This window comes from Anthonomus grandis, chromosome 2, assembly GCF_022605725.1.
Source record: "Anthonomus grandis grandis chromosome 2, icAntGran1.3, whole genome shotgun sequence".
NCBI classification, from domain to species: domain Eukaryota; kingdom Metazoa; phylum Arthropoda; class Insecta; order Coleoptera; family Curculionidae; genus Anthonomus; species Anthonomus grandis.
The window spans coordinates 9,158,777-9,447,134 of record NC_065547.1 but is presented as its reverse complement, the minus strand read 5'-3'; the positions used below and the strand labels follow the sequence as shown (position 1 = coordinate 9,447,134).

The 288,358-nt window shown below is 34.0% G+C and overlaps 6 protein-coding genes and 1 long non-coding RNA gene across 11 annotated transcripts in view; 3 read left to right on the top strand and 4 right to left on the bottom strand.

Annotated features, from left to right (window-relative positions):
• LOC126747021 (serine/threonine-protein kinase Tao) overlaps positions 1 to 22,655 on the bottom strand; it is a 96,401-nt gene extending 73,746 nt beyond the window's left edge. For all 3 annotated transcript variants that reach the window (XM_050455504.1, XM_050455513.1, XM_050455517.1), the window contains exons 1-7: positions 22,217 to 22,655; positions 5,752 to 5,911; positions 3,496 to 3,605; positions 3,221 to 3,436; positions 3,037 to 3,163; positions 2,774 to 2,986; positions 2,317 to 2,656 (exon numbers count right to left, since the gene is read on the bottom strand). In XM_050455504.1, coding sequence (XP_050311461.1) covers positions 2,317 to 2,656; positions 2,774 to 2,986; positions 3,037 to 3,163; positions 3,221 to 3,436; positions 3,496 to 3,605; positions 5,752 to 5,874 — 1,129 coding nt within the window. In that variant the 5' untranslated portion in view covers positions 5,875 to 5,911; positions 22,217 to 22,655. The remainder of the gene's footprint in view (positions 1 to 2,316; positions 2,657 to 2,773; positions 2,987 to 3,036; positions 3,164 to 3,220; positions 3,437 to 3,495; positions 3,606 to 5,751; positions 5,912 to 22,216) is intronic.
• LOC126747097 (uncharacterized) overlaps positions 1 to 33,177 on the bottom strand; it is a 326,191-nt gene extending 293,014 nt beyond the window's left edge. The window contains exon 1 of the mRNA XM_050455596.1: positions 32,782 to 33,177. Within this exon, the coding sequence (XP_050311553.1) occupies positions 32,782 to 32,891 (110 nt within the window). The 5' untranslated portion in view covers positions 32,892 to 33,177. The remainder of the gene's footprint in view (positions 1 to 32,781) is intronic.
• Positions 22,750 to 41,308, top strand: LOC126747109 (zinc finger protein-like 1). The gene is made up of 5 exons (XM_050455599.1): positions 22,750 to 22,997; positions 23,053 to 23,358; positions 23,409 to 23,585; positions 40,930 to 41,018; positions 41,070 to 41,308. Exons 1-5 carry the CDS (start codon positions 22,896 to 22,898, stop codon positions 41,257 to 41,259), a joined length of 864 nt encoding a protein of 287 aa, XP_050311556.1. The 5' UTR covers positions 22,750 to 22,895; the 3' UTR covers positions 41,260 to 41,308.
• Positions 41,309 to 53,727: 12,419 nt separating this feature from the next.
• Positions 53,728 to 54,499, top strand: LOC126750740 (uncharacterized). The gene is made up of 2 exons (XM_050460456.1): positions 53,728 to 53,864; positions 53,950 to 54,499. The coding sequence occupies exons 1-2, from the start codon at positions 53,811 to 53,813 to the stop codon at positions 54,469 to 54,471; spliced, it is 576 nt and encodes a 191-aa protein (XP_050316413.1). The 5' UTR covers positions 53,728 to 53,810; the 3' UTR covers positions 54,472 to 54,499.
• Positions 54,500 to 58,152: 3,653 nt separating this feature from the next.
• LOC126733612 (orexin receptor type 2-like) lies at positions 58,153 to 286,257 on the top strand. 3 transcript variants are annotated; one of them, XM_050436977.1, is made up of 7 exons: positions 58,153 to 58,317; positions 161,007 to 161,174; positions 204,640 to 204,782; positions 220,863 to 221,168; positions 254,055 to 254,149; positions 272,841 to 273,131; positions 285,988 to 286,257. In XM_050436977.1, the coding sequence occupies exons 2-7, from the start codon at positions 161,014 to 161,016 to the stop codon at positions 286,129 to 286,131; spliced, it is 1,140 nt and encodes a 379-aa protein (XP_050292934.1). In that variant the 5' UTR covers positions 58,153 to 58,317; positions 161,007 to 161,013; the 3' UTR covers positions 286,132 to 286,257. The 3 variants fall into 3 exon arrangements, with proteins under 3 accessions (XP_050292934.1, XP_050292936.1, XP_050292935.1); XM_050436979.1 differs by lacking the exons at positions 58,153 to 58,317; positions 161,007 to 161,174 and adding an exon at positions 192,147 to 192,216; XM_050436978.1 differs by lacking the exons at positions 58,153 to 58,317; positions 161,007 to 161,174 and adding an exon at positions 198,967 to 199,068.
• Positions 84,504 to 85,145, bottom strand: LOC126733614 (uncharacterized). Its single transcript, XM_050436982.1, has 2 exons — positions 84,830 to 85,145; positions 84,504 to 84,776 (listed from the first exon to the last, which is right to left on the bottom strand). Exons 1-2 carry the CDS (start codon positions 85,136 to 85,138, stop codon positions 84,765 to 84,767), a joined length of 321 nt encoding a protein of 106 aa, XP_050292939.1. The 5' UTR covers positions 85,139 to 85,145; the 3' UTR covers positions 84,504 to 84,764.
• On the bottom strand, positions 221,549 to 222,086 carry LOC126733615 (uncharacterized). The gene is made up of 2 exons (XR_007659791.1): positions 221,919 to 222,086; positions 221,549 to 221,783 (listed from the first exon to the last, which is right to left on the bottom strand). It is a non-coding gene; the product is annotated as an uncharacterized LOC126733615 (long non-coding RNA).
• Positions 286,258 to 288,358: the final 2,101 nt, after the last annotated feature.

The window sequence follows — 288,358 nt, the reverse complement described above, 5'->3', positions numbered from 1 at the left end:
CCAAACATATTACCTTAGCCTGATAAAGATATGTTAAAGACGAAAGATATTCTAATAATAATTCGTACGTCTCAATATTTTGATTTGGTGGTATATAAATGAGAATAGTGTATAGGCAGCTGGTGTCAGTCACTATTTTTATACCTATTATATCAACTATATTACAAATCGATTGAGGAAGTAATAATTGAGGCTATGAGTGCAATATCGGACTAACCCACAAAAATTCAAAATCGACTTTATTGTAGAATATTATCCGTCAAGTTAAAATCTATTTATTGCACAGTGGACCAAACGACCTATTCCTTTTCGTTACGAGATGGCAGCACTAAACTAGTTATTGAACTTTATTATTGATAAAAGTTGAAAGAAGCAAAGTGGACTATCCTCAGTTAGTCCACCGTGCTGCTAAAAGTAAGAAGTTTATGTGTTAGAGACACCTTAAAAAAAAGACACTAAACTGGCAAAAAGTAGAAACGCAACGGTCATCTGTTTTGATCTAATGAAGACTCGTCCTACACCTGTACTTACCACAGGCATTTGTTACTATAAAAGGCAGTTATGGACTTACTGCTTTAATATACATGAAATGGGAACCAATAATTCGTTCATGTTTGTATGGGATGAAAGTATTGCTTCCAAGAGGCCGCAAGAGGTGGGATCCTGTATTTTATATTACATAAAAAACTTTGTTACATCGAGAAGACTTATTATGTATTCTGACCAATGTGGTGGTCAGAATCGTAATATAAAAATTTCATTGATATGTAACTATATTACTGCATCTCCATTATTTACTATGAAAGAAATTGATCATAAAATCCTTGTAAGTGGTCATTCCTATTTACCATGCGACAAAGATTTCGGATTCATAGAAAAAGAAAAGAAATTCCATCCACATGTCTTTATACCTCAAGACTGGCATACAGTCATAAGACATGCTAGAAAAAAAACCCTTTACCATAATAGAAATGGATAAGTCAAGATTTTTTTCCACCAAGAAACTTGAAAGTAACATAATAAACAGAAAAGTATCTGAAACAAAAACAATGGTGGAGTGGCTCAAAATCCAATGGTTAAGGCTTAGAAAAGATTATCCCAATACTATTTTAGTTTTTCCCAATACTATTTAGTATAAGTACTCGAATAATGAAGAGGTTTATTTTAACACAGTAGATCTTAGTAAAAGGAAATCTGTTTCCAAGGAAATTAAGGATCTGCCTCTTTTATACCCAAATGGTTATGCCATTAATGAAGCTAAAATAAAGATCTCCTTGAGTTAATGGAATTCTTATTTCCTTCATACCAAGATTTTTATAAAAATCTGAGGTCATTTGCTCAAGCAACTGGAGGTGAAGTAGTTGGCCCAATTGAGGAAGAAGAATCTATAGTAACCCATTAAAAAACCCAATCTATTTTAAATGCAGAATGTACTAATCTACATAGAAAAATCGAATATTAGCCATATCCAAAAATTTAAAACAAATTCCGCAAATTTAAGTAACACTCAAGAACATTCAATTAATTCGAACTACAGAAATGTCCTTTTAAAAGGGTTTTTTCGCACTTACATTTTCATATTTTTCTTTAACCTATTTTTTAGCACTTAATAATATTGGGGTTAGTCCGTTTTTGCACTCATAGCCTCAATTTTAAATTAGAGACCGCAAACTTCTGCCTAATAGCGAGCATTACACCCCTCCATGATTGTCGCATCTTTTTACATATTTTCTATCGCACGAGTATTCCTGTGAGAAAAGTTCTGGAATCGGAATGCTATCGTTTAGCCACGTCTCGGTTATAGCAAAAATATCGACGTAGACGTAGACGTAGCAAAAAATAAGACGTAGGTTAAAACTGCACTATAAAAAGATTTTGTTTTCGTTCGTAGACCTTTAATAATCTGATAATAAATGCGAAGGTCACTGTGAGTCTGTTGACAAAAATTTAGATGAGTTGACAACAAAGCTCTCTGATTGACCTTTAAAACCGGAAAAACACGTTCGTTAAAGTTCAGAAAATGTTGTTTTCTGCATCTGGCTTCACTTCCACCACTACAGGAGGTCCTAATGTCCAACACTATATACTTTTAATTATTTAATTTGAGATAAAAACTCCAAAATAATTCAAAATTATTCAGGCTAAACAAAAGCGCGACTATATTTGAGTCGCAACTATCAAGACTTTTTTTTAAATATCTCTAACTCTCTCTGCTGACAAGATCGAAATCCTTCACAAATTATACCAATGGGTCAAAATGATTAAAGCGAAGCAACTACACTTGTTTTTAATGAATAAAAAAAATAATCAACTTACCAGCAGGTAAACTATTGGTGCTACTAGACTGGCTGCTTGCCGATACTCCGACGGAATGTACCGAATGTTCTGAAGTGACCGAATTACTCTTCGAACTGTCCCCGCCCATGGGTTCCTCCGGCTGATCATCGACATCGGGAAGAGAGTCTATATTACTCTCCGTTTCGCAATTGTCGATCATCAGGATCTTTTTCATTTTGCGATAATTCAAATTGTCCAGATCCCTTACGGCCGCCTTAGTCCGTTGGATCAGGTCGATTAACACGTTGGCGGATCGGTGTTTCGTGACGAAATGGTGAGAGAGCAGTTGTTGGGAGCTCGGTCTTAAGTGAGGTGATTTCTGCAAGAAAATAATCATTTAATCATCTTGGTCTGAGAGTTTTAATGAAATATTGTTTTGCCATTGTAATTGCGTTTCTTTAATTTATATTTGATAATGTGGAAAGCGTTTTCCTACCTGTAGACAAGCCTCCACAAAATGCTTAAACTTATCGGACCACTCGTTCGCAGATAACGTCGGGGAATCATTCTGGGCAATATGATATAAAGCAGACATGGCGTTCATATTAAAATAAGGCGGTTTCCTTTCGGCTAATTCTATACAGGTGATACCTAGTGACCAAACATCCACTTTTCCGTCGTACTGGCCTTCGTCCATAGCCAAAATCACCTTAAAAAATTTAATTAAACAGGGTTATGTATAAATAGGAAACGGTTTACTTCAGGGGCCATCCAATAAGGAGTCCCCACGAACGAGTTGGCGGGACATTTTATAGACGCGCTGCCAAAATCTGCTAATTTCACAGTGCCATTCTCTGTTAAGAGGATATTTCCTGCTTTAACATCCCTAAAAATTATATTTAATCACATTTTACTTACGATTATAAGTTTGCCTAAATTTTACCTATGAATTCTTCCAAACTCATGTAAATAACTTAACCCTCTGAGGACCCCATCGCATATAGCCGATATTTCGTCCTCCCTGAGAGGCCTCTTATGAACTTCTATGATATCCGAAGCACTTCCAAGACAATATTCCATCACAAGCCAAGCAGTGTTCTCTTTCAAGTAGCATCCTTTGTATTCTATTGTGTTTGGATGCTTTAGTTGTTTAAGAAATCTAAGGGGGATAAAAGTATTTATAAAGGGATACTTTTTTTTTAAATTTTGCTTTCTTACCGTATTTCCTTCAAGATATCTTGCCACTTCTCCAAACTTTGTTTGCCATTGAACGACATCTTCTTGATGGCGACAATTTCTTTTGAGATAAGGCATCTTGCATAATAAACCTAATAATAATAATATAATAAACAATCTTTACTTCAGAATTATGTTAGTAAATGAAATAAATAGTGTCAAACAAAAAATACATTACAAATTCAAAATATGCTTTATTGTTCATAACATTTGTTGTTGTGAACAAAGCTGTATTAAACAAAAAAATAAAACTAGGTGACAACAAACAACAAAAAATATATGAAATATACACACAAATAAAAATAAAATAAAATAAAGGGCTGATAAAACCTAAAGCTAAAAAAAAAACAATCAAACTTATACCAGTAGGAACTCAATACATTAAAAGGTATCATTATAATAATCTTCAATATCATAATAGGGTCTTACAATAAGCAATTTCCTGACTTTCTTTTTAAATCTATGAGCCTGAAAAATCTGTCTTATTCTGATAGGCAAATGGTTAAAAAGTTGACGACTATTTGTATAACAGAGTCATGAACCAGGGGCAATTTGGAATGGCACATGGCACCCTGTGTGTCAATGCCTTGTGGAGTGAAAAGACAAATCCTGACTCAAACTGCCACCATATTTCTTGTGTATTAAAGATACTGTTTTAAGTATAAAGAGACAGTGCAATGTTAAAATTTTGTCTGCAACAAAGAGAGACTTACATGAATCTGTAGTTTCGATTTTATACATGTACCTTATTGCCCTATTTTGCAACACAAATAATGTATGCATCAAGTGTTTAGAACAAGAAGCCCAAAAATAAATGCCATACCGTAAATGGGATTCAATTAATGCAAAATACGCCTGTTTAGTTTTACCTTTATATAACTCAATGGAGATTATCCTAATTGCAAAGCAGTTTGATGCAAGTTTTCTATCCAGTTGTTCAATAAACATACAGACTGTCAATTTGAAAACTTCCCACCCCTATTATCTTAAAATGGGTTAGGTTTTTATAAAATCGCTAGGACATGTCAATTTTATTATCGAGGGGGAACAATTTTTTACTTAGAAATCACTTGGCTTCTTTTAATTCCCTATCTATAACCTTAAATGACAATAGGGGTTGAGTGATACCTTATTTGAAAGAACTTTTTATTCTCTACAGTTTGACACCTATTTAAATTTGAGTGCTGCATTGCCAAGTTAGGGTTATTTAAACAATATTTACAACAAAATTATAAATTACTTATTATTAGACATTATTCCTGTGAGTGTTTTAATTACAGTAAAGCTAATATTTGCATTGGAACATATTTTTTTAGGTTAGTAAATGGTTTTAATAAATCGATACATCATTTTACTAACCTATTGACTTACTGTTTTTTTTTGACATGACTATAAAGAGAACAGGTGTATTTATCACTAAAAGTGTTTATCAATCCGATGAATTTTTTTCGTCATGAAAGATGTTTATTTTCGTTTGCAATGGAATTCGTCTCAATACAGTTTGATGATATGATCCGAAATTTAAAATATCATTTACTGAACTTTTTCAAATATCAATAGCAATATTAGAGTGATGAGATGTCACCTTATAACCTTTTGTGGAATTTCGAGAGTGAGGCGGACTTGCTGAAATATATAGATTTGGATATAACTGATAGAATAGCCTGCTAGACCTTACCAGACTTAATGCCGTTAGATTTTTTTATGAGGGGTATATAAAAACGATTGTTTACAAAACTCAGCCTGATAATATCGACGATTTAAAAACAAGAATTCCACTCCCACTCTTCCAGAAGTGGTATTTCCGAAGTGACAATTCCTCCATTCCTGGAGACAAAAAGATGTTTCAAAGTTTGACACAACATTTAAAATAGTTTTAGCACAAGGAATTAGTCTATTTGCAAAATTTAAGATGCATTGTACTGCCAAATTGTGTCCATAAAACCATTTAATCAATTGAGCTTTTTCGGAAGGAATATAAATAGCCATAATGATAAATATTTAAAAAAAATATAGTAAATGAGGAGTGATGTTACCATTTATAAGTATAGATTTTGATATTATTGAAGTCTCTTTAGAAAATAATGGATGAATTTTTTAAATTAAAGGACCCTCGCTCGTCAAAGCGCAAAAATTAAAATACATTTTCAATTTTAACAGAAAATATTAGTGTATGCTGTAGGTGATCAGAACATAATATTCAAAAATTAGTACAAACATGTTCTAGTTCAAACTTACCGCCCCAAAACTGCCGTGGCCGATTTCTCGTAGATCCTCGAAGATTTTCTCTGGATCATGTTTGAAAAATAGCTCGGCAATGTCTGGATCGCGCAGGCTGCCTGGCCGGGGCACCGGCGCCATCTTCGGTTCAATATGGCGGCTAATGAGGACTCATTTTCTATAAGAAAACATTATAATAAGAAAAGATTGTATTTGTATGCACAATGATATTAACAGAAGCTTTTGATCAAGGCTTAAATCACAGGTTGATGTCACAGCTTTAAGTGTTAGAACAGAATACTCTGATTATCTTCCTGCCTCGACCATAATGGTTTTTATTTACTGTAGCGGTAGCCAAGAAATAGTTATTTCACAACACTTTTGAAAAACATTTTTCATACATTTAAGGGTGGAAACTATGATGACCCATCAAATTTCAGACCCATAGCCATGCTTCCCACGCTTGGCAAGCTTGTAGAGAGATTGGTAAAAAGTAGGATGATGGAATTTCTGAAACGGCATAATGTTCTTAACCATCAGCAATTTGGATTCCGGACGAAACTGGGTACATCTGATGCTATTTTCAATTTTTTGGAGAGTCTGTGCATGGGGTTGAATGCTGGGGAGAGTGCGGCGGCGGTGTTCTGTGACTTATCTAAGGCGTTTGATTGTGTAAGTCACAGAATACTGCTGCAGAAGCTAGAAACCTATTGATTCAGAGGAGTTGCTCTCGACTGGTTTCGTTCTTACCTATCTGGAAGAACACAAAGGGTATTCTTTGACAATGATATGTCATCCCATCTGGATATGGATGCGGGTGTACCCCAGGGTTCTGTTCTTGGACCAATATTGTTCCTGCTATATGTCAATGATATCTCTCGAATTACAATTAGGGGCAAATTTACTATCTTTGCTGATGATATAACATTACTTTGGCATGACACTGACACCAAGAGGTTAAAGAATATTGTTGATGAAGATTTAATTCTTGTAAAGTCATGGTGTGAATCTAATAAATTAACTTTTAATATTTTTAAAACTAATATTTTAACTTTTAAATGTAACTTTGGAACTGTCACTTTGCAAAATGAAACAATAAGTCCTTCTGAAACATGTAAATTTTTGGGTCTGACGATTGATAAGCAGTTAAAATTTGAAAATCATATCTCCTCTTTAATAGGGAAGTTATCATCCAACTGTTATGCTATTAGAGTAATAACACATTCTCTGGGACTTGATGTGGCTAAAATTGCCTACCATGCTCTTATTGAGTCTCATCTGAGATATAGTATTGTGTTTTGGGGTGTGTGCTCTCAGTATTTGTTGAGCTCTCTATTTATTTTGAAAAAAAGAGTCATTATGCTACATGCTAATGTGTGTAGCTCCCTTTCGTAGCCCCTGTAGGCCATTATTTGTAAAACACTCTGTCCTGACAATGGCAATGTCAGACAGGCCTTTTTATTTTAGAGACTGTTTGTTATTAAACTTAGCTAAAACAACTTACATAACCTTTTCACTTACTCATGCAAATAGACCCCATTATAGTTCTATTTTAGTAGATAATCACTATATTGAAGAAACTTCATCTACAAAATACCTTGAAGTTATAATTGATAAATTTGTGAAATGGCAACCACATGTTGATTATGTTTCCAACAAAATTCGAAAACTAATTCATAAATTTTACTTATTGAGGGAATTTTTAAATACTAAGACTTTAATAATGATGTATAAAGCATTTGTGGAATCAATTTATAAGATATGGTATATTTGTGTGGGGAGAACTTTATAATAACTGCCTGTACAAATTAAATATAATATAAAAGTATTTTTAAAAAAGATAGATTGTACCCTATGCATTTACTATTTAATAAGGATATTTTTAACATTCGATCAAGTTACACTCTCACAATCTGTTCTTCTTATATACATACTCGACCTAATTTAAAGTCTTTTGTTAATCATAATTATGATACAAGAACTAGGTGCAATAGGAAAATTAAACTACCACTAAGTACTAATAATCTTAATCTAAGATACATAAATTACTTTAGACCTAAACTGTATAACTTGTTGCCGAGTGCTTGTAGAGATTGCACTTCCATAAAAAAATGTAAGATGTGTATTTAAGAGTGTAATCTCTGAAGGAAATAACCAATTTGAAAAGTTTTTCATCTGAGCACTTGATCACAGATGATGTCACGGTTGATTGTATTTTAAATTTTTAATATTTATGTATGTATGCATAATTTTTTAATTATGTTTTTCTCTAATTTGCTTCTATTAATCTTTCTTATCTTTGTAATAATATTTGTAATAGAAAATATTATTAGTTTATATCTAAAAGTAAGTAACATGATTTGATACTTATTTGATAATAATGTGGTATCATCAGCAAAAAAGGTACCCTGCCCATGTCTTAATGTTAAGGGTATATTGACATAAAAAAGAACAAGAAGTGAACCCAAAACAGATCCTTGTGGTACCCCTGCTGAAATTGTCAACTGATCAGATTTGGAACCCTTACAGATAACTAACTGGCTTCTTTCCAACAGATATCACTAAATCCATTGTAGCATACTCCCTCTAAACCAAACCTATATACTTCAAGCTTATGCAACAACAACTCATGCGAAACACAGTCAAAGGCCTTATTGATATCACAAAAAACGACTGCTGTATCAACTGACCTACATTCATTATTGTTGATTGTGTATTGATAACTAATAATTTTATTAGAGCATTCAATACACATATATGTAATTCATTCTTAATCACAGGGTCCTTAAAAATAACATTATGACTAATATTTACTTTAAAAGTGGTTTTATCAAGCAGTCTAAAAAATTTATTTCCCAGATAAGAGAGATATACCATTTTAGGGGACATCTAAACATTCCTTGATTTATGATTTAGTCAGATACCAGTTTAATATTTTGTTTTTTAGTATGTCAAAACAAATATTGGAAATTTTCAGGAGTTTCACATTGAGATGATAGCTAAATTGGTTTTTCAGTCCTTCATAATAGGAAATATTACTAAAAACCATTTGAAATATAACATTAAATAACATTCAGCTACTTTCGAAATTTAGAAAATTAACCCAGTGGCATTTTATACAGCGGATAATTCTTTTAAGCATAACTTCAATTGATGTCATCCATAAGTACTCAGTAGTAGTAGATATTCTAATATATCTGAATATTTGGTTTTGTTATTATTTGATTGTTATAAAAAATTGGTAATGTTATTGTGAATCTATCAATTTTAACTTTTGAGCTTTTATTAATCCTTGATCTGTTTTCGAAATATCCTGATCACATAACAACATGGATTTTGCAGTGGTCTGATTGTGGAAACCAACTTAGTAGTTTATGAATATGTTGTTTCTAATGTCTTAGGGAGGGGTGGGATTATAAACTTAATTTACACTGAGTTGTCCAAGGCATTTGACATAGTGAATCATGCTCTTTTGGTATAGTGCTGGAGCGGGCCGTATTCATATCTTGTCAGTCAAAACCAAAGGTTATAAAAATAGAAGCTGCTCTTTAAAAAGAGATGTACATTGCACCTTTACTTTTCATAATTTTTACTGACAATATGCTGTGTTTTTTAAGCTGTGAAATTCTGCTATATATAAGCAACAAAATTTGGATCTAGTAACACCAGAATCTGAAATAAAGCCCAGTTTTGAAGAAAATAGTAAATTAATTTTTTGCCATCATAGAATGCAACTTAAATACTTTTAGACTTAGGTATGATAAAGGAATGTAGAATTTTCTTAGGATGTAGAAAATGTAAATGCTTTCAATACATTCAGATTACTCACTGTCACAGCTGCAATCAGTTTAACCATGCTTCTAAGGAGTGTAAAATGCAAAAAGTATGTGGAGTGTATCAGGAAGTAAGTGTGGCAAATATGACTATGATACAAAGGATTGCTAACTTACCGTGCTGACATTTGTTAATTTTACATGTTCATACTCATATATTACCAAAATTAAATTGTTACATACATGTTTATATTATACAAAAAATTTTATGTTTACTATTGTAATTATATTAGGTACCTAGAAAACCTAATTTCTGCATGTACCATAATAACTATAATACTAAGAGTTTAACAATAAAAACTAACTGGATAAATATTAAAATAAGATATAGTTGTACCATTTGCTCAAACTCATAACAAAACTTAATTTGCTTGATAATTGAATTAAAAAAAAAAAGAAGTTTTATTACTTTGAATCAAGAAAAATGATTCAGAATAACGTTAAAAACTTTTCAAAATTATGAGCTATAAAAGAAATACATTTCTCATTAAAAGCTTTTGTTACCTGTCATCCTTACTGTGAGCGGAAAAATTTTGTATACTTTTACGCTAAGGTAGTGAAATGACCTAAGGTTTAGGTTGGTAGTACTATTGGGAATCTGTAAGTTTCCTTCAACATTAAACCTGGTAGAGTAGTATACTATCATGTACACCTATTTCAGGGTTTTCATATATTGAGATACTTTTTATATAGTATTTAATACAAAATATCAAAATATAATGACATTCTTATTCCTAAGTTTTATTAACAAATCGGGTTTCTCACTTTTTCGTAAGGAACAAAATTAAATAAATAATTTCAATTGGAAACAGAACAAAAAGGTACTAATAGACCAGTCTTTAATATTCTTATTCCTAAGTTTCAAAAAATCAATTTTTACATTAAAATAAGAAACAAAACGCCTTATTCATTATAGGAATAAAATAAAAATAAATTAAACACTTAAAACAACTTTTTCTTTTTCTCTTTTTTAAAATGGCTCATTTTAATTATTTTTACTAGCTTTTCTACCTTATCTGGCAGCAACTTATTCCGAAGATCAGTCCACACCAAATCATAGGAACTAAAGATTCTTTCCAGAGCTGCTGAACTAGAAGGGCAAGAATGTAAGTTTGCAAAAAATGTGGCCATGTTCATCAAAATACGATCTGAATCTGAATTTTGAGCTGTAGAAGTAATCTTAGTTTTTACAATTGACCACCATTTGAATGCAGACATGTTTTTTATCACGCTTTCCTTAAAAAGTGATGATTGATAAATATCTTCATCCTTAATTCAGAATAATAGATAACCTTGGAAAAAATCTTCGTGCTTCTCAAGTAACCTAAGCCTCTGCCTCATCCTGGTATTTTTTTCTAGGTTTTTGTCCATATATTTAGGATCAGTTAAAAAACATAGAAAGTGGAAGGGTTGTATTGCCTCCTCAAATTTTGTTTTAATGTCTTCAATGTAGGGGCTTAGACATGGTTTGTTTAATAAATCTAGCCAGATGTTGACGGCATCGGCGAGAGTAGTTTGGTCACTCTGGAATTTATCTAAGGCAGTACCAACTGCCTGTAGTTGTTGCTCTAAGTCAAGTGCATTTTTGTATAAATTAATGTCGTCAATTTTTCTTATAATATGCTGATCAAGAGACTCTAGATGTTCTTTTGAAATTTCTCGGTACATTAGGTAGTTAGCATTAAAGGTACTTACACAGGCCAACTGCGAATTCCAACGGGTATCATTAGGAATTTGAGGCATTAAACCCCCTTTAAGTTTCAGAATTCCGTGAGGTTTACGGTGGTTTCTGATATATGTCTGTATTTCTACCAAGTGTTTGAGGACAGTTTGTGGTGAAACAATTTTTTCCAATAGATTTAAATAATGTGCATTACATCCATAGGTTAGTATAGAAGGATATTTCTCTGCAACCATTTTTCTAAATTTCTTCATTTTATTTTCATTGTCGGTTACTATTGCAAAAACGACTTTATTGTATAATTCCTTACATTGTTTAATCGCACCTTCAGCGATTTCAAAATGATATTTAGATGTTTTTTTGTCATCGACGCAATCTAATGAAGATATTTCCCTCGGTTTGCATTAGAACTTCCCTTATTTCTTTTCCATAAACCTCATAAACTTCATCCAGCAAGTTTCCGGCAATTTGTCTCCTGTTAGGGGGTGTATAACCTGGTCGAAGAGATTGGATCATCTCAATAAAAGATGGATGTTCAACTGTGGAAAATGAGAGATTGCATGTATAAAAACATTCTGCAATTTTGAGGTCCAACTTATGTTTTTTTCCTTTGATGTTTTCACGACTACTTTGTCCAAAACTGTTTGTTTTCTTCTTTTAGGAGTCATTGTAACTGTAACACTGTCACTGTCATTTAATTGGGGGGATTCTCTATCTTGTTCTGGCCTTTTCCTGTTTGTTTTGAATCCCACCTTAGGTATGCCATTTGCTTCTGGGGTAATGTAGCCGCCTACCTTCTACAAATGCTGCTTGTTTTATAGAAGCGTGCTGTACGTTACATCTGTGGGGCTAAACCAAGAGATTCCTGTCGCCCATTATTTATTAGGCTGGGCATACACACTGTCTTCGCCCTCTACATTCAGGAAGTGGCCTGCTTACTTTTTGCAAATCGCTTTAAATTTATAACCCCAAATCCAAGATACTTAACGCGTCAAGTGAACGATCTAAATCTTCCAATCCCCTCCACCACATTAACTAAAAAATCTATTTTCTATGAGGGAATAAAAATTTTCAATCGTTTACCAGGTGGAATCAGGGAGGCAACATGTATTGACACTTTTAAACGTAAATTGAAAATACTTTTGACAGAAAAATGTTACTATTCACTGGATGAATACTACGTCGACACATTCTAATTTTCCCTAAGTGTAAGTTTACAGTATTTGAATTTTATTTGATTTCTTTGTATGGTTTGAATTCTTTGCTGTCTTATACTTGAGGGGATAATTATGGAATTTAATTTACTTTTCATGTATTTTTTTTCTGCTGTTCTTATGTATTGTTTTGGAACTCAAGTGTGTATGGGGTGTAGTGGTTAAGTTTAGTGGTAGTAATTTAAAGTAGTTTTGTTTAGAACAATTTTTCTTTGTTAATAACAATAAAGCATTTCATTAATTACTTTAAAAACAAAAGTGCCCCATTTCCTATCTATATGGCAATCAGAGCAGTCAGAAGTGCCATACACACATGAAGAATACTGGGCAAAAACACCTGTGATATTGTGTGGGTTATCAAAAATAGCTTTATTTAGTGTCATCATTTTGTTATAGTTTGCCCAATAAAATCAGATGGTGATTGTCTACTTTTCCAAGCAGATCTAGATAGATTCCAGCAGTGGTTCATCTTAATTATGATGGATCTAAATGTCTCCAAATGTAACATTTTTCTTTTTATAAGAGAAAATTTACTGTAAATGACTACAGGTTAAGTGGCATTTTTTTCTCAAGACCAGTCAAAGTTAAGGATCTCAGCCTAACTTTTGGTTACAAACTTTCTTTTACATCACATTTCCACAATATGGTTGTCAAGGCTATGGCAGCATTAGGCTTTATTCAGCGCCTTACACTGGGCTTTCACTAAATACTATAAAGATTTTGTAATTGCTCTTTGGTTCATCCTTAAGTAGAATACTGTTTCGTAGGGTGGTCACCATCCTATTAGGTGCATGTTCAATATATTAAAAGGGTACAGCGGAAGTCCATTAGAATGGTATAGTCTCTAGAATGGGTTTAGTTAAGAGAGAATTTTACTTATGAGGAATTTTTGTCTGTATTCAAGCTAAACACATTGGAACATAGGCTGGACATGTGTTTTCAGTGTTATGCTCAATTCTCGTATAGATTGTCCTGACATTCTAGGTAACAAACTTTAATGCAACCAGCAAAATTTTCACACTTGCTTCTTCAATATATCCCAAAATGAGTCTCTTACAAGAATTCTGCAGTAACTTTGGAAAATAAGTGCTGCTTTTTTGATTCACTCCTTTGCTGTCTTATGTGTATATCTCCATCTTTGTTAATGATGGCGGATTTTTACTAAGAAAAGTTATCTGGGATTCGAATATATTGTACAAGGACATTTTGGACCAATATGTCAAATACGTTAAGTACCATTATACATGTGAGGGTAAAAATGGATGTATAATATTATTTGATGGATATTCTAGTGATCCTCTAAATACTAAATATACTGAACATTTACAATCATTTGCTCTTTGAAATTTACTGCAATTCCAACAAAAAAAAAGGAATGCACTGATAAAAAGACCAACGGACGAACTTACGCGCAGTTTTCGCATGTACCAATTTTTGCATGATCTACGTTATTTTCATTTTCCTACGTTATTTGGCGAATCTGAATCTTTCTTCATAACTTATAATGTCTAACATATGTTCCTCCTGCTCTCAGGATTGTGTGCTGAAAGAGCCAAAAAATTCAAACGATGTTTTTGGCTACCCATGTGATTTTTGTAAGAAGATTTTATGCAGGAAATGTTCAGGAATTAGTACCACTGAACTTCGGGCCATCGTCATGAGCAGCCGAGTTATGCCTTATATATGCAAATTGTGCTTGCCAAAATTAAATGAAACCATGCAACTAGTTAACCGTGTCACAGCTCTTGAGATTGAATTTACCGAATTAAAAAGTAGTACACAGGGAATTTTGGATTCAGCCAATCTTATGAGGTCTTTTTCGAATGACCTAAAAACAATGAAATCCCAATTTTCAGCAAGTCTTGAGGACATCAAATCTCTAGTTAAAACGGAAATAGAAGGCTTAAAGAATGCAGCTAAGAATAATTCAAATAGTTCTGCACAACCAATTACAAGCCAAGCTCCAGAGGAAGAAGTTATCCTGGAATGGCAGGAGCGGCAGAAGAGATCAAAGAATCTAATGCTCTTTAATTTACCTGAGGGTGAGGACAAGAAAAAGGTCGAAGAACTATTTAAACATCTCACTGAAAATCCCCCAGAGGTGTTACACTTTTCTCGGATTGGTAAACCTAACGCAAATCAGGCTCGGGCTTTAAGGATATCTCTCAAATCACCAGATGATGTCATGAATCTTGTCAGGAATCGCTTTAAACTTAAAGGAAAGAATGTTTTCTTGAACTTTGATCTCACCATGAAGCAGAGGGATGCTGAAAAGAAATTGTCAGTTGAGCTTAGTAGCAGGAGAGCCCAGGGTGAAAATGTATCCATTAGGTATCGTAATGGTACCCCATACATTTTTAAGAAAAAAAACTAATAAATGGGCCTTCTACAACAAAGCAACCATCCCATAGACAGCAAAACCTAGATATTTACTACCAGAATGTTCGAGGATTGAGAACTAAGTTGTCAGTTCTCCAGAGTAACATTATCTCTAATTGCTACTCCATAATTTTACTAAGTGAAACCTGGCTCTCGGCTGATATATCGGATGCAGAGCTTGGTTTGGATAAGTACAATGTCTTTAGGACTGACAGAAGTGCAAAATCTAGCACCTCCTCAAGAGGTGGTGGAGTATTGGTGGCGATCTCAAAGGAACTATCTAGTGCTGTAATAAACTTGTCAACAAACCGTGAACTGCTATTTGTTAGTGTAGGCTCTGGGCTAGGAAAGTTCATAGTGGGCTGTATTTATTTCCCTCCAAAATCACCTTCAGAAAAGTACAACATGCTCAGCCAAGGGATCGATTCTTTCTCTGGGAATCAGGAGTGCCCATTACTACTGTTCGGGGACTTCAATCTGCCAAAAGCAATTTGGTCATCAGACAACTTTTGTTCTCAAGCGACCAGTGCACTGGGTGCTTGCCCTCTGGAAGTCGAGTCCATAGAAGTGATATCAGACTTATGTAGTTTCCACAATCTATACCAATTGAATAATATTCCAAACCACCTGGGGAATACACTGGATCTGATTTTTTGTGAGAGTACCTTGTCTGCAGAGGTCACGGCAGCTGATGATGCTCTGGTTCCACAGGACAATTACCATCCACCCCTCCTTACATCCATTACTGTTTCGAGAGGACATACTAATCATCCAGGTAGATTTAACAATCAATATTATTATGATTATAATTCAGCAAATTTTTATTTAATTAATGAACTTCTTGGACAGGTTAATTGGAATTATGTACTTCAACAGGATTCCCTAGATATTATGTTAAATATTTTTTATGATATACTTTATTCAGTTATACATATTGCTGTACCTTTAAAACGGGTGTCTCGCGGGCACTTTCCAAAGTGGTTTTCTCCAGCTCTTAAAAATTTGGTAATTTCAAAGAAACAGGCACATAAAGTTTTCAAAGATTCGGGTTCCAGAGATGATTATATTACCTTCTCAAGCTTAAGATCAGAGTGTAAATTACTTGCAAAAGTCTGTTTTGAACAATATGTTTCTGAATCATAAAGAAATTTAGTTGATCACAGTAACATAAAGAAGTTCTGGTCTTATGTAAACTCTAGAAGACTAGGAAATGATCTACCTTCAGAAATGTTCTATAATGATAAGCGTTGCCTTCTTGGTCATGCCCTACCTGATCTCTTTGCTGATTACTTCAAAACAGTTTATTCAACCAAAAACTACCCTGTACCTGAATCTTTATCCTTCAATAATATCAACATAAGCAATTTTCACATAAATATTTCTACAATATACAATGAAATTTGCAGCTTGAACACCAATAAGGGTCCAGGGCCAGATGGCATACCACCCTCCATCCTTAAATCATGCAGTTTTGTTCTGTCTCATCCACTTTTTATTTTATTCAATAAATCATTAGAATTGGGAGTCTTCCCTGATTTTTGGAAGACAAGCTACTTGACCCCTATACATAAAGCAGGAAACAAGGGCGACGTAAGCAACTATAGACCAGTGTGCAACTTAAACGCTATTCCAAAACTATTCGAGAAAATTGTAACACAACATCTTACATCATTTTTGGGTCCTACCATTATATCAGAGCAGTTTGGCTTTAAGACCAGGAGATCAACAGAGCTTAATCTATTGACTTATGCAGACTATCTGGCGAGCGTCTTGGATAGGGGTGGCGAGGTTCACACTATCTATACCGACTTTTCGAAGGCGTTCGACAGGGTCAATCATGAGATACTTTTGAGTAAGCTTGGAGCCGCGGGTGTAGGGGGAAATTTCTTGAGATGGTTTCGCAGCTACCTATCAGATAGGTCCCAAATTGTAAGGGTCAATGGCTTCATGTCCTATGAGCTAAGCGTTCCCTCAGGTGTTCCTCAAGGATCACATTTGGGGCCGCTTCTTTTTAATGTTTTTATGAACGACATCCACTCATGTTTTAAATATTCCAGATTCTTATGTTTTGCAGACGACCTGAAATGTTTTCTAGCTATCTCCTCTCTTAATGACTGTGTCAATCTACAGTCAGATCTTTCCAGACTGGAAGAGTGGTGTGTTCAGAACTGCATGGACTTGAATCCAGCCAAGTGCTATAGTATTTGCTTCTCCAAGCGTAGAAATACCACAACATTCGCATATTCCTTGTGCAATAGACCCTTGTCGAATGTGACAACAATTAGGGACCTTGGAGTCATATTCGACTCATCTCTTACATTTAGCTTTCATATATCTGAGATAGTAACAAAAGCCCTTAAAATAATAGGTTTTGTCAAGAGATGCACAAGAGATTTTACAAATACCCCTGCTATCCGCATGCTCTACTGTACATTGATCAGACCTTTGTTGGAGTATGCCTCCTCAGTCTGGAGTCCTCATTATGCCTGCTATATTCACAGGTTGGAACAGGTGCAACGGAGAATGCTGAAATACCTGGCATTTAATTCCAAAATTGATCCTGTTGACAACTACCATTATGATTACAGGGTTCTGTATGAGCTGTTTTGTCTTCCTCCTCTTGTTGTTCGTCGGGAACAACGGGATTTAAAAAATTTGTATAACCTTCTGACTGCTTCTGTAGATTCACCAGACCTGCTATATTCAATAGGTCTAGCAATACCTACGAGAAATACAAGGTCAAACGGCCTTTTCTACCAACCTTTCTGTAGAACAAACATCAAGTACAATAGCTTTATTGCTAGATCAGCCAGGCTTGCAAATAATAGTACATCTCTGAACATAGATTTCAATATAAGTCCAAGGCGCTTTGCTAAGTTTGTTGAGGATTTTCATGTGTGACTTTGTATATTGTTGTGGGGTTTTTGCTATTCTGTTTAATTGTGTGTACATACTATTCATACTTCATACTATTGTGTGCTGGTTTAAACCAATTTTGGAGGTGATAATTGGGTTCAAGGGAGTGAAAACTGAATTTAATTAATTTTATTGTGTTCTTTTGTTGTATATTTTTTAAGTTCTCCTGTTGCCATTATTTATTAATCCTGTTTTATTCTATGACTGTGATAGTGATGGGTTGTGAATATCAAATGATAATTATATAAAATAATACTAAGTATAAATTGTTTGAGGTTATAAATTATTGTTTTGTAAATTATGCTATTTCTGTAAAAATGGGTAATGCCCGTAAATAAATAAATAAATAAAATAAACATCAGCGCAGATCTAAAAATATCGGACACGAAATTATGTTTAATCCTAAAAATACGGTAAACACAAGTCGGGCAAATTTCTTAGCTGTATCGTTAAATAAGAAAAAACTTGTAAATTATTTAAAACTTCTATTTGCTGAAGCTGGCATTTTAGTTAAACAATCAGAATCAGATGCAGATTATATGATTGCTGTGACCGCAGCAACACAGGTCGAGCAAAGTCAATCTAATGTTTTTGTTGTTGGACAAGACACAGATTTATTTGTCTTGCTCATTGAACATTGCAAAACACAAAATCTGTATTTTTTTAGACCAGGTGTTGCAGGCAAATTGAACAAAATAACAAATATACATACATTAAAATCGAATTTAGATCCTGCAATAGTTAAAAACATATTATTTCTTTATGCAATGTCGGGTTGCGATACCACATCGGCATTCTTTAAAAAGGGCAAAAAAAGTGCTTTAATTGTTTTGTCTAAAAATTAAAAACTTTCCAAAGATTTACTTCAATTTAAAGGGGTATTCAGTGATATTGCCACTTTATTAAAATTAGGAGAAAATTTTATTCTAAAATGGTACGGCAGTAGGAGAAGCCAAAATATAAACTCATTTAGGTATGTAAAATACAATCAGGTAATTGCACGCCAAAAACTGTGTAGTAACTTTGAGCTAGTTTCTTTACCCCCGACAACTGAAGCTGCTCAATTACATCTTAAAAGGGTTTACCTTCAGGTGCAGTCATGGTTGGGAAATAATTTAGATCCAAGAAAGTGGGGTTGGGTGGAAAAGGACGGTTACTTAGACCCAGAAAGAAACATAAGGACATCGCTCCCGATTTTATTATAAAATTATTATTTTGTGGATGCAAGTCAGTATGCTCCAAAATGTGTACCTGCAAAAAGGTAGGAATTAAATGTTCATCAAGCTGTACAATTTGCATTGGACAGTATTGTGACAATGCAACAAATGTGTCTTTTGTTGAAAATGATGAATGTATAGAATAATTTCTTTTTCTTTTATTAAAAATTGTTTTAAAAAAGTAAGTATACTTTTTGTTTATGACTGTATGACACGATTACTGTGTTTGGTATCAAATTTAATAATAAATACAACTGGCCTAACTCTTTAAAAAGTGTCATTTAGGTACCATGCCATACAGGCTTTAGTTTTATAGTATGTTTCTGTTTTTTTTTTAAATATTATTTGAGATTATTATTAAACGAGTAAGTAGCAGCACATTTTAGAATAGTATTATTTACCGATTTTTGCTTTTAACCCTTTACATAAAATATTAAATCATACCTAGTGATTTGTATACAATTTTCCACACTGGTTTTTTATGACAACTACCATATTTTTGTTATAAAAAACATCAAATTAATTTGCGTCAGCGTTAATAAAGTCAATTTTTTTTTAAGTCGTACCAGAAGCAGTTTAATAGAATCCAAGCCCATCAATTGGCCCAATTTTCATAAGCCCAACTATTTTGTTTTTAGGCCGATTTTAAAAAACAAAAAACCATTTTGTAGGTATTTTTATTGTCAATAATTTTGTTTTCTTGTAGATTTTTAAAAAAGATAATAGTTTTTTAGATATTTTTGAAAAATAATAAAAACGCATGTTTTTTTTAGTTTAAAGCCTCAGGTGCTTGAGAATTATATTCAATTTACCCTATCAGGAATCCTGTAAACCATATTTTATTACTCATAACATCCTAACATTTTATTGTATTTATATCTATGAATGTGTTTCGTTTATCCTTGATAATAAAATCTTTTTTGAGAATCTGAAAGGGCAACATCCGCATAATACTAGGTTCAAAAACAATTTCAAGACTTGTAAACCAAATTTTACATTCGTTAAGAAAAATGTGGTACATAGTATCTTAGATGTCTGGAATAAACTCCCAATAAACTTCAGAGAAAAATTAGATAAAGAGATAAAGAAAGATCTAAAAATATATCTGCAAGAAAAGGCCTTTTATTCTCTTCATGAGTATATGGCTGAAAATTTAAATGAAACTCTCATCTAGTGTTGTGTATTAGTGCATGAGTTAATTTGTGAATGAATGTTATATTTTCTTGTTATTTAATTTTTGTGTACTCGCATTTTGCCTTTTTATTCATATTTAAATTTAATATTTAGATAAATCATGACATGAATGGATGTATGAATGGATAAGTGACTGAATGCTTTAAATTTTATAAATATTTTAATTGTCTACTTAATTAAGTTAGAATTTTTTTTACTGACAAAATCCACACCTCACATAGGTAATAAAAAATGTGTATTGTTGTAACTACATGTTTTATGGATTTAATAAAGGATTTGATATTGGGTGAGTACGGCCCATGCGATTTAGTGCAATTTCTTAGGAAACATTGTCGACAACCTACAGAAGGTATGCTGACAATTTCAGCTTGTCCCAAATTTGTTACGGGTTGGACCCATAGTTTTACTGGCATAATTAAAGAATAACTTGTGCTGGTTTGCATACTGTTTGTTATTTGACCTCTTCTTTTAATCTAGGTATTTTAAGATTTTATTTAAAGTTTAAAGTGTATGTAATGTTTTAAGATGTTAAATGTACTTATATGTATTTATGTGTATTTATAATTTTAGCCTAGATTTAAGTTAGCTACTTTTGATAACTTGGTATTGTAAATGGATGAACCATAAATTAATGAATACATAGATAATAGTATACCTGCACTTGTATATTTGGATTTGAAGGAAGTCCAGAGAGCACTTGGATCAGCAATTAAGTTTTTCTCTATAGAGGTTTTATATGAATTGTATTCAATATGTTTGAATTTTTTTTACTCCTAAAGAGGCAATAGGCAATTCTGGACTCTAATTTTTACTTATTTTGGAATGAGTTAAATTTTTTCTGTTAATTTTACAACTAAATTTAAATTGGAATCATCTTATGTCTAAAGATTTTAACATCAACATTGCAGAAAATTCTATTTTACAATTGGCTCTGTAGGTTTTAGTTTTAGTAAATCAGTATTTGTTAACTTATGTGAACAAATGTAATTTATATTTAAGTATATTTGTATTTTTAATTTAAGTATCCAAGTTGTAAATAAAAATGCATTTGCATTTGAATTTGAAAAAAAAGTTCAGAGTCCAAGAAACCCAACTCAGAACTTAAAATATCCAGCAACAACCATTATGTCAACAGTACAAGGAGGTTATCTATAAGAATATAAACAAATATTTTTCTCCTATTTTCAGGAATCACACATTGAAATAAATATGATATTACTGTACTTTTCATGATTAATGAAGAATTTTGGATGATTATTGCAGCATAAATTTATGTTTTCTAATAATTTCTAATGCTAGATTGAATGTCCCCGCCCAACTGTTTTAAGAAAATTAGAAATTATAATTAAAATAATCATAACAATTAGAAATCATTCATACCTACTAATAAGGTGTTCCTCTTCAAATGGACTGCTTCTATAGTTGACAAACCATATAAATAAAGGACATTAAACAGTTTACTGTACTAAATACAGGCATGTAAATCTAATTATATTGACAGTAAAGAAATTTAATTTGTGTTTAGGATCAATTAACTTTGGCAATTATAAAAGGAAAAATATTAATTACCTGATAGTTAATGAGTTTGACAAACTAATTAGGACCTTACTTTTACCCATTAAGGTATTTCAGTAAAAAACTGTACTCACTATAAAAATCTCATAATGCCAAATAATGGGCTTATTATGAAATCAAACATTTATTCTCACTATGGGAATAATTTAACAAAGAATTAAGGATTGTTTGCATATTAATAACAAATGGGGAAATGGGATTTGTTTGTGCTCTTATGAGAGATACAGTTATTTGGCAATATTTAGGCACTAATCTGCTACAGGACCTTATAGACTCATTTAAAAATTGCAACAAAAATAACATAATTTGTTGTTAATGTAGCCAAAAGGGTGGGATATGTTTTGCATTAGTTTACGATTCCCTTGCATAAGAATTTCCAAGTATTAATGATAAACGGTATTTAGAGGATAAAAGACTTTAATTAGTTCAACTTGTTTACAAAATAAAGATTAAAAAGAAGGAAGAAAAACTTACAAAATACTGGCAGCAACGAATCAAAATGGCGTCCAATGAAAATTACACCATCACTTTCACAGATAATCCGGGCGCCTCGGGGGCTGCGTTTCACATAACTTTGGGGGCCGACGCGTAAAATATAAGCGCGACTTGTTGGTAAACCGAAAAATAAACAATTTATGGCTTTTTTCCACGATACAAAATCGAAAACAACTCGGGCAGCACTGGGAGGTAGAAGTCGCACAAATGTCACCTGAGTTTATAACCTAAAATTAACAGTGTTGACGTTTTCGGGCAAAAAAGACGCCTCTCGCTTGTGTGTTTTAATGAAATTCGAAAGATAAAAGATTAAAACTTAATCAGGAAACGAGATTGGTGTAAATAATCAGGAAAATTAATAAAAAAACGGATAACCCCACCCAAAATAGATATTTTTTGGTTGACACATTACAGGTGATAAAACAGTTTTCTATTTACAGCTGGTGCAACGGCTTATGGCGACCTCCGGTGACGATATTCAGAAAATAATCGTTTTTTTTAAACAGAAACCTGTAACTTCAATATAAACACATCTGATTGAAGAATCGAACTGACCTGTCAAATACGTGTAAAATGTATAGTTGTATTTTTCTTTGAAACAAAAAACACCCCATTTACTCGTCTTTTGAACCATTAATGCAATAAATAGCTCAAAACCATGGGTCTGTGCAAGTGTCCCAAACGGCGAGTCACGAATCAATTCTGCTTCGAGCATAGAGTTTGTGTTTGCGAAAACTGTATGGTAACAAACCATCCTATTGTAAGTTTCCCTTCAATTAACACCAAATCCCGTCTAATCTAGCAAACATTTCTAGTGTGTAGTTCAGTCGTACATCCAATGGCTGCAAGACAGTGATTACAACTCAATATGTGAACTATGCTCCAAAGAATTACATGTAGAAGACAGCATAAGACTTACCTGTTACCATGTCTTTCACTGGTCCTGTCTGGACCATTATTCAAGACAGCTACCCCCTACTACAGCCCCAAGAGGCTACGTATGCCCATCATGTAAAAACCCTTTATTCCCAGCACCAAACTTAATCAGCCCTGTGGCTGATGTTTTAAAGGAGAAGCTTGCCGGAGTCAATTGGGCAAGGGCTGGGCTGGGATTGCCATTGGTAAGACCAATAAAGTGCATCAAAAACAACATTTTTCAAGTTGTTCTTAGCTTTCAGAGGAAAGGGAAGTAAAATCAATGATTGGGACTACAAATTCTATGCCACTGCAGCCATCACGCTCGTTAACAGCAAGCCCATCACATTCGGTGGTTAATATGGATGAACATGGGGCTTTTAATAGGATAGAGAGTTATCATGGGATGTCTGCTAATAGGAAGGCTTTTCAAGTAAGTAAAAAAGGTGCATTATAAGTTTTTTTTATTTATTGTTGTATACTTATTGATCAAAGAAATCCATTTATATTAAAATTATAAGAATATAACCAGTTACATCCAAGTTTAGTGAGAAGTATCACATCATATCATTTAAAATAAAGCTTCTTGGTAAAAAGAGCTTGCTAAATATGGTATGGAAGAGGAAGTGGCACCAACACTCCAATTTCCTTTTTATCCAATTTTATCCTTAAATTGTTAAAAAAAAATTAACAGCCTTCTGCCCTAAATTTGGTGTTAAAAATTCTACTGATCTTGTAAATAAACTAACAGACTCACAATAATTGCCTAATAATTATCTATTGGTTTCTTTTGATGTAACTAATCTTTTCACTACAGTGCCTAAATCTGAAAGTGTGAATATAATTAAAAATATCTTGAAGGACAAAATAAATAACAATAATCTTATTTCCCTAATAACATTACTTAACCACTGCCTTTCTCAAGATTTTTTCCTTTTTAATAATACATTTTACCAAAAGCCAGATGGCCTGGATATGGGCAGTTGCTTATCTCCATTTTTGGTGGAGGTCTTTATGGATCACATGGAATCAAATTTTATAATATTAAGGCTTTTGATCGGGTTGACCATGGGCTGTTGGTGAATAAGTTGGGTAAATTTGGTTTCTCTCTGAAAGCATGTAGGTTTATGGTATCTTATCTTACCGGAAGGCCTCAGCAAGTTAAAGTTGGTAAAAAATTGTCAAAAATATATATAGTAACATCTGGGGTGCCTCAGGGCAGTAACCTTGGGCCTCTCTTATTTCTAATTTTTCTGAACGATTTGCCAAACTGTATAAAGCATGCTAGATGGATGTCTTGTGTTTGCTGATGATTTTAAATTATTTATGCACATAACATCTCTTATTGATTGTCTTGAGCTGAAAATTGATTTGAACTTGGTGGCCCAGTGGTTCAGAGAAAATAAAATGTCATTAAACATAGATAAATGTTGATGAAAATTCTAACCTTCACAAGAAAAATGCAATTTATAAATTTTGATTACAAAATTGATAATTTATCATTAACTAGGAAAAGTAAATTTAGGGATCTTGGAGTCTGTTTTCAAACAAATCTCAAATTTAAGCAACACTATGAAACTATTGTAAACAAAGCATATAAGCTTCTTGGTTTTGTAATAAGAAATACAAAACATTTTAAAGAAATAAAATCAATAATAATTCTGTACAACTCACTGGTCAGACCGATCTTGGAGTATGCCTCAGTTATCTGGGCACCTAAAGTAATGGTGCATATTAATATGATTGAAAGGGTCCAAAAAAGATTTTTAAGATACCTGTACTTAAGAACACATAATGCATATCCTTATATGATCTATAATAGTATGCTAATTAAATTTAAAATGGTACAATTGAGTGTTAGGCGTAATATGAATGATGTCTTATTTATTTACTACATAACTAACAACTTAAAATATAAGAACTGTTCTTTAATTAATCATCTATCATATTAATTTTAGAATAAGAAATAACAATCTTTTCCAGTGTTCACCCTCAAGTTGTTCGCCATTTAATAGAATGATGCAAGAAAGTAATAATTAGATACAAAAATATGATATAGATCTCTTTAATATTAGTATTCGCCAAATTAAGACTGATTTTGTATACTTATCTGATTAATTATTTACTTGTTAATCTGTTCTTTTTGTTTTTGATTTTTAATTGAAAGTAGGTGTATTTTATTAAATGTTATTAGTTTTAGTGTAGGTTTAGTTTCATCATTATTATTGGTTTTCCTTTTTCTTTCTGCAAGCCAGTAAGCACTTCCACATATAATTACATTTCAAATGTGTTTGTAAGAGTATAAATAAATAAATAAGTAAATAAATAAATAAATAAATTAATAAATAAATAATGACTGATAACAATAAAGAAATTTTTAATTGGTACAGATATGTTGACGATTGTCTCTGTTTCTTGAATTGTGACACAGTAGGAGCTCAGTTACTCTAACAAGCTAAACCAAATACACCCTAAGATTTCTTTCACACTAGAAATAGAAACAAATAATAATTTGGAATTTTTTAGACTTAACAATACATAAACAATCAAATAGTTTAGAATTTTCAATATACCGGAAACCCACTCAAACAGACCACATAATTTCAAATGTTTCCCTCACCAACACAAAATGGCTGCCTTTAATTGTTACATTCACCGTATTTAAGCATTCCTCTATCTCCTTCTAATTTTCAAAATGAAATAAATGTTCTTAAATAAATTGCTTATCCTCCTGGGACCCAGAGTTGTTTTTTTTTAGGAAAAAAAAATCCTTTTAAATTTCGTTTAAAAGTGTAAAAAGAAACAACTTTTGTTAATAACTTTTTTTATTTTTTTTATAGTTAACAAAAAAACTGGTGTCCATTTAAGTGGACATTGGGTCTTAATCCCTAGAAAAAATAGAATATACAAAAATATTTTAAATTCTTAAAATAAGAAATACATGTTTCATTTTAAACTAACATTTTAAAAATAAAAATATAAAAATGTCAACATAGCTTAAGAATTCAGAAAATATTATATTTCTGCATGCAAAATTAAAAAAAAATACAAGTTTTACTGAAAAAAAAACGAAAAATGCAGTTATTTCAAAATTGTTTAGAATGAAACTCTTTGAAACAGTTTCTATTGCTTGTTATGCATTAAAAAGTTTCGCAAGTATCACAATAAAATTAGGTTTTTTTATTACAATTTTTTTATTTGCATCTTACAGAATTTTTTATCTCAGAATCTATTTCAGGAAAATGTTCGCGTTTTTTTCTATTAGTTGAATTTGGAGATAAAGAGTCAACCATGATATTTCCTGCTGGGTTTTTTTCTAGTAGTTATACTTCGTGGCATGTCTATTGCAGCATCAGGCTATCTTGTTAGCAAGTATGTGGCAATCTCTATTTTGAATTCAAGAAATTGCTGAACTTTTCGGGGATGTGTTTTAAAAAATGCTTTATCTCTCCGATAAAGAACCCAAGAGTTTGCCATTGCCAAATCAAAAAAATGGAAATTTGTTCTTACTGTCCATTTTCTTGACCTTGCTTGAATTCTATAGTAGCTGATCATTTTATCTATGAGATCAATTCCACCCATGCAGTCATTGTATTTTGCCACAATTTCAGGTCTTGGGACTTATTTCCCATCTTTTTTTGACCATCACTTGCACTCATTGATTGGTTGACTTCCTAAAGCCGTAGATGCCATTAGAACAGATTTTAAATCATACCATTGCACAACAAGCAACTTGCCATCCTCCCGTTTTAAACTGTTCCGAGGTTCCACGAGCCATTTTTGTCAACGTTTTGTCAGGTGTCAAGTGAACAGCTGCTGGTACACGTGACTTCATTATGGTACCAGTGCTATACAAATTCCGTTCATGGAGGTATTCAAGAAGTGGAATGGTTGTAAAATATCTGTCGTGGTAAATATGTGATCCTGGAAGTAAAGTCTTTATACCAACTGAACAACAGCAGACCAAGATTTTTAGCTGTATTATCCAAAAATGTATTTTTGCCTTGATACATTTCAAAATCTACAACAAGGCCATCAGAAGCAGCACATACCACATTTATCAGTCCTTCATGGTTGGGTTTACCTCTCACAAACTGCTTCATGTGACAAATTCCCGTGAAAGGAATCATCTGCTCGTCTACAGCAACAATTTTTTCTCTGGGTAGCTGCAAACATCCTTGTCTCACCCTTTCTAAATTTGGACGTACTTTCCAAAATCTATCAGATTTACGATTATCTTTAGAGATGTCACCATCTACCACAAGTTTTAAATTGCTCCTTATCGCAACAAATCTGTCTCTGGCCATAACATCATCTGGAATCGCTGAAACTCTAGTTGTTTTGACCCAGTACAGCCTAATCCTTGGATACTTTATACAGGACATTAGGCATACTACGCCAAAAAATTGTTTTATCTCATTTAACGTAAGTTTCAGAAATAATCCTTTTAATTCAACATATCTAGCATTTGTACAGTCACACATTGTTTGAAAAAATTTCATCATCAATACAAATTGTGAGGTAGTCTTTTGCGGCCCATGTACTTCGACTTTCACAATCAGATTTAGCAGGAGAGGAATCTCCAAATTCCTGAGGTGAGAATACAGGATTTTTCTTCCAAACAGCTCTCCTTGAAGAAGTTGGAACTTCATTGGAAGTTGTTAAATTATTTTTAAGGACACTAAGAGGAAGGTAGTCCTCCTCATCTTCACTGCTAGACACAACATTTTCAGCCTCATCTTCTTGCTGATTGTTTTGAATGTCCAGATCTTCAGTTTCGCCTTCGTCGTCGGACATTCCACAGTCTGAGTCGTCCTGGATAAGATTCAAAATTTTCTCTAACTTTTCGTCGTCTTCTCCAGGCCTCAAAAACTTTTTTCGGCCGAATACAGCTAAAACAAGCAAAAAGACGATAATAACAAATTGTGGTGATTAAGTCCCAATGTCCATTAAAATGGACAGGTAATGTTTAGGCAGATTAAAGAAAAAACAAAGGACCAATAAAAAAACTATTTACGTTAAATTGTTAAATAAACATTATATTTTAAATTTCTCTAAAAAAAACATAAATAAATTACCAGATGTAGAGTACATACCATCATAGGAAGTACGGCGCCCTGTCGCCATTTTTTTTGTAAACAAACACTTGCGTCACCTCTCAAGCACGTGGCTAAACTGACGAAACTTATATTCGGTGGTTGCGCACAAGCACTTAGATAACCGCGCGCATATTACCAGATATTTCTAGAAATAAGTGGATTAAAAATTTTTGTTTGCGTGTCCATTAAAATAGACGCTGGGTCTCAGGAGGTTATAATAATAACTATGACCCCGAACTAATTAATATTTTAATCAGAAAAATAAAATTAGCAAAAATTAAAAAACAGATATTTCCTGATGTTACAAAAGATAGTAAATTCATATCTCCCCCATTTATTAATTCTCATCTAAATAAGAAAATCAACAATAGCTTCATTAAACACCAATCAGAATTACAAATTTCTTATAAAACTAAAAACAACTTCGGTTCGATTTTGATCATTACCAAGGATAAACTTGACACATTATCAAAGAGTGGTATTTACAGATTGCAGTGTGATTCTTGTGATTGCTCATATGTGGGACGAACTTGTAGACCCTTAAAAACACGCATAGCCGAGCACTTAAGTAGACCCTCATCTGCATTTGGTGAACATATAAAGTCTAATAACCATAATTTCAGTCCAAAGTCTAATTCTAAAATTCTCCAACAGGTTGGAGAATTTTAGAGACTCCTCTAAAATCTATAACGACTAGATTTTATTGAGGACATTTATATCACTAACGAGCTCATAAAAAATCCCTCTTGTTTAAATATACAAGTGAACCTTGACAGACCTTACGTTTCATTACATAGAAGACTCCACAAATAAAATTTTTTATAAGCATTGGCAACTTTCTAATTTAAAAGTTTGCTTTTACATCCTTAAAGGATAACAACTTCCTTACCCGAACAAAAATTCACTGTTGAGGTCTAATTTGTGCCACCAATTTATAACCAACTCGCACTACCGCACATCATTTACGATAATGACATCTAGACCGATCTGTCGCTACTACCACTCTGATAGGTTCGCATAATATAAATATTAATTTTAAAGTAAAGTTAACTGTAGGCTAACCTAATTTGACATAGTATTTCCCGCCATCTAAGCCATAATAAATGTAAACAAAACACAAAGAAGACAAACGTTTCCCCCCTTTTTAAATACTGTTCGTCCTGTTTAGTGTTCTGTATAGTCTTAAGTGTGCCTAAATGTCACGTATAATTTTAATAATATCAAATGTGTTCCCACTATAGTAAACTTCTGGGCTTAACTGACAAGTGAGTACATTCCATTCGTTCACCTTTGACTATAGTGTCTTTTACGCATTTAATACTCAACTCATTTCAGTTAGCACTGATGATGGCTCATACGCCGAAAGCGCTCTGCTAAGCTTTTAAAATAAAATTGCTCTGAATACATCTGGTTTGATTAATTTGTAAATATGGTGTGGTCTACAGAAATATGAATTTTAGATGCTTTAGAAATGTATGCAATAATACTGATTGGACAGGGGTATATCATTCCCTTGTTTTTCTTAACCACTTTAGTGACTTTGTTTTAAATATTTTCATTAAGGGTTTTCCTTAAAACTTCATTATAATTCTCAGTTATTTAATAACATTTTATAGTAGCTAAATGACTTAAAAAAATACAAAAACCTTACTTTTCTTAAAGAAATTTCTCAAAAACTTCATGTTGATTATAAATTAAAAAAAAAATTGAATATAAAAAATTCATACCAGTTTTAGTTCAGGAAATTTTTTTAAAGAAACCAGTCAGTGCCTGTTGGTGGTTGGATTTAGGTTAAAATTAAGTTTTGGAGACAAAAGTGTACATTTGCTAATGTTTTGAGCTAAATGAGGGTATTCGGAAATCTAAGGAAGACCAAAGGTTAAGGTAAAATATGTAAATCTCTTACCAGTACATTAAATAAAAGTAAATGTATAGGTTAAACAAAGTATATAGGTAGTAGTTTTTTATAGGTATATTATTTGCCTTCATCTTCAAGTCCAGAAAAGAAATCATTATATGGCTAAAGAATAAGAGATTACCACATACAGGCATATTATCTGAAAAAAAAAGTGAAATAATTTAGTATGAAATGTGTGTATTTGGTCACAGTTTCTCGGAAGGAGACTATATCCATTTTGGGCACTATTTGCTGTTTGGGCTGTGTCTCTCTCACAGCCGTTGCAATTTTCTACCCCACAGCTACTTTTAACTCTACTTTTACTTTTTTTAGGTTTACTTAGCCTATTAAGGAACCCTTGAAGCTCAAATGCAACACGCGCAATAATAGCAGGCCAAGTGGCAATGTGTAACATTGGCATTTTGCTTAACATGTAAATGATACAGTATATTTTATAGCTAACGCTCTAAACGCTCCCACCTTCTGTTTGAATTTAAGACCAGAAAAATGAGCAGAAGCTTTAATTTAAAAAAATGTCTGACAACCTTAGAACATTGAAAGGCCTTTCAATGTTCAGCCCAAGCGAAAACTTCTATTATACGATTTTTCTGGGTGGATATTCGTACTGATTGCGCGTATCAATACAAAACAAGTATAGACGTTATTAATACTTAACAATAACAAGTTTATTGATAAATAAATATATTGGTTACATACGTTTTAATGAAAATAAAACGTAAAAATAAAACGTAATTGGATGTGAAGATTTTACTGGAAAAAATCCATGCATTTTCACTTGCTTAATGTTTTTTCATCCGCGCTTTTTGGCTTTTTGATTGGTTCATTTCACATCTGAAAGCTAAGTGCATTAATAAGCAGTACTTTTGTTTTAAGCATAGCTTTCCGCTTCGGTGTTTTCTAGATTTCGTTAAAAGTCACTGGAACCCATGGATTTCGATCAAAAAAATGTTATTACCAATTTATTACGGTTAAAGTAAAAACTATATATGTTTCATTACCCGGTTTTTTAGTCGAATAGGTCTGGTACATCATTAGTATGAGGTGGTTCTAAAATTCTCTGGTCATTTAAAAAATTTTGTTAAATCTGTAAAAGTATTTTCAGTTAACCTGTTTTTTTTTTACAGTTACCAAGGGTACATTTCTTAGTTTCAACTGGGTGAAAGTCGCCAGGATTTTCATTATTACCCAGATAGATTTAGATATACAGGGTGTCCGGAAGCTAGATGCAATCCTTTAAGGGGGTGATAGCTGACTTAATTTCAAACATTTTAAGCTAAATATGTGTAGGTCGAAATTTGTTTATAAATTTTTTATGGCAATTTTTGCATTTTTCTCAAGAAATACCAAAATTTCACACTTAAACGGTAATAGAGCGCAAGTTACAATTAGTATCGGAGTTTCAAAGTTTATTTTGTTTTGTCTAATGTTTATTAATAAAAATACGATCAATTCCAAGCTTCTGTGTAAACTTATAGAAAAAATAGAGACATTAAAACGCCCTTTATTTTTAGATCTCACTCATGCCTGGCCAATTCTCAGAATTATGGCCTCTTTTGTGCGGCAGGTCATGTAAACAAAAATTATTAGACTGAGACCTCTCATAAGCCTACTAAGCATTAGAGCTCCGGTTGTGGGGTTATTTTAGGTTTTAATGTTAAATAAAAAACAATTTTGTTTAAACTATTTATTGTTCATGTTCAAAATGCAATCCATTATTTCTAATACAGGCACGAGCCATTTTCGTTACTTCGGTGGTGGTTACTCTTATGGTCATATCTTCTTTCATCCTGTCAAATGCTTCATTTCATTTATTTTGCGAATCAACTCTTCTCTTGTTCTTATTTCGGTGGTGTATACAAGCTCCTTTGCCCGGCCCCATATGAAAAAATCCAACGGAGTTAGGTCAGGCGATCGAGGAGGCCAAGGAAAGGATTCGCCTCTACCGATCCAACCGTCCGGAAAACAGTCGTCTAAGTAATTCCTGACAGCCAAGGACCAATGCGCTGGACAACCATCTTGCTGAAAGATTATTGGTCTTTCTCGTTCCAATAATCCAGCTTCGTCTAGAAGAACGGGGATATGATTTTGTAGAAAATCTAAATAGTTGGCACCATTTAAATTCTCTGGTAGAAAATATGACCCAATAATAGTCCTGCCTATTACTCCGGCCCACACATTGACCGAAAATCTGTTGAAGTGATTTTTGTTTGTTCCAGTGCGGATTTGCATCTTTCAGAGGTTGTGGAAGTTGGTAATACCCTTCCTGGAAAAATTGGACTCGACTGTCCACGAGATACTTTTTAAGAATAACGGGTCCTCGATGTCCATGTTCAGTAAAAAGCGGCAGAACTGAATTCGTCTTCCAGGGTCTTCTTCTTGTAAGCCCTGTACCCCCTTTCTTCATGGTCGTCCACACCTTCCATATAGAAAGGCCAAGGTCTTCAGCTACTTTTCTGACGCTTGCAGTAGGGTCTGCGGTAAAAGCTTCCAGTATTTGCTCCTCAATCTCTACATTATTATGGCCAGGGTTGACTCTACGTGCCGGATTATTCCCAATGCAAACTTCAGTAAGAGGGCGAAAGGTGTTTTGAAACACCCTGAAGTTTGGTAACCTCCGATCTGGATAACGTTCCTGGTACAAGCGTCGTGCCAAAGCTCCATTACCGTTAGCGCGTCCATATGTGAAGACAATGTCAGCGTACTCTTGGTTGGTAAATTCCATTTTACAATACTGTTTAATAAAACGGGCAGAAACTCGATTTAAAAAACAGTGGATGCAGTCAGTACGAAGTTGATAATCTTACAAAATTAGAGGCGAGAGTGAAACTAAACAACAAGAGGCTTTTTTTTCCTTTTGGTAAGGTGAGGGAATGCTCTTTTACGCACACCGAGCTTGAGCTGGGTAGTGTGGGACTCTCCTAGATAGGAATACCCACTAAGCCACTCACCAAGCAAGGTTTGACCTCTCACCTCCACTGCCCGGTTACGGGTCGGAAAACCTGCTTAACCGGAACCTCTATGTTCGGTTGCCTCTTGCTCTTTTCTAGAAGAGCGCCTCTTCAGCATGCTGTCTCTTCCCTGTATCTCCGTATTTCTACGGCAGGGCTCGTAGTTCTTCAATCATTTCTGGGATGCTTGTAAGCAAATCCCTGGGTCTTTTGTAATAGACCCGTCTTTGTCTTTCTACTGCTGGATCGTAGTTTGTTAGGTGTTGCAGATCTTGGCATGGATGATTTCTTAGTTTTTCATAGAATTTTTGGGCCTTGTTGAGTATAAATTGCGGGATCGAAGTCCAATTTATGTCTCGATGTATGTCAATGTTCCTAATAAACCAAGGTGCATTTAGGGTGGTCCTAATGCACTGGTTTTCTGCGGATGAAAGTCTCTTGATGTTGGTTTTGGACGCATACCCCCACACCGTTGAGGCATACGTCAGCTGAGCTCTCATAACTGCTTTTATTATAAGCAGCTTTGTTTCTTGTCGCATCTCGCTCTTCCTTCCTAGGATAGGATAGAGTTGTGTCATTGCTTTCTTGCACTTTGCTATGTTGGCAGCAATGTGATCTCCCCAGTTCAACCTCTTGTGGAGTACAAGAGGCTAAAATCACACGTTTTTATTTATTAAGCGAGTACCTAACTTCTAACCCCCACCCCAAAGTACCTACTAGGTACCCCTTACCCTACTGTATCTACTATTAGGTACCTCTGCTTAATTTTGTTTTTTATTACTTTTTATTTACCTGAACTGTCCCATAATAGAAAACCAATCCAGTAAGTTTTGTTTACATGACCTGCCGCACCAAAGAGGCCATAATTCTAAGAATTGGCCAGGCATCGGCATGAGTGACATCTTAAAATAAAGGGCAGAAGCTAGGCATAATTTTAAAGAGGTTTGAACGACGAAAGTATTTTCATAACAATTATTTAAACATAAAACAAAGCATTTTTATTTTAACTCCATATTTATTTTTTACGTTTCAATATCTCTATTTTTTCTAATAAGTTTACACAGAAGCTTGAAATTGATCGTATTTTTATTAATACACATTAGACAAACCAAAATAAACTTTGAAACTCCGATACTAATTGTAACTTGCGCTCTATTATCGTTTAAGTGTGAAATTTAGGTATTTCTTGGGAAAAATGCAAAAATTGCCATAAAAAATTTATAAACAAATTTCGACCTACACATATTTAGCTTAAAATGTTTGAAATTAAGTCAGCTATCACCCCCTTAAAGGATTGCATCTAGCTTCCGGACACCCTGTATACATTTCTTTTGATACATTTATATAGCTACACTGAACTGACCACGTGCGAAACAAAATTTAATGCCTAATGTTGCCACTGCTGAAATCGACATTCATTGTTTTAAGCATTTACGCGCGGATATGCATGGTTTTCTTTTAACCTAGCGATTTTAAAATGCTTAATAACTCAGCCTATTAAAGATTTTCTCCCTTTCTTGATAAATTAGTAGATAGTTTTTGCCAAAATCTACTAAATGCAGTTCTTAACCCAATTTCGATAATTTTGTGCCATTCATGTTTTTTTCCCGAGACCCTTCATATACAGTGGACGCGCAAGTTGAAACAAAAAACAAAAAAAACGCTCGGACACGTTGATTTTTATTTTTTGTCGCGATTTTTTTGATGATGAATTTATGTATGGGTGGCAAAAATGAGCTACGACTATCAACTTAATTTTTTTAAATAAAAACATCCATTTTTTATTTAATTTTTTAATTCTGTATAAAATTTTAAGTATGTTTTGTATACCATGTCCTATACCTAACCTCAATATTTATTAAGAAATTTGCTATTAAATTTTTTATAAATAACCATGAATTTTTGGAACAGTTTATAAAAAAAAACAAAACAAAAAAATTAAAATAAATGTTCAAATTGTTGACCATTAACTTCCTGACAGTAAACAAGTCGATATTCAAATTCTTGTAATACTTTACTTATTGTTTGAGGCCTGATTTGTTGTATTTCGGCTTTAATTCTATTTTTTAATTCTTCTAAACTTTCAGGTTTTTCAAAATAAACTTTAGATTTTAGATAACCCCCTATATAAAAATCCAATGGGATTAAATCTGGCGACCTTGCTGGCCATTCAATAAAACCTCTCCTTCCAATCCATCTATTTGGGAAAATGTTGGTAAGGTAATCTCGTATTGTTCGCGAATAGTGTGGGGGAGCGCCATCCTGTTGGAACCATATCTAGTTTACGTTACGTTGAGGCTGACCTCACTCCTAGTCAGAGGAGTGATCTGCAAAAGGTCAAGAAACATTTAGAGTGCTCGGATCTGACAGACAGCTGGATAGAGTGGCCGCTACTCGTGGTGGTGGCTGCTTGATCGCAGCTTCTCATAACATCCACCTAGAGAGGGTTAACTTGGAAGACATCCTTAACTCCACACCACTTATAGATATTTTAGGTTGTAAGCTCACTTATGGTTATTTTGTATTTTATTTATTTGTAATCTATGTCCCTCCTTGCACAACCGAGAGAGACTTTGAAACCTTGTGTGAAACAATTATGTCACTGGATCTGGTCCACACAAAACGTGTTATGATTGTTGGAGATTTTAATGTTCCGTCTTATCAGACAACCAAAGCTAGCAGTGTCAAGTGCAAGCTTTTGACCAACCTATGCGAGATCCTTGGTCTTAAGCAGTTTAACAATATTCTAAATGTTAATAATAGGCTTCTTGACTTGGTTTTTTCAAATTTCGACGTCAGTGTCATCAAAAGTATATCACCGCTTATTGACGAAGATTTGCATCATCCTGCTTTGACAATTTTTTTTAAATCGGCTTCCCCTCATAAATATAATTCTTCTATAAGTTTAAATAATCTACAGCAGTTTAACTTCAGAAAAGCAGACTTTCCAGTCATGTATAATTTGTTGCTTGATGTAGACTGGTTGTCCGTCTTGCAGTCTTCTGACGTTCACAGCGGTTGCCAGGAACTTTACAAAAGACTTGATTCAGCTTTTGCTGCTTCAGCACCTTTAAAACAACGAAGACGACGGCGATTTCCAGTATGGTTTTCAAAACAAATTATTTCTAATATCTTTAAGAAGGAAAAAGCATATTGTGATTATAGATCCTCCCCAACTGAATTTAATCTTTCCAGATACAACAGGTTTCGTCAGACAGTAAAATCTCAAGCCCGTGAGGCCTATAACTCATTTGTGACCCAGGCCGAGGAGAACATTGTCACTGATCCCTCATCGTTTTGGTCTTTTGTTAGAGCTAAGAAAGCTCACTCTTCACTTCCGTCTATCATGTGCGATGCCAATGGTAATTCTTTTCAAGGAACAGAAAATATTGTGCCAGCTTTTGCCAAACTTTTTCAGAATGCCTGTAAAGATCCAATCAACCTCGCAGAAACCTATCCTCCTTCTAATTCCTCAGACCTCATTGACATTCTTCCATCAATTACCACTGAGGAAATTATTGCTGCTAGTCGGAGGCTAAAAAACAAGTTGACAGCCGGTCCAGATGGTGTTCCAAGTTTTGTGGCTAAAGACTACATGTTTGTCCTTTGTCAGCCTTTATGTCATATTTTTAACCTTATTTTAAAAACTGGCAAATTTCCAGGCGTCTGGAAATGTGCTAAAGTAATACCAATTCACAAAAAAGACGATATAAACAGAATCGACAACTACCGACCTTTGCAATTTTTCCAAAACTTTTGAAACTATTGTTTATAACAGAATTCTTCCCCAAGTTCAAGCAGCACGGTTTTATTCCTAAAAGGTCGTGCATCACTAACCTCTGTAATGTGACTTATTTTATTTCTTCAGCCCTCGATAGAAAAAGTCAGGTTGATGTGGTGTATACTGATTGCAGTAAGGCTTTCGATCAGATAAATCATAGCATTCTGCTGGAAAAATCGAACAAGCAATTCAACTTCTCAGAAAGGCTAATTTCGTTGCTTTCGTCATACCTTATTGACCGTCTACAGTTTGTTAAGGTGGAAGGTTGCAGATCTAATACCTTTGTTTCAACTTCTGGAGTCCCACAGGGATCCAATCTCGGCCCACTTCTTTTCATCTTTTATATTAATGATCTTATAGAATTCATTTCCTGCCTTAGACTAGCTTATGCTGATGATCTGAAAATATTCTGGTGTATCAATAGTATCTTGGACTGCTTGTTCTTACAGAGTAACTTGGATCCAATTAGGGGGTGGTGCAGTCGAAATCAGTTATGTCTTAACATCTCGAAATGCTGTGTGATCTCCTTTCCCTGAACCAAGGATCCTGTTTTGTTTAATTACAATATAGACAATCAAATCCTCTGTAGAAGTACTTCTATTAAAGATCTAGGGGTTGTATTCGACGATAGGCTCACATTTGTGCCACATATTGAACAGACAGTGACCTCCTCGTTGAAACTTCTGGGTTTTGTCATTCGAAATAGCCGACTCTTTAACAACTCAAACTCAATAAAACTATTGTACTTTTCCTTTGTTAGATCAAGACTGGAATACGGTTCCTTGGTGTGGCGTCCTTTCTATGAATGCCATGTTGGCTACATCGAGAGTGTTCAGAGAAGGGTTTTAAAGTTTCTTATGTTTCGTAAGGATGGAATATATCCTGTTAGGGGATATGACCATGATCTGATGTTAGGTAGATTTAATCTGCAATCTCTGGTCATGAGGAGAACAATTCATTTTGTAACATTCTTATGGAAGTTGGTCAATAATCAAATAAATTCTCCTCCTCTCTTGAACGATATTCTATTTCATGTACCACGATTTGCTTCTAGAGCAAATATCACTTTTGCTTTAGATCGCGCCAGAACTAACATTAGGTTTCAGGATCCCGTATATCAAATGTGCAGAATTTTTAATTCAGTATCATGAACCTGTGACATATTTGTATGCTCCATAAAGGATCTAGTTTTGTCTCTGACAAACCAACAGTTTTGAACAAAACAATTCCTTTTCTCTTCCTTTTTTCCCTTGTCCCATGAATCCCTTTCTTTGTTCATTCTAATGTTAATTTACATCTCCTTTAATTTTGATATATACATGATGTTAATATAGTAATTTAAGTTTTCCTTATTTTTCTTTCTTTTTGTTATTTAATTTATAGTAATTTAATACTTGTTTACACTTTCAAAACATTAATTGTAGATTTTCCTGTAACTGGGCTTTGCCTGTTGGAAATAAACTGCTAAATAAATATCGAATCTGCCGGTATAAATGGGTTTTCATTATTTGGATAAAGTGCAATTAAACTAGGTACTATCTGATTTTGAAACAACTCTAAATATTTTTCAGAGGTAAGCGCGCCCTCAATAAAATAGGGACCCACAATTGACGTGCCCACAATTCCTGCCCATACGTTTAACTTCTTGGGAAATTTGTGACTTTCCATACTCCAGTGTGGATTTTCTGGTGCCCAATACCGAAAATTTTGCCATTTAAAAAAAACTTGCCTCATCGGAAGAAAAACAATTTTACTTAAAAATTGTGGGTTTGCATTACATTTATTCATCATTATTTCGCAAAACTCTATTCTGCGGATGTGATCATTTTCAATAAGCTCCTGAATTACATGAATTTTATATGGATGCCATTTATTCCTATGCAAATATTTTAGAACGCATGATTTACTAACCGACTGATCTGCAGCAACTTGTCAAGTTGATTTATGTGGATTTTCTTGTAAATCGAGCAAAATATCTAATTGTCTGTTTTCTGGAAGCGTGGGACGGTCCAGGTCATATTTGTCTCTAACATGACCAAAATCTCTAAAGTTTTTTTTTCAATTTTGTTTACTACCGAACGTATAATAGGCCTCTCCGGGTACTTATTCTTAGATAGATCGCGAACTTCGGCCTGTGTTCGAGTCTTGTCGCCATATCATACCATCATCAAAATTGTAATTCTTTGTTTTTCAGTTAAACGCCCCATACTTTTAAATTTTGCAACTGCACTTGACACTTACTAACATTTACGTAAAGTAATACATACTGTTTCCATGCGATTAAATGGTGACAAGGTGTCAACAATCAAATATACCTGTTAAAAAACTATGAAAAAACATGTTTGAATATGCTCAAATGACCCAAACAGATATGGTATACAAAATACACTTAAAATTCTATGCAGAATTAAAAAATTGAATAAAAAATAGGTGTTTCCATGTAAAAAATTGAAGTTGATGGTCGTTGCTTATTTTTGAATCACCCTGTATACATGAATTCATCATCAAAAAAATCACGACAAAAAATAAAAATCGACGTGTCCGAGCGTTTTTTTTTCGAACACACCCCTGAATTTTAATTGAATTTTTCTGTTCCAACTTGCGCGTCCTCACTGTATATTATCTTGCAGGATGTGACATTTTTGAGCTTCAAACCCTAGATTCTAGACGATATTACAGTCACATGTTTTTCTTACATAAAGTTGCTAACGGGCAAATTAATTCTACTAGACTTTGAGCCTTCTTAATTTCCATGTTCCAAGTCAACATATTGGAAATTCCAATCTATGTATTTAAAGTGCCCCTTCGTCGTACCAATTATGGTAATAACAAGGCAATGTCTGTAGTGCAAAGACGTTATAATGAGACATCTAGTCACGATGATCCCTTTATGTCATTCAATAGGTTTAGTGTAAAATGTGCGGAACTGCTTAAGTCGATCATATTTTGTTCACCATTGATTATTAAAATATATATTTAGTTTGTAATCTAGGCTTTTTTATGATAGTTTTTAAGCCTTGTTATAAGATTAATGACTTAATTGTCAATGTATTTTTATGGACAACTGGATCCATTATCCGTTGATAAATAAATAAATAAGTATATTGAAGTACTGGCCCCGCTGCTAGTTTTTTTTTATCTAGAGCTTTATGTACATTATTAGTATTTGCTGAGCAGGCAAGACATTAGTTTCAAAATTTGTTTAATTTTATGTGAATAACTATTTCCAACACTTTTGAACTTAAGGTAAAATACTTATAAACGGTGAAAATCTGCTGGATTAGGTATTTTAGGAATAGGATACACAACCGATCTACTCTATGACCTTAGGAAGTAACCTTCTTCCAAGCTATTCTCAATATGAGTAATATGGTTTAAAATCTGGGGCAAATAATAAAGATTCAACATATTATTATGAAAATGTAAATACGTTAATTATTCTCCTAGTTTTTGTACAATTTTATTAGTATTCTGTAGTTAAAGTTGATTTGTAGGGTTTCTTTAGGGTTCTACTTACGTTTGGTTTATTATTTTTATCTATAGTGTTTAGTTTTTAAGTAGTTCATCTTGTTCGAGAGCCCCATTTTGGCCCCAATTTAGGTTATATTATTGTAAATCCCTGTAGTTCTAATTTTCTAGAATTTGTATACTTGCTTGCTTTGACTGTCAGTATTCTCCTAAAATTATTGGTCTCTTTGGGCAAAAACAATGAAGATAATTCTAAATATTTCGAAACTGTTCCATCGGGTTTTAAAAAGGACGCGCTTCGTGACAATTCGTTCAGTTTTAATTGTTTAGTCAGTTTTTACCTTGGAAACAATTAAACGACAGTCAAGGCGAGTTAGGTTAGTGTTTTTGACGTTGACAATAAAAGTGTGTTCCCGAATTTCGTTACAATATGTAGAGTGATGACGTCGTCACCAGCAGCTAACTAGCTTTGGACTTTTGTGTCCTATACAATAAAGCACTTTTTGATTTTACCTTCCTCTACTACGCATAACTGATTAATAATAAATTTATTACTTTTTCAGGATATAAGAGAAACAAAACCGTTAATTGACCACGACGATGATAAATACAAGAGAAGACCCGCCTCAGAGATGGTGAGCACTTGGTGGAAGTAAGTAAATATAATCACTAAAAGTTTTTTTTTCAATATGTGAATTTTCAGAATAACTTTTGGAGCGCCGCTACACTCCGGCCGTTCAAAATTCCGAAAATACTGCACTTACGGCACATTAATAATATTACTGATTATTTTATTCCTGTTTTTAATGTCTCGCCTCGGAAGATATTCGACAGAAAACGATCCGAACTTCGAGGAGCATAATAATCCGTTTATTAACGTGGCTGTCGATTGAAGTTATTTTTGAAAAAAATGTAAATAGATTTTAAGATATTTTAGGATTATAGTTGTGTTTTGTTTTTTTAATAAATCACCGCTATTGCATTTAGTTTCGCGGGTTTCAACCGTAAATTATAAGATTATAAATAAACAAATTAGGCCATATCATTTACAAATTTAAATATTTACGCCGGGCAGAAAACGTTTGTTTCTTTGAACCGTTCTTTCGACTAAATATTTACGTGAACTTCTGTATTTTCACCGTGTAATAAGAACCCGAAAGAATTTTAAGGATTGTGGTAATAATTTAGGATCGATGACATGTTTATGAGGAGTTTTCAGGCATATTTTTAGCAATTCACGGAATTTTTTTAAGGTATTTCGGCATAACTAGAGTTTGCAGCTTACCATTCAAGGGAATTCTACTGTAATTATGTTAATTCTTCAAAATTTACACTGTCCTATTTTGAATTCAGATTATTTCCTTTAGGCATTTTATTAATAACTTGTGCCACTTCTTCAGAATTTCGTTTTTGAGATACAGGGTGAAATTATAAAGAGTTTTATAGCAAAGGCCTTAGCTAACGGCTTTTTGTGATAGGGGATTGTGAAAATAATAATAATGTTTATTTGGCAAGTTACTCCATACAAATACAATAATATAAATTATAATTCTATAAAAACCACCATATCTTAATAAAACTAATAAAAATATGTAAAATGAGTAAAATACAGCGTTGAACTACATAAATACTTAAGCTAGATATACTCTCTTAGCAACCTTTTAAAATCTCTCATATTACCAGATCCTTTATCACTATTTGGTAAGTTATTAAATTCGCTAAACCCTTTATAAAGTATAGAATTCATTTGGCTAGAATAGCACCTATCTATTAAAATAAAGTTATTTCGATTTCTAGCTTAATAAGTATGGAAATGTTTAAATTGTGTTCTATCACAGATATAGGGCGGTAACACTTTTTGCTTAAGCTTAAATAAAAACACCTAAGCACTAGATAAAATCTTGTTCTTAACAGACAACATATTTAAAATATTAAGCATTAAGTCGATGGGCGTTTAACTACCACAATTTATAATAGCTCGCATTGCTCGGTATAGAACTAATTGTAATTGTTCGATGTACAAACTAGGTAGATTGTACATTATGGCGGAACAGAATTCTAGGTGAGGAACTGCTAGGTTATTATACTATAATAAAAGTCAAGTATTTATTAACAGATTTTTACCCACCATATTAATAAAATAAACTTTTTTTAAACTTTCTCGGTATATAACCGACTTGTTCATAAAATTTGAAATTGCAATCTAACAAAATTCCTAAATATTTCATTTGGCTTTCATGTTTCAACCTCTGATTGTTCATTTTAATGTTTAGGTTGTCAAAGTTTACATTGGCTAACCTATGTTTTTTCTCAAATAAGCAGAACTTAGATTTTGGTGTATCTATTATAGAACCATTTAAAAAAGTTTATATTAATTTTATTAATGCGTTCTTGCATCCCATCCAAATCTTTTCTAGCTAAATAAATCATGGTATCATCAGCAAGTAATTCTATTTCACCCATTAACAGTAATAGTTACATCATTTATACAGTGCATCCGTAAAGTAGCGGATAAATTCAATAAAAATTAAATGGACCGTTTCTGAAAAAATGCCCGAAGACAATTTTAATGTTTGGTTGATTTTAAGTTGGTCACCCTGAGTTAAACAAGGCATAAAAACAACATTAAAATAATTTAGGTGGGGAAACACTAATGAGTCAGATAATGTTGGTCTTGTCTGAATAGTAAGAACCTCTCTATGCATATACAACAATCATAGTTTTCCAAAACATTTTTGGATAAGCGATGATACATGTTTCGAAAATCTAAAGTCTGAATTGATAAACAAACCTAAATTTGTACAAGTAACTATCGGATTTAATGGAACATTGTTAAGCTTTAATGAAAAGCGGTTATAATTTAAAATAAGATCTTTTGGTTTACCAAATATAATAAACTGAGTTTTGCTTTCATTAAGAACTAGCCCATGTATTTGGGGAATAACACACATACTTTGCAAATTACTGCATACCTGTGTACTTGTGTACATGCTACTTTTTTAAAATTATTAGGGTTAAAAGAATAATATACTTTAGTATCATCAGCCAATTGATGTGAGTTAAAATAGGTAAAAAAATTTGAAAAATCCGATGTGTAAATACAAAATAAAAGAGCACGCTTCCTTGGAGAACACGCTGGGTAATTGATTTAGTTTCTGATCTTAATGAATTATAAAAGACGATTTGCTTTCTATTGAGAAGATAATTTTGAAAAAAATGCAAAGCAGCATCTCCAAGACCGTAATATTTTAACTTAGTTAATGAGTTGGTGATTTATGGTATCGAAAGCCTTACTAAACTCGAGAAGTATGAGGCTTTTGCAAAGATTACTATCTCAAGCTCTAAATATGTCATCGGTTACTTGGAGTAAGGCTGTAGTAGTGCTATGACATTGTTGAAAACCGCACTGGTTCATGGGAAGAATCTTATTTTTATCAACATAAAAAATTAGTTGTTTTACTAGAATTTTGTCGAAAATACTGGTAATATATTAATAGGGCGAAAATCATTTGGTTTAGAAAATTTTGGAATTGGAACCACATGTCCTATTTTCCAAATGTCAGGGAATGTACCTGTGGTAAAAAAATGGTTAATAATAAAAGTTATGTGATCGATTAGGTCATGTGCTATCAACATTTTTAAAGAAATACTATCGCACTTAACAGAACCCGATTTTAAACTATAAAGAATTTTTTCCACCTCTTCGGATGATGTAGGTCTAAATATAAGTAAATCATTGTTATCAAATATTTGGTTGATATAATTATTCTTTAAGACTTGGAGAAATAAACTAATAAAAAAATCACTAAATTGATTCGCAGAAATATCGTCGAAAATTTAGTCGATTGATCTTTATTGGAAGTTAGATTAACAAATTTAATGGTACGCCAAAAATGTTTTGGATCTTTTTTAAAAGTATGTCTGAGAAGAAAGGCTTTTTTTTAGCCCTATAACTGCAATATTAACATGATTTCGTAGCGACTTAAAGGGCTAACGTATTCATTCAAACTAGCTTCACTTTTAGGTTTTTTATAGCATGACAGAGCCTTGTTTCTAAGCCTCGTTATAAACTTAAGGTTATCAGTAAGCTTGCCGTTTATTAATCATAACTGTTCGAAAAGGCGCATGTATATTATATAACTCTTCCGCATTTTTATTAAAAAAATTGACCTTCGCATTAGTATTGGGACATGAGAAAATGTAATCAACATTGACAATAAATTATTTCTAAAATCCGTGTAATTAAAATTTTTAAAATCGCGAAAACCTTTATACATCGGCCTAGCTTTTCTTTTAGAATATTTTATTTTAAATGATACTAACTTATGATACATCGCCTTATGACTGCTTCAGCTCAGAATGAGGCCCCCTTTTTTTTGTCGATCTTACCATTGTGACACCTATTCCTATATCAGTTGAATCTACTTTGCTCTTTAGATCTTTTTTGATTTTTTCAACATCCGTTTCTCAACCTTTTGGTTAACAACAAATATTTTAATATTTTTTGGGAAACTGATGAATATGTTTTTTCAAGGACTGGTAGAGGTATAGCGATATTTTTAGCTTGCACATCTTTTACCTTGGCTACTTCTTCCTTCAGGCTACGGTTTTCAGCCAGGAGTTAGGTCAACCTTTTGATTTAAATTAGTGGTTTTAGTTACCAGTAGAGCCAATATTGAGTTAATATTATCAATAATAAGGTTTTGATCAATGTACGGTTCGTCCACACGGCTCCTTTTCCTTGATCTTTCTGGTTTGTTTACATCAGTTCTAATTTCCATCACAGTTTCTGAGCATAGCATTGGTTAGACCTCCAAGTAGTTTTTTTCATGTAAAAACCTCGTAAATCAAGGTTTGCACATTTTTGACGATAGTAGACAAAAGTACTTACACACAGTATCCCGTATAACAGATTTTAAATCATCAAAATTTGATTTACAATTAAAACAGTTTATATCAGGTTCGCTCTCATCTAACCCTTCGCTCGATGCCATGATAAAGAAGATGAACGACAACAAAAAAGTCTTTAAAACGGTAGTAAGAGTTCAAGAAAATAAACCGAAATCTGGAACATAGTGGCGTTTTAGGAATGTCAACAACTTATTGGCGCTAAAAGGCCACATGCACAAAAACAGGTATATTTTTTAAAACGGTCTTTTAGAGAAACAGATTATAACATCATTTTCAAAAAAAAAAGATTCCGAACGTGTTGTTCCGACTACATTCACGGTTATAATCAAAAAACAAAATCTAATAACTTCGTTCCGCAATGCCTAACACTAGTTTTCTACTTTTTAAATCTATTCCAACAAAGTCCAGTTGCTTAGTAGACTAATGTAATAATATAATTATATTTATTTTAATCTAGTTAATACTACATAATTTAAAAACCTAAAACTATTCGTATACTATACATTTAAGGGTACAATATATATTCATCTGCGGTAACTGTAACTGCGACGAAACAGGGAAGAAAGCCATAAATACTGTAAAAAACCCATTTCAAACATGGCCTCGAGGCATTTTCAGTGGCACACACCATCAATTTAAAAAAACATTGAATATTTTACCGGTTTTTTTAATTTTTATAACCAAGAATAAAAGCTATTAATTTTGAACACCTGTATTATTGGAGTCAGTAAATTTCTTCTTAACCCATTTAATATTTTTCTTTACACCATTTGAAGTAAATTTTTTAAATGTTTTTATTTTCATCATGAAACAAAAGAATTAAACAAAACACAGGTAAATTTAAACGCTACAATCTAAATAATATATACCGGGTGATGCGTCGCCGAGCAGAACATAGGAAATCCCATGTAAATTTTAAGGGGGTCAATTATTGGCTTCCCTGTACATTTTACAGAAAAAATGTAAGATAACTTTTTGAAGAAACCAATCTGGCAAACTCTTGTGCAAAGTTTCAAAAAATTTTAATAAGCGAATCTTGAATTATTCAATTAAATGTAATTGCAAAATTAGCAAATTTTCGGTTCACGTAAAACCAAACGGGCACCAGTAAAATGAATATTGTCATTGACGTGAGTAATCGTGTGAAGTGTCGATAATCAGTAACAGTCGATATTTGAAAACAAGTATGAATTATTCAATCGACGAAAAAATAGCCATAATTAAGTGGCATTATGCAAGAAACAGTTTTAGAGCAGTACCTGAAACGTTTTCAGTTTATTTCCCCACCAAGCCCATTCCGTCCATTTCAACTATTAAACGTATTGTCAATAAGTTCAAGTCCAAAGGTACCGTAATAAATAATTGTAAATGTTCAACTCAGGATATCGAAAATAGAGCCGAAGAAAGAGAGAACAGAGATCTTAATATTCTACTGAGTGTGGAGGAAAACAAGATGGTTAGTACGAGGGTTCTTGGGCAAGAGGTGAATAAACATCATACAACGGTATTACGCACTTTAAAAAAATATATTATTCGTATAAATTTGAAAAACATCAAGAGCTGCAGGAAGGAGATGAAGAGCGAAGAATGGCATTTTGTTTTGAAATGATGGAAAAATCAAATAATGATAGGATTTTTTTAAGAAATATTTGTTTTACCGATGAATGTACATTTACCCTCAACAATGAACCAAATGTTCAGAATTGCCGGTATTGGAGCCAAGAAAATGAACATCGCTTTGTTCATACTCGGACACAATATTCCCAAAAAACAAATATATTCGTGGAAATTATCGGACACGATATTATTGGACCCTTTTTTATGGACTATAACAGCTGAAACCTATTTGGACTTATTTCAAAATCAAATTGGACCCGCCTTGGAAGAAGTTGTTCAGAAAGATCAAATGATCTGGTATCAAATGGATGGTTGCCCGGCCCATAATGGTTAGAGAGAGAGTGCTTGGAAAATGCTTTTAACGGCAATATTATTGGTCCACGGTACCGGATACTTTGGCCAGTCAGGTCACCTGATCTTTCACCGAATGACTTCTTTTTGTTGGGTCATTTAAAAAGTGTCATTTATAAAAGTGTAAAATTTGAGGATCTAAACCAGTTACAAAACGCTATTTCGTTAGAATGTCATTAAATTTACCAATATCAACTTAGTAACGTTAGAAATGAATTTTATGATCGGTTAGGATATTGTTTAGCTGTTAATGGGGGGTTGTTTGAACATTTGATTATTTGATGTTTTTATGTAATTCTCTATTATTTTTAAAAAAGTTAAAAGGTTCTCTCTTTTTTTGGATCTATTTTCGATCGTCTGAGTTAAACATTTACAATTATTTATTGCAATGTCTGTGGACTCGAATTTACTAACAATACCTAGGTTTAATGGTTGAAATGGACCAGATAGGCTTGATGGGAAATAATTGATCCCCTTAAAATTTATCGCTCGGCGACGCACCACCCGGTACCTATAGTAATCTTACTTAAATTTATACTAATAAACAATAAACACAAAAAAATCGTCATTGTTTCTTAGTGAGAATCAGTATTAATGTATTCTTCTTTCGAATCGTCTAAGTCATTAGAGCCAGCATCATTTTTATCATCATCCACTTTTATAATTAGTTTTTCAGCGAATTCCTCCATTATCTGGTCAGTTTCCCAATACCTATTCACTATATCTATAACACGTCTGACGTTATTTTTCCATTGATTGAAACTGACAGACTCGATGCCCTTATATAATAAATCTAATAATTTGGTAGCTGTTAAATCACGAGTATTATGATTTCTTATATATCGCTTTACTTCGGCCCACAGTGCCCATACTAATTCTACAGGGGTTTAATTCGCACATGTAGGCTGGTGTTCAATAAATTGTCTATTTTATAATTTTTATTGGTCCTATTAGGCTTATGCGCACATAAGAAATCGGAAAGCTCAAATTTTCTTTTTGATTCGTCAAAATTAATTTTGTTGCCTTTTAAGGATTTTGTGGGCACCTTACTTGCTAATACAGAGCGATAGGGAGCGTTTGTTTGTTGTCCATAATAACAATCATTTCCGCGTAGATAGTCCAGCCTTAAAAATTAGATTCAAAAAAGTAGTTCATTTTTTTCAAAGAGACCTCTTCATAATAAAAATTCAGAGATTAGAGGGACACAAAGTCAATGGTCTCAAATTATGTTTATTTTAAAAAAAAATGATTACACGTATTTCGCCCTAAGGCATCGTCAGATCGGTAAAGCTTTTGGATTAACACTTTGAGCTTTGACACCGGATTGAATGTGAACGTCAGCATTATTTTTTATGTATTTATTTTTGTTTTAACTTAAATGTTTGTGGTGTTAATCCAATAGCTTTACCCATCTGACGATGCCTTAGGGCGAAACATGTGTAATCATTTTTTTAATAATAAACATAATTTGAGACCATTGACTTTGTGTCCCTCCAATCTTTGAATTTTTATTAAAAATTAGAGATGTACCCTTAACAAATCCATTTTCGTTTCCGGCATGTATTACAATGTAGCGACCACTCGAACTAATGGTTTTTGCTATTCCGAAGACAATTTAACTCTGCCAGCATTTTTTGAACAATAAATTGGTAATTAAACAGATACTTGCATATTTTTAGAAAAAGATGGGCGGTTCTAAGATAGTAGGTGTGTACCTATGTAGGTAAAATGGTACAATGGTAGATTCTAATAAAAATTAACGATTAATTACCCTGTCCTCAAATCATTTACCAATTGAATATAATATATCATACATAATTAGATTAAAACATGTTTGGTTTACCTACTGTTATTAAATTAGCCCTTTAAGATACGACTGGTAAATAATAAAAAGACAACTAGAAAGATACAAAAAGGATTAATGGTAGGTGCAGGTCATAAGCTACTAATTATTTTGAAAATATAATATAGATACTAAATGTCCCTTCCTTTAATAATTCAACCTTTATAATACACTAATAAATTGATAATTAAACTAATATAATATCTGCATATACAAATACCATAATTATTATGGGTAACCAGTGGGACAAATTTTTTCCTTTTAACCTATTTAAAATGTTACGGCTTCCGCGATATACTCGTAAAAGTTCATTGTTCACGTTAAAAAAATGCTGTTGTCAGTCCTATTTTTCTTCTTTTAGGATTCAAATAGAATAAAGTAAAAAGTATGCATAACATAGCTAAAATTGGCAACTCTGTTAAACCTAATATTGCATTCTTAACATTCTTTTGCCGGCTACAAACTCAATAGCAGAATAGGCTCTATTTTTACGTGGAGTTTAGTAGTATAGTCGGAGGCAAAACATACATCTTCATCTTCCCAATCTTGATATGAACACCTAAACTTGGTCTCTTAATTAAGAACATAAAATAAGAGACTTTATATACAAAACATTTTTTAACTTTTGTTCGGTATTGTACTAAGCAATTTATTCAAATAGCACATGAACAAGTAGAAAGTTGACCGAACCGAGTACCAAATGTGACTCAGTTTCGTTCCAATTGAAGTTCAAAACAGATTCTGAAATTGAATAGTTTAAACTTCGTTTAACGTTTAGGGAAAACTTAATTAACCGTTAATAAATCTGCCTCTAACAGGAATGCGTGTCAATTTATTGAATTGCAGTGAATCCGTTCTGCCTAAGTAGAATGCTTTTAGAACTAAAAGGCTGTTTGAATGTTAATTCAATTTCAAGGTTTCTACTCATTATTTTTGATTGTTCACGCTAATTAACACTGCCGTGAAAAGTGATTGAAAAAAGTTGCCGCTGGATAATTAAAGAATCCTTATCAAATAATGTGAAACTTTTCAGGAAACTTTTGAGTTTTAACGAGAGAGTTTCTTGGATTACACAAGCTGCCCGTTTTAGGTTTATGAAAAAATTTTATAAAAATAATTATTTCCTACCTCTCTCAAGTAATTTAAGTTACAGCTGTTTCGTGTACTTCTTTTTAAAGGAAGCTTATCCATGGACTGGTTAATCCGTTTTCCAATTAAATTTTGAAACTGTTGCCTCATGTGTACACGTTACGCGTGTTATTGTACGTTTTCCAATTAAAGTCAGTTAAGTCACTTTTTTATTTATAAAATAATAAACCTATTGTGGCGCGGAAGTAAAATGCCAAGGACCTAATGACACAGTGTAACTCACAGTTGAAATCTATATACTTTGCTAATAATATTGAAACCTTTTGTTCTAGATTTTTAAATGAAATTTTGAATCATCTACTCTTTTTGGAAGTTACTAGCTGAAAATAAGCACATAAAGCAAGCTTTGATAGTTGAATCAAATGTTTTTTTCTTATGGAAATAAATACAGGGTGTTAGTAAATAAGTGTGACAAACTTCAGAGGGTGATTCTGCATGGAAAAATACTGACAGTTTGCTATATAAACGTATGTCCGCAAATGCTCCGTTTTCCGAGATACTTAAAGTACGTTAAAGTTTTTTTTAAAAATTGACGATTTATTTATTGCTCTGAAAGCGATCGAGATATGCAAATGAAATTTGGAAGGTTTTAAGAGGTAGTTATCGTGCATTTTTTGACTTGCTATTAAGAATGTTATTTTTACCATTGGTGCGCATACGGGTAATGATCTCAATTTTTTTAAAGAAAAAATGGGTACGCCACTGAGATATTTTTAATTAAAAATATTTTTTGAATTCCTCAATCAATTTGTGACAAAAAACCTCTCTCACCTTTTTTCGTATGTGGCGCCGTTTTTATGCAAAAAAAAACAACTTGACGCGTATTTTTCATTTCATATTACATTATTAAGAACTATCTAATACAACAACATTAAACCAGAACAATAATAGAAAATAACAATACTAAAATTTAAAATGAGCATAAAGCAAACAAAGAACTATCTAATACAACAAGGCTTTAAAATGACCTCCCTCAGACGTTACACAAGATTCAACTCTTCGCCTCATTGATTCTCGTATTCGCGCAAATATTCCTAATGTATTTCTTATTATCTCACAGCCGGCTAAAATTCGATTCCTCAGGTCATCAACATTTTCGACGAAAGTGGAATAAACTAATGACTTAAGAAAACACCAAATGCAAAAATTTAGAGGATTTAAATCTGGCGATCGAGCAGGCCAATGTTATGTACCTCCCCTACCTATTCAACGATTTGGAAATACTGTATCTAAGTGATTACGTACATTAATACTAAAATGGGCTGGTGCACCATCATGCATGAACCTAATAAGTGTTGCCTCAGCTGTAGAGGAATTTCTTCAAAAAGAACAGGTAACTCTTCCTGTAGGAAATAAAAGTAAGATTCTCCCGTTAGGCGTTGTGGGAGGAAATATGGGCCGATTAAATTATGGTCAAATAATCCATGCCCCACATTTACTGAAAACTGATGCTGAAAATGAGCCTCAAAGATTCCATGTGGATTCTCCTCAGCCTATAAGTGATTGTTATGGAAAGTTCGTATGCAATGTCTTTCAGAAGTTGCCTCGTCAGTAAACAAAATACCATTTAAAAAATTAGGAATTTGACCGATTTGATGAAGAATACATTGGCAAAAAAATAGACGCGGAGAAAAGTCTCTAGGTAGTAAAACTTGCACACGTTGAATATGAAATGGATACAAATGATTTTCTTCAAGAATTTCAAATACAGTGAGGTTCTTACATTCAATATGTTGGCAATTTTTCGAGTACTTGTTTCAGGTGACTCGCAATTAACTCTAGAATTGAGGAGTGACTTATCAAAACGCATTTTGTCCAATCTAGGACAAAAATGAGTTTGAAGTGGTTCTGAACTCATAAGGCCCGATGCAGGCATACCCATATAGAGAATGTAGCAAATCGAATTTTGTCCCATAGTAATTTAAAGGCAAAATCTGTCATACGCATCAAACCGCATTATGTCCTGACTTTTAACCGCTCCATTTCACATTATCTCCATTTACTGGTTGGCAGCGCCACCAGTACAGTTTATCTGCAGAAAAACTGTTTGTTTGTTCAAAGTTTTTCCAAAAATTGTTTAATATTGGTCAACGAAGATGAAACACGATTGCAGAAGGTATAAGAACTGGAACAGATGTGATAAACAAGAGAGGGGGAGATCGCAAAAGTATTAGGTTTTCTGAAAAGTCATTAAAAGTGAAGGAATTTATTTCGAAGTTAAAAGCATGTGAAAGCCATTATGCTAGGAATAAAAGTAAGAGACTTTATCTCCCTTCTACCCTTAGTGTTAATAAGTAATTTAAAATGTACAATGATAGCGTGGAGGAACACCTTAGGGTTAAAAAGAAATTTTGTTCACCGGCTTGTGATACTTGTAGCTACTGTTTAAGAACTAGATCTGCGATACAATCCTGTGCAGACAGCAAGAAAAGCAACATTTAATTGCCTGTTTGGCTATTCACAAGGCAAAGGCTAAGGCTTTTCATGAACTGATGAAGGCTAAACCATACGGCAGTGTCACGTATGTATTTGACTTACAGCAAGTCCAGCCTTTACCCAAACTTACTATTGGAGAGTGTTTTTATGCACGCCAGGTATCTTTTTATTGTTTTTGCGTAACAGATGTCGAAATGAAACATCCGCAGTTCTATGTATGGGACGAAACACAGGCTGGTCGGGGATCTGAGGAAATAAGCTTAGCCTTAACCAACTTCTTGCAGAATATTCAGTTGGATGATATAAATTCGTTGAAAAACACTGAATATTTAAAAATAGTCTTGCAAATAACACGCAATGTAGTGAAAATATGCACTTCTAAAAGACTAATCTGTTTACAGCTCGTTTCCGATGAAATTTGAAACATTTAAAGGTGTTTAGTCCTCAAAAATTGATTTTGTGTAAAGGGCCCCACAGACTACGTTCTTGTACGACATATTTGCACGACGTACATGTCGGTTCGTGCAAAAACGACGTAAAACGGAAGTGTGTGGTCATTTCGGGCTGTCGTACAAGACCGATGAAAGTATTCTGATTTCGTTGATTTAAGTCCGTGGGTTTGTACGATGAGCAAAGAAGTCGGAAGTGTGTGGCGTAAACAGGTTTAAAGTACAATGGTTTTTGCAGATGCGTAGATACGAGGCGGCCAAATTTTTTTTTAGTAAAGTTCGGGTAGCTGTTGCACTTTTAGTAATTAGAATGACGGATCTTCGCCAAATAGATCGCAAATTCTTACTACAATTTATTGAACTCTATCGTACCCTTCCATGTTTGTGGAAAATTAAGTCGCGGGAGTATAGTGATCGTAATAAAAAAGAAAAAGCATATGAACTACTAGTAGACAAATTAAAGGAAGTGGAGGCCACAAAAGAGACTGTAAAGAAAAGGATTAATGGTTTAAGAGGAAGTTACAGAAGAGAACTAAAAAAAGTTAAACAATCCACAAGCAGCGGGGCTGGAAGTGACGATGTTTATAGACCTAACTTGTGGTATTTCGAGGAACTTTCATTTTTGAGTGATCAGGAAGTCACCCGATCAGGCGTATGTAGTTTGCAGGATGAGGAGGAGGAAGACAACATGAATGACAAGGATAACAATGGTACTCAGGAAGAGAGCAGGGAATTCTATGAGGTAATTTATAAATAAATAAAATTGAATTAATCCCTTAAGTGCTAATTTATTTCGTATCCACCTAAACAATTTGAACATTTTGTAGGACGAAGTAAGCCAGTTCATCCAGTCGCCACAATCTTCATCTATTGATGAAAGTCTTCCGAGAACTAACTCCCGACCACAATCAGCTGCTTCAACGTCCCGCTCGATTACAACCCCAACAGTCAGAAGAAAGAAGGCAAAAGTTTCCGCCTCGGTTTCTGGAATTTCTGCCGATGACATTTTGATCGATGTACATAAAAAATTAAAAAATGAAGATGCAGAAGATGAATTTGCTGTAGTCGGCAAAAACGTGGCTTATAAACTACGAAAATTGTCAAAAGAAACGGCAATGGTAGCAGAAAAATTAATTATGGATTTACTTTTCGAAGCCCAGTTGGGAAATATTGAGAAATCTTCGGAAATAACTATTACCCAAAAGGGGCAAGCTGTACAGCAACAGACAGCCAGTTTTACAACACTACAACAGGTTCATAGCCCTGTTCAGCAAGGACAAAACATGGTAAATCCTTATACTACAGGAACTTATTTTGGACATTACAATCCTAATGATAGGTTTAATTAATTAAGTAAATATTAAGTTAAGTTGAATTTTCTGGACATATATTTTATAATATGTTAAAACATGTATAATAAATTACAAAATAAATACAGCAAAGTAAGGATTTAAAAATATTTGTTGTATTTTGTAACATGGCATCTTTAGTGAAATATAATACACTCACTTTCAAAAGTAGTCTAGCACCCCCTCGCCCTTTTCCATAATAAGCTGCAATTCAAAATTATTCTGTTTTAAATGTCTTTATCTTTTTTGATATCTGCTGTATTAAAATGATAACAAAAATATATACATATATACAGAGAAGTGAGAGGTAGCAAATGAAATGCTAAATAACTCTGTCATAACGTATATTAAAGAAGTTTTAACTGGCTTATCAAAAGCAAATAAAAATAAATATAATCATTAAACAAAGGCGTCTTGCCAGGGGACACTTCCCTTATTACAAAAATAGTGCATAAATTGTTGCCTAACATCTTTTGCATTATTTGTAGCATTCCTACGGTGGCCTCGTTGTAAATTTACCAAAGTGTTTGGTTCAGGCCGTAAGCCCAACTCGATTTCACCTCTTTCTGTATCTTCAGAATCAAAACAAATTGGGGGACTGTAATTAGAACTATTTTTATGTAAAAAAATATGCAACGCGCAACATGCCATTACTACTTTCTCGATATTTTCCAGCTTCATATTAATAGCTGCATGAAATATTCTAAACCTGGCAGCTAAAATTCCAAAGGCGTTCTCAACAATTCGTCGCGCTCTTGATAAACGGTAATTAAAGATTCTACTTTCCCTATTGAGCTGTGTTTGGCTGAAAGGCTTCAGAAAATCTTCTCGAAGGGCAAAGGCTTCATCACCGACAAATACATATGGAAGCAGAGGTCCACCGGATTTTGATTGACATGCTGGTGGTATGTTCAATGTTCCATGTTTCAGCTTGTCATAAAAAGCAGTGTTTTCGATAACGCCACCATCAGACACTCTGCCATTTGTTCCAAAATGATAATAAATGAACTGATAGTTTGCATTTACAACTGCCAAAAGCACGAGACTGTGACTGCCCTTATAGTTATAAAAATATGAGCCACTATTATTAGGTGGAACTATTCGCACATGTTTACCATCCACCGCTCCTAAACAATTTATAAAATTCCATTTGTTTTCAAAATCTGTTGATATAGCTCTCCAATCATTTTCCGTTTTGGGAAACTGAAATTAAATAATAATATATTTTTTGTATAACTAGAATAATATGCACTTTTAAGTCTTACCATGAAGTATTCTTCTCTTAATACACAATAAATAGCATAACAGGTTTCTGGTATGATTTGACCTAATGATTGAGGTGAAATTAAAGTAGAAAACTTCGGATCTTCATAGCTTCGACCATTGGCCAAAAATCGCAATGTACATGTTAAACGTTCGTGAGGGCTAATAGATGGACGCAAATAAGTGTCATTCTTTTTAATTAAATGTATCACCAAGTTCAACAATTTAAGGTACGTTTCCTCGTCCATTCGAAGATAATTATACCAATCGCCAGGTTCGATTCTTAACTCCTCCAGTAAATTAATGTGAGATAATGTGTTTCGTTTTAGCAGCCATTGTTTGGTCCATTTGGATCGTGGTCTTCGCTTTTTCGCTTGTTTTTTTTTAACGGCCAAAGCCGCCGCCACTGCTAACCGGTTGGAACAAAACTGAAAATGACTGATGTGTGTGTGCAATTAAAACTTTTCCGACCGACATGTACGTCGTGCAAGTATGTCGTACAAGAACGTAGTCTGTAGGGCCCTTAACATTCGTAAATAAGTTCGCTTCTTAGAACATTGAAAGGCCTTTCAATGTTCTAAGGTTCGCTTGCTTATTGACGATTGTCACCGTTTCTTTGCTGGTTTTTTAACATTCTTTAAAATGGCTAAAACAAAAGAGTTATCGGTAGAAACAAAAGGTATTATATCGTTGGACTTCATAAGGCTGGAAAGACTAACCGTCAAATTTCGACGGATTTGGGAATTCCAAGGCGGACTGACGATTATAATGTTAGGAAATTCATCAGAGAAGGGACTATTAGCAACAAACCTCGATTGGGAAGGCCAAAGGCAACAAGTTCAAAGGAGGATTTAAATATAATAATTACAAGCACACGCAATAGACGTCTTACCGCCCCTGAAATCACAGCAAAAATTAACAAGGAGCGTAAAAAAGCGGTCAGTGTTTCGACAGTAAATCGACGACTTTATAATGCTGGTCTTAAAGGACGTTTAGCTGTATCAAAACCGCTACTGAAGGATGTTAATAAGAAGAAAAGACTTGAGTGGGCCCAATCACACAAAGAATGGACCATTGATGACTGGAAGAAAGTTCTCTGGAGTGACGAGTCGAAATTCGAGGTTTTTGGAACGAAGAGGCGAGTTTTTGTTCGCCGTTATGCCAATGTAAGGGTCGCTGAGAACTGTACATTGGCCTCAGTTAAACACGGTGGTGGTTCGGTGATGGTGTGGGGTAGTTTCGGAGGATCTGCAGTGGGCGATCTAATTAGAATAGAGGGAATTCTTCGAAAAGAGGGTTACAAAACAATTTTAAGTGACAATGTACTTCCTTCTGGTACTCGCATAATTGGGGAAAACTTCATCTTTCAACATGACAATGACCCCAAGCACACGTCGAAATTGTGCAAGCAATATTTAGGTCAATTACAAAGGCAACATCTTCTGAAAGTATGGCCCCCACAATCACCGGACCTCAATCCTATCGAATTACTGTGGGATGACCTGGATAGACAAGTGCGAAAATCATGCCCCACATCAAAAGAAGACTTGTGGGGGATCATCCAAGAAGAGTGGCACAAGATACCTCAGGAAACTTTGGACAAATTAATTAGAAGACTACCGGAACTCTGTGAAGCTGTTATTAAAAATCAAGGCGGACATGTAGATGAATCTAAAATTTGATTTTCTTAAATTTAATTAATTGAAAAATATATTGTTTATATTCATTTTGTTATAAATAAACCATAACCATCATAAGAATAACTGATGGGTTTATTATTTGTAGTTATAACTTTAAAACAGTCATATATGGGCAAATACTTTTGAGCGGTAGTGTAGGTAGCATATTCTATGGATGTTGGGTGTCATCTGGGGACTTACTACATATCATAAAAATAGGGAAAACAGCATACTTATAGGTCAACATTATACTTAACATCATCAAGCTGGACTTGCCTGAACTTTGAGGGAGTCCTTAGAACTGCACAAGATTTACCAATGAGATCATCAACTTTAATGAAAGACTGCACGGAAAGAAGAAAAAGCCAGTGTGTTTCACTATTTAACTTTCTTTCACAATTCCTTTTTTAGTTTCAGACTAACAGTTCTCTAAAATTTATATCTTCTTTAAAAGTCTGTTTTCTCTTCGTGCCTTTGCAAAAAAAAATAAAATAGGTTTACTTATTACTCTTTTTTTATAAAGAATGTCTATTCAAATCTTAAGCTCTTAAAATCCAGCAGTTTGCTCTGAACACATGCAAATTTATATTTGAAAGCTCTTTATTGAATTCCCTCCAATTTTTTGTGCGTTTTCCCAGAAGTTCATCCCAAAGAAAAACCTGGAAAATGCGCGCGTAGCCGCATATCCAGAGAAATTCTATTGTCATCCCGCGGTAGTCTCAGGAACGCTCGGGATATTTCAGCGTTCAGTTGCGTGAAAGTGCACCGTGAGATTGAAGTTTTGGTGGTGCGTTTGGCGCGTATTTTCGAAAGTTTCCATTAGTTTTGTTATGCGATATGACTTTTTAGTGGACTTTATAGTGAAAACAAATAAAACTGCCGGAACTGCGGGTTAAAAAAAAAGGTAAACTAAAAAAAAGTTTTAAAAATATTAATTTTATTCATGTATAAAGTCTTATTCTTAAAACTATTTTCAAAATAACAAAAAAAGCGTTTTATCGTTGAGAATCAAATACAGGCCTCTCGAGCTACAAGAGTAACGTTTTTGAGAAAATGTTCATTAAAAAATTAGAAAGTTCTTAAAGAAAATCTGGATAAAGAAAGAGCACTTTTCAAAACAATTTTTTTTTCTATCGACGAGTAGTATCATTTTTAGCTATTTTTGTTCACAAAATCCAACGATGAAAATTACTCTGTGGTACAATCAACAGTTTTCCCGAAATCAAAAAACTTTTTGAAAATTCAATGTTTTCCAAAAAATGTCATAACAAAAATTGATTTTTGATACCTATAACGGTTTAGTCAAAATCAAAAAAAAAATTTAAGATCAAAATTTTCCTCTAGACATGGTACTCATTTTCAGCTAACAAATCAAATAATATTGATAATACATTTTTGGAACATTAATAGTTTTCCCAAAATCGTCAATTAAAGCGTGTAAATGTTTGATGGTGTAAATTCGGTATTTTATTATTATTATAGTTTATGTGCTGAAGCCAAGAAGCCAAGAAGATACAAAAAAGTCTAAGTAACATACTCAGTTTTCGACTCTAAAATGCTATACGAGTTAAAAAGAAAGCTTTTTCGGAATCTCATCAGCGTAAAAATAATAACATAATACTATGGAAAGCAATAAATAATTCACATTTAAGAAATCCACATGTTATAAATAGTTACTTTTCCTTCGTACGTTTATATCAGTATATAATAATATTGCCCTGCAAATAAATAAATTGCCCTGCGCTAGCAAATATTTATGAAAGTGTGATTGAATTTTTAACACGTATAAATTCCCTTAAATCGAATGCATATGGTTGAAATGGTATTTCAGCTGAAATGATTCAATATTATGCCTATTTTATTTCATGTTATATTACTCATATGTTTTTGAAAGTGGTAGAAAATGGTAATATAGAAACAGATAGTCGGACTGACATTGTCTTTGTTTTTGGTACAACACGACGTTCGGTCGGTAAGCAATTTCCTATTCTGCAGGCTTAGATATGATTAATGGCATCAATGAGGCGTGAATTCTTATGATACGTGAAGAGAGCGTCTGCTAGAAGAGGTATATGTTGGGATCATCCATACTGGGTTGGCTGAAGGGTTTTGCGTTATGTAGGCAGTTTCCCGAAATTTCCTTTTTCGGCAGTGTGATCCCTTCCTTAGGATTTTTGTTTCAGACCAGTGGCGAAGCGTGAACTTTTCTTTCGGGTAGACAAACAATAAAAATCGTTAATTAGAAAAAAATGTGTATTCAGTATTATTCACTTTAATGAAATAGAGAATGAAAGCGCATGAAATATTAACTCAAAGAGAAAAATATGTAGTGATATAAAAAAGAAAAAAAATATTGCTACTAGCATAAAAAGATAGATAGATAAAAATAAATACTACTTACAAAAAAAATACAACATAGGTATAACCAAAGAAAATAATAGTAAACTAGTTCATTAGTATAATTATCTTTGGTATAACCATAACTTATAAATATATAATATCCATTATTTTAAAATTAATTAAAGACAAATAAAAACACAACTAAAATACAATTGCCAATATCAAACAGTCGTTTATAAATAACCCCTAAAATATCCACTAAAAAAATCTTTTCTATACACCCAAAAATAAAAATACTAATTATTAAATTACAATAGCACGCGCCCGCACCTGGACCAAATGTGTATTGCGGCCGACCAGATCAAGCGTGTCCATAAACAATAACCCTCAAGAGCATAATAAAATAGCTGGTCGACTTCGATAGACAAAAGCTCAAATGTCTTTCCCGCGAGTAAATTTTGCATACGTAATAGGCTGAATACTGACGCGGCTGGACCTCTGTCGATTAGATGCTCCAAATTTCGGAAGACAAATATCAATGTGTCTTCCTGGGGCTCGTATGTATTAATTGGGTGTCAGCCCTGCATTTTTATTTTAATTGGTGCGTCAGGCGGGGCGCGCCTTAGATATTATAGATAGATAGATATTATACCCGTTTAGATACTATATAATAATAGTAAGGAGAGCGACTACATTTTGTGTGTTTTTTTTTTAATTTGAATTCAACAATTTACATGAAATATTTACGTAATAAATTAATGAGAAATAACTGGATAATTTGAATGATAATTGAAATTTAAAAAAATGTGTATTCAGTATTATTCACTTTAATGAAATAGAGAATGAAAGCGCATGAAATATTAACTCAAAGAGAAAAATATGTAGTGATATAAAAAAGAAAAAAAATATTGCTACTAGCATAAAAAGATAGATAGATAAAAATAAATACTACTTACAAAAAAAATACAACATAGGTATAACCAAAGAAAATAATAGTAAACTAGTTCATTAGTATAATTATCTTTGGTATAACCATAACTTATAAATCTATAATATCCATTATTTTAAAATTAATTAAAGACAAATAAAAACACAACTAAAATACAATTGCCAATATCAAACAGTCGTTCATAAATAACCCCTAAAATATCCACTAAAAAAATCTTTTCTATACACCCAAAAATAAAAATACTAATTATTAAATTACAATAGCACGCGCCCGCACCTGGACCAAATGTGTATTGCGGCCGACCAGATCAAGCGTGTCCATAAACAATAACCCTCAAGAGCATAATAAAATAGCTGGTCGACTTCGATAGACAAAAGCTCAAATGTCTTTCCCGCGAGTAAATTTTGCATACGTAATAGGCTGAATACTGACGCGGCTGGACCTCTGTCGATTAGATGCTCCAAATTTCGGAAGACAAATATCAATGTGTCTTCCTGGGGCTCGTATGTATTAATTGGGTGTCAGCCCTGCATTTTTATTTTAATTGGTGCGTCAGGCGGGGCGCGCCTTAGATATTATAGATAGATAGATATTATAGCCGTTTAGATACTATATAATAATAGTAAGGAGAGCGACTACATTTTGTGTGTTTTTTTTTTTAATTTGAATTCAACAATTTACATGAAATATTTACGTAATAAATTAATGAGAAATAACTGAATAATTTTGGGTAGACAGTGTCTACCTTCTCTACTCGTACGCTTCGCCACTGTTTCAGACCAGTGAATGTTATGGCTGTTTGTCCAAGCATGTTCAGCTATGCCTGATCTGGCTACTTCTCCAGTGGTCGTCCATTTGCGATGTTCCTTGGTCCTAACTGCCAAAGGTCTTTTGGTTTCGCCAACATATGAGTCGCCAGACTCATTTGTTGGCGAAACCACTTTCGACGAATATTTTGATCACTTCTAGGCAGTTGAATGAATTCGATCATATCATAGTGAACTGACGGGACGAATATTTTGATCACTTCCAGGCTGTTAAATGAGTTTAATCATCTCACAATAAACACAGAGAGTCATTTGACTGAACTGCCTTGACGAATATTTTGATCACTTCTAGGCAGTTAAATGAATTCGATCATATCATAGTGAACTGACGGGACGAATATTTTGATCGCTTTCAGGCAGTTCAATGAATTTAATCATATCACAGTGAACCAAGAGAGTCATTGACTCAACTGCCTGGAGAAATATTTTAATAACTTCCAGGCAAACCTACTTTAACTGAAAATTGTCATCCATTTATTTAGTTGCATCGTTTAACTAATTTTATTTTATTTGAAGTTTCTAGACTATTTGTTTTTATTAATAGAGTGCCATTTCTTAGTTGTTTTATATCTGAGTTTATTCAATTTTTTTCTGTTAGCTGTTTATATAATATGAATGGGCTTATATTATTAAAACTATCTGTTTTTCTTTTAATAATAAAATATTTCGTAAAATGTATCTCTTCAAGGGTTACCTCAGGAGAGGTTATTCGAGGCCTTTTACTAGATGGTTCTTCAAGATGAGGAAAAACATTTTGTATCGAATAGGTAGTATTGCGGCTGGTCTCATGGCGTCACTTAACCCTATGCCTAATTCGAGGAGTGGCAGCACAATTTCCGACGCCATAATGGTAACAGACATTGCATTGAAGTTTTGTGCATTTTATACCTACTCCCAGGTCGCAATTTTCAGCCGCCCATTTTGGGTCAGACGCTGTCGAGGGAGCCGCTCAATTTGAGTGCAGATGCTTCTCTAAATCACAGGGACCCGGGGTGATGGGACTCACTCAAAAAAGTAGTGTATCTACTCTTCCCCTGCGGGGACAATTAAATGAGAATATCGCTATGTAACAAATTTCGTCCGTCGAAACCGTTCAGTTTCACTTACATCATTACGTGGCCATTTTTTAAGGATGTACTGAAGAGCAATATCAGTTTTCACTATAAAGAGGACACTTTATGCACAGTTCTTAGATTATTGTTTCAACACATAGCTGCACGATTTTATTGGGTACAGGAACATAGAGGATGGGTTTTACTCCAGGGGCGTAACGTGCTTTTTTCGGATGAAACGAGACTTGGTAAGTGTCAATTGGAGTCATCGATGTCCTTCACAACATCTGGAAGGGAAGAAAGACTGGCTAACTGCAGCTCAAGAGGAATGGTCTAATATCTCCCAAAAAATCATTATATTCTATTGTTTCTATGCATAGGTGTGTCAATTTCTTGTGGCACAGAATGGAAAGACATACCAGTTATTAAGCACGTTACTACCTTTTTTATGTAACATTATAAAAAAATATGTAAAAATAAAATGTTATTGAATTTGTGCATATTTTTTGAAAGCAATTTCCTATTCTGCAGGCTTATATATGAATAATGGCATCAATGAAGCGTGAATTCTGATGATGCGTGAAGAGAGCGCCTGCTAGAAGAGGTCTCCATATGTTGGGAACATCCACACTGGGTTGGCTGAAGACGCCCTGGTTTTGCGTTATGTAGGCAGTTTCCCGAAATTTCCTTTTTCGCCAGTGTGAATCCTTCCTTAGGATTTTTGTTTCAGATCAGTGAATATTATAACCGTTTGTCCAAGCATGTTCAGCTATGCCTGATCTGGCTACTTCTCCAGTAGTCCTCCATTTACGATGTTCCTTGGTCCTAACTGCCAAAGATCTTTTGGTTTCGCCAACATATGAGTCGCCACACTCATTTGTTGGCGAAACCACTTTCAAAAACAAATTGGATAACCGGTACGGACCCGGAACTAGCAACCTATTCAGAGGCTTTGAAAACGCAAGAATTAAGATGACCAAAGAAGAAGAACACATCAATTTTCTACGCGAAGCAAGGGATGCGAATATTGTACCTAAGGGTGTAAGATTGAAGACGACTGTACCAGGCAATAGGCCAGAACGAATTATCGAGCGTGCTAATAGGGAACTACTGCGATCTCAACTGAGCTATCATTGCTGGAAGAAATCGCAGATAGAAGTCGACTGTATGGAGCATTTCCACGAAATCAAGGAAATAGCTTTGGATGAAGATTACGAGCCAATTTTTGGTCAAATTGACCACATATGTCAGAAGCTCAGAAACAAATTGAGGATCGACCACCAGACAAAGTTGAAAAAGCTAAAAACAATATCTCCATTCCCACAATAGACAGAAGACTACAAATCAGGAAAAACCATCATAAATATATCAAACAGAACTCTTACTGCCCCAGAACAAAAAGTATTGAGCCGAGGACTAAATTTTGTAGTATCCACCAAACCCCAGCTTCTGGATGTAATTTCTTCAATCGAATCCGTTCAGCTATCCCGCGTGGTCGCTGACGAACTAAGATATGAGGTTAGAAGCACTCTCGAACAGCTGAACAGGCAGAAAATTATTAAAAAATTTGGCAGAGAGGAAGAGAGAGCGCTGAAAGATCTGAGGAAGGACAAAGCGATTAAAATTCTACCAGCGGATAAGGGTACTGCGACAGTTATAATGGACGTAAATACCTACGAGACCAAAATCGAAGAGGTTCTACAGAAAGGAAAATAGAGGTTGTTATCAAAAGACCCAACGGCGACCATTGAAGGAAGAGTGTACACAACACTAAAGAACTATTCCTTTTTCTTAACGGACGCCGTACGTACAAGACTTACCCCACATCACAGTAAGCCTCCACATCTTTATGGACTACCAAAGGTTCACAAGGAATTGATGCCACTGCGACCTCCTTTTAGAAATAATCAAACCACTCCAAGGGAATACTGATTCATACGTTAAGAACAGTCATTTTGTGGATCTACTTCGACCTATCAACATCGGACCAGAGGATAGAATAGTTAGCTTTAACGTGGAATGTCTTTACACTAATGTCCCGATTGGAGATTCCCTGAAGATTATCCAGGATAAACTGAGTAATGACACGTCACTTCCGTCTCGAACCAAGGTTCCATTCGGAGGAGTGAGGAACTTTTGGAGGTCTGCCTACGTAATTCCTATTTTCAAGTGAAAGATAGGTTTTACGCTCAGGATGAGGGTCTGCCTATGGGATCATCGCTGTCTCCGGTGGTAGCGAACATATATATGGAATGGTTTGAGGAACAGGCAATCAGCACCTCACGACAAAAGCCAAAGATGTGGCTGCGATACGTTGATAACTTATTTATCATATGGGATACAGGGGAAGACAAACTTCAGGGCTTCTTACATCACCTGAATAACATGGTGCCAAGTATCAAATTCACCATGGAGACGGAGAAAAATTCGACGCTGCCATTCTTAGATGTTCTTGTCAAGAATACAAATGGCATTATAAGAACGTTTGTGTATCGAAAACCCCCACATACTGGACAATACCTACACTTTGATTCCAATCACTCTGGTTCGACTAAAGTTGGAATCATCAGGTCTTTGTACAACCGAGCTTTAACCATCTGCAATAACGACGCAGACTTTAAGGCGGAAGTAGCACTTCTTACTAAAGATCTGCAGCAGAATGGTTATCCCAAAAAACTTATCCAGAAAACTATCCAGAGGTCGATGGCGAAGGAAACCAGAACTAAGCAAGAGGATGAATCAACTGGGCTTCACGCAATCCCCTATATAAAAGGTACATCCGAGAAAATCCGACGAATTGCTAAGAAGTTTAATCTAAAAACCGCCTTTAGATCTGGCAATACAATAAGAAGTTCTGTTTCCAAAACAAAGCCAGAATCTACAGCAGATACCAAAAACTGCATCTACCAGATCCCTTGTGAGTGTGGCGACTCATATGTTGGCGAAACCAAAAGACCTTTGGCAGCTAGGACCAAGGTACATCGCAAATGGACGACCACTGGAGAAGTATTTATACAGGCATAGCTGAACATGCTTGGACAAACGGTTATGACATTCACTAGTCTGAAACAAAAATCCTAAGGAAGGAATCACACTGGCGAAAAAGGAAATCTCTGGAAGCTGCCTACATAACGGAAAACCAGGGCGTCTTCAGCCAACCCAGTGTGGATGTTCCCAACATATGGAGACCTCTTCTAGCAGACGCTCTGTTCACGCATCATCAGAATTCACGCCTCATTGATGCCATTAATCATATAGAAGCCTGCAGAATAGGAAATTGCTTTCAAAAAATATGCACAAATTCAATGACATTTTATTTTTACATATTTCTTTATAATGTTACATAAAAAAGGTAGTAACGTGCTTAATAACCAGTATGTCTTTCCATTCTCTGCCACAAGAAATTAACACACCTATGCATAGAAACAATAGAATATAATGATTTCTTGAGGGATATTAGACCATTCCTCTTTAGCTGCAGTTAGCCAGTCTTTATTCCTTTCCAGATGTTGTGGAGGACATCGATGACTCCAATTGACATTTACTAAACCAAGTCTCGTTTCATCTGAAAAAGGCACGTTACGCCACTGGAGTAAAAGCCATCCTCTATGTTCCTCTATTCAATAAAGTCGTGCAGTTATGTGTCGAAACAATAATCTAGGAACACGTAAAACTCTCCTAGATCTTTCATTCACAGCATAAAGTCTCCTCCTTATAGTGATAACTGATATTGCTCTTCAGTACATCCTTTCGACGGACGAAATTTACGTAGCGATCTTCTCTTTCAATTGTTACTCTCGGGCGATCAGTTTCAACAGTTTTCAGTCTTCGATCAACGTGTCCAGTTTCTTCATATAAACTTACGATACGAACTACCGAACTTCTAGGAATACCCAGACGATTTGAAATTGCGTGATTTGACAAATGTGCTTGGTGCAAAGCCACTATTCTTGCTCTATCAAACAGCGAAATTACGTTTCCCGTCATTTTTAAACAAAACATACTCATATTATGAAAAATGCCTCTGGTCGAGAACAAACAGTTTCTTAGAAACTTTTTTTTGTTCTCTGGAATACAAAAACAACATACTACTTTACATGCCCAGAAACTGAACTTCAAAAAATATTTTTATATAAAATTCCTAGGGGGTCAGACTTTTGGCGATATGTGTAATAGCTTTTTCATTCACAAGGGCAATATATCATCCCTGAACTTTTTCAAAACATTTGATAATGACGGTATTCATTTATTAATATTGAGGAAACAAACAAGAAAAACTTATTATAGTAGCCACTAACAATATTAACATTCGTGTTTTAAGTAGTAATTATTTAATAATTATATAAATGAAATTATAATTTAAAGTGCATAATGATGTAATTTACTATAAAAAATTAAGAAGTAAAATATAACTTAGTAATATATTACAAAGCCACTTACAAACTATATGCGTATGAGAAAAATAAAATAAGTGTACAACAAATGTTATTCCACTATAAACTTTTGAGTATTAAAAAACAAATCTATGTTTATATTTTCATAGCAAGAATTTGAAAATCTCATCATTTTGCATAAAGGAGATGACTGAAAGCTATTGGTGTTTCTAAAATGTGTTGTATATAGAAAACGTTGCTAATGTTGCTATACCTAATTTGGCATGGTGGAATATTGATTGTTAGACAATGGATTAAATTAAGGCAATTAATTTTATTATTTAATAGTTTGTGAAGAAAAAGGAGATCTGAAACATGTCTTCTATTTTCTAGAGTAAGTATGAAATGATTGCGTAGCAGATTTACGTCATTGTTAAAATTATTTTAGAAGATGCTTTAGAATTTTATTCTGTACATCTTCCAATTCTATTCTACACTGAGTAAAATGGACTGGAAACAACACATTCAAAATTAAGTTTACTATAAACAAATGCGTAATATGCCAAATTCTTAATAAATCAAATGATATTTATCTGTATTTAAAAATACACTATGAACATAACAATATTTAATAAATCGTTCTTTATCTTCCTGAACCTATACAATTTATGCAGGATTTAAATTTTCTATTATTAAAATAAGATTCGACTCAATTCAGGGGAACACCGTTCACTCCAACACCAGCTGATTTTTCTATCATTACTAATCGAATTTATCAAATGCCTTGCTGAAGTCGGTGTAAACAGAGTCAACCTGAATATGCTTATGTATATTATCCTTTAAGAATTCGGTGATTGTAGAACAATTATCGGTTATTACTATCAATGGATCGAATAGAAACAAAATCCTGCTGCTGAAAAATAAGTTGTCTTTTTACCAGATTAAAAAAAAAATTCTTATAAGAGTTTTTCAAAAAGTTTTACGGCACTGTTAAGTTTGCTTTTAGGCCGATAATTTGAAATAATATTTCTTTGTCCATTTTTAAAAAATGGAATTACATTAGACATAAAGCGTCCGGGAAGCGAATTTACAATTCCTCTACCATTACAGTCACGAGGGTGACTGAATTCGGGTAGTTTTTGTTTGCAGAATATTAGTTACATATTGTATTCCACTATAGATACAAAAATTAACTGTATTGGTGTATGATTTGTAAGCGAAATTTTTGATTACATATTGAGTAAATTTCTACACTGTTTCAGTCATGTATGTAAAACTAATCAAGTACGCACATAAATTAATTTATTGGACTTTTCTGTACACAATGTTCGCGTCCGGTTATAAATGTACCCCCCCTTTAACTTTTTTGTTTGACGTTTTCGGTAAATAGAAATTTCAATTTTATTTGATTTTTGGATTCTCCTTAAAATTCTCAGCATTTAGGCAAATACATAACTTATAATAATGTACAGTTAAAAAAACTTTTGATTAAAGTATAATATTTATATTTCAAATCCTTATGGAAATGCTTATCAAATGGGGTAATTTAAGAAAATTATTGCACACTTAAAGACATAACAACTAATGTTATTAAGAACCTAAGAACTAAAAAATCTCTGTAACATGGGTATTTACTAATATTACTTACTAAATTATTGAACAGAGTTTTTTTGCACTAGACTCGTTTTTTTCTATGCTTAGACTAATGTTGTGAGGTTTCTTCTTCTTCTTTTTTTCCAGAGTGGTTGGTCTTCCAGACTGTATGCGATTCTGACCTTTTAGTCCCTTTTCCTTTCTTCGAGCTATAGCTGTAGGTTGTACTCGAATTTTTCGGTTCCTGGAAAATCGAGTTGTGTGAGAAAACATAGAGGCTATTTGTGACGAAGTCTGCATTTTCTCTGATGTTGTCACAAATTCTTTTAGCACTGTGATATTCGAAGAACATTGATCTTTTTTTAATATATTCAAAAGTCTTATAAATTCGGCTTGCATTCTATCAATAGTTTCGTTGTATTCTTGATTGAGTGTTTCGGTAATTGGCAAATCAAACGAAATGTTAGTTTCAGATTGATGTGAATGAAAAATAATATTATTTTCTGGGTAACACGTTTCATTACTTTCTTCGGGATGGCAGTTGTCATAGTTTATGTCATCAATATCATCGTAACAATTGGATGAATAAATTTTTTCTTAGGCAATTTTAGCAAAATTTTGCCGATCACTTTTAGTCAACAACAACGATTTTTTTAAAGAAAGTCTATATTTTTCTTCTACCGCTCATAAATGCCCATGCAATATTGCCCTTCTTGACCAAAATAACAATCACAATACTCAGTTTCAATATTCAATTCGTAAGAGTTACTTTTCGATGTAACACGGTAAGTTAAATTACTGATCTGTGTTACTTCTTCGATATCTTTTAAGCGTCGAAAAAACTTATTATAAGCTAGAATTAAATGTCGTCCTCTTGTGTTAGCAAATTTTAGAAGTCTATTTTTGTTATAGTTTTTAATAATTCCTGTGATAAAAGCAATAAGTGCACACATGTTAAATACTTTACATCTTTACACCATTCTTCTCGACGGCCCCAAATGAGTTCTTAATGAGCTTTGGCATTATTGTACTTGTTTAGAGTCTGGTTATTTATTAACTGAAACAGAAAGGTCTCTGCATCTGAAGTAGTCTAGGAAATAAAACATGGCGGAATAACGTCATTAATGTCTTTCGGTCATCTTTCAGAATCTTGTTATTGGAGTCCCATAGCCAGCGCCACAAAGCTTGTGTAACATGAAATATACACAAAAGCAAGCGAGCTTTCGGAAATATTACTTTCAATGCATTTCTTTCTGCGGAGTCATCGTCGGTCATAATAATTTGTGGCTCAAATAGTTTATCACATGTGGCTAAGTATTGCTTTGAAATTTTTAGAGCATGTAAATAATCATTTTCTGATTTATTTTTATGAAGAATAACAGCTATTGGCAATGCTCCTATTTTTGTTGCTGCAAAAATAAAACTTACAGAGGTCCTACTTTGATCACAAGAGCCACTAGTGTCAATTAAGATCATCTCATCTGCACGGCCCGCTTTAAAAGCTCTTTTCATAACTGGCGTTATCAGAACAACAAGAAATGGATTTTCGTAATACGTAACACATAACTGGATATCCTATTTTTATAACTCTTCAACTTTACCTTTACCTTTTTAACTCTTAATTCTTTCAGTAACACTTTCATCATCCCTTCCTCCGAATTTTTCAGATCTCCATTGTTGATAAAAGTAGGTTACTTGTCTGTCAGTTGGGTTAACTTGTGCATTCGCTAGAAGCACATGAATATTACCATCACAATTTTCAGATAAAGTAATTCATGATAAGTTTTGGCTGCAGAAGCTGTCATTCCAGACTCAAAATAAGCACGAAAAGTTGCTTTTGTATCTTCATTACATCGGAATAAACTAGCGCACATCGGAATAAGCTTGAGCAACCTGAATTCGATGAGAATGTTCATAATTTATATTGATCACTGCATTTAAACCTTGTTTTAATAAGTTAGATCTTCTCAAAGTAACTTCAGTCGTTTTTAGAAATTTTATATTTATAATTGCCGAGCACCCATAATTTCTTGTACTTCCTTTTTTCTTAATTACACGTTTATTCTTTTTGCCTAGATGACACATATATAGTTTGCGAAATTCATAACGAACACAGTTATTAAACACTTTGCTTACTATCCAATTAGTGTTTGTGTTACGAGAAAAGTCTTCAATAAAGTTGTCACACTTTTCCTGATAATTTGTCCCTTTTGTTAACTTGCACTGGAATTTAGTCACAAATTGATCTTGATTTTTCTCTTCTAATTCAAGATGAATATCAAGTGAATATCACTATCAAAAATACCACTCAATATTGTTTTATCCATTTTGAAGCACTACAAATATGTTAAATTAAGGTAACTACACTGTAACCTAACTTAACGACGTGACGCCGACGTGGCGTGACAACGGATACAAACAACGGAGTGACTAACTTATAAACCGTTTAATTGATACCGTTAACCGTTAACCGTTAAATATATAAACCGCTCAACAGCAGATTTTTTTAAAAATTTAGACAGGTTAGACTTTGCAAAGACAATGGCGCACAAAATAAACTTACAAATTCTATTCTAGTATGGTCAATTTCTGCACCGTAATAGATTAGAAAATGTAACTAATATTCTGCAAACAAAAACTACTCGAATTCAGGGTGACTGAAATGGTAGAGGAATTTGTAAATTCGCGTCCGGGAACTGGGCGTTAAGAAGCGATTGATTATACAGATTGGCGAATCAGTTACTACACATATAAAGTTCCTAATAGGCGAGATGTTACAATGCCGCCGCCGCGTCATGGTGTTCGAGGTTTAAAGTCGATTATTTAAAATTTTAGTTTAGTGGCTAAATGTGCCAAGCCATACCGTAACCACATTTCCATTCAGAGAAGGAAAAACAGGAAAAATAGAACAAAATGAGAATTTTAATTTAATGCATAGTTTATTGTATACATTCATATATTTGTCTGAAAATGTATTTATTATTTATTATTAGCAACTATAAAAATATTTGTATAAAATAATGTGTACATCGTGATTTTTAATAAAATAAAATTCTATTCAGATCATTTATTAAAATGTGAAATATTTTACATAAATTGGTCAAATTATATTTTACCCTTAATATAGATTTTAATATTTAACTGGATTTTTTCAGTTGTCCGTATTTTATTGACATTAGAAAAAGCACGTTCTCTTGCTGCATTTATTCCTGGAAGGGAAAGCGCGAATTCTATTGCATCTATTTTGTTTTTTTTTAATAAATAGAAATTCTCTGTTTAAAGTCGTTCATTAAATTTGCGTTCTCTTTTTTTAGTCATCTATTTTTCTGTGGGTAACTATTGGAACTAAATGAAAAATTCACTAGAAACTCTAGAAAAGAGTAAAAAGTGTTTGACCGTTAAATAATGAGTTAAACCGAACGTCAAATTAAAAACAACAAACCGCACAGTTTGCACTTATCTGCACTAAACCCAGACGTAATGACAATGATCGAACACCACCGAGTAAATCTAACTTGGTATATGGCCTATTTTAGTTTACTCTGAATGCATTTTATGTGTTTTTTTTATTTGTTTCTCTATTTTCACCATAATACTTAATAAATAATAGGTAATATATTTTTACAGTACATTTAAAATAAGAAATGGAGATATTTTCTAAAAAACGGGACATTTTTAAAAATCGGCGGGACGCGGGACAGTGCACCAAAAAGTGGGACTGTCCCGCTAAAATCGAGACGTGTGGTCACTGTAGTCAAGCACAAGGCCAAAAACCAAAAAAAAAATTATTTTAGTACGCGTCTGACGTCGGTGAGGGTTGTATCATATCATTGGTATAATATTTTTCTAATTCAGGAATTACATTTTTAAAACCTGCATAGATTCATAATTACATTTTTTTATGCTGTGTATTGCATATTGAAAATTAAAGCTTGTTCTTATTAAAATAAAATAGAAACTCGAATAAAAATGAACATTATAAAAAAAAACAAAATAAAACTCTAAATGATAAACCTAACAAATAATTCTTTAAATAAAAGGCTCAAAAGACCTTGTTGAAAATAGACTGATCCCAGATCTATATAATAATAAACGACTTTTTATTAAACACAGCGAAGGGCAGCCAAAGCTGTTTGCTTAACCGAGCATACAGAATTCAGCAATACATAATGTTATAAATTACATGGTATAAAGAGTCCTAATTACTAAGAATAAATTATGATAATAAGAAATTGACGAAATTCAAACCAAATATATTTAAAAGTTACTCAATATAAACTCTTTTATGTTTTTCTTAAAACTTGACAAACTACATTTTTAAAGTTTATTTTGCAACAAATTGTTATATACTTTTGAAGCAAGAAATGAACAGCTACGTCGAAACATAGCTGTGCGATGCTTTGGTATATTTAAAAGGGTATTTTGACTTGTAATACAATCATGAGTGAAGAATCTAAAAGTTAAACGATCTCTAAGTGTACGTGTACACAGGACGCAATTAAGCGATAAGCGATACTATGCGATGCGGTGCGATTAATACAAACCTCTAAAATCAAAAGCAAGCATTCAAACAGCGCGCTTGTAGCTGCTTTAAGATGCGATGCGATGCAACGCGATCTCGCGCGTCTGATTGATTTTCAAGCAAGTTTGATTTTAATCGCTTGGGTCCTCGCGCTGCTAGTTATTGTCTAGTTATATTTGTCCGTATTTCGTGTGGTATGGATGCAGAAAAATTAAGAAATGCAGTCCGAGTGCGTCTTCCACTATGGGATCAACAAAACAAAGGCTATCGAGATCGGGACAAAGTTGAGAAATTATGGCAGGAGGTAGCTGCAGAACTAAACGTTCAAGTAAGTTAAACATGGTGTGTACATACTAGTTTATTTTATATTTAAAAAAAAACTTTTTTTAATTTACCAGAAATATAATAACAATTAACCACTAATAGTTTACTAAATACGATTTCAAAATATCTCTTAATTCATATGCTTGTTTTGAGGCTCTGTTGTTTACACGTGAGGCAGGCTGGCTGATCATGTCACTGCAAGTTTGTTCGTGATTGTTTATATCATAATCATGGATTCCTTCTCGATATATTATAATATTGTGTAGCAAACAAGCGCATTTAATTATGATTTCTGCTACGGAAGGGTCGGTCTCTATTGCTTTCGTTAATATTCTCCACCTAGCCACTAGAATACCAAATGCACATTCCACACACCTCCGAGCTCTGCATAGCCTACGGTTGAAATTCTCATTTTCATCTGTGAGTTGCCTTCGAGGAAATGCTCGTATTAGAAAATGTGTCAACGGATATGCTTCATCTCCAATCAAATAGAACGGGAATTCTATGTCTGATTCAGGTAATGTTGTTGTCTTGGGTAAATTAAACTTTTCATTTTTAACAAAGCATATGTTTCTGACGACTGAAAGATTCCTCCATCGCTTTGTTTTCCATATGCACCCACTTCTATGGTCAGAAATTTGTAGTTGGCGTCAGCCACAGCTTGTAAAACGATGGAAAAATATTGTTTATAATTGTAAAACATTGTTCCTGAATTCGCCGGACATTTAATTCGTACATGTTTACCATCAATTGAGCCGACGCAATGAGGCCAATTCCATTTATTCCAATAGTCAGAGGCGGAACGACTAAAAATTTCTTTCGTCGGGACCGGCAAATATGTGGCATCATAAACTTTCCATATTGCTTCGCATGTTTGTTTAACTATCTTTGCCACAGTTGAAACGCCAAGGCGAAAAGAGAATGCTAGGCTTCTATAAGAGGCACCTGTCGCCAGAAACCTGGAAAAAGGAGAATCAATTAGTGTGTTATTATTACTAAGGGCCAGTTCGACAATCATGGTATAAGTTTATTTTTAAAATAATTGCTAAAATTACAATTGTCTCAACAATCGTTGTCATAGTAATTACTCCAGGAAAAAAGTTATACCATGTTTGTAGAACTGGCCCTTAGTGAATTATCTGTAGTGATATGTTAAGAGATATGTCAACATTCTACTGTTAATTTTAAACTAATAATTGATTCATAAAAACAAGATTACTTTTTGAAAACATACAATTTTATTCTTTTTTTTAGAAGAAGCTGCTAAAAAAAGATGGAAATCTTTACGAGATATCTTCAGAAATGAGCTGAAGAAGTTGCCGAAACCTAAATCTGGAGACGAAACTCCTTCAAACTTTAATTCAAAGTGAACTTACTTTAAGATTTTATGGTTCCTTAAGGATAAAATGAATCCGAGACAGCTAACTGGCAACTTACCCACTGACGATAACGCAAGCCAACTAAACGAAGATGTATCCAATGATCATTTATTTCCTGATGACATCGACGATGAGACATCTGTTACTCCGGATGAAAGAATAGAATCAGAACAACTATTATCTGATCACAACAACCAAACTATTGGAACTACTAGCTCAGATAAAAATGTATGTCAAGAGCCAACTGACTGTGGGCATCCGCCAAAACGTCCTGCAAAAAGAGCAGCTAAAAGAAAAGAAGACTTTGATATTGAAGAATTTTTTAAATTAGAGCAACAAAAAATTGACGTTCTTAAAGCAAATAATTCCGTTTTATCGACACACTCTCAGATTACTCAGGATCATGACTATCACTTTCTTATGAGTTTCCATATACCGCTAAAAAAAATGCGTTTTGAAACAAAGATGTGGTTTCGTCTCAAGATGCAGGAACTGCTTTACCAAGCCACAGTGATCGAGCACCATGTTGAAAATATAAGTTTTTTTTTATGCCAACTCATCAGCCTCAAATGACACACACTTTTGTGGCAACACCATTGGCTTCACCCGCTTATTCCATAGAAACAAATAGTTTTTACACAATTCTCCCCTGAAGAAAAAAGACATATTTTATACGTTTACATTTCTATTTGTTTATTTTTCTAAAATAACTGTAACGAATTTGAAATAAAATATTTGGTAAGTACTCACATATATCTAAGCATTTTTTTCTTACCTTAACGTTACGGCAAGGCGTAACGTTAAGTATGAATGTTTCCAAAGACATTCGGAAATATTCTCGAAATTTGTCAGGATATAGGGTTAATTCGGAGAAAAAATTATGAAGTTCTCCGTAGGTTAATCGTTCACGATAAATTTCATGTACCCATTTCTTTTTTTTACTTTTTATTTTTTTTATATACATATATGGTAAAAATTAATTTTCTAATAATAATAATTCCATGGTAGCTGGAACTGACGCAGGCAGAGGTTTGGAAGTTACTACGCTTTGGTTTATCGCCTTCTATTAAAACACAACCAAAATAAAACAAGTAATCAAAAGCATAGCATCGCATAGCGTCGTATCTCATAGCAAAGCTTATCGCTTAATCGCGTCCTGTGTGCACGTACACTAAGATACTCAAGCGCTCCACTAGAGAAGATTCTATGAAGAAAGCATGCGAAGTGTACCGTCTCTCGATCCTGCATATGTTACTATTTCAGTGCAGGTAACTTGTATCTGACGTGATCACAGGCCCTTAAATTGTAAATAAAACGTATACATGAATTCTGCAAGCGTTGTAATTTTTTTTTTCATGCTACATTCAAGGCTGGGCCATACACAAAATTACAATAAGCAGTATGAAAGAGAACCAATGTTTCGCACAAAACCTTTCTCAACGGCAGTTCGAGTTTACCTTTATTTTTGTACAGATTCCGCAATGACATATACGACCTTTGAAGGACCCTTGTCAATTGGCTGTGAAATTGTAACTTAGAATCAATTATAATGCCGAGATTCTTACATTGGGTGAGGTGAATAAAAGAGAGTAAATGCTTTTACTTTCTAATTTTTAAGTAAATTCTTGACAGTAAGTGAATAATAAAAGTTTTAGTCCTACTTGTCAAGCAAACACTTGCTATCTCCAGTTATTACTCCTATAGCAACTGTTTAGTGCTTACTTACGGTCGGGGTGAATAACAGCAAATAAAAACTTAACTTATTAAGTAAATACTTTTATTTTCGCAAGGTTGATTTGATGCTACCTTACCATAAGATTTATAATTTAAAGTTTGTAAATTATGGCAGCATTTATGAATATTCGTAAAATTAAACAATATCGTGATCGTAGAGATGTAAGTCCAAATAGTGCAAAACGTCTTTTAAGGTTTGAAAATGAAAATATTGAGCTCATTACGAACTATTTCTTACCATATAGAACTTGAAGTGGTGCACTTTCTTCAACAAAATATATGGAAATATTTCTTCGGTGTATTAGTGACCTTGGTTTTCAAAATGATTTTGGTGTTGATAGAACAACAGTTTGTCTACAAGACTGTAGATTATGTTGCACAAAAAACTATGAAGAAGGCAGATCAATGGATAATGTTTCCAACAATTGAACGAAAGTTACATGAAGCTAAGACAAGTTGAATGGAAAAATACAGAATTGGTCCACCGTAATTGGCGAACTTCTTTATACCCATATACAAATTAAAAAACCTGGCGGGCAGTTTGGCGATGAGTACATAAATAGAAAAAATGTTGCTTCATTAAATATTCAGATGACATGTGATGCAATGGAAAGATTTACAAGAATAGACATGTAATGGCCGGGAAGTGTGCACGATAGTAGGATTTGGAGACAAAGTTCTGTTCAACAAAAACTTACAATATTTCATGGAAATGTCTGTTTGCTGGGGAACAGCGGATATGGTTATCTCCATGGCTTTTAAAACCATTTAGATAGCCACAAATTCAATTAGAACGGCAATACAATATATTAATTCCAAAAGAACGAGTAAGTTTAGAAAATGCTCTTCTTAAACACAGATTTAATCCACTAGGTGAGTAATAGATCAAATATGCATTAAAATTAAACTACCCCAGCCAAGCATTGCATTGGGAACAGTATATAAACTACCTAATTTTAATTATCTCGATTTTTTTTGATGAATCGAAGTTACATTTTCTTAAATTATCCCTATGGTTAATAAAGTTATTTATTTGGAATATTTTAATATTAATCTATCAAATGTAGAAAGTGCTGTTACTAAGTACGTATTTGTGATTTTGCCAAGAACTAACTCAACAGCCTCTCTCATAACTTTTAATGTAGATTTTAGTGATCATGACCTATTTTTTTGTAATTTAGATATTAAGGTAAAAAAAGTTAAACCTGAGTTTAAAACATATAGGAATTTTAAATCTTTGGATCATGGTCAATTTTATTCAGATTTTAGGTCGATACCCTGGAATAATATATACAGGGTGTTTGGAAGGTGAGTAGCCAAACGGAAATGGTAAATAGGTGAAGTTGGATGGGTTAAAACGCATAGTATTTTTTTGTTTTTCCTCAAATTTAAGGAGTAATATATTTTTTCCTTTTTTTATTCGATTTTTCCCGTTTTTTTACTTTAACCTTCAATTTTTTTTTAGTTTTTGGCCAAGATGGCGCACAATTAATTTTATTTTAAAGACTAATGTTGTCTCATTCAGATTTAGGTAATAACTGAGAAAAATATGTAAAGAGAAACTAACAGTGGTAAAAACAACAGTAACAAACTGTTGCGCTATCTCTTTCACCGTTCTAAAACAGCTAATGTGCCCTTTCATTTCCATGACCCGTTCCTTTACAGGTTGATTAAAAAAACATATTCTTTACTTCAAATCGTTTATTTACAAGTCTTGCTCAAATTAATGGCCATTATTTCTAATACATGCGTAACATCGCTTTCTTATTGCTCTTGTGGTATACTGTAATGTTAGTTCCTGTCTCATTATTACAAAATCATCATTAATTTTTCCTATCAATTGTTCCCTTGTATTTATAGGTTTGAAATACACAAGTTCTTTTGCACGGCCCCAGACGTGGAAGATCAAGCGGCGTCAAGTCCGGTGATCTTGCAGGCCCTGGGATAAGGCCTTCTCTGCCAATCCAAGTATTGGGAAATGCATTGTCTAGGTGCTCCCGGATCGCCAAACTCCAGTGCGCTGGGCACCCATCGTGTTGGAACGTCATTTGTTCTTCATAGAGAAAATTTGGAATCCCGTTCAAGAGTTCGGGCAGATCATTTAATAAAAAATCTAGATAATTATCCCCATTCAAATTATCCGGTAAATAATGTGGACCAATAAGGGTATTACCAATTAGGCCTGCCCAAACGTTTACTGAGAAGTTCCTTTGAAAGGACACGAATTTCTTCATTTTTGGTTTTTTTTTTCTTTTGGGGCCTAATAATGCAAATTATGAATGTTGATAATTCCCTCCCTTGAAAACTTGGATTCATCTGTCCACAGTATGTTTTTCAAGAAATCGCGGTTATCCACCTCCATATGTAGCAGGAGGCGGCAAAACTGAGAACGTCCTTGGTAGTCGTTTTCTTCAAGATCTTGCACGGGAGTGTAATAAAAGAGATGCTTTCCGTTGGCATGAAGAACAGACCAGACCTTTCATACATTCCATAGATTTGCGGCTACAGTCCGGAAGCTCGCTGTGGGATCTTCGTCAAAAGCTTCCAGAATTCGTTCGTCATCAGCAACATTACGTTGTCTGCAAACTCCAGATTCACGTCGATTTAAACTACCAGTTTCTCTTAAACGTCTAAAGGTCGTTTCAAAAGTATGACGATTAGGTTGGCGTCTATTGGGAAAACGCTCTTGGTAAATTCTTTTTGTTTCTTGTCCATTTCCATCAGCTCTACCATATGCCATGAGGATATCGGCGTACTCCTCGTTTGTAAAGGCACCAGCCAAAGTAGGCAATAGTAACAATAAAACAAAGTTAACGAAAATGAAAAACAAAAACAATATGCGTAGAGCGGAGTTAGAAATACGTGAAGTAGCGGAGAAAGACAAGTCTCGAAGAAATATTACTCGTATTACAGAATAAACGATGTCTGAGATCGTGGATAAACTTGATCAGAATAAACGATCTCTGAGATCGTTTATTCTGTGACTCGTATTATGGTTAGTGTACAGGTAACAGTTTAAGGTAGCGGAGCACAAAGGGAGTGGCGACGAATGATAAAGGAGATTATAGCGAAATAAGAACATAGCTGGGCGAAGTTCCTTTTAAAAAACTTTATTGTTACAAAAACGTACTTAAATCTATGGAACAATTAATATGAACAGCAACTAGGCTTTTACACTATATTAATGTTACTGTTTAATGGGTTATGGTTACTTATATAATTATCGTTATAACGCTGACATAGCTCTTATTGCTATGTCAGCGTTAAATTAATATTAGTTATTAGCTATTACTCCTCCACCCTTAGAACATTCAACGTCCTCGTTGATCAATTTTTCTAGAACCTTTGTTGGAATGGCCTTAAGGTGTTTTTGCTTTTGCCAAAAGTAAATTACTAAACCTAAGATGCATACAAATATAATACAAGTAATTACCAGTACAGTATGGGCGGTATTCCATAGGGTATTAAACGTCTTTGATTGCCAACTTTCCATGAGGTCTTCCTGGATTTTTCTAGGATTTTGCAGATGTCTATTTTGCAAGTTGAGGGACAGATTTGTCGGTTGGAGTTTTTCAATTTTGGGTATAGTAAAAAAAAAAATTATTTGAGGATAAGGAGTACTTTTGTTGATTTATGATAACATCACATTGGCTGAAAACGACAGTTTGTTGGTGGTGAACAGCTATTAGCAATGGGATCAGAGCACATCCAATTGGAACTGATTTCTAAGCATTGGCTATACCACAATTTAGTACAGTAAGATTTACTAGGACTAACAAGTATTTTTGTTTTATTATTTGGTATAGGATATACATATTTTAAATCACATAGTTTTTGTTCGAAAATAAGTATTTTGATTGCTAGAATTGCCAAATCGCTTAAAACTAGGAGACCAGTCTTACATACTAGTGTTAATTCGGATAAGTGTTTTAGAGGCCATAGAGCATTTTCGGGATAGTATCTTTCAAGATATTGCCAAATTTCTTCAACTTCTTTAAAACTCAATATTTCAAGATCTAGAGTCCCTAGATGAGCAAAAGAAATTGTTCGTAATAATTTTTCTAAGAACTCCTTAACACTTACAATCTGTGTATATTGGCTTTGCAGTAATAATAGTAAATTAATTTCGCCCTAAAGGTTTTTTATTTCGGTTTTTAATTTTTCTGCGTTTTCATCAATAATCACAAAATTTGTCTCGAAATTATTTACTATGTTTCCTGCAAGAGAACTAAGGTCATTGATTTTCTGCATAGTGTTAATTTGATGTTGTTCTAAAATGTGCAAATTTTGCGAAATAGTCATTATTGTCTAGATTACCAGTTATGAATTTGATGCCGCTTCCCAGGAAGTTCATTAAACCGCGTTTATTACGATTTTTAGGTATTGAGTTGTTTTTATACAAATTTAACTTTGCAAAGGTATCATAGCTGTGGCAAGAAGTTAAAAGGGCATAACTCAAATTTACTCACTTTTCAGGATAGACGAAAGACTAGATTTAAAGGATATTAATTGATTGATACCTTTAAAATAAACGCTCTTTAAAAAAAAAACATGTTTGCATAAGTCAAAATACGTATTTTTTAATTTATCCTAAAAATTTAAGTTATTTTTCTAAAAGTATCTATGTTTTTTAAAAAAAATGGGTGGACATAATTCAGAGATACATATATTCCTAGCCGACAAAAGGGCATATTTGGACCTTTTAAAAATATAAGATGACCAACAGAATGTCAAACGAATCGAAATCGAGATAGGCCCTTTTATCGATTTGTTTTTAAAATAAATAAAACTCAGTATTTAAAACAACTAGACTTATTAATTATTATCATTTTATTAGAAATTCCGTTTTAAAAATAGTTTAATAAATTATTATTGAACTTGATCAAGTACCTATTACTTATTACTAAAAAAGAACAAAAAAGTTTTTGCTGACAGAACTAGAGAAACCAATCTTCAAATTTTTACTAGGTACGCACATTAAACATTAAGACACAACAAAGAACATTAATCAACAACAAAAATATTTTTCTCCAAAAAAAGAGTCTTTTAAACAAACCCTATCAAGCGCGGTGCATGATTTTTTCCAGCAGAAAATACAAACGAAACAGTAAATGAAACAAACTAAACGATAGACGCATTCTTTTTAAAGCTAAATAAGTTTTAAACCAATAAAAAAAACCCAAATTAAAGGAGAAGAGAAAAAAATTAAAAAGATGGGAAACGAACTTTAAACTTAGTTTCTAAGAAAATATTTAAAATTCTATATCACTATATTACCGATCTACATCTGGATCGACATCATTTTGGACCTGTGCCTGTGATGTGACGTTTAAATTTACATAAAAATCGCGTGCTGCCTCATCAATTAGATCAAGGAGTTCTAATAAGTTTTCTTTTTTCTTTTTATCGATACTCCTGCTACCAGATAATATTTGAGCTATCTTTATGTCAGATAATTTGATACTTGAGGTCTTAAAATTTACAAATTTGAAATCGTCACTCTCTGATAAAGACTGTTTAAATTGAACCATACCAAACTCTTTTTCGTATCTTATCCACTTCTGTGCCCTCCACATTAGTTTTTCTTTGTCGTCTGTTTGTTTTTTTAATATTAAAGGGCCTTTCATAAGTTGGGAAAAGTCCAGAAAATCTTTTGTTGTCATTTCGTTTACAATAAACTTACCAGTTTCATTTTTATTCTTTATTTTATTACTAGACTTTCCTGCTAATCTTACTAAATTTAACCAGTCGCGTGGAACATGTATAGGAAAGGGTGACTTCTTTTTATATTTTTCGATTAAGGCATGGTCCGAGTCACACTCCATATTTGTGTGACCTGGTACCAAAAAGTTATGATTAACCCTTTGCAAATGCTTGTGGACTGAAACAAGATATGTAAACATGCTGGCAACATGAGAGTTTTTGTTCTACCCACCGCACGTATCACTGTAAGAGATAACGTGATTTATCGATTCATCCAAATTTAATAAATATTTGTATAGGCACGAGGCAATTTCGTTAGCTCCTTGACCTGCAATACCCTCGTGCCACATAAAATGAAAAGATTGATTGGTATTGCATTCGTGAATGGTAAGATTAGAAGTGTGTAATTGCCTTTTATAAAAAACAGTTCCTGTACTTAAATAAGGTGTTGGAAGCACTTGCTGTAGGTCAAAAACTATGACTTTTAAGTTTGGATTATCCAAAGCTAATGCTTTATCGACTTTCTTCGCTTAAAATGCAGCTTCTGCTTCAAAATGATGAACTCGAAGCTTTTCTTCCAATAAAATTTGGGTTTCTTGATCTTTTGCGCATTTAATCTGCATATTTAACAAATCACAGTATGAACAAATGTCGTTACTGGGTTTTTTAAACTTTAAATTTAAACTGTCAACTCTCTGAGAATATATTTTGTATATAGGTTCGTGTATAGGTTCAACATTTTTGTTTTATTTAAGTCGCATGGCAAATACTTTTTCTCGGTATGTTTTCGAGAATAATGCGATTCGTACGCAGGAAACTTTTGTATGTGGTTAATGAGTATCTTTTCTCTCCTTCGAAATTTTGTGGACTGGTTGGTGCTTCCCTCTTTTATCAGAAGCAGGAATCCCGCTTTCTGAAGAAGACTTTTTTAAAATTACACTACGGATAAATTTTGTTGTTTCACCAAAAATATTTAACCTTCCGGAGCTCGCGCTAAGTATTTTAGAAAGGACGCTCGCATGCGGACTCAGAGTCTGCAGCCTTCAAATCTGCATATTTCTAAAAATATTGGCAATAAAAGTTAATTTTTATTTATTTTAAGATTTTATTCATCGAATACATTGATTTTGGAATTTTAACAAAACTTATTGCTACAAAAAAATTTAAATAAACATTTAACAACACATAAAAACTTTCTAGAAATTAAAAATAAAAATGTGTGTTCATTCTGAGCGGCATTCATGACAAATAACAAGTGAATGCTCTAAATAAACACATTTGTGGCATTCAACACAAAAAAAAAACGAGAAGGTCTATTTTTTTTCTATCCCAGTATGAGCAACGTCCGCGTTGTCCTGCTGGTAGAGGCTCAGGTGTAGGTGTTTCCAGTCCGAAAAGTTCTTTTATTCTCAACTGCGTAGCCTTAGGAATAGTATGCGTCATTCGACGGCGAATATAGCCCTCCACTAATTGAAATGACAAAGATCGCAAAAACTTTCTTCGTCGTATACTTTCATTATTATTCATTGAATGAACAACAAAAGAGTTTATTCACGATACATTGAGTAACGAATAGAACACAACCATGGGCCATCTTCTTGTGTTATGTGCACAGTTATAAGACGCACATAGCTTGTCCACACAGTCAACACCTCCTTTAGATGAGTTGTAGTCCAATATCATATCTGGTTTTCCAGTAGAAGCATCTATTTTATCGTCAAAATGCATACTTGATAAAAGCAGCACGTTTTTTTTCTTTTTTGGTGTATATGATACTAAAGTACAGTTATGACGAAAGGCGAACATGGACGATAAAAGTGAACGACCCAAAGGATTCGAAAATTCAGGTGGAAATTCTCTTTTGTTTTTTCTAACTGTACCTAATAAAGTTAGCTTGAAATCGGACTGAAGGGAATTGAGTAGCTCCATACTGGTAAACCAGTTGTCAACTGCAATATTACGACAGGTTCCTTATATTGATTGGCACAATCTCTGCACCACTGCAGTGGGAGAATTACTTGCTTGGAATGGACCTCAGGCTGCTTTCCTATGTAAACTTCCATGTTGCAGGTGTAGAAAGTATTGGCGTCTAGCAAATATTTTTAGCCCATATTTATTGGGTTTGCTAGGTATATACTGCCTAAAGTTGCAACGCCCCCGAAATGCTTCTAGCTTCTCGTCTATTGTTAGCCATTCAAAAGGTGTATAGGCTGAATCAAAGTTACCAACAACTGTATCAAACACTGTCCGGATGGCGGCTAGTTTGTCAGTCTGTTTTCGTTCGTCTCTAGTTGCCAAATCATCAAAACGTAAATGATTCAGCAGAAATCGAAATCGACATTGGGACATCGTAAGTCGACAAAGCTCGACGCTAGTACCATTGTGTGTCCATATTTCCTCAATATTAAGTCGATTAGATTTCAATACCCCAGATAAATAAAGCAATCCAATCAGTGCTTGTATTTCTAATATGTCCGTGTCTTTTGCATCTCTTTCACGTTGGTAATTGCCTCTACTCATGGCAATATGTCTGTTTGTATTTTCGACTATCGAATTCAGTACTTCGTCTGTAAAAAAAAGCTTCCAAATGTCAATTTCTCTTTTTAGGTCTCCTTTTTACCCCTGGAAGATGCTTTATCAAGTTCTCCGCCCTGGTTTTCACATTTCTTTTCGTCATATGTTTGGCCCACTCAGTTCCATCTTTGCCAATAAACACAGGGTAATTTCCATTAGCGACTTCATCAGTGGCTTCCGTCTCCGAAGTTTCTTGTTCGGTATCACTATCCAAATCTTGCCTTTTTAAATTGTCTTCTTCTCCATCATCTTCTTGGTCCTCAAAATCACTCTTTGGCTCCTCATCATCTTCATCCAAACATTCTTGCATGAGCTTTTGCACACGAGCCTCCTCTCGACTCCAGGAGCACGCCATCTATAAAAGTGTACAAATAATAATAATCTATCTTAAATTTTAATAATAAAAGCTAACACTCACCATTGCACAACAAGTTTAACAAAAAAAAAAGGGAAAACAATATTTAAATTGAACGCTCGCGCGTGGACTCACAGTCCGCAGTGGCTATAATTTGGCAATAAACGCACGCACCAACGCACAAATGAGCACTGACTGTAGGAAAACCTGGGATAGAAAGATACTTAATATTACAGCGCTGCGAGTTGTCGATTGTCGAAATTAACGACAAAATAAAATAGTTGCGGAGTGAGAGTCCGCGCGCGAGCTCCGGAAAGTTAAAAAGCATACTTGGCAGACTTGCGTTCGCGCATTTTTCGAATCAACGAAGTAGGAAACACTTTTTTCCCTATTTCTTTTCTTTAAGGTGTTTAACATTTGGGACTTTTTACTCTCTATCTGTAGTAGAGACGATATATACATAACTCTTCTATTGTATTCACCTATTTCCCAATATTCTCTAAATAAATTTATTCTAACTTCGTCTGGTATATTTATGAAGCATTTTCTTCGACAATTTTGTTTCAAAGAACGGGATTTCCTTTCAACAACTTTTTTTCCACTTTTAGAGGTATACTCTTTTCCAGAGTTTTTTAACAATTTTCTTGTTTTTTTTCCAGCGTTTTCGTTGACTTTATTATTTGTACATCTTCGGCCTCGTTTAATTCACAGCTATTTTGATCAACTTGCTGTCTATTGTCTATTTTGACCAATATTTTTTTCATTTTTTTTGTTTTCAGCTTCGTTTCTCTGCTTTAACTTCTTACTACTCATGAAGTTTGTAGACGAACCTGATGCTTGATTTACTGTATTCGAGTCCTCGCTGTCGCTTTCTGAGTTTTGAATGTAGCGCGGGTCTTTAAGGCTATCATCTGGATCATATTGGTTTTCAGGTTTTAAACAGTTAAAACCTGAAAGAAAAAAATGCTATAGAATTAGAATAACCTATTTAAAAAGATATATTTAAAAAAAAATAATATAAATCTCTAAGCTTGTATACTTACCGGCTATTTCATAAATCGGGTTATTTTGTAGGCATTCGTTAGCTTTGCTATTTGTTTGAACTGGTGACAATTGAACTAAAAGTAAACGTAGAAATTAACTGTCAATTTAAATCCACTTCAGCTTAAAGCCTTACCATTTTGCAACTGGCAATATACTTTGGGGTAATCTGTTGGGAAATAGGAAACCGGTTTTTCATTGTACTCCTTAGCTTCGCTATTTGTTTGAAGTGGTGAAAATTCAACTAAAACCAGTAGCAATAATATTACCAATTAAATTATTACCACTCTATTTAAAAGGCTTACCATTGTGTAACTCAAAATATACTTTTGGACCTTTTGGGGAATGTAAAACTTGCTGCAAATTGGGAAAAAGCTGATCAGTGCTGATATATCCATAATTATTTATATATCTTGAGGTGCCTGTTTCATTTTCAACAACTTTATGAAATTCTAAAAACGAGATAAGTTTGTAAAAAAGTTCTTATACTTACAAAGGCTTTAAAAAGGTTCACAATTCAAATTAAGTTTACCTTGAGTACTTTCTTGGTCGAATAGCCTTTCAAGGCGCACATTGATTCTGCTATGGTTGTCATATTTTGTATTCTGCAAATGTAGGTCATTTTCTTTAAAAGATTCGTCGTTCCTAACATCTATATTAGTCGTCTTGCAAGCAATTGCAATCATCTGCTAAGTTCGACTTCTTCTCATTTTGCACATAAAATTCCAGAGGCGCACTGACAAAAAGCCATATCTCGAGCTAAATATATCTTTAACACTGCAATATGTAACTGACAAGAGGGAATTACCTTAACTTATGCCGTTTTGTCGGGTAGTAATATGAATAAAAATATATGCCGCTTTTAAGGTTTGGCAAATTAACTTAAAAATGTATATGTTGAGTTAAGACTTTATGCAACAAAAAAAAACGAATTATGCCCTTTTGCTACAAAATTTCTCGCTTATTAATAGGAATTAAATTAGGACCTTTTGTCAGTATGTTAAAGGCAACCTTCTGAATCCAAAAACGCACGGTAAGTTAAAAGGGCATAAGTCGTGTTATGCCCTTGTAACTTCTTGCCACAGAAATTAGGTGTCTTGTAAAGCTTTTGATATATAATACAGTTGGGAATGTAATATATTACTATGCTTATTATTCAAAGAATATGTGCTACGTAGGTTTTTAGATAATTGATACAGGGTCGACTTAATATTAGTTATGTTAAAAGGGACGTATGTTGTATGATAATAGCTTACAACTAGAGCGGGGGTTAGTGTTGTTATGTTGTTAGTATTATAAGAGATCAACAAATATATATTATGTAAGTGATATATGTTTATACTAAAAAGTTGTTTTCATTTTCAAAGAGTTTATTTTATTTTATATTGCATATATTGTTTCTTTTGATAATACTATAGAATTTTTAATTACTTTCAAAAATTAATATTTAAATTATAATTTAAATAATTTTAAAATCTGTTTAATTTTTCTTAGGAAACAGATACAAGTATATATATTAAATAAGGATAATTCATCCTCTATTGAATCTATGTGTTAATAAAATGAGGATATTATTAACCTAATAAGAATGCCTTTAGATGTATGATGAGAAAATAGCACAAACATTTTGACAACCTTTTCTAATCTGTTTAAAATTAGGGTTGTTCAGTGCTAACAAAATACTTTTAAACATTTTTAGATTAATTCTAATAAAATGTCTGTTATAATAAATTATTGTATATTATGTATATCATTTTAAGTAATTTTTTTTCAGGAAAATTAAATAATAAATGTATTAAAGAAAAACGTTGTTTTATTTCCATTTGTCCAATTGGTGATATGTCGTACACTATTGTTAGCACATATCGTAGATTATTGCAGTAAATTAACTTATTTAGATATGTAAAATAAAGCTGAAAAGTTTTATTTTTGTTCAAATCAATATCTATGCCTATAACACCTTATCAAAAAGGCCATTTTTTCTATGAGTAATCTTTTTGAGTAGGCGTTTGCTTTAGATATTACGATTAAATGATAAGATTGTCATATTAAATGAAATTTGATTTCCCGCCTTAATTTGGCCACGCCTTTCATCATTTTCATTGGTCTAATTAGGCACGTCAAACTGTCAAGTTAGTTACAACAGTTTCCGTTGCCAAGCGAAAGGACGCTAGCTGATTTGTCACAATAATTTCTATCAGTTTGTATGCAACCACCACTTCTCTATATATTTGTGTTCTATGGTCTTTAGTAGCTCCCATAGACATATAAATAAGGGCCTTATATATCATTTCCTATAATATCCTTATTTATATGTCTATGGTAGCTCCTCATCTCTCACACTATCAATGCGCTCGATCTCTGTATAAGAAATATTTCCCGGAATTTCTAAAAATAGTAAAAAGTTTAAATACTGGCTTTTTTACTAGCAGTTTTTCTCTGTACTCCAAGTGTTATTAAAGGTGGAAGTAATTTTAGTATTAGAAGTTTGCTGTACCCTTAAATGTAAATGTTGGGTAAATAAGTGTGAAGTATTATGCATTTGAAGTAGTGATGTGTAAAAAACGGATTCTTTTTTACAATATTAAAGGGATGTAAAGAAGTAACCCTTATGTGTGTTTTAATGTAACTTTTGCTTTTCCTGGGATAAAATTCAACCTATGGTTGTGGTCCTTCGAAGTCAATAGTAGAGTCAGTTACGCGGTTCTACGTAGTGTAACATTAAATGTTGCACTCCTCTTAGATGTTGGGGATTCAGGAAAACCCTACCCCTCCAATATCCTTGGCACGTTTTATAGTTTTATGATAAATTTTCCTATAAAGTGTCACATAATTATGGAAGAAGAAACTGTCTGAAAATTTCTATAAGTGTAAATTGATTTGTAAGCCTCTAGTAGACCAGGGTTTGTGATGTTTGATTTTGACAAGCCGAAGTGGAAAGGCAATGATTGCAATGATTTAAAGGCAGTCAAGTTCTCAAGTCAGTCAAGAAAATTCTGTATCGACATCATCAGAGAGGAAGTTCCAATGAGCTGTTTGACATAATTACTTGAAGCTTAAAAAGTATTTATCTCCAAAAATACGTATCTTATTTATTTTTTTAGATTTCATAAAAAATTTAGTTAGTACTGTTTCATGATCAGAATCACACCAGAATTAAAAATAGTGCAGTCAGCGAATTCCTGATTAAAAGATGACACTACATAGTCTATAGTAGTAGAACTAGTTTTCGTTACTCTAATAGGTAAGTTAATATGCCTATGACTATACCAAAAGAATGGAAAATAGACTGAAGAGACCAATATTGAGACTATTTACTGAGAACTGGAAGAATGAACCGAGTGCAATATGTTAAAGAAGGAAAAGGGATACAAGACATAGTAACAGAGCTATCTCTCCCTGAATGCAAAAATTGAATGTCCATTAACCCCTTGTTGCTAAAACTCCAAAAAGACGTACCATAACGTCGATAAGAGAACAGAACACTGAAATTGGAACGACTTCTCCCAGCTGATGTCTTGCTATTCTTACTGCAAAACATCGCGAGGATATTTTGATGTAAGATTTAGATTACGGTCTTCGATCCAAGGCAACCATTAATGGAAATACCAAGAAGCTTTTAGTTTTCGCTTTTTTGCAAGGAAACTCTTCACATGCTAAAGATGCTTCCTCTAAATATCATGCCCTGGACGTTACACTCAAATGCCATAATAATGGTCTTACCTACATTAAACACAAGCCTGTTTGAAACACATCCCATAATAAAATCTTAATATCTAATGTAATCAGAATCTTCATGTGTCCATAATATAATGAATCATCAGAAAACTGAACCACTTTGCAGTCTCAATGAGCCAAAATCATTTACATACAGGAAAAATAATAGTGGTCCTAATAATAAATCTAGCGTTACTTCATATTTAGGAGATCTAGAAGCATATAAACACCCAGATACTGTAACTTTATGAGTACGATTTGCTTTGATAATATTCCAGCCATTGCAATGCCCTTTAAACCATATTAATTGAGCTTAGACCACAGTAACCTCACAATCAAATAGTTTGGATAGATTACAAAACACTGCTGCCACCGACTCATTAGGATTCTAGGACAATATAGACACTATAAAATGATAGAAACAGCTTCATGAGTTTGAAATCTAAATTAGTTTACAGATAAAATGCTATTATACTGTAAAAATGAAAAAAATCTGCTTTTTGCAAGTTATTCAACTATCTTGGAGAGAGTAGGTAAATAAAATAGAAATTCGACGGAAATTACAAGCTCATTCAAATCCTCACCCTTATGAAAAATACCTGCATCTTTTAAACATGAAGGAAAAATACAGTTAGCCAAGAATTATTTATGGCAGAAACGAAGACACTCAATGCTGAGTCAGGCAAATAAAGTAGTAACTTTGAACATATTCCAGCTCCAGGTGACTTATGAGTTTTTAAGCTTTTAATTGCATCCTCAGCTTCTCTTAGATTAACAAGATGAAAGAAAAAAGAAGGTTGGACTGACACGTGCTGAATATAATGCAAGGGACCAATATTACTTAAGCAAAAAATTAGAGGCATTACAATATTAATTGTATAAAACATTTGTTCATCGATTGATAAAAACCGCTGCAATAGACCTTAAAACACATGCAATTAATCTTTATACAACACCCTTGAAATCCCTTAAGGGTAATATAGGGATTTGTCTGGAGAAAACCCGACTCGATTTAATTATTGAGATCATTCGAACCTCGAGCCTTCGTTCTCACACAAATCCGTCTTAAACCCGTAGTAGAAAACTTCTCGTAGAAAGCTTCTCGTATAAAGTAAGTTTTGCAGATAAACATAAGTAAACAGCTCCCTAGTCTAATGAGAATTCCAGACTTGATTTCATTTTATCGTCGCTTAAGATACAGGGTTTTGAACTTAAGCCGGAAGTTTTATTATGTTTAATTGTAACAGCAGCCAATAAATACCTGTTGTTTTCGTATTTTATGGCTTCTGGCGGCATCCTTTAATGTTAAACTAAAGGTTTCAATGAACGATTCTTTGAAGTAGTCTTCTTTTTCTCCTTTATAACTTAACATGCTCCTTAAAAATTAAAACAGTTGGCATCACTGACGCATTACAATGACAGATGTCATGTCAGAAAATAATATAGCATTCAATCGTGCAAATGAAAATAGATTTTTCATTTGTATATAAAAAAATATTCAAAAATGAAAATTCATTAATTCTTTCTGGTATAAAATGGAAAAAGTCGAACAAGACAAGGTTATTTGCTTTACTCGAAACTATTTGTAAATTAAAATGTCCCTAAAAAAATTCCTACTGTTGGAACCATTGACGATGACATCATTGATAATGGCAGAAAAAATCTAACCGAAACTCGTAAAACTTCTCTTAAAACTTCCTATACAGGGTGTTCATTTGAAAACTTCCCACCACGGATTTATCGAAAACCACTGTTTAAAAAAAAAGACGCCGAAATACGTCAAAAGGTTTGTCAAGGGGGACAACTTTCTAACCTAAAATTACTTCACCCCCTTTCACCCTCTGCCCCCCAGGGTCATCCCCTTAAAAATTTTAAATGGCAAAGGGTATCGAGTAATAGCTTGTTTAAAAGGTCTTTCAAAGTCTTTTATTTTGACGTTTGATTTTTTTAAATCGGTCGATTCGTTTTCGAGAAAATTAGAAAAATCTTTGTTTATCTTAATTTGTTTAGATAGAAAATAAAAACATGAAAATATCAGTTTTTATTTCAATAAGTGTTCAAAATGTTGCTCGTTTTTGGCCAAACAATGATATAGGCGATGTTCAAATTCCTGACGGACATTCTTAAAGCATGTTGTGGGATATCATGGCAGCTGTCGATGATGCGTTGACGAAGTTCATCCACACTTTCAGGTTGGGGAGTAAACACAATAGATTTCAAATGATCCTATAGAAAAAAGTCTAACGGTGTTATATCAGAAGATCTAGCAGGCCATTCTATAGGCCCCCTTCGCCCTATCCATTTATCTGGAAACTCGTCGTCTGAAATATATTTCCGGCAAGACGGCGCTCCTCCTCACTATGTTCTTCTCGTTCGGCAATGGCGAGACGACCACAACTTTAGTCAGGAACAAAAATGAAATTGAGCATGGTTCCTTGCCTGAATGTAGAATGGAAGCTAAAAATCTGCGCGTTTATTTGGATGCAGAATTATTCTGGGAGTAACACCTTGTAAGTGTCTTAAAGAAGCTGTTCTTATTCAGACATCTGGTCCAGGTGACTTCAAGAGATACACTTCTAACGGAATATCACAGCAACTTCCATTCTATTTTAACATATGCTATTCTTGACTAGAGTTATTATTGTCGTATTGAGAAGGCATTTGAGCAACAAAGTAAATGCATTCATATAATCTCCGGTCTATAGAGAGAACTGTCGTAATTCATTTTTAATTCTTAACATTTTAACCTTAACCTCTGTGTATATTATGCAGTGTTTGTTGCACGTTGCACAAAATCTTAATCTATACAACTCACACAAAGAATTGCACACCTGCACCACAAGAAACAACAGTAATCTTGTACCTGACTTTGGTCATCTGGAAAGATCCAATGTTTAACTGAATTTGACTTGTATAAGTACTGAATTTGTATATATTGTATCAATAAATTAACTCTCTATCTATATATGTATGTACCTGTGTTGTGGCTATTCCTGATTTGGAAACTTCTCCTATATTGGTTCACTTTTGGTGCTCCTTTTTCCCAACCTCCAAGGGTTGTTTTATCTCGCCAGTGAATGAGTTCCTGTATTCACATGATATTTGATACAGTTCTTGCTGTCCACTAGGCTTTCTGGTTCAATCTTTGAGACTAAACCTCGTATGGTTGTATTTAACGTAAAGGCAGTTTTTACATTGAACTTCCTAGCGATTTTCCTGATTTTTTCTGAAGTCATGTACGGGATCATTAAAAGTCTTGAGGATTCCTCTGTCCCTTGTGGTTCCCTTCTTTTTGTTACCGCTGCTTTCTTGATTGTTGTTTTGATCAACTTTAGTAAGTACCCATTTTGTTGATGGTCCTTGGTGATATTTTTTTCATCTTAAGGTAGTCACAAATTATGCTTGCCCTTTAATATAGTAAATTGATGATTCCCACCTTTGTTGACGCCGGATGATTTGAGTTTTAGTGCAAATACTGGGTAGTATGTGTGGGTTTCCGGTAGACTGAGGTTTTAAGGCACCCGTTATCGTTTCTCACAAGAATGTCTAAAAAGGGTATGGTTGACTCAGGTAAGCTCAATCGTTAACTTGATGCTTGGTTTAATGTTGCTGAGGTGTTCCAGAAAGTTTGTGAGCTCTACATCGATTTTGTCCCAGATGATGAATGTGTCATCTACGTATCCAAGCGACATCTTGGGTTTAAAATGTGCTGTTCTAATATCGTGCTCTTCAAACCACTCCATGTAAATGTGGGCTACGAGTGGAAATAGTGGGGATCCCATTGGAAATCCTTCGTCCTGCACGTAAAACCTATTTTTTACTTAAAAATAGGAATTACAAAGACAAACTTCCAAAAACTCAAGAACTGCTCATCTAGTTATACTCGTAATGGAATACAAGCTGAAATCATAAATAAAAATTCAAACTGTACATGATTAATATCCATTAATACACATTGTTGAGTTCAATAAATAAGCACACTTGAATCAAGTATGGTTATTTAAAATGTGTTTTGGGAAATCAGTTCAGGTCAATGGATTTGAGAATAAAATAAAGGAGGTACAATTTACTATATATTTAGAAGTAATTATCTATCAGAACCTCCAATGAAAACAACATGTGTTAAGATACAAATTAATTGCATAAACTTTTCATACATTTTCTTATCATAATATGTTTCAATACAATAACGTACCAAATAACAGAAACACATTTTTAGATTTAGTATTTTCTGATTTGCATAATGTTAATATTTCAGCTGCTGTTGACTGCATTTTTAGTAATAGTTTGCACCACGTTTCTTATCATATTAATATTGAAACTGACTCATCTTCATTAATGCTTGATGAATTTTATTTCGATTTTCGGAATGCCAACTTTGGGGCTATTAACTTTCATTTGGGGGCTATTGATTGGAGTATGAATTTTGATGGGTTGAATGGTGATGGTGCTGCGGGTAAGCTAAATGATATTTTACAGGATTGCCTTGATTTGTATGTTCCTAAAAAAAGACTAAGGTCTTCATCTTTTCCTAAATGGTTTAGTCCTTTACTTAAAGACTTAATTTGTAAAAAGAAGGCTGCACACAGAAAATATCCATCTACTCCCTCACCTAACTCTTATGCTCGTTTTTCGACCCTTAGATCTCGATGTAAAGTAGAACACGATCGTTGCTTTAATGAATATATTGGTAAAGTGGAGAGGTCAGTGGTGGATGATAGTCGTTACTTTTGGAGGTTTGTCAATGACAAAAGAAAGAGCAATGCATTTCCAAATTCGATGTTTTTGGGCCGGGAAATGGCAGAGTCTAGGGAAGCAATTACTGATTTGTTTGCAAAGTTTTTTGCTACAGTTTACGACAACTCTACTTATCCCATTCCTGATTCTCTTGAATTTGGTTCCCAGAATATTATTGTTCGACGCTTCACTCTCTTGGAGGTATTTTCTAAGATCCAGAAATTACCTAACAAGTTTATCTGTGGGCCAGGTAATATACCTAATGTCTTTTTAAAGAACTGTATTTACAGGACTCTACCTTCCCAGAAGCTTGGAAGCACAGTTTCATCATGCCGATATTTAAGGCTGGCAATAGGGAGGATATTGCCAATTATCGTGGAGTATGTATTCAAAACTCATTGGCCAAATTGTTTGATAGTTTGGTTTGCGGTCAGCTAACATGGCAATGCAAAGGAATCATTAGTGAAAAACAGTCAGGATTCTCTTCTGGGAAATCCACAACCAGCAGTTTGGTTCAATACGAGTGGCAATACGGCTTTGGAGGGGGGGATTCAGACTGATGCGGTCTATACCGACTTTTCCAAGGCCTTCGACAGGGTGAAATTTGGTCTCTTGCTGGCCAAGTTGGAGAGTGCTGGTTTTCATGACTCCCTCTTAAAATGGGTAAAGAGTTTTCTGATAGGAAGAACTCAGAGTGTGAAGGTATATGGCTGTACTTCTGCACCTACTAATGTAGTCTCAGGGGTTCCTCAGGGATCTCACTGTGCCCCTCTGCTCTTCAATCTATTTGTGAATGATATTGTTAATGTGATCAATCATAGTTCTGTAAGTATGTTTGCGGATGACCTGAAGCTCTACATGCAGATTGAGCAGGTGAATGATATAGCCAAACTTCAGGAAGACCTTGATGCTTTGTGTGAGTGGTCAGTGATAAACGGATTGAGGCTCAATATTTCCAAGTGTTGCTACATATCATTTCATAGAGGTTCGAAGAGATTCAATTCTACATATAGTATCCTTGGTAAGTCCTTGCAGTATCTGAATGTAGTCAAGGATTTGGGCGTGTGGTTTGATGAGCATCTGAGATTTGTTCATCACATCTCTAAAATAACTTTAAAGGGACTAAGAGTGTTGGGTGCTGTAAACAGGTATAGTTCACATCTCTCGCTGCAAGCCTATAGACTGCTTTATGTCTTACTGGTTAGATCTTATCTTGAATTATCTTCAGTAGTGTTGTCTCCTCTATATTAGAATTCAATAGATATGATTGAAAGAGTACAAGATGGATTTTTACGGTGTGCTGCATTTAGAATGGGCATTAGCTTTGACGAGTACCATCGTGAGGACATGAGAGCAAGACTTAACCTGGATACCTTGGCCAAAAAACGTGTGAACGCTGATCTTTGTTTTGTCTTTAAGCTGGTTAATGGAATGATTAATGCTCCTGACCTTCTTTCTAAAGTGTGTCTCAATGTTCCAAATAGAACTCTACGCAATCTTGACCTTTATCATGTTCCTATGCACAGAACTGAATATGGCCGTCATTCTCCTATCGATAGATCTCTGAGTGTCTTAAACGCTTATAACATTCATGTATGTAGTAGTTCACTGTCCGTTTTTAAGAATAGCCTGAGCAGACTATGGCTGTAATGGTGTCACCTCAGTTTTTAGATATATATATATATTTATTTACACTGCATCAACTCACTAGGTTAAGTTATCTATTATGTAATAATCTATTTTGTACATTTATTTTGTAAAATGGGGATTCCCGTAGATTTAATAAAATAAAATTAAATAAAATTTGGAAATTTTATATGATTAGAGAAATTCTAAATGAACAACTTTTGATATTATATACAAGCTGTTGTGGAGACTATACTATATTTCTAGAAAGTATAAATTGTTTCCAACATGCCTACTTTATAGTAACGGAATATGCTTTGTCAATATTTTAAACTAAAAGGACTTTGGCTACATGCTTACTCAATTTTCCATGGGAAGAACACACTCGTTACATGACTTGTTAATATGTTGAACTGAACACACGTTGGTTACATACTGTTCCGTCAAAGCGGAATGGTTATTTATTATATATATATATATATTTTTTTTCTTTATTGGGTCTTGTGTTTAAATATAATTAACATGAGCTTTATTGGTTTTAAATTCTAATCTTATTCTAATTACTTTCGCGGCCTTTTATCGCGTCATAGTGAGACAGCCTTATTTTTTGACCGAGAAGAGTCGCACGCATCACCAAGTAGTACTGCATCGAATTTTGATGCAGTCGGAAGGAGCGCAAAAACCTTGAACCAAATAGGTTGATCTCATATACAAACATATTTTTTCGCGAGTGAATTCCAAAGACATAACCACAATAACCCTCCGGAGGTGAACCTGTGGGACAAGCAGTTTGAATTGGATAGAAAAAGAAGCGACAGCAAGGTAGGCCACCACTTTAATAGGGTTGTCTTAACCGTCGTAATATTTTATTCCACCTGTAAAAATACAGTCCACTATTCTAATTTACCCCCCACTTAGTATTTTGCTTACTTTGGTATGTAGCTACATACAGAAATTAGGATTTCTAGTAATATACCTAATATATTTACAATAGTTAACATTTTTGTAAAATATAAACATATCTGTAACAATTCAATTTTGGTAATATATGAGACTATAAATTAAAGCTCTTCTCTTCTCTATTTTTTTATACGGTGCTGAAACTTGGACTCTTTGTCCTTTTAAACGTCAGAATTGACTCCTATGAAATGTGGTGTTGGAGGTAAATGCTGCGAATATTCTGGACAACTCATCAAAATGTTTTTATTTTAAGTGAATTGAAAATATAGACTAATTATAACTGGGAATGTTCTGAGGGTAACAGACTATAAGATTACCGACTATGTAGTACAACAACATACGGCCTATGGGAAGAAATCATGATCCTTAGCAATGATAAGTGACTCGTCGAAGGAAAACTTGTACCAATATTCACAAATTAAATCTCACTAACATTCTCTGCAATTCAGCGTCTCAACAAGACCGATCTGTGCTTTATTTTCTCTTTCTCCTTCTGTGAAATAAATTTTCCTTTAAAAAAATTCAGTACGAGTGGCAATCCAAAGATTGGCACTCGACAGACCAATGCAAAAAAAATCCAACCCATAATCATACCAATAAAAACTCTCTATACAAGCGAATAGTCGCAAATGAAATCTCGTTAAGCCCCCTTTGGATTAAATTCCGAGGAAGGCCCTCCCCCCAAACATGTTGGTAAACACAGTTAGAGATTTAATTAAACATAGTCTGATTAGAAAATGTTCTCGTTTTGAGGCACAAAAGTAATTAAATAGAGAGAAACTTTTAATTATTTTGACAAACATGCTTTTGGTACGAAGCTTATACTGGCGAATCCCTGAATGCAGAGTAAACACCATTCGCAGTCATAAACGGGAAGGAAGTGTACAAACATTTTATGGAAATGATAAGTTTATGCTCGGCTGAGAAGGCGTATTTGCGTTTGCTCCAGTGAGTTTCGGCGAGAAGCTTCATGTGAGGGTTTTACTTATGTAAAATTATTTCTTACATATTCGAATTAATTCATTTGTGATGAATATCAAGTTTGAGTGATTCAAATTTAAGCTTTCTACATCTAGAGCCACGGGCTAAATCGAAAGATCGTGTCTTGTTGACGATCGCTCAGGCTTCAATTAGAAATGGGCTCAAAGAAGAAGAAATCTTGAAATCATCCATGGTGACTTTAAAAAGGAAAAATTGTATGGATTATATGGTATTAAATACGGTGATATTTTATATGCAGGTTAAAAATCGGGTATTGTAACTAGCATAAGCAATAATTCTAGCATCTTCTTATATTCACTAGCCTTGTCCTTGAACATTGAAACCTTGAACATTGAAAGGCCATAATTATTAGCATTGCCGTGGAACTATGGGCAGTTTGTTTGCTCGCAACATCTCTGATGCAATGATGCCAAATGCTTATGTAGAAATGACAAAAAAAATTTGTCACTTATTTTGACAGGCACAAAACAATACTATTCCTCTTTAATAAAATATGAAGCATTTTGTTTTCATAAAATATGATAAGATACTTTATAAAGAAGTCAACATTCAATTAAATGAATGTAGATAACGTATATTAGAGAAAACAGCAACGCCGCTTGATCGCATTGTTGATTCCATCAACACACGTAATCTTTAGCAGTGACGTCGTCAAAAAATATTTACATGATAAATATTATATAGATATAGATATACATATAGATTATGCGTTAAATTATAAACAATATTACCGTTTATGAACTTTTTATGCGTTTTTTGAACGTACTTCATTAGAGTAAAGGTACTTATCTAATAAAAAGCATTTTTATGGAAATTAAATATTTTATAATTAGGTCTTTATTATTCTACGTTTATGACGACGGTTGTCCCTTGATATAATGTTATGACAATATCGGTATTTACTTGTGAAAAGGTCGGCCTAAATCGCCTTTTTCCCATGGTGCGGCACAAGTTTTTAGTATCGTAACAGTTCACAAAAACACTGAAATGACTCAATCTTTTTCCTTTTTCTAACCAAAAACTAATTAAAAAACACAGAACTTAACAAATGCCGAATGTAAACACAAAGCCGTTTATTAGGATGATATTTTGCAAGTTGCCATTTTAAATTTTTTAAAAGCGTTTTTAGGAATTAGACTGTTAATAATATGCTTTTGACTTGAAGATGTTATTTTCGTGCTTAGAATAACATATATCTATTTCTACTTATTATTTTTAGTCCAAAATCTAACATCAATAAGTTAAAGCAACATTATTATATGTATTGATATATAGCTGAAAATTTTCTCTTTTGAAAATGCGTGAAACTTGACAACGGAGAATCGATGAATATGTTTGTAAACAAAACACCCCTCTTGCCCCTGTTGAACTCAAACAAAGTTGTTGTTTACTAATTCTAGTTTGAAAAACTTAGAATTTGAAACTTAGAAAATCTATTGCAACACACATAAAAACATTTCTTTAATTTAAATGCGTTTACTTTGGTTTAAAGTAATCTTGACTTTGATATGATTCTAAGAAATAGTTCTTTATATTAAGTTTCGTGTTTCTTAAACCTTATAGACATGGTTTAAGTAATTCTTTTTTTGACAGAAAGAAAAGTAAGGTGTTATTCCAAAATACCCACGTAATTATTAAGAGAGAGTTTTTGATCATATCAAATACCCAAAGGTATTATTATAAAAACTATATTCATTTGATTAAGACATTTACGTTTTTCATTTTAGATATCGATGGCTTATTACAAATTATCGTATTCTTAAGGTTATTTTGAATTGATCTTGTATCAGTACCCGTAAAACTTAACTTTATTTCACAAGACATTAGATATAATGTACTTGCGTCCTTGAGTAAATTCTCATATTTTTTAAATTAAGAGCGGTATTTACTAGTCTGAGGAGCATATTGTTCTTAAATAAAAGTAAAAAATATTTTAATTTAATTTACAGGTTATTTAATTTGTGATCCGAATGTTTTTGATATTTAGAAAATTTGTGATTAAATTTCGGTTTAACAGAGTAATTCCTTATATTTAGACAGCTCAATAGCGATATTATACGACGTGACAAAGTCCCTAGTATATCATCGTTATTAAACCAGAATTTAAATATAAGGAATAACCCTGTATTTAATAATAAACAAAATGGTGACAAAACACAAACCAATATATTAAAAAAAGTTTGCTTATACATCAGCGAAAACTGTGTCAATCCACAGTTTATTTCAGTTTACAGCACTTTCTCACATAATTAAAAAATCAAAAAGTGACATGTGTTTGGCAATTTATTTTAAAAAATGTAAAAATAAATGCCTACTCAAAAGGCTGAAGTCTCGTTTTTGCTGGAACGCCCTATATGTACTTGCGATCATAATCTTTATTCTTGATTACCTTTAATAATGTGTTAACCCTATATGGTAAAATCTATATAGGTAATAAAATGATTTGGGCCATAAAAACTAGGCTTAACATCGCGGGGGCGCGCCAAATCAACGATATCTATGGGGAGAAAAGGCACAGGACGCCGCACCAGATTTGAGCCGGCCATTATAGTCTAAATGTAGTAAAATTATTATTTTAATCGTTGCTTATACTTACCTATGAACTTGACTATGATGTCCTCATCCATTCCCCATTGTAGTAAAAGATTTTGCATATCTTCCATTGTTGACTGAGAATAATCAGACTCAGAGGAAAAAACCTAAACACAAAGAAACTACTACCGCACACTATAAAACAGTCTGAAACACTAAAATAAATAGGAGAGGACAGCAGCAGCCAGCAGACGCGTAAATGAGTCGTAACAGGAAAAAAAAAGTACCTTGTCTCTTATTTTAAATACTTGCCCTCTCGGGTTAATATTCCCGCGTTCTTAATTTAATAACTCCATATTGTTGAAAATGCAAGTATCTTGTCTCTTATTCTAAAGACTTGGTCTCTCGGGCTAACGTTCTAGCATTCTTAATTTAATTATTTCACAGATTCGGAAATTAATAACTTCATATTATTAGAGTAAACTTACGTTTTTTTTGAATTAAAGATATTTCTTTTTTTTTAAACATATTTTAAAGAAATAAATCTATCGAAATAATGAAATATAAGAATTTGTTATGAGGAAAGTTATTTATGTCAAATATCCATTTCGTTAAATTAAAATCGACTATTTAAGAGAACGTTTTATCTTGCTTCAAGGAATCGTTTTTATGTGTGAAACCATAGATTGGTTTATTAATACAGCAAGAGGTTAAAGTATTATATTTTTTACCGCCTGTGTTAATACCATTTGGATCTTTGCGGCTGCTATTTTTTATATCTTAGATAGCTATATCAACGTCACAACGTCACTAAGCCCAACCTACTTAAACTTAAAAGATGGTATGTTTTTCATTGAGTTAGAATTAAGGTAGTCTATAAATGTCTATTGAGAATTTTCAAGATTATTTATAACATTTTCAGCGGTGGAACAAAAATGGTTATTAAAACCATTTGCATCAAGTTTTGAATTTGGGTTAAATGTATCATTGTTTGTTTTTTTATTGAAAAACTTCGACATAGCTTGTCGAGGGTTACTAGATTTTTTTATAAATTCAGTCATTTGCTTTGATTTTTGCAGATCTAATACATTTTCTGTATTTTTTTATATTCTTTTACGGTACTCTTTGGCAAAGCACTAGGATCTCTTTTATTTAAATTTATCAAAAAATGAAGTCTGTTACGCATATCTTAAATATTTCATTCAAAATTCATCATTAAACCAGCTTACTTAACTTATTGGAAATATATTTATTAAATCATTTTGATATAACGTATATTAGAGAAAAAGGCAACAGCATCGCAACGCCGCTCGATCGCATTGTTGATTCCACCGACATAAGTAGTCTTTACCAGTGACGTCGTGAAACAAAATTTACATGATAAATATTTATTATTAAATAATTATGCTTTAAATTATAAACAATATTAGTCGTAAAACTATAAGTATAAACTATAAATTATAAACAGTCGTTATTATATAGTATTAGTCGTTAATCAGGTTCCTTTTTCGATTAGGACCTAGGCCTTGTCATTTCTCCGTTCGATAATAGTGTTAATTTTCTTTTGATGATTTTGTTAGTAATTAATTTTATATTTTTAGAATTAGGCCGAACTAAAATGGTTTGTGCCCTTATTGGGCCTCTCATTTTTATTGTTGCAAGTTGATCTGATATTGTAATTTATTTAGTCAATGTCGCAATCAAACAAGATATGGGTAAGTTCCTGGTTGAACACAAATGCGATTTGGGCTGCCACTAATTCCTATTTTATTCCAGTGTAGTGACGTTAGGCAATGATTCGATCTCTGATTCTCTCGATTGTAATTAAACTTGCGACTAACTAAACATCTTTCGTTGTAAAACAGTCCAAAGCGACTTACGACTAAAATATCACTCTGCATTTATTGCTTTTAGCGACCGTAAAATTTACGTTTTTACGTTCTATATTAAAATAAAGCCTAAATCTTATGTGCTCGTTTATTTGGTGTGTTAATACTCAAAAACAATAATTAGTGCTTGTCTAATTCACAAAAAATAGAATAAATAAAAGAAAAATAGTGTATAGTGTAATAAATGTTTAATTATTGGTTCTTAAAAAAAATATGCAAATTGTTCTCCTATTGTTTCATGAGAAATACAAAAACATGCATAGACCACATCTTTTTCAAAACTACCGCCAACGATATACTTGTCAGTTCTTATATTATAATTAGTGGTTTGATGGACAATTTTCCAACACTATTGAGTATGCAGTTTTTAAACAAAAGTAATGACCCGGAGAGGGTATAAATTAATAATAAAAAAATTGTTAACTTTCAAAAATAGCAGACAGTCTAATAAATTTTGATTGGGGCGATATATTGCAATGTAACGACCCAAATATTTGCATGAATAATTTTGCTAAAACCATGAGAGTTATAATTGAGAATTGTACCACCTTTGAAAGTATAAAATACGCTCGTAAAAAAAAGGATGGATTACCTCTGAAATCATCAATTCCATTAAAAATCGCGATAAACTAGGGAGGCTGATCCTGAAACATCCTTTAAATTTCCAAACACAAAAAACTTACAGACTCTACAGAAATGTTCTCACTAAATTAATTAAAAGAGCTAAATATTTATTTTTTAAAAACAAATTAAAAACAAACATAAACGATACAAAAAAAAATGGGAAACCATCAAGGAAGTAACCAACGAAACCGTAAATAAAAATGTAATTATAAACTCTATAATTAAAAATAGTAAGGAAGTAACTGAAAAACACAAAATATCTCGAAAATTTCTGAACTATTACTGTAATATCGGGAAAAATCTTAGTGAAAAAATACCTAAAAATAAATATGTGTTTAGTAAGCCTACTCCTTGTCCAGCGAGTTTCTCGGAAATCACGGTAAATGAATTGATAATGCAAATAAATTCTCTTAAAAGCAAGGTTTCATGTACAAACGATGGTATTTCTGCATTGATAATTAAAGACAATCATATAGCGTTAATGAAGCCCTTACTACACATTATAAATCTAGTACCAAAATCAGGCATTTACTCAAATATTCTGAAAAACTCCCATATTTAAGTCTGGTGACAGCCAGTGCAGTGCAGAAGATGCAATTCAACAATAAACAGAGCGAATATTGAATCGTTTTAATGAGGGGTATAAGACCTTTGGCATTTTTATTCGTCTCGCAAGAGTCTTTGACACTGTGGCACATTACATTCTCTTGCAAATTCTGGGTGACGTGGGTTTAAGAGGTACTAGGTTAGCACTCTTTGAATCATATCTTAGTGATCGAACACTACAAGTAAAAATGAATAATCTTGTTGGAGAGATGGGTACAGTTGAATGTGGTGTGCCACAGGGTACAGGACTGGGGCCACTCTTATTTTTGATCTATATAAAAAACCTTACAACAATTTTACCTAAAATAAATTGTTCTATTATTTGTTACGCTGATGATACAGTAATTCTAGTAAAAGCAAAATCATGGTCAGAAGTGCAAAAGCTAACTAAAAAATATATAACATTAATTAAACTTTGGACGGATCAGCATTTTCTAATTCTAAATAGTAATAAAATCCACTTTATAAATTTTCTCGATTTATAATACTAATCAACAAGAAGAACCTGTGGAACTAACAATACATACTTATCCTTGTTTTGCAAATCAGATGGAAAATGGTACTTGTGATTCTAAGATTTCTTCAGTTTCGTACACAAAATACCTCGGCGTCAATGTTAATAGAAATTTGAGATACAGTATGCACAATGATTACATAACTAAAAAGATAAGGAAAACAGTTTATAAGTTTTATCAACTACACGAATTTATGCTTCGTGAGTTGTTGGAAGTGGTCTATCAGGCTCTGGTTGAATCCATTCTAAATTATGGTAGAAGAATTTGGGGTAGTGCGTGTAGCACAATGTTAACAAACCTGGTTATTACTCAAAAATATATACTAAAAATAATAAAACAAAAAACCAAAATGATATCCAACAGTTAATTTGTTTTTGGAAAGTGGTGCTTTCACTGTATAAGAGAACTTTACCTGAAGAGCACCCTTAACTTTATGAAGAGTAAAAACATTTATAAGATTCTACCCCAACGCCTTAATATTACTAGATCTGTCACGAGAGAAGATTTTACAATTTGTCAACGTCATATATCTTATGTGGGGCCAAGAATCTTTAATTTTATACCACACGCTTTTAAGATGGTTTCACCTCTCAGGATTGGCGATTTCAGATCGCTTTCTCATTTTTTTTTAACAGGATTACAAGATCTTCTGTGTAAGCTTGGAGTTTGACCTCCCACAGTCGAAATATGGCCAACAGGTCATCAACAAGTAGCGACCACATATGAGAAGATATAGTACCCCTCCCTGCGGCCAACCTCGCGCAGCTCTGAAGTGCACACGTTCGCCTCTATAGTGGTCGTTATTCTTCTGTCACTTAGCATGGCTCCAGTTGCAGATAAGAGGACTAACTCCTCTTGCTGTTGTCGATTCATAGAGTGAGCATGGCAGTGCGTTATTGAAGCTCCCTTCTACATCTAAGAAGGCCGCCACTGCCATTTCCTTTTATTTCAGCGAGTTACTGATGCTCGTTACAAGATTTTTGTGAGCTAAGTCTGTTGATTTACCTGTTTGGTTTACCTATCTGTTGCCTGGTAGGCGTACTGGTGGACGTTGCGTTGGTCTTCAACGGAAAGGATATTAGGCTTATTGGCCTGAGTAAAGATGCCTCGGTAGTTGGTCGCCCGGCTTTTGGCATGTATGTTACGTTGGTAGTTTTCCAGCACGTTGGAATATACACTTTGTAGATCCTTGCACTGTGAAGTGTTTAATTGACGTTATCGCAGAACTTTCTCCATGAATCCATCTTAGCGTTACGTAAAGCCTTATTGTAGTCGTTTAACGCCCTACGATATTGCTCCCAGTTGTTGGTTTTGGCACGGTTGAAGAGTTTGCATATTTCAACATTTTGTTAAGATTGTTGTTCCAGCAAGGTGTGCCGCGATTGTCCCGCGTCACCTTCAGTGGATAGTTTTCATGATAATATGCTGTTGTAATAGCTTCAGACATGTAATTTAACTGATCATGATTCTTTATATTTTTGTAACAGATTTTAAAATAGACATCACATGTTTGATAGTAAGTTTCTCTGTAGGGTCGATTTATATTCGACCCAGTCAGTACTTCTCACGTTCCTGTACTCAACTATTTGTCTGTTATTAATAGCAATGACAAACCGTATGTATCTATAATCTGAGCATGATGGCTCCGATGACATCACCCAGTTCCTGATTGCTGCCGATATATTTTGAATTAATGGTTAAATCTAGTATCTCTTTTCTGTTTTTAGTTATAAAGGTTGGCTCACGGCCCGTTTTATAAATTGTTATTCGCTCCCCAAGTATATAATAATTGAAGAGAGATTCATCTCTGTGATTAATGTTTGTGGTTCCCCAGGCTATGTGGGAGTTTTCACCACATCCCAGGATAAACTACACGTTTTTGCAATATGTAATCAGATTTTCCACCATCTGTGGGAAAGGTTATTCTGCTGCATCACCCGGGACGTATTTATTTATTTAGCAGTTTATTTCCAACAGGCAAAGCCCAGTTACAGGAAAATCTACAATTAATGTTTTGAAAGTGTAAACAAGTATTAAATTACTATAAATTAAATAACAAAAAGAAAGAAAAATAAAGAAAAATAGAGAAAACTTAAATTACTATAGTAACATCATGTATATATCAAAATTAAAGGATATGTAAATTAACATTAGAATGAACAAAGAAAGGGATTCATGAGACAAGAGCATACAAATGGAGCATACAAATATGTCACAGGTTGATGATACTGAATTAAAAATTCTGCACATTTGATATACGGGATCCTGAAACCTAATGTTAGTTTTGGCGCGATCTAAAGCAAAAGTGATATTTGCTCTAGAAGCAAATCGTGGTACATGAAATAGAATGTCGTTCATGAGAGGAGGAGAATTTATTTGATTATTGACCAACTTCCATAAGAATATTACAAAATGAATTGTTCTCCTCATGGCCAGAGATTGCAGATTAAATCTACCTAACATCAGATCATGATCATGTCCCCTAACAGGATATATTCCATCCTCACGAAACATAAGAAACTTTAAAACCCTTCTCTGAACACTCTCGATGTAGCCAACATGGCATTTATAGAAAGGACACCACACCAAGGAACCGTATTCCAGTCTTGATCTAACAAAGGAAAAGTACAATAGTTTTATTGAGTTTGAGTTGTTAAATAGTCGGCTATTTCGAATGACAAAACCTAGAAGTTTCAACGAGGAGGTCACTGTCTGTTCAATATGTGGCACAAATGTGAGCCTATCGTCGAATACAACCCCTAGGTCTTTAATAGAAGTACTTTTACAGAGGATTTGATTGTCTATATTGTAATTAAACAAAACAGGATCCTTGGTTCGGTGAAAGGAGATCACACAGCATTTCGAGATGTTAAGACATAACTGATTTTGACTACACCACCCCTAATTAGGTCCAAGTTACTCTGTAAGAACAAGCAGTCCAAGATACTATTGATACACCAGAATATTTTCAGATCATCAGCATAAGCTAGTCTAACGCAGGAAATCAATTCTATAAGATCATTAATATAAAAGATAACAAGAAGTGGGCCGAGATTGGATCCCTGTGGGACTCCAGAAGTTGAAACAAAGGTATTAGATCTGCAACCTTCCACCTCAACAAACTGTAGACGGTCAATAAGGTATGACGAAAGCAACGAAATTAGCCTTTCTGAGAAGTTGAATTGCTTCTTCAATTTTTCCAGCAGAATGCTATGATTTATCTGATCGAAAGCCTTACTGAAATCAGTATACACCACATCAACCTGACTTTTTCTATCGAGGGCTGAAGAAATAAAATGAGTCACATTACAGAGGTTAGTGATGCACGACCTTTTAGGAATAAAACCGTGCTGATCCATAAAGACGTAGTGCTTGAACTTGGGGAAGAATTTTGTTATAAACAATAGTTTCAAAAGTTTTGGAAAAATTGCAAAGTATGGAGATAGGTCGGTAGTTGTCGATTCTGTTTATATCGTCTTTTTTGTGAATTGGTATTACTTTAGCACATTTCCAGACGCCTGGAAATTTGCCAGTTTTCAAAATAAGGTTAAAAATATGACATAAAGGCTGACAAAGAACAAACATGCAGTCTTAAGCCACAAAACTTGGAACACCATCTGGACCGGCTGTCAACTTGCTTTTTAGCCTCCGACTAGCAGCAATAATTTCCTCAGTGGTAATTGATGGAAGAATGTCAATGAGGTCTGAGGAATTAGAAGGAGGATAGGTTTCTGAGAGGTTGATTGGATCTTTATAGGCATTCTGAAAAAGTTTGGCAAAAGCTGGCACAATATTTTCTGTTCCTTGAAAAGAATTACCATTGGCATCGCATATGATAGACGGAAGTGAAGAGTGACCTTTCTTAGCTCTAACAAAAGACCAAAACGATGAGGGATCAGTGACAATGTTCTCCTCGGCTTGGGTCACAAATGAGTTATAGGCCTCACGGGCTTGAGATTTTACTGTCTGACGAAGCCTGTTGTATCTGGAAAGATTAAATTCAGTTGGAGAGGATCTATAATCATGATATGCTTTTTCCTTCTTAAAGGCATTAGAAATAATTTGTTTTGAAAACCATACTGGAAATCGCCGTCGTCTTCGTTGTTTTAAAGGTGCTGAAGCAGCAAAAGCTGAATCAAGTCTTTTGTAAAGTTCCTTACAAGCGCTGTCAACGTCAGAAGACTGCGAGACGGACAACCAGTCTGCATCAAGCAACAAATTATACGTGAGTGGAAAGTCTGCTTTTCTGAAGTTAAACTGCTATAAATTATTTGAACTTATAGAAGGATTATATTTATGAGGGAAAGCCGATTTAAAAGAAATTGTCAAAGCAGGATGATGCAAATCTTCGTCAATAAGCGGTGATATACTTTTGATGACACTGACGTCGAAATTTGAAAAACCAAGTCAAGAAGCCTATTATTAACATTTAGAATATTGTTAAACTGCTTAAGACCAAGGATCTCGTATAGGTTGGTCAAAAGCTTGCACTTGACACTGCTAGCTTCGGGGCCATATAATTGCCTTCGCATCACCCGGGAGACGTGGGCCGCTACGGTGTCCCTATCGTAGAGATCTATAGTTACTCTCTTAGATCTCTGCGACAGGGACACCATTATGTTGGTTGGTACACCAATGGTTAATGTTCCTGATAAGCATCCACACCCTGGGATTTTTGCTAAGGGGTGGTTCAATAACTTTACCAGTGGTTATACCCAGTCTACAGAGTCAACCTTTATTGGAGTTCTATGGTAATTGGATAAGGGCGATATCAATTTTCGCTTTATCGAAGATTTTTGCCAGAATAATGCTTGCAGCCCTAGCATGCTGCAGATTGGCTTGTAGTACTTTGAAGCCTGGTGCAGCCATTTTTTTTCTAAACGGTTCCCCTGCAACCTGGTTTGGGCGCTTTAGGTTCCCCAAGTCCGCCCCCCTTGGGCGGTAAACGAGGTGGTTGCTTTAGAGGGCGGTTAATGTATCAAGTTCTTAAGTAATGTGTTATATAAGTTTAGAAATAAAGAATGGCTAGATTATGCTGTTATGCAAGAGCATTTCTCAATGCAAATAATGCACTTCAAATGTACACAAATTTGTATCGAGAAAAAATCCCAAGTTTTACAATATTTGCCAGGCTAGAAATACATTTGCGCCAAAATGGTTCTTTTCACCTACAAAAGAGAGGCGCCGGTGTAACAGTGGAAGGCGGCGAAGCAGAAGTAAACGTGCTGGGTAAACCGGCTTAACTGCCTTAAACATTTTAGTTGTAATTAATTGTTTTTATTATTTATTTTAGGATACATTAATTACAAAAATATTCAAAATAACGACAGTTCTCTTAAAAAAGTGCAAAAAGAGACTGGAATTTCAAAAATGTCCGCCAAAAAAATATTGCGTCGAAGTAAGTTTAGACCTGACCGATGTAGAAAGATACAACATCTAAGACCATACTATTATCTAAATCGAAGCATATTTTAGAGATCGAATGGCATTTTCTAATATATCGTTTTATAAAATATCGTTGGACTCAGGTTAATCAACATTGTCATCGCGAAATGGCTTTCCAAGAGAGGTTCGGCATAAATGTTTGGTTGAAAATACTCGATACACGAGTAGTTGGACCATTTTTGTTCTAATGAACATTTAGCTGAACAAGCAAGTCATAATTTTTTAACAAATTCTCTGCAAGATCTTTTGGATGATATCCCTCTTGATGTAATAAGAAACTTAAGAATATTTTCAACATGACAGTGCACCTGCACATTAAGGTCGGCGTTGTACAAGGTTTCTAAATAATTTTAAACCACATCATTGGATTGGTAATAGTGGTTCTATAAATTGGCCCGCCAGATCGCCTGATATAACACCCATGGATTTTTCCATATGGGGTTTTATTAAGGACCAGGTTTATCAAACTACAACTCAAAACTTAGAGGGCCTAAGTTTAAAAATAAAAGTTCTGTGTAAATGTTAAGGAACATTCAAAGAAAAATTGTGACCAATGCGCGAACATGCTTACAAAATCATGGTGGTCATTTCGAACATTTAGATTAATAACTTATTTTATAATTATGTACATGTATTATTTAATAGCATTTATTTATTTTAAATAAGTTCTGGATTTGTTTTTGCTCATTATTATATTGTTTATTAATAAAATAAATAAAAAATTATAATATACCTTAGATCATTGTGGTATAATATTTATTTTTTTAAATACCTGCTTTTAATACTGATGTTTAACATTTAGTAGCAATAACGCTATTCAGCAACTGATTATTCTATCAATAAATTGGTGACAGCTAATAAAGTTGTACATTGAATACGTATGAATTATTAATAAGATTACCAGTTTTATATTATTTTAGCCTTTATATATATTTTTAAATAACAACCAAAAACATAAACTTTTTTCTGTATTAATTGCCCGTGTTAAGGAAAAACTCCTGATGATGGTTATTAATACGTCCAAACGTTGGGAAACGTATAAATAAGATACATCATTTTAAATGGAATAAAAAATGCAAGTCGTAATAAAAAAAAAACAAGCTGATCCCATAGCCAAAACACCAAAAATCATAAAAAAACCTAAAGATGAAGTTCTGTGGAGCAAAAAATATATAAAACTTTGTAATTAAAGGTAAGTTCCTAAAATCAATAGTTTTGGAAATTATAATTAAAATAAAATTTGGCATTTTTTATAAATCACTCTGTAATTCACGAACTAATAAACATTTTGTAACGCTGTAAAAGGTTTTAGAATAAGCATCAAAATTGGCAATTTTTTTCTAATTTAACTGCCTTCGTATTTTCTATAATCGGAAATAGTAATAGTCACACGTAATAAATAGAACACACTGTATATCTTAAACTATGAGATATATATGTCTATGAAAAGTAAATTATATGCTACACAGTGGCATATATGTGATATCGGGGTCACTTCATCAAATATTTGAGATGCAATAATCGAGTTCAAAAACTAGAGATGTAAATCCCGTTCCAATTTTTTATATGCTGATATTCTCTCCCTTTTTTCAACAGAATATTATATGATATACGTATATTTCCTCCCTTAAAAAGTGGTTTAATTTCTCCTATTTTAAGGGCATCTAGAAATGTTTAGAACTTCGGAACGAATTCCAGCATGATCTGAAGCACTTTTTTGTTTTTAGTTTGTTTATAATCGACCTCACAATATCAAGTTCATTTATTGTATGAAATAAAAATAGGTTTTTTGGACTCCATCGTTCCTGTTCCCTTTTGGATTTTCAATTTTATTCGCCCCAACTTTACAAAAAAATTCATTAAAATGATTTGCAATCTCACTTTTGTCAATTACAATTTGCCCACTCGATAGTTTTAATTTGTCAATTTTTGGTTTTTGAGAGGTTTGTTACAAATAGCACTAGTTCGGTTTTCATTTCGGGAAATTAAGTTTTCTGCGTATGAGTTTTTAGCATTTTTTATTAAATTTCGCAATTTATTTTTATAGGCTTTGTATTCATTATATAGGTGATTATTATTAGGGTTTTTGGCGACTTAAATTATATAAATTATTTTTACTCTTATATGTTTTTAATACTCCTTTCGTTATCCATGATTGTTTACCATTTTTTGTATTTGTTACTTTTACTGTCTGGATATTATTATGTATAAGGTCTAAAATTAAGAATAAACTTGTGTTCCCATAGGTGTATTTATTTATAACTAATCTATTGTGAGGGAAGGCACGTGCAATTACGTAATTAGCCAATTATGTTAGTAATTAGATTCAGTGATAAATGAATGTACATGGTGGTGGAAGGAATGTCAAAAGCGGAGCATGCAGCAAATTGCCACTGAAATATTATTTATGTAATGCCAAGGGCTTACCGATTGTCTTTGTAGATATATTATGTGCACTACGTATCTTTCGCCGTTAAGTGTTATCTTACAAACTAATTATATGCCGACAATTTCAAAAATGTGAGTTCTAGTGAAATTTCCAATTCCTCGTCAGATATGAGAAGGTGAACTGTTTTTTTAGTAATATTTGGGGTATTTCAAAAATATTCTTGAAAGATACATTTCACAATTCTGTTTACAAAAAAAAAGCAATTTATCTTCCAATTTGCCTCGATCAAATTACGTAATTTTATTCGCCTTTTCTAGTACTTTAAAAATGTAATTCCCTTCATATAGCCATTATTAAATTAAATGCCTGGAGAAATGGCGAGTTTTATGCATTTTCTCGTTATTTGCCTGCGCCATTTCGACTATGAAATCTTGTTTAGATAAACTTTTCATTGGTGTTCGGGGAAATGAAAATATTACCGCATTCTAAAAGAAGAAAATAAATAGGAGTGCGTATTAAAATATATAGGAGCATCTTGTTGCTCTTTATTCGACCGCCGTATTAACTAGGTTTAAAAAAATAACTAGGAGTATCTGCTAAGATATGTATATAGGAGTGCTTATTCAGTTAATGCATATCTAATATTTTTTATAACAGAATTTACAGGTGCTTGTACGTAAAATTGTATTTCAGGTATGATCATTGATCATTAATGTATAGAAATTTTTATGTTTTTGTGTTGTGTGAGTGTGGAAAAAAAACTTTTCCGAAATTAATTTTTCTTCTAAACTCCCTGTAGGTACATTCATTTAATTAAAATATGATAAAACAAATGTAACGGTTTATGAAATTTATTGATATTTTTCTCTAGAACTCCCCTAGAATTAGAATTTTAGGTAAATATTGCCCTAATCTATGCAACTGTTCTTGTCATTAAATAAATAAAATAATAAATCGAAAATCATTCGCAAAATTTGTTTACTAATTAATCAACGAATCGGTACCTGATTGGAGCGTAAATACCGTAAAGTAAATAACACGGCCAGCGCCAATAAATCCCCGATGTATCCAGAAAAAACCTGGATGAAACACCATTTTTACTACGAAACATAAAATTGTCTATTTGTTGGTGATAAATTAAGTTCGGTAATTGCTTTTCGGTTATATTTAGTCGGAGATTTTTTTTATGAGGAAAACGTTATTTATACTGTGATTAATTGTGTTTTTATACAAAGCCTCAAGCCATTTTTCACAATGCGGTTTTATTTAGTTAACCACAGTACGTTACTGTTTAATGTGTTTATTGCGCGTGCAAACAAATGCATTTTTAGTATTAAAATGTAAAAATGATATTTTGTTACATATACTGGAAGAGCCAAGCCAAGTGTATTTTCAATAAAAAATTGGTAAATTGATTATATCTACGAAATAGCGGTCCAATAAAATATTCAAACAAAAATCAAGATTTTAGGTTTTTTGATTTTTTTTTTCTTCACGCTCTTCTCGGACTTAACGTTCATAATATTGACACTAATGAAATCATTGCACACGTATTTCGGCACATCTTTTTTAAATACATAAAGTCCAGGAAAAATTGATTTTTGGAAAAGTTGATTTCTTTGCTAAAAGACTCGCAGAACGCTCATTACTCAAAAACCACCAAACGTAAATTATTATAAATTTGTGCACAAGTTGTCTAATTAACTTCATTAGGTCGCAGGGTTTTTTTTTTTAAATCAATACCTGGGGAAGAGAAAAAATTGATTTTTGGAAAAAATTTATATATTTTTTTGTTAAATTCACAAAATAGTCATAGTTGAAAAACTATCAAACATATATGCTCAAACATATACAAATTAAATTGGCGGAACAGCTACTCCGTCGTTTTTGAGGAAAACATAGTTACAAAAAAGTAATTTTCGTACTTACGGGCACAGTGTTGCAACCAATGGACAAAAATGCACATATAAGGTATTTAATTTTTAAAACATTCTTGGTGTTATGTTTAGCAAAATACCCGAGTAAGATAAGGCAGGTACCTTTAACTTTTTTTATTCAGAAATTTTTGGATAATAAAAACATTTTATACCGATAAAGATTTGTGGTTATTTTTAGAAGTTTAGTTTAAAATAAAATTGTTGTAGTGTGCACTTAGTGTTTTAAAGTTAATATATTTTTAATTTGTACACTTAAGTATGAACAACATTTTCGAAGGTAAGTTATCATTTTCATGTTAAGCCTTTTGCAGATATATAATTAAAAGTGTTAAAATACCCTTTTTCTCACTTTCATCAAGATTTACAAAAAGTAGTTTAAAGTTGTTTCATAAAATTTTTAGGATCAATCCTCCAAAGTGTTTGCTTTTAAATGACACCCATCACTTTTTGCGGAATTTTTGTTTCTTAGAAAAAACCATACCTAATACAATCCTGTATGAAAAATGGCTAAGTTGCGAAAAAAATAAAAAGGCATCAGGAATAATGGAAACAATTAAAACTTATTTTGCATTAGATAATTGTTCAACTAACATTGAAGCAAAGCTGCTAAATAGCAGCAAGGTATTTTCTGTTTCGTTAGAAAAAATGTGGAACAATTGTGGAAGACGCCGAGATGTTTTCTTAAAAAACATTCGACATGGTTACAAAGCACTCTTTATTTACCCTATCTTCAACCAAATATTCCAACTGAAGTAACTGACATGGAAGTGGATCCTCAACCAAGACCTAGTCGTGGAAGACCGCATGTGCCTTTTGAAGCTGCATCAAAAAGAACCAAATTGCGCAGAGTACAAGAGTTGTTAACAAATTATACGCCAGAAGAAATATGTTTTGCGGCAGAGAGGATTAATTCTCAACGAAAGGAAATTCCTTCAGAGGCAAAAAAATTAACACCTGAAGACGCCTTAGCACTTTACCACGACCTAAACCTTTCGGTTGAGAGATATAACATACTGCGTTCTAAGATTAATTCTTTGCATACAAACCATTTTCCGAGCTATCGTACTCTATTTGAATGTAAAAAAACATTTTTACCCTCGCAAATTATTGTGACTGACACTTCAGCTGAAGTTAATTTTCAAGAGCTTCTAAATAAAACTGCAGAAAGTATTTTAAAAATTCAAGATATTATAATACATTCTGACAAAAAATTTTAAATTAATTTGCAAATGGGGGTTTGACGATAGCTCGGGGCATAGTCTTTATAAGCAACAATTTAAAGATAGTTTTTGTCGCATTAGTTCCTCTTAGATTATTTGATAATGAAAATGGAGAAAGTACAGGGTCTAACGCACGTTCATCATCATCAATGTATTGTCGACCAATTGCATTTAAATTTACAAAAGAAACTTCAGATGTTCGAACCGTTCATGGCGAAATTGAGTCATTAATAACTAATCTTAATAATTACCATCTTTTTATTTCAGAAAAAAATGTAAATGTTTCTTACGAAATGTTATTCATTATGTTTGACGGTAGTGTGGCCAATATCTTTTCAGAAACCTGTTCTACATCCAGGTGCATTATTTGTGGAGTCACACCAAGGCAAATGAACCAGGACTCTTGTGCTTCAAAGAACACCGAATGCTGAAAACTATCGCTTTGGCCTATCGACACTTCATTGCTGGATTCGTTTTTTGAGTGTGTATTACACATCGCCTATCGCTTATAATTAAAAACGTGGCAAGTAAAAGGTGGTGAAAGTAAGGAAATTTTTGAAAATACACAAAAAATAATTCAGTTAGAATTTAAAGACAAATTGGGATTAATTGTCGATAAGCCAAAGCCCGGGTATGGTTCCACAAATGATGCCAGGACATTTTTTAGAAATGTAGAAATTAGCTCTGAAATAACATATATATAAATATTAACATTTTTTAAATTTTGCGTGTTGTTTTATAATATTTTAAGCGAAATCAATAAGGATTTTCCCCAGTTTCAAGGCATTTTCTTAATATTGTATGAAGTGCATACCATAACCTTATATTTGCTTAATACCGCGTTATGCTTAGAATATTGCCACATTTATCTGTCTTTTCAAGATTTAAATTTTTGTATTTTAAGTACGATAGTATAAAAAGGTAAAAATGGTACCTAACTACGTGCGCAAAACCCAAAAAGGATCATCCTCAGAAGATGCCATTCGTGGTGCCTTAGAAGCGATTCAAAATAAAGAGAATAGATGTCAATTAAAAAAGCTGGTGTGGTTTTTAGTATTTCGAGAGCCACCATACAATCACGATTAAAGCGTCGACAGCTCACTCCACTTGTAAACCACGGCAGGTTCAAACCCGTATTCACTGAAAAAATGGAAAAGGAATGATGTGAACAAATAATTTTGTTGGAAAAACTGTTTTATGGACTTTCGACCACAGATCTTCGAAGGATTGCATTTCAATTTGCTGAAGTCAATCAAATAAGTCATCCTTTTTAATAAAGATCGAGAACTTGCAGGAAAAGACTGGGTGAGCTCATTTTTAAATCGTCAGAAAATCCTCTCCATTCGAAGACCTGAAGCAACCAGCATTGCAAGAGTAACAGGATTTTCCAAATCTAGGGTTAATGATTTTTTTCAAAACTTAAAAAAAACACCTTGGACAAGTTTAATTTTCCGCCGCATCGGATTTTAAACTGTGATGAGACGGGGATTAGCTGCGTTCAAAAACCGGGAAAAATTTTAGCTGAAAAGGGAAGAAAGCAAGTGGGAAGATTAACTTCTTTAAAGAGAGGAAAAAACACAACTTTATTAGCTTGTGTCAGCGCTACAGGTACGTTTATTTCACCATTTATGGTCTTCCCTCGTGTTCGAATGAATCCTGGTTTTTTGAGCGGTTCATTTCCTGGAGCAGCAGGATTTCCTGCTCCGTCAGGCTGGATGGATGCTGACCTATTTATCAAATTTTTAAATTATTTTATAGGCTACACCGAAACAACAACAGATTTTCCAAGTCTACTGACACTAAATGGACATTCAAGTCATAAGTCCATTAATTTAGTAAACCTGGCTAGAAAATCAGGAGTTTCTATAACCTTACCTCCTCACAATCCATACCTCCTTACCTCCATCAAATAAGTTGCAACCGCTGGACGTAAGTGTTAGTACTAGCGGTACGCCAAAAGATACACATTTTTTGATACCAAGGTGCCACTTGGCACAGATGTTCCTTAGAACCATTTAGATGATTTGGCCCGAAGAACACTCGAGATTTTCCGTGTGCGTAGATTTTAGGGGAGTGGGGGTAAAAATTAAGAAAAAAAAATTGAAAAAAATAAATTTACCCTAGCGGCGAGATCTGGGTGTCAATTTCATATAATTTGAACCCAAGAAATTTAATGGTGTTGCCAAAAATGTAATGCAGATACTGGAAGTTTGTCAAAAGCCGCCAATTTTAAAAAATGGCCGACTTTTGATTGAATTTTGTCTTTAACCAAAATCGGGTCGTGAAAGGTGTCTAAACTTATGTTTTCCGGGTCAAGAAGTTCATTTATAATATTGAAAATAGCCTACGGGAATCGAAAGTGTATATGAAAGACTGTAATAATATTTTATTATATATATTTATGTATTTTTATTCCATAAAAACAACGTAAAAATACACATTAACAAATAAAAATAAACAACAGCAACAAATAAAACAAAAATATAAGGTTTAATATAAAAACTAAATATAAGGGATGGTATAAAAATGTAGGTACAGAAATATGAAGTATCTAAATTATAAACTACTAAACTATGAACTATCGCCAAGTACGTCCCTCTCTTTTTCGGCGTTATTCCCACTTAAACAAATTGCACATAAAAATAAATATAGGAGGTTCGGTAGTAAATTGTATCGGAAATATTCAATAAATCTACCCTTTATTTGAGCAATCCTCCATACATTTTTGGCATGCTGGGGAACATGGCAGTCCCTGTCGCCGACAGCTGCACCGAAGTGTCTCGCAGCCTGTCACGCAGCCACATCTATCTAAAACACGAACTGCCTTCCAAACTTGTGGCAACTTAAACCACAAAACCGTCCAATGATTGACCTCAACATCAAGACTTCATCCCCATCCTTCAGGACTTGTGCAATTTTCCTTTACAAGATTTGCACAACCCCAGATGTGACCAGCGACATACGCTGCTCTCTTTATGTGCTCCTCCAATGCAGCGCGTGTTGGAGGAATTGAAGCAAACCGTCTGCAGCAAACATCTGCTTTCTCACCTCATTTATACCTGGTCGTGAATCCTGAAAAATAAATGTTTAATTTACTGTGTACTATTTTCCCAGTACATTCAAAGATAAAATAGTCTTACCTCAGTTGATTCCGATGTGCATACGCCATACAGTTTTATGGTAAATTTCTCTAAGTCCGCATATACGATCGGACTAATTTCGGTTTGTGGGTTGGAAATCTCCTTAAAGGCATTAGTGAAAGATTCGTCCCATGCTACCCATGCAGAACGCTTGCCCTTGCCACAAACAAAGGACGTGAAATCACTACCCGAAAAAGCGTGGAAACCTAGCAGTGCCTCAGATTTGTCGTCTCCAAGAGTCTGCGAAATTTGGTGAACACTGATATAGTGTTGTTTAGATCCTACTCCATATTGCAGCCACAGATGCTTTAAACCTTTCTGACTGAGCTTTGGAAAGAAAGATGTTAAAAGTACAAGAACATCTGTATCAGAACCTCGAACAATTATATTATGTAGTCCCGCATTCTCGATGGCGGTCTGCAATAATAAGTAGGTTATGTCCTTTTTTTCTTACCTCTTTAGCTTATATTTTATTGTGAAACTTTTTTGATAATGGAATGAACTCACTTGCAAGTGTAACACTATTCTCCCGTCAGCCAAAATGGCCGTTTCGCGGGAAATTTTACCGGGGTTTGACTCCACGTGATAAAATTTAACATTTTGCATTGGTTATAATGCATGAGTTATCTAGCTGAAAATTGCTTATGGTACATAGCGTCCGTTTTCGATAACCGTAGGTTATTTTTAATGCAATAAATAAATGAATTTCCTGACCCCAAAAACATAAGTCTAGACACCTTACACGACCCGGTTTACGTTAAAGATAAAATTCAATAAAAAGTCGGCCAGTCCTTCGGTTCAAATTATATGAAATTGACACCCAGATCTTGCCTCTAGGGTAAATTTAATTTTTTGATTTTTTTTTTAAATTTTAACCACCCACCCCCTCTAAAATCTACCCACACGGAAAATTTCGAATGTTCTTCGGGCCAAATCTTTTAAATGGTTCCAAAGAACATCTGTACCAAGTGGCACCTTGGTATCACAAAATGCAGTATTTTGCTAGAATTGCCGTTATATCGCTAGCACTATGTCTTTGGACCATTTAAAACCTATCAGGCAGGAGAAATGGATCACTAGCTTACAAATCATCCAGGCTCTAGGATCACAGAATATGATATGGCTCCTATTATTAAAAATGCGCTTATTAGGGCTTTTACACCAATAAATATTTTGAAAGGGTTTGAAAAGAAGGTTTGAAAAGAAGGTTGAAAGAAGGTTTTTAAGGGTTTTGAAAAAATAGGAATCTACCCATATAATCCAGATGTGCTTCAAGACAGTGACTTTGCGCAGGCCGAGAACATTCTTCAAAAGGAATGTAGGACAGAAAACATTAATCCCATCGAGGGTCCCGTAATAAGTGATGAAGTCTTGTTGAGAAGATGATATCCAGAGTACTTCTAAAGAATTAGTAAACAATTTTGAACAAGAGCAACCATCATGTACATATGTTTCAGTTTCAACTTTAAGCCCAGTTCCAAAACCCTCTCAAAAGAAAGAAAATGCCAAATCCAAATCTAGGCGCATAGAAGGATCTAAAATAATAACCAGTTCTCCTTAGAAAGATCAATTGGAAGAAAAATTAAAACCAGTCAAGGCTAAGCAAGTAAAAAAGAAACTAGACGACAAAGCAGGGACAAGTACTAGTAATGGAAAAAAATTAAAAGATGAAATTTCTAAGCAATAGAAGCAAAGTGTCACGTCAAGAGCAGAAGAGCAACATCACAACATAAAAACAATGCCGGACGAAAAGAAAAACACAATATGCATTTACTATCATGAGACCTACGAAGACACTTGTTATGAAGAATGGATAATGTGCATGCAATGTGGTGCCTGGTTACATGAGGATTGTTCCGATAATGAACCAGGTACAAATAATTATGTTTGTGACAATTGTCGTTGAATAATTAGCCTTCGGGCTCACTTGCCCCATGTGGGTGACTCACTTACCCCTATAACTTGGGGCAAGAGAGTCATTTTTGTTTTTTTGTTTTAAGTTTGATATTTTTCCAAAGAGTTAATGTTTAGTTTATTTTTAAGTTTATGTTAGTTTGAAACCAATTAAAGTCGTGTTACAAACGATGAAAGTTTTTTTTATTTCTAAAACTTAGTAAGTTATACGCCGCAGAGCCTTAAGGTGTCTCACTTGCCCCATCCTCCCCTAACTATTGCTCAAATAAATAAAATGAATTTTTAATTAGATACTACTTTATAAACTGTTTAAGCCTAGTAATGGGTATAGGATCTGATAGTATCTGCTATGACATTAAAAAACTTTACCGTCCAGTACTCTGGTCCATTGCAACATCTTTTCAGTATGAAAAGTACACATTACACCCACTGCATATATGATAGGAGTGGATATCTCCATAAATATGAAACTCCAAACATTTCAAAATATACAAACAAGGCACAGTCCTTAAACCCTTACTATAACATATATATGTTTGCCATTATCTCCGAAACCTAAATCCGTCATGATCCTCCATCTTTTTCACTAAAGTTTTGGGTCAAGCTCCACTCCTAGAAACCGCACTCGTTGTTGTAGGTCATTATTGGGAAGCATTATTTTTGATTTGGGCAAAACTAGTCCTGTACTCTAGTCTGTGCCTCGATGGACTTCAAAGGGCTCACCTTGGTAATTATCTGCAGTGTGCAAAATTGTTGTATCGTCATCAAACCTTGTATACTCAATACTGGTGTCACTTAGTGGCAAGTCGTTTATATAAATAAGAGATAAAATAGGGTCAAGCATAGATCCTTGTGGAACAGCAATATTAATTACACTATCCGTTGATGTCATCCCAGACCAGCGAACAACCTGCTGAGGATATTCTGGATATGATTTTATGAGTTTAATACTATGAGCCGTGAAGTTGTAGAATTTCAACTGCTTCAAGAGAATGGCATGGTTGACACAATCAAAGGCCTTGCTCAAATCACAGGACAGAGCCGGGACAAGCTTCATATGAAATCCACCAATTATGTCGGATACCAGATGCACAATGGTCAGAATTGTATTTCTTTGATTTCTAAAATAAAATTGTTGTTTAGAGAAGAGAGATTCAGTTTCAAAGAATTGTGTCACTTTAAGAGCCGTACACTTTTCAATAATCTTAGACACTATAGGCAAAAGGGATATAGGTCTGTAGTTTTCCAGTATGGTAGAATCTCCTTTTTAGAAAGAGGAATTACTACTACTATGCCCAGTTTAGCTGGAAATATGCTTTGCTAATAAAGATTTCTTAGTTTTATTGGAGGTACAATTTGCTGATTATTAACTGACTTTGCTATTTCACTATTAATTCCATAAAGATCGTGACTTTGCTTGTTTTTAAGTTTATTAACTGAAGTCTGTGTTTGTGAGAAATTTGCTTAGAAAGTTAATTGGGTCATTGTTAAATAGTTTTTTATATTCACCTGATGCTATACTTACGTTCCTTGGTGTGGCATCCTATTTGCACCAAACAGCTTTGGTCTAATTGATGTAATTATTTATCTCAATTTTGGATAATGGTCTTTTACATCGACTAAAAAAACCAAATGTTCTCTCAATTACTGAAGATAATCATAAAACCAACTGATACTGTTACAGTTATCAGATCTGACATGGTGTGTATTCTCAAGAAAAGCGACTTGGTATACACTTTTAACAATGCCCAGAAACTGTTTAATTTTTTTGTCAGCATTCATATCCCCAGTTATAAAATCCCAAGAATCATTTCAATTAAATTAAAAAATGTATTACCCTGTTGGTTTTATTGTATTTAAGATGTTGGGTTTATCTGTTAGGTAACTGATCTGCTTTTATGTGATATAACGTTTATTATTGATTTTTTATCTAAAAAATTCACGAAATGGTGAAACCTCAAAAACTACTTATACTTAAAAATTTTGCATAATTCCTTAATTAAACTAAATAATTTTTGGGATAATATGTTATTTCTTGAACAAAAATACATTAAAAACCAAGATTTCGTACACCAATAAATCCTAAGTTAATTAACTCATTGAGTAGGGCTTGTAATTTACATAAAATTATTCCACTTAATTTGAATTAAGGGATAGATAAGATGCAGGTTCGTATTATCCCAAAAAGGGACGAAATCCTTTTTGCACCAAAGTGATAAATTAATTTTTAAGATCTCCTTTAAACACCATAGATCAAACTGTCGTTAAGCCAGCACCACACACACACACACACATTCTTGAGAGAAAAATTTATTTCATTTATCATTTCAAGTTCATTTTCGTGACATGTGGGTATATTTAATATTATACAGTATGATTGATTCGATATTTATAATGGTTCTGTTACACGTCTTCAGATTTTATTATGCGCGCTCCATCAACACTGTACACGTGTGTCACTACATTTTTTTTCTCAGAACACAAATATATAGAAATGCCTGTTATCTACTAATCATTTAAAAATTCCGCTGACAGCTGTATTGACGTTGTTGACAAGGCGTGTGGCGGGAAATTTAAAACTGATCTATTTAAAATGTGTAGTCAATTAACTAAAGAGTGGTAAATATAATTTTATTTTAATATAAAATTATCAATGCATTCAGTCTAAAAATACCCACATTTTTTAAATTGTTAATTTTGATTTTGAAAGTTGTAAATGAAAAATAAACATTGCATATCTCAGACATCAGACCTCATCATTTTCTTCAAGAATTAAACGCATCAACTAAAATATTAATTGAACTAAATTTAGATCCCACAAAATTGCTTATTTAGGCCATTCAAGTTTGAATTTTGAAGATATTTAAATATAGATGCTTACCAGTATAAATTGCCATGGATAGGGCAAATTTTAAATTTAAAAAAAAACAAGATTAATTTGTCTTTTAAAAATTTTATTTTAAGATGAATTGTAACAGATTTAACAAAGCTTTAAAACGCATAAAAATAGTTACAATACATGTTAAATTAAATACTGTAAACTGTAAGCATGATATTAAAAAGACCTTTTATGTGTGAATATGGAATTGTTGCAGGTATAAATCTTTTTTTTATTAATTTGTATAATATTAGTTTCAATAATGCGCATTACAGCGAGATCATTCACATATTTAAAACGTTTTAAAATAATGCGATGTATGTCTGCTTGTAAAATAATCTATGATACCGGAAACTCACAAAAAACTACAAAAAGTTAGTTAAAAACTTTAAATTAGAAAAATCATGAGACTTGCATGCATCCAAAGGGAATAAAAAAAGACAGTCGAGTTCAAATACGACAGTTATAATGTGATTATTGTCATTTACGTCAAAAATTAGCCAGAATCAGTCGACCATCCTGGGTGGCAGACTATCCGGCCCCGCCATATTCAACCTTCATACCTGTTTTTTCTGAAGAACTTCACTTTTTTACTACTAGACCATGTTGCCAATTTACTAATTCTTTATAGGAATATACTTTTAACCCACAATCAACCTTCAGTAACCCTATATAAGCGTAATTTACTATTTTAAACTTTTATGAGTTTATTAATCGTAAAATAACAATTCAAACTGTTTTAACAGTCGGTTTATTTGCGCATATGCGTTTAATTGTTCCCGAACTGTGTGGTGTGAATGAAAAACTAAAATCCGCGACCAATGATAAACAGATTTTGAGGTTTTTATTAGTACGTCCCACGGCTCATCTCGAAATTATGTATTTTCCAATCAATTATTGTGGGTGCTTTCTAGTATGAAAATCGATATGATGAAACCGCTTTTATTCGGTGCAAAAAAGTCCAATTTGAAACATTTGGGGACCATATATAAACATATGTCATGAACAGAACAATGGGTTAAAATAATTGTTGAATATTAACAAACATTAATGTTTACCAATAAAATCCATATTCCACAAGAAATCACAAATATAGCTGTTCACCGGCCATTATTTCACAACGAACAGATCAAATAATTTCGATTTGCAAGGTAAATAATTCAAACTCATAAGAATTTCGTGACAGGAAGAGAGATTGGTATAGGATAAACGACCCGCATGTTGGCACTATTAGATTTAAATTGTAATAATAAAAATAGATGTAAAATATCTAAAATATTATTATTTTTCCTTAAATTTGCCAACGTTGCTTTTCCTGAATTAGACAACTTCGCGTGCTGCTTAAAACTACTTACAACTCAACCATATCCAAGTGGTTGATGATATGCGCAAACGAAAGAGTGAAAGATTCAGTGACAACAGGGACAGAATACCATAAACTTGATACAAAATTGTAAATTCCCATGTTTTTACTAAGTTTACACTCAGTATATTTTAGACGCGAAATTTATGAATTCGCGTAACTTTTTCTAATATTTTAAAATAAATATAGTATCAATTATAGTAAATAAAATTCAATTATTGTAAGTGATTTTAATTTGCTTGGCATTACATTTTGAATATAAAACATTCATTATAAACAGAGGTGGTTTTCTATTTATTATTGCAATGTTATGTTTTAATAAAATGATCGTTTTGTTCTTCTTGATAATCTTATTTATCCTTCTCTATTATTAATTTTTCTAGAAGTGAAAAAAAAACGGCTTTCACTTTTTTTAAAGACACTTTTTGAAAAAGTCTTGAAAATATAAATCGACGATGTTACATATTTTTTTGTCTGTTGTACTCTATAACGTAATGTTTCCTAGGTCAAAATGGCTACCCTGATTGTACTGGAATTTTTTTAATGAAGGAATGTAGTAGAAGTCGCTCTTAGATTGCCTTTAAAAAATCCATTTTGCAAATTTGGCAAGGATAATTTTACGATAATCCTTAAAGAAGCTCTAATTTCTCTAACAACTTCAGGTTGCCCGTAGCGAGTTTAAAGCCTGTGGATTATATCCCTGAAATCCAAATTTGATTGATTGATGAAAAGGTTTTTTTTTGGGGTTTGTCCATTGTGCCCGAATCCATCTCAGCTTTAAGGTTTATTGTTCTTACCCCGATATACATCTACTACCCAGCCTAGCACCTCGCTGCCCTGTACCAGCCAGTACAGTCTTTTGCTGCTGTGGTACTGTACTAGTGCTTCTAGGTTCAGTGTCTCTCTCAAATATTTGTTGCCTTTATCGGACTGTTTCTGGTTCCTTTTCGCACAATCGGCAATTAAGGTCTTCGTTATACACTTCAATTCCATTCAGATGTTCTTTAACGACCATGTGTTCTGTTCTGATATCTATAAGTGTTCTGAGTTTGTTCTCCCAAATGTAAGGAGTCCCTAGTAATTTACTCGTCTATTTTAGGTTCCTAAATGGGTTTTCTCTTTTTTCTGTCCAATGAACTTGATGTTTTCTTTTCACCCAGTCCCTGATCTCACTGAATGTTTTTTTTTCTTGGTTTTAATCTTATTAGGATCTGCTTATTAGTGTATGTTCTCCTAATGTTTTCCTTAGCTAATATCGCAAATATTCTGTCTGAAAAACTGTAGCATGTCTTCCAAGCAGATGTATGCGGAGCATAAAGCTCAGGTTTTCTTCCAAAAAATCCAGCTCCCATTCCCTTGTCGGTCTCGGATACATCTCTGTACCCTTAGTATTTCAATGTTTTAAGTGTGTACTAAATAAGATCTTCGTCTGGTTTGCGGTTGTTGTCACTCCATTCTTTTCTAATTGGATATTCAACTTTGAATGGTATGTAGAAGCAATACTCTGGAACCTTATGATCCGAAATCATTTCTGATATGATTGCCTCACAGTTCGTGATATTCTTTGGTTTTCTGTCAAGTTAGATTCACTGTTATTTCTCATTCGTTCCAGTCCCAGCTTTGCTTCTCCTTGAAGCACCAGGTGTAATGGTGTGAATTTAAGAAGGGCTTCCATGGATGCGGTTGGTGTAGATTTTATGGTTCCTGTTATGCCTAGAAATGCCAGACTGTATTTTGTTTAAGCCTTGCTTCTACTTATAGGGTTTTGGCCACATTAGTTATAGTGGGCACTACTACTCTGGTATAGATCCAGTGTGCCATTTTGGGCTCTAATCGTCAGGTTAGCTTATGTTGGTTTGCCCATACTTTGTCGAGCTGTGGGTAGCAGCTTAAGTATCTTGAGTACAAGATAACTCCCAGATATTTTATCTCTCCCAACATAGGAACCCAACCCAACCCAACCCAACCCAACATAGGAATTTCTTTGCCATGCAAGAATAGTGGCCAAGATCCTCAATCTTTCATCTTTTGGTAGATGGTACAATTTTGGATTTAAGGGTGTGATCTTAAGACCTCTCTCTGTCCAATTTTTCATGATGTTCAGAGCAGTTTGCATTCTTTCTTTCTCCGTTGTATTAATTTTTAAAGCATGCAGTCTATCCACCTTCATGCTCTCGCATCTATTCCAAGTTTTCCTGTAATCCTTGTGATAAATTCAAACGGTGTATTGTCAAAAGCTCGTTTAACGTGCAGGAAGGCAGCTAGTAACTTCTCTTTGGTTTTCAGAGTCTTCTTTGCCATAGTTACGAGCCTATGCAGCGCAGTCTCTGTATATTGGGGTGTAAGCACATTGGTCTTGCATCAGAGGGTTTTCAACCAATGGTCCGTCCCTATTGTGTCTGATAAACAGTTTTTCTAGTTTCTTCAGAAAAAAAGACATAAGACTGATCGGCTTGAAGATTTGGCTTAATAATAGTCAGTTTTTTCGGGCTTGGGTATAAAAACCAACCTGTACCGGCCCCCATCTTAAAGGGATATATCCAAAAGCTAGACTTGCCCTTAATATCTCAGTCAGTTTATTTATTAATACGTCTGGTTCTTCTTGCATCTAGAATGATTCCATCTGGGCCAGCAGATTTGTAGGGCTCAAATGAGCTGAGACGTCTTCATATATCACAACTGTTTTGGAGATTGCCAGTACTGTCGATGTACTTTATATTGACGTCGTTCTGTACTGCCCTGACTGGCAGTTATATCATCTTTGATAATGGACCCAGGAAAATGTACCGGAAAAAGTTCGGACAGTATTTCTTTCCCTGTGGTTGTAGACTCACCATCGCCATTGCGTAGGGAGCTTATCATGCAGCCTTGCTTCTTGGCAAGAACCTTTATTATGGTTGAATATTATATAAGGAAATAGGTTCTTTAAGTTCCAATCTTGAATAGAAATGAGACTGATTATAATAAGTTCCAAACTTCTCAAAAGTTTACTAAATTTAGAGTATATCATTAGAACTTGATTAGACTTTGGCACTCTGGTGGCTTATTTATTGAATGTGATGAAAACTATGAGAACTTTTTCTTATTACAAAAATTGAACATGTATTTTAACTGAAACTGGGACTGAAACTAAGATGTTATATGTATATGCTATGTTATATATATCGAAATAGAATATCTAAATGGCAGCCTAGTACATTACAATGACCAAATATTTTTAGACCAAAAAAATACAGAAAATATACCTTTTGTATTTTGTGACGAAAATTCCTCCAAATTTCACCTACAGTGTTCTTATATTGCAGTTCTTTTATTGAGATATATACAGGGTGTCCCGAGAGTAATGGGACATAGAATAATAGTAGATTCCTTACATCAAAATAATGCGATTGAGGTCAACCTGCCTCATCCTAACTTTAATAGTAACTGAAATACAGGGTGTCAAAGTATTATTTGAGTTATCGTTTTTTTCTTTTGTATAGGTCCTGAACCAATTGACATGAAATTTAAAACATACGAGTCTTTTAAAAAGAAACATAAAATTTCGTATACGTTTTCGTGTTTATGGTAGGGAAGCGTTCGTTGCGTTAGTTTTTACTTTTTTAGAACCCCTAGCTTTCTTTCAGCCCCGTATATCGGTTTAAAAAGTATTAAGATTAATTCCCTTTTTAATTTTACATAAAAAATGTATACCTTATTAAAGTGGCTATGAGCAACCATTTTCGAAATAATTGCATTTTTAAATTTTTCATATTATGTGAATGACTTATAGTTAGTACATTTTTACCAATGCAATCCTAAATAAAATTAAATTAATACCTAAGATTATTGATATTTATGTAAAATTAGAATAATTACTAAATAAAAAAAATATTTACAATGTTTACATTAAGTTCATTTAGATTATTTATAGGACTATGATAAACAATTGATTTCAAATATCCCCAAATACAGAAGTCCATGGGGTTTAAGTCTGGACTGCATGCAGGCTAAAGCAAAGGTTCTCCACGGCCAGTCCAACGTTCGGGATATTGTTCATCAAGGTAATTGCGTGCCTGTCGAGAAAAATGCGCTGGCGCCTTATCTTTCATAAAATACATGTTCTGTCTAACATTTAATGGTATATCTTCTAAAAAACCTCCAAGTTCATTTCGTAAGAAATTTAAGTACGAGTCTCCATTCAAATTAGGTGGTAGTTCATGGGGGCCTTTTATATGTTTACCACACCAAATCTTAACTTTACATTCATGCTGGAAATGACGACTGACAACTGAATGGGAGTTTTCAGTATCCCAGAAATGAGCATTTCTAAAGTTAAATACGCCGCGGCTAGTAAATGTAGCCTCGTCAGTGAATAACACTCTTCTAATAAGCATTGAATCCGAGTTTTGCATATTTTTGAACTGACGACAAAACTGCATTCTGGCTGGCAAGATGGCAAATCTTGTGGGATCAAACACTGAACTGGTGTAAAGTGGTATGGATAGAGGCCTTCTTTCTAAAGTACTTTTACCAACACATGATTTGCTTACACCCGTAGCTGCCGCTATTCACCTGGTTCTTAACCCAAGATTTTCTGCTACGCGGACTAAAATTTCTTCTTTCTGTTCTTGGGAAATATTTTTTGGACGGCCCAGAACAGGCATTTTTAAATATTATTTTAAACATTTTTTTGAAAAATGGTGATTATGTCGAAAACGGTTGCTCTTAGCGACTTTAATAAGGTATACATTTTTTATGTAAAATTAAAAAAGGAATTGATTTGGATACTTTTTAAACTGATTCACGGGGCTAAAAAAACAAGTTAGGAGTTCTAAAAAAGTAAAAACTAACGCAACGAACGCCCTCTATCGAAAACTGTATACGAAATTTTCTTTTTCTTTTTAAAAGACTCGTATGTTTTAAATTTCATGTCAGTATGTCAATTGGTTCAGGACCTATGAGAAAAAAACTATAAATCAAATAATACTTTGACACCCTGTATTTCAATGACTATTAAAGTTAGGATGAGGCAAGTTGACCTCAATCACATTATTTTAACGTATAAGGAATCTACTGCTGTTCTATGTCCCAATACTTTCGGGACACCCTGTATATATGTCTCATTATCAATTGCTGTATAGAGGCCAAATATTTTCCTGGTCAATGAAAAATTTCTGTTAGAAAGCGCTATTAAAAGTTCATAAATCTTCATCATTCAATGACATTCGAATAATTATAAAGTTATAAATATTAAAAAAGTATTTTATCCGCATTTGGCAAGATTTTTCACAAAGTATTGTATTTACACATGTATAATTTTCTTGTCGAAAATGAAATTTTAGCTATTAGTCGTTACGACTTTAAACGGGACTTTGATACTTCAGTCGCTCTGACCAATGTTTTGTATGATATAATTCGGACATCTGATAAAAAATTAATCAATATTTTGATGCTCCTAGATTTTTCTAAAGCATTTACACTATAAATTATATCCTCTTAATGTGGGTTCACAAATTCCGTACGGTATGCAGTAACACGTAAGAAGTAAGAAGTAAGCTCCATGCAGTAAGTGTCGTGCGAATTCTTAATATTAATTATATTAAGAATTATTTTAATATTATTCCTAATATAACAATTACTCAAATAAAAGTCATATTTATTTATATAGTGACCAGTTTTAAGTAGTTCATCTAGTTTATTAATCGTATTTGGCTCCCAATTTCGGATATAGTCTTGTGTGTCCCTGTAATTTATATTTTCTATATCTCTTTATTACTTGCTTGCTTTGACTGACAGTATTCTCTTGAAATGATTGGTATTACTTATAGTTCTATCCACTGCACTGTTGCAGAAAATTTCAAACATTTCTAAAATATTCCATGAATCTTTAAAAGGGATCACCTTTCGTGACATTTTAATCAGTTTTAATTAATTTTGTTGTTTACTTTGGAAACAATTAAACGACAGTCAACGCGAGTCAATTTAGAGTTTTCGACGTAATGTCAATAAAGGTGTGTTCCTGATATAAAAAATTATTCTTGCAGTAAGAGTAGGAATGTATTATTGCATTTCGTTACAATATAAATATTTTAAACAATTTTTACAATTATCTCTGATGTTTTAAATTGAAAAATAGAATTTTAATCAGACCGAGATGGCCATTAGTGGAAATAATTAAAACCAACACACCCTGTATACAAACACTAGCATGAATAAAAAATGTTCAAAACGCCGCGAACGTTTTGTGGGAAACTGAAAAATGCAATTTTTAAGCGGATTTGGGCGATGAAAGTCCGTAAATCTCTATTGACGTTGGAGATATTGCTCGTATTCGAATGTAGACAGGACGAGGAAAACCGTTTTTGTTTTTAAAGTGCATGTTCATATAAGTTTTCGGATTTCCCGAGCAATTTAAATGGTTTATTTTTTGCCTTTTTTATACAGGATTAGGTATGCGGTTTTAATTAATTGCGACCCGACGTTTCTTTTTAAATACAGGGTAGTAAGTAACATGAGGTTAATATTTAGCTGTTTTAATACTTTTAGTACAGTCACTGACTTCTGTGGAAATTTTTTATTTACCCAAAAGTAAAAAAAAAAGATGTCCGGTACATTGGACATCGGGACTAAATCACTACTCATTATAACGTAAATGAAAACTTTTGAGGCAATTATTACTACCCGTAAAACACAAACATAGGTCACATTTTTCTTCAATTTGCATCTTGGATTTTTACATTTTACAGCATTTTTGAGATCAATCGGCAGAATTGTAGATGTAAAGTTTTCTGTTTTATACCAGACGAAGAGGTTCTCAAACCAGACAGGGCGATATTGCTTTTAGTTACCATTATTTAGGGATAGTCTAAAACAAATCAAATCAAATATTGTTTTATTGTTTTAACATAAAAAAAATATCTTAAACAAAGCATAAAGTATAGTTTATAATTAAAATTAAAAAAAAAATGTCACTAAAATCAAAACAACACAACACAGTTACTCTAATTTACTAATTAAAATAAGTCTAAAACACACAAAAAAAAAACACGTAAATAGATTAAAACATGTTAACATTAGACATATCACAACCAAGTTCTAAAAGATGCATAGTAGGGTGGAGTGAAAATAGCCGATTTTTTTTATTTGTGAGATATGGCGATGCCTATATTTGAAAAAGTTGCCTTTTCAAACCGCTGATTACTGCGCAAAATCTGGGTTTGGTGTGACCTTATCTTTGGCTGCCCAACGAGGCATGAATATTTAAAAAAAATCAACATTTTTCCAAATTTCTATGCAGCTCTTCGCTTATTTCCTTTTAAAACTTTATTGAAACTACTTTTTTAAAAGAAAATAACCCAGAACTCACCACGTGGAGGAGGCTGCAACTCGAGTTCCAACCGCCCGCTCGCCCGCATTTCACCACTATATATGCTCATAATTTTTTTAGTTCTCTAAAACTTTATAATATTGACTTTTTGTTTCAAACATTGGCAATGCGACTCTAGAAGCTATTTTGGACCTTATATAACCATCACGTGCATCAAAGCCACAGACTGCAGTTGATGCTTCAGTTACCAATTTGACGCAACGTTCCACTGCTTGTGAATGGCATGGAAACTTTAAAATGTCAATTTCACTTGGAACTTCTAAGATAATTTCCATAAGGCTGCTATCGGAAATCGACACTGTAAGGGGAGGCTTGGTAATTGTTATCGACTGCCAATCAATTAGGTCAATGTAGTCTGTGGCCTTGAAATTTAATAAGGGTACCCTAAACTCACGTACTTTTAGTCCTAATGGCTTGTGTTGTCTACATTTTAGCAGTCTTCTTAAACTTAATTCTCTTACTGCTTTTCTACTATCAGAGAGCATAGCTAACAACATGTTTTCTGGGTGAGCGAAGTACCCGTTTCTTTGAATGACAGGATCAATAATATTTCTAATTTCTTCTGATAAAAATCTGGATTTTTGAATAATTCCAAAAACATGTTTGCTGCCATGCCTACAGGAAGGTTTAGATTTTATTTCAAACCATGAAACAGCATACACTTTCATAATATCGCACATGTAATCCAAAAGTGTCACTATACAAAATATTTGCAAAATGTACTTTTTACAATAAAACTCTTCCGAACCACACCGGCAACAATGTCACTATACAAAATATCTTGAATAATTACATTAGAGACCTCTAGATGTCGCAAGTGTCATTATGGCTTACGCAATATTAATACGCTCGTGGCGAGCAATAGTGAAATTTTTTGTTTAGTGACGGTTTAGCCAAACCCAAATTTAAATATATTACAAAACTTCATACAGTGACCAAACTTTTAAGCAAATTAGTTGTTCGGCGCCTCGTTCAACACGTCAAAATCGCAAAAGTTTTTAATTAAATAAACTTTACACAGAAATATTAAAATTGTCCGATCGAAAAAACAAGACATCAAAAGTCTTATTGAAAATTCCTTAATACCTCAATGCTATGTACACTCCTTTTATAATAATATTTTGTAATGGTAATTACCCACTATATTTAATTTACCGAACGAAAATATTTTGTTTTTTCATAATGGAAGCTGGCCATATTTAAAGTTGTGTTTATGTTGTATTTACCAGGTTTTTGAATATTTTGTTTTAGGAATTAATTTTTTGTTTTTGCAGTTGTTTTTATAGCCATTAATTTGGCTTTAGTGCCATTTCTGTATCAGTGATGTAAAGTTTTATTGGCACAGTGTAAATTTAATCGTAGTTTAAAATTTAAACGTAAACGACAGCTATTTTGTATGAATTTGAATGGAAAACAACAGTGATGGTTTAAATTTTAAGCTATGGTTAAGTTCGCGGTGCATAAGTGGTCATTTAGATGGTCGGTTTAAGTTAAGTTAGTAGTTAAGATAAAAAATATTTTTTAGAAGTACCTACCTACATCATTTTTTGTTCAAGCAGTTGTGTGTAAAAATAAATGTTTCATGTTTCATTTAATATAATAATATTATGCTTTTCTATATATTTCTATTTTTTTTTTTAATTTTATGGTTTTAAAAAATTTTGACAAATTCTAAAAATATTGCAGATAATAAATGGAAAAGTGACACTATAAATCAAAAAACTAAAAAATAAATAAATAAAAGAATTTAATTTCCATTTCTGTTTAGTAAAATGGTTAAAGCCAAAACATCGTTCACTGTGATAAAAAAATCGTTCATTTATTATCAATATAATCACCGTTATTTATCTTTCCATTTTGCAGAAAACATTAAATTGCTCTCCTGAAAAATTTACATTTTTCGTATAGTGACACTTTTGGATTACATGTGCGATATATTGCGTTAAAATTTTAAGATTTGTTGATGGATTTTCGGTACCAACATATAATCTCAAAATTCGATTGGCTGTAGTTAACCACCTGGAATGATTCAATTTTCCTGGCCCTCTCTGCGAAAAACTCAAAGAAATGTTTCCTGTTGAAATTGCAGTACAGATTTCATAAAGGTATTGCTGGTCGGTACTAAGTTCTCTTGGAGTAATTGCAGGCAAAGTAGTTTCAATTTTTTCGAACGGCGCGTATGAAACCACAGCATCAACTAAAAAGAATTACACATTAAATCGCCCTCGTCTCATTGTCTCGAAGCGTAATACGATTAAAAACGAACACTTACGGAAGTCGGACAGCGAATTTTATATAGAGACTGTTACGTGCCCGCGTAATATAAAAAAGCCAATTTTCAAGGTCATTTGGGCAGCCAAAGGTGACGTCGTAGATATCTGAAATTTTGCACACCAATTTGTGATAACAAAACGCAACTTTTCCGCATATAGGCATTTTAAGTTTCAAAAAATTTTTTTTTCGCTCCACCCTAATGCATAGTTAGTGCGGGTATACACGATTCGGTTTTAACGGATGCGGTAGAAACGCAGCGGTACCGCATTGGTACGACAACACAAAGGTTTAAATGGGAGGCGATACACGATGCGTTAGTACCGCATCACGGACGACGGACGACGCACAGTGTTTTGTACAATGAACAAAATTCAAAATTTACAGTTTAGGGAAATACCTATAAAAGACGATAAAAGTATTTTTTATTTTTTTTTATTTATATATTCGACAAGAAAAAAATACGAAAAAAAGAAAAATATTTTTGTTTATATTAAGGCTTTTAGTTTTGATTTATTTTTTTAATTATTAGTAATTGTTCTTTTAAGGTTAATTTTTTTTGAGTTATTATTGGAACTTTAAACAACATTTTAAAATATAAATAAAAATTTAGTAAGCGGCAGTATGGAAAAAAAATTAAAAAACTGGTAATTTTTTTTATTCTTCTTATCTAAGGATTACAAAAAAACTGTGCAAAACTGTTTTATAATTTTTTTCATATAAGCTCTTCAAAATGTTTACAATCGAAAGAAATATATCACATTTTGCGGACATTTGCGTTTTTTTATTTTTCCAAAAACTTTATTAATTGCAAATAGAATTATATGGTGTTATTATGGTCGCTAGCAAAAAGTCTTGGCCTGCTTTTGTCCCAATCCAATGAAAACAATAAAAGTTACTATGTTTTGAAGAATTTATGCCTTACATATATAAAAAAGCCACCCTCTAACCACCCTCCTCCTTTTTTTGAAGTACCAAGACTACAATATTTATTTAATTACTTTAAAGACGGGCACCTATCTCGTAAGTATACACATTTAACAGGAGCCTTAAAGATTTGGTAAAATATTATTATTGTATGTAATTAAATTTAATACAGGGTGAATTAAGAAATATAAATATTCAGGGCTCTTCACGACATACGACACGGAATATTAAGGCTAAACTACAGGGTAAAAGAAATTTGGAATATAAGAGGCGTCCCGGAAGTATCTTTTAAAATTAGTTGCTTGATATACAGGGTGTTTCAAGATATATATTTTTTTTAATGGAACAACCTGTATATTATTTGATTTTTAGGTTCTACACAAAAAATGAAAAAGTTTAAGGTATCATACGTCATATTTTATTTAACTATTTTTAAAACAAAAATAGTTGAAAATTGACTTTTTTTTAATTTAAGAGGCTGTAGTTCTGAATCTGTTCAACTTAGAAAAAAAAAAGGTTTTTGGTTTCCTCTCTTATCTTTTCAAGACCTTTACGATGATGTACATTTAATTATTTTATTTGCCAAAATAACTGTCAAAAATTTGACACCTGAATTTAATAAAATGTAGTAGTAAATTATTACATTAAATATCTTGAATGACTGAATTGTCGAAACAGTGGGCTGCCAAGGCAGTTGTGCATATAGGTCTCCTGATGGACCCGTCATGCCCCACCGAGGTTTACCAGAGCCCAACGGCCTTAGAGAAACCGATAAGGCTCTCTGGTCTGAAGGACTTAAACTCACTCGGTACACTGAAAGTGTTACCCAAGTATTTGAACTTGGCGCGCGTGAGTGCTGGGCACTCTCCGACTACATGGTCAACGGTTTCATCCTCCTCACAGCAACATCGGCATTCCGGGTTGTCCGCAATACCGATAGTATGGAGATGGCTTCTTAAGTGCCAGTGACCGGTTAAAAGACCTGTCACTAGCCGAATTTCGCGACTTTTTAGGCGTAGTAGATTTTTGGTGAGACAGGCAGAGGGCCCACCTATGTGCGCTTTGGCCTGTCTCATACCAGGGAACTCAGTCCATCTTCAGTGGGTCCACGTGTCCAGCAGACCTTTCATTGACGCGACCGCAACGCATTTGGCGATACCAACTATGGGTTCCGGCCCCATCGGCACATTCGCGGATCCCAGTCTGGCATGAGAGTTCGCTTCCTCATTGCCTGCATGGCCTGCGTGGCCAGGTATCCAGACGAGCTAAACCCTGCAGCCAACCTGTACCAGTTTTTTCAGGACTTTTATGCACTCTAGTACAAGCTTGGAGCTTACCTTTGCGGCCGTGATAGCCTTAATGGCAGCTCTGCTGTTTGAGCATATTGATACGACTGTATTGCGGTGTCCGCACCTTAGGATTTTCTGTCCGCATTTTAATACAGCGAATACTTCGGCCTGGAAGACAGTGGCGTGCTTCCCCAGCGAGTATGCCCTACTGGTATGTGGGATCCCACCACAAAGCCCTGATCCAGCTCTGTTGTTCATTTTGGAGCCACCTGTGTACCAGATGGTCCCCCTATTTAGCAATGCAGGTCTGTTGGAATGCTGTCACTCCTCTCTGCCTGCAATGTGCGTCACGAATTACTCGCAGTCCACAGTCATTGGCGCCATGCAGTCACTGCCCATCAGAAGGAGAGGACATTCCTGTATGGCCCGTGACCACATTTTTGCGTGACCGGTTTCACCAGCACGAAGTTAGCCGAGGACGTATAGCCTGTACGCAGTCCTCATTGCCTCGAATTGCACAACGAGGTCCAAAGAAGGGAAGGCTCAGCAGAGTCTCAAGCGCTCTCGTTGGCGCCGTCCGCATGGAACCCGTTATGCTGAGACATGCAAGACGTTGGACTCTGTCCAGTTGAGCACGAATTTTCGCTTTCTCCGTACATGGCCACCAAACGATTGCCCCGTATGTCAGAAGAGGTCTCACAATGCGCGAGTAGATCCAGTGGAGGATCTTAGGAGACAGACCCCAGGTATTGCTGAAAGTTCGCCTGCAGGTCCATAGCGCGCAGGTGGCCTTCTTCATTCTGGTGTCTGCATGATCGTGCCAGGAGAGTTTGGGATCTAACTTGATTCCCAGAAATCGGACCCGTCGATTTTTATTTTAAGTTGCACATTTTTGTACGTGAACTTTGTATATACAGCGTTGCTCAAAAATAAATTACGACCATTAACTTCATTTTTTCAAGTGAAAGCACCTCTTTTTATTTCTACTTTGAACTTCGCGTGAAATTCTACGTATGTTTCATGCATCATGTCCTATACCTAAAGTCAACAGTTATCGAAAAAAAGACGATTCATGTAACAAATAAAAAAAGAACAAAAACTAAGTTAAATGTTCAAAATGGTTGCCATTCACGGTTTGACAATATCCCAGGCGATCAATAAAGTCCCATTGCACATTTTCAATCATTTCCGGAGTTATGGCGCGCACTTCTCTGCGAATTCTCGCTTTCGTCTAGTCTTAGACGTCTAGATTATTTGGCCTATTAACAAATACCTTCAACTTGAGGTATCCCCACAAAAAAATCCATTGGTGTAAGGTCAGGCGACCAAGCAGGTCATTCGATGGGTCCTCTCCTTCCTACCCACCGATTGGGAAAGGTTTCATCCAAAAATGTACGCACAGTGGCAGCATAGTGCATAGGAGCGCCATCTTGCTGGAAAATTAGTTTTTCGTCAGGTTAGTCTGAGTCCAATGGATTTGGAAATAAAGCTAGTAATGCTGGAACTAATTCAAATTGGAGAAAATCGAGATATACTTGTCCCGTTAAAGTCTGTTCAAAGAAAAAGAGACCTATTACTCTTCCGCGCACTGTTCCACACCACACATTTAGTTTTTGAGGCTACTGGGTGTTTAACTCCATCATCCAATGCGGATTTTCTGTTGCCCAATATCGACAATTTTGTCTGTTCATACTACCATTCAAACAGAACGTGGCTTCATCGGAAAAAATAATATTTGTTACTAAATAATTATTTAGATTGCACATGTTTTGTAAGCGTTCATAAAACTCATTTCGCCTATCGAAATCGTCATCAAATAACTCTTGCACAGGAATAACTTTGTAGGGGTGATATTTGTGCTTTTTAACTATTCGGTGAACTATAGATTTCGCCATGTGTAAATTTGCCCCAATCTGCGACAGAGGAGTGCATGGATTTTCTTCCAAAGAAAGCAAAACGTCAAGTTGTTCATTTTCATCTCGAGCAGGACGACCAGATTTCGGCAGATCTCTAACATGACCGAATTTTCTAAATTTAGCTTCTATTCTACTCACCTTTTGATATATCGGAGGACGATCAGGATGGATTTCATTGAATAATTGAGCAGCTTCTCTTTGAGTACGTGTTCTATCACCAAACTCAACCATGCACAGAATTTCTATTTTTTCTCGTTCCGTTAATTTTACCACTGTGAAAACCGCAACTTTGCTCGTACACTTCACACTTGACAATATTTATTTGGCGTACAACTGTCATACAGTTTCTATGAAAATACACGGTCACCAGCCAACAATAAAAAAACAGGAATGAATGGAATTTTGCTCTGTATTAAAATTCTTAACCGTTTTTTGTTTTACCCTTTCAGTGCCCTTCATTCCCTTAATATACAAAGCAACACTTTGATAACCCATAACCCGTATTTAGATAACCCATTCTAAGAAAAAAAATTTAAATATCCCAATACTTTGTACTGTTAACTATACAGAGAGGCGTGGCACTTGTTGACATATTGCTCCCCAAACAATTATTTTAGTGGGAAATTTGAACGGTAACATTTTCTCTTGACAGGGTTTTCACATGGTTTGCATCCATTTGGAAACAACTCTTCTCAGATTTAAAAATATTGCTGGAATCGTCCATTGAAAAACTCCATTTTTCGTTGCTTTTGCAGAGTTTCCTTAATATATGGCTTTGTCTTTTCAGTGCAATGCGGACAGTTTCTGGACACATTTATTCTTCGTTGATTTCTAAATCTGCCGGCCAGTTTTCGAAACCTTATGCTGGGATTTTGTCGTCGTAATGTCACTAAAGCGTTTAAATTGTTTCCGCAAATCGTACGCGGTCTTTCCAAAACTGGTCTATGTCTTATACCAGTTTTTATCCTCTTAGTTGCCTCATACATTGCACTTTTTTCCGATTCAATTGCACTAGTTTTTTAACGTTTCTAACATTTTTTTTATATAAATATTCCACTCTTTTTCTTTTTCCACTTGCGACTATATTAAAATTAGGACAAAATCGGGTATGCGGACTATATTTCAACTTCGCTAAATAGGTAGCTTATCAATGATTGTCAACCCTGAAATTTAATCAATCAAAAATCCCTTGAAAAAACTCATCCTGTATAGATCAAATGATAAAATTGCTTTCTTTCCTCTTTCCTTTATGATGACGTTTACACAAACTAATTTATCATTTTTCCAAAGTGAATCTTCTGGATATTTATAAAAGAGACGTATATATATGATGGTTCTCTTTATCTCGAGAGTCAAAAGGAGGGACAGAAAAAATTTTAGTTTGTTTTTGTTGTTGTGATTTGTGATGATGACACAATGGCGTAACTGCTAAATCTTTTTATTAAAATCACGAAAAAAAAAACTTGATTAAAAAAAACATGATGTTGTTTGATCTGATAATAAGGGCGCAAAACCAACATTTGCTCCCGGGATTAACGTCCTTAAGCTGTTTTTTAATTCCAGGGATAATTCCCACGTTCAACTCCTTAATTAATATTCATTAACCCGTGGATATTCCTTGTGCATTTTAAACGGGAATCGGGAGTTTTCGGAATCCGTTGCCTAATAAACACTCGGGTGGTGTATATTTATCTTTGTCTGTTTAAACAGGAACGTCTTGAAATATTCTATTGTATAAACAATAATATGCATAAATTTTAGTGTTGTTGCACCCAAACTCAATAAACAGTGGTATTTTTAATTATTATTTACCCAGTTGACGTAAATTATTTTTAAACATTTGGTATCTAAAGCTCTCTTGCTCTACAATTTAATTAAATATATCTCAAACGTTGACGTCTGGTCTGCCAATATCAATATTTAGTACTTAAATATTTTAACATACAAATGTCAGAAACTGACATCTATAACATAATATTGTAATAATTAAATATGTCAACCTTTTCCGATTGTTTTGATTTTTTCCGATGTCAAATTGATATACCACATGTGAATTTAAAATTGTATAAACTGATTAAATGCATTTTCCGAGCCTTGTTAATATAATTCATGGTCTCCTAGACTTTAATTATCTAAATATTTTAACATACATGTCAAAATTTGGCGTCTGGTCTATCATTATCATCTCAATCAATGTCACTATTTGGTAACAGTCTGTCGACGACTATTATTCCCAGCAATATGGAAAACACTTTGGGGACAACAGAAATATTCAATCTGAATGAATGAAGCCAATGTAGGAGTAAGATGGTAAAAATGGATTAAGAGGATTTATTACTTCTTGATTGCTTCAGGAATAATGATCAAAGGCAATGCTACTGCATTGTGTGCGGACAATAACACACCAAATTGCTCAGCTACAAGCCCCCCCTTGAAATTTTAAAATATGATCACGCAAAACTAAAGTCAAACAATCATTTTTCACTTCAAATTAACGCAGAATTTCAAACTATACAATTTCCGACAGTCAAGGCAAGATAGGGCAGAAAGTATTGATCAGCTTTATGCTAGACTTTCAACACTAACTTTTAATTGTAAATCTCAAATTATTCAGTCATTCCAGAATGACACAAGTGGTACACCGCATGACATCTCGAAATTTAAGCGGGAATCTTCCGGAACAGCGTTTTGCCGAGTATATAAGGAGCCGCAACATCGACAGGAGTCAATTGTCATTTCAGTCAAGCAAATTTTGGAATATTGACGGTAGTCGTGAGTAATCGTACTTTCATAGTGAAGTGTGTAAATAAGTTAATTGACGATTTTGGATTGTTTTCACAGCTAATGTTGAGTTGCCTTAAGTTGCTGAGCTGAAAAAGGAACTGGAGGAAAGGGACAATGGAAAATAAATCGGCCTTGCATCAGTTGTAAGGTTTGAAAGCTAAATTTCTGGAAAATTGTACGAACTTAGAATGTAAATTGCTGGAAAAAACTGCAAAACTGAAAGAAAACTGCGCCACACTAAGCGAGAATTATAATTTAACAAAATAAGAAAAAATGTTGGAAATCCTCTTTACTGAAAAAGGAGATTCTCTTATTAATGAAGAAAAGAATAAAAAAAAGGTGAAATCAAAATTGCAACATTGGATTGATGCCGATCTGATGCGTCTCAAATCGCCTCAATTTGATGTTACTTTTCTGGAATGTTTTAAACGTTAATTTAAATGGGCTGCAGAGGCAAATGGTTGGTCATTTAAGGATTGGGATATTACACGTTAGATATTACACGTTAGATCCCAAACTCTCCTGATACGATCATGCAGACACCAGAATGAAGAAGGCCACCTAAGCGCTATGGGCCTGCAGGCGGGCTTTCGGCAATATCTGGGGTCTGTCTCCCAAGATCCTCCACTGGATCTTCTCGCGCATTGTGAGACCTCTTCTCACATACGGGGCTATCGTTTGGTGGCCATGTACGGAGAAAGCAAAAATTCGTGCTCAACTGGACAGAGTCCAACGTCTTGCATGTCTCAGCATAATGGGTTCCATGCAGACGGCGCGGCGCCAACTAGAGCGCTCGAGGCTCTGCTGAGTCTTCCGCCTCTGGACCTCGTTGTGCAATTCGAGGCAATGAGGACTGCGTACAGGCTATACATCCTCGGCAAACTAGGTGCTGGCGAGACCGGTCATGCAAAAATTTGGTCACGGGCCATACAGGAATGTCCTCTCCTTCTGATGGGCAGTGACTGCATGGCTCCAGTGACTGTGGACTGCGAGGGATTCGTGACGCACATTGCAGGTAGAGAGGAGTGGCAGCGTTCCAACAGACCTGCATTGCTAAATAGGGAGACCATCTGGTACACAGATGGCTCCAGAATGAATAAGAGAGCTGGATCAGGGCTTTGTGGTGGGATCCCACATACCAGTAGGGCATACTCGCTGGGGGAGCACGCCACTGTCTTCCAGGCCGAAGTATTTGCTGTATTAAAATGCGGACAGAAAATCCTAAGCTGCGGACACCGCAATACAGTCGTATCAATATGCTCGGACAGCAGAGCTGCCATTAAGGCTATCACGGCCGCAAAGGTAAGCTCCAAGCTTGTACTAGAGTGCATAAAAGTCCTGAAAAAACTGGTGCAGGTTGGATGCAGGGTCCAGCTACCTGCATAGCTGGCCACGCAAGCCATACAGGTAATGAGGAAGCGGACTCTCTTGCCAGACTGGGATCCGCGAAGGTGCCGATGGGGCCGGAACCCATAGTTGGTGTCGCCAAATGCGTTGCGGTCTCGTCAATGACGGGTCTGCTGGACAAGTGGACCCACCGAAGATGGACTGAGTCCCCTGGTATGAGACAGGCCAAAGCGCACATAAGTGGGCCCTCTGCCTGTCTCACCAAAAATCTACTACGCCTAAAGAGACGCGAAATTCGGCTAGTGACAGGTCTTTTAACCGGTCACTGGCACTTAAGAAGCCATCTCCATACTATCGGTATTGCGAACAACCCGGAATGCCGATGGTGCTGTGAGGAGGATGAAACCATTGACCGTGTAGTCGGGGAGTGCCCAGCACTCACGCGCGCTAGGTTCAAATACTTGGGTAACACTTTCAGTGTACCGAGTGACTTTAAGTCCTTCAGACCAGAGAGCCTTATCGGTTTCTCTAAGGCCGTTGGGCTCTGGTAACCCCCGGTGGGGCATGACGGGTCCATTAGGAGACCTATATGCATAACTGCCTTGGCAGCCCACTGTTTCGACCATTCAATTCATATTACACGTTTGGTTTGACGTACAATTCAGATGTCTCGGAAAGCATCATGGAACGTTTGGCAGTCCAAGAATTCCTGGATGGACACCACGATGGCGAAATGAGGCAGACCTTACTACATCCACCTCAGCTAGTAGAGGCATTAAAATGGGCCCTTGAATTCGAGGCTGCCAAGAACACGACTAGGGGCCAGGCTCGTATCCGGCAAGTAATTCTAGGAGAGGACAAATTTAAGGAATCGGTCAAGCAAATGATAAGGGAGGCGATTGGAGGACGCCAGGACCGGAAGTCAAAGTATTGGAAATGAAGCAAGCCAGGTCACATGAGAAAACACTATCCAGAAGGTGCTAGTTGCACTCCCGCCAATTCAGAAAACTAAAGAAGATCAATCCGCGAGGGCAATCTTTGACCTGTATTGAGTAAACATACTACCCGACATAATTCAATTCGCAGCTATGGTTCAACAATCAAAATGACGAGGGACAGCAAATGTTCATGGTGAAACAAAAGTCACTATTAGAAAAATTTACTTTTGAACATCCTGCGATAGTGGCTGAGATTAAGGATAAGGTGTTCATCGGGACAAACGTAATGGAGACCAAGGCTTTGAGTTAAGCTTTAGGCAAGGAGTAGTGAAAATGGACGATAAGGAAGTTATTTTGCATCATGAGAGGGATTACAGTGATCGAGTCTTACTTCCGGAAGTTTTGATACCAGAATATGAGGAGATCATTGTGGAGAGCTTGATAGAGATACCAAGACCACGGACGGTGAAGCAGCCATGTTCGAATCTGCAATGCATGACGAGATTGTTGGTCCAGGGATAGCACTCAGAAAGATATTTGTACGCGCTGAAAGTAATGAATGATTGTCAATGATTACCCCGTGCTGTGAAAACAGAGCATGGAGTTGCTCTACAGTTTTAGCAATACTATAACAAGTTTCGCCTATGGACATCAACCGGGAGCCATTCCGAAAGAATCACCTAGTATCGTGATCGGGTAACGGTCTAAAGCCAGACCAAAGAAGGAGACTAAGGCATTTAGAGATGTGTTGGCCTAAATCCAGGATAGCCAAGAAGAAAAAGTCATTAGCTATTTTAGTAAGTCACTACCAGTACACAAGCTGGTGCGCGACTATTACGTCACTCACCGAGAGTTGCTAGCTGTTGTAAAAGCGATTGGCCACTTCTAAAAGTACCTCTTTGAGAGGAAGTTTCCGCTACGAACTCTTAGCTTAACTTCGAGCTTTAGTTTGCAAAATCCAGAGGATCAAGTAGCTAAAAGAATTTGACTTTGACACTGAATATCAAGCAGGGAGAATCTATGGAAGTACAGATGCTCTATGATGAAAATTTTCAAAATTTTCCATACTCACGTCATTGTTAAATCATTTTATTTTTGCACGCTTTGACTGGATGTGACACGATATCTACTCTCTTTAATAAGGGTAAGGCAGAAGCCATTAAAAAATTTGAAAAGAGAAGTGACATCAGAGATGCAACTCAAGTATTTAATAAGGAAGCATTTTTTCCAGATAATAAAGGCAAAACGGTATCAAAGCGTTATTAGCTGATGCTACCACGCGAAAAACCTCCTAACCATCATCGACATAATTACTTGGCAAAATCAACAAAATACGTTAAATCTGTTAAGCTTTTAAGGCGACGACCCACATTTAGTGCAGCTTAAACACATTTATGTCGTGTTTATAATCAAGTCCAGAAATGGCTTAGTAAGAATTTTAACCAATTAGATTGGGGATGGATCTTGATTACAAACAATTCAAACACCTTTGCCACCTGCTTCTGTTTTATTAAACACAATCTATGAAAGGTTGTGGATCTAACCGGGGACATGTAGCAAACTCGGTTGCTAGTGTTCTCCCATTTGCGGCTACTGCTCTCCCATTTGCGGCTACTGCCATGGACAATCATGTCTAAACAATAAATTGGTTTTTACAATTACTCTTTTTATTTAGGTGTACTCTACTTGGATTCATCGGGACTTTTGAGGGCTGATTTCTAATGCCGAAAAGAAGCTCTGGTAAAAAATTAGGCCAGATGAACAGAAATTTTGAGCAGTTTGGTCTTCTTTTCGTCTACTTTATAAAAAATTGTTTTCTTTTTTAAATATTAAAATAGCCATTCCATGAAAACTGAAGCAAGCAAATAACCGCCGTTTAAGTTTCACTCGAGATAATCAAATTGGAGACATGTTAAAAGGGCCTCTTCTCATGATAAAAGGCCCTTACGACAAACACGAACGTAAATTGAACATAAATTTTACATAAGAAAAACTTTCCGGCTACTTAACGATCAGATAGATAATGCACCACTATTTTTCATCTCCTTTCTTATCATTCTCTTTCAGCGACACGACCATACGCTGACGTGACCTTTTCCACACGCTTACACGTGAAATTTATTTAATTTCACCGAGAATTTTATTTAATTTTGGCGAAGAGACCCTTCGTTCGCCACGAATCCTAAAAGGCTTCTCCTACTCCTAAAATTTAGAAATACACTCTTTTTTTGTATATAAATGATGGCGTAATTAGAGTGGAAAGTAAAGGGTGTGAAACATCAATCAAAGTGACAGAAATAGGGGTTTTCGGTAAGGGAGAGTATAAGTGTCGTCCATCCATAGATTTGATGGTATTAATGGAGCTCGGGAAAACGGGGACAGTCCTTATGTTAGAAAGAGAGATCCGATAGGAAGATAAAATTTTGTTGCTAACCTACCAGGCATTTACTTATTTTCACATGTATTGTGTCAAATAAAGGCCTGTAGACAGCATATGATACTGCAAAGTAGTTTTAATCAACTCATTAGTCATAGAGTCAGCTCAATTGGGATTTAAACATTGACTTGAAGAACAGGTTGAGAGTACACTGTAGATACGAAATAAGACGAAATTGTATTTTAAAGAATTCAGATAGTGTCCAAAATGTTATTGTTTATTTACATGTTCTTAAATTCTTGTTGAAGGTGACTTTTCTTTTTCTAATATGTCGCAGGACAGACTGCACATTTCAGTTTATAGACACTACCATTTTGGATATGAAGTAATTTTTTTTAATTATTTATCGAGCCAAGAGAATTAGTAAAAGATTCTTTAATCTTCGTCTGGCAATTATTTCTCAATACTCTGGAAATCTGGTAAGAAGAAAGACCTAAGAAAAGGACGGATACATATTTAAAATTATGAAAGTCTATAGAATTACCATTATGAGGTAGGTTAGCTTGCCTTTTTGTTTTTTGTTTTGGAAATTGGCTTCAAAAAATCAAATTTTATTAATTCAAAGGGAGTAGTCTATCTGAAATTATTAATATCAAATATAGTATGCCCCAAGGAACAGTTCTAGGCTCTTTACTGTTCTTATTATATATTAATGATATGGTACATGTAACTCAAAAGTGTAAAGTAGTGCTATTGCTGATGACATAATGATATATGAAGTGGGCAAAGACATCGTTCAGATACAGCAGGACATAAACATTGAACTAACTAATTTATTCTACCAGCTCTGCGATAATAAATTGAGTTTAAATGCAAAGAAACCGAAATTTTGTATTTTTGGTAAGAAGTCTAGGATGGATTCTCTAAATGTTGGAGATATGAAGATTAGTGAAAAAAGTGTGTTTGTGAATGGGGAGAGAATCTCGTACAGAAGCGAAATTAAATACTTGGGCACAATTCTAGACGCCAACTTGAACTTTCATGTGCAAGCAGATCATGTAACAAGGAAATTTTCAAACAAAGTCGATTTCTTGACAGGAATTGGTAAAAGTTGCCGCTGCGCACAAAATTATTGCTTAATAATGCTATTGCTCTTCCCCACCTATAGTACTGCTTCACTTTATTGTATAACTTGCCACGTTATAGGATGGATCGACTTGAAAAAATGCAGAACAGGGCAATGAGACTAATCTTAAGTTGTAATTGTCTTTTATACATGTTACGTGTTCTAGATATGACGTATGTAAGCCAAGAAATTAAGTTTAATGTCAATTTCTTTATTTTTGAATTGGAACGTCAAATGCTGCCGGAATATAAATAATAAGAGATGACAATTTTTTTAGATGTAATAGGGTCCAAATGCTCAACTCAATTCTTTAACAGAGGTTTGATTGTATATATCAATTTGCCTACAAATATAAAAAACTCAGACAATTTTAATCAGTTTAGAGATCTTTTGAGAAGACCTGACGCCTTGACGGGCTATTTTCGGAAAACTGGAGGCGGTGATTGTCCATAAATTACCGGGACAATACCTGATCGTCTCCCACGAAACCGAGGTGCCCTGTTTAGCATGGATCGACCTAGAAACATATTATTACTATTATTGAATTTATTCCTTTATCAAAACTTTTGTATGTTTTTTTAGTCTCCGTGGCTTATGAAAAAGAACTTTTATTTTTAAAGGTATAATATTTATTAATTTAGGTACATTCAACATACGTAACATACATTCCGTTGTGTACCAATAATGTGTAAAAGAGGAACAATATAAGCATATATATTTTTGTAAAAATCTTACTTCTTATCGATTCATCCATAAGCCTTTTCGAAAATTTCTAGCTTAGGTGAAAGATATATCTATTACCGAGGCACAGTATAATTATACAAGATTTAAGCTGTGCGTTAAATGCTCTCTGGTTCACAAATCAGTCTAACCTGTCAATATACAACCATGATATACTTTGAAATTGCCTATTAATGTAATGTCAGACATTGACATAGACAATTGATGGTTAGTAGTTGTCGGTTAGGATTATTGGTGAATAAGAAGCACTTTTACGTCATGGAAATTAGCAATAGAATCAGAAACTAAAATTAAATTTTTACAGTCGACCAGACAAGTTCTGTACGCAATATGTTTTTTTCCATATTTAAGGATTACATCTGATTTTAAATTTTTAAAAAGATCTAACAGAAAAATTATAATTATATATAAAGAAAAGGGAGGTAGATTTAATTTTTTTGCAGCATAAACGATAAATAAATAACTAAAAAAATCACAGTAATTGTTAAAAATCTTGTTACACCTTCAAACTTGGCATATAAATGAAAGATAATTTTTAAAGTTATTTGGGGATGGCTTACACCCCTTCATCCCCTGAAAAAACGCGTGAGATATATTGTGTATCTTATTATCTTTCATTTATATGCCAAGTTTGAAGGTATAACAAAATTTTTAACAATTACTGTGATTTTTTTGGTTATTTATTTATCGTTAAGTTTTTTAATATTTTACAAACATTTATCTTTTATGTCGAAAAAAATGCAAATCTGCACTCATTTTGTCTATATGTAATTATAGTTTTTCTCTTAACTTTATTTTAGATGTTTAAAATCGGATTTAATCCTCAAGTATGCAAAAAAATAGATAGCGTGCAGAACTTATCTGAGCGATTGTAAAAATTTGATTTTCGTTGCTGATTCTGTTGCTAACTTCCATGACGTGCACTTTTGAGATGTGAATAAATATGTAATAGAATAATTATAATTATTATCCTATCTCATTATAAAGTGTACCCAATCAAGTGCTGCCAAGTTATCAAAAATCACTATAAACTAACATAACATGTGACAGTAAATGTTAGCGATTTTACCCTATTACGATAAATAGGAGATATCCATAATTGGTCTTACCTGGTTTTATTTGGAAGGGTTGATTAAGTTTGCTTTGTCAAGGGGGGGTGTGCAAATTAAGTTAACAGATCTGGACTGAAATAGTAAGAATATTTTAGAATAATGTAAGGCCCATTGAAAGGCTAGCATTGCCGTGGAACTACGGGCACAAAAACACTGTATAATATCATTAAAATTTGTCACCTATTTTGCAGGCACAATACAATACTGCGGTCCCCCTTTAATAAAATATGAAGCATTTTTTTAATAAACTATGATAGGATACTCTATAAAGAAGTCAATATTAAAAGTCAAATGAATGCAGATAACGTATATTAGAGAAAAAGGCAACAACATCGCAACGCCGCTCAATCGCTCTCAATCAATGTTGATTCCACCGACAGATGGCATATTTACCAGTGACGTCGTCAAAAAAGATTTACTAATAATAGATTATGCTTTAAACTATATAAACAATATTAACGTTTATAAACTATTTATGCGTTTTTTGTAACGTACTTTATTAGAGTAAGGGTAGTATCTACCTAACAAAAAGCATTTTATCATTCGGTTCACTCAACTTTAAATCGCACAGTAAATTTTCGCTTGTAAATTCACATCGTTTAAGATACTAATCTTTAGACCAATGTCGCCGTTTTGGCTCTTTTATAGAAGAACAATATAAAACTATTGCCAAACAGGCTCTTCGTTTTTTAGGCATAATTCAATTGCTCTTCGTGCTTTCTGATTGTATACTAACCAGATGTGGACATTGCACAAAAATATTGCATAGTCTAGGTTAAAAAATATTGATCAATACAATATTGTCCAATATAATATTGTGCAATATAATTGAGCGTCTAGGGGGGCCTTAATGGCTTGATCAAACAGTAGCTTAATATCTTTCATTTTAAAAGTCGTGTAGCACACTTATATTATATTTTTCGGCTATATCTTTCACTGCATATTTCATGAAACGAGTTTTGTCTTAGTTTGCTATGGCCAGCAGTTCTTTTTTTATCAAATTCAAACAAAATACCTTTTGTAGTCAGGCAATCGATGATTTCTTGTTTTCTCCAACATGAAGTTGGCGTCTTCTCTATTCGCCGTGAATGATAGCTTGCGTTATCTATAACCACCACCGAATTAGCCAAAAGAAATTTTATCATTTTACCAAAATAGTCTTCGAAAATGTCTGAGTCTTCTGTGCGAGTCGACTCGACGTTAGCAGACCTTCTTTTAAAAATCCCTCTTCGCTTCCAATATGTGTGATTATTTTTCCTTTTCTCGAAGGCACTTTAATACCCGTGGACAGGCCTTCTATGAAAGCTTGGCGAGCACTGGTTATATTTTTGTCTTGCCACATTTTTTGGACTATATAACCTTCGTTAATCCACGTCTCATCAAGATAAGAAACTGTATTTTCGTCTCCAGCAAACAGTTTCGTCGCTCTTCAGTAAAAGTGCTTTGCGGTTATGCTTTTCCCAGGCAAAATCCATATTCCTTAAAGTTTTCCATAAAAGTTTTCTATTTATCAACGGAATATACTGTTATCTCGGCCAAGCTCCATCAAAATTTTGTCTAGGGTCGGTATTTCCTTTTTAAATAAAAAGATTGCACTTTTCTTCGAATCACACATTTAGTATTTTCATCAAGGACTTTTGTTGGTCGTCCTGGCTTTTGCCTGGGAGATTCCACTTGACCTGCTACTTTTCCTTCTCGCAACAATTTGAAAATGGTGGACTTTCCAATTCCAGTCATTGGAGAACATCTTTCAGCCATTTCCTGCACAGTAAAACTAGGGTAATCGTGTTTTATGCAATCATGTACATTTAAAATAATAACTTTTTCACTCAGTGATACTGGAGAATTATTAAAACATCTTTTCGTTGGACTAAATAACTCCATTTTTTTAATATTGTTATAGTAATATTCTGAGAACACTAACGTTTAAAATATGACTTAAAAGTATTTATATTCTGTATATATTACCTGTCCCCATTTTTGCATGCTACAAAGCATTAAGAGGTAGGGGAGACCGGGGTACGTTGCAACACGGGGTAAGTTGAAACAGTAGCCGAATTTTAAATCGGCACTACTCGGCAAATCTCGTATTGCGTATACAAGCAGGCCTTGGGGCCTCTCAGTCAACCACCAACTTTCGAAGAGTGCGTACGTTCCGTATGAAATTTAAGTGCAGTTTAGGCAAATTGTGACGTCAAAGTAAAATTTGAAGGTAGGAATATAATTTGAATATATTTTTGCATGTATTTGTTCAACTTAAGTTGAGGTGCTATTTGTTAGGGTATATAGTTGCACTTTTACAGTGTTGCCGATTATTACAGCTGGGGTAAGTTGAAACACTTAGCTCGGGGCAAATTATACCGTGTTACAACTTACCCCAAAAATTGCAACGGTTAAGAAAATAGTTTTTTATTGTTTAATTTTAGCATGAGAAACTATAAGAAGAAGACAAGTAGGGGCGACACATCCAAAGAAGATATGGAGGAAGCTATAACCAGAGTTTTAAATAATGAATCCATTCGATCAGTAGCAAAAGATCTTAAAATTTGTCATGTAACACTTAGCAGATATGGTAAGAAAATTAAAGAGAAAAACGATAATAATAATATTACACATGTCTCATTAGAAAAGTTTGGGTATAGTAAACACAAACAAATATTTACAGATGCCCAAATAAATGAACTTGAGCTTTATATTAAGCGGTGCGCAAAAATTTATTTTGGTCTCTCTCCAAAAGAGGTAAGAAAATTAGCTTATGATTGTGCTATGGTATTTAAAGTTAAAGTGCCTGAGTCATGGTCTAAAAATAAGACAGCGGGCGAAGATTGGCTAACGAATTTTCTTGAAAAACATCCTAATTTATCCATTCGAGTTCCCGAGGTAACAGTATTGGACGTGTGACAAACTTTAATAAGACAAATGTTGATTTGTTTTATGACAAACTTGCTAATGTCCGAGACAGATTTCAATTTACTCCATCTGACATATGGAATCTGGATGAAACTGGGCTGACTACAGTTCAAAGGCTAGGAAAAGTTATAACCGAAAAAGGCACAAAACAAGTTGGGGATATAACATCCAGTGAAAGAGGGGCTCTAGTAACTCTATGCATTGCAGTAAGCGCTATTGGTAACCACGTCCCGCCGATGTTTCTATTTCCTCGAAAACGCTTTCAGGATCACTTTATTCGAGATGGTCCCCCAGGGTGCATTGGAGCTGGCAATGGATCAGGTTGGATGACTTTTTTATATTTATTCAACACTTTATTTCACATGTTCGGCCTTCTACCGAAAAACCCATCCTACTACTACTGGATAACCATGAATCTCACGTGGCATATAAAACTGTTAAATTTGCCAGAGAAAATGGAGTTGTGTTATTATCATTTCCACCTCATTGTCCCATCGCCTCCAGCCTCTTGACCGGTCAGTTTATGGTCCCTTAAAAAATATATGACATCCCAACAAGACTCCTGGATGCGTAATCATCCTGGAAAATCTATGACAATATATGATATTCCAGGACTTGCTCGTGAGGCACTTCCTTTAGCACTTTCACAAAATAACATTACCAAAGGCTTTTAATGTACTGGAATTGAACCACTTAACAGGAACATTTTTAGGGAAGATGATTTTTTGCCATCCAGTGTAACTGATACGTACAAGATCGTTAACATTAAGAAGTACCCACTGATGTCCCGCTCATACCTGATGATGGTTGTGCCTTAGGAAATCAAAGTTCTTTACCCGCTAATCCTCAGAATGAAGCTCTTCATCTGGCTGGTTTAACACTTGCAATTTAAGACTTGCCTTCTACCTCTCATGCTGTACCACCTAATCACGTTTCCTGTGAAATTACTTCGATGCTGAGTTTTTCTCCAGCAGCAGTGAGACCATTTCCAAAGTCTGCGTCAAAAAAACAAACAACTAGAGGCCGGAAAAAACGAAAGTCTGCTGTTTTAACTGATACGCCCGAACTGGAGGCTTTAAAGTCGGAAACTAAAGCAAAGCTTGTAAAAAAAGGAAAAGCATTGGCGCCAAAGGTTAAAGCAGCCAAAAGAAAGGTTCTTCAATCTTCTGACGATGAATCTGATGAAGACGATACAATTTGCATTGATTGCTGCTAGAAATTTTCTAATAGCAAACCAGGAGAAGGATGGATTCAATGCAAAACATGTAAGCAGTGGGCACACGATGAGTGCACTCCCGGTGATCTCGAATTCTATATATGTCATCACTGTGACTCAGACGACGAATAAAATGTTTATAAGAAGATGATATTATTGACATTTTGTTAGAATTTTATTTTTGTTTTCTTTTGTTAGTCTATTACATGTTTTTTTTAATAAAAATAAATGTTTATTTTGTAGCTATTTTCATTTTATTCTTTTCCTGTTAAGCAAAATGTTGATACTCATTGTTTTAACTATAATTTGAGCTAGTTTTCTAAAGTAGAAAACGATGTTAGATCTTACCCCCAAAATGGTACAACTTACCCCAAGGGCGGGGTAAATTGTACCAAAATCATGCCTGATTTATTTTTGATACTTTTAAAATAATACTATAGTAAATAAAAATTAGGTCTCTTATAACATTTATAATGGTTTGTAGAATATGGTAGGAAAATACGGAATTTGTAAGACAAAAAGTTTTTGCTACAATAAAAATAAACCATAAATTGTTACAACCTGCCCTGGCCTTCCCTATCTATACAAAAGGATTAAAAGTATTAAATTAGTATTTAATCTCTTTCAAATAAAGGCATTTAATCCATAAAAATTAAATTAATAAATAATAAAAGTACCTACGTCTCTGAACGACCACGAAATTTAGCCAAAGAGAACGGAATTCGCTAGTTTATTACATTTCTCGTAGAGATGATTTAAAATAACGCATTCGTCAAGAAATGTGTCGAATAGCGCCCGAAATAGTTCGAAATTTGCAGCAGTAATTTATATAGATCGATTAGGATATTGTCAGTTGACTAAAGGACAATATTTCGAACATTTGCCGAAATAAAATTATTTTTAAATTTACGAAGCTTTGTTTTCGATAGAATAAAACGTTTTCAAAATTATTTTATTTTTCCTTTTCTTCATGACTTTTTTTAAATTAAGCTCCAAAACGCTTGGACACTGGTGGCCAAAAGTAGATTGACAAATTCCATTTTTATGGATATATTTAGCAAAGGAAAACCCGGTTGAGCTTATTAGTGTTCAGGTCAAAATGTAAACAACATAGTTTAAAGAAACAAATTCCATAGATTTTTATTGCTTGCACTTTTTCTCAATATTTTTTTTATCAAATTCCAATAATTTTGTTTGACTGCTAGGTGGCCAATATTGGATTGACAAACAACATATTTATTCAGTCTCTGAGTTTTATGCGTTGGTTTCTGTTGATTTGACTTTCCTTACTATTAGTTTTGAAAAATATTTACAATGCCACGGTATAACTTTATCGATCGATATTAAGATGCTCGGATATTGCTCAAAAATTTTCTCTTTTGAGGGCAATAGTAAGTCAAATAATAAAAAAATGTAATCTCCGTGGAAGTGTTATTTCTCTAAAAAAAACTGGCCGACCAAAGAAGAATACTAGTCGTGTTGACAAATTAATTTTGGAAAAAGCAAAACTTGACCCATTCGCAACTTCAAAAGAAATCAAGCTGCATTTGAAAGAAAAAGGTGTGGGTTCAGTTAGTTGCCGTACCATTAGAAGCAGACTTCAATATAGTGATTTAAAAACAAGACGCCCTGCAAAGAAACCACTGCTAAGTTTAAAAAACGTACGGGCGCGATTGAGCTTTTTTCTCGAGAACATAGTCACTGGACAGTCTCCGAATCGAAAAAGGTTATTTTTAGTGATGAATCAAAGTTCTTTTGAATTTGATTAATTCGGATGGCAAAAGATATGTTAGGCGTCCTGTGAACCAAAGGTATGATCCCAAATATACGGTGTCCACAGTCAAGCATGGAGGTGGTTCCGTGATGGTGTGGGGGTAGTGATGTAAAAAGCAAGATTTCTTGCCTTGCTCGGCAACTTCTTGTCTTGTCCTGTTAAACAAAACAAGAAGTAAAACTACTTCTTGTCTTGCAAACTTCTTGCACATTAATTTCTTGTCTTGCTGGCAAGACTTCTTGCACTTCTTGTTCTTGCTTTTTTCGGGGAATCACTCACTAACTTATTTTATTCGGTGATTCCCCCGTCTCATAACTAAAAACACGATCGCTCTTAATAAGTGGTACTGAGGGTCTAGAGCAACAAAATATAAACTTTATCTGTTTTACTCATGTTTTAAATTTAGCTGTTCAGGACTTAATAAAAGTTATAAATAATGGCAATAATTTCATAGACAATGAGTCCAATAGTGACGACGAATTTAGCACAGATGAAGAATTGCAACATTACAAATAACCTTAGAATTATGCTAAAAAAAATTAAAAAATCTGAACAACAACAAAATAAATTTAAGTTATGTTGTAGCACAGTAAATTTAAAAAACTCATCACCAATAATTGATGTGAAAACGAAATGCTTAACTGGGCTTTAAAAGATAAGGTTCCTTTAACTATTATGTGTGATACAAACAAATATTTTGCTCAATATAAAATTGACGCACAAACATGGCTTTTGATAGAAAATCTTGTAAAATACTTAAAACCTTTTAAAAGTTTGTCTGATAAACTTGGGGGAGACCAATCAATGATTATAGTTGGTATAAACCTACTAGTTGATAAATAAGAAAAATGGTCATTTTAACTTAATGATAAAATGATCGAAGCCCCATGGATAAAAAATTTATTTTAGCTCTACAAAAAGCCAGGGACAAAATTTAAAACATTATAAAAAAACCAACTGGATTTATTGCGTTTCCCTTATTTTGGATCCGCGTCTAAAAAAAGAAGCTTTTTCGTTTGCAGATTGGGGCAAAGATTTAGAGGAAACTGCTGTGAAACAATTTGAAGAAATTTACAAAAATAACTATTATACTGTAATCGAGGACAAATCAAAGGGGATTAATCCAGATTTTTCAAAACCTAGTACATCTACATATATTCAAGGCAATAATTATGATGATGACGATGACTTCGATTTGGATTTTGGAAAAATTTTTAATACATCTCAACAAGACCTATTTTTATTACCAACTATCTGGAGGCAGGAAATTGACGAATATTTATCTTCTAAGAGGGCAGAAGAAAATACAAATATTCTCGAATGGTGGCATAAACACGAATTTTCTTACCCCAACTTATCCAAAATGGCAAAGGACATTTTAGGTACTATGGCAAGTTCCCGCAGAGAGACTCCCGCAGAGAGACTTCTCAAAGACATCATTAATAATTGGGTGTCCAAAAAAAGGTATTAAAAAGTCTTAAAGTTTATTAGTGAGACGGTTATAATATCAATTTATTTTTAAATTCTACACAAATTTAAAAAATTTTGATGTGTTATATGATTGATGTCATATTTTTGTCAAAATTTTCAAAATATCTACAAGATGCTGAAATATGCATATTTTTTTGGGACATCCTGTATACAAATTTTAAACTGCCAGAAACTCTTGATAAAACCCAAAAGTCAACGTGTCTCAAAATTTTTACAGTAACAAAATCCTGAATTTTAAATAAATTTGTTTCTTTCATCGTGAAAGCACTGTACCTAAGTACCATAAAAATAATAAAAAATATATTTACTAGTAATGTAGTAAAATCTGTATTGTTGTGACGAATTCATAATGAGTTACTTATTATATTGGGTATTACGTCACTTATAGCAAAAATCAATTTAGAAATCTTTTATCTCACACGCTCAACAATTATTGAATTCTTCTTCTTTTCAATAATTGTTGAGCGTGTGAGATAAAAGATTTCTAAATTGATTTTTGCTATAAGTGACGTAATACCCAATATAATAAGTAACTCATTAGTAATGTAGTGTTGTTTATTTTAAAAAAATTGTATTATAACTGTAGAAGTTGAACGTTTGTTGTTTAGATCTTAAAATTGATGTTTTTTTTTTGTTGTATAAACCTTTATTTTGTTACCCATTTTGTTCATTTATATTTTTTGAATAAATCTAATATTTATTTATTTTGTTTTGTTTTTAACTCATTTTGTTTAATAATATTTAAAAAAAAATACTTACTTGACAGTATAGTTCTTTTTATTACTAACTATTGCAAGAAATCATGTTTCTTGCAAAATTTCTTGCTTTCTTGCTTAAGTAAATTTTGTCTTGTCTTGCTTTTTGCTCTAGTACTTCTTGCCTTGTTCTTGCTAGCAAGAATAAGACAAGAACAAGAATCTTGTACATCAATATGTGGGGGTGTTTTTCGGGCTATGGGATGGGTCCACTACACTTGATAGAAGGCACGATGGATCGTTTCAGGTACATACTGCAGGATGTTATGGTACCTTACGCGGATGAATTTATGCCACTCAACCACTACTTTCAACATGATACCGATCCGAAACACGCATCCAAGGTCGTTAAGCAATGGTTGACCTAAGAAAAAATTAATGTTATCAAATGGCCGTCACAGTCACCGGACCTAAATCCGATCGAGAACATTTGGAATTACATTGATCGTCAGATCCGATGTAAAAAAGTCAAAAATAAACAGGAACTTTTTGAAGCTTTGAAGGCATGCTGGATATCCATTGACAGGTCCTATATTGACAATTTAATTAGGTCAATGCCCAAAAGGTTGGTCGAAGTGAGAAGAAATAGAGGCTATGCAACGCATTATTGAATAAAACCACTACTTTTGGCCACTACTTTTTCAATCTACTTTTGGCCACCAGTGGCTATATAGCACATGCTACATGAAAAATTTAGTTTATAGTTAAAAAAGATTGATAAATGTTGTTAGGGTAATCCAAAAATGCAATAAAAAATTGGGTTGCGATTTAAAAAAAATATTAGCAAAAACAAAAATAAAACCTACGAACCCGAGCGTTTTAAAAAAAAATTACAAGATACTGAATTTATTCACTACTTTACGGCCAACCCGAATGTTTTTCTTATTGTTAATAAAAATTTGCAGTTTGATGTAGGAAATAATTTTTTTGTGTTATTTTTTAATAATAGAGTGTGGAAAACGATTAATTTTTAATGAAAACAATTTACGAAATTCCCCGGTTGTTTACGTTAATATACTCTTTAAATGTTTAAAACAACACATATCCGAATCAGTAGATAAAATCAATATTGTTAGAATTAAAAATTAAATTATTTGCTTTAAAGAAAAATGAAAAAAGGAATAACGTATTATTAATTTACAAAATTGTCGGCGTTTTTTATCGTATTACTTAATCATCTTCAGGACAACGAAACCAATTTATTTAAACTTTAAAGAGTATTAAAACAAAAAAAAGGTATTATGCACATACCAACCCAACTCCAAAAATTCTAAAGCCTGAAAGGGAATAATTTCCAATTTTATTCCAGGCATTTGTAGTAATTTTTGATATTTTTTATGCATTTAAATGGTTTATTGGTTCAAGTAGTTAATTTAATTTTTTTATACAGAATTTTAAAGTAATTTTTTTTAGATACTAGAAGACAGTTTATCGATGTTACCTACATTTGAAGATATTCTAAACTTGCGCCTCGTTTATGTATATTTTCCAGGAGTACAAAAAAATTCTTGTTCCAGCCTTTGGGAAAAAAATTTTATTCCAGGGATTTCAAATACTTTTATTAGATATTGAAGCAATTTCTTATTTCTAGGATAAAAATAATTAGTAAATTATAATGCTATTCTAGGCATGTAAAGTAGAGTGGAGCGAGAGTAGTAGGTTTTTTTTTTTTTTTGACAATCAAAATGCCTGACTTGGGTAAAGATGTGTTTAGGAATAAGGAGTTTTTTGCTTTTTTTATTTTTTTTATTAGCATCCTCTCCACCGCCACAGGGTGTATACATATATATAAATATTTTTTTTAAGTATCATGATACCTGGTTTGAAGAATATGCTTGGGCATAAGAGGTTTTTTGATGTTTTTTTTTCATATTCCAACAACTCACCGACCAAATTCCCTATAAATAACTCAGAATAAAAATACACACATTATGGTTTTGTAAAGCAAAAATTTATTTAAAAAATATAGTAATCATTGTGCAACACTACTTTGAAGGAAAATCTTTTTTAGTCTCAAATTTTGGCATAATGGACCGTGACTCTAATTTACTTTTTATTGCTTCATCTCTTCTTTCATAATCACAAACCGTAGTAGATACCTCAGTCACCAGTTTTACGGCTCTTTCCACAGCTTGTGTGTGGGAAGGGTAATCTTTAATATACAGGGTGTTTCCTAACTACGGTACGAAACTATAGAGGATGAATCGTTAGGTCGTTTTATGAAAAAAAGTTCCTATGAACGTATGTCTGGAGTTGCTTTGTTTCTGAGATACAGGGCGATGAAGGTTCAAAAAAATAACGGTATTTTAAAAATACTATAACTATCCTTAAACCGATTTGGTTGAAATTTGGTGCAGTTATTTGAAGTTATAAGACGCTTATTTAGCTGTAACTAGATTGAAATTATTAGGTCCAGTGTCGTGTCAGTGGGCACCACATGCTTATTGTTGAGAAAAAAACAAGGCCAATAATTGTTTTGCAGCTTTTTATTTATTTTTGTATTTAAAAAACTAAAAATACAACTTTTTCGTATCTTATATTATCTTCATATCTGGCTTTGTTTTCGAAAAAAAAATTTTTAAGTATCTTTAACTCAATCTAAAAATTATCCAGCGTAGCTAGTTAAATCTGTGGTATAAGTAACCGATTAATGGCCGCTCATGTAATGTGCGAAATAATGTTTTGTATTAATTATTTTTTTTTACCAAAAGGCTGACTGGGGAAAAGATGTATTATGATATTATAATTTTTTTTTTGTTATGAACAAAAATTAGTCTTTCCACCGCCCTAAGGACAATATTCCAGAAATTAGAATGAAAGGGGTGGGGCGGTGGAATGACTTCAGCCAAAAAATTAAGTTTTTGGCTAATTACTTATTTTTGCAATACACAACTTTCTACGTATCAGGCACGTCAATTTTTAAAGATAAAAAATATCGCTCCACCCTAATGTAAAGCCTTTTTTAATTTTTAAAGTGACTCCTTTAAAGTCATTGAAATGTTGGATTTTTTTTCAGATTTTTTTAAGTCATTTCAATTTTTTTCCAGGCACATTTTAAGATCTTTGAGTCAATTGAAAACTCCAACTACTTCAACTTTCCTTCAGCTTGTAGTTATGTACATCTTCGAGGTGTATAAAGCAATTTTATTTCCAGACTTTTAGAGCAATTTCCGAATTTATTCCAGGCATTCAAAACCATTTTAATTTTCTTCCTGGTTTTTGAAATAATTCTTTCAAATCTACTGATATGGTGGGTTTTAGAGATTTAAACGCCTTTTTTACATAAGGTTTTTAAAGTTATTTCCATTTTTTTTCCAGGCACATTTTAATTCTACACTTTTAGAGCTATTTCCCAATTTATTCTAGGTTTTCCAAAGTAACTAAAGTCAATTTTATTCGATAATTTTTTTTTGAGTAATTTTTCAATTTTATTCCACACATATTGAAGATATTTCTCCTTGCATCTCCCTTTCGTCTTCTTTTCAACTTGACCTATTGAAGATATTTCTTATTTCTAATATAAAATTGCGTAGTGAATTCAAAAGTTATTCCAGGCATTTTACATTTGAACTTTTATTACTTTCAGAAGTTATTTTAAATTTTGTTCCCCGCTTGGAAGCCAATAATCTAAGTAATTTAATGATAAACTGAATTTATTGTAGGCTACACTAATACATACAACATTTTAAATAATCCTTCAAATGGTTAAATAAATATCCAATTACCATTGTCTTAAAAATAATTAAAACCCCGTAATGTGCTTAATTCAGAAACACGAAAAATAAAGCGAGACTTTTCTAAATGAAACGAACCAGCCTAATCCAATTAATCCGACCATCAACTGAATTTCCATTACTGACTGGATAAATACAACACTGTGGATAATAATAGGGTCAAATTAATGTCTATATATAATTAAACCTGAATTGGATCCCATGTAAATCCAGTTGGGTCTCCTGAAATAAATTTTTTCTCTATTATTTGTTTCAGATTCGAAATGAATAATTCAACGGAGGGGTTGACCGAGTGGCAGATTTATGAGGCCATGAAGCAAAACAGATACACGGTGATCGGGATTTATGTCATCGTGTTCCTCGTTGCCCTTCTGTCCAATTTAATGTTGATTGTGATCGTTGTTAAGGATCGATACATGCAAAGGTAAGAGTTTCAATTAAGAAAGAAAGAGGTAAGACGAGGGTTTTCTTCACGACGTTCATTTTCTTTAATCGAGAAAACCCATATTTTAATTGACAATAATGCCTCATAAATTTTAATTTAAACAGTGAATTAATTACTCCAAGTAGGTTTGGTGAGTTAAACGTGCCTTTAAATGGTAGGTTCTGATTTAATTTGTGTTTTAGGGTCTTTTAAACCAATATAATTAAGAAGGCGCTTAGAATAATAAGAATATTAAATGTAATATAAAAAATGAAGCATGAACAATTGACAGTGTACTTCCAAGATAAACTTCCAAAATCCAGATTAATAACAGGTTTTTTTTAAACAGTGGATTAGCAGGGTTCAGGCAGCTAGACTGCTCCTTGTTTTTTTTTAAATTTAATATTCATGTTATATATCACCATGCAATTATCACAGTATTATGGTGCATGGTTTATCCTTTCCATTTCTTATTGTTATATTAGGTTTATTTGACCGTATCAATCTATCAGTTTGTATCTGTTGGTCATATAAGAAAGTGATGTCGTTGGATGTGGTCACAACTATTGAAAGATACAAAATTAATGCTTTCAAAATTATTGAACAACCTTAGATAAATATTATTCTTAATTTTCATGTAATTGCTAGCATGTCTTATTTCCTTTGGAAGTATATTTAAATATACTTCCTAAAGTATTAATACTTTAGACAGAATAACCGAAATATGTCATTAAGTCACATGAAGTGTTTTGAGTTTTTTGCACCAACATCACTCAATTGAAAAGTGATGTTTGACCATTCTGTGGAATTTATTATTTCTTAAGCCAATCCTAATAACGTCTTTCATATCCAATTGTCACGTAAATATTGTTAAGTAATTTGATTTCTCTAAATAGGTTTAAGTTAGGTACATTTTATTTTTCACAATATGGTTTTTATTAAATATTTTTTGTTACAAACAAGTGTACTAGCACACTTTTGCATGTTGAGTTTAAGCGTTTCTCAAATCATAGAAGTTGTGACTTTCAAACACTGTAAAACTGAGGTGACATTTAAAGGAAAAGTGGTGAATGCATGAATTAAGAAGCAGATCAGTTGCTTTTAGTACACGGAGAGTTTTTACATTAGAAAACACTAAATCAGCAATACATTTCTGCTGTTAGGTATAAAATGTTGAGAAAACGTTAAATAACAAATCGATTGAGTTTTCTGAATTGCTGGACAGTAAACTTAAAGTGCCTTTCAATGTTTTTCTTTTAATTTAGTTTTTGTTCCAGATTTTCAAGGACCCTCTGAGTATCAATAGCCATTTTTTGATATAGGACATTTTTTTAAAGTTAACCAGTGGCGTTCGTACAATAACGTAAACTAAATATTTTTGATTTGACTACTGATTTTTCGTAAAATAAGAACTATTTTTATAATCCCCATTCATTTTAGAGCAAATTTTATTTCTTGACTTTTTTACGTCCGAGAGGCGATTACCTCCGAAACAAATTAAAAATATTTTTATGCATTCATTTTATAAGCATATCTACTGTACAGTGTCTTTCCTATATTGCCTTCCCCCCCTTACAGGGGTAATGCGAAAAGTTAAAAAAAATGTTAATACAAAAATTTTGGGATTTTAATTTTTGAATCCGATATCAAATTTTTTTTTTTCGTTTAGAAACGTCAAATTTTGACAGGTGATCAGTTTTTTCTTGTGAAACACCCTGTATATGACTACATAGTTAAAAAGAGCCGAATTTTCTGATTTCAAATATATATAGTTTAATTATGTTTTATTAAACCGTTTCGGAAATATCGGGCTCCAAACTTTAAAAAAATAATATATTGAAGATCTTGGTAAGCGCTGCATTGTTATTGTTTGACGTTTTTTTTAAGATAAATGAATTGAGTAGAAACAATAAAAACAGAAGATTTATTATTACTAAGGTGATATTTAGCATCTTTTGTTGACAAGGATACATTATTTTAACAATTGTTAAACTTTAATTTAGACGTAATTGTCGTAATTATAACTATAACTGCTCTATATGACCACCACCATTATCAATACAGTTTATATAATCCTGCTAAATTTGTGTATTGTATTGCTTATAAATTGTCTATGATTTTGATTAATATCATCTATCGCGGTAATAATTTTTCTGCGAAGCTCCTCGACATTTTCAGTTCTCTGTTCGTAAACTTTATTTTGCAGGTAACCCCACAGAAATGAATCAAAAGGTGTCAGGTCTAAACTGTTTGGTGGCCAACGAATTGGCCCAGTTCGTCCAATCCACAGGTACTATCTTTCATTTAAAAATCTCAAAACAGGCAACACATTATGCGGTGGGGCACCATCTTGATGCCAAACTATTTGCTCGTATTGCCTTATGGGTAGATCTTCAAGTTTAGCTTCAATTTGATAAGTAAACATCTCTAGGCATCTCTCTCCCGTCAAGTTGCCGTTATAAAAAATAGGTCCTAAGACCTGGTCATTTCAAATTCCACACCATACATGTAGAGATTGTCGCCCTTGAAACTTAATTTCCCTTGTTATTTGGGGGTTTGTTCTTGACCAAAAGCGGACATTTTTTCGATTGTAAATGCCCGCGGTTGTAAAGGTGCACTCGTCGGTCCACAAATTTTTTTTAAAAAAGTTATTATCTTCTTCTTTTAGCACTAGCATCTCTTGACAAAATTCCACCCGTTTATTTCTTTGCTCTACACTTAAAGTTTGAACAGATAATATTTGATAAGCAAAATATTTATACTTTTTTAAAGTTAAATAAATTTTTTTGGCCGATCGATCAAAGTAAATTCTGGCATCTTCTATGGAATGATTTGGGTGTTCTAAAAAGAAATTCAACATTTTTGATGGGCAATTAGAGGGAGACAAAAGCCCGAACATGATAGCGTAGATCTAAATGTATTCAAAATATAGTAAAAACTTACCTACCTTCGAAATATAGCAAAATATGTAATTCTTCTTCTGGATCGATAAGAACTGTCCGACGTTTTCTTCGTAGAGTTTTCTTGATGCAAAATACTCGTTCTATATTTTTAAACGTATTTTTTGCCGGAATGGCACGTAAAGGAAAGGTTCGACGATATTTCTCTCTGGCGGCATTTGCGTTATTATTATTTTTATAAAATATACGGACGATGTCACATTTTTCTTTATACGGCAATGTCAATCCAAAAGTCGTGGATTGACAATTGAACGATTTATAAATTTAATAGAAGAAATTGGAATATTTCTGGCGGAAAAGCAAAGCGATGTTCCGGAACTTAAAAATCCTAATTGGTTATGTGATTTGGCTTTTTTAGTTGACATTACAAATCATTTGAATGTCTCGAACACACGGCTTCAACTGATATCCCATACGCTCATGTATCATCCTTTCAATGGAAACTGACACTCTTCAGATCACAATTGAATTCTGGAAATTATAATCATTTTCCGAATTATAAGAAAATGTCTGAAAAATTCAACAGAACTGCGATTAATTTCAGTTATGTAGAAAAGCTAGATATTTTGTCTTTTCAAAACAGCTTTTCGGAGTTTAAAAAAGTGAAACCTCTGTTTGACATATTCGGCAATCCTTTCACAATTTCAGTTGAAAATGCGCCAGTGTCAATGCAGTTAAAAATTATCGACATTCAAAACGACCAAGATTTACGCAACAAATTTAACGAAGGAGACTTGCTGAACTTTCACCGCTGCATTGATAAAAATATGTACAAAGAGTTGAGCATAAATTTATCGAAGACTCGTTAAAGACTATTTCCGATTAAACATATATAGAGACTTTTACAAATCGCTTAAGCCGTTACCAGAAAGTTCAGAAAATCAACAATTTTAGGGACGTTGGAAAAACAAGTACCTGACGAACCTTCATCAACGATCTGAGTGGAAGACAATCAATGGTCGTTGATGGCGGGCATAATGGTTATAATAAAGGAGGACAACACACTGCCCATGCATTGGCCTATAGGCAGAATTGCAGAGCTATTCCAAGGCAGGACTGACATTATAAGGGTTGTCAATGTCAAAACCAAGGGTGGAATCATGAAGGGTGAAGTCGTTTGACGGCCAACGGTAACATTTTTTATCCTATCTCAAGATAAAAATTAAGAAAAACAACCACAAAAGACATGTAATCGTAGTGGTGTTAAAAGTCTGGATAGTTTCAAGAGGATATGTTGAGGCCCAACTTACCAAAATTTGTAACGACAATTAATTTTAACTTAAGTTCCACTAATATCAGCTCCTCAATTTCTAAGAATACCGCAAAACAAAACTTCTTATACAAGGTGTTTCAGAACTATGGGATCAAACTTCTAGGGTTATTCAGTGCAACAGTAGAATCCATATTTGAGTATAGGAACCCGTGTCCGGACATGTCCCCACAAGAAAAAATCGAGCGACGTTAAATCGGGTGACCTAGGAGACCAAGAAACTGCTCCACCTCTGGCAATCTAACGGTCCCCAAACCGCTGAGCCAAATACTCGCGTACTTGTACAGCAAAGTGAGCTGGCGCTCCATCATGCTGAAACCACATTTGCTGTCTAAAGTTTAGTGGAACATTTTCAAAAAGTTCTGGAAGACCTTCCTCCAAGAAACGCAGATAAATAGGTCCTGTTAACCGTTCCGGTAGAAGGTATAGCCCAACTAAATAATTATCAACAATGCCTGCCCATACGTTAACAGACCAACGATTCTGATATTTTCTTGGAAAAATTGCATAAGGATTTTCTTCGTCCCAAACATGGCTATTCCTACTATTAAAAATACCGCCTCTTGTGAAAGAAGCTTCATCAGTCCACAAAACATATCGTAAAAAATTTGGTTGTGCAATGATGTGATCCAGATTCCATCTTTCTTGAATTGAACTCTTGGATGATAATCGGCCGCAGTCATACCTTGAACTTTCTGGAAGTGGTAAGGATAAAGTTATTGCTCGTGTAGTACCCGCCAGACAGAAGCGTTACTCGTATTCATATTCTTAGCGACGTCACGTGTGCTATTTGATGGTTTATCGGCAACTCGCTGAAGCACCTCTTCTTCAAATTCGACCGTTCTTACGGTTTGAGTAACACCAGTATCATGCATCTTAGTCTTAAACATGCCTGTCTCAGCGAGCCGCCAATAAACCGCAATAAACTTTTTGTATCCAGGATGCTGTCGTTCGGGATAACGTTCATGATACAATCGCGATGCTGCTCGTGCATTGCAGTTTGTTGCTCCGTATGCCAAATGCATATCCGCCAATTCTTGATTGATAAAGTTTTCCATTATTAGCAATAAATTTTTAAAAATTGTAAGCTATACAATTTTTCTTAACATGACATTGTGAATTGACATTGATAAGCGTTGATTTTAAACAATTGTTGTTATGGTATCATGTACAAAAGGTAAAAATAAATGCAGCAGATCCTATTTAGGTAATTAATGTTTTTTATAAATTTTAACGCGTCTTAGGGTCGTAGTTGCGTAGTGACGCATTTCCGGACATGGGTTCCTATACTCAAATGGATTCTTCTGTTACACTGAACAACCTCCAGAAGTTTGATCCCATAGTTCTGAAACACCCTGTATAGGCATATTAGGCCTATCTATTGGCGAATTAGAAGTCGGGAGAGAAGAGCACCGATATTAATTTCAGTGTCTTCTTGTGTTGACTGCCGTATAAAAAAACACCATATTATGTCCTTATATTTAGCATTACGATTTTGTTTAGTCCTATATTTTAAGTGTAAAATAAAGTATGTCATTGAACCAACAGTGATTATTTTTTCCACACTAATATAACGACCGTTTTTTCGATCCGCTAAAATCCGTAACCTTAAAATAAATTTGACAATATCGAAAATTGTATAAGTATCTTGTTTTTTTGGAAATATCCGTTTTCTGTAGATGCAATGGGAAGCTAGACCAACTTTAACATACTTTAAATTCTTTAAAACTAACTATTTTTCGCTAAACAGACAAAAAAAATTATAATAAAAATAAATGTGTTCAACGATAAAGAACACCACATGAAATAAACCAGAGGCCACTCAATTAGCCGTGCGCGCGCCACATAATTTTTCATAAACTAGAAATTGGATAAATGCCACTATTGCTGTACTCTCCTTGTGGGCTGACTAAATTGGCTGAACTTCCTGGATGATGCAAAATTATTTTTCCAGGCAGTTGAATTAGAGATTAGAGCTGTCCCTGCACTCTTTTTGTCTTAAGGGATTCAATTGCCTCGAAAAAACGAGACTATTTTTCCAAGCTGTTAAACCTTAATCTTTATATTCTTTGCCGACAGGCAAAAAGAACTGTGACAACTAAATTAGAACCTGTAGAATGGTAACTTGGAGCTCTTTGCCAACTAGCAAAAATGACTCAACTGTCTGGAAATCGCAAAAATATTCTTCCGAAAAGTTGAGTCAGCGCATCGCCCCTTGTACTCTCTTTTAAACTTGACATAAAGCAGGCCTACAGCGATTCTCCAAAACACCTCTCTAAAAACCCTAATTAGAAGAAAATTTGACTACTTTTGCCTCGTAAAATTTTAATTTGCACCACTGTGCGTACCTAGCCACATGGAAACTTTAAATTACACATATTATTATCCTATTGCATTTCCTCATTAAAGACTAAAAACTGTCTATTAAGTTGCCACAGCAACGCTGTGTCGCCCTTAATAACATTTCCTTTGAAAACACCGAATCCACTTTGTCCAGCTTTCGCTCTACGACATTAAATTAGACCGTTAAAGGAAATCTGATTCGAGATGCTCTAACATCATACAAAGGGTCATTATATAAACACAGATGCAAATTTTACTTCATTTGGACCTTAAAATATGATTTAACGTTAAAACGACAGTTCACATGGCCGCTTTTTTATTTTGGTCTTCATAATGGTGTCTATCTGCCATTTTGGAATCAGCCTGTCATCTGTTTTTTTTTTGCACTTCAGTTATAATTTTCATAATTATATTTCTATAAGATTATTGATGAGAAGGTTTCTGGGCATTTTACGCCTTAAGATGACGACGGACATTGGTCATACGATTTTTAGGTCATATGACATCAGTGAATAAAACTGATCATGAATATCGTCAATGAATAGATCAACTGTAAAATTTATAAATATTTATTTAAAAAAAGTACTGTTAAATGTTCAGAAATAATACACAGTTTGTCTAAAAAGTCTAAAAAAATAGTTGGCAAGGTTGTGAGCAAATATACATTGATGGTTCTATAATAAATAATAACTCAGAGTGTGATTTTTTCTACCGAAATAAAAACATTTAAAAAAATTCAGACTCCCAAATAAAGTATCTATTTCCTCTGTGCAACTTTGGGCTATATGGCCCCTTTGGGCTATGGGCCCCTTAAGCATTGTTTAGAATCCCAAGACCACCATAAGTACGTAATTTTTTCAGATACCCAAAATGCCCTGGAGGGGATTTTCAATTTTGAAAATTCTATATCTCCTAATTATATATTTATGGAAATATTGAGTACTTATGAGTTATTAAGGGATCAAGCCATTGAAATAGGGGAAGGGTGTACAAAATGACATAGGGTTTTGAAAACTCAAAATTGTCCATGAACAAAAAATATTTTAATTCTAGAAAAGTAACAAAAAAATACAGGCATCTCTACTCTATTTTCCAAAATAAAAATCACTAAAAAAACTCAAAAAGAAATTCTCATTTTAAAGTATTTAATTTAAAAAGGTAAAAGTTCGTTTTACCCTCCTAAGTGGATAAAATGACATACCTATTAAATATTGCCAAAAATTTCTGTAGAAAATTAATTATCGCAACACAGTTCACAAATAAACGTCTTAGTTTTTTTGTCGACTCCAGCACACTCAGTCTGTGCCCATTTTGAGCAAGAACAACATTGCAGCCAAATTTCCTTTGCCTTTGACCTTTTAAATTCTTCCACACAGTAAATGCAAGTACAATCTTCGTCGTCTTCTATTAAGAATGGGTTGTTTTCCGATTCAGAGTCAGTGTCAACAAATACCTTTTTAGTTGCAGCTCTTTTTTTATTTTCGACTGTGAGTGTAGTTCTTGATTTTGCTTCCTCCAAATTTAGAGTAGAATTTAGCACGGTAGTTCCGTGACGCTTTCTCGGCTTCCTCTTTCCCTGGCCTGAGATAAATGGTCCTATGGATGGTCCGTTTTTTAACTAAATTGTGCAAATATACCACAAATGAAAATATCCTTGTATATCATCAGAAATACCGTAGTCTGTACAGAAAAACAATTAAAGCAGCAAAATCTAATTATTATAGGGATCGCTTAAATATGTCATCAAATAGGCAAAGAGAGTGTTGGTCGATTAATAATGATTTTAGACATTGCCATAGAAAAGTATCTGAACCGGAGTTAAGACCTGACTATTATTGTGATATACCTAATATCTTGCTCAAGGGCATTCGTAGTAACATTGATCCCTTACACTATCTTCAACAAGTGTCGGTTGAGCATTAATTTTTCTTTCATCCCGTCGATCTTACCGAAGTAAAAAATGAAATCAAATGCCCCAAAAAACCATAAATAATCTGGAGCTGATAGGATATCTTCGAGGTTGTTACTCTTTTTGCCTGATTCAGCATTAAATGCTTTAGTTTCTGCCATAAACAATTCTTTACATATTGGCATTTTTCTTTCATGTTTAAAAGAAGCAGTGGTTATCCCTCTTCATAAGGGTGGAGATTTGGATCAGCCTTGTAAATTTCGTCCCATTTCTATTTTGTCTACCCTCTCTAAGTTAATTAGAAACGTATCATCCATTTTTCTCTAAGAGACCAAACGAAAACAAAAACAAAGGTAAGGACACAAAGTCACGGTCTCATCCAATCTATATAATTTCTTAAAAAAGCTTAAAAGCTACACGTGTTTCGCTCCTGTCGGAGCATCATCAGGCCTAGACCTACACAGATCACATTACAACAGTTGTAATGTGATCTGTGTAGGTTTTTTTCTCTAGTTTTGTCAACAAGTTTACCTTTATTTAGTAATTGATTGTTTTATATAATTATCTTTAATTCAAGTATGCTCAAAAAGTTTTGTCTTCTTGTGTTTAATTTTGTTCATTGTTTTGTCATGTTTTGAAATTGTATTTTTGTTTTGTTTTTTTTTAGCTTGTAGGATGCTTGTACACAAGATTATTCTTACCTAATATAGCACATTTTTTTTCTTTCTTTCTACTGGAATGGAACTCAGATCGGAGACAGTAACGGCAAGTAAACTTTTATTTTGTTGATCTGATATACTGAGGATTACTTTTTGAAGATTGGTTACGTCCTTAAAATTAACCATCCCGCTTGAAGTTTGTAGAGATAGTGCTGCGGAAGGTTCTTCGGCTTCTACCGGTCCGATCTGAAAAATTCCAACGGTTTTGTCTTAGTTTTGTCTTTCTGAATCCAACGAGACCATATGCAAGGTCGAAGCTCTGACAGTAGCTGATATCGCATTTTTGAATCCCATTTTTGGCCTCAAAAGCAGGGTCGAAAAATGACTTTTTCCAAATTTTCAAAGTGCTGTCATTCAGTTAGTTCTGCTCGAATCTCGTTATAACCCGGTATTTTCATAATGGTGGTCTAAAGAAGACGCTGGTATAGTTAGTACGATTTCTAAAAAAAAAAAATTTTGGTGAAAAAAATCGATACGGGGGGTATACCCGAAAAACGAAAAAACCCAAACTTTGGAGGTCAATATCTCGGCTTCTACCAGTCCGATCTGGAAAATTCCAACGGTTTTGTCTTATTTTTGTCTTTCTGAATCCAACGAAACCATCCCTAAGGTCGTAGCTCTGATAGTAGCTGAGATATCGCATTTTTGAGGCCCATCTTTGGCCTCGAAAACGGGGTCGAAAAACGACTTTTTCCGAATTTTCAAAGTGCTGTCATTCAGTAAGTTCTGCTCGAATCTCGCTATAACCCGGTATTTTCGTAATGTAGGTGGTCTAAAGAAGACGCTGGTATAGTTAGTTCGATTTCGAAAAAAAAAAAAATTGCTGAAAAAATCGATACGGGGGGGTATACCCGAAAAACGAAAAAACCCAAACTTTGGAGGTCAATATCTCGGCTTCTACCTATCCGATCTGGAAAATTCTAACGGTTTTGTCTTAGTTTTGTCTTTCTCAATCCAACGAGACCATATGCAAGGTCGAATCTCTGACAGTAGCTTAGATATCGCATTTTTGAAGCCCATTTTTGGCCTCAAAAGCAGGGTCGAAAAATGACTTTTTCCAAATTTTCAAAGTGCTGTCATTCAGTTAGTTCTGCTCGAATCTCGCTATAACCCGGTATTTTCGTAATGTAGGTGGTCTAAAGAAGACGCTGGTACAGTTAGTTCGGTTTCGCAAAAAAAAATTTTTGGTGAAAAAAATCGATACCCGAAAAACGAAAAAACCCAAACTTTGGAGGTCAATATCTCGGCTTCTACCGGTCCGATCTAGAAAATTCCAACGGTTTTGTCTTAGTTTTGTCTTTCTGAATCCAACGAAACCATACCTAAGGTCGTACCTCTGATAGTAGCTGAGATATCGCATTTTTGAAGCCCATTTTTGGCCTCAAAAACGGGGTCGAAAAATGACTTTTTCCAAATTTTCAAAGTGCTGTCATTCAGTTAGTTCTGCTCGAATCTCGCTATAACCCGGTATTTTCGTAATGTAGGTGGTCTAAAGAAGACGCTGGTATAGTTAGTTCGATTTTGAAAAAAAAAAAATTGGTGAAAAAAATCGATACGGGGGTATACCCGAAAAACGAAAAAACCCAAACTTTGGAGGTCAATATATCTCGGCTTCTACCGGTCCGATCTAGAAAATTCCAACGGTTTTGTCTTAGTTTTGTCTTTCTGAATCCAACGAAACCATACCTAAGGTCGTACCTCTGATAGTAGCTGAGATATCGCATTTTTGAAGCGCATTTTTGGCCTCAAAAACGGGGTCGAAAAATGACTTTTTCCAAATTTTCAAAGTGCTGTCATTCAGTTAGTTCTGCTCGAATCTCGCTATAACCCGGTATTTTCGTAATGTAGGTGGTCTAAAGAAGACGCTGGTATAGTAAGTTCGATTTCGAAAAAAAAAAAAATTGGTGAAAAAATCGATACGGGGGGTATACCCGAAAAACGAAAAAACCCAAACTTTGGAGGTCAATATCTCGGCTTCTACCGGTCCGATCTAGAAAATTCCAACGGTTTTGTCTTAGTTTTGTCTTTCTGAATCCAACGAAACCATCCCCAAGGTCGTACCTCTGATAGTAGCTGAGATATCGCATTTTTGAAGCCCATTTTTGGCCTCAAAAACGGGGTCGAAAAATGACTTTTTCCAAATTTTCAAAGTGCTGTCATTCAGTTAGTTCTGCTCGAATCTCGCTATAACCCGGTATTTTCGTAATGTAGGTGGTCTAAAGAAGACGCTGGTATAGTAAGTTCGATTTCGAAAAAAAAAAAAATTGGTGAAAAAATCGATACGGGGGGGTATACCCGAAAAACGAAAAAACCCAAACTTTAGAGGTCAATATCTCGGCTTCTACCTGTCCGATCTGGAAAATTCTAACGGTTTTGTCTTAAATTTGTCTTTCTCAATCCAACGAGACCATATGCAAGGTCGAAGCTCTGACAGTAGCTTAGATATCGCATTTTTGAAGACCATTTTTGGCCTCAAAAGCAGGGTCGAAAAATGACTTTTTCCAAATTTTCAAAGTGCTGTCATTCAGTTAGTTCTGCTCGAATCTTGTTATAACCCGGTATTTTCGTAATGTAGGTGGTCTAAAGAAGACGCTGGTATAGTTAGTTCGATTTTGAAAAAAAAAAATTTGGTGAAAAAAATCGATACGGGGGGCTATACCCGAAAAACGAAAAAACCCAAACTTTGGAGGTCAATATATCTCGGCTTCTACCGGTCCGATCTAGAAAATTCCAACGGTTTTGTCTTAGTTTTGTCTTTCTGAATCCAACGAAACCATACCTAAGGTCGTAGCTCTGATAGTAGCTGAGATATCGCATTTTTGAAGCCCATTTTTTGCCTCAAAAACGGGGTCGAAAAATGACTTTTTTCCAAATTTTCAAAGTGCTGTCATTCAGTTAGTTCTGCTCGAATCTCATTATAACCCGGTATTTTCGTAATGTAGGTGGTCTAAAGAAGACGCTGGTATAGTTAGTTCGATTTCTAAAAAAAAAAAATTTTGGTGAAAAAAATCGATACGGGGGGGTATACCCGAAAAACGAAAAAACCCAAACTTTGGAGGTCAATATCTCGGCTTCTACTGGTGCGATCTGGAAAATTCCAATGGTTCTGTCTTAGTTTTGTATTTCTGAATCCAACAAGACTATTTGCTAGGTTGTAGCTCTAATAGTAGCTGAGATATCGCATTTTTGAAGCCCATTTTTGGCCTCAAAAACGGGGTCGAAAAATGACTTTTTCCAAATTTTCAAAGTGTTGTCATTCAGTTAGTTCTGCTCGAATCTCGTTATAACCCGGTATTTTCGTAATGTAGGTGGTCTAAAGAAGACGCTAGTATAGTTAGTTCGATTTCGAAAAAAAAAAAATTTGGTGAAAAAAATCGATACGGGGGGGTATACCCGAAAAACGAAAAAACCCAAACTTTGGAGGTCAATATCTCGGCTTCTACCGGTCCGATCTGGAAAATTCCAACGGTTTTGTCTTATTTTTGTCTTTCTGAATCCAACGAAACCATCCCTAAGGTCGTAGCTCTAATAGTAGCTGAGATATCGCATTTTTGAAGCCCATTTTTGGCCTCAAAAACGGGGTCGAAAAATGATTTTTTCCAAATTTTCAAAGTGCTGTCATTCAGTTAGTTCTGCTCGAATCTCGTTATAACCCGGTATTTTCGTAATGTAGGTGGTGTAAAGAAGACGCTAATATAGTTAAATTAGTTCGATTTCGAAAAAAAAAAAATTTGGTGAAAAAAATCGATACGGGGGGGTGAACCTGAAAAACGAAAAAACTCAAACTTTGGAGGTCAATATCTCGGCTTCTACCGGTCCGATCTGAAAAATTCCAACGGTTTTGTCTTATTTTTGTCTTTCTGAATCCAACGAAACCATCCCTAAGGTCGTAGCTCTAATAGTAGCTGAGATATTGCATTTTTGAAGCCCATTTTTGGCCTCAAAAACGAGTTCGAAAAATGACTTTTTCCAAATTTTCAAAGTGCTGTCATTCAGTTAGTTCTGCTCGAATCTCGTTATAACCCGGTATTTTCGTAATGTAGGTGGTGTAAAGAAGACGCTGGTATAGTTAGTTCGATTTTGAAAAAAAAATTTTGGTGAAAAAAATCGATACGGGGGTATACCCGAAAAACGAAAAAACCCAAACTTTGGAGGTCAATATTTCGGCTTCTACCGGTCCGATCTAGAAAATTCCAACGGTTTTGTCTTAGTTTTGTCTTTCTGAATCCAACGAAACCATCCCTAAGGTCGTAGCTCTGATAGTAGCTGAGATATCGCATTTTTGAAGCCCATTTTTGGCTTCAAAAACGGGGTCGAAAAATGACTTTTTCCAAATTTTCAGAGTGCTGTCATTCAGTTAGTTCTGCTCGAATCTCGTTATAACCCGGTATTTTCGTAATGTAGGTGGTCTAAAGAAGACGCTAATATAGTTAAATTAGTTCGATTTCAAAAAAAAAATTTGGTGAAAAAAATCGATACGGGGGGGTATACCCGAAAAACGAAAAAACCCAAACTTTGGAGGTCAATATCTCGGCTTCTACCGGTCCGATCTGGAAAATTCCAAAGGTTTTGTCTTATTTTTGTCTTTCTGAATCGAACGAAACCATCCCTAAGGTCCTAGCTCCAATAGTAGCTGAGATATCGCATTTTTGAAGCCCATTTTTGGCCTCAAAAACGAGTTCGAAAAATGACTTTTTCCAAATTTTCAAAGTGCTGTCATTTAGTTAGTTCTGCTTGAATCTCGTTATAACTCGATATTTTCGTAATGAAGGTGGTCTAAAGAAGACGCTGGTATAGTTAGTTCGATTTTGAAAAAAAAAATTTGGTAAAAAAAATCGATACGGGGGGTATACCCGAAAAACGAAAAAACCCAAACTTTGGAGGTCAATATCTCGGCTTCTACCGGTCCGATCTAGAAAATTCCAACGGTTTTGTCTTAGTTTTGTCTTTCTGAATCCAACGAAACCATCCCTAAGGTCGTAGCTCTGATAGTAGCTGAGATATCGCATTTTTGAAGCCCATTTTTGGCCTCAAAAACGGGGTCGAAAAATGACTTTTTTCCGAATTTTCAAAGTGCTGTCATTCAGTTAGTTCTGCTCGAATCTCGTTATAACCCGGTATTTTCGTAATGTAGGTGGTCTAAAGAAGACGCTGGTATAGTTAGTTCGATTTCTGAAAAAAAAAAAAATTTGTTGAAAAAAATCGATACGGGGGGGTATACCCGAAAAACGAAAAAACCCAAACTTTGGAGGTCAATATCTCGGCTTCTACCGGTCCGATCTGAAAAATTCCAACGGTTTTGTCTTAGTTTTGTCTTTCTGAATCCAACAAGACTATTTGCAAGGTCGTAGCTCTAATAGTAGCTGAGATATTGCATTTTTGAAGCCCATATTTGGCCTCAAAAACGAGTTCGAAAAATGACTTTTTCCAAATTTTCAAAGCGCTGTCATTCAGTTAGTTCTGCTCGAATCTCGTTATAACCCGGTATTTTCGTAATGTAGGTGGTCTAAAGAAGACGCTGGTATAGTTAGTTCGATTTTGAAAAAAAAAATTTGGTGAAAAAAATCGATACGGGGGTATACCCGAAAAACGAAAAAACCCAAACTTTGGAGGTCAATATCTCGGCTTCTACTGGTCCGATCTGAAAAATTCCAATGGTTCTGTCTTAGTTTTGTCTTTCTGAATCCAACAAGACTATTTGCTAGGTCGTAGCTCTAATAGTAGCTGAGATATCGCATTTTTGAAGCCCATTTTTGGCCTCAAAAACGGGGTCGAAAAATGACTTTTTCCAAATTGTCAAAGTGCTGTCATTCAGTTAGTTCTGCTCGAATCTCGTTATAACCCGGTATTTTCGTAATGTAGGTGGTCTAAAGAAGACGCTGGTATAGTTAGTTCGATTTCTAAAAAAAAAAAATTTTGGTGAAAAAAATCGATACGGGGGGGTATACCCGAAAAACGAAAAAACCCAAACTTTGGAGGTCAATATCTCGGCTTCTACTGGTCCGATCTTTAAAAATTCCAATGGTTCTGTCTTAGTTTTGTCTTTCTGAATCCAACAAGACTATTTGCTAGGTCGTAGCTCTAATAGTAGCTGAGATATCGCATTTTTGAAGCCCATTTTTGGCCTCAAAAACGGGGTCGAAAAATGACTTTTTCCAAATTTTCAAAGTGCTGTCATTCAGTTAGTTCTGCTCGAATCTCGTTATAACCCGGTATTTTCGTAATGTAGATGGTCTAAAGAAGACGCTGGTATAGTTAGTTCGATTTCGAAAAAAAAAAAATTTGGTGAAAAAAATCGATACGGGGGGGTATACCCGAAAAACGAAAAAACCCAAACTTTGGAGGTCAATATCTCGGCTTCTACCTGTCCGATCTGGAAAATTCTAACGGTTTTGTCTTAGTTTTGTCTTTCTGAATCCAACGAAACCATACCTAAGGTCGTAGCTCTGATAGTAGCTGAGATATCGCATTTTTGAAGCCCATTTTTGGCCTCAAAAACGGGGTCGAAAAATGACTTTTTCCAAATTTTCAAAGTGCTGTCATTCAGTTAGTTCTGCTCGAATCTCGTTATAACCCGGTATTTTCGTAATGTAGGTGGTCTAAAGAAGACGCTAATATAGTTAAATTAGTTCGATTTCGAAAAAAAAAAAAATTTGGTGAAAAAAATCGATACGGGGGGGTATACCCGAAAAACGAAAAAACCCAAACTTTGGAGGTCAATATCTCGGCCTCTACCGGTCCGATCTGGAAAATTCCAAAGGTTTTGTCTTATTTTTGTCTTTCTGAATCGAACGAAACCATCCCTAAGGTCCTAGCTCTAATAGTAGCTGAGATATCGCATTTTTAAAGCCCATTTTTGGCCTCAAAAACGAGTTCGAAAAATGACTTTTTCCAAATTTTCAAAGTGCTGTCATTCAGTTAGTTCTGCTTGAATCTCGTTATAATCCGATATTTTCGTAATGAAGGTGGTCTAAAGAAGACGCTGGTATAGTTAGTTCGATTTTGAAAAAAAAAATTTGGTGAAAAAAATCGATACGGGGGGGTATACCCGAAAAACGAAAAAACCCAAACTTTGGAGGTCAATATCTCGGCTTCTACTGGTCCGATCTGGAAAATTCCAATGGTTCTGTCTTAGTTTTGTCTTTCTGAATCCAACAAGACTATTTGCTAGGTCGTAGCTCTAATAGTAGCTGAGATATCGCATTTTTGAAGCCCATTTTTGGCCTCAAAATCGGGGTCGAAAAATGACTTTATCCAAATTTTCAAAGTGCTGTCATTCAGTCAGTTCTACTCGAATCTCGTTATAATCCGGTATTTTCGTAATGTAGGTGGTCTAAAGAAGACGCTGGTATAGTTAGGTCGGTTTTGAAAAAAAAATTTTGGTGAAAAAAATCGATACGGGGGGGTATACCCGAAAAACGAAAAAACCCAAACTTTGGAGGTCAATATCTCGGCTTCTACCGGTCCGATCTAGAAAATTCCAACGGTTTTGTCTTAGTTTTGTCTTTCTGAATCCAACGAAACCATCCCTAAGGTCGTAGCTCTGATAGTAGCTGAGATATCGCATTTTTGAAGCCCATTTTTGGCTTCAAAAACGGGGTCGAAAAATGACTTTTTCCAAATTTTCAGAGTGCTGTCATTCAGTTAGTTCTGCTCGAATCTCGTTATAACCCGGTATTTTCGTAATGTAGGTGGTCTAAAGAAGACGCTGGTATAGTTAGTTCAATTTCGAAAAAAAAAAAAATTGGTGAAAAAATCGATACGGGGGGGTATACCCGAAAAACGAAAAAACCCAAACTTTGGAGGTCAATATCTCGGCTTCTACCGGTCCGATCTAGAAAATTCCAACGGTTTTGTCTTAGGTTTGTCTTTCTGAATCCAACGAAACCATCCCTAAGGTCGTAGCTCTAATAGTAGCTGAGACATTGCATTTTTGAAGCCCATTTTTGGCCTCAAAAACGAGTTCGAAAAATGACTTTTTCCAAATTTTCAAAGTGCTGTCATTCAGTCAGTTCTGCTTGAATCTCGTTATAACCCGGTATTTTCGTAATGTAGGTGGTCTAAAGAAGACGCAGGTATAGTTAGTTCGTTTTCGAAAAAAAAAATTGTTGGTGAAAAAAATCGATACCCGAAAAACGAAAAAACCCAAACTTTGGAGGTCAATATCTCGGCTTCTACCGGTCCGATCTAGAAAATTCCAACGGTTTTGTCTTAGTTTTGTCTTTCTGAATCCAACGAAACCATCCCTAAGGTCGTAGCTCTGATAGTAGCTGAGATATCGCATTTTTGAAGCCCATTTTTGGCTTCAAAAACGGGGTCGAAAAATGACTTTTTCCAAATTTTCAAAGTGCTGTCATTCAGTTAGTTCTGCTCGAATCTCGTTATAACCCGGTATTTTCGTAATGTAGGTGGTCTAAAGAAGACGCTGGTATAGTTAGTTCAATTTCGAAAAAAAAAAAAATTGGTGAAAAAATCGATACGGGGGGGTATACCCGAAAAACGAAAAAACCCAAACTTTGGAGGTCAATATCTCGGCTTCTACCGGTCCGATCTAGAAAATTCCAACGGTTTTGTCTTAGTTTTGTCTTTCTGAATCCAACGAAACCATCCCTAAGGTCGTAGCTCTGATATCGCATTTTTGAAGCCCATTTTTGGCCTCAAAAGCAGGGTCGAAAAATGACTTTTTCCAAATTTTCAAAGTGCTGTCATTCAGTTAGTTCTGCTCGAATCTCGTTATAACCCGGTATTTTCGTAATGAAGGTGGTCTAAAGAAGACGCTGGTATAGTTAGTTCGATTTTAAAAAAAAAAATTTGGTGAAAAAAATCGATAAGGGGGTATACCCGAAAAACGAAAAAACCCAAACTTTGGAGGTCAATATATCTCGGCTTCTACCGGTCCGATCTAGAAAATTCCAACGGTTTTGTCTTAGTTTTGTCTTTCTGAATCCAACGAAACCATCCCTAAGGTCGTAGCTCTGATAGTAGCTGAGATATCGCATTTTTGAAGCCCATTTTTGGCCTCAAAAACGGGGTCGAAAAATGACTTTTTTCCGAATTTTTAAAGTGCTGTCATTCAGTTAGTTCTGCTCGAATCTCGTTATAACCCGGTATTTTCGTAATGTAGGTGGTCTAAAGAAGACGCTGGTATAGTTAGTTCGATTTCTAAAAAAAAAAAATTTGGTGAAAAAAATCGATACGGGGGGGTATACCCGAAAAACGAAAAAACCCAAACTTTGGAGGTCAATATCTCGGCTTCTACCGGTCCGATCTAGAAAATTCCAACGGTTTTGTCTTAGTTTTGTCTTTCTGAATCCAACGAAACCATCCCTAAGGTCGTAGCTCTGATAGTAGCTGAGATATCGCATTTTTGAAGCCCAATTTTGGCCTCAAAAACGGGGTCGAAAAATGACTTTTTTCCGAATTTTCAAAGTGCTGTCATTCAGTTAGTTCTGCTCGAATCCCGTTATAACCCGGTATTTTCGTAATGTAGGTGGTCTAAAGAAGACGCTGGTATAGTTAGTTCGATTTCTAAAAAAAAAAAATTTTGGTAAAAAAAATCAATTCGGGGGGGTATACCCGAAAAACGAAAAAACCCAAACTTTGGAGGTCAATATCTCGGCTTCTACTGGTCCGATCTGGAAAATTCCAATGGTTCTGTCTTAGTTTTGTCTTTCTGAATCCAACAAGACTATTTGCTAGGTCGTAGCTCTAATAGTAGCTGAGATATCGCATTTTTGAAGCCCATTTTTGGCCTCAAAAACGGGGTCGAAAAATGACTTTTTCCAAATTTTCAAAGTGCTGTCATTCAGTTAGTTCTGCTCGAATCTCGTTATAACCCGGTATTTTCGTAATGTAGGTGGTCTAAAGAAGACGCTGGTATAGTTAGTTCGATTTCTGAAAAAAAAAAAAATTTGGTGAAAAAAATCGATACGGGGGGGTATACCCGAAAAACGAAAAAACCCAAACTTTGGAGGTCAATATCTCGGCTTCTACTGGTCCGATCTGGAAAATTCCAATGGTTCTGTCTTAGTTTTGTCTTTCTGAATCCAACAAGACTATTTGCTAGGTCGTAGCTCTAATAGTAGCTGAGATATCGCATTTTTGAAGCCCATTTTTGGCCTCAAAATCGGGGTCGAAAAATGACTTTTTCCAAATTTTCAAAGTGCTGTCATTCAGTCAGTTCTACTCGAATCTCGTTATAATCCGGTATTTTCGTAATGTAGGTGGTCTAAAGAAGACGCTGGTATAGTTAGGTCGGTTTTGAAAAAAAAATTTTGGTGAAAAAAATCGATACGGGGGGGTATACCCGAAAAACGAAAAAACCCAAACTTTGGAGGTCAATATCTCGGCTTCTACCGGTCCGATCTAGAAAATTCCAACGGTTTTGTCTTAGTTTTGTCTTTCTGAATCCAACGAAACCATCCCTAAGGTCGTAGCTCTGATAGTAGCTGAGATATCGCATTTTTGAAGCCCAATTTTGGCCTCAAAAACGGGGTCGAAAAATGACTTTTTTCCGAATTTTCAAAGTGCTGTCATTCAGTTAGTTCTGCTCGAATCCCGTTATAACCCGGTATTTTCGTAATGTAGGTGGTCTAAAGAAGACGCTGGTATAGTTAGTTCGATTTCTAAAAAAAAAAAATTTTGGTAAAAAAAATCAATTCGGGGGGGTATACCCGAAAAACGAAAAAACCCAAACTTTGGAGGTCAATATCTCGGCTTCTACTGGTCCGATCTGAAAAATTCCAATGGTTCTGTCTTAGTTTTGTCTTTCTGAATCCAACAAGACTATTTGCTAGGTCGTAGCTCTAATAGTAGCTGAGATATCGCATTTTTGAAGCCCATTTTTGGCCTCAAAAACGGGGTTGAAAAATGACTTTTTCCAAATTTTCAAAGTGCTGTCATTCAGTCAGTTCTGCTCGAATCTCGTTATAACCCGGTATTTTCGTAATGTAGGTGGTCTAAAGAAGACGCAGGTATAGTTAGTTCGTTTTCGAAAAAAAAAATGTTTGGTGAAAAAAATCGATACCCGAAAAACGAAAAAACCCAAATTTTGGAGGTCAATATCTCGGCTTCTACCGGTCCGATCTAGAAAATTCCAACGGTTTTGTCTTTCTGAATCCAACGAAACCATCCCTAAGGTCGTAGCTCTGATAGTAGCTGAGATATCGCATTTTTGAAGCCCATTTTTGGCTTCAAAAACGGGGTCGAAAAATGACTTTTTCCAAATTTTCAAAGTGCTGTCATTCAGTTAGTTCTGCTCGAATCTCGTTATAACCCGGTATTTTCGTAATGTAGGTGGTCTAAAGAAGACGCTGGTATAGTTAGTTCAATTTCGAAAAAAAAAAAAATTGGTGAAAAAATCGATACGGGGGGGTATACCCGAAAAACGAAAAAACCCAAACTTTGGAGGTCAATATCTCGGCTTCTACCGGTCCGATCTAGAAAATTCCAACGGTTTTGTCTTAGGTTTGTCTTTCTGAATCCAACGAAACCATCCCTAAGGTCGTAGCTCTAATAGTAGCTGAGACATTGCATTTTTGAAGCCCATTTTTGGCCTCAAAAACGAGTTCGAAAAATGACTTTTTCCAAATTTTCAAAGTGCTGTCATTCAGTCAGTTCTGCTTGAATCTCGTTATAACCCGGTATTTTCGTAATGTAGGTGGTCTAAAGAAGACGCAGGTATAGTTAGTTCGTTTTCGAAAAAAAAAATTGTTGGTGAAAAAAATCGATACCCGAAAAACGAAAAAACCCAAACTTTGGAGGTCAATATCTCGGCTTCTACCGGTCCGATCTAGAAAATTCCAACGGTTTTGTTTTAGTTTTGTCTTTCTGAATCCAACGAAACCATCCCTAAGGTCGTAGCTCTGATATCGCATTTTTGAAGCCCATTTTTGGCCTCAAAAGCAGGGTCGAAAAATGACTTTTTCCAAATTTTCAAAGTGCTGTCATTCAGTTAGTTCTGCTCGAATCTCGTTATAACCCGGTATTTTCGTAATGAAGGTGGTCTAAAGAAGACGCTGGTATAGTTAGTTCGATTTTAAAAAAAAAAATTTGGTGAAAAAAATCGATAAGGGGGTATACCCGAAAAACGAAAAAACCCAAACTTTGGAGGTCAATATATCTCGGCTTCTACCGGTCCGATCTAGAAAATTCCAACGGTTTTGTCTTAGTTTTGTCTTTCTGAATCCAACGAAACCATCCCTAAGGTCGTAGCTCTAATAGTAGCTGAGATATCGCATTTTTGAAGCCCATTTTTGGCCTCAAAAACGGGGTCGAAAAATGACTTTTTCCAAATTTTCAAAGTGCTGTCATTCAGTTAGTTCTGCTCGAATCTCGTTATAACCCGGTATTTTCGTAATGTAGGTGGTCTAAAGAAGACGCTGGTATAGTTAGTTCGATTTCTAAAAAAAAAAAAATTTTGGTGAAAAAAATCGATACGGGGGGGTATACCCGAAAAACGAAAAAACCCAAACTTTGGAGGTCAATATCTCGGCTTCTACTGGTCCGATCTGGAAAATTCCAATAGTTCTGTCTTAGTTTTGTCTTTCTGAATCCAACAACACTATTTGCTAGGTCGTAGCTCTAATAGTAGCTGAGATATCGCATTTTTGAAGCCCATTTTTGGCCTCAAAAACGGGGTCGAAAAATGACTTTTTCCAAATTTTCAAAGTGCTGTCATTCAGTCAGTTCTGCTCGAATCTCGTTATAACCCGGTATTTTCGTAATGTAGGTGGTCTAAAGAAGACGCTGGTATAGTTAGTTCGAAAAACGAAAAAACCCAAACTTTGGAGGTCAATATCTCGGCTTCTACCTATCCGATCTGGAAAATTCTAACGGTTTTGTCTTAGTTTTGTCTTTCTCAATCCAACGAGACCATATGCAAGGTCGAATCTCTGACAGTAGCTTAGATATCGCATTTTTGAAGCCCATTTTTGGCCTCAAAAGCGGGGTCGAAAAATGACTTTTTCCAAATTTTCAAAGTGCTGTCATTCAGTTAGTTCTGCTCGAATCTCGTTATAACCCGGTATTTTCGTAATGTAGGTGGTCTAAAGAAGACGCTGGTATAGTTAGTTCGATTTTGAAAAAAAAATTTTGGTGAAAAAAATCGATACGGGGGTATACCGGAAAAACGAAAAAAACCCAAACTTTGGAGGTCAATATCTCGGCTTCTACCGGTCCGATCTAGAAAATTCCAACGGTTTTGTCTTAGTTTTGTCTTTCTGAATCCAACGAAACCATCCCTAAGGTCGTAGCTCTAATAGTAGCTGAGATATTGCATTTTTGAAGCCTATTTTTGGCCTCAAAAACGGGGTCTAAAAATGACTTTTTCCAAATTTTCAAAGTGCTGTCATTCAGTTAGTTCTGCTCGAATCTCGTTATAACCCGGTATTTTCGTAATGTAGGTGGTCTAAAGAAGACGCAGGTATAGTTAGTTCGTTTTCGAAAAAAAAATTTTTTGGTGAAAAAAATCGATACCCGAAAAACGAAAAAACCCAAACTTTGGAGGTCAATATCTCGGCTTCTACTGGTCCGATCTGGAAAATTCCAACGGTTTTGTCTTAGTTTTGTCTTTCTGAATCCAACAAGACTATTTGCAAGGTCGTAGCTCTAATAGTAGCTGAGATATCGCATTTTTGAAGCCCATTTTTGGCCTCAAAAGCAGGGTCGAAAAATGACTTTTTCCAAATTTTCAAAGTGCTGTCATTCAATTAGTTCTGCTCGAATCTCGTTATAACCCGGTATTTTCGTAATGTAGGTGGTCTAAAGAAGACGCTGGTATAGTTAGTTCGATTTCGAAAAAAAAAAAAAATTGGTGAAAAAAATCGATACGGGGGATTATACCCGAAAAACGAAAAAACCCAAACTTTGGAGGTCAATATCTCGGCTTCTACCGGTCCGATCTGAAAAATTCCAACGGTTTTGTTATAGTTTTGTCTTTCTAAATCCAACGAGACCGTTGGATTTAGAAAGGTGTAGTACTAGAGGTGTAGTACTGTCCTTAATTGGGAATGCTAAGACATTTTTATTAATTATTTTGCACAACTTAACCGAAATTTTACTGACTTAAGAAAAAACTCCAAAACAATAACAATACAGGGTTGTCAGACGATAATAAAAAGATAAACCTTTAAAACAGTTAATAAGATTAAATGAGAATTTTGTGTGGAACAATTGATGTTTTTAACTTTCTGGGTAATAGAACCGGTAAAATCATTGTTGAAATAAATTTATAATAGTTTTTTAGACCTTCAACGCAGAAAATTATTATTTATTCGTCATTGAATCTTGACATTAACTGCTGAAATTATAGTTAATGAAGATAAATGTTTCGCCCTAGACAAGGAACACATTTTTCTCTATTTTTGAGTGAAAAAATCGTTACTATAATAAATATCATAATGGAGAAAAATGTTTGGTTGAAATAATCACAGCTGAAGTAAATGATTTACAATTTTCAAGATTCATTATGATTCGAAAATCCATTATTACTTATAAGATTTAAATTGAAGGAAAAAAAAAGATTTTGAAAAGATATACAAAAATAAATAAATACTTAAAAAAAACTATATAATTATTATATTAATTATTATTATATATAATTAATAATATATATTATTATATTATTAATTATTATAACTTAATAAAAACTTAATAAAAAAAATTATATGGATTTTTAAATACTTATAACCATTTATATAAATATATATTACACAATTTTCAGGTAGTTTCTACAGGAGCAACATTTTTATATTAACAAAAAACTGGTTATTCGTTATCATATCTTCCTTTATTTAAATTTTTTGCTGCCTGTATTCAGAAATAATAAAAAAAAACCTGACTCTTAATAAAGCATGTTGCGTCTTTTATTGAGACTTTTCCACATAATATCGATTTACAAATTTAAATTGCCTAGAAAGCATACAGAACACGCCCTATATTAAGCGAAATAATGAACGTGCACGTGCAATAACATTTTTATTTATATGCGCTTTTATGTGTGATTTGTGAGATATTTTATACAATATCCATGTTTATTCAAATATATCGCTAAAGGCATTAATCGCTTATTTAATTGCTTCCACGTATAACATTTATTGAAATATTCTGTTTGCTGAGTAAAACTAAAATTTTAATTTTTAATTTAAATACAAACATTTATAGTAAGAAAAGTAAATAAAATTGCCTAAAAGAAATTACTTAAAATCCGAAGTTTAAAACTTTTAAAGGGAGCTAGTACTTGAAAAAATGTCTAAAATTAGATAAATTTTAACTCGTTTAATAATATTTCACCTCAGTGGCTTAGTAATATGCTTGCAAAAAAACAAAAATTACTTAATCTGCGTTTTATAAAATACAAGTGCCTGAAATAAAAAAATAAACTAAGTTAGGAAATCAAATGGAATACTGATTTGAAAAATTTTTAAAAAAAAGTATGTTCAGTGTCACAAAAACTTTGATTTGTGATCGACTCACTAATTTTACGGACAAGTCTGTAAAACACATGTTGTTAGAATTGGGCGTACGTCAACACTTAATTGCACTTAATTTGCAGGCGAACTTATATATAAGGAAAATACTAATTATAAACTTATATTATTTAATTAATTTATTTATTGTACTTAATTATTATTTTTAACTTATAACTTATTATTTTTACTTAATTATTTTATTTATTGTACTTTTGGATTCCTTTTATATTTTTATTTTATTTGTTTTTTAAATGGCTAAAAACAGTTTTAACAATTTAAAGGTAGGCCACGTTAATATACGTTTCTTGCTACCTAGTGTTGTTGAAGTAAAGTTAATCCTTTCTACTCTAAACCTAGATATACTAGGAGTAACGGAAAGTTGGCTTTCAGAAAATATTTTAGATAAAGAGATCGAAATAGTAGGATATAACTTTTTGCGACTGGACAGAAAAACTAGAGGTGGGGGAGTTGGCGTTTACGTGAGGTCAAGTTTAAGGGTCCATAAGGTGGAATTGGTGGAACAAGTAGAAATTTTTGAGCAACAATGGTTTATTTTACAAATAAACAAACTTAAATTAGGATTTGGGGTTTTTTATCGTCCGCCTCAGTTTAATGTCCTTAGGGCGTTAGAGCATTTAGACACCTCGATTTCAAACATTCTTCCCATGGTAGATGAAACAATAATAATGGGTGATCTCAACATTAACCTTCTAGAATATAAATCTGTTAATGAGCAATTTGATTTTCTCTTGGACTCATTTAATTTTAAGCAAGTAGTAATGAATCCCACTAGGTTTTCAAAGGAAAAAGCTAGCTTAATTGATGTCATAATTCTGTCAAATGAAAATCTACTAATAGGTAATGTTGAACATAGAGATATGCATGAGCACTCTGACCATCAACTTATTTATTGCACTCTTGCAATTAATGCTCCAAAGATTTTCCCAAAGTTTGTTACGTTTAGAAATTTTAAGAGCTTCGACAGGGCAGCTTTTGATCTTGATCTTAACGCCGCAGATTGGGGTAAGGTGTTTAGTTTTGCGGAAATAGATGATAAGGTCCAGTGTTTTACACATATTCTTACACAACTTTTTAATAAGCATGCACCTTTCACCATTCGGGAATACCTGGGTAGAAGAGCCACGGATCAAAGGTTCGATCTGGAGCTGGTGGATACTGGAGGAGTATATGAAGCTATTTCGCAAATAAAATCAAATGCCAGTGGCATTGATAAAATATCATTAGAAATGGTTAAGATGTGCTGTCCTCGTGTCATTCCAGTGCTAACTCATATTTTTAATACTTGCATCGAGATAGGTAAATTTCCCTCTTTGTGGAAAAAGGCAATAGTGTTGCCGCTACCTAAGGTCTCTAACCCGGATGTCTTTTCTGACTTACGACCAATAAGCCTACTTTCTGTATTGTCCAAGATTTTTGAGAAACTCATATACAACCAGATGATTGAATATATCGTGAAAAATAATTTGCTCTCGGAAACGCAATCGGGGTTTCGCCGTGGCTTTAATACTGCTTCAGCCCTTCTTGGAGTCTTGGATGATATTATTGATGCTTGGGATAAGGGTGAGACGACAGCTTTGGTTCTGTTAGATTTCAGCAAGGCATTCGATACTCTACATCATAACTTACTTTTAGCGAAGCTCTCCTATTACGGATTCTTACCGAAAGCTGTGCGTTTTTGCCGTAATTATCTTACAAATAGATCCCAGATAACAAGAGTGGAAGACTCGTTCTCTGAGCCAGCCGATTTAAAAAGAGGTGTTCCCCAGGGATCCATTCTGGGCCCTTTGCTGTTTATACTTTATATAAATGACCTAAAAAATAAAATTCGCGACTGTCGTATGGCTCAATACTGTGATGATACACAAATTTATAAACAGTTTACTAAGAATAACGTTGATGAATCTATGCAATCATTGGGTCAGTGCTTAGATACAATTCACCATTATTCAAAAAAAAATGGTTTAAAATTAAACCCAAAAAAATCGGCTGTAATTTACATTGGCCCCTTGGCATCATGGTCTCGTATGAACTGTGATCTTGTGATAGATAGTGAAAAAATTCTGAATTTAAAAGAACACAAAAACTTAGGTGTAACTTTTGATACAAATTTGAGGTTTAAAACACAAGTATCTAAAGTAGTTCAAAGAGCATATATGTCCCTGAGAAATTTGTATAAAAGTAAGGATCTATTAAGTATTACACTAAAAAGGCAGCTTTGTGAAGCTCTAATTTTATCACATTGTAATTACTCTAATTTTGTTTATGGACCATGTCTTGATGCTTCTAGTAGGTACAAACTGCAAAAAATACAGAACTCTTGCATTCGCTTTGTTTATGGGTTGAGAGGAAGGGATCATGTAACTTGCAAGCTAAAAGAATTGAAGTGGCTTAATGTGCAAAATAGAGAAAAACTTCATTACTGCAGTTTCCTATTCAAACTTTTAAAAAACAATAGTCCCTCCTACTTACGAAATAAACTTAAAACAGGAACTACCAGACATAACCGAACAACACGCACGGTTTTAAAATTTGATATCCCCCGACATAGCACTGCGATTTTTCAAAGATCATTTTCTTTCTGTGCTTCAAAGCTAATAAATAAATATATTATTAGTCACCGTACTGATAAGTCTTTCCAATCCTTTAAAAACAACCTAAAAAAGATATTGATTGAAAGCCAACAATAAATATCGAGAAAAATAGCAATAATATAAAGTAATAACTTAGAATTAAACAGTCAACTGGATGATTTTATTTCAACTTTTTTGGGATTGTTTTTTTTTTTTTTAAGTTTTATTTCTATTGTTCTATTTAATTTTTTTAATAAGTATTTGTATTGTTAAATCGGTCATGCATATATATCGTATTATGATGTCAAGTAGTCGTTAAGCTGTAAAATTTGTATTTTTCTTTGTAAGTTATAGTTAATTTTTTTTTTGTCTTCTGTATATTTTCTATTAGTAACTACCTAATAATTATGTGTTTTTGTGATAGTAATAATATTATTGTAATATTTATGTGTACTCGGTTAAGTTAACAGCATGCTGCCCTTCGCCGAGTATAAAATAAAGGCCTTTTTATTTATTTATTTATTATTATTTATATAAGGAAAATATAATTTTTTTTTGTGTTTTTTTTTTAATTTTTTGTTTTTTTGTTTTTTTTTTCACGTTGAAAGCTGTACGCTTTGCGAATTATGTGAAAGCCTATACGCTTTACAACAATGTCTGAATTACGTTGAGAGCTTATGCTTCACACTGATGTTGCTATAACATTGAAAGCTTTCACGCTTTGCTAAAAAGAAATTTGAAAAAGAATGTTAAAAAGAAAGACGAAGTTCTTGTTTTTTTGTGTCGTATAATATGCTTCCACACTAAATAGTGTTAACCAAACTAACTTTGGCAAAATTGGGCTGGCGTTTGTTTTGTTGTTCCAGGTTAACATTGGATTTTTGTGTCAATTCGAGAACGAATTGAGTGTCAGGATTGGCCGTGTGAGAATATATTCCGTGCCAGACCAGCTAGATTCGAAACTCAATAGGGCCCTCTTCATAAAATCGTCACCCGAGCCATTAGCCTTATTTATTTGACATTATGAGACACTTTATAGATGACGATTTATGGATGCGGAGTGTCTGTGTTAGTTTTAAGTTTTAAGTAAGAGTTTTGTTATTAAAAAGAAAAGGGGACATTCGAATTTAAGACAGCGTCTGCGACGCATTATTTCTCTTCAGAAATAATGTCGAGTCCGAGAAATTTGTTCTGTTTTATTTTAAGATTTTTCGAAAACTCGGTGTTTTCTTACATATATGTTCTGTTATTAGTTCTTGCTATTGAATAATAAATAAATAAATACAGCATTTGAAAAAAATAAAATTATTATTATAAATTTCCGGCAATACCAACCAGGCTTCCAAATAATTTTTAAACGGATGTTTTGAGTTGATGTTCACACTATAAGCTGTACTTTGTTAAGTGCTATGTACAAGTGCATACACGCTATATCAAAAAAAAATTCAAAGAACTGTATTTCTATAACCTTTAAACGCTCTTAATAATCTCGTTAAACTCCACTTGAAAAAAACGTATAAAACTTAATTATAATTCGGGTTGTTTGTTCAAATTTTTAATGTATATAGAAATAATGAAAAAAAAATATTTGAAAGTATCTAAATATGACTTTAGATGCTAGAAATAATATTTAAAACTTACCTTATAAAAAGCCTGGAAAAAGCGAAAACTACGTTAAAGGGCCTGAAATAAAAGAAATACTTCTCTTTAACTGCCTGGAATGAGTTACCATTTAGAAAAATAACTATAACTATCAAATTTAACTACCTAAAATAAGAAAATCATATTAACTATTTAGAATAAAACCTTTAATGTCTTGAAAAAATAAAATTTTAACGTTCCAGAGGTAAATAATAACTTCAAGTGCCTAGAAGAAATAAAGTCGTTTCTGCAGTATATTTATGTAATATCCAGGGTGTTTTAAAAGAAAAGATGTCGAGGCATAAAAATGCAATAGTCTCGAATAATAAAATGCGTCTAGTGCCCTCTCACAATAATTAATAACGTCAATAAACCGCTTCTTAGCAAAGTTATCTTACGACCTCTTACTTATAAACTTAATTAAAAATACCGCGATATTTACGGGCGCTTTATAGCAACTTAAAACGCATGGGACTCTCACGTTTTTATTTGATCTTGCCGCTAAATTTTTAATTACATTTAATAATTCAACCGCATGTTATGGTTTATATTTATTTGCTTAATAAAATAAGGGAGTGCGTTGAAATTCAAACGTAATGAACAATAAATACTAGGGCCATATATTGAACAATTTATGCGCAAACATAAAATGTGTTTTAAAGCATAAACAGATAAATGAGTTGTTTTGTTAATTAATTATGTAAAGTCAATGATATACAGCAATTAATGAAGGTATAATTAATCAAATATTGCAACGAACGTAATAAATTTGATGTTAAATAGCTACAGGTAAATCACCCCCACGATCACATAAAATCGAATGCCAGCGTCGAAGCAAATAATGCAAAATAAATTTGTGCCTTATGGGGATTTTAGAATGCAATCACGATTTTATCGGGAAACGTTCCCTTATGCGGGATAAACCGAACTCTCTTTGCTAATATATTCAAATTATCGTCGAAAATCGTCACTTTGATGGAAACACTTTTATTGGAATCGTAATAAATGCTGACGGAAATTATCTTTTTTTTTGAGAATTTCGGATTTCTCTTCAAAGATTTCGGAATTTTCTATTTAACTAAACTTAAAGTTCGGGGCGGATCCGAAAGAAAAGTTTGGTAAAAGGCTGGAATTTTACGATTATGAGTCGATGAAGAATAATTTTATTTAAGACCCTCCAGATAGTAAGTGAGTAAGAGATTTTTTTAAATTAATTGTAAATAATTGATAATGGCTTTACTAAATCCAATTAGTAAGAAACAAAATAAATGAACTGTAAAATATCCTAAAGTAATTTATTATATTTAATAAACGTATATTTTATAAACACCCTGTATTCATTTATAAGTGTCTCAACCGCCCGAGAATTATCTTACATCCTTAAAAATCTATACCCTAAACATAAATAATAATATAAGCAGAGATTGGGAGAGACCCAAGGAAGTAAAAGAGGCAGTGAGTGCTAGCACTTTGGCTTATAAAGAGCCATGTATATAGAGTGGTCATAGTTGACCAGGTGTGGTGGTGTTTGTCCACAAGGTGGATATTAGAATGGTTGTAATTGTTTTGTGCACAGGTTAATCATGTCGACATGTGAGTAATCTTTTATATTGTTGTTGTATAAGTCCATGGCTAGAGTTTTATGGTATACCAGAGTTTGTCGCTGATTAGCGAGGTATCACCAGGTTATGGTTGATTGTGTAGCAATCGACAGGGATGTCCTCTGTGCACGCAGTTCCTTCGAGTTGGTCTTGTGAGTTATAGAGGGCCCTCACTTGTCTTCTCGATTGACACATTTGGATTCTAAGATCTCGGTATATGTTATCTTAGTTTCCGAGTGTTGAGATGCTTACTGCTTAGCGGCAGTGGAGCGTCTGGGGTAGCCTTAACTATTTTAGGGGACACTAGCCGTCGAAGAAAGAAGATATATATGTAAATTATAAGCAAACATAAAGTAACTATATTGATGGTTGTTGGCATGACTGAATCAAGGGGACCGAGGTTCCCCGGTGAGTAAACTTACTCTTTATTAGATGGGTCAGTACAGTAAATCGTAAACATTTTTCTTTCATGGTACTCTCAATCCCTTGCTGTATACATGGTGGAGCTCGCTGAATGAATTGCATTGTCAATATTCACGTAAGTCTAATTTTAAAATTACCAAATTTTACAGAACTTGAAATATTTTTCAATTTAATAGTTGAGTTTAAGAATATTTTGGTTTTAGTAGAGCTTTGACTCAAAAAGCATGAATCTACGCTTCATTGAAGTATATTTAAATAGTTTATTTTTCTTTATTACTTAATATGCATTGTGGTACTTTAATAATTCCGCATAAGAATTTTGTTAGTGGATACATATATGGTGTTTCGGTGCTCGATTGCGCCTAAACCTTGAAACGAAAAAAATCTTGAATAGGGGGAATCAAATTTGATTAAGTTAGAAGGCCTACTTTTTAAAATTAGTTTGATTTGAATATTTTTTATAAATGGAACCACCTGAATTTTTTCCCGAAATGGCAGTCCCATTTAACTCCCTCTTTAACCCTAAAGCAGTTTTACCCTAAAAAACGACGTTGCCTGGTTATAAAGAATTTAAAGAATTTTTCACAAAAATTAATGTTTCACTTAAATATTAATATTTACCACAAAAGATTTTTATCTTTTTAAAAAATTGGCTTTTTTAGGATTGGATTTTTATCGTTACTCAAATAATGACATTCTCAATTCAATTTTACGCTATTTTTTTTAATAGAACACCCTGTATCTAGTGACGCTCTTCGATAGAGTATTCTTTGACCTTTAATTTGATACCAACAAGTTTGCCTTTATCTCTAACCGTTTTCTCAAAATTTGTTTTTAAAGGAAGAGTGACACATATTTTTCAAAGGCAAATATACAAAACTTACGATAGAAAACAATTAAAAGATATTTTATGGAATTGAGGTGTTTTATTTTTCTATTCCTTATGTTCACTAACGCTTCATGGACATTTCATTAATTTCAATAATTACATTAATAATTTCAGTCAACTTCTTTTATTCATATTTCTTTAAATTCACACTGTCAATGACAGATTACTACTGTACGCATCACTCTCCTGGTTGAATTATCCATGCTTTCTGTTGACGGTCCGAAACTTCTCTGATTGGTCATAATTAATATTTTCTCTGATTAGCTGATATTGACAGCTCAGGCGACAGGTGGGGTCGTTATTGATTTAGTCGGTACTGCGTCCATTTTTCGACGACTTGTTCCCGTGTTGCAGGTAGGAGCGTACGTAAAAGGCCAGTTTTTTTATTTTTGAAGTTTGTGAAGCAGGCAGTGGCCAATATGGTTTATAATTTATAATCCTTAATCTTGTTCCTTTAGGGAACCGTTTATTTCATAATTCTGGTGCAGGATGCCCAAGATTTTGATGGATAGATAATGAAACTTAGCAAGGATTTTACTTTTATGTTTTCCTCTTTATTTTTTTTCAATTTTTAATGGTTGCAGGCTTTTGATTTCCCCGGGAAATTGCTGAAAGCGGTGGAATTGGAGCCAGAGTTAGAGATTCCCAGTCCGGATAGCTGAGCTACAAATGGCATACATTCACAGCCTCGGTTTTGAAGGCTAGCCGTTCATTTCTTGGAGGAATATACAGGCCAGTTTATTCCACTTATTTAAATTTTTATTAATATACCTTTTATTTCAATTTATCGTTACAAATATTTAATCAATGTCATAATTTAATGCGTCAATTTCTTATCTATAATATTAGTTATTTTTTGTTCAGTATTTTTCAGTACCCTTTTTGGTGGTTAAGTAGATATAACACGGTTAAGGCCTTAGGTAAAAAGATTGATATGCCTTAGGTAAAAAGGTTCATGAACTTTCTCCTGCGTAATACAAATATATACTAAAAATTTTAATAATTGCAATTTATTTTTCAAGTGCTGAAATCTACCTAGTAGCGAAATCATAATTTAAATGTTACTTTTGTCAAACTTATTTTAACCATATCAACATAATTCATATTTTAATTCTTAGCAAATTATTAACATTTATCAGATTAGACCATGAAGTGTGTAGATATCTTTGATGTAAATATAATTTGGTTGTATTGTTGAGATTTTTTTGCCTCTTTAAATCTACCTTATCCAGGATCATTTAATTGTTAATTGAAACCTATATACCAAGTATTTTTCTTAGTTTTCTTTCATTTATAAAAAAAAACTAAGTGGCGCCCTCTTATTTAATAGTTATAATCAAGTTTAGATTCTTTAATAGCCAGACATAAGTAAACCTAGTAAACCTTAGAACAATCCCAAGCCAAAGTTTACCGAATAAAATACATTTTATTCAATCCAACTAGTTGAAATACCCCGGGCTATTAGAACCAAAACGTTGCTGGCAATATCTGTAGTGTTTCCTCTCAAAACTTCCTGGAAACCAACTACCTTGTCACTTGAGATATTGTAATATAGATGTGACTTAATGGACATCTCATCTATACATAAAAAACAGTCTTTTGCTTTGTCATTTAAAAAACGCGATTTCAATTCTGTTAATCGAAAAATAAAATCATTAAATCCTGGATTTATTGGCCAGTTTTTTGTGAAACGTTGAAGAGTGGACTTTGACGGCAAATGACAAACGGACGACATTTTTTCATAGGCTTTTGGTCCAACAAGGTATAAACTCATAGCAAATTGTTTATATTCATTTGTGTAACTGCTTCCCTGAAGAGACTTCTTCAGAAGAGATAGCTGACTCTTAAGGAATGCACAAGAATCTGCTGGGTAGTTGTCATCTAGGAATTTTTGAACATCGTCCAAAGTAACTCCTACTTCCAGGGAACTTTTTGCGTGAGAGCCTTCCTTTTCCAGAGTTTTAATTTCTTTTCTTAATTGAATTTTTCTTGGAGTCATTGCCGAAATCTTCATTGACGTTTGACAGAACTTATCTTGAAAGTAAAATTTATTTTAGATATACGATACCTGTTTTAATACAACATTAAAATTTAACTTAAAACAAGATCAAAATAATTAAAAAAAATTTAAGGTAATGTTTTTTGGAATTTATTGAACTTTACCCAAACTGAAATAATAAAACCTAACAAAAAATATAGATTTTTTTACTCAGGAGCTAAAAAACTATTATAGGGGTAGCGTCGTATTCATTATTAAATTACTAGGTTTTTCTTAATTTTTATTGTACTTTAAGTAAAACATTTGAGTATAGTGCAAGTATAATTGTTTTGCATATTATAAAAAAGTTCACAGTGCCGATTCTTTCACTTACCTATTATTATTACATACATCCGTCTGGACAGAAACATTAACCTGCATCGGAGTGTCAGTTTGCACGGAAGCGTCACTGAATTCCTTCCTTAATGTGTGACTTGCAATGATGTTAGAATTATCTGTGCCTGGAAAAATAGTACGTAAATTTGTAAATAATTCTGATTTCCCTATACACCAAAAAATTGCAAATATTAAAGGTACCTTCTATAATACATATTGCCATTATAGGTGCACAAATTAGAAGAAAACATAAAACATACTTGTCGATGCTCTGGTCCAGGAACAATGTAGGAATTGCGTCGGGTCTAAGACGTTGATTTGAAGGGGACGTAAAACTGCTTTCCGCAAAATGCAAGCTACAGATATTAACCCTTTTATAACATTGTTCCGGAGTAAGATCGGCATATCTATGTTCGCCAGTAAATCCTAAAATACCTTTCCAGCACCTATAATCCATTTTTTATATTAATTTAAAAAAGAAACAGGAACCAGATCATAAAGTAACTAGGAATGCAATCATGACTTTAATAAACAACTAATTCCAATGTACTTACCTATTTTCATTTTTCGGACATCTAAAAAACAATAAACCACTTCCACGCTTTGTAAAACAACTGTCTACCGAACAATAAGTCGACATTTTAATATATAAAATTATAATAATTTGCCAGTCCACTGAGTCCACCCGGTACAACTAGTAATAAAACGCTCGCACATCAAAACGATTAAAACTCTACTCACTGTGTAACCCAACAGATTTGATTGTAGGAGCGTCGCCCGGCAAATGAAGTGAGGGGCGGTGAATAGGTAATTCGGCGCGTGGAGCCGAGTGAAGCAACTTGTATTTTATTCAGTAAACTTTGCCCAAGCCTCCAATAATTCTGAGCTACCGTCTGCAAACTCTTGGCAAAATAGTAACACTGTAAAGTTAACGCCACAGAATCAGAGTAACATAAGCGTTTTGTCACTCTGTTCAATTCTATTTCGAACACGTTTTAGTAAGGAAAAAAATGAATAGTTGTAATAAGTTTTAATAAGTTGTAATAAAAGTTGTAATTAAATCTTGTTTAAAAATAAGACTTTTTTTCTTACAAGTATAAAGTTGGCCATAATTCATTTATTGTTTGACGCATGCCAATTATAATGTTTACTTATTATTCATATTAAGTAAATTTGTGGCGCAATAAATTACTATCAGTGAGAATTAGTAAATATGATTTACATACGGTGAATGCCTTGTGAAATATTTTTTGGCTTCAAAGGTTTATTAGGAAAAATTTTGTAACAACCGACATCCTAATGATAGAGTGTTGACGAAATTAAAAGAACAATTCGAGCGTACTGGAAGCGTAGAGTACAAAAAGCAAATCAGAACGAAAACAGTTTTAAATGAAGAATACCATTTGGTAATCACCTGTCGGTCGTTGCAACACCGGAAATTAGTTCTTAAATTACAACCAAGTGAGAACTTAGAAATACAGAAATTGTCCGTGAAAAAATGTCCCAAGAAAAACAAATATAATTCCTATCATGCGCAATTAAGAGAACTTGCCAAAAATAATAGATTTTGAAAAAAGAATAATTTTTTGACACTGGGCACAAAATCAAGCAGCAGAAAACGAGATTTTTTTTAAATTTGTGCCTTTCAATGATGAATGTACGTTTCCTAGAAATGATTTTGTGAACCGACATAACTTTCATTTTTACGACACAGAAAAGCCCCATCGAGTTTTTATCAATAATTTTCAACACAGATGGAGCATCAATGTTTGGGTACAATAATACATGATTTTGTTATTGGTCCATACTTTTTTGAAAATCGTGTAACAGGAAAAGTTTTTCTAAATTTCTTAAGAGAAGATTTTCCGCGCTTCCCGAATTTGTAAGGCTTCAGATGTGGCTACAGTTGAATGGTGCAGCAGTTCACTTCAGTGCAAATGTCAGGGAACATATCATACACCTATTTGGTAATAGATGAATTAAATAGGTCCTACTGGATGGCCTCCCAGGTCACCGGAATTAACGCTTCTGGATTTCTTCTTGTGTGGACAAATTATCATTTTAGTAATAAATGTATTGATATCAAATTAAAGATAAAAGAATGTTCTATCAAAACGATTTACTAAATACAGGGTGTTCCATTTGAAAAAATTTCGCAAAATTGAACTGAAAATATCATTATTTTGGTAACAATTTTAATCATCCCATATAAGAAGAAATAAATTTTGAAATTTCGAAAGATAAAATCAACTTAGCCAAAGACTCTACATAGATTTTTCAAAACGTCGGTGGTAAATATTTAAATTTAAGTGAAACATTGATTTTCTTGAAAATTTCTTTTAATAATTGTTGATAACTCAATCGCAACGTCGCATTCTAGGGCAAAATACTTTTAGGTTTAAAAAGAGAGTCAAATGAGACTCCCATTTCGGAAAAAATATAGTAGTTCTATTAAAAAAAAACCTAAATTATTAAATTATTATAAATAATATTCCATTATATTACACATTATTCATGTATTTATGATTATGTGTGAAATTATGCTTCAAAATTTTATGATATTATGAAATTATGTTCCTATTATTATAATTATAATAATAATAATAAATCGTCTTTTATTAAACATGCATATACATTACATAGATATATAAATCTGTTTACATAAGTATATACATAAAGTATTTTATTAAGTATTTTGCAAATTAAACAAATAAATTTTAAACTCAGACCTAAGAACTCTTGAACTGATATTTCTAAAATAAGGATCCAAGGCATTATACAGTGTGTCAGCCAAATGGAATAAATTAGCTAATAAATAGACGGGAGCGTGTTGGAAAAAACGCTCGAACACGTCGATTGGTTTTTATAGTTGCGCATTTTTTTTCATAAAAACTTTTTATACAGGGAGTATCAGATAACGGTGGCCAATACCAACTTGCTTAGTTTATAAACCATTGTTTAAATTTTATTTTTTCTTACTCAGACAAAATTAAAAGGTTAAAACGACTAAAATCAATAAAAAATGGCATATTAAGATACATGAGAATGGGATTTACAAAAACTTTAAAATTACATTAGTACGACAATACGATAATTGTTTTGTAAACAAGAACTGAGAACTTTCTCAGTTTTCTGCGGTTCCAATTCCTGAAAATCCATGTTTGGTCCCATTCTCATCTATAATATGTAATTTTTATTGATTTTTAGCCGTTTTAACCTTTTAACCTTGCCTGAGGCACTAGATCTGTAAGATGTATTGACGAAACGCCTTAATTTGTTATCCCTGATGATGGACAAGTTATAAGCCCGAAACATGTCGGATTAATATTTTTTAAATAAATTTAGTGGAGGATAACCGAAGTATCTTTAGTTATCCATTGAAATTTAAGTTTTTTAGGCACTTAACACATTAAACGCCACAGCGCACAGTGCTTCGACCAATGGACAAAAATCGAAAAAGTGACTTGTTTTTCAGAAGTATTTAAATACCTTATCTTAAAGACCACAAACAAATGGCCACTATTCCACAAAACTGTTATCGCAAATAGCATTTTTTGTTTATAAATATTTGCGCCAAAAATAATAAAATCTCGTGTGTTGACCAGTACCTTTTTGTTATTAAAACTTGAGTATACTTTGTTGATGTTTCAGGACAAGCGGTTAAAAGTTGAAATCTTTTTTAAACATGGACAGTGTACAACAAGGTATGTACTTTAATATCATGTATTAAAAAAATTAAAAGTCGCTTATCATTTAACCATAATAAATGTAAAAGTAGTTTGCAATTATTTTATATTTCTCGTTAAATTTGAAACTTTAAAAAGGCATATAAAAAAAGCCTCTCAAAACCATTTGTAGTTTTTACATTTTATTGTTAATACATTTATATATTATCATTTCGTATATAGTTTATCTGCGTCAGTCTGCGACGAAGCTTTAAATAATTTTTTTTCAGAGGATGTCAAATCAATAAAGAAAGCGGATCTTTTTGAGACATGGCTAGAATATCGGAATCAAAACCCAAAACTATTTATTTATGAAAAAATCCATTCCCTTTTAAATTTGAGCAATCCCTCGCCTCAAGTTGAAACTCACTTCACCAAGCAAAGCAGAATTATTTGCCTTCATTTTAATAAAAAAATGGAGTATAGCATCGCGAAATCGTATCAGATTTATGGAAAAAATAAAATTTGGTTACAAACTGAGTTACCATTACCAAAATTAATAGGCGGAATTAAAGTCAATTTAAACTTAGAAGTCGCTGGTTCATCCTGTATTCGTGGTAGGCCGCTAAAACCATTTACAGAGTCTTCAAAGCGGACGAAACTTCGGCGCACTAAAAAAATCACTGCTGGCAGAACATCTGATGAAATTTTAGATGCTGCAAAACTTGCAATATTTCCTATCAGGCACTAGCTCTCTATTTAGATCTTGACTTATCAGAAAGAAAATACAACTTTTCGCGCTCGGTAGTCAATAAAACGGGAGTATATATTTTTCCAAGTTTATATATCTTAAAATAATGTCAAAATGCTTTGTTACCCTTTAAAATTTGCGCCACCGAAATTTCAGCAGAAGTTAATTTACAAGATATATTAAATTCAACAGCTCAAAGCATTATTAAAATAGCAAATATACAGGAGAATAGAAAAGTGGAGCTGATATGCAAATATAGTTTTGATGGTAGTTCTGGCCATAATCAATACAAGCAAAAATTTTCCGATATATCTTTGACAGATGAATATATGTTTTTAGAGGCTTTCGTTCCCTTACGACTACGTGATGTACAAAGTAAAAAAAATATATATGGGTTAATTCTCGTTCATCATCTACACTTTTCTGTCGACCTTTTAAATTCATATTTCAAAAAGAGAATAAAGAGCTAGTGCGCAATGAAGAACAAGCAATTAAAAATAAATTTAATGACCTCAATAATTTTATTTTAAAATTTCAAAACGGAACTACTTGTATAGTATCATTTAAAATGTTGTTCACTATGATGGATGGTAGTGTTGCAAATATTCTCTCTGCCACAAACGCAACATCCAGATGCATCATCTGTGGATCAAGTCCGAAAGAAATTCATTTGCCAAATACCAACTGTCGTTCAAAAGTAGAAGACTACAGCTTTGGTTTGTCTACATAACACTGCTGGATAAGATTTTTTGAGTGCTTACTTCACATTAGTTATCGATTGCAAATAAGATCTTGGCAAGTTAGAGAAGCAGAAAATAAGAAAATAGTGGAAAACAACAAAAAGAAAATACAGTCATATTTTAAATAAAAAATGAGCCTGATTGTGGACAAACCAAAGCAAGGATACGGGTCAAGCAACAATGGCAATACAGCTAGACGCTTTTTTTACAATCCAGACTTAAACTCTGAAATAACAGGAATAGACAAGCGTCTTATAATAAAATTTTCGACTATTCTTGGAACTCTTTCTAGTGGCTGTCATATTCAGGTACTAAAGTTTAAGAAACTTTTAGATGAGACTAAACAATTATATTTAGATTTATGTAATTGTTATTACATGCCAAGTAGCTTGCATAAGGTTCTGGTACACGGATCTGAAATTTGATTCATTTTCTATACCTATAGGACAACTTTCCGAGGATGCTTTAGAAGCGAGACATAAAGAGACAAGAAAATATCGATTATTTCACACCCGCAAGTATTCTAGAATAAAATGTAATATGGATTCATTAAAAAGACTACTTTTAATATCAGAGCCCATTATCTGATCGCAAAGGACAGTCACTTCAAAGAAAAATGAGAATCGAAACCGAGAAGTCGAAAAATATATTATACGAGAGGAAAGGTCATTAATTGATGATTTAGACATAAATTTAGAAGATTCTGTCAGCAGTGATTTTAGCGATAATTCTAAGTCAGTTTAATTTTCCTTAAACCTAAACATAATATGTGTACATATTTTCCATATCTTTTTTAAGGTAAGATTTTTTTGTTATAGTTTTCAGTTTTAGTTAAAATACAAACAAAATTTTAGTTATGATTAGATTGATTTTTACATAAAACTTAAATAAATTTTCATACTTAGTATAAGCACTGTTTGTTTTTTGCAAAATTTAGGAGTTATTTTTTCCCACTTTTTACATTTATTGTTTGTATCTATAATATTTTTTTCCGTATTTTCTTTAAAGAAAAATTTGTAGTTGTGTGTATATACATTTTTATTAATATTTTAAATACATTATATGTATAGTGATAGTTTTTTTGGACTAAATTTCTCTCGTAAGAAATACCAGCATACTAAAGATTACGAAAAAGAAATTTTTATTTGTCCAGCTCTTAATGTATTGGTCGCATATTTTCCTGTAACATTACGCTTAGCCCAATAGAAGTAACTGATTTTTGTCCCAAGGTCCTATATACTCGAAGCACTGTGCAGCGGTCCGCTGGAGAAAAAGTGTACCAGGCCACAGCGGTCAATGCGGACCGCTGCGTGTCGAACGTACATTTGATGCTGTATAGGCCAGCGGTCCCTAATAGATCCCGTTTTAACGCTACAAATGGACCGCTGTGGCCCAGTAGGAACGTCTATCACTTGCAACTTCTTGATGAATATAATAAATAAAACTCATATTTTCAATAACTGATATTGATTTATTTTTGCTCTACAAAAATTGTTATAAATAATACTGAAGTCATATAAATGAACGAAGATGCTAATTTATGTTAGAAAACGTCAAAATAATTGTTTAAACATTTTTGCAAGCCCTATTTGTGAAATTCCGCAAAACATTCAAAACAAAAATGGGGATTACTCTCACAAACGTCACAGTATGTAGTAACTTTCTTTACCTTGTTTTTATCTAAAATGCCGTTCAGTTTTTTGTCATAGCAGCCCTCACAATAACGCCTAACTTTGTCCATTTCCTTCTTTTTTTTTCAGCAAATGCATTTCATGTCGTTTCTGAGATCCTGACGTAGATGGTCTGCTCACCACCTCATTTTCTGGAAACATCAAACTCTCTATAACGCTTTCCTTGAAATCGGTTATTGAGATCGACGAAATATTTATGGCTTTGAAAAGAAAATGTGCATTTACTAGAGCAGTTCCGAATATTAACTCAATGGCGATTTTTCGGTACCATTTAACAGTTTTCCTTAGAGCACTATTGTAACTGGCCATTTGATCTGAAAGATCAATCGAACTTTTCGCTTGATTGTAGTCTAATACAGCTATAGGCTTCTCCACATTCCCAGCGCGTCTTTGTCTGACTACTGTTTCGTGCGTATGTTTGGTAGAAAGCATTAGCACATCTCTCCTGTCCTTCCACTTTAAAACACATATACCGCGATTATTTTCTTTTGCAATTATTTCTCCAGGTTTCAGTTTTTTAGTGACAACTTCTTTTGGATTACCCCTCCGATTGGATTTCAGAGTCCCCAATAAATGTGTTTTTTGATCCAAAAGTTTTCGGGACACAATTCATTATCACTAAAATGCCAGAGATTCAGCAGTAATTCATAACGATTTCGGCTCATTACTTCTCCAACAACACTGTTTTGGTAATTTTTTTTACGCTTATTCCAATAATTTTCAAGCCTCGGTAATTTAACTAGTCTTGTGTAGCCGACGATACCAATAAACAATTTCGTCTTTAGTGGTTGGTTCCCAAGCACGGAGGCGACTCCATTCAGAAACATCTTCTTGAATGAGTAATTTCTGGGTTGCATATAGGTTGGTCTGATCGGTCATCATTTGCAAAACCTCATCATCCACAAAAAAGAGAAAAAGTCGGTGGGAGTTCCACCAATAAGTGCCGTAGCAATCTCAGGAGTGATACCGCTATATTCGGGATCAAACGAAAACTTCTCATGATTTCCAACTGGATCCCCCACTGAATATTATACACGTCGGTAATTTCGTCTTCTTTCTCCTCATTGATTTGATCAATATGTGGAATTTCTACTGATATCTGGGAAGTTTGCTCAGTATCATAACCAATAATCGGTGCAAGAAGATTATCGTGTTCAGTAGAGAATTTACCTTGTTGAAGGTAATTTTCCGTAGGGTTAATTGCTTTTAAATTTCCAGAAATACCCCCAGCAGGTGAAAGATTTTTATCCGAGACACGTTCGATGTCCGACTCTGAATCACTCTTATTTTTGCTTACTTGATACGTTGGATCGTCCAAAGAATCAGAGGAGCAGTGAAACGGATCCACAAGTGACTCACTTGATGAGCTCGACTCTAAAAATATAAAACACTCGTCCATCCATAGAATAATTAAAATAATATATGTATTTACCATCACTGTACATCAATTTTTGCTTTTTAGCAAGGTCGACTAACCGTTTTGAACGCTGGCTCATTTTAAAAACTGTCTAGTACGCTGCCGAACACGTGCTGCAAAAAGCGATACTCACTTCGACGGTGACGAATCGATTGATGCAACACCGTGCAACACGTGATTCGTTAATGCCGCCTCAAAAAAAACGTAAACAGGACCGCCAACGGGACCGCTGTAGACTGTGCGGCAAAGTTATCCTAAAAAAAAAACGAAAAACGCGTATTTATTGACAATGTATTTCATTTTTAGCATTTTTAAATCAAAAGAACTAAATTTTTCGAATTACGGCGAATTACGAATTTACGAATTTAACTTCAGCGTATAAGAACTTTCTTAAGATAAGCCCCTCGTTATTAAGTAATATTTCCTTTGATCCATTGTAATTACTTTACCGCTAAGTCACGATAATACTTTACAAAGCTCCAAAACATCTCATAAGCTTTAAGTTAACGCTCCGGCACGTGATTCAGGAGCATCGCGTTAAATTATACATGAACGCATTTATACGGGATAACCCGAAAATATCGGATCATGGGATAAGCAGAAGTGTATGATTAAAACAGAACAGTAAGGTAACAGTTATTGGGAATTCCCTGGAGCTAGCATTACATTTTAAGGAAATATTAGCCTTCTCAGTAACGTTTCTAACTAATATATTTTTTCTAATCAAAAACTCAAACCTTGAGCCTCTCGGTATACGTAAAACTAAAATTTATTAACGAAAACGTGATCTATCAAGTGCTGTTTAGACTTGGGGTAGGGTATTAAATTAATATTCCGGATTTGCGCGGGCAACAACGTTTGCAATAGCAGATTGTAGATGTGAAAATAATTATAATTAATGTGCTAAACTTTCATCCTATTCATGATTATTTTGCAATAAAACATTTTGGATGTATTAAGTTCTCGTTCTTTAACGTTTTCAGTATTAAATTGTAATTTTCTTTCTTTCAGCATAACAAACTACTTTCTAGTTAACTTGTCAGTTGCGGACCTGCTGGTGACATTAATTTGCATGCCGAATGCAGCATGGAGGGCGTACACTGACGCATATAACTTCGGAGCTGTTTCTTGTAAGATATCAGCTTACCTACAGGGTAAGCAAAATTGACATTTCTTGTTATTTCTTGATATTCTTGACAGTATAAGAACCTAAATAAAAGCATTTTTTTACTGGGTCTTTTTATAAAAATGGAAGGCTTTTTATATTGAGATGTATATATTTTTTTTTAATTCTACGTTAAATTTTAAAAATTGTTTTCTCTATTCAAAATTTGCAGTTTCTAAAAAGATACTACACTAGATACTAATAGTAATCTTATCATATTTTATAAAAAAAAATGGTTCATATTTCATTAAAGAGGACTAGTATTGCTTTGCGTCTGTCAAAATAAGTGACAAATTTTGATGATAATATGTATTTTCACTTGGAGGGACAAATAAATCTGCATGTGGGTGATTCTATTATTCACGGAATTTTATAAAGATTCGCTAATTAAGCCCTGAACAAAAGGTATTAAAATTATTTTTGAAACTAAATATATTTATCTTATTTTCTTTTTTCTGGTCATTGAAAATTATCTGAGCTTAAAAAATATTTCTAGTAGAAATGTGTAAACAAATAGGTAAAATTATCACTTCCCTGTGGGGCGACTGTCTGTAAACCTAGACGTACCATGATATAAAATAATTAAAACTATATTACAGCTAATATATTTACTATTATATAAATAATCTGTACTTTGACTATCATTGTATGGTATTATGACCGTACATAATTTTTTATATCTAAATTTATTATGCTGTAAACGAAGGCGATACAAAATATGTATCACTTCCCTGTCACCCTAAACTAGATAAAATTTTCACCGAAATAAAATATTTAACGGCGTTGCCGTAATTTAAAATGCAGGTATGAACTAGGCCTAATCTATTATTGAAGTTCTTTTGTTCACATCGTGCACCTATCAGTGTGTGAAAACATCTTGGTGAGTGCAGACGTATTGATACCAAACAAATTCTCATTCATCTGTCGTCGATTAAAATAGAGTAAGTTTTATTTTATTAACGGTTTAATGATATTAAGTCCTTAAGCTGTATTGCATGCGCTTGTTAATCATAAGAGTTATCGATAAAGTTTACATTTATGTGGTGTATTTTAAAAATAACTGCTAAATATCACTTCCCTGCCGTTTTAGAGACAGGGAAGTGATAAAAATATAGAATATCTATAATAATTAATTTAAAAATTATAGAAAATATATTCCTAGTATTTAAACTTTTATGTATTTATACTACATTTGGATATATTTGCCACTTAACTTTTTTTTAAAGTATTTATTAGTAATAATAATATTCTCTTCCAGAATTAAAAATGCCAAGAATCAAACAGAAATCCTTAACTAGGGAAGAAATATTAGAAAGAAAAAGAGAAAATGAATGAAAGCGCTATGCCAGAATTAAAAATGATCCAGAAAAACTAGCTGCTTATAAAGAAAAAGATAGACAAAAGTATTTAAAAGAAAAAGCTACTGGGGTACGAAAAACCATCTCTGAAATGACTGAGCGTGAAAAGCGGCAATGCAGAAAGTCGTGGCGGGCAAGATCTAGTAAATATTACAAGAAAAAAAGTGCACTTAAAAAAGAGGCTGGGGAATTCATCAGAGCAAATACACCCGTAAGCTTATGTGATGAAGCATTGATTTGTAATTCACAAATCTTACAAATTAATACGGGCCAAGATCAAGCGGTTAAGGACTCGCCTAGATTAAATGCGGCTAGACAAAGATCCATTATTCATTATGGAGAAAACGCAATAAAGAAATTAAAGAAAAAGATCAGAAAAGACTTAAAGCTGAAGTTCATAAGTATCAAAAAAGAGTTAGCAAATTGCGCAAACAAAAAGAAAAGCTTAAATCAAAGTTATCTCCCACATCACCAATGTACAGAATGGCGGAAAACCCTTCCACCCGAGACGAAGTTGTTAAAAAGGCGTTATTTGGAGATATTCTTGAACAACAAATTTCAGTTAACCTCAGCAACCTTAAGACTACACAAGAAAAGAAGACCATCAATAAATTGCTTTTAGGCTCTGTGGTAAGGAAAAGAAAAGTTTGGAAAACAAACCAAAGAATTATAACCTATAAAAAAATATGGAATGCGGACCAAGAAAAAACAAAAATTAAAAATACAACTCAACGACGGCACCTTATGAAGTTAGTTCATACATTCTTAGAAGATGATAAATACAGCAGATTAGGTGCAGGGAAAAAGGAATATATCAAGAGAAATAAGGTCAGGAAACAAAAGAGATATAGGCTTGATACTCTTCGAAATTTGCACAATGAATTTTTAAAAACTGGTAAGGCAAAAATCAGTTATTCAATGTTTGCCAGGCTAACACCCTTTTGGATAGTTGCTCCAAAAGTTGCAGATAGGGATACATGTATGTGTACAATGCACAGCAACATACAGTTACTTGTGACAGCTTTAAATAAAGTCAAATTTCTTAAGGTACCAACTTATCAAAATTTGCTGATTACACTCTGCTGCGACCGTTATATTGAACGATGTCTGGAACGATCATATGAAAACTGCAACTTGATATCTCTCCCTTTCTGTGAACCAATTGATGAATCAGTTCTTGTAAAATATCAAGAATGGAATACAACTCGTGAAAATATAATTAATCCGAAAACCAAGAAAAACCGTCCAGTTATGAAAACAAAAAAATCAACTTATGAAGCTTTTCTTGGGGTATTAGTTACAAAATTTAAAAACAGCCTTGATAAAATATTTATTCATAAAAGAAATATTGTGCATCAATACCAATTTTTAAAAAAACTGAAAGAGACGCTAACTGAAAGAGATGCGGTCATTCATATGGACTTTGCTGAAAACTATTCAACAAAATACAGTGAAGAAGTGCAGTCTTTTCATTTTGGAGGGTCCCGTCTACAAATCTCACTTTATGATGTCGTGGTGTACTTAAAAAGTTCAACAAGGTCTTATTGCACAGTGTGCAGTAATCTATCCCATAACGTTCCTGCTATATGGGCTCACCTAAAACCAATATTGGCCGGATTACCAGCAGAAATTGAACGTCCACTTTGTCAGTGATGGTCCGGTCACCCAATACCGTAATAAGCTCATGTTTTACGTATTGGCCTACAGGTTACCAGATTTAAGTGCAATTTTTTTTACCAACTGGACTTGGAACTACCACGAAGCTGGCCATGGCAAGGGTGCGCCAGATGGAGTGGGTGCTACATGTAAACGGACAGCAGATCAAGTTGTGGCATTAGGAGGTAATATAACTAATTTATCCCAGTTTTGTAATGCAATTCAAGATCGTTGCCCAAACATTACCCTGTTTTTAATTACTGATCAAGACATTGAAGAAATGGAATGCCTTATTTCCAAAGACCAGCCAAATCTTATTCGGTTTAAAGGTACGTTGCAAATTCATCAAGTACAAGGATGTGCATTAATGATGCAGAAACTTATAATGAAATCTCTCAGCTGCTTTTGTAAAAATACATGTATCATTTCCGATTGGGAGCGATAAAGTATTCCTCAGCAGAAAAAGTAAACGTAAATGATGTTTTTGGTGAATCCGACTCATCTAACAATGATGTCACTTTAAATAATACAACTGATTTGACCTTTAACATAGATGATCCTGACGGCTTACTTAATATTTCCATTATTGATATAGACCCCAAAGAACTTTTTCCAGAAGACGTAAAAAAATTTAAAAATCAAAAATGCAAAAAAAATCCGGAATTTCATCAAAATAAAAAGGAGCAAGAAGATGAGTCTAAAAATAACCAAACAAAAGAAAAAGAAAATCAAAAGAAAAATTCAAAAGTAAGACCCAAAAAAAGTAAAATAAAGAAAAACAAAAAAGTAGAAAAATAGTCTGATAAAAATTGTTCATGTGTTATTTGTGGTGCTTTGTATCAAAATGACACCACTGGCCAAGATTGGGTTAAATGCCTAAAATGTACTGAATGGGCACAAATAAACTGTATAAAACTAGATCCTAACTTATTTATCTGTTCAAAGTGTAATTTTGATCAATAATTTTTTTTAAGATATTATTTTTTTCTTTTAAATGTTCTATTTTTATATTATAACACGTAAAAAGCATTTATTTTTTAAACTTTAAAATAGGTACCAATTTCTTTTTTAGTTTTTAATTTAAAATTTTGTTAAATAAAGAGAAATAAAGAATTTCCAAGCACTTTAAGAAATATGTTTTTTTATTATAATTAATTATAGATATACCTAATAAAAAAAAATATTTTGTTAAGTAAAAAATAAAAATAAACTTTATTTGTATTCGTCATCAATAAAATCATACTAATAATTAGATAAATATTTAATAAACCAAAGAAACCGTCACTTTTAGATAAATTATCACTTCCCTGTGGGTCTGCTCACTACCCTGTCCTTTAAAAACAATAAAATGCTTTAAAATAGCTATTTTTTGGTTTTTTATCTGGCCGCTTACAAGATAGGGTATTTATGCTGTTTTGTTGATCTTTACATACTATTCATACAAAATACATAAAAAAATATGTTTTCACCAAATATTTGCGTTTAATTCCTTTCATTGGTAGAATCACCCATGTACAGAAAAACAGTCTACTCCCTGCCTTTCAGTCTAGGTTTAGAAAGAATCACAGTTGCGAGACTGCCCTCTTAAAATATTAGATAATATTAGATATTCTTGAAACATCCGACCGCGGAAAATTTACTGCTTTTGGACTATTCGAAGGCCTTTGACAGGATTAACCAGGAGTTGATGCTTGCTATCTTGTCATATCTTCAGGTTTCAGTAGCAGGGCCTGTCGGCTTATTCGTAATTATCTGGTTGATAAATGGCAGTCAGTCAAGGTAAGTAATACCCAGTCCGAATACTTAAATATTGAACATGTGCCACAAGGATCGATTTTGTGTCCCCTATTATTTTATCTATACACATCCCAACTAACTTCAAAACTCAAGTTTGTCACAGTACATCAGTATGCAGACGAACACAAATTTATATTTCATTTAAATCTGAAGACGTAGCTAAAGCAAATAACAAAATAAATAGTAACCCCCATTTCTATTTAACACTTCTCTAAACAATTGTCTGGAATTAAATCCAAAAGAATGTCAAGCCTTACTGTTCGGACCCGAAACTATTAGGAAGAGATTCTTGCATCTCCTTAACTTGCAGATAAATAGCGAAATTTTATTATGCCGTAATACCTACAAAAATTTGGGTTTATTGATTGATAACGATCTTAGATTCTCTGAGCACATAAATCATTGTATGAAAAAGCTTATTCTAACCTCAAACTTATTTACAGCCAAAGACATTTTCTAAATAACAAATTAAAAAGAATTTTCTGAAAAAGAAGTTCTTAAAAAGAACTCGCTGGTGCTTTTGCATTTTGATTTTTGTTGTTCGGTTTACGGGCCATGTTTGGCAGATATGGAAAAAAGGCGTATACAATTATTACAAAATTGTTGTGTTCGTTTAATGGGTGGAATAAGACAATATGATAAAGGTGTAAATGTAAAACAGAGAGAAAAAAGGCTGGATGAATATGTGTGAAAGAAGGTTACTTCATAGTTTGGTTCTGTATTACAAAATAATATTCAAGAAACTTCTGTAAGATATATTAAAACGCCAAAATACACTTTCAACATTATGTAAACGACCAAAATTTTATAAATAAGACAGGAGTGCTCACAACAAATATATATTCTAGACTACCGGGCTTTTTTTTTAAAATACATTCTAGCAGATCTAAAGTTTGTCCAAACAGTTGGATAACAAAAAAGTGGGTAGATTCCCACCATAGTTCGAAGGCTCATTAGTATTCTTATCACGTCCCAGCCTAGGGTTGCTTTTAGCACCATGTGGTCTCATTTTGGGCCCGAGCTTCCATAGATTACACAATGGACCCCTTTTCTTTGGAAAATCTGCCCATCGATACATGTATCTTTTTTATTTTTTTTTTTGCTACATTCGGTCATCCTAGCCTAACCGCCTGTCCTCAGGTGGGGTTAACCTGCAAAAAACAATCGCCTTAGCGTTATAAGTAATTGCCGAGGTCCTTTGACCTCAAGTATTATTTCTTTGATCCGTCGATCAAATACAAATAGATCCGTCGATCTCAGATATAAATTTGTGATCTTAACTCATACGCATAGATCCTTTGATCTACGGAGATTCGTTGATCTTAGTTCGTATAGACATATATCCTTTAATCTATGGAAATCCGTTGACTTCAATTAAGACACAATATTTACAACTTACACACATAGATCTGTTGATCTATGGAGATCATTTGACCTTAATTCGTAAATCTAGATCCGTTAATCTCTACTTAAGAATCGTTAATCATAACTCATACGCATAGATCCTTTGATCTATGGAGATCCGTTTATCTCAACTAAGATCCTTTGACCTTAATTCGTAAATATAGATCCGTTGATCTAGAGAGATCCGTTGATTTCTACTTGAGAATCGTTAATCATAACTCATACGCATAGATCCTTTGATCTATGGAAATCCGTAAATCTCAACTAAGATCCTTTGACCTTAGTTCGCATGCATAAATCCGGTGACTTATGGAGATCCGTTGATCTCAGTCAAGATTTTTTTTTTCAATTCGTATCGTATTGGTCCTTTGACCTTACTTTGTAAGTATACGTCTTATACTCACAATTCATCGTCTTGAAAAGTATTCCATTTAACCAAATCAGGAGATACCACCATTGGTCTGCTAACTCGTTTGGCTCCCTCTCGTAAGTCCTGGACCTCATAGCGATAATTAATTAATACTTTTGTTATGCGGAATGGCCCTCTGAACAATTTTCGGCTTGACCATGTTGGAACCTCTCTGACTATTCGCACCAGCACTACATCTCCTTCTTGATACTTCGTAGCCTCTTTTCTGGTCTTGTCACACCTTTCTTTTTACTTTCGTTGATCTTCGGTTATATGTTGGGAAATGCTCTCTCGCAACTCATGTAAATCCAATCTTTCAATTTGAACTTGCACTTTATTCAAAATCCATGCTTCAGCTATATTCTTTCATTTGCAACCGATTAAACATTCCATTGGTGTGGCATTTATAGCTCGATTAAATCAAGTATTTAGTGAGCATTGTATTTTTTTGATAAAATGGTCCCAGTTGTCAGCTTCTTTTTCTACTGCTGTCGCAGCCAAAGTGTTAACAATAGTCTTATTATACCTTTCACATTGGTCGTTAGCTCTCGGAGTAGCAACAGCATTTAACACATGTTTTATCCCATAGGTCTTGCAAAAGTTATTAAACGTTTTCGAAGTAAAAGCTGTTCCTCTATCACTTATAATACGATTGGGAACACCAAAAAGATGAATTAGGTTCATGAAAGCATTAATAGCATGTTTACTTTTTTGATCACGTACAGGTTCCAATACACAAAACTTGGTAAAACCATCTACAATCACCAACAGAAATTTATTCTTCTTCTTGCTTGTAACAAATGGGCCCACGTGATCGATGTGAAGTGTATGAAATGGAACTGCTATTTTTTCGATTGGATGTAGTTTACCTTGTTTGATTACGTCCGTTTTCTTATAAAAAGCACAGTGTAAACAAGCCTTGATATACTTTGTGACAAATCGCCTCATTTGTGTAAACCAATAATTTTTACAAATGCGATTTATGGTTTTATCAATGCCCAAATGACCACAATTATCATGACACAGTCTACATATCTGCATTCTTGCCATTCGAGGAACTACCCATGCTAGTTTCCCATCTTTTAATTTCTTATATAATTTATTATCTTTCAGCTTATACTATTCCTCGAAATACTGCTTCGTTTCTCGATTTTCTTGACGTAATTCTAAAAATTACATATCAAACACCCTCTATTTATTACTATTGTTTTTAATTTTAACTTTTTATTTTTATTTGTTTATATTCTGTTGTTGACAAACACAATACGTAATTATCATTATTATTATTATTATTATAAAATGTGTTTTTTTGCCATTTCTACATAAGAATTTAGCATCATTGCATCAGAGATGGCAAGTAAACAAACTGTCCATAGTTCTACTACAATGCTAATTCTGGTCTTTCAATGTTCCAATTCATATACATAAGACATTTGTAAAGAAAAGAAAAACTACAGAGAATCGAGGAAAAAAAAACAAATACCAAGCAACGACTCTAATTATTTTAATTTTTCTGTTTACAAATACACCACAATTGGGATTAACCCTCTCTAACAAAATTTTATCGTGCAATAAACGTTCACTATCAACAACAAACTAACAAAAATATAAGCGTACAAAATACAATAAGTTTGATTTAATAGATACAGTTTAATATCGGATTTAATAATCTATTTATTAGTAAATGTTTTAAGGAGTTAGGAACATCATTGTACATGCAGTAAACATTATAAGAGAAGCTTCTTTCAAATATTGAGATGTTATGGCGAGGTGTAATTATTGATCCTCCATGTCTGACGTTAGGTGACGAAGATCTGATAGATATCTAATTTTATTATACAGGTATGGTGGACCTTTAGTTTTAGTTTTTAAAACCCCATGGCAAAAATTTAAAAAGTGTAAGTCTCGGCGCTTTTTCATGTTAAACCATTCTGCATCTGATAACTTAAATGAAACAGGTTGATATTTTCTTATCCCAAGCGAGTAAAGTTGAACACTGGCCTACTTTTCTCGCTACTCGCTCGCGATTTCTCTCTTTGGCGAGTGAAAACGCTATGTGTAATTTAAAACAGGACTAGTACTAGTTGGATAAAATGGCGGATATAGTGCGTGCAGAAATTATTGTTGTGAGCCTTTTAATTCAGAAAAAACTTCAAGAAAAGTTAAACCAGAAAAAAAGAAAAGCAAGACGGGTGTGGGTCAGGTATTGGATTTCAAAACGAGACACATATGGGGCTTCTAATATTTTATTGAAACAATTAAAAGGTGAAGATCCTGTGGCGTACAGGAATGTTTTGAGAATGAGCAATGAACAGTTTAATAATTTATTACAAATGGTTGACGAAACAATCCGCAAAAAAAATACAAAAATAAGGATGGCGATACCAACTGCTACAAAACTAGAAATAACCCTGCGCTTTTTGGCAACTGGTGATTCGTTTAAATCACTAGAATATTTATTCCGAGTGCCTGAATGTACAATGTCACTGTTTGTACCCGAAGTACTTGCAGCAATTTGTCAGGTTCTAAAGCCATATATAAAGGTAATAATAACTTAATAATGAATTTATTTTTCACACACTGTGTATGAAACAAGTTACTTATTTATAAAAAATATTATTTATTCATTAAGAATTAAAATTGTGCCGAAAATGTATTTATAAGTGCTTGATAAAGAACATCGTGACCATATCCGTTATCTTCGTTATTTTGGGTTTGGGTATGTGTTTCATATGTGGTTGAGGCAGGGCTGGGATCACTTGGGGAGGATGACGATGAAGAAGTTTGCAGTCGAAGGGGTTCTCCGTAGTAAGTATTTATTTGGTTATTGTTTTCCAAACAGTCAAGTCTGTACTTAAATTACAAAAAAACCTATAGTATAGTGTTATTTGCAATGGTGGACGCAGATTATTGCTTTACTTACATTGATATTGGAGCAAACGTCCGAGCTAGTGACACTGCAATATTTAGAGATAGTACTTTAAACATCGCTATGGAAAATAACACTCTTAATATGCCTGAAAATTTGGTCATTGTGGGGGACGATGCCTTTCCATTAAAAATAAATTTAATGAAGCCGTACAGTAAGTCACAGCTTAATAATATTGAAAGGATATTCAACTACCGACTCTCTCGAGCAAGACGAGTATCAGAAAATGCATTTGGTATTCTTGTGTGGCGCTTCAGAATATTTTCAAGACCAATTCAATTAAAAGAAGCAACAATTGACAATGTTATTTTGGCAGCATGTAGTCTCCACAACTGGCTGAGAAAAAGCAGCCCCGATACTTATTTTCCTGAAAATGCTGTGGATAGAGAGAATCTGAACACGGGAAATATTACTTTTGGACAATGGAGAAACCACGTGGATAATCTGTCATCGGTTAGTCATTTGGGAAATAATAATTACAAAAATTCCGCAGAGGAAGTAAGACGCACGTACGCCAAGTATTTTATGGAAGAAAATCCTTTTCCGTGGCAATGGAAAAAAGTGGGATTGGAATTAACTTGAATAATATTTTTTTATATTTTTAAGTAAATACAATTTATTTTCCAACGTAATTTTGACCAAAACGTATGATTTTGTATGTAAAGATAAAAAATATCTAGCTCTAAAATCTACTCACCAAGTTTGAATTACTATGCCTTGTTGACAAAACTTCTGCGAAAAAATGGGCAGCCTCAAACCATGTTTGGGGTGTAAATGTCTTCTGTTCCACAGCCACTTTTTTTGCTTCGTTCTATTTTGGCCAGTTTTTGACGAAACACATCTTTCAAATTTTTAATTTTGTTTTTTAATTGTTTTCCATCCATTCCTTTTAGAACCCCTTTATCATCTAATTGTTCACACATGTTCTAATAATACGTCTTTCAGTTTAATATTTCGATAATTTTTGTGTATAATATTCCTTAATACTGGAAATGTACTGTTAAATATACTACTGTTATATGATGTACTGTTATATAAAATACTGTGAAATACTGTTTATAAATTTTTAAAAACTCTATAATTTGATTACTATTCCATTTAACAGACATTTTGAATTTTCGAATGAAAAATACAAAACAAACAACTTCCAAAATTCAATACCCTGCGAGTAAAGCGATTTAACTAGCCCTGTGTAGTTTGCGCTCGCTGAGCGTGTTCTAACTAGCTTAAAATTTTACTCGCCGGCGACTGGCTAGTAATCTCGCCCTGTGTAATAGATGCTTTAGACATGGACCATAAACTATATCACAATAATTAAAATGACTAAGAACTAAACTCTCTGTAAGGTCAATCCTTTGTTTAATTGTTAAAATGTGTCAATGTGGTTAAAAAACTTTTAATGGTAAGATTTACGTTCTTCTTAAATCTTAACTCTATATCGACCATAAGAGCTAGATTTTTTGCACAAGTTGAGGTTGGCAGATTTCCCTGAATCGCTAATTTCATTTTCTTGTTTTTGCGAAAGTAAAGTGCCACTGTCTTGTTGGGATTTAGCTTTCAGCTATACTTTTCCGAAAAAATAAAATTAAATGGGAACATAAAATAAAATAAATATAACAAACATCACCTCTGTTTATTATGAAGGTTTTATATTAGGAATGTAATGCCTTCAAGCAATTTCAAGATAATAGGTTATAATAATTGAATTTTCTTTATAATAAAACATATTATATTTTTTTAATATTCCTAAAAGTTCTAAAATATCACGGCTTAAAGATGCCGAATGTAAATTCAGTAAAAACTTGGAAAATAATTTTCTTTTTAAATTTATCGTTTTTGTCCCTGTTGCACACTTACTCTTTTGCCTGCGCATTTTATCGGCCACTTGGATATGGTTGCTCTATCCTTTCAAAAACTACTCTTTACGATTTTCAAAATAATTATTTAGTACTTATCACTCTTTGATTCAAGGTCAACATTTATGACAGAGGATTTTTTTTCTGAAACTTTATCTCATTTTTCATTTCACACTTCCTCTCATCTATCTCCCTTAATATGTATTGTCCGCACTATAGTTATAGGGACTTTTTTTACTTTTTTTTGGCCTACTCATCATATCACCCCGCGAATATTTTAGCATATGAAACTTAATTATATGTCGTCAGCCAGTCCAAAGATGTTAATTACTTTACCATGTAGTCCGCCTTTTCGCGCTACTATCCACAAGATTTTAAAGTACAATTTCGCTCCGTATTCCCCCATCATCGCACCAGACTCTAGGCACTCTTTCCAATAATCCTCATTCGTCTTCTTGTGCTACACGCGAGCGTTGTGTTGTGTTTTCATCAGGATCGACGACGAGATTAATTACGCGTAACTACACAATTATATTGCATAAAATTAAAAAGTAAACTTCTTTTAGCATGGGGAAACATAAGAGAACACATCGGTCAAAATGCGACAAAAACAGGGTGACATTAGTCCGGTGATTTCGGATTTTAATAATAGTTCGAGTGTAGCCCAAGACCCGCGCGGCTTGGCAAGCACATAGATTACGATGAGAGTATAGCCCATAGTCCAAGCGGCGTGGCATCTCCAACAGATGAACTATTAATTCACAATGATTATGACTTACCAGAGGAAGTTCTCAACATTTTGGGTGATGATCCGTCTATAAAGGATTCTGAACAAGTTAAAGTGCACCCTGCCTTAGCAAGTCGTTGGAGTAATATTTTAATAAAAGGACTGTCTGAGGCGGATACTGCTGGTATTTTACAAAAATACAAAATACCGGTTAATTGCCCGTTATTAGTTCCTCCAACACTAAACCCAGAATCATACGCCATTATTCCTCAAAACATTAGAAATAAGGATAATGCATATGTCCAATTTCAGACAAAATTAGGTATGGGTTTAGCAATTTTAGGAAAAAATATTGACGGCATCCTAAACGAAGCGGAGAATATGCCTCCACTATGCAAAGAAGTCTTACTACCTGGTTTATCAGATACAGGGCGTCTTCTTACGAACCTATTTTATGATTTAACCATGGCACGACGCTCTTTCATTTATCCTTATATGAATAAGGATACCAAGGAACTCCTAGAAAAATGTGCTCCCTCTGACCTCCTTTTTGGACCAGATATTTGCGAAAAAATTAAAGCAGCTAAAACTTTGCAAACGGCCAGCAAAGACATGAAGCCTATTCCCTCAACGTCTGGGTTTAAAGCTCCTAGGGTCGCAAGTGGTTTTAGGAAAAAAGAGATGAAAGGAGGAGGGGAGGGAGATAAAGGGAAACCATACAAAAATTTAAACTGGTATCGCCCTGCCCGTCAATCGAGGGAGACGGGACAGCAGAAAGGGCGAACCTCGAAGGACAACTTCAGAGAGAGATACAGAGGAAGGAAATAAACGAGGTATGTTTATACCGAACTGCTGGTCGACTTTCAAAGTTTTGCGAAAATTGGAAATTTATAACTTCAAATTCCATTATTTTAAGATGGATTAAAGGTTACGACATACCCTTAAGCGAGCCGCCAATCCAAACTAATCTCCCTAGATCTATATCTTTTACTAAAACAGATGAAGAATTTCTATCAAAGGAAATAGATAAATCACTAACAAAGGAGGCGGTTGTCAAGTGCGAGCCACTTTACGACCAATTTTTATCAAACTTTTTCTTAGCTGAAAAATCAAATGGGAAAAAGCGATTTATTCTCAATTTAAAACAATTTGTCGAAGCTCCCCATTTTAAACTAGAAGATATTAGAACTGTTTTAAGGCTCATTCAGAAGGATTGGTTTCTAGTTTCCATTGATTTGAAAGACGCTTATTTTTTGGTTTCTATGTCAAATGAATATCGAAAATATTTGCATTTTGTCTTTAAAAATCAATTATATGAATTTACGTGCCTACTCTTCGGTTTATCATCAGTGCCTCATGGATTTACCAAAATCCTTAAACCAGTTGTACAATATTTTAGAATGCAGAACATCATATGTGTAAATTATCTGGATGATTTTTTTAATTTTTGGTGAAACTTTTACGGATTGTAAAATTAAATCTGAAAGAGTTATAAATATTCTAAAATCTTTAGGTTTCATCATAAACCCGGAAAAAAGCATTTTGGTACCTTCAAAAAGGTTCTTCAAAAATTTTAAGGCTTCATTTTGGATACTAACTCCTTAAAAATAGAGCTTCCTTTAGAAAAAAGGGAAAATATTAAATACTGGATTTTATATTTTCAAGAAACTAATAAAACAAAAATCCGGAAATTTGCTCAATTTATAGGATTATTAATTTCAGCCTGTCCTGCAATAAAATATGGCTGGCTGTATACGAAATTATTCGAAAGGGAAAAATTAAAAGCTCTCCAGGAAAATGATATGGATTTTAATAAATCTATGATAATTCCTTCCTTATCAGATTTCTCATGGTGGTTGCAAAACATCGACTATTCTTATAACGATATCAAACAAGATTTATTTAATTTGGAAATTTTTACAGACTCTTCACTTTCTGGATGGGGAGTTTATTGTAATAATGAGGGAGCTCATGGTTGGTGGACTTTTGAAGATAAAAGAGAACTTCAAGCTATTTTTATAGGTCTTAAATGTTTTGCTATATCATTGAGAAATTGCAACATTTTGATACGTTGTGACAATACAGCAACCGTGGCCTGTATAAACCGCATGGGCAGCGTAAAATACCCTAACCTGCACGATCTATCCAGAATGATTTGGCAGTGGTGCGAGCAACGCAATTTATGGGTTTTTGCATCCTATATTAATACCAAGGACAACTGGAAGGCAGACTTAGAGTCGCGAGCTCTACAATCCGAGACTGAATGGTCTTTAGATAATTATGCATTTGATCGTATTACTCGAAGGTTCGGGGTTCCAGATGTGGACTTATTTGCCTCCAGCAGTAATTTCAAATGTAGAAAATACATTTCTTAGCTAAGAAACCCAGGTGCCTATGCTTGCGATGCTTTCACCCTTTTATGGAAAAATTTACATTTTTATGCCTTTCCTTCATTCGCGGTAATTTTAAGGGTTTTACAAAAAATAATACAAGACAAGGCTGAGGGTATCTTAATGGTACCGTATTGGCAATCTCAAGCATGGTATCCACTTTTCGTGAAACTTTGCGTCGAAAACCCCTTTTTACTTGAACCACACCTCAATCTTTTGGTTTGTCCTTTTAACAAAAAGCCCCACCCATTATCTGCGAGTCTTACCTTGGTAGCCGCGAGACTATCCGGAAGTCTCTAATACTACAACAAGTACCGGAGTGTGTGATTGAGACAACATTACTCTCACTCTCGGAGGCAACCATTAAACAATACGGAGTCAATTACAAACTTTGGTGGGAGTTTTGTAAAGAACAAAATCTCAACATGTTTGAAGCAAATATAAAAGAGGTAATAATAAAAACTGGCTGACTAATATAATTTCGATCGAACTTCAGGTAAGTTTATTTGATCGTTTAATTAAAAAAAATATCTACAGAAAATAAAAACACTTTCTTAGACTCTAAATATTCGTCTCGTCTGAGTGAACACAGGAAGTGAAAGCCAGCAGTATCAGTAGTGTCAGCAATATTAAAATTAATTAAAAGGAAAGTGATCAGAACAAATTCTTTAGCCCCAAGTCTTAATGAAATTTCCATTGCATATCTATAACTCCATGTTTTTCTTATAATGAGGTCTAAAGTAAATTAAGTTTATCAGAAACATTTGAAATGTACATACTCTTATTATAGGATGGATATTTACATCTGTTCTAAAGAGGAGTCAGATATTTTTCAATATATATTTTTAATGATCAAGTTAAAAATAAAATATTTGAAAAAGATATTTTAAAGAGATTGAGATAAATATATTAATAAATGAATCATATCATTGATATATTGGTTCCACAATAAATTATTCCAAAAAACCTTTCTCCATAGTTTCCTTAAAATAAATTCTAATAGCAATTCTTCCATAGCCGATCGATCTACATAAGCTAACAACGACCGAATTTAAAAATAATATTTTAATTAAAAAAAGAGCATGACATTAATTAAGTAAAATATTGATTTTTACGTAGGAGCACGTAACATATAGGGCAAACTTCACCATCCTTAAGGATGATTAATTAATTACGTCTCAAAAAAGCCATTTAGGACATGATAAATACTTCCTTGTTTTTTCTATACGATATTGGAAAGAAATCTCCATTCAACGCCTATTAAAACCATTCGTTCCAGAAAAAAAAAATGAAAACCTGAAATATGGAATCTATTACGTCAAAGTAGCTTCAAATTATTATTTGGACCTAAAAATTTAATGAATGATTACCTAGATTTCCAACAATGTTATGGCCATTAAGAGGTTCAACAACAGCAATTATTCAACAAAAGTAGACAAGTGAGCAATGGGAATTTTTAAAATTTGACGTAGAATTTAAAAATATAATTATAGATAGTGACTTGCATATAAAATAACTAATCTTGGACTTTGTTATGTTTCAGGAGTCTCAGTGGCAAGCAGCATATTCACCATAACAACGATGGCAGTAGACAGATACTTAGCGATAATCCGTCCATTTGGATTAAGGTATAAATGTTTCAACAAAACCACCACCGTAGTGACGATTTTCGCCTTATGGGGTTTATCGCTGATCCTGTTTTCTCCCAATCTCTGGATAGCCGAGTTACAGCCGGTGGCTTATGGTCCAGATCTGGCGATCACCCTCTGCAGGATGGAATATGACAATTCACCGATTCCCCAAGATGTGATCGCGATCGTTTGGTTTGTTTTTGTGTTCGCTGTTCCAGGTATGTTCAAGAATTACTTTAAGAATAAATTTATATAAGTCTATATTTTCATTTTGGAAATTAAGTATGAAAAAATTATGAATGAAAGTAATTATGAAAATTAAATTGATAATAAAAAAAAAGATTTAACAGTCAAAAAATTACCCAATTTAAAAAATTATTATTACAAACCAGAGAAACAAAAATTATATGCACGCCAATGCCTCATAAAGAAAACGCCGAGTGCTAAACGTTTTTAGTTTTTATGGTTGTCCAACTAACTTCACCTAAACTATAACTTTTGTGACAGTCAATGTTTTTAGAACGATCTGTCGGAATTTTTTTTAATTTAATTTTTGGGCGTGGTTTTTTTAATAATAATATCCGTCAAAAGTCAGATAAACGTCAATGTAATTTTATTATCCAGCATTTTTGCGGAATATACGACCTTCATATAAAAACTTTGGTATTTCTCTAGAAAGTCGTTACGATGGCTAAAGCCCCTCAGAGAGTCCTATAATTAATTTTATCCCAAAGGACTAGGGTAGACTGATAAATTCCTTTAATAAAATGATCCGGAAAATCCCATTTAAACACACTGTCGGTTTGGTTTTTGCTTATGTATAAAATCAGCACCTAAAAAAATTTATATTAATTATTATCCAGCAAAATAATAAATTTATAGCCTTTTTATGATATCTGGCCTTTCACTAATTGAATTAGGTCCATAAAAAGGCAATGCGAACTTAATTGGGCCATAATAAAACATACCATTGAGATTAAAGCAAACATTTCAATCCGGTAATGTCAGGATATAATTTCACTTTTGACCCATAAAATATAATGGCTAAACAGGTCAAAACACAAGGGGGAAAATACAATAATTGGATTTTAGATAGTTGAACCTGGGGTAATACTCCTGGGACGAAAAGTATGTTGTTATTGACATATAAAATTTGACATAATCTAATTCTACTCCTAACTTTCTTTTTCTTTACGCTTTAAGAACAGCTTTAAAAATTCTTCTTTAATAAACTATTCAGCACTTTTCTCAAATATAAGGGAGCGTACTTTTATTAGGCACGAATTACAAGACGTATGAGATTACAAGAGGGAATTTAATACATCCAGGTAGGAATTTAATTTCGTTCTCTTTAAATGTGTAGCGTTTTTTAGTGATGAGTAAAATACATTTCACGTAGAAAAACAATTTTGTTTTATTTAAATATTAAATCTCTTGAAAAATTGATAATGTCGTCCAAAAATGAAACATACAATTTAAACTATACCATTCTAATCTTTGAATTACACTTATTTATTTTATTATTAATATTATTATTACTCTCAGATTTCATGCCAAACGGTAATCGCACTTGGTAAGGGGGACCATTGACTTATCCCAGATATATCAGATATCAGAAGGATAAAGCTCTCATGAATAATAAACTTAAGACTAAAAGTACATGATATCTTTTTTAAACTAATTAAAGTTATCTGCCCTTCCAATGAATTTTCTGACGATAGGGGTAATAGCGTCGACTTCTGCATTACCTTATAGATGCTTTCTATCTGGTGCTCTAGATCCCTGTACTTAATAATTCTTTCATTATTTTTCGCTGTTAGGTTATTATTATTGGGAATTTAGGTTGTCTTCCTAGAAATTTTATCGATTAGTATTAGGTCAGGCCTATTGTTACTTACTCGTTGGTCCGCAAGTACAGTGCGATCCCAATACAATTTGTGTTGCTCATTTTCAAGAACTGGTTCCGGTTTATAGCTATAATATGGCAGTATCTTTGCAACTACATCATGCCGTTCTTTACGTGCAAAAGTTTGACATCCACCTGTGACATGCTGAATGTACTCACCTACGGCAAACCTTAAATAATTTCTTATTGGTATTACTTAATCTTTTTTTTTTTTTTGGGGTCGGTGGAGAAATTCTTTATGAACACTAGTTACGCGGCGCCGCCCCCAGTAGTGTGGTACTCAGTGTCGAGTCTGTTTCGTCCTGTACCCACTAAAACTCCACCGCTGGGTGGTGCCTTGTGGCTCCCTACACTGCGGTCTGCTAAGAAGCAGTCCTATTGTGTCCCATATGTTTAGTCCCACAGGTTCAATTCTGTAGCTTCAAGGAAGTCCAGGATTGTGCCCAGTGGTAGATTTCTTATACCCTCTGGTGAGGGTTTCTCTTTCCCCAGGAATGTTGCCCTGGTTTGATTAAATGCTTCACAGAAGCACAGTATGTGAAGAGTTGTTTCGTCCTCCTCATTGCATCCCCTACATAGCGAGGTAACTGATTTCCCTAGCGTATGCAGGTGTTTCCTGCTGGGCGCATGGCCTGTAAATAGCCCCGCGACCCTTCGCAGTTGTTGTCTGGAGAGGCCCAGTATGTTCTCACCCTTCTTGAAGGGTCGGCTGCCTATAGGTTGTTTGGATTGTTCTATCTTTGGCAGCTGTTCCCAGTAGGATTTGTTCTGGTTTGTTAGCCAGTTGCCGATTTCCCTCTTCCAGGTCTTATCGTTGACACAACATGTTGGTTCAGGGCCTACCAGGCTGTTGCTGGCTCCCTGAGTTGCAAGTTGTATAGCCCTTCTTGCAGCCCATATTCTCTGCTAGGATTTTCTCTGGCCTATTTTGCGCTTCGGCGAGGTTCCTGAGATCCTCCCAGCAGCTTTGCACAGTCTTTGACTTAGTCTTGAACTGTTGTAGTGCAAGTGTTGCAGCCTGGTCTCCTGTGAAAATTGCGAAAGTTTTGCCTCTTGGCAGCCCTTCTATTATCAGTTGGACACAGGTTTGTATTCCTATTATGCTTGCCTGTAAATTTGTTGTTTCCAGGCCCAGGTTTAGCATGAGTTGTCTGCCTTGTTGTTCGTCCTCCACCATGCCCACAGCTACCCCGATCTTGGATCGTTTGGTTGCCGTATGCCATACTGAGTAACCTCTTTGCCTGAGCCTGTCCGCTTCTGCGTCCAGTGGTCCCCTTTTCTCTTTGATGACAAAAGGTTTGTCTAGGTATGTGACCTTGGTTCTGTCTGTTCTTAGGGCCAGGCGCCCAAGGTCCTGTATCTTGTCAAATAAGGCATTGTGCCCATCTTTCGATAGGATTGTTGCGCCATTTGACAGCAGTCTTTTCGCCCCCGATATAGCTTCAGCCCGTACCACTAAGTGTAGCGGGCTTAGTCCTATCAGGTTCTCTAGGGCAGCAGTCGGCGTTGTTGACATCGCTCCTGTTATGCCCAGACATGCTATTCGTTGTGTTTTGTTGAGTATCTGTATTACAGTCCTCTTTTCTGCCGCATGCCGCCATATAAGTGCTGCGTATGTAATGATGGGTCTAACCATTGTCGTGTACATCCAATGTACCATTTTTGGTGACAGTCCCCATGATCTACCGAACATTCTCTTACAGTACATAAGAGTTTTCGTGGCTTTATTTGTAGCCTGGATTACATGCTTCTTGAAGCTGAGTTTTTTATCCAGGGTTATACCTAGATATTTGACCTCGTCTTCAAGTCGCAGATTTTCTCCATAAAAATTTTATGTTTCTAATGGGCTCTAGTTTCCTTCTTTTGGTAAAGGAAACCAGAATAGTTTTTGTGGGATTTACCCTTAGTTGTTCTTCCTCACACCAGTGCTCGACAGTAGTCAGGGCTCTTTGCATTTTTTCGAATACATGAGCCTGACTACCCCCTCGTGTAAGGATGACTATATCGTCAGCATATCCTATAGCGAGGATAAGCTGCCTCTCCAGTCGTGTCAGCAAGCTGTCCGATACAAGGTTCCACAGCAGCGGTGACAGTACGCCCCCTTGCGGTGTTCTCCTGCACACTTTGACCTTAACCGTTGTGCTGTTGAGATTTGCTGCTACTTTCCTATGATTTAGCATATGGGTTATCCAGCCGCCCATCATGGGATGTATTCCTCGTGCTGCTATCGCACGGTTGATTGAGTCATATGATGTATTGTCGAATGCTCCCTCAATGTCTAAGAAAGCTCCTAGGGCGATCTCTTTGTTGTTCAGAGATTGTTCGACCCTCTGGGTTATCTCGTGAATCGCTGATTCGCAAGATTTACCTGTTTGGTAGGCATACTGGTGTCGATGTAGAGGGTTGACCCGTAATACATTGTCCCTGATATGCCTTTCTATGTGCTTTTCCTCTGTTTTTAGGAGGAATGATGTAAGGCAGATTGGTCGGAAGGATTTAGGTTTCGCATGGGAGTCGCGTCCCGTCTTTGGTAGAAACACGACCTTTGCTTCCCTCCAACTCTCTGGTATATGCGCCGTGGCTAGACTTGCCCGCATTATTTTACATAGTGCAGGCAGCAGCAATTCGCTACCCCGCTGTAACATGATTGGCATTATGCCATCCATTCCGGGAGATTTGAATGGTTTGAAGGATTTTATCGCCCATTTAACCTTCTCGTAGGTTACTACCTTTTTTGCTAGTTCCCAGTGTTCCCTTTTGCCCCTGTTCGGAATGATAGGAGTTGGGTCCTGGGTATGTTCTGGTTGATGGAGAATTTTCAATCCCGGAAAGTGCGTGTTCAGCATTAAGCCAAGCGTTTCTTCCTCGGTTGTCGTATATTCTCCATCGGGTTTTAGACAAGAGCCTAGGGTTTGTTGTGGCCCTTTGGATATTGCCTTGTGGAGTCTAGCATATGCTGGTGTCTCTGTTAGGTCCCGGCATAGCTTCCTCCACCCTTCTTTCTTTGCTCTTTTTATAGCATCATTGTAGCTATATTGTCTGTATAGATTCCACTCGCCAGTTTTTTTGGCTCTGTTAAAAAGCTTTCTTACTGTCTTCCTTAGCTCGCCCAATTCTTGGTTCCACCATGAGGTGTTCCCTGCTTGACGTGGTTTGCTTAGTGGACATGAATTTTCAAAAGCAACTTTAATAGCCTCAGTGACTGACTCTGTCAGCACTTCGAGCTCTACATTGTCTTTTGCCTCCGTTGGACAGTTCTCCAGTTCGCGTCCTAGTATCTCATTGGAGAGGTCCCAGTCCGTTTTCCTGGCGTTCCTGTAGGTCTCCGGATTTGTATCCATAGATTCTAGATCGAATCTTATGTTCCTGTGATCCGACAAACTTGGTTCGTCAGATACATGCCATTTTTTAACGAGGTCGCAGATGCGTCCCTTGCCAATGGTTAGATCAATTACTTCTCTGCGGAGTATGTTGACGAAGGTCGGTTCCTCCCTCACATTAAGTATATTTAGACCGGAGTTAGTACAGCACAGTAATTTAATAATGATTCGCCTCGTTTGTTTGTTCCAGTGCTTCCCCAGATAGTGTGGTGAGCATTGGCGTCACAGCCTATTATAAGGTTTTCCAATCTTTGATGGTCTATCAGCCTCCGAACTGTTGTCGGAGGTGGTTCCCCTTGTTGATCGTGCGGAAAGTATGCTGATACTATTATTGTATCGTAGCTCCTCTCCGCTGTTTTGATTTGCACTTTGACCGCCGCTGTGTCCCTGTCACAAAACTCCCACAGCGGTGTGGCCTCTATATCTTTTCTTATAAAGATACAGCTTCTTAGGTTAGGTCCCTCTTTTGGGTCTGACACTAGTCTCCCGTTGAGGTTTCCTAGTCCTCTTATGTGGCCCCTGTAAGTATAAAGTTCCTGAATCAGGGCTATCTGAATATTATTGTCGGCTATGCATTTTTGTAAGGCTGCAGTGGCTGCTTTGCAGTGGTGGAGGTTTATTTGTATCAGCCTCACACCCATTGCGGAGAGCGATTTTAGGAAGAAGAGGTTCCCGGCAATCCCTCTGTTTCCATAGGGGTTGCCTGGTCCCTCTTCTCTTTCTCTTGGCTGCTGGCCGAGAGTCTGATCTTTATGCTGCCAAAGTTGAGGTATAGCGATTGATTCGCTTCCCTTACTTTGGCTCAGGATTTCTCGTCCATGAGAAGCGTTACCAGGCAACCCTTGTCGTCCTGGTCCTTCCTCATATCGAGCACTTTCCACAAGCTGGTGTTGATGTTGTTTTGAACATCCAGCTTGTGTAGGAGTGCTTTCGGTTCCTCAGTAGGTCCCGGCACCCAGGTTATTGCCTTCACCGGTCTGGGAAGTTTGCCGTCCTCCGTTATCTGGAGTTCAGCTCCTTCCCAGGGAGTTTCCTTCTGCACCAGTTCGACGAGCCAATTTTTAGTTGACTCGTCGACACAGGTGATATGAAGAATTCCCCCACCGTGGCTTACGCCTGCAAACTTGGGCGCAATTTGCGATCCGCTCTGCAGAGCGAGCGTTTTGTTGAGCAGCCAGCCCTTTAGGGTGTTTGCCTGCTCCTCCGAGACGAATGCCTCGGGGTATTTTTTAGCTGTTATGGCCATTCTTAGAACCCCCGCCACAGCATCCCGATAGGACAGCCCTGGTTCCCGTCTTGGGCCCCTGGGCTTCTTCCTGGGTCTTTTTTACTCCGGCGGAGTTTCTCTCTCCGAGCGATGTCGTTTTTGCGTCTCGCTCGTATTGGCCTTGGTCTGGGTGGGTGTCAGTGCCTCTTTGGGCCCCTTCCCCCCCCTTCCCTTGGCCGCCAACAGTTTGGCTTTTCGTCTTTGAGCCCCCGACGGTCGTTTCCTCCCGGCAGGTCCCTCTTTGGTTTTCTCAGCGGCGGTTCCTTGCGGCCCCGCCGTTGACTTCTCAACAGCGGTTCCTTTAGGTCCCGCCATTGCTGGCAAAGGTTGCTCTTGGCTCACTTCTTCTGGTATTTTGGGTATTTTGGTCCATCATAGATCTTCCCACGAGTAGCTAGGGAAAGGGTGGTCTACCCCAGCAGAGCCCCGCATGCAGGGGTAAGGCTGTATACAATGGGGTGCGCCTTGTTCCCCAGGGTTGGCCGCTAGTGACTGGGCTTCCCCCTTGGCGCGCGCCATACCCTAAGAATTGGGAGATTTTATAGTGTTCTCACCATGCGGTCCGGGTGGTTAAGCCCAGTTCCCCGTGCCGCTCATCAGCACGTACCCCACGCTCCCTTTCAGGATCATGGGGGTCGTTGCGCCGAATGGACGGTTTACGGTATATAGCTGGTCCGCGACGATGACCTTCAGTTGGCCCGGACGGGTGTAGGCCTGTTGGCTTCCCTTATAGTCACCGTTAACCGGAACCATTTCTGGTTTTCCGGCCGTTCTCCTATCCGCCACCTGGAGACGCGCCTGACAGGTTGCTAAACCCCCGCAGATGTTTACTGCGATACTTAATCTTGGATAACCACAAGAAACCCTTCAGTTGCAGGGAAAAGCTGTCCCGAAATCAACCAGTAGTTCAACGCCGCTATGTCGACATGCTCGTGTTGAACCTCGTGAACCTGCCTTCCATGTAGAGGTTTTTTCATCCAAGCTTGCATTTTTTTTTTGCTCGTGGTGCTATGGCGTATGGGTATCTCAATCCCCTAGAGTTTAAGTGGTGTTGAGTCATCTGCTTCACATACGGAATGATGAATGTGTGATGTTTCAGCCTTTCTTAAGAAAAAGGAATGCAAGTCACATGCGTTGCTTAAATTTGCTTCTCTATGTCGGCCATTCCTCTTCCTCGGATGATGCTTAATGGCTTTCGTTAGATGTTTTAGCCTTTCTTTGCAAATTTTTGATGTCCGTGTTAGTCCATCCTATAATACCAAAAGATTGAGTTGATGAACTGACTCCATATGTGTTAATAGCTTTAAATAAGTTAATTTTCTATCTGATTTAATTTAATAATTTAATTTTCTATCTGAAAGACACCTGGTTGTACTTTACTCTTAATAATGTTCATAATTCGGCACTATCCAGTTCAAATGTCAGTCCGATGTCATCTAAGAATTTTTCCACTATCTTAAGCATCGGTTCTAGTTGATTTCGTGTTGCTGCAAGAATTTTTAAATCATCCATATAAAGTAGATGGTTTACTCTTATTAATTCTCTATTATTCTTTTTTAGACCAAATCTGTACCTATTTGAATTGAGTTGGCTAGAGAGTGATTGAGTTTATGGCAAGGCAGAACCAAAGTGGACTTAAGGAATCTCCCTCTATGAATGGGAATTATATTAGTTCCAATGCAGTTACTGCTTAGCACCTGGGGTTTTATTGATGTTCTTTATGTGGTTATCTATTTTGTACAATTTAAGGACATTGATAAGTAATTTATGTGGAACTGCATCAAAAGCTTTTCGGCAGTCAATATATGCGGCGAAAAGGTTTATCTTGGTGCTAAATACCTCTTTTGCAAACTCCAGAGTCAATAATTAGCTGTTTTTTTCACCCCATGGCACCTCTGGTACATCCTGTCTGTTGAGCCGCTATGATGCTATTCTAATCACAATGTTTGTAAATACGTTCTGTGATGTAAGATGTTTTTATTTTATAGAGTGTGGGTAAGCATGTTATTGGACTATATTTAGCCAGATCTTGGGTGTGTGGTCCTTTGACAAAGTGGTAAGTGGTAACTTATGTTAAAAAAATTGGGCATATTCTGAGGATTCATAAGCACGTCGTTTAGAGGGTAGGTCAGTTATTAAAGTGTTGACAATTTCTTAATCCAATACCTTTGGAAGTGATCTGGGTCTGGTGCTTTTCAGTTACGTAGCTTTCTTATGACGTTAGTAACTTCGTCAATTGTAAATGGTAAAAATGCCTTTTGATTATATGTTTGAAACTTTGCTTGTTCTTCATCTAGCCACTCAGTGTTGAGGTTGAATTCACTAGTTGTTGTTAATTGAGTGCCCCAGAACTCCTCGATGTTTTCTTTAAATAAATGGTAAGTGCTAATGGCAATATCTGTTGGAGCAGTGTTTTTAAGCTTTCGATAAAATTGCTTCTCTGAGCGTTCAAAAAGTAAATTATCTTGTTTCCTATTAAGCGATCTGAAAAAATAAATAACTTCTGTTTAAGGGTGTCTAGACATTGTTCCGGGGGTCTTTTTCTGAATCCTGTTGTGTATGTTATTGAGTCTGACACATGATTTTCTCTACTCTTTCTGGTACTTTTCTTGTTCTAATACCTCCCACATATAGCTTTAGCTGGCCAATGTCTTTCCTAACATCTTCAAGCTTTCTTAGTAGTCTCCTTTTCCATGGCGATGTCGGTCTTTCATTACGTGTAATATTTTGCTGGTTATTTATTATTTTTATTTCCAAGGTTTTAATAATAGCGGTAGCCGCACAGTAGATTAGTAGATAAAGCTATTTCAGTGTCGTAACTGAAAGAATATATTCAGTTATAATTAAGTTGGCAGCATTAAGAAAAATAGCCAATTTACGGGAAGAGTTAACTCTAGATAGAGCTGGTCTTGTTGAGGGCTTTGTGCCTTCATCTACTACCCAATGATACTCTCTTTTAAGTTTAGCATATCCTTCATCAATATGTTCGATGTTCTGGTCTTCATTTCCATTTTAATATAGAACTAATTCGGGTTTCTGGGATCAAGTTGTTTCTACAAATGATGCAGTATTGGTCAGCGACTCTCTGCTCAGTCACGTTCATATTTGAATATTTTTGCAGAATTTGACATGTAACTGTCTTCTGTAGCCATCAGCTGTTGCCCCAGATTTGTTACCTTAAAGAAATGCACATTATAGATTCGCATCGCAGATGTCGCAAGAATTTTATAGAAATCATTCATATTGCAGCGATCACAATTGGAACCACTATAGTCTTCTAATAAAGTAGTTGTTTTCTGCTTCTTTTTAAACGATGTAATCAATGGAATCGATACATTTATTAGTAAACCAGTTTTTATTTTACACAATTAGCGCTGGTTTATCTGCAGCTCGATCTGTTAGATTTTGGATATCCCGTATAATGGTGACTCTCCAGATGTCTACAATCGCATCAGCTGGGGTATGATCGTACCATTTCTCTTTAATTTGTATCACATATTCCTTGCAGATATTCTAGTGTAGATGTGATCCGACCGCATTGTGGCGATCCATAGACATTTTTTTGAAAGAATAGGGCATTCTGAGATACCTGATAGATAGTTTCATTGTATTTATAGCAAAGTATACATCTCGGTTCAATGCCGGTTTTAGAAATAGTGTTACTGGTCTTTATGCTTAATAGCCCTCTTCCACCCCTTTTTCTTGGTACATATTATCGACAAATGTCAGCGCTAGAGTGTAAAGATGCTAAAACTAAATACAGCAGGTGATGTAATCAATGATATTCTAAGGTTTGCGTTTAGCTGTCTTATTACGATGGCTCTAATTCTTCTGCAGTAGTCTATTTAAACTTTATTCTTCATCTTCTTGTGTTGGGTTCCATCAATACTGGCATATTCGTATACATCTTATTGTTCTAGTTCTTAATGGTGGTTTTTTAACTAATATAATCTGGCTGTTTTTTATTTTGTAATTTGCCTTTGATGAAACTCGTTTTAGCATACTCACTTCAAAGCCAAATTGCATGTGTATGTCATCGCTAATTGTTTTTACTAATTCTAGCAATTTTGTAAGTTTTTCATCATTCGCAGTTTGACTGCAATAATTTTTTTTATAAAAAAAATCTAAAAATCATTACATCATTTAATTTTATCTTGATACTAGAAATGTTAATTCAATGTCAATATTTGACTTAATTGGAATTCTAGAAGAATGGAGAATTACTTTGACTTCAATTGTTTCCTTCTGTCATATACAGGGTGTTCGAAGTTAGCAATCATATTTTACGAATTGCAAAGCTTCATTTCTCGCTTTTTTTAAATGGAACACTCTGTAAATTTTTTATCCATTTAATGAAGATTTAATACATGAAAATTTTTTATTATGTAAACATATTAGCTATCTTTAGTCGTTTTTAAAATATTCACGATAATTATCCGTAGATAATAAAATGTTTAAAAAAGAACCAGGAAATCTGCATTCTTAACAAAATAGGTATTTTAATACCTTTTTTGTTGCCAAGCAAAATATTTCACCTATTTCTCTAAATAAATTTTTGACATTTTGGTAAGAATATCATTTTTGTATGTGTATTATCAGCTTAAGTATTCATTTTGAATTATCGTAGCTTTGTTTGTAAAAGAAATTTGGAGTTTTGTTTTAGAAATCTAATCTGAACGAAAATTGCATACTCATAAAATGCATTTTAGCAAAGACGAAGTTGTTGACATGATATTTGTGTTGGGGGAATCTGAAAAGAATTGCCTCTTAGCCTCTCGAATGTATGGGGTGCACTATCCTGATAGAAGATGTACAGAAGAAGAATTTTTTAGAAGGTTACTAGCAAGATTTGTGGAGACAGGGAGTGTTTGTTACCCCAAGCAAAATAGAATGAGGCCTGTTACTAATCAGGAGCAAGAGTTAGATGTGTTATTAACGCTAACCGAAGATCCTCACCTAAGTCAGTCAAATATCGGAGCAGCAGTTGGAATAAGTGAAAGATCAGTGCAACGAATTTTAAAATGAAATCATTTTCATCCATACCACATCCATGAACATCAAGCACTTTTTGATAGGGATATACAAAACCGACTTGAATTTTGTACTTAGAGCCGAAACAAATTACAAAACGACCCCGCGTTTTTTAATAATGTCCTTTTTACGGATGAGGCACCATTTCATAAAAACGGATTAGTAAATAGACATAACTTTCATTATTATTCATCCGAAAACCCTTATTTTATGCGGCAGATCGACTACCAGCATAGGTGGTCATTAAATGTGTGGGGTGGAATTATTAGAAGCACCATTATCGGTCCCTATTTTTTTAATGGTCATCTCAATGGAGAATTAATATACCTTCAATTTTTACAAAATGAACTGCCTAGATTACTTGCAAATGTTCCATTAATTACTAGAAACCGAATGTGGTTTCAACAGGACGGAGCTCCTCCACATTTTTCTCGAAATGTCACTGAATATTTAAATGTAACCTTTGAAGAAAAATGGATTGAAAGGAACGGACCTATTAATTAGCCAGCCAGATCACCTTGTTACATGCAGATTTTGCCCTAAGCATGTAACATGGGATTTCATATAAATTCGGGCAAAAGTTTTATGGGTTTTGGTATCGGCTTGAAAGGGTTGTGTGATTTACAGTTTTATAAATGGAATTTGGGGTTTGATAGTAATGCAATTCATTTTTTTTAGGCTTCTGGGGTTTGATTATTTTTAGGAATGTATTTACCTACTCTATCCTGTCAGCACACCTCGGTGGAGTTAGTTGTATTATGTTTCCTTAGTCCATGTACCATTCATGTACCTGGTGTTGGGAACTTTCTGACCTTTGATTTATTTGTCAAGAGTTTCTATGAGGCCGGTATATGTCTGGGGTATGGAGGGACTAGAGGGTGCTGTTGTGCCACAGATTGCGGTATGAGTGGAGTAAATAAGACCTTTTAGATGGTGATCCGTTAGTGTAGGAAAACTTACAAATACTTTCTTCTATAGCGGAATCATGTTGGGCAAGGTATCCTAATTGATTTGAAATTGGCCTCCCCAGTTTTGCTTGCTATATTTCCCTTCAATTCTTCAAGTTAAGTTTTAGTAAATAGACGTGCCTTGACATCTGGTTTCTAACCCTACTAGCCGATTGACAGTGACTGTGATTGACAGTAATGACTATTGACACACTTGTTGTTGTGGAGGTTTGGCAACGTTGCTGTTTCCCATTAAAGTTTGGTTTCCATTTGGCGGATGACGGAGCGTCATAAATTAGGCAGAGCGACGTAAGAGGAAAATTGGAATTTCGTAGCCCCGTTGGGAAAATTTTGTTAGTTTTCCATGTTTTAGTATCCGAGCAGTATCATTATGCAGTATCATTATGCTGTGGTATTGCGGAATTTGTATTTTGATAGAGTGAGGCTCCGCGTAGTTTGCACCAAGGGGCAGGGTCAGATCGTGTCGAAGAGAGAGGGACAAGTTCACTGCCAGTGTCACCTGTCATTGTCTGGTCGGTTGTCAGTTCCTTCTCCAGCCGGTAGCCATCCCGTTATCAGAAAGAACAGCCGACATTTTGTGGATTTAAGGAAAATTTAAGTTCATCTTGCCGGGAATTCGGTTGAATGGAAAAATATTCCTCTCAAGTTTTGGGGTTTAATTTGATGAACGTCTAGTGGGAAGTTGTAGCCGAGAGGATTACGGATTGACCTGATATTTTTGGATTTGGTCGGCTGCTCCCACACCATTTATGGGATTTTGAAATTTTCTAACCACAAAACGAGACTCTAGGCCTCGCTCACCACCTTAGGTATGTAGCAACATGTTGGTAATTGCCATAGAATTGATTGTGTGTTTATTTTACTGATTTTTTTTGTCCTCTATTTTAGAGGCCTCTCCTTTTTCTCATTCTCTCCTCTATTCTCTGGTCTCTTCCTATTCTCTGGTTTCTTCTGGTCATCCCAACACTGTTGGCAACCGGCTGAAGTGAGCCTCAACACAGCCTGGACTGAGCATTGTACTGTGGCTCTGCGATTTTGGATTGGAACTTGCCTGAAATCCACTTGCCCATGTGGTCGTTACCCTGGTTGTAGCTGACTGGTTCCAGAGCTGTCGAGTTAAGCTACCTTAGCCAAAATACACAAGAGATTGGAGGACACGCAAGTTTTTGCACATTCTATTTTATTTTTCTCTTATTGAACGGTTTGATTTCGGGTTGGGGGTTGATTTATTAATTTGAATTTTATGGGTTTATTTTCTTTTATGTAAAACAAAAACGTTAAGAGGTTCTTGCTAAGTCTATTAATAGTAACCTAAGAGTTTTCATTTGAGTCGAGCATCAACATAATTGATTTTGACACTGAGCCTGGATCACCTTGTAAGGGATCGGCTATTTGCTACAAATAACCTATTTAGTCATAATATTGGTTGTTGGTTAACAGGTTGTATTGCACCAACATACCATTAATAGGCTTTCAAATTTGAACCTTACCATTTAAAAGTTTTAATTAGATTAATGTGACTTGACTAGAGTTTGTAAAAGGTATTTTAGGGCCAGTGAGTTATTGTGAATTAGGCTCCAAACATATACTTCTTGTAAACAACACGTGATCACGTTTTGGATTTTCCCCTTGAACAGTAGTTCAGTGCGGATTTGTTTTTTTTTTACTAATTCCTCGCCTTAAGCATACTTCAAGTAAAGTCCAGTGCAATGATATATTAGAATGGTCACCCGTCAAAACACCAGCATTTTACTTCTCAAACAATGTAAGTAGAAGGTGGATGACATTGTTTGGCAGGTGGAATGCTGGTGTAATTTTTTTTGTGGTTGGATAGTAGGTATGACACACGGGTTGGAAATAAATTGGTTTGAACCGAGTTACGCGCTACAACCTGACCTAACAAAATTAGATTTTTTTTATGGGGTTTTGTAAAAGAAATTATTTATAGTAGAAATCCACCTACAACGGCAGTAGATATGGAGCAGAGAATACGGGATGCGTTTGCTCAAGTAACTCCACAAATGCTACATGAAGTAGAAAGAAATTTTCAGGAACGTATTAATTTATGTTTTGAATAAAACGGAGGACATATTGAACACTTAGTGTAATAATAATAAAATGATAAATATTTTTAATATGCTTGTTTAATTATTATCGTGAATATTTTAAAAACGACTAAAGATAGCTAATATGTTTACATAATAAAAAATGTTCATGTATTAAATCTTCATTAAATGGATAAAAAATATACAGAGTGTTCCATTTAAAAAAAGCGAGAAATGGAGCTTTGAAATTCGTAAAATATGATTGCTAACTACGAACACCCTGTATATGACAGAAGGAAACAATTTAAGTCAAAGTAATTCTCCATTCTTCTAGAATCCCAATTAAGTCCAATATTGACATTGAATTAACATTTCTAGTATCAAGATGAAATTAAATGATGTAATGATTTTTAGATTTTTTTTATAAAAAAAATTATTTCAGTCAAACTGCGCAAGCGCATGACAAAGCAGCCATATTTAGCGCGTATACTAGGTAGCCTAAGGCGGTCTTAAAAATAAAATAAAAAGAATGGCATTCCATTTTAAAAAAATGCTGCTTATATCGCCCTACTTTTTTGAAGCACCCTGTATACTTTCCAAATATGCGCTATCAGGTCCCAACATTTTTTTAAGAGGTTAGAAATTTTTAACCTTATTTTTTTAGGCTTTATAAAAGACCGACGCACTGTTGCAGGACCCTGTATAGAAAAATGACAACACTTTTAATTATACGACCTTTGCACCCAATAGGGCATTGGCAGCAACAAGGCTTGTTAATACGGATTTAGAAAAAAATCATCAAATTTCGCACCAACACAATTTGACCCTTGATACTGCGAATAAATGTCAGAAATGTAGAACAATAAATATATGGACAAGGAGGAATTTTTTCGAGAATTTTATATTCAGATAAATGGAAAAATGTACAAATCTTGACAGTTTACAGAGCATATCAACTCAATTATTACTAAGGCCTACCTCTCTCTGAAATTACTTTATGCATCTCGACATGTATGTACATACTTAATATTGCTATAAAAAGGTCTGCGACTTTCTGATTCTTTCCTTGTTTATACACAAATTACTTAGAATTTTTAAATAACCAGCGTATTCAAATAATTCAAAACTTATGTTCCAGATTCATATTCGATTTGAGCAAATATCTCATTTATATGTTGCAACTACATTGGCTTAATATGGAGCAACGACGTAATTGTCTATTTTTAAAGTTTGTTCATAATTTATTTATCGAAAAATGTCAAAGTATCTTTCTGAATAACTTATTCAATCATTTAGGTTAACCAAGCATAACTTTCAACTAAGAAATGTACAGCCTTTTTACAGAAATAATTTTCATACCCGTAGGTTAATCAATTTAACAAACTTTCAAATAATATCAAATCTCTTAATCCGTCAGTCTTTAAATCTGTTAATAAACATTTAAAGTTTTATTGAGATTTTAAAATTTACAATTTACCAATAATATAAATGGTTATTTTTGTTTAATGATATATTAATAAAGAAACTTTATGTAGTTAATATTGTATGATGTCGCTTTTATTTTAAAATAATTTGGGGCCCTTTAAATTATGATTAGGTATTTAAGAATAGGTATATGTATATCAATTATAATTCGTTTATAAAGAAATTCTTTGTTGTGTGTTATTAATTTTGTTTTGATGAACTAAGGTTTATGTGGAAGACCAGTTGACTAGCTTTTGTCACAATCAACTAAACTTTGCCTTTTTTGGAATTATTGAAATAAACGTCTATTTATTATTTTTTATATGGAGCACCTTATATATTTTTACATTAGTTCATTACCTGCTTTATTTTGAGTCTTTTTTAATATACATACTTTCCTATACCTATCTCTAGCGGTTTTTGAGAAAATAAAAAAACTTACGCGTTTCTTGTTGAAAACAAGAAACGCCGCTCCTTATATATTCAGCAGAACGCTGCTCCGGAAGATTCTCGACAACCTTCGAGACGTCGTGCGGTGTACCACTTATGTCATTCTGGAATGACGCAGATTTAGCGGGTTTCTTGGTGTTAATAATATTATTACAATACGTTTTATAATTACTGCCGTTGCAAATGTAATGTTGTGTAACGAAGTTACAAGATTTTGTCTTTATTTTATAGTAATAAGGGTAAGCCCAGGCAGTCTTTTATAAGGCAACTTAGATAATTTTGCTCCGTTAACATTTTAACCTCTAAATTTATAATTTACATAACAAAAAGATACATTTTAAACATTACCTGTGTGTCATGAGGGGTTTATAATTGTAAACATATATAAAGAAAGCAACTTAAAGAGGTTTCTAGCCTGATAGTATCCTGGAAAGGTTCGATTTCTTATAGGTTATGCCTAGTTCTCCGTTGACTATGTTGTAGTCCCTGGCCTTATTGTTTTCAGCCCTGGTTATTCTTATGATAATAAAGAAACACAAATGCCTAAAACTGAGAGGGTTTTCATCACTATGCTTCCAGTTTTCCGGTTATTTTCATGAAATTTTCCTTTCATGCTGCTGCATTGTTTACATGTTCTATTTTGCAAGTTTCAAGGTTTACCTACCTTGGGAAGCCCTGTTAAATTAAGAGGCATGCCCGGTGTGGCAAAATATAATATAAATCATGATTCAGTTTTCCGCGGTTTTCCTGAAAAGTCGGTTTTCTTGTACACATGTGGCCAGCTTTTGTCCCGCTGTTTTCACCTAGAAATACCCGGTTTTGAGAGCTGAAACTAAGTTTGTTTACCATATAAGGTCATAGCCTATAAATCCGTACCGTTTTCATGAGAAAAACTCTATTTTCATTAAGTTTTCCCAATTGCATTTTTATTTAACGATTGGTTCCGAGGATGTTAGTGAGTCGTCGGCATCCAAATTCCTGCGATGGGTATAAAAAGGTTCCAGGTCCATCAAGGAATCACATTCGTCGCAGTAAGGTCGTACCATACCTTTCGAGCGAAGTACCAGTAATTTTTCCATATTTCAATACCGTTAAATTTTCAATATTTACGTTTAATTTTGTCTTGACGTTCACAGTGTGAATTGGGTTAGGGCAGGCAGTAGCCGCGTTTATTAATTATTACTTCGCTTCTCAAAGTGGTGAGAGCCAAGCAATACCCGAGTCTGTGTTGTCTGTATTGTCTGGTAAATGCTGACCGGATGATTGGGATTGCTTCGCTTGATTGGTGTTGAGTTTCCGGCTTTGCTTAATGAATGTTATCCGTAACCGCTTGTACAAAACATCATAACCCCGTCCCTTAAATCATACTATTTTGCGTCATTAATAGAGTGCCGAATTTTCCGGTACATTTTCCCAAATAACTGCCTGTGCTTAATCATAGAAATTGGTAATGGGGATTGTTAGATTTTAAGGACACTTTTGTTTATTTAGTTTTAAGCAACCAAATCTATTACTTATTAGTATTTGTAATAATAAAGATTAAGAGCAATAAGATCTCATTATAACCGGACAGTCAACTTTCAATCTCTACCTGGTTTTTCCACTGTCTAAAGGCTTACCCGAGAGGCTAGAGGGGACTTTAAGCTCCTTTAATTACTCAGAGTGGCGCCCTAGGCATTTTGTCGACTTTTTTCCTATAACTGTACAAAGAAATAGTGAGGGGGGTTGACGGATACCCTGCGACGTCAAAGGTTAGAGGGTGGACATACGGCAAGTACGTAAGTACCCCCGCTACAGGTGGTATGCAATTATATTTTTTTCTATTCCATTATTTCTTGTAAAGCTTTATGAGATTTATAATTTCTTTGCTTGAGAGTTATTATTTAATTTTTTAAATGGTGATTTGTTGGGTTTTATTTGCTAGTCTCCATCGCTTAAAGTTGTAAGTATTTGTGTTATTATTGAATCTGGTAATACTTCTAGATTGTGTTGTGTGATGATTATTTATTTTTTAAATTGTGCATTCACAAGCTGCTGCTTTATTATTTAATTCTTCTTACCTGTTATGTTTTTCATATTCGGGGTTTATTATTTCATTAGTAATTTTGTTTTGTTTTCTAATATAACGTCTTTTATTGACCAATTATTAGAATGCCACTTTAAAATTGATGGTTTCAGTATGTTCTACACTGTGGAGATTTCACTACATGATTTCCTTATTTTCTACATACGTCCATTTCACTGTTTTTTGTTTTACTCTCTTATTTGACTTTCACATTTTATCACTAATTTCTGATGTCGTTTTTCGTTTACCGCCTCTTTGATCTGCTTTTATTATTATTATTATTAATATTGTTTTATTGATTGTTAGTGTTTGTTTTTAACGTTAGTTGAATAAAACTTATTCTTTATCTAAAAATAGAAAAATAATTTCCCTCTAACGTAAAAACAATCCGTTGCCTCACACAAAAAAAATCGATTGCCAAAGGGAAAATTGAATTTCCGACCTTTGAACCTCGGGTAGAAATAAGATGTTCCATTTATGAGGCTTCAGCGAATAATTTACTTATATTTTTAATTAACGGTATAATTATAAAGAATTATAAGATATATATGCTATGATATTATGCTAAATATTATCTAGTTTAGCCATTATGTAAGCATATATTTTAAAAGGTCAAAACTTATATAATCTCCTAACATTATCGAACTGAAATGTTTGCCTTTGTCCCAATGGTCCTTGATTATGGCTCAATTAAGTTCCAATTGGCTTTTTATGGATCCAAGGCGTTCCTAATTCAATTAGTTAAGGCCTTCAGATATCATAAAAATGCCATAAATTAATGATCGTCCTTGGTAATAATTTGACATTTTTAAGGTGCTGATTTATTGGCCATCATTTTATATCAGACGAACAAAAAGCAAACAAACAAGGGTGTTTAAATGGGGTGTGCTTGAGTATTTTATGAAAGGAATTAGCGGGACGATAATTTATTTTGAGGTCCTTTGGGAAAAAATAAATTATAGGCCTGGTTTCAGCACGTGTAACGATCTTCTAAGGGTATTGTTAAAACAAATTTTTTAGTCTCGAAATTTATTCCTATAGTCTATTTCAAATCAGTAGAGAGTAATAAAACCTTATTAAGTATGCAAAAAGGGTAACGTGCATACTGGCAGAGTACTGTAATATAACTATAACTTTATTGAAAGCTTTAAAAAATATAAATAATAATACATATTATGCTTAAATTATTAAAAAAAATATTTTTTTTGTCATCTGATTTAAATGAGCATTAAAAAATGACATGATTAATTTTCAAAAATATAATAATACGTTTATTTTCCAAATTACAAAATTTAAATACAAAACACTTCTTCTACTTTACGTACAAGTACAAGGAAGAAATAAATAATTAGTACCGAAGCTGCTCTACTTAGAAGCTTGTTGGTACTTTTTCATATGGGATATATATGTTACGGGTAAAGTTAGAATAACGGTTAAACTTAGGTTTACCCGGATAAACTGCACAATACCCATAAAACATGGGTAAACTCCGAAATAATATTGAAATTACACATATTTCGGATTTTACCCGGGTAAACCGCGTTCTATCCGCTTTTGCGTGGGTAAAGTTGGATGTAGGAATTATTATTGCATCATCTTTCACCACGTTCAGTTCAGTTCTAAAATGGTAACCGAAGAGAGTAGACGTGCGCGTTTAGCACAGCGTTTTTACGAAGTTTTTACCGAGTTGGTGTCTACGAAAAGTGCAAATAGTTTTTATTTTAATAATGAACAATACCAAGAAATGTTAGAACCAGTCAAGTTGGCAAAAAACTCTAAAACTAATACTACGCTACAATATCGGCGGTTAAAGGGCTTTGACATATGTTCTGTTAGAGGCGTTAAAAAGCTTATTGCTCGTGTACCATGAGGTGAATCTAGCATTAAATATTACGTTACAAACGACGAAATGTTTGACATTTTTCATGATGCACATTTAGCTATAGGACATTGCGGTAAGCACCGTATGGAAAGCGAATGTAAAAAAAAGTACTAGAATATAACTCAAGATGGTATTAATTTCTATCTGGGCTTGTGTGAAGGGTGCCAAAAGAAACTGAAATCTGCCAAAAAAGGACTTGTGGTTAAACCAATGGTTTTTTCGGAGATGAACAGCCGTTGTCAAGTGGATCTAATTGACATGCAATCCCATCCGGATAGAGAATACAAATTTGTTATGGAGTATCAGGACCACTTAACTAAGTTTGTTCAAATACGTCCTATAACGTCGAAAAGGGCTGAGGAAGTAGCTAAGAGACTGGTAGACATATTTTGTATTTTCGGCGCCCCATCGGACAACGGCCGGAAGTTCGCCAACCATGTCATCGAAGAGTTATGTACGATGTGGAGTAGCCTTAAAATAGTCCATGGGAAACCACGTCACAGTCAGTCACAAGGCAGCGTGGAAAGAGCAAATCAAGATATACAGAACATGCTTATGATGTGGATGGACGATGAAAACTGCACGCGATGGTCAGAAGGTCTAAGATTTATTCAGTTAATGAAAAATAGGGCATACCATGATGGGATAAAACAAGCTCCACATCAGCTTTTCCAAAAGAAGCTATTGAAAATCTATGAACCGAAGAAGAGCTCGAGAAAGTGGTAAGGGAATTTGGTTTAGGTGAACAGCCTCAACAAGAAATAAATATAAACCAGTCTATGGATAGTGACCCAGAACCAGACAATTGGCAAGAAGATATTACTGAAGGTAGCAATATGGAAAATGGCAACAATAGTTATCGAGAAAACGCTAGTAATACAGAAACTTCAGAAAATCAGAGCAAGTGTATAGAGTGTGACAATTTAAATACATCAGGGAATATAAGGTGTGAACTTTGCTTGTACCAAAGGAGTATATTCCAGTCAAACAGACTAGACGCAAAAAGAAATTTAGAAAATGAAGCAAAGAAGATGAAAGCTTTATCTAATTCAAAGTTTCCCCCATGTTTTGTTGGAGATACAGTGAGAGTAAAAGAGTTTTTAGACGTTGATTGAGGAAGGGGTGGTTTTAGAAACATTCTCATGACAGTTATCGTGAAAACTGACGACAATTTGTATAAGCTAGCGAACAAGAGAGGAACTATCGAAGAAATGTTTTCCAGGAACCAATTTTCTGTGTGCAGTGAGAAACTTATTGAGATGGAAAGTGTATCACCGGAAAAGAAAAATTTAGGACAACTTGCAAACGAACAGTCACTTTTAGGAGGTCAAGGTTATAAGTCATTGTCATTGTCTTACTTACTCAGCACTGGTTGAGAAATGAGGAACCAATTTCCCTTCCTGGCTACTCTGTAGCTTCCAAATTCTGTAGGGCTGGCCTTGGATATGGTGGCACTGTGGCTCTTGTGCATCAATGTTTTTGACGGCTTTTTTGGTTTTGGCGATTTTGATGATCTTAGTGTCGAAAAGGAGTTTGAATTCTCAATTGTTTATTCTGGTAAGGCCAATTATTATATTATGTGTATGTATCGTTCCCCAAATAGTAGTATAAGTACTTTTTTAAATAGGCTTGAACAATTCCTTTTAAAATTTGCTCCTAAAAATACTATAATTCTTGCTGGCGATGTTCATATAGATTTTGAAGATGGGGAGAATAGGGCTACATTGGATTTAATTAATTTGCTTTCCTCTTTTAATATTTCTATGCATGTTAACAGCCCTACGCGTGTAACAGGTACCACATCAACAACCATTGACTATGTTGCCTCCAATATACAGGAGAATGTAATTTGTAATGTATTTGATCCAGCTTTGTCTGATCATAGTGCCATCCTGGCTCAGGTGCCATTCAGAAAAAGATACAAATCCAGAGGTTTGGGTAGAATTTACAGCACAAGGAACTTCCGGTCTTTTGATGCAGGATGTCGGTCTTTTAATTGGGACTCATATTTTGTAAGCAGGATGCTCTTGCTTCATTTCACGCATCTCTTTCAAAGTTAGTTGATAGATACTTTCCCGTTCACCCATTAAAAAGTCGATTTAGGGACCGGAAAAGATGGTTAACTCCTGGTATTCGCATTTCCGGTCGTAATCTTAGATTTTTTGGTATTTTAAAAATGTTCTACCCGATAAATAATTTTGTATTGTCGCTATTCTCGAGATATCGAAAAGTTTACCGGAAAGTTGTGTGAGGTCGAAAGACTCTATTATTCCAAACGTTTGAAATATTCCTCCAATGAGCAACGCAAAGCGTGGTCAATTGTTATTGAGGTTGTGTCCAAAAGTAATGGCTCTCAAGAGGTGCAGATTGATTCTGACATATTGAATAAGTACTTTTGTTCGGTTGCTGATATCCTCACAAAGGGTCTCTCTTCCACTTATGACCCTCTCAAATTTTTACCTACCACTAGTGGAAACTCATTTTACCTCAGCCCCACTAAAAAAAAAATCTCCCAGGGAGATTTTTTGCACTATAGGATCGATGAAAAAGAAAAGGGCATCTAGCGACGATGGTATTTCAGTGAATTTATTAGAAAAACTTCCTTTGAGTGCTATTCAGGCTCTTTCTGATGCTATTAATGTTTCATTTCAGTCGGGCACATTTCCTCTTTGCCTAAAATTAGCAAAAATTTTACCTCTTTATAAGGGTGGTGATCGTTCTAGTCCATCCAACTATAGGCCGATTCCAATTTTGTCTACTTTATCTAAGTTAATTGAAAGACTTATGAAGGATCGTCTTTTAAGGTTTCTTCTGGGGGGAGGGGTTCTTCGAGATGAACAATTTAGTTTTCTATCAGGGAAAAGCACCTCTGACGCTATGTTTGATTTCTTGTCTAAACTTCTCCAGGGTGTTAATGGAAGAGAGGCGACTGCGGCGGTGTTCTGTGACTTATCCAAAGCTTTTGATTGTGTGAGTCATAGGATACTGCTTAAGAAGCTTTCTGCTTATGGAGTTAGGGGTGTTGCACTGAAGTGGTTTGAGTGCTATTTGTCTGGTCGCGAGCAGTCTGTGTACCTTAATGGTGAGTTTTCTGGTAGGGAGTCTGTAGATTGTGGTGTTCCATAGGGGTCAGTTCTTGGTCCCCTTCTATTTCTTGTATACATTAATGATCTTATTACTCTTAGCATATGTGGACATTTTACATTGTTTGCTGACGACACAACGGTTTTATAGTCGAATAAAGATCCCAAGCAGCTTGTCAGAGATGTTGCAGCCGATCTCCTGAAATTGAAGCAATGGTGTGATTCCAATCAACTTTGCTTAAATATGTCAAAGTCCCATATTATTGGTTTCAATTTTCAAGCTGAGAGTCTTGATTTTAGTGAGAACGCATTGGACATGGTAGACAATTCTGCATTTCTTGGTTTAGTCATTGATAAAGATTTAAAGTTTTCTGACCATATAATAAAGTTAAATAAAAAACTTGCTTCTGACTGCTTCTCTGTTAGGGCAACCGTTCATGAACTGGGGAGAGATGTTGCTCGTGATGTGTACTTTGCTTTGTTCGAGTCGCATTTAAGGTATGCTCTTCCATTTTGGGGTGCATGTTCAAATTATCTGTTTCAGTCTGTTTTTGTGCTGCAGAAGAGGGCTGTCAGAAGTTTATTTAAGGCCCATTCTAGAATGCATTGTGGTAATCTTTTCAAAGAGCCGTATTTTGACCCTACCATCATTATTTATTTTGGAAACTGCATGTTTAATATTCAAAAATAAGAACAGTTTTCCAATCCGACATCACAGTTATCCTACCAGACAGATTAATAATATTCCCCTTCCTATTCCTCATTTTACATCTATCAAAGATTCATTTATATATCGCGGTTTAATGATTTATAATCACATTAGCGTGTAATTAAGAAGTGTTCAGTCTTTGCGCCAGTTTCGTTGTAAACTGAAGTCATATTTGCTTCTAAAAGCCTTTTATTCGATTGAAGACTTTTTTAAGGCTGAGGATGTTGTGTAGTAGATGCTAAGCTTTTAATCTGTTAATTTTAATTTTTGGACATACCTTTAGGTGTCCCTTTATCTCTGCTACCTTTGTCTACATGCATATATTTTGTTTTATAAAGATTTTGTTTATAACATTTTTCTCTTGCATTTTTTTTTTAGGCATTTTATATGTTGTATAAATTTTTTATATTTGTTTTGTAAAATCTGATTTGATTGTATTTATTTTCTGAAGCTTTGTCAATAAAATTCGTGTACATGTACCAAATTTTCGACAATAAAGTACTTAAAAAAATAAAAATAAACGATGCAATTGTAAAACTAAATGCATGACCAATAAATGTAAATGTAAAGTTATTAGAAATCTTTGTAACTCGAAATGTTACAGCAGCTTGTCTTGTTTGAACAAATAGATTATATTATCTTTTACTTTGTTAGGATACAGCTTTAGTGTAACCTTTGATTTGTAAAATCTGTTTTTTTAATTAAATACATTTCTCCAAATATTTATGGCGTTATTTTTTAACATTAACCACGCCAAGGCGGATAGAACGCGGTTTACCCGGGTAAAGCCCGAAACGTGTACAATTTTATTAATATTTTGGACTTTACCCATGTTTTCTGGGTATTGTGCAGTTTATCCGGGTAAACCTAAGTTTAACCGTTATTCTAACTTTACCTGTAACATATATAAAGTCCAATTCGGGCTTAAAAATCAATATTAGGTTATTCTTGTCAAGTTCGAGAAAATATTTCATCACGGTCTTACATCACTCATAATTTATTGGTATCAGTCCATATTTAATTATTTTTATTACCGGTTTTAAAATTACGGTAAGAATAAAGACAGCAATATCTTGTACAACACATACAATAAAAAAAGACAAATTTATTTAATATTATAAAGTTTCGGTGCTAAATATTTGAAATAATGCTGATCAATACGTTCTTTGTGCTAAAAACTCGCACATTTTGATTAAGCATGTTTTTTGTAAAGACTAGACTAATTATTATAATAATAAATATATAACTATCTCTAAGACTTGGTTAATTACGAGGGTGCGATTCAAGCTTCAAAAACTGCAAAATCCATTGATACTTTAAATCAATCCAAATCTCTTGTTGTTGCATCTGCCGGGTCAAACCTACTTATGCCAAAGGCCAATTAAAGACCTGCTTTAAGGTCCAGTACTTCATCGAGTGAAATTACAAGAATTTTGAAAGTTGAAGAAAAAAAAAGTTTACCAGTTGCGCAGTCTGAGAGTTCTGATAGTGAAATAAGTCTGGGTGATACTGATGATGAAATAGATTAGTAAGAACCAGAAAACTCAGACATAGAACTTATGCCAGTTGAGGATTCTGATTTGTCTACAGGCAATTTTATATTAGTGCAATTTAAAGGCGGAAAAAGAAACACTGTATCTTTTAAATATGTGTATTTAATTGAAGCTGTGGATCTAAATTTAATGGAAATTAAAGTGACTGGACTAAAACCTTTTCCGATCCTGGCATTCAAATGAAGAGAAGGAGAATCCTGTAAAATGTTTGAGCTGAAGTTCCTATTTAAGAAAAAAACAGTTTATAAGTTTTTTTTGTACACTATTGTAGAATAAAGCTTCTTTTTGTATAACTAATTTAATTAGTTAGAACAAACAAAAGTATAAGGAAGACAGAATTGCGACATTTTATTTGCATTTCAAATCAAATCAAATGTAATTTATTTGCCATAAAGAGTCAATACATCCCTAGAAACAAAATAAAGATAATATAATATTTAATAATTTAAATTCCATCTTCTCCCGGCAAAAAGGTCTGTCCCGCGATTTTCAACAACCGTTACTCTTCAGCTACTGACAAAAGAAGCCAAGAGTGGGACAAACCCGTCAACTTAAAGTTAATTGATAAGGAAACTAATTTTAAAAAAATCATCAAACTAAATAAATTATTACAGAAAGAATAACAACAGATTTGCACGAGTGTGTGCTAAGAATCAATAAAAGTAATTAATATTTTATTATATTTTTATTTATAATATATTTTTTCCATAATAATTAATTATAAGCCTGAGGCTAGAGGGAGACGGAGGAAACATCGAATGGCGGGAGACGGATGATGGACGGTCCAGACAATTTTTGATAATGTTTACTTGTATATATTTTAGGTCAAAAAGCGAATGCGTGCACCTTTATTATTAAAAAGACAGAGAGAAGAAAAACCAAAGACAAGAGTAAAACAAAAATGTATGTACATTTAGTTTCAGCATACATTTACATATTAGTTAGTTGCGAGCCTATAGTTGAGCCTGCAGGAGCATTAATTTCACATGCTTTTTAAAACTATTTAATGTAAAATTTTCAATTGTATTTGGAAGGTCATTCCAAATCTTACACGCCCTATATGTAAATGATTTTTAAAAGTTTGTTGTCCGGTGAAGAGGAACTCTATATAGATTAATATTTCTAGTTTCATGAGCAGTATGTGATAGTAGCATTAAACAGTCATGCAGATACTCCGGTTTCCCAGTCTTGATTATTCTATAGACAAAGCAGTACATATGAAGCTTTCTTCTATTCTCCATGGTTAAAATTTTGTTATTATCTAGATGTGGAGTTATATGATCACAATTGGGGATGTTAAAAGAGAATCTCATGCATGTGTTTTGTAATTTCTGATTTTTTTTTATATAAACTTGTTATAGAGTCGGAGTATACCACATCTCCATAATCAAATAATGATAAGATTAGAGTGTCACAAAGGAAGTATTTAATTTTTAAGGATAGGCAGTTTTTTAGGTGATATACATTTTTTAGGCAATAGTAAACTACTTTTAATTTATTGTTGATGTGTGTTTCAAACTTTGTTGTTTCGTCAATAATTATAAATAAAAAAAAACGACTTTATTTTATACTCGGTGAGATTCAGCACAGCTGTTGCTAGCCGAGTATTCATAGCAAAAACAAAGTATAAGATTTCAATAATTACAACAACGTCGAAACATACAGTAAGGTAAATTAAATATTTAAATAAATAGAAAATACAACTGAAAATTGTCCCTAAAAAATCTACAAAACAAAAAGTAAATCAAAATAAAAAATAGTCTCTAATAACACAAAATAGTCTCTAGTCTACCAGACAAAAGTAAATCAAAAGCAAAAAAAAATAAGGCAAAATTCTCTCCAGAATCCACAAGACAAAAACAAGTGATTAATCAAGAAAAAAATAAATAAATAAAGTGATTAGTATTTAGAAAAAAGGTAACTTTTATACTTCTTTTTAAAAGTCGAAGTTGATTGATTAAACATTTTTATGTTTCCAGGCAAATGATTTAATAAATTAACAGAAGTATAGCTAAAGCAAGATTTAAAGAAGCTTCCCTTATGCCTTGGAATTTCATAATAGTCTCTATATCTAGTATCTCGGTTATGAAGGCTTGATCTAGGTGTAATTTTTGCAAATAGATAGTTTGGCGATTCAGTTTTGAGCATCCTATGAAGAAAAGAAGCAAAATGAAGCTGCTGTCTGTCCTCAATACTTAACCACTGAAGCTCCTTTAGTCTATGGCTGACGTGATCTTTTAAGCGCAGATTAAAAATAAGTCTTATGCAGGAGTTTTGTATTTTTTGTAACTTGTACTTAATACTCATATCAAGACAAGGGCCATAGACAAAGTTGCAGTAGTTGCACTGGGACAAAACCAGGGTCTCACATAACTGCTTCTTTATACCGAAGTTGAGAAAGTGCCTGCTTTTATATAAATTACGCAATGAAAAATAGGATTTTTGTTTAACCCTTGAAATATGTCCCCTAAATCTTAATTTTTCATCGAACCAAACTCCCAAGTTCTTGTACTCTGCAACCACTGGTATATCAACACCACCCATTTAAATTTTTATATTCGATTTAGCCCACCCGGTATTTGGCCCAAAGAACATTACTGCGGATTTATTGGGATTTAACTTTAAACCGTTATTATTTGAATATGTTAATATACTATTTAGCGTTTCATTAAGTCTGTCTTCAGCCGCCTTAAAATTATTTTTTGAGAATTCTGCTCCTATTTGGGTGTCATCAGCATACTGACTTAGGTTGCAGCCTCTAACAGATTTCCACATGTCCGCTGTAAAAATAATAAACAACAGTGGCCCCAGTATTGATCCTTGTGGCACACCCCTCTCCACGCGAAGACTTTCAGATTTATTATTATTTAAAGACACACGCTGCCATCTCCCCTCCAAATAGTCCCCGAGCAAATCTAAAGTTATTTCTTCAAAACCATAATATTTCAGCTTTGCTCGAAAAAGTTTTGGATCCAAAGTATCGAATGCCTTGCTAAAGTCGAGAAACACAACCGCGGACGTATATCCACGATCTGATGCCTTAATTATGTTATCAAGAATATTGAGCAGGGCCGTTGCTGTACTAAATCCCTTACGAAAACCAGACTGGCCCTCAAAAAGTAAATGATTTTCGTGAAAATAAAGCAGCATTTGCTTATATATAAGCCGCTCATATACCTTAGACAAAACACTCAAAAGGCTAATTGGCCTCAAATCTGACAGTTGTTTTACACCTGGAGTTTTTGGTATAGGAACAACAATAGCTGTCTTCCACTGAGATGGAAAAACACCCGTTTCTATTGATGTATTGAATATATTGGTCGAAAATGGAATAACAAGAGGACAGCATAGTCTAAGCATGGAAAGAGTTATGCCATCAGCGCCAGCAGCATTCGATCTTAGTTGGGATAGAGCACTTTCAACATCCTTTTCAGTAACAAGATTTAACTTAAACCTGCCATTAGTCCCGCGGTTTGTATTATAGTAATTTATTGTGTCTTGGTCGACAGTGGGACATATTTTGCGTACTGACTCAATAAAAAAATTATTAATCTTGTCTGGGCTATTTAAGTTTAATGGTAAGTTAAAATTATTTTTTGTTTTATTGTAAACATTTAATTGATTTATAGATTGCCACATCAACTTATCATTTTTGCTGCTTGTCACATATTCTAGATAGGCTTTCTTTTCGCTGCGGCAGCCTGGGTAAACATATTTCTTAAGGTTTTATAGACCTCCCAGTCTTTGATCTCACGAGATTTTTTATACTTTGACAAAGTTTTATTTCTTTCAGCCTTCATTAACTTTAGAACATCTGTAAACCAAGGTGATTTGGGTTTGGTGACTTTAAACCTACGCTTAGGGGCATGTATATCAAATAGAGCAACTATTAAGTCAGTAAAAAACTGTAGCTTGTCCTCAACGTTATCGTAGTCTAAAATATTTGACCAGTTGTAGTTGCACAAATCAGTGTGAAATCGATCAGAATCAAAATACTTAAAATTTCGGGATTCAATATACTTAGGAATGGTGGAAGGTACCGTATTAATTAAGCAGTATATTAATTGATGATCAGAAATATCATGCAAATCCTTGTGATATACCGGCCCTATCAATAAATTTTCATTGGAGAGAATAATAACATCTAGTAAGCTAGGGTCAGATGCTGAAATTCTAGTTGGATTAATAACCATTTGTTTAAAATTAAAAGATTCCAAAAAATTATCAAAATCGTTACTAATTTTGTTATGACGTAATAAATTAATATTAATATCCCCCAACAGTACCAATTCGTCACACAAGGGCATTATAAACCCGACTGAATTTTCTAAAATATTAAGTGCATCAATTACATTATATTTTGGAGGTCTATAAAAAATACCCACACCGAGGGTGATTACTTTAAATTTAATTGTAAGCCACATTTGTTCCAATGATGCGTTGGAGTCTACTACATTAATTTTATCAACCTGTAAATTATCTTTTACATAAGCTCCTACTCCACCCCCTCTAATCCCTCTGTCAACTCTATAAAAATGGTAGCCATCGATATAAATTTCCTCGTCAGATACACTTACTCCTAGCCAGCTCTCCGAAATCGCCAAAATGTCTAGGTTTAAAGCCAGTAAATAATTTTGTACGTCCTTGATACTAGGCAGCAGGGATCTTACATTCAAATGACCGATTTTAAGATATTTTCCTAAAGAATCCATTGCAAAGTGAAAGGAGTAAATAACAAATAAATTAATAGAGAAAATAAAGGAAAATTATTAGATTAATTAAGTAGTTCTTCCAGAAAGCTTTCATTTTTAATTACGATTAAATCATCATTATCACTTTTTCTAGCTAAAATATTACCATTCCTATGCCAAATATATTTAAAACCGTGATTTTTTAGTTGTAGTTTCGCCTTTTTAAAAAGCTGGTAGGTTAGTGGAGTTAGTTAATTATGCCCAGGTTTTGCACTTCCGATTTAAAATGAATGGGTTCGTTATTTAAGATAATTGACATATTATTTTTCAGGTACTCTCTTGCTTGTTTACTTTGGCTTATAAGAATTGCCTGGGATTTCGTAGCATTGATGTTAACATTATGATCATTGGCATAATTAAATATTCTCGTTAAATCTTGATTTATTTTAAGATTACAGTCTGTCAGATCTTCACGGTTAATTGACATATAAAGTTGCGAATCGTCTGCATATTGATGTAGTGTGCTATAAAAAAGATAGCTATGCATGTCTGCTATTTAAATAGAAAATAAAAGTGCAGATAGAATTGATCCTTGGGGGACGCCTTTTGTTATTAGCTTGTACTTTGATTTGTTTACCCCGGATTCAGTTGCAATTGACACAGAATACGCTCTATTAAGCAAAAAATTTGAAAAAAAGTGTATTACGGGTTTGGAAAAATTAAAGTACTGCAGTTTCGCAAGCATCATTTTTCAATAACTTTTGACATAGCCGGTAGTATGCTGATAGGTCTAAGGTCGTTAAGACTAGCCAGTTCTGCAGTTTTTGGAATCAGCCTAACTATGCCCTTCTTTCAGATATCTGGAAATACAGCCTGCAATAAACATGTATTTATTATATTTGCTAAAGGACCTATTATGTATGGAAGGCATATTTGAAGATCTCTACCCGAAATTCCATCCTTGAGTCTTTCAATCGTATCTAAGTTTATAAGTGTACAATCAAAACTTCGTCCTGTATTATCATTCATTATCATTTATTAGAAAGATAGAAATTTATTTTCTCATCAGATGTCGTGGCGCCAATATGTATACTTGATAAAAAATGTTTATTTATTTCAGAAGGGTTTTTAAAATGAGGTGGCACATCATGATTAGTATTCTTGTTAGTTAATTTTAATTTCTTAGCTGTTTGCCAAAATTCTTTTCCTTTCTTTAAAGAAAGTTCGTTAAAATAAGCGGCCTTTTCTCTTTATATTGCATGTCTAGTATAATTTCTTAACTCTCGGTAATACTGCTTGGGTTGAGTTCTGTTCTTATTGTAGGCTCGTCTAACTTTATCGCGAAATTTCATTAACAGCCTAATATTTTGAGTAATCCAAGAGGTGAACTGTCTCTCCTTAATTCGTTTTATTTCTAACGAAGCATGTTTATTTATCAAATTGTTAATATGTGTGTTAAGCAGTTCAATCTTATTATTAATATTTGGTGTTCTGTATATTTGTTGCCACAGTATAGTTATTGCATCTTGATTAAATTTATTTAGATCAATATCATTATAATTTCTAAGATATGTCAATCCAGGTTTTGCTATCAGTTTGGGCAGGTTAATAGTTACGTAAGTTAAATTATGATCTGTTATTTCTTCAGAAATTTCGACAGAGATACTATTTATGGCTTCTAGATTCGAGCTTGTAATTATTAGATCTATTAGAGTTGCAAAGTGATTATTAATCCTAGTAGACCTATCATTTAGTTGAATGAGACTGAAGTTATCTAAGATGTTTTTTAAATTTGAAGTGCGTACTGAATTTTGTAAGGGATTTATGTTTATGTCTCCAGTGATAATGATTTGTTCGTATAGTGGAGTTAAAATAGTAAGTCTTCTAGTTTGTGATTAAATTGCGTAATGTTATTCGACGGAGCGCAATATATACATGCTAAGAATTTTTGAGCAAAGCACAAACTCAATGAACATAAATTCGAACAAATTTTCAGAATTAAACTTAAGACATATTTTATTGAATGTTAGTTCTTTTTTTATGTACGTAATTTCGAAGAGCTATAACTTTAAGCTTTCCCTATAACTTTACAATTTATTGGAATAAATATAAACATGACTTATATGAAAATTATATCTCACTAAGAAGTAACCATATATGTTAGTTTACAATTGCCCCAATAATTTTACCTATATAGTAATCAATTGAACAAATATGAAATAGGAAATTTAAACGGCAACTATGTGGAATATATTTTTTAAGCCTAAAAATCTTTTGTAATTACAGAAAACTGCCAGTAAATATTGCATGATACATACTAAGCTAGGTGGTATCTAAAATACATATTAAAATATTGTGTAATAATAAGTACTAAAAATCGTCCACAATTACCCCAATTGACCCTATTGTGGCACTGGTAGTATCGCCATGTTAAAGGGTCATTTTACTAGTAAAAAATATTAAAAGCTACACGTGCGGTATGTGGTATGGAAACATAAAAGAAAATATAATCATAAATAGGTTGCGATATACAGTATCATATAATTTGTAAGAATACCACAAGTATTCAATTATTTGTATCTTTCTAAATCGTTTTTTCTTAAATTTCAGGTTGCATAATGACGATCGCATACTCCTTGATGGGCAAAACGCTCTGCTCCTCCCTACCCCCGTTCGATAATAACGAATCTGCGTGTGCCCAGCAGGTAAGATTTAACCCATAGAGTAAAATATAGGGGTATTAACGGCCCAACCCGTATAAGAAATCCGTTTATTTTCGAGAAGTGATGTTAGGCTAATATGTCAAGCCATTTGTGCCAATATCGCTGCTGTGTCAGCGTAAATTGCTCAATTTTGGATCTTCTGGGGGGATGATTTATGTGGAGTTACGCGACGTGAACAGGATTATTTTCAGACACGGACTTTCTGAGGGCATGGAGGAGAGTTCTCAGTTGAAAAAGTTTGGTTTTATTTATTAGGAAATGCGCTTTAATTGGCTTGAGAGACGAGTGAAAATGGCCTGAAAATAGTATGGAAAGTTCTATGGATGGTTTCTAGAAACTTTGACATTTTCGGATTTATTTATTTTACATCCAATTGTTTTTTAGCCCCGAAAAACTAATCAGTTTTCGCGTTTATCAAAGTAAACACAACAAAAAACTTTTTAATTAATTTAACTCTCCGTAGAAGATTGATGTAACATGGAACTCTCATTTTAATTTCACAAATAAAATGCTGAAAATGCTTTCAAAGGGCCAGAAAAGTCGCTAAAAATTTTGAGAGGTTTCCGAATACGTGCATAACCTATATCAGATATTTGTTTTTTTAGCCGTGCTTATTCCATAGATTTTTCAATAATGACGAATGCGGAAGTAAGCATCTTCTTTCTTTCTTCCCCTTATTACAATAATTTAAACAAAGTTTGTAGCTGAGAGGTTTCTTTATAAAACTAGTTTTTGTCACGCGACAAAAAATAATACACACAAACTCTTACACTATCACGGACAAAAGTAGAGAAATTTAAAACTTCCTTATATTGTAAAAACCTTCAGTATAGTCGGCACGCTTGATCTTAACACATAAGTAATAAAAGTTCTCCGGTTAAAAAACCAGTGGCTCTCAAATAATTTTTTAATTTACATTTTTATAAGATTTTTTTTTAATTTGATGGGTATTAGTATTAATTTCTATGAGTGTAAGTAATATTTATTTCTTACTAAAATAATAAAAAAAGACCTAAATAGGCTAAAAAGACTTATTATATTTAAAAAAAATGTTAAAAAATATAAACAGAGCAACATAAACAGCAAAAAAACATTAAAAAATTGTAACATTAACGAAAGTCTCTCTAACTAAAGTCGTTTTTGCTCGGTTTGATAGTTTTCAGCTATAATTTTTTCTGGGTGATTTATACAATTTCTCCATGTTTCTTCCTTTATATGTAAGGATTCTTTCCATAAATTAAGGACACTGGCTTCATCGGTTGTTTTGGAAGCGTGCTTATAATAATTTTTTGCTATGCCCCAAATCAACTCAATTGGATTATATTGGCAGTAATAAGGCGTTAAACGCAGGACTTCATGCCGTCTTCTTATTATACCTGTACGTTTTACATCTCTGCAGCAAATCAGCCTTTAAAAATATATCGTGATGAGCAATATTTTTTTGCTCTAGCCACGTTTTTGTTTCCTCTTTTTTCCAACTGCTAATTGGAAATTTCCCTTCCACTCTGGCATGGTATGAGGCGTTGTCCAAGCATTTCAAGCCATTTCCTGCATGTAGCACAATGTATCTTGCCATGATGATTTTGATGAGTTTCCCTTGACAAAAATCCACATTTTGTCTAAAAACACAAATTGTTTGGGATCTTCCGAGTTTTTATTTTTTAGATATTTTCTCAGAAAATTCAGTCTTTTTGTTAGTACATGTGAAAGCTACCACATTACTGTCCGATTAATCGACTTTTTGTAACGAAATCTCAAATTCTTTAGAACTTTTGCCAAACTAGTTAAACTAATGTCGCAAAGTCCTTTATCAATTGTAGTACGGCAGCCATTGTCACGTGTTGTTTACTTTGATACATAGTTATAAATAATGGATCAAATTTTGCCCTTAATTGTTTGGGGTAGGTCCAGACTTTTTGGATGCCGACGGATTCTTTTATTTGGTTTGTTGAATTCTTCTTCGTCCATATTGCAAATCTTATGTAAAGTGCTTCTTGAGATCAGGCATGCATCACATGTCCGCTTCTTTACTGCCAAAACAGATGTCAATGGCTCCATTTTTTTCTTGTTTAAAATAATTTTGTACTTTTAAAACTAAACGACGTTCACCCGAAGATATAAACCGATAAGGCAAATTATCACTTTCACGTACATAATCCTCTTAACCTATTTTTTCGGCACTATATTTGGGTTTTGTACATTTCCCAGAATTTATAATTCATTTTTAACCCAATTGTACCTCTTTTTTATCTTATTAAATCATAATAAATATTAGGTTACACTAATAAATAATAATATTAAAACAAATTATTGATGTATAAAAAAGAATTTCCTTTAAAAAAAAATTAGTACCCTTTAAAATAATAGCCAATATTACATTAAAAACCAAAAATGTTTTTAAACCGCTGGTTAGAGTCGTCTAAACCGGTACTCAATATAAATAGTGAATAATACGGCGATAAGGAATTCATTGTTTAACCGGTCCACTTATACCCCGAGATAATCCGTTATGTGTTAGGGTAAAACGAGCCGAATATATTTAAATTACTATTTCCTGAAAATATTGTTGCTCTTGACAACAGTTTTATACACCTTGTAACTACTAAAGCTTAAAGCTATGAAGCACGTCTGAAGAACACTGAATATTTTTTGTATTGACAGATCAAAAAATGTGGCAACTCTGAATCTAGTGAACTACTACTTAATATTGATATGTTTATTTTTTTGTTGTTATATTATGGTATACAGGTATTTAATTATTTTAGAATATTCATTGAATTCCTATTAAACTAATAATTATTGAATCAATCTATGTAATTTAGGAATTTAATATTGTGAAAACATACCCTCTTAAGGATATGCTTTCAGTTTGTAGGGGAGGAGTTATATATCTTCTTATAACTCTATATATTGTTATTTCCAGACGCTTAGCTAGCTCTAGTCGCTTTATTTAATCATATTTCCAAAGTTTATATATTTCAACTGGAAATTTCCAGTTGAAATATATAGACTTTCATATTTCCTTTCTGCTCTGTAAGCTTTGTAAAAGTATAAATGTGACTAGAATCACGTAGAAGTAACTTATTTGTTAGACGTATCACTGTTGTCCTTAAGATTTTCTTTTTAAATAAGTTTTTCGAATAGTTTAGAAAACTACGTGGCATTTTTTGTCTGTCTAAATCATATTTGCGTGCGTTCAACGATAGGATACAAGACGCATTCCCAAAGATCTGATGGGAAATGTATTTACAGGGTACTAGAAAAGTAATATTCTTAGAACATTGAAAGGCTAGAATTAGCTTTACCGTGGAACTATGGGTAGTTTGTTTGCTTGCAACATCTCTGATGCAATGATGCCAAAAAATTTTACAGTTTTACTTATTTTGACAGGCGCAAAACAATACTATTCCTCTTTAATAAAATATGAACCTTTTTTTTTTAAAAACATGATAAGATACTCTATAAAGAAATTAACATTCAAAGCTAAATGACTGTAGATACCGTATATTAAAGAAAAAGGCAACAACATCGCAACGCCGCTCGATCGCATTGTTGATTCTACCGATAAAAGTAATCTTTACCAGTGACGTTGTCAAAAAATATTTACATGATAAATATTTATTATTAATAGATTATACTTTAAATTATAAACAATGTTACTGTTTCTAAACTCTTTATGCGTTTTTTAATATACCGTCAAACGGGGTTAAGTGAATCATAGTGGGTAAAATGAATTAATCGGGTATTTCCGCAAAAAAGTCGATCCCGTCGCAGACCTGCCCCATATAGTGACATTATTGCATCGAGATGACCTCGTTAGTATGTCTTTGTATGTGGTAGGGTGTGTTTCGCTGCTCAAAAAAATACACGTGAGTACCATAACGACATGTTCCGGTTAAACGATTTTTTTGTATTTTACAAAACTTTGGAAACGATTGGTTGCGGAAGTGATCAATATTGATATTTATTTACTTGAATGTAATTAATGTGTTTATTAGACATTAATAAACAAATTTGTGCTTAATTTTTGGTAAATTTTATTTTTTGTTGAATTTTAGCATTTTTTTTTCTAAGATGGTAACTTTAATGGGTAAAATGAATCATTTAAGTGTCGCTGTAAATTTATGATTAAATTTTTTAGAACTTTTTTTTTTAAATAATTTTTTATATAAGAAATATTTTTTTATTAGTTTTGGTCTTTTTAGCATGCCGAGAATTTACAAAAAAAAATTGGGGCCGCAGGGAAAATGTAACTACGATCAAGAATATGTTCGTCAAGCAGTGGCAGCGGTTAGACGAGGTGATATGTCCATGAGACAAGCATCTGAAAGATTTGGTGTACCTTTCAGTACCATTCAAAGAAGATATCATGGCAAACATTCTTTAAAATATGGTCGACAGCCTGTACTAAGTGGTGAGCAAGAGCTAAGACTAAAGGAGACAATCAAAATTTGCGCCGACTGGGGATTCCCATTAAAAAGTACAAATGTTAGAGCAATTGTGCAACAATATCTAAATAAGGAACTAAGGAACTAGGAATAAGGGATTCCAGATTTAAAGAAAATATGCCAGGGATGGACTGGTTCAAAAGTTTTATGAGCAGAAATAAAGACCTTACCGTTAAGTTGGCTGAAAATACAAAACGCGTTAGAGGTGCATTAACCCGCGAGGTTATTCAAAAATATTTTGAAAACTTGCAGGTCACGTTGAAAGACGTCCCTGCTCAAAATATTATCAATTACGACGAGACCAATTTTGTGGATGATCCCGGGTCGGCTAAAGTAATTACAAAAAGAGGTGCAAAGCATGCCCATAGGTTAATAGACTCCTCAAAGACCAGCACAACTGTGATGCTTGCAATAGCCGCTGATGGAACATTACTGCCTCCATATATGGTATACAAGGCAAAACATTCCTATGATGGTTGGACAGAGGGAGGAATTGAAGGAGCAAGATATAACAGAAGCATGAGTGGATGGTTTGAATCTGATATATTTGAGGACTGGTTTAAGACAATTGTCATGCCTTATTTTCGAAAGCTTGCTGAGCGTAAAGTTTTAATAGGCGATAACTTAAATTGCCACATTACCACTAATGTCGTACAGCAATGTGAGAATAATGAAATTGATTTTGTCTTACTCCCTCCCAATTCAACTCATTTGCTTCAACCGCTCGATGTCGCGTATTTTAGGCCTTTAAAAGCTGCATGGAGATCCACCTTGGAACAATGGAAACTAAAACACCGTGGAGTCATTCCTAAAACGGAGTTTCCAAGGCTGCTGAGACAGAGTGTGGAAAAGGTTGGCATAAAGTCGAAAGAAAATTCCATTGCTGGTTTTAAGGCATGTGGAATTTTTCCGCTCGATCCCAACAAAGTTTTAAATAAAATTCCACGAAATTTACACATCGATGAAAATGGTGAGAATAATGATCAGGCCTGGAGTAACACAATAATCAGTCACCTAAAAAATTTAAAAACTACCCCGAATCAATCAACAAAGAGAGGAAAAAAAATTATTATCGAGGCTGGCAAAAGTGTGTCAAGTCAAAGTTTATTATCAACGATAATAGATAAAACACCCACAAAAAAATCATCTAAAAAAAACATGAAAAAAAACGAAAGAAGAGCCCTGGAAATATCGGATGATGAGTTAGATCGAGAGTTAGATAAAGAATTTTCCCTAAGTGATTTCGAAAATATTGTTGAAAACTTTGACGAGTTTGATCCAAATCCGTCGACATCGAATGATGATACTTACATGATCGACACAGACTTATCCATGGAGCCAAGGATTGGGGAGTTTATTATTGCAAAGTTTCCAACCGAGAAACGAGATCGATTGTTTGTTGGCAAAATCGAGAATTGTTCAAAGAAAAAAGAATTTACTATAAATGCCATGAGAAAAAAGGGAAACTCGGAAAAGGGGTATTTTGTTTATCCAGAAATACAGGACCTTTGCCTAATAAGCCAAGACCAAATTATTAGAAAACTGCGTCAAAAGTCTTTCAAGAGGGGTAAATTTGTTTTTAACTTAGACAACGACGAATTTAAAAAGTTGGAGTAATTTCTTTTTTGTTAATTTTCCTATGTTTTGTATGTAGACTTAAGTTTTTTTTACCAAGAGTGCCATTTTTGTTTAAAGAAAAGTTCCTAAGTTTGTTGTTTTTATAAAGCCTTAATATTCTGTGATAGAATGTGTTATAGAATAAGACTTTGTTACTTAATCTTACTTTTGTTACCTTTAGAATAAAGAATTTGTTTTTTTTCCGTTTAAATCTTCTTTTTTTATTTTTTGTTGATTCATTTTACCCACATTATGTTTAAAGTGAATTTTACAGCACTTCTAATACATGATTCACTTTACCCCAAACCGGAGGGTAAAGTGAATCAGACTTTATCAAAAAAAATGGAGGACTTCCCATGCTTAAATGCTTACAAGTTTTAACAAAATCTTTTAAGACGTTTACCAGAATCTACAATATTTTTTACATATTTTTTAATTTAATACTTTGGCAGAAAAACGAAAAAAACCACTTATTTTGATTCACTTAACCCCATTTGACGGTACTTCATTAGAGTAAAGGTACTTATCTAATAAAAAGCATTTTTATGGAAATTGAATATTTTATAATTATTATAGATATCCTTATAAGCTTTTATTATTCTACGTTTATGGCGACGGTTGTTTCTTAATATGATGTTACGACAATATCGGTATTTACTTGTAAAAAGATCGGCTTAAATCGCGTTTTTCCCATGGTGCGGTATAAACGGCACAAGTTTTTACCATCGTAACAGTTCACAAGAATACTGAAATAATATTATTTTAAAATGATTTACGTTTATTTTAATTTTGCTTAATTATTACTGCATTTGTATTGCAAATATGATTGATATTTTTAATACCCATCTCCAGACAGCACAAATGTGTTGTATGTAGATCCAAACGTTTCCTTTCTTTGGAAATGTAAAGGTCCATCGAACATCTGTTCATAGGATGATACAAATGTTACAAAAGTAGGCCGCCATAAGACCATTGAATAAAATTGTCCCCTGCACTAATAATTTGTCAATGCAAAGATATATACAGTAAGGACGCGCAAGTTGGAACAACGATTTTTTTAATGATGAAGGCATGTATAGAGGGCGGACCAAAAATTAGCTACGACTGTCAACTTAATTTTTTTTTAAAAGAAACACCCAATTAAATTTTTTTATTCTGTATAAAATGTCAAGTATATTTTGTATACCATGTCCAATGCCTAACTTCAATATTTATTAAGAAATTTGCGATTAATTTTTTTATAAATAATCATGAATTTTTGGAACAGTATATAAAAAAAAACAGAGCAAAAAAATTAAAATAAATGTTCAAGTTGTTGACCATTAACTTCCTGACAGTAACCAAGTTGATTTTCAAATTCTTGTACTACTTTACTTATTGTTTGAGGTCGGATTTGTTGTATTTCGGCTCTAATTCTATTTTTGAATTCTTCTAAACTTTCAGGTTTATCAAAATAAACTTTAGATTTTTTTATATAGTTACTTTTAGATTATTTTATATAACCCTATAGATAAAAATCCAATGGGGTTAAATCTGGCGACCTTGCTGGCCATTCAATAAAACTACCCCTTCCAATCCATCTATTTCGGAAAATGTTGGTAAGGAAATCTAGTACTGTTTGCGAATAGTGTGGGGGGCACCATTCTGTTGGAACCATATCGAATTTACCGGTCTAAATGAGTTTTGACCATTTGGATAAAGTGCAACTAAATTAGGTAAGTACTATCTGATTTTGAAGCAACTCTAAATATTTTTCAGAGTGCGTCCTCAATAAAATAAAGACCCACAATTCCTGCCCATACGTTTAACTTCTTGGGAAATCGTGTATAACGTTCCATACTCCAGTGTGGATTTTCTGATGTAACTTTATCCTTATAAGAAACCACCGCAACGCCCTGAACCACCTAAATATAATGAAAATACTATTAAACAATGCATATATAATGAGAAAGAGTTTGACTTCACCTCAGACACAATATGGAAAATACTCCGGTTTAAAAAAAAACCAAACACTTTTCTTGAATGGAACCAATTTAACGATATTATACCTAAAAATAAGCAACCAGTTTCAAATGTTTTTTATTACCCTTTTATTAATGCTCCACCCTCATCGTATGATACAATTTACACCGCACTTTTGCAACTAACGAAAATTGCAGATAGCTTAGGACAAAACCATATAGTCGTTACGGCTGACTTAGCAATATATAGCAAGGCTCAAGAAATTTTATGGAACAATTCATCGAATTTGCCTTCTAAAGTAACTATGCAGTTAGGTGGCATGCATTTAATGATGGCGTTTATTGTAAGTATTGGGAATATTTTTGGCGATGGTGGTTTGATAAATATTTTAGTTGAATCCGGAGTATATGCAGAGACCTCTAGTAGACAAATGTTGCAAGGAAAACATTTATACTGAGGAATATGCAGAATAGTTCTTGTATCAGACACTTTGAACAGATTATTATTTAAATCAATGGTTTCATGGTTTGAACATAGGGAAATATCTATTTTTTCTGATGAGTTGAACCAATTATCTAATCATTTGGAGGACTTATGCATGAATGAATCCTCATCCAAGGCACATAAAGATACCTTAGAAGAAATAATTGAGCTTAAATCAAGTGAATTAAAAAAATATATGTCTGAATTTCTAGAATACGGATATCACAATTCACCTACATTTAAGTACTGGTATTTATTTCTTGAAGCTGTAACTGTACTTCTATTGTTGCTAAGATCCAAGAGAAATGCTGATTTTTAATTGCATTTAAAAGCAGTTAAAGATACACTTCCTTTTCTTCGAGCTGGAGGACGTAACAACTATACAAAATATACCCCAATTTATGTACTTGATATGGAAAATTTAAAACACCACCACCCTAAAACTTATGAATATCTTAAAAAGGGACATTTTGTTGTCAGAAGATCAGAATCAAAGAAGTTTAATTGCGTTGCATCAGACATGGCTTTAGAACAAACCATAAACAGAGACTGTAAAAGTTCCGGAGGTGTTATTGGTTTTACAAGAAATGAAAAAACTTTAGTACGGTGGCTAATGACAAGACATCTGTTGGGCGAATATTCCAGCAAAATGCAAAGTCTCATTTTAAATAACAGTAAAATAAATCACATCAGAGATAAAGAGAGAAGAAGAAGATATAAATAAAATGCTAACACTAATCGAAACGACATGGATAAACCCTTTTGATACTTACAACACTTCTAAAGATTTGGTTCATATTGCTACTGGTAAAATAGCTTCAGAAGCCGTTAAACAATCGCTTTCAAATTTTAAAGACCACGCTTTAAATAATAACAAACAATTTATACAAGATAGACTCTTCATAATAAGAAGACTAGTTTCTGGAAGACCGTACTTCGAAGTCAAATAAAGTAATTCTCCTTTGACAATATTGGATCCCAAAAAAGTGACAAACAAAAAATTACAAATCCTGAGTTTATGTTTCGCAGAATAGAAATATAATGTAGTAATAATGCTGTAGTAATAAGTGCTGCCCAATTTCACGAATCAAACTTTGACGAAATTCTAAGCTACGAGTTAACGCCCATTTTTCTATCAATTTTCAATGAAGATGGCTCAATGCGAAAAACTGTAAAAAGCAAACTAGCAAATATTCTAGAATCAAGGGCTGAGATTTATATTCTTTCTGAGAAACCAGAAGATTTTGAGTCTTATTTTATCGACGGAATGCTATTATTACAAGAACTAAATGAAAAAATATTTAAAACTTTTGAAGATCTTGGAGATGTCATATTAAAAAAAAAACTGTTACATATTCTTAGAGCGTACTGAGAAAAACAATTTGTTCTAACTTGCGCATCCTCAGTGTTTAAAATAGCATCTCCAAAGGCCTGATAAGTGAACTAGTAAATAAGGCAAATTTCGTAAATCTAAATAATTATGAAACATCAAATGGATGAAGATCCACCCAGATAGCAGAGAGATATCTCTTTAAAAAATCTTAAAAATATATTTTAATAATTTTTGTAATTTTAATAAATACCTATAGCTAGACAATATAGGAACGTTAAGGTCTATTATCTTGAATTAATACGTTCTTGATATTTGCTCATTCATCATCATCATTATATGATTTAAAAATGCATCATTTGAATCAAATATAATACGGGCCTAAATATAAAGCTAAAACTGAAACTAACGCTAAAATGCTACATTAAAACTAAGTAGTTAAATAATCCGTAGAGGATGACACGTCACGAGTTATGTGCATAAACCCATCCCTATTATAGCACACCTAAGCATCCATTTTGCGCATAAGCGACATCAGCGTACTTTATTTTATTCTTTTTTAGGTTTTCATAAAATTATAAAATTAATTATAATCATACAGCTCTAACGTAATGTACTAGTATTAAGCTTATTTTTTAAATAAAACTTTTTTAAAAGGCATTCTGCTGGTTTGAGTCTATAATTGGCGCTGCGAACAAGATAGTGCTACAAGTCTCTCTATCGATTTTCGTTGAGATTTGATGTATTTTAATACCTAAATATGAACACACTTTTATTGTCAGCGTAAAAAAATACTAACCTAACTCGCCTTGACTGTCGTTTAATTGTTTCCAAGATAAAAACTGGCAAAATAATTAAAACTGAATGAAATGTCACGAAGCGCTTCCTTTTTAAACCCCGATGGAACAGTTTTCAAATGTTTAGAATTATCTTCATTGTTTTTGCCGGAAAGAGACCAATAATTTTAGGAGAATACTGACAGTTAAAACAAGCAAGTATACAAATTCTAGAAAATTAAAACTACAGGGATTTACAATAATATAACCTAAATAACCTAAATTGGGGCCAAAATGGGGCTCTCAAACAAGATGAATTACTTAAAAACTAAACACTATAGATAAAAATAATAAACGAAACGTAAGTAGAATCCTAAATAAACCCACTAATCAACTTTAACTACAGAGTACTAGTAAAATAGTACAAAAACTAGGAGAATAATTAAGGTATTTACATTTTCATAATAATATGTTAAATATGTTAAAATATTAAATATATTAAACAACACCATTAGACTTTTAGTAGAAACACAAAATCAAATTTTACAAATTAAAAATGTGCACTCTTACCTAGAAAAATTATTGCGGACGTTAACTTTTGCCCATTTAGAAGGTCTAGATCTCGAAATTTTGAATACTAAAAAAATTACTGAAATTTGGAAATATTTAGAAATTCTATATACAAAAAACTTTTATGACCCATAAGACATATTATGTAACAGAACTTACATTGATCTGTAAAATCGGATTAATTTTATCTGATGACATTATAATTTTAGTAATTAAGATCCCTATTTTTGAAATAAAAACTTGAAACCTACAAATTATATACCCCATTCCTTCATCAAATAAAACAATTTTAGTTAGTCCAAGCAAATTTTATTGTAACAACTTATGGTACACAAGATATATAGAGATAAATACCTACTATACTCTATTTCAGAAGTGTATAGAGCAATAAACTGGGGAATTCCGTTCTGTTTGGCTACATTTCGTGGTAGTTCATAGGCGCAGGTACTTATAATATTTATGAATTTAATTTTCACGGATTAAATGCCTTTATTTTGAAAGAGATTAAATACTAAATAAATACTTTTAATCCTTTTGTATAGGTACCTATCTTTTAACGCTTTGTAACATGCAAAAATGGGGTCAGGTAATATATACAGACTATAAATACTTTTAAATCATATTTTAAACGTTAGTAGTCACTGCTACGCTGTAGTGTAATCACAATATTATTATCCCAATATTTAAAAAATGGAGGTATTCAGTCCAACGAAAAGATGTACTAAAAATTCTCCACTATCGCTGAGTGAAAAAGTTATTATTTTAAATGTACATGATTGCATAAAACACGATTACCCTAGTTTTACTGTGCAAGAAATTGTTGAAAAATGTTCTCGAATGAGTGGAATTGGAAAGTCCACCATTTTCAAATTGTTGCGGGAAAGAAAAGTAGCAGGTCAAGTGGAATCTCCCAAGCAAAAGCCAGGACGACCTACAAAAGTCCTTGATGAAAATGCTAAATGTATAATTCGAAGAAAAGTTCACTCTTTTTATTTTAAAAAGGAAATACCCACCCTAGACAAAATTTTAATGGAGCTTGGCCGAGATGACAGTATTCCGTTGATAAGTAGAAAACTTTTATGGAAAACTTTAAAAAATATGGATTTTGCCTGGGAAAAGCATAACCGCAAAGCACTTTTACTGGAGAGCGACGAAATTGTTTGTTGGAGACGACAATACTTGAGAAGTATCAAGCAGTACCGCAGGGAGCAAAAGAAAGTTTTTTATCTTGATGAGACGTGGATTAACGAAGGTTATATAGTCCAAAAAATGTGGCAAGACAAAAATATAACCAGTGCTCGCCAAGCTTTCATAGAAGCCTGTCTACGGGTATTAAAGTACCTTCGGGAAAAGGAAAAAGACTTATAATCACACATATTGGAAGCGAAGAGGGATTTTTAAAAGAAGGTCTGCTAACCTTTGAGTCGACTCGCACAGGAGATTACCATGAAGACATGAACTCAGACGTTTTCGAGGACTATTTTGGTGAAATGATAAAATTTCTTCCGGCTAATTCGGTGCTGGTTATGGATAACGCAAGCTATCATTCACGGCGAATAGAGAAGACGCCAACTTCAAGTTGGAGAAAGCAAGAAATTATCGATTGGCTGACTGCAAAAGGTATTGCGTTTGAAGCAAATTTGATAAAAAAAGAACTGCTGGCAATAGCAAACTTACACAAAACTCGTTTCATGAAATACGCCGAACGTGGAAGATATAGCCGAAAAATATAATATAACTGTACTGCGCTTACCGCCATATCATTGCGAACTAAATCCTATAGAACTGATATGGGCGCAGGTAAAAGGATTTGTAGCAAGACAAAACACGACTTTTAAAATGAAAGATGTTAAGCTACTGTTTGATCAAGCCATTACGGAAGCGACACCAGAGAATTGGCGAAAAGCAGTCCAGCATGTAATTAAGCAAGAGGACAAAATGTGGGATCTTGACAACCTCATCGATCAGACAGTCGATCCTTTAATTATAATGTCAAGAGGTGATGACAGTTCGTCAGATGACGAAGAAGACTACAATCTATTATAATTTAAAATTGTTATACACTGTTCAAAAAGTGCCAGATCCAAAAGTGACATTTTCAACTGTTTTACTCTACATATTATGTTCAATAAATTTGTGAAAAAAATATATTATTTCATTTAAACAAAAGTAACTTTCTAAAATAAAATAACAAAAATAATTAGGTAACTTACGAAAAACAAATAAGTTTGTCATCAAGGACGCGTGAACCAATTTCTTGAAAGCAACCTAATTGAGCAGGTATAAACTTATGTCTCTTTCTAACACTGCTAAATCTGTTGCGCTATCTCTTTCACCGTTCTAAAACAGCTGAACCTATTGTGCCCTTTCGTTTCCATAACCCTTTCCTCTACAGGTTGATTGAAAAAAAACATATTTTTTACTTCAAATCAGTGCGCTGGGCACCCATCGTGTTGAAACGTCATTTGTTCTTCATTGAGAAAATTTGGAACCCCGTTCAAGAGTTCGGGCAGATCATTTAATAAAAAATCTAGATAATTATCCCCATTCAAATTATCCGGTAAATAATGTGGACCAATAAGGGTATTACCAATTAGGCCTGCCCAAACGTTTACTGAGAATTTCCTTTGAAAGGACACGACTTTCTTCATTTTTGGGTTTTCTTCTTTTGGGGCCCTATAATGCAAATTATGAAAGTTGGTAATTTCCTCCCTTGAAAACTTGGATTCATCTGTCCACAGTATGTTTTTCAAGAAATCGCGGTTATCCACGTCCATATGTAGCAAGAGGCAAAAAACTGAATGCGTCTTTGGTAGTCGTTTTCTTCAAGATCTTGCACGGGAGTGTAATGAAAGGGATGCTTTCCGTTGACATGAAGAACAGACCAGACCTTCCATACACTTAGTTTTAGATTGGCAGCTACAGTCCGGATGCTCGTTGTGGGATCTTCGTCAAAAGCTTCCATAACTCGTTCATCATCATTACGTTGTCTGCGAACTCCAGGTTCACGGCGATTTAGACTACCAGTTTCTTTTAAGCGTTTAAATGTCGTTTCAAAAGTATGACGATTAGGTTGGCGTCTATTGGGAAAACGCTCTTGGTAAATTCTTTTTGCTTCTCGTCCATTTCCATCAGCTCTACCATATGCCATTAGGATATCGGCGTTTGTAAAGGCACTAGCCATAACAGTAACAATAAAACAAAGTTAACGAAAATCTTAGCAGAGTTAAAAATACGGTGTATAAGAAGCGGAGAAAGACAAGTCTCGAATAAAAAATACTCGTATTATGGTTAGTGACAGGTAACAGTTTAAGGTAGCGGGGCACAAAGAGGGTGTCGCCGAATGATAAAGGAGATTATAGCGCAACAGGTTTAGCTGTGTTAGAAAGAGGTATAAGTTTATACCTGCTCAATTAGGTTGCTTTCAAGAAATTGGTTCACGCGTCCTTGAAGACAAACGTATTTGTTTTTCGTAAGTTACCTAATTATTTTTGTTACATGTAGTACATCGTTAGAAAGATTATTAACTAGAAAAGTTTTTTAACACATTTTAAAACCCCACAACTTTTTTTTTATTATTATTTTTTCCATTGTAAAGTTCACGTAACATTTTTTTTCTATTGATTTGAGGAAGTTTGTTACTCCACTGTTAGTTTCTCTTTAAATATTTTTCTCAGTTATTACCAAAATCTGAATTAGACAACATTAGTCTTTAAAATTAATTGTGCGCCATTCTGGCGAAAAATTTAAAAAAAATTGAAGGTTAAAGTAAAAAAACAGGGAAAATCTAATAAAAAAAGGAAAAAAAATATATTACTCCTTAAATTTGAGGAAAAAGAAAAAAATACTATGCGTTTTAAATAGCCAGTAACCTCACCTATTCACCATTTCCGTTTGGCTACTTACTTCCAAACACCCTGTATAAAGATTTTGTTCCAGCAAAAAGCCACGTAATTAGTAGTAATTCTGTATTATTCCTTATACTTGTAATAGTTATTATAGTTGTTATTTATTTGTGACAAAGAAAACATAAAGCGATTCCCTTAAAGACCCTACAGGACATCATCAACGAGGACGTTAAAGAATCTAAAGAGAGTAGAAGTTGCATAAATCCATCCCTATTATAGCACATCTAAGGCCGGTTTTCAGACGGGTGGGTATGGCAGCGGTACAACAGCCGTGCGGTAGACGTTCGGTATGCAGAGCAAATGTTGCTTCTATATAACCAAATGTTTGACTTCACACGAGTCGACGCAACAAGATTTCGGCACAACATGCTTTCTACATGCTGCTTATCTGCAAGTTTTTAGGCGGTAAATGGTTTATACCGCATGTATGTTTGATTGTTTACGTTTGTGTTTGGAAGTTGAAAATGTCGAACGAGATAAATTTAGTACAAGAAATAGAAAAATATGAGTGTCTCTTTAACTACAAAATCGCAGAATATTCGCGAAAAGATATTACGGATAAAGCATGGGAAAGAGTGGCAAAAAAAAGAACTAACCTCTCAGGTAATAAAAATTTTTTATATTAGTCTCATAAACAATAGTTATACTGCCATGGGATGCTACCATTTGGCTTGATAAAATAATTTGCTAAATAATTACGAACAGTAGCTCCAGAAGATGCAGGGCTTATGCGAATAATCTCTTCTAGCAAATTATAGTTTTGAACTGCGATATTCAGTCGATGTTCGGATGTTGGTGTCGAATACCACGTCCCGTCTTTAATTCGTATAAAATTATGTAAAACACAAACACATTTTATTATATTTATAATATTAGAGATTTTTGTACACCTTATGGGGGTTAGCAACACTTGAAATTTTTGAGTTACCATGCCAAAACTACATTCTATGGTTTTTCGTCCCCTGCTCAACCTATAGTTAAATATACGTTTCTTATTTTCCAGTGTTAGGGAATGGTCTCATTAAATATAGTTTTAAGGGAAACGCCTTATTTCCTACGAAGAAATATGGTACTTTTTCCTGGCTCTCATCATGTGGCAAACAAGCACTAGCGGGTAGATTTACACCATTTCTTTCCAACCACTGACCTAAATTTGATGCACGAAAAATTCCTCCATCATTATTTCTGCCTGCATAGCCGGTTTCTATCATTGTGAATAAGCCATCTGCATCACAAACCGCAAGTAAAACAATCGAATGGTAGTGTTTGTAGTTGTAATTTGTTGATCCAGAGTTGGGAATTTTGTATTCTAACGTGCTTGACATCAATTGCTCCTAAGCAGTTAGGTAAGTTCCATAATTCGTAAAAGCAATTTGCTATTTCCTTCCACTTTTTGTTAGAGGGAATTTTCATATAAACATTGTGAATAGTGTTCCAAATAGCTAATGTTGTTTCATTTACTATATACGATACTGTCGTAACTCCTCTTGCAAAATATAAGGCCAGAGCAGAATAAGTGCATCCCGTGGCAAGATACCTAGAATTAATAAGAAATAATCAAACATATAACTTTTGTATTTCTACAAATTGATTTGTTTTTATTTTATTTCAGTTCAAGAGTGTATGAAAAAATGGCGCAACATCAGATCTTCATTTCTTCAAAGAATGAAGACCACTCCAAGTGGTTCTAAACCAAAAAAACCGTATTACCTCAAGGATTATTTGCAATTTATACTGCCTTATGTAAAAGCAGTAAATACTTCCGAAAATAATGGCAATGTCCCAGAACCTATTCCTGATGAAGACCGTAGTTGTGAAAATCTAGCAACAGAAGACTCATCTTCAAATGTAAATTTTAATGAAAATTCTCAGAATGACGACTTTAATTTAACAGAAGAAACAAATCGACCTGCATCATTAGCAAAACAGAAAACAATACAACATTTATCAGCGACGCCAGCATCTACCTCAATGAGTACCGTTCGATGTCGTAAACGTTACAATACAGAAGGTGAGCAAACATTTGTCAACTACTTAAAACCAAATACAAGAAAGGTTCAAGATGTGGAGAACTCTGAAAATAAAGAAAAAATCAGCCACATGCATCACTTCTTACTAAGCATGCTACCTGACCTGGAAAGTATAACAGAAGAACAACAAAGGAAATTTAAAATCAAACTGATGATCCTTGTTGATGAAATAAAATCGCAAAATGTTCAACCTACATTCAATCCATCCTCCTCATCTTCATTCGAAAGACCATCTACCAGCCACTCAGTACTAACACCTTTAGTGTCTCCCGATCAACCGATTCACTCTCCAGAAAAAACTTATTACAATGAAATTCCGACAGCGCAATCAGGGTCAGCCATAGCACTAAATGTTTACTCTTTTTTCTCGAATTTCAATAGAGATAATGTAGAGTAGTGTGTTTTGTTTTATTCATAGTACTTACCGCAAAGTTATTAAAATCCTTTTATTCTCCAGCACTTACACATTCTCTCATGTTGGTATTTTGTGTACGAATAATTGGACTAATAAGTTGTTCAAGTTCTTGGAATGAAGCTTTTCTCATTCTGTACATTGACTGAAATTTTCCATCATTTAAAGTTATTTCTTGAGCGGCAACAAATAACCTACAGTTAATGTTTCTTTCAATGTATGGATGTACCCAATATTTTCTTTTTTTTTCTGTTGTAATCTCTTAAAATACAGATATAACACAATGTCCTTTTCATCACTAGACGACGACATATTCACTACACTGCTGTGGAATATGTTGCCTCATGTAAATAGATAATGCGGCAGAGCATCGTTACGGTAATTGCTGCGCCGCTACCAGACCGCTACTACACCGACCCGTGTGAAAGCGGCCTAAGCATCCATTTTGCAGCATAAGCAGCATCAGCGTATTTTATTTTATTCTTTCTTTTCTAGGAGGTTTTCATATAATTTTAAAATTAATTATAATCATACAGCTCTAAAGTAATGTACTAGTTTTAAGCTTATTTTTTAAATAAAACTTTTTTAAAAGGCATTCTGCTGGTTTGAATTTATAATTCGCGACGATTTAAAATGTACTTGGAAGTGTTGAGAAATTATCATTTTTATATGCGAATGTAATTGAAATTATTTTTTGTATCAACTTACAGAAAAAGATTTGCTGGATGCCTAAAATTATTTTAAAATATGATGGGAGGTCGGTCTTCTATTATGTTTTAAATTTTGTTGAAATATGCCAATATTTATTAAAAAAATTCATATATTTTTTAGCTTTTACTACACTTCTCATATAGGTTTAGGCATGTATCAATCTTGTATTTAAAATAAAACGATAAGTTCAAAACCTCTAAAAAGCATTTTCCATGAGCCTGGAAAGCAGAGCCTTAAGTATAGAACTGTGTTACTCTCGGCATATGCAAATGAAACATCATTTTTAAAAATTTCTCTATTCTTGTCCGATGGTGTATATCATAGGCTCTATGGGAAGTAGCTGGATAATTTTTGACTTGTAATAATCACGACATCCTATCAAACACATTTCCGCCAAAAAAAATAATTCTCTTCCATTTTTTTTAGAGAATTAGAGTAATGAAGTCCCGTAAACGTGTAGCCGGGATTCTTCTGTTACTCGCGATGGTATTCGCCGCCTGCTGGCTTCCCTATCACATAATGAGCCTCCTGGTAAACTTGGCAGGAGCCGAACTGGACCCGAACGAAACGGTTTCCGTATATTTGCTACTTTTGGGGCACGCCAACTCGGCCCTAAACCCCATTATCTATTGCGCCTTGTCCAGAAACTTTCGGAACTCGATTAAGAACTTGCTTAAGTTCAAGATTAGGTGCAGAAGGAGGAAGACTTTGAATAATGTAAGTATTCAATTAGGGCAAGTTTGTCATTGTTGGATGTCCGTTATAATAGTTTGGGGTCAATGAAGGTTATTGCTTAAAAATAAATGTGGTTTTAACAATTAAAGAAATTTCCCGTGGACCACCCTGCGTTATCGTTTTAGCACCTCCAACAATCGATTTAGTTAAGTCAATGATTTAATAATTAATTAATTATTAACGTTTCTTTTTAACGTATGCAAAAGGTTTAAGTTTCCTCTTCTTTGCTACTTCTGTAAAAAATATTTTTTTAGCGTCAGGGATGGCATTAACGATTAAAGACCCGCACCTTCGTCGTCCCTCGAAAGTTGAGAGAATGCAAATTTAAAGTTTTCTCAGGCTTAAAAGTTTTCTTAAGAAGATATAAAAGAAGTTCCTATGTTTGAAGTTTTTATGAATCGCCTTATCAGGAAGTTCCATCGATATTTTTATATAATTTATGTATAGGGAGGTCATTTCAAGCGTAAAAATGACAGTTCCAATTTTCAAAATGGCGACGAAAAAATGATTTAACGTCCTTAGTGTAAACTGCAAAGAAAGTTTCGCGGGTTTAGGACTTCAAATAAACCTTATTTTATTTCAGAAGAATTTCCTTTTTTTGACGTTTCGGCCTTTATTTATGCCATTTTGCGGGCTGAAATTAACACGTTACAGGTTACAATTAAATAAACTAATAAATAAATAAATAAAAACAATAAATAAAAACCACTGTAAGGCAGTCATAGTATTTTCCTATGTTTACATTAAATTTTAAAGATTCTAATTTACAAAAAAAGGAGGAGAATTAGAATTTCAATCCCGAATATATACAGGGTGTCCCAAATTCGAAGGTGACCATTGGAATCTCGGAAACCGTAAGGGTTACAGGGTCAGTTAAATGGAGGCAAAGTTGCGCAATTTCGAGCTTAGTAAAATGGCGTTTAAAAAATTTTAAAATTTCTGATACTTCCGGAGTTATCCGAAAAAAATCGAAAATTGTCAAATTCGTTTTTATCTTCTACCGACTTTATTTAAAGAGACATCGGAAAACTAAAAACAATTTTTCATTGCCACTTTTTATGCTCTATAACATGACGCAAAAAAATAATAATCCGACGTTTCGGTTTTTTCGATCATCATCAATTATAATTTTCCTTATGGGCACCATATTGGATTTTCTCATTTTTAAAAGGTATTCTTAATTAAAGTCTAGTTCAGAGATCTATTAGAATCTTTGGTGTGTCGCAGATGCCGCACTAAATAGTCTGTGCGTCTATGTCGTATTTATTGTCGCATGATATACATGTTTAAATGGCAAAATTTTATATAATTTATCTATGAAATCACTTTAAATGTACGTAAAAGCCCATGTTTTACATTATTTTTTATTTTTCATTCGAAAATGTCAATTTTTAGAAAGAAAATAATATCACAAGAAAATAATATCAAAAAATTGACCACGGACTAAAATCTAAACATCTTACAAAACCTTTTAAACACTCCCAGCACTCACAGACTTCTCAACTCTTTTTAGCCAGTCTATTAAACAAAGATAAAACACATGCGTTCTGGCGATTCCTACTTTAGGCTGTGCAAGTGATTGTGTATCTCTCTCTATCCCACTGATTTTGAGAATTACGGGGCCGTACCCAAATACATTTTTGGGCTGTTTTTGTATTACTTTCGACGTGTTTTTAAAGAGATCTTTAAGGATGGGTCTATCGCCTTTAATAGTTGGGAGTGTGTTTTTTTTATTTGTGTTATTAAATTATTTGTAAATTTTTTTTGTATCTCGTGTAATTGGGTGTCCTATCTGTTTGAAATATATTACAATTTATTTTTATTTATATATTTATTATTAATTTACTTGCTTGAAATAATTCAAATTTTATTCGAGGCTGGATTTTCTCACAAAAAATAGATATATAAATTGCCTAAAATCTAGAAAAAATCAACTAGATTAAAAAAAAAATTAGAAAATAATCAAATTTTTATACTATAATATATATTAATTCATTAAGTTTAAAATAGACCCATGATGATTTTACTGCCCAAAATTGACAAAAACATGCGTGGAATCCACTCAATCGCCTGTTTTTAAACAAAATTTTACAATTGACAAATAATGAAAGATATATTTACTTCTAAGTTTTGCCATGTATTGCTTTAAGATTTTAAAAAATTATAGGCATAGTATTTGGTTTTTAAATTTAAAAGATAGCTATTTTTATTTCAAGTTAGAATCTTCAATAAATTAAATTGTTTATTTTTTTAACTTATTACTCTCACTGTTTATATCACAAATGTAGGGTCAAAATTATATCAAAAAGTCTTAGTTATTAAAGCTGTGTTATTAAAATTAGACTAACAAATACCAATTATAACATAAAAACGTACATTTTCTATTTTATTTGTGGTTTCACCCTACTGCCTGATATTTAACAAAATGTAACAGTAAAATCAAAAAGTAAGGAAATCATTTAACCTGCCAACAATTGATAAATAAAATATTAATCATATTAATTTCGATTATTCAAAAGAACTTGATGGTATCGATTGTTCATTGTAAAATTAGTACAATGTTTTTAATAATGTTGTGTTTGTCATTTAATAATATTTTCTCTGACGCTAAACGTATTGATTCGCATGTGCCACAAAAGTCAATCCTAGATCCTTTACTTCTCCTAATATAGGTACACTGTTGATTTACCAAATGTGAGGAATTCTGAATATGCTGATGACACCTAAGCTATAACCATAACTACACTTAATAAGTCAATACTCAAAAGAACATAATTTAATTATCAATTCTTACCCTGGATTTGTTTTGGTATTATACCTAAAGACCTTAAAATGTTTCGACCCTGGGAAAATAAATAAATCTCAATACCCAACAAAAGGAAATTTATATAATTTGAAGACAAACCAAAACATTTTACCCTTTTGTGTCAAAAAGTAAATGTTTAATGCCTTAATCCAGAGAATAAATAGGCCTAAGTACTTTGTACCACCTATTCTCGCATCACTTATTATAAACAGTTAAACACCCCACTGATAGCGGTAAATACTAAACTTATTAAATGAACATTTTTGGTTAAAATGATTTTATTTACTCAAATCTTATCTTTTAATTAAATATTATCTAGTAACTATCCTGAATTTCTAACTTTATAAAACCAAACCCAATAATCCCGAATAATAAAATTTTAAATACAAATAAATTTTAAGGCCGGACCTGTGCAACTTTTCACGCTTCAGTGACTGCGACTTCAGTGACTGCGAGGTCAGACGTCTAACGAAATAGTACGTTGGTATCAATAGTCAAATCTTACGAATCAAATGTATAAATTTAAAAAAAATGTTTAAAATATTTATTTATTTGATGGAACGATTAAATATCGCTTAGAATATTACTGTATGACTCTTTTCACATAAAATTTTGGGATTTAAACATACATGCCATGGGACAATACAAGCAACACCGGCACACGGACTATTCGCGGCATATCAAAGATTCTAATAGATCTCTGAACTGGACTTTACCTTTAAAATGAGGTATCGCACTTACATGTCCGATTATTCCTTCTAGTACTTCCCATAAGAACTCCATGAGTGCAAGAAAGAAAGATATATCAATGGTGTTTCCAAATAAATTGATTTTATATAAACTGAAGCTATAAAATCAATTGAATACAGTGTATTTCATAACTTTGGTTCATATATAAAAAAGAGTTGATGAAAATTTCCTAGATAAACTTGTTAACAATCACATTCATATAATCCCATTGAGTTCTTATGGGAAGTACTAAAAGAAGTAATCGGACATGCAAGTGCGATACCTCATTTAAAGGCAATTAAAAATACTTTTTAAAAATGAGAAAATCCAATATGGTGCCTGTAAGAAAAAATAAAGTTGATGATTATCGAAAAAAACCGAAACGTCGGATTTTTTTTGCGTCATATTATAGAGCATAAAAAGTGGCAATGGAAAACTGTTTTTAGTTTTCCGATATCTCTTTAAATAAAGTCGGTAGAAGGTAAAAACGATTTTGACAAATTTCGTGTTTTTTTTTTGGATATCTCCGGTTTTTTTGGAAGTATCCGGAATTTCAAAAAAATTTTAAACGTAATTTTTTTCTTCTTCTTCTTCCTCGCTACCATGGACTCGTGTCATTATTCGACAGCCGCCCAAGCCCGTAGCAAACGTCATTTTATTAAGCTCCAAATTGCGCAACTTTGCCTCCATTTAACCGACCTCGTAACTCTTACGGTTTCCGAGATCCCAATGGTCACCCTCAAATTTGGGACACCCTGTACATACAGTAAAGATAATGTTAAGACGTACATGCATACCTAGTTCTGTTTAAAAAATCAGGCCATGTCCAGTGATGAACTAAGAAAATGTTAGAGTACCTGCTTCTTTTTTAAAAACACCACAAAACAAAAAAAGGGACAAATCATAAATACACTCATTGGCGACTGCTGTTGAAATCCATCAAGCTGTGCACCAGCGGTACCAATAGCTGCCAGAATGTTACTAGCGAGGTTCTTTAGGATAGTAGTTTTTGTTTTGTTGTGTAATATGAAAGCTTCGGGACATTAATGAATAAATCGTTTAATAAGAGAGTATATCTATTTAGCACACGGATACCAAAGTGCAGCAAAAATGATAAACCGACCGATGGTAAAATGATAACACTGTCGGAATTCGACTACCCTAGTCGCCTTTTCAATACGAGACCATATACCCTTCTTCATGGTCATAAAACGTGCCTATGCATCAATGGTCTTTTCCTAGTGGTAGTGGTTTTATTGCCCTTTACCCTATTAAATACATTCTGCATATTATCGTGTACAGCTGGGAAATGGTTACAGTTGGCCTACCACGATGTATCACAGTATGACCTATAACGTTAAGAACCTTGTATTTCGTCAACTACATATCTATCGTTATCTAGTACTTTTGGTACAACAAAAGGACCTTTATATCGGGGTTTAAGCTTTCTACTCCTTCCGTCATTGGAGACTGGCTTGAACCAACACTTGTTGGCCAACTACGTATTTCGTAACAGGGGCATGCCGTTTATCGTAATACTCTTTTTTGCATTTGTTGTCGTTTTTGAGTAGTCTTCTATCTATTTACGTGGAACTTCCAAGTCTTGCTGTTGTTCGCATGTGACTTCTGAAGCCAGAAAATAGTCGTTTATGTTTCGTGAGCAGTAACCAAAGAAAACCTCATAAGGTATTTTTTCGGTTGTGGAATTTACCGTTGAATTAATTCCTTATACCTCACTTTACTCACTGAATCATCCCAACGGGATTGATCTTCGATGGAAGCTGTAAGGGCCGACAGGATTGAGCGATTCATCTTCACCACTTCCTCTTTAGGTGTCGCTATTACTCATAAAACATGTTTAATACCTAACGTCTAGTAAAAGCTCGTAAGACTTTGCTTGTAAACGCTGTGCCTCGATCACAAATTATTCTTCTTGATACAGCAAACATTTCAATTATAGATTTCAAGAAACGTATCACTGTGTAGAGTTTTCGTATTTGTTACTGCCTTTATAAAAATAAATTTTGTAAATGCATTCACTACAACTATTAAATAGGCATGTTTCCTAACACTCGTAACAAAGAGTCCAAGATGGTCGATGTGTAGTGCATCTATTGGGACAGTAAGGCTCTCTATTGGACTTAGACTTCCGTGTCGTTTTCCAGATGGCATTTTATTATAGAGACAGCCAGTCTAAATAAGATCTTATATACTTTTTTACATAGTTTTTTATTTCTGGAAACCAGTATCTGGTACTTATGGCTCCCAATCTTTTGTCGAGAGTAAAATGACCAGTTCCATCATTATATGTCTTAACAATAATACGTCTAGATGTTTTTGGTACTACCCATCTTGGTCCACCATGTGTAAGCAATAATTGGTTCCCTAAAATTGTGTTTACTCGTTTCTTGGAACGGAAATCGTCAAGAGCATCCAAAAAAACGGAGACTAGGAAATTTTCAAAAGATTTAACTTCAAAAGCAGATTGTTGTTCGGCATCACAAGCGCATACTGCATTTTTCTTGGTAAGAGCTGATATTGGTCTGGCAATAGAAGCGAATCCTTTAAAATAGTTTCTAAAATAAATTTATAATGCTTAGAAGAAATTAGAAGATTTCTTAATCTTCTAATATCAACTAATGCGTTAATCTTGTCCACAGCAGGAGGCATACCGACTTCCGACACTATATGACCAAGGTATTCAATATTTTCTTGAAAAAATCGCAATTTATTAGATCTGAGCGTCATTATTGACTGAAGCAGTCTTAGGGATGGACTCACTTAATGGGATTTGATGACATATAGAGGCCAAATCCAGAGTCGTATAGGTATATATGTTGCTTATTAGGTACATATCTATATTGTAAATTAATGACAATCTCACCATTACTTTTATCCTTAACAACAAGAATACGACCTATATGATACGATGGAATGACCGTTGTATCCGCAGCATAAAGAGTTACTTTTTGTGGCGGCAATAGATCTACATTTGGTTACTCAGTTCTATCCTTCTTATTATTAAATAACCTAAGTTGACTATCGCGAATAACTACTGTAACGTCTTTATTATTAATAAATGGTTGTCCTACAGATACGTTTTGTACATTTTCGATCACTACCAAAGCTTCTACCCTAACAGAAGCTAAATCCACTGGTAGCTGTGCAACTACTTTTTGGTTTACGTACATTGTACTATCACCAAAACCAAGTAACCCGGCTGCAGTTGGTTGGCGAGGTAATCCTATTCTATCTACGTCGGATTGTTTAATTGTTATAGCTCCGCAGCCACAATCGACATAACTTCTAATTAAGTAGCCATTAATAATGCAATTAAAGAAATAATATATGTTTGGACGTTTCAAATTTGTAATTTCAGGTATTTGAATAATATTCATAGACTTACCCGGTTCTGGTCGACTCTTTGCTTTTACTTGCACTCTGCAACTAAAGGCTTCGTGACCCGAAGAGTAGATTACATTTTTTGCACACCACTCTTTGTTTCGGACAATCAGATTGGTGGTATCTCCTTAATTTGCAACATTGCACATTTTTAACCACGGCTCTCCTAAAAGGCTCTTTTTTACATTAATACGAGGACGGTGATGTTCGTTTTTGGTATTTGAAATTTTCTTAATATTTTTTACTATATAGTATTTATCATTACGTAACGTCGATAAATACTCTTAGTATAGAGCTTCTGCGTTACGTAACGGCCCGCTCTGGCACCATTTTGGGTTCCAACGCCAGCAATACCACCAATAATGCAGGAAACTGCATTTCTGCTAGTTATTTTACATAAGCTTGATAGTTCCGTGTTATTAAAGTAATAATTTCGTAAGCTGCGGTTTCTCCTCTTTAGTGCGTACCATCATTTTTCTTAAAACCCTGGCATAATCCACATGATCCAGCATCTTCTGGAAATTAATAACTTTCACTTATTCCAGGAACTAGGGTAATGCTGTAATCCACTGTACCAGTTTCGTGCCATTCCGCTTAACCGAGATTGTACTTGATAAACATCCTCCCAATGACTGATCTTTTTTATCTGATCAATTGTCTTTAACCAAACAGTGGCTGGTTTTCCGGATCAATCTCAGGGATGCAGTTAGTTCTAATGGCTAAACGCCTTACTTCCGTTTTTAGGCCCTGCGTAACAAACAGCTCAGATCGTACAGAAGTACTTGCCCTATTATCCCGTTGTATTAGTTCAATTGTTTGAATCGGCGAAGGAGGAGTGGTACAACGGTCAGCGATGGCACATTCATTAGTTTGAGAAACCGATGCCTGGTTTTCTTTTTTTTCTGGGCTTGTATTATATCTTTTTTACTTACCTCCGTATAAGAGCTTAGAGGAGCTCTTTCGGCTTGAATTTAGTTTGTATCTCCAAGAATCTGACTCACTGGATTTACTTGAAGTAGAAGTATCACGTGGGGAATTTTTTATTACTGCCCATCGTTAAAAAAGAATTATTCAATAAAAACTTGTCAACATACACCTAATACTAATACAATCCGAACCTAACAAGTCCAAACAAAATCAATATATATACGTAACGTAACACGAAATAAATCAAAAGTTAAAAGTTTCTAGTAATAAACGTAACAAACTATATATACAAATTAATGGTTCACACCGAAGTTCAACCCTGCACCTGAACTGTAAACTTCGCGAAATAAATGAATAATCGTTTGATAAGAGAATATATTTATTTAGCATACGGATAGCAAGTGTAGCCAAAATAATAAACCGAGCCTGATAAAATGATAACACTGTCTGAATTCGACTACCCTGGTCCCATTTTCAATATGAGACCATACACTCTTCTTCATGGTCATAAAACATGCCTATGTCTATTTTTTTTCCTAGTGATTTTATTGCCCTTTACCCTTAATGATATCACTTAAAATATTACATTAAATATCTTGTTTTAACACAGTTAACAATTCGCCAAATAATTTTTTAGACATTCTGTAATAATTGAAAAACTTATCATTATACTGCCGAATATTTGTATAAAATTTGTCGATTTTTTTTCTACGCCACTTTCAAAATATGAATGCCTGCAATGTTTACGTTATATTGGCTCTCGCAAAAGATCTTCTGCTTCTATACCACAAATAATTCTTAGAAGAATGAAGACGTAATCTCTCTATGAAAGTCTCGAAGCAATTAAATTTTTGAATTTTTGTTAGTGCATATCCGTTTTCAACGCAGCGTGTATCGCGTATTTTTCATGCGGTAGAAACGCATCCGTTAAAACCGGATCGTGTAAACCCGTACTTAGATGTCGCGTCTTCTGGTGTACAACTAGGGAATGGTAACAAATAAAGGTGCATTCACAATTAATTCGTGGGTGGAGTGGCACTTGGACACGCATGCTAAGTAGGTTATAATAGGACCATTCACAATAAAATTCAACTTTAGCATGTTGCTGAAGTGGGCAATGTTTGCAAGCTTTTTATGTCGTGTTAAGTTATGATATGCGTAATTATTATCTGCTTATTATTTTATGTTTGTTTTGATTTAATTTTGATTATCCTGTTATTTTGTTTCGTGAATAGTGAACTAAGTTTGACGCTAACAAAACAAAAAAAAGGATTAAATGAATTATATTTGCTGCATATTACCTTGGCACTTTTGCTGTTCTAAGAAGAATTAATGTTCATGGATGCAGTGAAAGTGCCAAAGCCACCTAATACCCTGATCAGTCTTATTTATAAATATAGGTACATGATTATATTAAGTTTTCTAGGCAAAAAAAAATTAAAAACATAATAAAGTCCATTTTCCTGAGAAGAAATCTTTTAAATTTAAAACATTTATTTATAGTTCCTCCATTAAGACACCAGTATTTGATTCAAAACTTATCATAGTGGATATGTGTGTTTGCTCTAATATTCCTTATATCAATTGAAACATCTAGCAGGACATTATCAATCTGCTCAATTGACTCTTTTGAAGAAATTTCCAGTTTTTGCTTTTTGTCTGGTAGTTAATTTTGGTTTCTCGCTTCTCTCTACTGGGTGTTTTAGAACTATGGGATCAAACTTCTAGGGATTGTTCACTGCAACAGTAGAATACATTTGAGTATAGGAACCCATGTCCGGAAATGTGTCACTACGCCACTATGGCCCTAAGACGCGTTTAAATTTAGAAAAAATATGAATTACCTAAATAGGATCTGATGCATTTATTTTTACCTTTTGTATATGATACCACCACAACAATTGTTCAAAATGTCTTCCTCCAACCTCAGTACACCGATTTAAATGCCGCACATGATTTCGGCGGACTACACTAAAAATTTGATCCTCGTTTTGAATGATTTTAAATGCTGCTATTATTCATCCAATTAAGTCTAGCTCTGATTCTACTGGAGTTTCGTAGACTAAAGACTTTACATGTCCCCACAAGAAAAAGTTACGTTAAATCGATAAGAGCGAATTACGTTAAGAGCGACGTTAAATCGGGTGACCTAGGAGGCCAAGAAACTGCTCCACCTCTGGCCATCCAATGGTGCCCAAACCGCTGAGCCAAATACTCGCGTACTTGTACAGCAAAGTGAGCCGGCGCTCCATCATGCTGAAACCACATTTGCTGTCTAACGTTTAGTGGAACATTTTCAAGGAGTTCTGGGAGAACTTCCTCCAAGAAACGCAGATAAATAGGGCCTGTTAACCATTCCGGTAGAAGGTATGGCCCAATTAAATAATCATCAATAATGCCTGCCCATACGTTGACAGACCAACGATTCTGATGTTTTCTTGGAAAAATTGCATAAGGATTTTCTTCGTCCCAAACATGGCTATTCCTACTATTAAAAATACCATCTCTTGTGAAAGAGGCTTCATCGGTCCACAAAACATATCGTAAAAAATTTGGTTGTGCAATGATGTGATCCAGAAGCCACCGACAAAATTGAACTCTAGGATGATAATCGGCTGCAGTCATTCCTTGAACTTTTTTGAAGTTGTAAGGATGGAGTTGTTGCTCGTGTAGTACCCGCCAGACAGACAGTTACTCGTATTCATATTCTTAGCGACGTCACGTGTGCTATTTGATGGTTCATCGGCAACTCGCTGAAGCACCTCTTCTTCAAATTCGACCGTTCTTACGGTTCGAGCAACACCAGTATCATGCGTCTTGGTCTTAAACATGCCTGTCTCAGAACCGCAATAAACTTTTTGTATCCAGGATGCTGCCGTTCGGGGTAACGTTCATGATACAACCGCGATGCTGCTCGTGCATTGCAGTTTATTGCTCCATATGCCAAATGCATATCCGCCAATTCTGGACTGGTAAAGTTTTCCATTAGCAATAAATGTTTAAAAATTGTAAGCTATAAAATTTTAAAACATGACATTGAGAATTGACATTGATACGTGTTGATTTTAAACAATTGTTGTTATGGTATCATGTACAAAAGGTAAAAATAAATGCAGCAGATCCTATTCAGGTAATTAATGTTTTTTATAAATTTTAACGCATCTTAGGGCCGTAGTGGCGTAGTGACGCATTTCCGGACATGGGTTCCTATACTCAAATGGATTCTTCTGTTGCACTGAACAACCCCCAGAAGTTTAATCCCATAGTTCTGAAACACCCTGTATATTACTTTCTTGATGAGGATTGACGATCTGAGTATCTGTCCTTAGACCTGGTACATATTCCAATGCATCATCTAAATTATGAAAAGATTATTAAGTTTTAAGTACAAATTCACTTGTAATATGCAAAGACCCTGCAACAGAAGCCCCACAGTTTTCTTTTGGTATAAGGGACCTGTATATATCCTATATCTGCTTTATCATAATGACTCCTATAATTTAAAACGCATTGGAGCAACAACTCAACATTAAATTCTACCTGCTGATTACGTAATCAAATTTTTTTATTATGTGGAAATAGAATAAAAATACAAGCACACGCAACCCGACAAATATATTAACAAAATAATAATAAAAATTAAAATCGGTGAAGCATCGAAAAAATAACAATAGCGCATGTGCTATATGTTCAGACCATAAATTTATAAATCTATTGTGAACGGCTGTTAGTATGCCGAATTTACACTTGACGTCCAACTTGACTCGCGGATTGATTATGAATCCACCTTAAGAATTATGTCCCTATATTGGTAGTTTAATGTCATGTTTATATACTGTAACTGATTATTTTGAGGTAAAATTTACCATATTGTTAATATAAATAAATAATATTTCAAAAAATGTATTTTCCTATCCAAGATTTTAACTTTCGAAAAATCGAAATTATATCCGAATGAAAAATGATGTCTTGCCAAAGCCGTATGCGTCTAGTTTATGCAACTTTCATCACAGTTACAACAGTGAACCTTATAAATTAAATTAGAAGATGGTTCTTTAGGATTAGGGTCTTTTAATTTAGTGAAAATAGAGCCTAATAATTTTGTATTGTGAAATGCAAGTTTAATATTCGGTCCTTTTTTTCATCATGGTATTCCTTACAAGTAGAAAGTCCGTTTAGAAAATCGTTTGATGTACGGAAGCTTAAAATATTTTACGGGTTCACGTTCTGTGGAAATGGGTATCTGATTAAAATTGGTAACAATTCTATTTAGAAAGGAAGTAGGATAATTGTTTTGCTTCAATAAATTCTCAATTATTATTATATCGTCTTCGTGAAATTCCGGACTATTAATATGACATGATCTGTAAAGTAAACCCTTGACTATTGCAGACTTGTGGACTGTGTCCTGAGAATATAGTTTATAAAGATAGTTTATCATCCTCCCGGAAGCAGTCGGTTTGTTATACCAATTCTTTGGAAATAAAATCAGTTTTATTAGAACTCCTAAACCTGCAACACTTTCTTTCCATTATCAACGATATAAAAATGGTAGTATCAATTTTCAAAAGAGCTTTTAAAAGTTATCTATGAATAAACCACGCCCATATTTAAAAAACTAACAACTCACTTTATTGGAAAAAATTAATTTTTCTCCCTGTATATTTGACCTATATAGAACTTATTAATAGACCTCCAAGCTCTTATTCTAAAAAGAGAAAATCGAAGTCTCAGTGTTTATCCTTTTATATAAACAGCGCGATATTAAAAGATGTCCCTGGCTTGTACAAAATGTCATTTAAGATAAATATAAATGGTTTTATAATGAGTCAAATGCGCCTCTAAATATCCCCCTTTTCATACTTTATTATTATCCAGAAGCTGTTCTGGACGTTTTAAATTTAACTGCGAGAACGAAATAATTCTGGAAGAAAACATCGTCTATTAATGAAGTTTTTTGTTTTTTTTTTCTAGTGGGCAGCCGATAGTTCTGGATCAGGATTCCAAGGGCAGGCGCCCCACAACAAGGGGCTACCGCTACTGAAACAGTACCCGAACGACTTCGGGATAAGCCGCAGACAGTCGTCACAAAAAACGACGAAAACATGTGCTGTCTAATTATTTATTTATTTTTATTGTTATTGTAAACGAGGTTTTTTTTTTGGTACGCCTATGGTTGAACTCTCCCACTACCAAAAAATTCAGAGGCATGGAATTTTTTTTAATAAATAATTTAAAACAATATAAGGTTTTGGTTGTTCTTCGCACGCCTATGATAATTTGTTACTAACAGGTCGTGATCGTGTCCAGTGGAGTGCTAGTTTATATATATATATATATATATATATATATGTATATATATATATATGTATATATATATATATATATATATATGTATATATATACAGGGTGTCCCACTTAAGTCGGATACAAGCCAAGATTTTGGTTGTATATTTAGTGATCTCTTTCATATTTATTAAGAGGCTGTATGGCTATAAGGTGCATATTTGCCCAGTGTTAGAAATGCGATACCCATAGACATACGTTTTAATGGAGGTTTGATATTTTTCGATTCAAGAGTAATTATCTCAAATCTGTTAAATTATATTCAATCATCCTTACTCAAGTTCTAATTTTGATACATATTGATACACATTATGTCATTAAAATGAAACATTTTTATTTTCTTTTGTACGTACTTACGATGTCAGTGATTTAAAAAAAAAACTAAAAGTCCACTCTTTGATCAACCCGCCATAAAACAACATAATTCATTCTGTCAGTGAAACTAAAATTTCAGGTACAATATTTAATTCTCAAGTTTCATTTGAAAATAATGTAATAAACAAAAAAAAATTAATGAACTTTCACTCATTAATTTCTCAGTTTCTGTCCATACACGATTGAGTAAAACTTTCACTCTATAATGATGAGTGAATCATCAATTATAACAGTATAAAGACAAGTTCAAAGAGTGCTTATCACTCTTGTTTTACGTATTGTAGTATGCTTTGAGTAAAATACTGAGTAGTATTTACTTCATAATGAGTAATCTTACTCAGCTTTGAGTTATCATTTTTATTAAACTGCGATAATTTCTTATTCGTATTGGACTAATTTGACTTAAAATTGGGTAACTTTCAACTCAAATTTGGAATTGAAAGAAGTCGTTCATATTCTCAAAGAGAGCTTGATATAAATAAATCAAAAGAGAACAACACAAAGTCTCGGTTTCAAAAAATTCTTTTATTGGTTAAAGTGGTGACACGTGTTTCGCTTCTAAGAGCATCATCAGACCTAAAAAAGAAAAATGAAAACAAAACCAAATAAAATAACAAAAAGACCTTAAAGTAAAACGAAAAAGTATACCTTAAGGTTAAAAACACGACCGACTGGGTCAATTATACACACACACTGAACAGTAAAATATAGGTTTAAAAAAACTGACTGAACGGATAGTATGCGATATTTTTTTATCGCAGCCTGTAACTTTTTAAATGTACAAAATTTTAGCCCCGTGTAGGCACATTACATAGTGTTAAAGTTTTACCATGTAAAATCCTATGGTCCACTGATTTTAACTCAACAAATTAAATATTTGGTAGTAAGAGATAAAAAATAATAACTAGAATAAAAGAATTAAAAAAACTTCAAAAAACATTTATTTACAGAATAGAGAAAACGAAAATCTCTAGTTGAATAAACCTAAAACTCTATGAAAGGAACTCAAACTGTGCTTGGGAATTATAACAAAATACTTGAGTTATCGCTTGCTCCTGGATTTATAGATATTTCCATTAGGGTTGAACAGGTCGATTCATCTGTCCAAAATGCTTTTGATGCTATTTTTGAGGAATGTATGATTGTATATATATATATATATATATACAAGTTTAGTGCGAAAAATCAAGAAGTAGTATTAGCAATATTTATTTTTGAAAAATGGTACTGGATTATTGTTCAGAATCACTTAAAACATAAGTGTACCAAATTTGGTTATGCTAGTATACAGGGTATTGAAATAAATTTGAGTCAAATTTTTAAAAGGCGCAATAACATTCTTAATCAAATACGAATATTTTTTAAATTTTTGGCTACATGGCATGCGTCTTGAGAACACAAAGCTTGGAAATATCCTTCAATAAACAACAATCGATCATATTATCATACTATTTTGGGCTCAATTTCTTTGTTTTTTTTTATGAGTTATATGTTATTTTGTGGGAATTTTACCCAAGTATGCTATGAAAATGTTATTTCCAAAAATTGCATATGGAGGTGTTTAAATAAAAATAACAAGAAGCCTTTCAAGCCTATATTCCTTCACACTTTGAAACACGGAGAT

Excerpts from the sequence above, each read along its gene's own strand:
- LOC126747109 (XM_050455599.1), top strand. The coding sequence starts at position 22,896 with ATGGGTCTGTGCAAGTGTCCCAAACGGCGAGTCACGAATCAATTCTGC. Across the intron at positions 22,998-23,052 it reads TGGTAACAAACCATCCTATT|TGTGTAGTTCAGTCGTACAT; the intron begins GTAAGTTTCCCT and ends AAACATTTCTAG. Across the intron at positions 23,586-40,929 it reads CTAATAGGAAGGCTTTTCAA|GATATAAGAGAAACAAAACC; the intron begins GTAAGTAAAAAA and ends TTACTTTTTCAG.
- LOC126750740 (XM_050460456.1), top strand. The coding sequence starts at position 53,811 with ATGAATGACAAGGATAACAATGGTACTCAGGAAGAGAGCAGGGAATTC. Across the intron at positions 53,865-53,949 it reads AGAGCAGGGAATTCTATGAG|GACGAAGTAAGCCAGTTCAT; the intron begins GTAATTTATAAA and ends AACATTTTGTAG.
- LOC126733614 (XM_050436982.1), bottom strand. The coding sequence starts at position 85,138 with ATGGCGTGCTCCTGGAGTCGAGAGGAGGCTCGTGTGCAAAAGCTCATG.
- LOC126733612 (XM_050436977.1), top strand. The coding sequence starts at position 161,014 with ATGAATAATTCAACGGAGGGGTTGACCGAGTGGCAGATTTATGAGGCC. Across the intron at positions 204,783-220,862 it reads GATATCAGCTTACCTACAGG|GAGTCTCAGTGGCAAGCAGC; the intron begins GTAAGCAAAATT and ends GTTATGTTTCAG. Across the intron at positions 221,169-254,054 it reads TTTTGTGTTCGCTGTTCCAG|GTTGCATAATGACGATCGCA; the intron begins GTATGTTCAAGA and ends CTTAAATTTCAG.